At 42.3% G+C, this 258,874-nt stretch overlaps 3 protein-coding genes across 5 annotated transcripts; all 3 read right to left on the bottom strand.

Annotated features, from left to right (window-relative positions):
• Positions 1-20,123: 20,123 nt before the first annotated feature.
• Positions 20,124-125,775, bottom strand: GAREM1 (GRB2 associated regulator of MAPK1 subtype 1). The gene is made up of 6 exons (XM_072852560.1): positions 125,325-125,775; positions 101,858-101,998; positions 45,748-45,878; positions 34,826-36,004; positions 29,518-29,684; positions 20,124-26,277 (listed from the first exon to the last, which is right to left on the bottom strand). Exons 1-6 carry the CDS (start codon positions 125,443-125,445, stop codon positions 25,365-25,367), a joined length of 2,652 nt encoding a protein of 883 aa, XP_072708661.1. The 5' UTR covers positions 125,446-125,775; the 3' UTR covers positions 20,124-25,364.
• A 6,231-nt stretch (positions 125,776-132,006) lies between these two features.
• On the bottom strand, positions 132,007-164,198 carry LOC140647681 (ras-related protein Rab-10-like). 3 transcript variants are annotated; one of them, XM_072852557.1, is made up of 6 exons: positions 163,905-164,195; positions 157,578-157,638; positions 156,347-156,485; positions 147,895-147,984; positions 142,568-142,669; positions 132,007-133,113 (listed from the first exon to the last, which is right to left on the bottom strand). In XM_072852557.1, the coding sequence occupies exons 1-6, from the start codon at positions 164,071-164,073 to the stop codon at positions 133,039-133,041; spliced, it is 636 nt and encodes a 211-aa protein (XP_072708658.1). In that variant the 5' UTR covers positions 164,074-164,195; the 3' UTR covers positions 132,007-133,038. The 3 variants fall into 3 exon arrangements, with proteins under 3 accessions (XP_072708658.1, XP_072708660.1, XP_072708659.1); XM_072852559.1 differs by lacking the exon at positions 142,568-142,669 and having other exon boundaries at positions 163,905-164,198; XM_072852558.1 differs by lacking the exon at positions 147,895-147,984 and having other exon boundaries at positions 163,905-164,198.
• Positions 164,199-196,184: 31,986 nt separating this feature from the next.
• Positions 196,185-256,623, bottom strand: KLHL14 (kelch like family member 14). The gene is made up of 8 exons (XM_072851285.1): positions 255,686-256,623; positions 240,038-240,159; positions 211,145-211,234; positions 206,530-206,608; positions 199,996-200,186; positions 199,685-199,843; positions 196,788-196,945; positions 196,185-196,325 (listed from the first exon to the last, which is right to left on the bottom strand). The coding sequence occupies exons 1-8, from the start codon at positions 256,621-256,623 to the stop codon at positions 196,185-196,187; spliced, it is 1,878 nt and encodes a 625-aa protein (XP_072707386.1).
• Between the last annotated feature and the right edge of the window lie 2,251 nt (positions 256,624-258,874).

Here is a 258,874-nt window from a genome sequence, read left to right as displayed (position 1 = left end):
GTGGGAGTGTCTGGTTCACCAAGTTATTTGGTTGTGATCTACTCACTATAAAAGAAATAACAAGTAATGAGGGAAGTGATAAATTAACCAGACACACAAACATTAATGAAGAAGTCACAACAGAGACAATAATGAAGACCCAGAACACTTCAACCACTGATTGATGGTCCATTAAGGAACTACACAGGCAGAGCCTTCAAGAATGTCAACCTGAACAATTTTTAACTGATAGGAAGGAGGAAACATGATTAACACGAGTATTATGGGATACTTGAGGCTGCTTGGGATATGGGCTATCAGAAGAGGCTTGTGGACTTATGTAAAAATGACTATGGGATGTTTAGGGGAAGGGCCAAAGCATCCAAAGAAAAGGGGAAGGATCACGGTGGAAGGATCAGAGACAAACCAATGTGGGAAAATGGTGCCAGCAACTGGAGAGACCGGCCTGCAAAAGAGATCTGTGCGCCAATGACCAGAGGAGACCACAGGTTTTAGGGCTTGTGGGTCTAGGTAGTAGCACACGGAGGGACTGGCATGCAAGAGTCTGTGTGCCAGTTACCAGAGGGACTGTGGGCTGTAAGGCTTGTAGGTCTAAACCCCAGTGACTGGAGGGACTGGTGTGTGTGTGTTTTACGTGTGTTGAAAGGTCCAAGTGCCAGCAACCGGGGAAGAGGCCATGGGCACCAGGGCTGTAGGTTGGGGTGGCAGCAACTGGAGGGATCGCATTGTATGTGGGTGTGTAAGAGGTCTAAGTGCTGGCAACTGGAGAGACCTGGGTGTGTTTATATTTCTTCAGTGGATTCAATCCTCTGTGTGTGTATGTATAATTCACTAGCAAACTTCAAGATGGACTAGCTGGTGAGTTGGAGGAAACATTTCCACATCTGGAGGACTCGGTCTGAGCCAGTGGTTGGGGTAAGGGAGCTCAGGGTCCAGGCATGGATATTAGGCAGACTGAGAGCCCATGCTAATATTCAAGGGATCTGTGATTGTGGGAGTGCTTATGCGATGAGTGTGTGAGTGTATACATCTGTTTCGCTAGCAAGCATCACGTTGCTCTATCTGGCAAACAGGAGGTGACCTGCATACCAGCTAAGGGGCCCCAGGCCCAGGCATGGATGTTAAACAGGTTTAGAGGCCGTGCTAACATTCAAGGAGTCTGTGAATGTGGGTGTGCTTATGGATGTGGAGAATGAGGGCACACATGTTTTCACCAGAGAACCTGCATTCTGATCGGCTGGAGGGGAGGAAGAGGACGGGGCTGTCTGCCCTTGTGCGAGTTTGGGTAGCATTATAGGTGCGTGCTGCTACCTGCGCTGCTCTGCGTGTGTGCGGCAGTCTGTGCAGCCAGCCGCATTAGGGACCTCTGTGTGTGTGTGTGTGTGTGAGTGTGTGAGTGTGTCTCTTGGATACACACTCACCCTTGCTACAGGCCAGACCTGCAAGCAGGAACAGCAGCAGCTGCATCCCTGGGACTGGGATGGAGAGATCACCGGGGACTGTTCCTGGCTGGGCATGTTGGCTGGGGAGGAGGGATCCTGGCTCTGTTGGATTTGGCGTCTCCCTTAACACCCTTGATAAGGAGGGCTACAATTCAGTGGGATTTGGAGAACAGAGCCGGCATGGAAATAGGAGAAGGGCCAGAGGAAGCAAAGTGTACTTCTCTGAGGGCACTTTGCAGAGGAAGATGGCAGTCACCATGGGCACAGATCATCACATTTGCAGTGTTTTGGAGGGGGACTGCAAGAGACAGGAGTGCCAGTAATAGAAATGTCAGGTCACACCAGATGGCTGGGAGACTGGTATGTGAATATGTTCACATTTAAAGGTCAGCAGCTACTTTGATCCCTGGAATGGATATTGATGATCATAACATTTGTCGTGCAATTTACCCTAACGCTGGGCAAGAGCAGCTCAAATGTATGGAAATCTGATGAGGGACCTAGTCTTCCTCTGAATGCTACTGCACGGCACAAAGCAACAAATGTGTATGGCTCTGTACTGACATTACATATGTAGTCCTCCTCTGATTAATATTCTCTGAAATGTAGTTATATTTAAAGCATTCATAGCTGGTTTTATTGGCTTTTGTTGGAACCCAAAGATTCATGAAAACAGTCAGACAAAATTAACAAAGATTTGTCAGAGCTAACAAACATCCTGGATAGGAAGATACCCTACTATAACTGTCTTAAAATAACTTTCCTATTTTGACACGTCTTCATCAGCAGTTTTCATGCAAATAATCCTCCAAATGCTCCTTCAATTAAGATATGCACATAGATTTACATGGAGTTAAGAAGACACAAATGAGACTTCATAAATTCAACCCTGGCTAAAATACTTAACATTATAAACAGTGAGCATTTCATTATTTCAAATGTGAACTGCTGGATTTGTGACTGCAGAGATCATTTATATTCTTTGAAATCCAGATTACATGAAATGGCATAAATACTACCTGAATTGTAAACTCTTTTGTGCTTTCATCAGAAGAAACCTTAACAAATAGAGCAATATATTACAATACATTGTGCAAGATACAAATTCCGTAGGGTATATCCTGAAATGGTAAACTTCCATGGGAAAAAATCCTTAAGCTTCTGCTTATTCAGCTCAAACAGGAATCATTGAGGAGCACCATTTAAAACTGAATCTCCCACTCAGGGAGTAAGAACAACTCACTTTTCAGTGGTGTGCAGGTTCCACAGAGCCAAAAGTGACTGAGGTTTTATTAATGTCATTAACTGATCTAAAAATACTCAAGCGGAAAATACTTTTTTTTCAATTTTTCAATGCAGAAAAATTACTCACGAAGTCCAACATCAGGTTCAATATTGCATTTTATTGTATATCACAAAATTTATACTACTAGCTCAAGTTCCTGAACAAATAAATTTTTCTTACAAAAGCTCTACCACAACTGTCTTACAGTGAGGGTCTTTTTCTGTGAAGAAAGGAGGTGAGAGATTAAAAATACATATGCAGTTTAGGAAATGAAGCATTTGAACTGGAGTTTTCTTCTTTATAAGTAGATGGTTTACTTGGATTTGTAATTTAACTGGTTGAAGTTGCAATGTCTCAGTAATGGTCACCTCTTGTGAAAACAGCAATGAAGATTCACCAGCCCAGGTGAATCTACCCTGCTTTACAAAGACTTTTCCTACATGGTTATTAGGACTGCGTCTATTAATTTAATGAAACAGATTAATTTTGGAGACATACATTTGACACATTTACAGATAATATGCGTATTCATCACAGATCAGATACTGCATTGGTCAGTCGGAGAGCCATGCATGAGGTTGCAGCCCTTCACAGAAAGACTAGGTGTTTACTTTACTTTCCTAAAGCAGATTTATTCACAGAAAGTTTTACTAAAAATCTTTAAGGTAAGCTTCTCCGTATGAAATCAATGAGATACTAATATGATAGTAAAACCCACCAGTGTAATATCTGCACAAAGTTCCACTTCTCGTTCCCGCCCTTCTCACATGATGGTGATTCAGGTTATAATTTGCAACAAGGATTTGCTCTGCCCGCATCCCTGGAACCGTGCAGGTCAGACACGCTCCACTCTCTGCAGATCAGAACTAGTGTAAAAAGCCTATTATTGGATTCCCACAACATGCAGAACAAGGGCTTGAGCTGGGGATGTGGACTCCTCTGGTCAACTGCCCTGCTCCCACCCTTCATTCAAGTGCAAGTCTCTGCTGGTACCCGCTGGCTGCCCCCTAGAAAAGACCCAGGCTTAACTGAACGTTGTCTTCTCTGTTCCTCCTCTTCTGGGCTCCGGACTAGCTGTACAGCTGGGCTCAGCAGAGTATGTGCACATTGTATTTAGAGCTGTGTGTATGACTCACTCCCCACTGCTGAGTCTATCAGGAGTCACAGCATGGGCTTAAAAATAAAATAAAAAAATCCTAACATTCAAGTCAGTGGCTCAGGTTTGGAGTAAAAAAAAAAAAAAAGGTAGGTTGTTGGTCTAGCTACTTATCGGTCTTTCTTCAAAAATCTCAGCATTGCAGAAAATCTTTTAGGCATGCCACCTAATATCTATGCTAAACAGTATACACAGCCTCATATTCCTGATCTAGGGAAACTAGACCAATTTCATTGCTCTTTGCATCACATGGATCAGCTCGCTCAGTCTAGCTTTTGCACAAGTAACAAATAACTGAATCATAATGTCTAATAGTCTGGCTGGCAGTGCATTGTCTAAATGTAAAAAAGGGACTGATCCTAGACACTAGCTCTCTTGTTTCAGCTGAGCATGTCAGGTGTCTCGTACCACCCACGCCAGGCAGACATGGTTCCAGGGTGCAGGGCAGGAGTCATGAGTTGTCATTTTTTTTATGTGCAGATCAGAACAGAGAAGTGGTATTTCTCCATTTTTTTTCCTGCAGCTCTCCTTTTCCACTGTTATTAGAACTCAGGGGCTTTTGCTAAGACACAGATGCCACGTGTCAGTTAAAGTACCTTTAATTCTTATAAATGGGATCTTAATTCTCCCATCTGCTTGGACTGCATTTTCAAGCTATCTTCAAGTGCTGTAGTACACAGATTCACGTCTCAAAAGGAGAAGATAACCACCAAATAAACTGCTTTTTCTGAACGGTCATGCAGTCAACTGCTGTTTCTTAAATCTAGAATTGTTGCTTAGAGGCTTCTGTAGTATTTGATCCAGTAATGGCAAAATATCTGTATTTTGCTCAAATTGTGTTATGAAATTATGAAGAAATTAAATATACAGTGATCTCATTTCCCCACTTCTTTCATATATATTCTAGTTTATTACAAAAGACAGCTCTAAAGTCAAGTTTTAATAATTCATTTTGTGCAAGAAGATTACGGATTTTTTGCAGCAGACAGATTCCATGTGGCTGCTCTCCTTGTCCTCTCCCCTTTCTGAGCATCAACAGAATGAACTGGGGGAAAAAACCAAAGACCACAGCAATTCAGACTGATCACCCCTTCTACACCCAAATTAATAATTTACTGGAGTGCATATGTATCGGTCTCCTTTGTATTAAACTTCTTCAAAACCATCAGAAGTGACACCTTTTTCTATTTTTTTCCTTATTTCTGTCATGGAATCTTTCTTTTTTTTTTCCCCCAGTCAAAGTTCATTATTTACAACATGTACATTATAACTGGTATCATAAAGCTTGCAAACAGGTTTCCATTCCAGTTTTCATCTTCATTTGCTCACAAATTCCTAAACTCCTTCCACTTGAGATGAAACGGTCAATGCTTGATCTCTGCCTTTGACTTTACCTAGTGTGAAAACAAAATAGCGTCAAAGAAGTTTAACTTGAATGTCTGGAACTTAAAAGAACAAAATCAAACTTCATTGTTTCCCAGGGTTGCAATGCTTAATCATACAATACATAAACATGATTGCTCTTCCAGTGCAATACTCATGGGAATAAAAAAGATTGTGTGCTCTTTATCAGATCTGAATCTTATCTCTAAACAATTTGATGGAACATTTTGATTAACTTCTTAATGATAGCATTTCTGCTTAGCAGTTACTAATATGTAAGTAGAAACCAGTCATCTTGTTCTGCTAGAGCTCTGTGTATGTGCATTTGCCCTTGATTTTTTTTTTTTTTAACACCATCTGGATCCATGCAGTCTATGCTACAAAAAGCCAGATCAAATCTTGTCAGCAGCACGTCTCCCTCTTCTTCTGTGACTGCTTTTTTTTTCCCATACTTCTCATCATGTTGTGAACACTTGGGTTTGGAGAAAGCTTTCGCTCATGTAAATGATGTTTGCTCATTCAGAACAGAGCGTTATGAATTACATAAAATAACATTACAACTTCAGTTTAGTTTGTTAAGTAAGTAAGCTATTAGTTTATAAAGTTTGGTAGCTATTAAGTTGTTTAATAAACTTTAGTTTATTAACTGTGGTAGGAGTCTCTGTTGCCACTTAGAAGAGGTAGGTTTCATTCTGGCTGCTGCTGTCATACCTTCGTCACCAGAAAAGATTTATCAGGTTAAGCTGAAGTTAAGGACAGAAATAGAAAATGAAAGTATCTATCATCTCCTCTGGTTAAGGAACAACCTCTGCAGGCACTCAGGACAACTGCAGGATAATGCTTAAGCATTAGCATCTGTGATTGGGAGGAATGGAAAAAGAAAAGCTGCTGGGATAAGAAAATATGAATTTCCTTAAGGGGAATAAAGCTCTAAGGAAAAAAAAGAAAATTAAATTGAGATAGTGAATACCCATTATGGGCCACTGCATGACAGTCTACAGGCCACGTCTCCCAAGCAGATAGATGCTCCTTTGCAACATGAAGCCTGAACAATTCCTCCTGCTCAGCAGCCCACCTGTTTGCTCTGCTTTTCATAGGTTCCCACCTCACAGCAAGATCAATCGCCACCACTCGTGCCCTTTTTAAACCTATTTCCATTAGCTTACAGCAATGCGCAGGTCCCTCATTTACAAGCACTGTGAGACCTCTGGCTGCCCCAGCCGCAGTGCTGCAGAGCCTCTTGGGGCAGCTCTCTCCCTCGGGGAGGTCTGGGAAACTGGCAGCCAGGGTGACATGGAGGTTGCACTGGCACAAGCATCACACAAAACATACTTTGTTGCTGGAAGACAAGAAAAACTTGGAAGCGTAACCCCTTCCATGGCCTCTGCCAGGGACAAAGCCAGTGGTGGTACCCTGTGGTGCTGGCTTTGCTGTCCCTATGGGGAGCTCATCCCTGCACGGGCTGCTGCTGGGGGCAATAAATAAATAAGAGTTGTTCTCACCTTGGAGGATTTGTTGGAGGAGCTGGTGGAGACCAACGCTCCGTTTCCCAGAGCTGCTGAAAACCAGCTATAAATATTTGTCCTCCTCCCTTGGGAGGGAAGTCCGCATCCTGCATCCAATCCCCCTTGCCAGGAAAAGCGGGGCTGCCCTGTCCCAGCGCTCTGCCCCACGCTGGCTTTCCCGGCCGAGTCCCCACACGGTCACACGGTGGGAGTGACTGCATAGCAAGTTGGTTGACATCAAACCTCCCCGCTGGCTACGCCCCTGACCATGAAAGACCTGCAGAGCACTGGCTGGCAACCTCCTTCCCCGCAAGAGTGAATCTTGAGCTTTGGAATAAATTTGAATTTCTGAAAAATACAAATAGCCACAGATGCATCCATTTTGAATGCGGTCCCAGCAACCTCAAAGGTATTGCTGAAATGAAATGTGGGGAAAGGAGGAATAGAGGTTTATTTACCTTTTTTCCCCTGGGGTTCAAACGAGCAAGCCACGCCACCCTTTGTGCTAGCAAAGTCATAGAAATGCTTTCATTTATGCCATAATCATGCCTGAGTGCCTAGATTAGGTGTGCCACTTGCTTTCCTAAGAGCAAGTTATCTTGCTTTATACCCATATTGCACAAACCACTTCTCAGGCGTGTCAGATCACTCTCAGATTGGCTGTGGTTGGGCTTACTTACATATTCTCTTTCTCACTTGTTTCCCACAGCATCTCAACGATCTGGTGGACTAGGACTGGGTGGGCTAAAAATGATTTTGTTTTTCCATTCCACAAATATTCTTCAGCTATAAAACACTTGCCTATTTCTTATTAGGTGGCATCAAGACCATTTCAAGGCTTTGTTACCGAAAAACCCCATGGGCCAGGGTGCAGGAGCTTGGGTCTGTGGGTGCTTGCTGATGCGCGCACGGGCGTGCAGTGTGCAGCCGGGTGTGCGGGGCCCGTTGCACTACAGGAGGGTTTTAGAGCTCAAAAGATGGGAAGTTTGATATCTTTGGAAATGCAAGGCTGAGCATCAGTTTCTTAATCGGCAGTTACAGCTGCTGTCAGCTGCCTTCCTGGCAACCCCCTGCTGATGGTGGAAGTGGTGTAGGGAATATTTTACAATACAAAGATCACCTCTTAAAGGGGAAAGCAGAGCACTTTGCCATCTTTCAGCTGTAGGGCCAAAGCCTTTTGCACGCTGGTTTTAGAGCACTGGAAAAAATTAAATAGCCTAATAAGTAGTAGAGAAATCCTGACCTTTCTTTACTACCATTTTATTCAGCATATATGTGAATGATTAATTTGTGCTGAATAACTGGTACAATATCTGTGAGTCCCACCACTTTTGGCTTTTGTCACAAGGGGTGCTGAAAGTATTTGAAATTTAAGTACTTTACTGATGAAGTCAGAATATTTTTTGCACTTCCCTCCCAAGAGTCACTGTGTAAGACGTAGCCATTCACTCCTAAGGGTCTGGATCGTCTCAGATGAAGCCACTCATTAGCAGGATTACCCTTGCCAAAGGTCTTTTCCCAGCTGCAGCAGGGCTTATTTGTCATTAAACCTCCAACTTCAGTTACGTTTAACAACACGGCAACCCCATGCAAATACACAGGTGTGCAATACAAAACTTTTATGGAAGGGGAAATGTTGTGGGTCCCAGCAGCCAGAGCCCCGACTCCTCTCCATGGACGTGCAAAAGGAATGAGGCCAGGAGGAGCATCATGGTCACCCCCTTCAGATCCAGGGACTGCAGGATGCAGGCCCAGACCTCTGAGCTGGGCATTAGGGATAGTAATGAAGTATTTGCTGATGATGTCAGGGGCTAATTGCTCCAGTAAACTTGAATCTTGGTACTTTCAAGCTCTGGCGGGAATGAACTTGAATGAGATAAATGCTTTTGCACTTACAAAGTATTTTTACAATTAATTGCCCAAATATTCCTGGGAAATGGGAAATCAGTTTCCTCAATTTATTGGAAAGACAGTTAAATCAGGACTATTAGGAGGCTTAAGTAAGACCACAGAGTAAATCGCTATCAAATCACATTGAGAAAAGGCAACCCACCAGTAGCTGCTTGTTGGTCTGATGTTTTGCTGCCCTGATGGTGCCGTTTAGTCCAGCGGTCACAAGCAGAGACACGGCACTTGGTGGGAGCAAGCCCGGGACCTCTGGCAGTGCTGGTCCACCGCGGCCACAATCATTGCTGAGACACTTCTTCCCTCTTAGCCCCCAAAACCCTGCAGCCATTGGCTTTGTTGCTGTTGGCAGACAGTCCTCAATAGCTGCATGAAGATGGTGGGAGCAGGAGAGCCAGCAGTCCCTGCTGATGGGTCAGGGGACGCTAACCCTGATATTGCTAAACCCAGGGGAGCCTGGGGCTTTGGTCTCAAAAAACGCAGTTTGCTGGGCAGCTGAAGGGCGGTTACAGCCAGCTTTTATAAGATACCACTTAATCTTGGTAATAAGTATTTTTTATTCAGTGTTTTCTAAGCTCCTTCCCTGTAAAAGGAGGAAGATGCCTCTGACAGTGTTGTAAGTATTTTGTGAGTATGTTGAGATGGATATTGAGAAGTGTCAAAGATCCTCCTCTTTTCTATATATATATATTTATATAAATATAAATTTATATAAATTTATATAAAAATATATTTATATAAATATAAATAGATATTTATATATATATATATATATAATATATACATAAAGGAATGACAACTCTTTTCTTAAGGAAAAGTTTTATTACTATGCTATTAATACATACCTAACACCCCTCCAGACATTACTGCAACATGGGTAGGTACTAAAGACATCCTTAGAAATCCTACTGTTTCAATAAATCAAATACAAACGCTCAAACTATACTTTCCTTATTAGAGTTCTTGCTTCAGAATCCTCCCAGAATAAACATTTTATTCTTTTTTTTAAATTTAAGATCTCATCCCAAATTTCAAAGAAGTCTGCCTATGTCCAACCTAGCTTTGCATTTTATTAAGGGACCAACTTTTGGCTTTATTAAAGCTTTAATAGACAGTCCTTTGGATTGCAAAGTGCACCAGATCCATTAGCGTGTCATTGAGTGCCATTATAAAAGTGCTTTGAATTTTTGTGGCTCCACGTGTGCTATATTTGGATACCCAGCAAGGTAATTCAGGTGCTGGGCAAGTGCTTTTGACAAGGAGTTGTTGGATAACAGATCCCATCTGTACTGACCTGGCTAAAATGCCATAGTAGTGCGGTGGGGATGAAGCGTTGTTTCAGTACTGCCAATAAGTAAGTGTGCAAGTTGCCCTCTTCAGGAGAGAAAAGACATACTCGAACAGAAAGATTTGAAAAGGAATATTGTTTTAGGTTAATCTATTTTTAAAGCAAGTTATCAAATATTTGATTGAAGGTCTGTAGAGAAATAAAGAGCTTGATTTATGCAAGGAGGCTGACACCTCTGCCAGGAGCTGTTATGTAGCAGGTTAGCGTTGTCAGGCTAATGTAACTTAATTATGGGTACCAAAAACAAAGCATTTAGGAATGAAGTCACAACTGAACAGCCACCGTGCCTACAAGTGACAGAAGTAGAATAGTTCCATCAACTTGAGCGATAAACTGAAGCCCATTCGTGAAATCAGTGGGTGTCTCACCCGAATGAGCAGTGCAGGATTAGACTCAATTGCGCATCACGCCGGCACTAGTTAGAAACATAGAACAGATGTCAAGTAAATAGGGAAGTGTGGGACAAAACAGAAATAATTGTAAAAATGTGCCCAAGGATAAAACAAATTGATCCTAAGACACTAACAAACATTCTTGTATAAGACGAAATGAGTCTTTGTACTGGGTTGGTTTTTATTTTCTTGCTAATATTGCATAACAGAACTACACTGGCATGATGATGAGGGGGGATAACAAAATAACTTATCAATGCACTATTAACTCTACATGCTCTTACCTAATAATAAGATATTGATGTCTCCTTTAATGCGTGTCCCATTGTTGAGAACTTTCTCATTACCCCGCAGTAGCATACACAAAATGGCTTTTTTAATATACTCATGGCCATGAACATTTGGTGCTAAAGACTTGCTTAAATGGTCAAAGATATCCTATTTAAGAAACAGCAAACACTTACATTGCACATTACCAGCATTAGAATGGAATCTCATTATCCATTAGCCAGTATTAGTGCAATTTATAACTTACTTTAGTTTGAGCTTTGCAGAATTTCTTGATCTTTGCCACATCATCAGCTGAGAATGCGGGTGCTATTTCTTTGCTCATCAGTTTGATATTATTAGCCAGCATTATTGTCCTGGGTGTTTTCCTCCAGATGCAGAGGAATGTCATGAGATTAACTATTAAATAGATGAACTATTAAGTACATACTGGACCATTGTTTTCATGACACAAAAAGCTGCTTAGGAAAGAGAAAGTGCAAGTGGAATCAAATTCAAAGGAATTATTAGATTTATCCATTTTATTATGGCTTAGCAAGTGAAATCCAGACTAGAAGAGGATTTAATGAAGTTCCAACATCATAATTCAAAAGAACTAAAGCTATGTTGTATAGGTTTATAGCGCCAGGGATTTCATTTCTTCCTTGCCCGCCCCGCAGTATGAGTGGGTGGGAGATCTACCTGGTGTGAGGCAGGAGACATCGTACCAAAGAACATGCTCTGGCATTAGGGCTACCTTTGAAGGAAAGAGAGAGAGGACAACTCAGTTTTTGCTTTGTTTTCAAAAGGCTTGTCAGACACTTGGGCTTCTTCTAAACGCTGATCCGACAAGCCTCGCAAACCCCGCAAGGTGAGAAAAAAGCAATCATCTCAGAAACCTAAATTTTAAAGCAGAAAGTGGGGAAACGCCACCTTAACTTCTACTTGATGAACCTATCAATCTTTTGTTAGTTTACAGGCTTTGTAGGGGAGTGCTGGTGAGACGGCTGACGCTTCAGAAAGACCATCAGAAAACGCTTTGGGGAGGAGAGAGTGCAGTTGATATAAACTGCATCCAAGACCTGTGTGTGAACAACATGAGGGGCCCCCCCGCCAGGGCACAGTTGTGTCTCCCAAGTACTTGTGTCTCCCAAGGACTTTAACAGAAAATAAATCACAAATGAATCCAGTTCCAGCTCGGACTGCCTTGGCGTTGCTCCGGAGGCTCCTCACAGGCCTCTGTGTTTTGCTGAGCCTGTGTCAGCCGTCGCGGTCAGGCAGAGCCCTCCCGGCCGCCCAGTTTGGCCCTGCCCAGGTGAGGGCTGAGCTGCGGATCCACCACAGCCGCCCATGAAGATGGCTCATGGAGGAGCAGGGAGACAGGTCAGGGGGTTCAGCTGTCACTGGGGAGGGTCCGCGGCCAGGTAACGGGAGGAAATTTGGCAAAGAGGAGACGGACGTAGGTGGAAACGGTTGTCTCAGCTCCACAAGCGGCATGGCAGACGTCCCCGCCGGGCACGGGGAGCAGCAGGTGGCAGCAGCCACAGGCGAGCCCTGTTTCTGGCTCTCAAAAAGTGGGATCTTTCTGAGTGGATCCTCAGGGAAAAGCTACCGAGTTTTTTTGTAATCAGTACAGAAGAAAATCGCAATAGAATTCATAGGGCTTGAAGCCATGCTGACAAGATTTTTTTTAACTGTTCAGTAAACACCAATCCCTCCAATTTGATACCAAGTTCCTCTCAAGCCGGTCCTGACAGACGACCTCCTTTGCTGCCATGCCCAACTGCAAGGCCAGCTGGCAGTGACTTGGGGAGGGGGTGAGTCAAAGGTACCTTGATGCAAGGAGATTTTTGTGACCGCTTATTCCTCCTGCGTGCTATCCAAAATAAAATAATTTTTCTGTAAATACCTTTCATGCTATCTTTGTAATATTGTAAGCAGAACCGTTTGCTCTTGGGATATGCGATATTTGGATATTTCCCCACTGAGGAGGAGGACGGATGGCAACTGCAGCAGCTACAGTCACACAACGGTACGGCGAGGAAGGGGGCATGCGATGGCACTTACGTTGCCTGTATTGCTATTTCAGTGCCTGCCTTACCCTGAGCTACAGCGAAGGCCCTGAGGTAGATAAGGACACCCAGATCTGAAGAGACGTCCGCCCAGAGACGCCCGCTCCGCACCGAGGGGCACCGGCTCCCCTCTGCAGCCACGCGCTGGGACCAGCCCAGGCAGCAGGCACCCAGCGAGACCAGTGCCACCAGCAGAGCAGGGGGAAAATGCTGTATTAATACTTGCCCTTAATACTTACCGATTAAGAAAACCCAACAACCAGTGCATATTGCCTTTTATACAGCTGAGAGACAAAACACAGACCAAGCTACAACAAAGCTTAAATCCAAAATAATTACATTTTGTCACAATTCCTTCCACACAGCCCAAGCTACCAAGGAAGCGAGCCACCAGCGCCCAGGGAGAGACATGATTTGCTCCACAGCTTCCTTCAATCCCAGTGCGAAAATTTCCAAATGTTTGAAACAGGGAGCAACTAAATCTTTTAATGCTCTCTGAAAAGCAATCAGCTCACCGAACGCATCATTCAGCAGCCTCCAATATAAAATAATTAAACCATGAAAAGCTGCTGCAGTAATCTTACTTTAAAATCCTGAATTCCTTTACATTTTGAGGATCTGATGGCATTGACTCCAGTCAGACACACACACACAGGCAGGGCAGAGACCGCAGGAGCTTCTCACAGCTCAGCTGAACACACCTCTTCCACTCCTTGAGCAGAGGCAGCTTAACTTTATGAAGATTTGTTGTTGCAGCAAAACTATCCAGGAGATACAGCTAAATCCAAATTCATTTCATTTCCAGCCAAATTATATTTTGATGCAGGTCACTAGAAGCTAATCTTTCATCTCTGTTCGTTTCATACATGGAAACGAAAAAAAAAAAGAATTTCAGATTAAGCAGCATTTATCATACTAAATAGAATTAAATCAAATGGAAAATTGCATAAAGAAACTCAGCTAAAACAATCAAATTAAAAAAGCCCTTTACCTGTGTGAATGTAGTCTTTGATTTTCTCAGAAGAGAAGAAAACCTTATTATTAAAAACTTAAAAGGGAGCCTGGATTACCCTTTTCCCATTTCCCTGCACTTGAACTGTCAGTCTGTCTTCACAAACAGATTTTGCTTCCTGTCTGTCAGGCAAGTTCACTTGCTTGTTCTCACATGCTGGAAAGACTCCTGTTTTCGGTACTGCAGAAGCACTTAAGCTGTACAGTAAGCAGCAGACAAGGAACAGATGATTTTTTTATTCATGCATTTTTTGTTAGTTACATGCATATACACACAGGTGCCTACACACACCTGCATTCAGTAATATAACACAGCTTTAGCAAAAAACGAGCTAACCAGAAGCTAGCCTGCTTTTAACAACCTTTTACTGATGCTATGACTTGTAAAGAGCTCCCATCTGAAATAGCTTATGGTAAGTATTAAAAATGAAGAAATAGCAAAGCCTTCTAGAAGACACCTATTTAAAATTATCTGAGATATTTCAGCATAATTGAAGGAATTACAGTCCTTTTTTCCCCCCAAATTCCAAGTCTTCCATTACATCAATTAAAAATGAATTTATGAACTTGGCTTATGGCAAAATGCAGAGCAATAAGCAGTGGTTGGTATGGAGAATGGCTCTCTGGGAAGAATTTTTCTGATATATAGCACAGGTGTAAGAGGCTCAGTAATGCCTTGGGTCAAATTTTGCTGATGAACATTATCTTAGTTTCTTGGCTGGAATCCCCTCTGGCTTCTAAAAATCCTACTTCATTTCAGGGCAAATTTTGTCTGAGAAATAAATTCAGAAATCCATGCAGTAAGGTTGGTTTCACACAGAACTTGAGAAATGCTGAGGTTTCAGGTCCAAGACAACATTTACTTTGTTCCTTGGTACTTGGGCACATTTCCTTTAGATCCCCCTCAATGAGTGGGTGCAAACTGCGTCCCTTGAGAACTGGGAGGGGGTTTTTTTACCCATTCAGAAACAAGCATCTCCTAATTCAAGGCGCTCCACAGGTTATTGCATGAATCTCAAGCTCTGTGAGTACCAACAGAAAGTTGTAACACTTCGGAAAAGCATGCAAGAACAAAAATACCAGAGGCAGAGTCACGTAAGGTTTACAAACAAAACGTGCTGATACTGTTTTAGTGGAGGTGCTGGGATCTTTAAATGCATCTGTTCCTAAAATCTTGATTTTTTTGCTTGGTGCTTCTGAATAAAATGCAACATAAGTTGCAGGTAAAAATTTGCATTTTAGCATGAAACTTTGAAACTCATTAGTGAAGACAGTGACTTTTAAATACAAAATGCCACTTCTATCTCTGAAAGCCCCTGAGATGTAAATCATTGGAGACGGGGAAAGCAGTCCCAAGAAACAGCCTGATGTGTCCTGTTCCCATTCCCTTGCCATCGTCTTTGCTCAGGGCTGCTGCAAGGGAGGCGATACCGGGCTGCAACCTTGGGCTGAGCCGCTGCAGCTCAGCTTACGCTGGCTCCTTTTCTGTATGTTGGTCCTTTGTGTTTGGAGATGAAAGGTGCAGTGAGACAGAGAGGCCTCTCCTCTCTCCTTTAGAAACTGCCTTCTCATCTCTGGTTTTCCAAAGTTCAAACGCAAGACTTTGAAAAAGATTTCAAAGCTGCATCTTGTATATGGAAATTCATGGCTCCAGGCAGGTTCATGATCAGCCCTGAGATTTCAAGTTTAAGAGTAAGAACCTGCAGCCCAAATATAACTCCTTTTACTTGTGCTTTGCCCTTTTCTGTTTTTTTTTCTGTTTAAAGCCATCAGTAGGAATAAGATGACACCAATTTTCATGGATCATCTATATAGTTTTACTTTAGGTAGATATTTCAATTTTCTTATAAAAAACACTAGGTTAAGGAAATATGAACACAAACCATTTGGATAAGCTACAAAAAATCAAATTCCAGCTGCTAGTTATTGGATATAAGTGACGTTATACATGCTTAGGAAACTGAACTCTGTACAACTAGAGTGTAGCTGACGGTGTCTCAGTAATCCCCAGACTGGGGAAATAACCAAACCACTTCCAGGGCAGTAGGAGCAGAAATATCATGCCATACGCTGGGCATGGGGATGGGTTCATTTTACACAAGAAGAACCAGGGAAGAAGAATGAAAGAAACTCCACCAAAGGTCCTCAAAACAGTTCTCGCTGCTCAGCAGCAGTGGGGTATTTTATAAATGTTAGTTAGGTGCATTTTTAAATGGATATTGCCCTACCTGATTCCTTCAGGGTTTGCAGGCATGGTGGAAGCCAAAACCAAGTTTATCTGCAATGGAAGCTCAGAGGTTAAAGCTCCCCATCACCCATGGCAAGAGGCACCCGGTCCATCTCTGGAGGCCAAAAGGTAGCCAAGGAGGGTGACAAAATGAAAGGATATGCTGGGTTGGGTTTGTAGGTCAAGCTGGGAAACCTGGATTTGTACTGTTTGTTGCTTTTTTAATTAGTGGGCTTTTTATCCTTGGCCAGCCGCGCTCCCAGTGCAGGCTCAGTTTCCAAGTCCTAGTTTTTAGCATTGCACAAGAAGCTCAGATAGAATTCTATGAAGTGAAAAATGAACATTGGAGACCCTGTGGAATGACACTTTCTTTTTTCAGTAAACCAGCTGCAGCAGAGAAGAATCAAAAGAAGAAACAATATGTGGCCTTACTTTTTTTTTTAAAGTCAGGAAGGAAGGGTTATTGGAAAGCTTACTAGATAGGTAAAAGAAAAGTGTTTAACTATCACTGCCTTTCATTACAGGAAGCACAAGACAAAAATGTTTGAGAAATCAATAGTAAGGCAAGACCAGTCACCAACCTATGTGGGACAGATGTAGACAGAGGGCCGTTCCCATCTCTACTGCATTTTCACTGATTTGTTAGTAAAAGGAGAAATTTCAGGGCCATGAAAAGGGCCAGAGGGCTGGAACACCTCTCCTATGAAGAAAGGCTGAGAGAGTTGGGGTTGTTCAGCCTGGAGAAGAGAAGGCTGCAGGGAGACCTTATAGCAACCTTTCAATATATAAAGGGGGCTTATAAGAAAGATGGAGAGAGGCTTTTTACCAAGACGTGTAGTGACAGGACAAGGGGCAATGGTTTTAAACTGAAAAAGGGTAGGTTTAGATTGGATAGAAGACATTTTTTACGATGAGAGTGGTGGGACACTGGCACAGGTTGCCCAGAGAAGTTGTAGATGCCCCGTCATTGGAAGTGTTCCAGGTCAGGTTGGACGGGGCTTTGAGCAACCTGATCTAGTGAAGGATGTTCCTGACCATGGCAGGGGGATTGGACTAGGTGATCTTTAAAGGTCCCTTCCAACTCAAACCATTCTATGGTTCTATGAAATACTAATCCAGTGTGATTTTCTAGTCTTTTTGAAGAATAAAAATACCCATTGTCTTCAGGAGAAAACTGGAGGGCTGGTTACCAGCATGGCCTGTGCTTCATTCTTCAGGAGCAAAGGTTATCTAGGACTAGCATTTAGGATGGTTTCTAGCTGTCACATATTTCTCCCACTTGCAGAGCTGCAGTTAAATAAATAAGATTAGCCAAGATATATGCAGTTCTTCAGGGCTCTGCCAGACCTTCTGCCAGTTCTTAACAGTGTCAACCCATTAGAGCTTCCTCCTGCTTTCTGTTTGCACTAATCCACTGGAAACCCAGCCCTGGAGACCTGCTTCACTGACCCCCATATTCATTAAGAATAATTGTTGATGCTGTGTAATGGAATAGCAGCAGCACAATTAAAACAGCTCCTTCCTGTGGCAGAGCTTTTATGGGATTGGCAGAGAGTCCTAAGGCGATCTCTGAGCCCATCTATCACCCTCTGCAACCCCTACAGCTGGTTTCATCTTTCAGCAGCTGTGTGCCAGTCTGACACTGTGTGGCACATACAAGTACTACAGCAGCCACTGCCACACAAAGCAAGAGGACACGTCCCTTCGCTTCATTGCCAGCTCCTTAGACTTGGCATCTTAAATACGTTGTCTCCTTCCTCCCTGTTTTCTTTCCTTTTATTCTTCTTCCTCCTACCCCAGAATCCCTGTCAGGAATGGTTTTCATTTAATCCAAGTGTGTTTGGCACCAGATTCCTTTTGTCCCACCCAGGAGTCAAGGGCATTTTGAGGACTCATTGAGCAATAAATAAAGATTTGCGTCATATTTCTATGCTCACATTGTGGCAGCCTGGTTACCCATCTTGAGCTTTCCACCTTAGGAATCTGATGGCAAGAACGGGAAGAAAACTCCTTCTCAAAGCCACTCTTCACGTCAGCTCTTCATTGTGCTGAGTGAAAATGTATAGCAATGCTTTATCCTGGCAAAGGAGAAACACTGGATCCAGGCAACTGAATAAAAATATAAATACTGTCAACTTTCAACAAAAATCTTCACTGAGTGTGACAATTACGGGCAAGAGGAGAAAAAAAGATCTATGTACAGAATACAATTAATCTTGAGTTTTTGCACAACCACCAGAGCTGCCATTCCAACAGCTGCCCGTAGGGGCAGAGGCAATGGTTAGCAAGGGAACCCCTACAAATCCTGCTGCCATGGGAGCAAGGCTGCTAGGGAGATGGTCCAGCAGCACCGAGGGCCTGGGCAAAATCTCTGAGGGCAACTGCCCAAGGAGCCCAGATTTTCTGTTCATTCTGCAATGGCAAATCCCATCATCTGCTCACGGCATGGAACAAAGGGAAAGCAGGAGAGCTCCACCCAGGTTTGCAGCTTTTGGTCACCCTGTGCACAGGAGAAAGTGGTTGCATATGACGTGCATCTGGTGACACAAAGCATGTTTATACTTAGGCAACAGAGCGTGGTGCAGAGTGCCCCAAGCTAGCAACGACCTGAGCTAGCACAGTCTACTGCAACTAAGTGATTAGTCACTAGTCACCGGTGTCATGAGAAAGGACGGCAGGCTCTCTCAATATCCTGAATCCCATAGCATCTTGACTCAAGGACAGGAGCCCCAGGGAGAGGGAGAACAGGGTCCATACATGCCTAACAGTTCTAGACAAGGTCTAATTAGCGAACATCTCATACCAAGAGGAGCAGCACGTCCACAAGTGTTAAGCTTGCACTTCCCAAAAAGATAAGAGCTGCATTTTTAGGTCCCTCCCTTGCCTGTATTCCTTATTCACATTTACAGGTAGCCATGGTGACTAGAGTCAGACAGGAGATTTATTTCAGGCTCGATGACTACTATAATACACATAAACAAAGAACACCTGCCTTAGAACAGCACTATCCTGATAGGGAGATGGCCACGTTGGCCATTTTGACTTGGGCTATAGCCCTTCCCTTCCCTTTCCTGCATCGAATACTTTCCCGGAGACCCTTTTGCCCAGCCTGTAGTCAACTGACTGGAGCATTCAAAAAATTAAATATTTTCCTTTCCCCTCTTTGGAGGGCGGAGCAGAGATGTGCCCTAGACAGCCCTGCTCATGGTGAATGAGATTTTTCTTAATTTGTGAAAGCAATTCTGCTTCTCTCTGTTCCGCCCCCCCCCTCCCACCATGCACATCCTGCCTCCAGACTCTCTTCTCCCCTCTCCCAGATGTGAGGGTTGGAGGCAAATAAACTCCATCTGTCTCAAATCCAATGGCAACCACTGTGGCAGATTCTGCCCTGCTTTATTTCTCAAACATGTGAGGCGCTCCATAAAACCCTCCACAACTACTGTTGTGCTGGAGTAAACTTTCTTTTGGCCTAGTTAATACATGTATAGTGAATGAAGCTTCAGCCCAAGAGGAATTTGGTACAACAGCAACTTATCTGCATGACATGTGGATGGTTGTAGACCTGACATATCCCCCTGTTGCCAGTATCGGAGGAAATGTGAACAGGCAACCTAGAGCACAACATTGTTTTGTCTCCAATTTTCTCCCCACCCAATAAATGCTTCAGAGACTTTTTGCAAAGCAGAAATACTTGTGCGTGGTCTTGCACTTGAAAGCATATCCAAATTATAATTGAATACATTTCTCTAAAACAAAGATAATAGGCTGAGGGCTCGGGAAAATTATGTTTTAGGTGAATGTCTGCTGGAGACAGGAAAGCTGTCTGGCAACAAATTCTTTGGGGAACACACAGCTCGATGCTCTTGCTGAAGGGGATCAAGTGAAATTACAAGACAGGGAAAAGTAATGTGTCTTGAGAAGTTAAATACAAAAGCCTGATTGCTCCTCTCAGTTATCCCAATCTTACTTTGTGAATTCCCTATTTGAGAAGTGCTTATTTCCGAATTATACTGAGATGAGCAAGAGGATAAGTCGGTGAAATTACTAAATGAAAACCAACCATTTTATATAATACGTGCAACCCGACCGATTTAGCACAACAAATTCTGTACACATTTGAAATATCATGAAAATAGTGTCTTTAATATACAGTTTACATAATTACAATACGCGGTTTAAATTTGTTCATATACATTACAGGGATATTTATTTGCACCTGGTTTAAATAATAATCTGCCTTCAGCCTTTTACACAAAAGCCCAAAACAGCACAGAATTCCACAAAAAACATGCTTCGTTTTATAACGGAAATGTACTAAGCCAAAGTTTTGGGGCTTTCTCTTTTTTTTCCCAAGTGTTACTTTTTTGACCTACCCAAAGTGAATCTAAAGAGCTAAGAACTAACACATATTTTTAATATAATTCAGAAGATTGTCCAAGTCAAGAGAATCACTCTGCAGATTTTCACGCTGAAAATTTGGTTATTATGAACAGAAATGGTAAAGTCTGAACAACTCCCAGACTATTAGGAGTTTAAGACATAACAAATTAAGAGTCATTTATTGCTAGGTCTCAACAAGGGGCCTGCATTTCCCTACTGCCCTGCCATCCCTAATACCACGAACAACATGGACGATCCCTCACTTTGATTGCGATTTCTTTCGTACCTACTAGCTCGTACACAGGAACGCTGCAATTTCAGAGCATCAAAAAGAGGAGCCAGGAGAGCTGGGCTAAGCCCTTGTCCTTTCAGATAGGGCTGGTGTTCGGCTTTTAAGTAGCGTGGTGTAGCCCCTGCCTGGCCTGCAGGCAGGACTTTGCTGACCTGTGCTGCAGGCAGACACCCCGCCGGGCAGCACGCAAGTAACTGGTGCCAGCACACTTTATTTAGCGGGGAGACAATCAAGGAGTTGATTCAAGAAGAAAACATAGGAGAAAACACTTCAAGTATTTATAGACAGATTTGAAACACGGTGGTTTTTGAGACAGCATCGCTATTTACGCTGTTCCTCTTGAAGCTGTTGTTGTGGAATAAAGTCAATTAAAGTGGCAAGTAAAGCTGTTGTATTGGAAAAAAACCCTGTGTAATATACAGTTACTTCAAACTCTTGCTTCTAGCTGCAAAGTACACATCAAAATACATTTTCCTTCTAATTTTGGATGGACCAAATGTTTTCTGTGTCTAAGTTTCTAGCTGTAGGCAATTTTTACGATACAGCAAGAATAAAAACTCAATTATGCACTTTGAGTTGATTTCAATACAGCTTTGGTTAGCCAGCCAGGCAGCAATACAAAGAATCTTAAGCCTAGGCACAACGAGCTTTTAAAGGAAACCAGTATTTCCCCGCAAGTTTCCTCCCCATCCCTTCCCTGGCCAATTCTGTGTCCACCTCCAGAGAAGCCCCCATGCCAGAATCCAGCTTTCGCCACTGAAGGGAGCATCAGTCCTTGCGCCACCACGCAACTGTTGCATAGAAAGGATGTATTTCCTGGTGCAGGACAAAGAGACAGCTCCATACAGAATGACATGCCAGATTTTTTGCTACCAAAACCCCCAGATAAACAAAACCCCCAAGGATAACACACAACTTCAGACACCCATAACTGAATAAGCACCAGAGGCCTTACATTTATTTAATCTGAGGAAAGAAGTCCAAGGTTAGAGTTGGCCTATTTTAGCAGAGTGCCTCCGAAAAGTAAAAGATTTTAAGTCCACTCTGGCATGACACGTGTTATCTGAACTCATTGGCTACATCTCTGTTAGTAGACAAAATGGGCCAGAGCCTGCTCTCAGGCGCCAAGGACAACCAACACAGCTCACGTCAACACAGATGAACTCCATTACTCTCCAAGGCCAGGCTGGTTTCCCCCATTGCTAACCTCTGAGCTGTGCTTGGGAGTTGTCTGGGATCACCCACTGCACAGGCTGGTTGGGTTGCACCAAACCAGGCAAGAGCCCGTATCAACAGTTCAGCAGCAAGGGACTCCCATGAGAGAGTGCCCATGCCCTGGCACTGCTCGGTTTGCTAGGACGGTTTGGAAGTCCTATCAAACGCCGAGTGCTGTCTCCTCCTATTCATATCAGCTGGTGAAAAGTTCGTATCAGAGGGATATTCCCCAGAGCTTTTAGACACTTCCTAATCACAGCAGGAACATTAAAGTAACCCTCCACCTTGAAGTACAATAAGCAATGCAGCATTTTGTAACCTTTTACAGATTTAAGCCTCCAGGTTTTACACCCCATCCTTCTGAAGAGACTGTGTGGTTCTCTGCCAAGGCCTGAAGGACTCCTCTGCTCCTGCCCCATTTCAAAGGTGCCACCATCCCTTTTTTGCCAGGGCCTTCCCGTGAGACCAACGCGTTCACATCAGTCTGCCCTGTTCAGACCAGCTTCTACAGCGCCAAAGATGGTCCTGACTCCCTAATAACATGCCAACAAAGCTCAAGAGGAAAGCAAGTAAATTAGATCCCATGGGCATCAGCGCTGCCACAGCCTGGCTACCTGCACTGCAGTGGAGAGGCTGATCCACCATACTCCAGCTGCCTGGTTTGCTCATCCCTCTCCTGATTTCACCAGAGCAGACGCTTCAGTCCAGCCTGGGCATCACAGTGGGTGGCTCAATCCCACAGCCCTGTAATTCACACAACACAAAGGTTAGGAACACCTACATCACTAAAAAAGGCTTGGAAAATTAAGGTGATGAGCTGCTAAGGGGAAAAGAAAAGGTCAAATGCTAACATATTATGCATAAAAATAAGTAAGTGGGGCCAAGCCAGAACAAGACAACTGGAAGGACATCAACAGTAAGTTTGCAATTAGAGGTTTTAGCCGTACTTTTGCACACAGGATCTGCTTCTGAAATCATTGCACACTTCTGGGCCTTTCAACAGGCCAGTTGTATTTTGGTCTATGCATATGTGATGTTAATGCAAGCACACTCATGAATGCAAATTCCACCAGGCTGCTTGCAAGAAAAAACATTCCAAGCAGGTAAGCAGAGATAACAGAATAGGTATCCATCTGTAGACAAACAACACTGTTTTCTCAGGGATGGTAATATCCTGGGGGCATTCAAAATATTTAATGTTAATATTACCAACACTGCCATCTCTCCTTTTTTTTTTTTTTGAGAGACATTTTACATTTTTTTTACCTGGAATTAACAAGTCAAGCAAAACAAAGAGAAGCACCCAACATTTAAAATTTGGCCCTTTCAAATTTGAGCGCTCATTTGACATACAGAGAGTTAAAATGCAATTGACTTCAACTTGCACATGCCTACCAAGAAGCATACACATTTGAACAGTACTTGAATTTGATTTAGTCTTACTTGCAGCTAAAATATTTTAGGACGCTAATTAAAACACAGCCGGAGAAAGCTATTGATCTGTTGCTAAAAGTCAATACATTAAGAAAAAGAGTAGGATTATGAACTCTTGGGGTTTTTCTATTGGGATATTTTTTGGCTCACTGCTTTCTAGTACCCACATCAATTGGGCTTTGCTCTCTCGTTGGGAACTGGTGGTTTGCATTATTGCAAGACAAATGATGCATCTTGGCTTTGGCATGGAGACATGACATGAAATTTGCCTGGGCAATATAAAATTCCATTTGCAAATAAATTCTTTTTAATGAGTCAATATGGTTGAGGAAACAGGCAAAAGCAGCCTCTCATTTTTGTCCCTCCTCTGTATTTCCTCTTGATCCTCCCACTACGTGCCCTACAATGGAAAAGGAGAAATTTTTTGTACTTCAAAAAGGTAAGAAAGGCAGGTGATGGTGTCACCCTGGCCAGGGCTCTGCTCAGCAGCAGGTGAAGGTGAAGCTGCTCCAGCATCCCTGGCTCTGACCACCTGAGGATCCTGGGCACGCACAGTTGCCGAGGATGGACACCACAGACTGTTTCTTAAGGACCTCCGCAAATCCTTGCATTCAGTACTACAAAAGCAGAGGATCCTGGGGTTATTTAGACACATTTCGGAGAGATCTGCCAAACACAGGAAATCAGCAACAGACTGTCAAAAGTTAATCCTATTTCTAGCCTTCTGAGCAGTTAAATTTGAAAGGTCTCCAGGGGCAGCCTACCGTCCCCTTCCCATCTCCGTGCTCCCTTTTGACTGCTACTTCCATGTGACATCTATTGCAGTGGGTTTCTTGCAGCCGGGCAACTGAATTAGCACATCTTAAGATGCTACAGTCCCTCCCACTTTGACACCCACATCCTCCTAGCCCACTGCAAACAAGACAGGTGAACTTAAACATCACAAGCATTTCCCAAGGCACGGCCCAAACCCTCGCTTGGCCCCTTCTTACCAGCGTGCCATGTGCTGCTTCTCTTCCCACCTCACTAATGCTTTATTTCAAAGGCATCCTACAGGAGTACTATCACCTTCCCACACAGATCCGACCGCAGGAATAGGATAGCACATTGAACGCATTTTCAGATGAACATAGCAGCAGAGGAAATATAAAGGGTTGCCTTTTGCCAGAGCAAGGCTATTCGAGCAGGCTACTGCGGCAGGCAGGATCTGCCGAGAGGAGTCTGTGCACTGAACTGCCTTTCCCATGAGAAAGCTGCACGACCAGAAGTCATGCTACTTACTCCAGCCATCCGACTACAAAAGCAACTTTTGAAATCTACAGGTCATAAACTTTTAATTGGCCAGGGCAGAGTGGCTCAGTAGGAAAGTCCCCCTTCTCCCTCCCCTCTGGGCAACGAGCTAAGCAAGACTCTTGGTTTTAAAAACCTTTAACTCTTTTTGCTTAAAGTAACATGTAAAATGCATCCACATTACAGGTATTCAGAAAGATACTGTTAATAAAAATATGCTGCAAGAATAGTGTATTAGTGGCACTTCACAGCAATTCTTAACATTTTCAGATGTAGTGTCAAAATTATGGTTTTGTATATCTGAACATGCTTTTTGTTAACAGAAACGGAAGAAAGTCACAGCATGTTGCCAAATATTATTTGAACAGAAGTAATCCCATAAGAAATACATTTTTTTTGCAGTTAACACAAAACTGTAAACTGGATCGGTGTGTGTCTTTCAGCATCAAATTGTTCAGTAATAAATACGACTAAGTCTTAACAGACTACGGAGTAAAAGTTCCCTTAGTGTCCAGTTTTTAGCAGCTGTTGAACGTTCAGGGATGCACAAGGCACACCTCTGCAGATTCTCTACCTTTATTATTGACATACCAAAAAAAAAAAAAAAAATCCGTTCACCACTCAAAAATGTTTATCTGCATAGTAAGAATTTTTCTACTACTATTTACAGGAAGGGCTTTTAGTGCAAAAACCAGGAAGTGATGTATTAGCTGAGTGCATCGAGCACATCTCGTACAGTTTCACTAATAACTAGTTGGCATCACATCTTGGGCCGCCAGCCATTAATGAACTGTAGTATTTTCTTAACCTGCAATTTGCTTAGCTTAAAGTCTTCTGATAGGATTTCTTCTGTAAGCTGAACCAGTAAATTGCCATCAATCTTCTCGGTAACAAAAAATGATATGACATCTTCCGACAGACCAATAAACCTAAGCGATTTAGACACTTCCTCTATCGAGAGTCCAGAAAGGTCTGTGGGTGGCTGCCAGGGAGAGCCATCCCCACAAGATCGTGGTGCTAACTGGAGGTGGAGGGGAGACGAGAAGGGATAAGACACAGAGAACGTATCCTGCATGCCCTTTTTAACGAGATACTGATCTTCCAAGTGGTCCGGAGAGCCAGTTTTCAACTCCTCCTCGGCACCATCTATTTTCAGCGGCAAGGGACACATGTCTGTAACTGTCTTCTCTTCACTTGACTTCGGTGCCCGAGGAGGTAAGGCAGGACATGAATGGCTCTGCTTTGTGTTGCTGACTCCCAGAGTTTTCTCATCAGTGCAGTCTAGAGAGTAACTTGCTGACTTTGGACAGCTAGAGATGGTGTTCGTGAACTCTGCTGGGGTCAGCGGGGAGTACCCCGCTGGGAGCTCACACCCATCGAAGTCAAAAGTCAAAGGTGCTGGACAGTTTCTCTTTGGCGTACCTGGAGTCTTCTGTCTGGGGTAACTGTAGCTCCTGCTCGGATCGAGCAGGAAATCACTCCTATTCAGGCCTTCAGCAGTTCCTGAAAAATGGTTTGGCCAAGATAACCTCGAAGGCAGAGCTTCAGTTGAGGGGCTTCCCAAAGGCATCGTGCTCTCAGGCTCTTTGGATTCGGTTTTCATCATGTTACAAGGGTAGCAGGAAACAGGTGTGCTCTCAGTTGGGTTGGTGTTGTCGCTCTCTGTGACATTGCTTAAGGAACAAAGCAGAAAGGATGTCGTTAGTATGAAAAAATGTGGCATTTGAATAAATTCATAAATCATCTGACAGAGTCAGAGGGTGGCTGTCACAAGGAAAGAATCTTCTTTCCTCCGGCAGAACTTTTCAGATTTGAATTAACAACACATTTGAATAATGCATTGACAGTTCTTTTATTCCTTCTACAAGCCTGACAAGACGCTGATATACCCAAAAGCCTCATGTCTTGGTTTTTCAAGCTCGGAAATAAGTAGATGTCTCAATTCAGTTCTGTGTCATCTCCTGAATACTCAGTTTTTCCACCGTCGAGTTCCTGAGGGACACCACCATGGAAAAAGAACAGCCTCACATATACTAGAGGATGTTCTAATCTTGTATTTTATATTTATATACCACAGATGTGTCATGGTATGCAAAAGCTCATAACGGGCAGGTCACCATTGCACCAGACCCAAGCTTGACTGAGTTAAGAGATGACCAAAAGCCCTTTTGGAGCCAATGTTTTAATTTGTTATGGTACTTGCTTGTGCACAGGATCCTTTCCCGCTGGTCACTGGTGCAAAAACTGCACCAGTGCACAGTACAATAACACAGAATAAGTTAATGCTTACTGCCAAAGGAAGGGTAAGCAGACCTAGCTGCCGGTGATGAAGTATCAGACTTTAAGCTTACTCCACAGTAACTTGTTTGTGTGTCCATATCCTTAAAAAGCTATGATGAGAAACACTTGCTTTTCAAAGGCACCTAAAGAAAGTTACCCTGACCTACTTCCAGGTGGTAAACTAAGCTCAGCCTGTCCGAGAGAACTGATAGTTTATATTCAGGTGTTCCTGAGAGACAGAGATGCCAACAAAAGCATGCAAACTGTTACCAAAAGCAACCGTTTGCTGCTTTTATGCCACTTTCTTTTAGAAAGTTTGAAGGATTTGGTTGATCTCTGGAATTCTGGACAATTAAGCCAGAACACTGGAAAAACAATGAGCAGATTTATAAAATCCTTACCTAACAAAACAGAGAGAAACCAACAGTTGAAATAATTGTTTTAATTACTCACTTCTCTCTTCTGGAAACTAGCTACTCAAAAAAGAAATTACGTAGTCATTCTGTGACAGCTCAGTGAAAACTGCTTTAGGAGGGCACCAGCTTGCAAAAAAACAGCGTAGTTTTGAATGGGCTGACACAAAAAATAGTTCCCCGTGCACTTACAGTGAGTCAGAGAGGAAGCCAACCCGGACTTGCCCAGCTCAAACACAAAGTGCAGATGCATAAAAGCAGCTCTAATCTGTATCACTGGAAAATTAGTTCTAAAACTCATCCCCAAGAGATGCAGTTTCTCTCTCTAACCATCCCTCGCGCTCCACTCCATGCCCTCCAAACTTTTCTTTTTTCTTGTTTATGTCATGTATACAAGTCTGCAAGTTAAAGCAGTTGGATGTTTACAATAGCAGATACTTTTTTTTTTTCTCTCCTCAACAAGGATACACTGTCAACTGGTCATTTCTGGCTGTTTGAAGGCCAACTGCTGGAATGTACACAGTGCAAAGCATTTTTCACAAATCTAGCCATCGGGCCGTTCAATTCAGAGAAGACGGTCAGTGAGGTGTCATAAACAACTAACCATACAGAGGAATTAAATTGATTGATCCTGTTTCTGTTCTCTAATGCAATATTAGAAATGGGAACATTTAATGATTTAAAAGATTAATGGAATTACTGAAAACTGATAAAGTAACATTTTTAAAGTGCTTCCTTATTCGTGCTCCACCAAAATTAACTCACTGGGACTCAGAGCCAAAGGATGCAAGAGAAACCTCAAATACAGCTGAAGTCAGACATCAGCCATTTTTATAGGCAGATAAGGACACATCATATTGGTTTTGTTTGTGTTTAAAATATTGGCTGCAACCCTTCATGATCCAGAAAATAAGATCGTTGATAAAAATGGCAAGACTTAAAAAGCAACTTCATCAGCAATCTGGTTACTCCACACATTGCCAATTTTCTAGCAGCTTCCTCTGCAGCGCTAGGTCAATTCTACCAAGATGGAGATATCTGGTCTGGACCCAAGCTGGAGATGAATTTCATGCAAATATTGTGAAGTTCGAAGCAAATAATACCACCTGCATTCCTGAGAAACTTCACTTCTCACTGTTCTCCTGGTTTCTTGGGAGGCAGATGTATTCTTAGCTACAAAGAGAGAAAGCAGCATTTGGTGGGCCTCAAATGCTGGGAGGTCTTGTGCCTCCTGTGGAGTAGACCTTGACAGAACTACCCAACAGGCTTTCATAAAAACAAACGAGCAGCCTTGATCTAGAGTGATCATTGCCAGATACACAAAGCTAAGCTGCAAATATACAGTGTGGCTTAGAAAGGCAATTCCAGCATAAGTTATTATACCAATTGCATCTAGGCTGAAATTATTTCAGTGGCACTTCAGATCAATTTGTAATATCCAGACAGGTAGTATCTTGTCATTGAATAGATACCAAAAATAATGCCAACGAGGCATACAAAGCAAAAAGGAGGTGAGACTTCAAAAGGTGTATACACTTTCTAAAGCTAAAGGAAGAACACTGCATTGCTAGAAAGAAGTATGTAGCCACATCATTCAAAATTTACTGTCACCTTTTGACTAGCCTGAGTGGATTTTCCAGTTTATGGGTTAGGTTTGTGCTGAAGTGGGTTTGATCTGGAAGCTGTCTGGCCCCCTTCCGCTACACCTCACTTTGCACTCAGTGGTGTCTGCTGGCCTCTCTGTTCTCCATCACACCCACACCCTGTTCGTTCCCAGATAGTTGGCACAACACATTTCTGGATTACCACACCCCTTTTGTGCCCCCATGCAGAGCTGGCTGCACTGCATGCATGTAGCACTGAAATCCCACCCAAAAACTAGCTTTGAGATGTTCTGGTTTGAAGATTCAAGCCTTTCAAGAATTATACAGAACTGTACAGGATTTTCCATTTAGACAGCCAGTGCTACCTTACAGCGAGATTACCTATAGCAATATGTGCGTGTATTTAATATAAATTGCTATGTCCTATCTAGTAACACATAGTTTCTGCTGGAGCTTTGCTTCCTCTTGAATCTTTAAAAATAACTTGACAGGTTAGCCCCTTTCACAAAAAGTCAGTAACTCTGACACAGTACCATGCCTTTATAAACCAGCACCTTCAAAAATTTAACTTTCTCAGAAAGTGTTAGCACGGGGCTCTCACAGCTTAAACACATACATGTTGTGCAGTCCTGAAGAGTAGTAGGACAGAGTAGGGCTAGGAGAGCGGGTCTGCTGTCGTGCAGGTTTGACTGTGCGAGGCGGGATGGAAGGACTGGTGGAGGATGGCTTTGAACTCCGTGGTGGGACAGGGGGAGCATTCAGGAGCCTGCATTCTTCTTTTACCTGTATAAAAGAACATGTAAGTAAGCAGCAAGAAAATCTGGGCAACAGCACTCTCAGCCAGATGAAACACATCTGGTTCTGCCTTATTCTGTGAAAGGAAATAATTAAAAAGGGAGGAGAAGAGAAAAATGACGCTAAGTATATACATTTGCAACAGTACGTGGCTGTCATAAAGAAGTCCAAAAGAATGCCTTGCTACCAGCAGAACTACTAGCAATCTTTTTTAGCTTTTCAGTAGTTTGATATCCACTCATTTAAAAAGTAGCAGCAATGAAACAATGTAAAAGAACCTTCCAGTAACATACAAAATCAGACAGACTTCCCGATATTTTACATTTTGTAAGGAGCAATTAATTAGGCTTAAACTTCATTAGTGTTGTTTATTTAGATGTAATAAACCAAGCTTACGTAATGAAAAGATCTCAGCAGACTTCGATGTTTCCTGACTTACTTCACCAGTGATACTCAGCCATCCAGCTCTAGGATAATTCCCAGCCTTCCTCCCCCAGGAACAGCACATGTATCTCGTATTTACCAGATGCTGGGATTCAAACCTGGAGCTTCAGTCCTTCTGTAGCTGCCAAAGCAGTCCAGGATAAGGTTAACTACAAAACGTACAAGTTGAAAGGTGTGGGCAGAAGAGCCTGTTCAAACAATGCACCCAGCCGACAGGTCTACTTTTTGCAGCCAGCCAACTTTGCAGCTTGAAACACATGACCGTAGCACTGCTTATCTGATATTTAGTTTGGTCTGCCTAGGTGGGAGCAAAAATATCAGGATCCATCCCTATAGAAAAAATGATGGAATTAAGACCTTAATCCCATCAGTACATATTTGGGGGAGCAACTTTATATAGTAGGGCTAGAGGTGAGCAAGGCTACTGAGAATTAGGCTGCCAGGCAGGATTTTTAAGGAGTCACCACCTCCCCCTGGGCAGGAGGAGACCTCTATGTTCTCCTTGTCTGAAAGAGTCTTAGATGCACCAGAAGAGGGAAATTCTCTTTTGTGTTTGAAAATTATAGTTTATTTTTAAATTTAACAACACTGCAGAACTAAAAGTTATCTTAGCAGTTCTGCAACACGTAATTGGCAATTAAAGTGATTTAATTTATTTAAAAACAAAATAAATGTGGAACCTTTTGCAACCCACTTCAGTGCTTTCAAAACGCAACAACCCATTTAGTACTTTTGTGAAATGGAAAATTGGGGACTAGAACATTGTAGTACATTTTTTCCCTAATTCAAAACAAGTCAAAATTACAGGAAATGCCCAACAGCATAAAACACTGAAATAAATCTTGCTCTAAGGGTTCTTATTTGCTCTTTCAAGAAAAAAAAAAAAAAGAATCAATTTTATTCATGTTTGTTATTGAATTCAGGCATAAAACTCTTCAACCATTTTAGTGCTGTGCCCCAAGGATGCCTAAGGACTTCATTTTTTTCTTTCCCCAAGTCAGACTAGGCAAAGTTAATACTGCGTGCTATTGAATATATACCCGTGGGGTTAGAGAGACCATTCAGGGGAGCTCTCGGAGCACAGCAGACGGTCAAGGGGTTAAAGGGATTCTTTCCTGGGAAGACTGCTGGCATTCAAAGGTGCTGGCATAACAAACTATGCCAAGCTCCCTTGCTGACCTAGATTGCAGATCAGAATGAGGCCATAAATAATACGGGTTTGCAGTCCCAGTTGGTCCCTGTCACAAGACCGTGATTACAGCTGCCAGACACAGCCCTCGGGAAACCCAGCAGGGGGATAAAAAGGAGAGATTTTGCAGATTAAACTGACAAGAGCAAGGGGAAACTTCAGAGGAGAGCTACCCTCACTAGGGCCAAGTGAACAGCAATGAAATAAACACGGGAGAGGAGGGGAACAGCCACGGTACAACATGATGATCACCTCGATGGCTGTTGCTCTTAGGAGGAAATACCCTTTCGCCCAGAAGCACTAGATGCCATATGGCTGCCAGATACAGATAAAGGGCATTTGCACTGCATGTCCTGGGACTTTTATTCGTCATCGTCTGAGCTCTCCCATGCTCCAACACTCCCTCCTGTGACCGGGGACAGTGACCCCTTTCTGGTGGTTTGAGGTGCTGCGTTGATTTTAAGACCTCTGCTCCTCTTCCTTGGTGCCAGCCCAAGCCCCGCCACCCCCCCGGGCCTTGGGGTGTCACTCCTGAATCTGGGCACCACAGGTGCCCGTCGCAGTGACCGCTTCCGAGGCCGCCTGGGTAAAACCCACCCCGTCGCCGGCATGACCGCGAGCGTAATGCAAAGCAGGTCAATGCTCCTTGCCGACGGGAGACTAAACTGCCGGCACGCTCCATCGAGGACGTGCTTTAAATCAATCAGGAAAACAGCCTCTGATTTTATGCAAATTAGTGTTTGGGGACTGAAGCAATTTCTAATTTACAGGCCTTAATTCAGAGGTCATTCCCCCCCCCCCTTCTGCCTTCATACTACTTTGATTTTCTGAAAGCTATTTAGAAAATAAGCATTATATATCAGAATGCTTCATCCTGCCAGTGAGAAGAAAATGAGAACAGCTTCTGAAACATCCAAATGTCCTTTTCTCTCTCCTACAAACAGCTCCTGTACACACATTTTAAATTTAGTGCATGCAAAAATACAATTGCCAGCCAACCTTTATACAGAAACGCTATGGAATATCATTCTAGAGGGAGTGATGACTAAACCGCATGTTCATCAGCAGCTCCTAAGATCTACTTATTCTATAAATACCCTACACAGAAACCATGCAAACATCTCCTCGGCCCCAGCCCACTGATGAATTCAGGAGATCACTGATACTCATTCCAAAGCTGTTCCAGGAAGCCACAAAACCAAGTCTAAATTCTTATCATCTATGGACATGCAGTCTTTTCTATTTTATTTCATATGGGGTTACACCCCCTGCCCACCTTTAAATGCAAGCTAATATCTTTAGCAGAAATTAGTTCTCCTGCACGGCTAGAAAGCAACGCCGAAATTGCTGACAGCACTCACACATTACCTCAGTAATGTAAGACACACATGACAAAACCACACACTTTTCAAAGTGACCTTAAAAGGCAACACCTGCAGGTATCCCAAACGCCACCCTGCTGCCCCAGAAGGCAGTCGCTATGCCACGAGGTTGCCCCAAGCGTGAGGGTCCATGCCGATGCTGTGCAGGTCCTCCACAGCTCTCCCAGCATCCCATCACCCACGCCTCGGGCTTGACATGAGGCACCCACGCTGCAGGCATGACCCGGGGGGCCGGCAGCCCCCTGCCAGGAGGGCTGCCCTCACCCCGCTGCGGCGGCAGCCTTCCTCCTCCGCCGCCCCCTCACCCTCCCACCCGCTCCCCGGCACTGGCTCCGGCGCTCCTTTGACCCCGTGCTGAAGCAGTTCAGCTCACAGAAATCAGCAGGAAACTAATCATTTTCCAGATCCAGACCTGGCTGTCTGCCCAGGAGCAGGAGTGCCAGAGCCAGCACAAAAGAGGAGCCAGGACCATGTGGCTGGGAAAGGCAGGAAGAGGAGGAGGAGGAGCATGGGACCAGCCCCATGCCGGTTTACATCAGCGTAGGCTGCCAGGGAACCTCATCCCAATACGGTGCTGCTGGGCACGTGTCCAAAGGAGCCTGGACAAAGTGTCAGTGCGTACCCGACCTCAGAGGCAAGGAAGTGCTCTTGGGTTCCTGCACTTACACATTACACATAAACGCTCTTTGCTAAGACGACGTAATGTCTTGACTTTCCTGTCTTTGCTGAAGCTGCTGTAGCTGCTTTTTGCTGGCACGGTCAAAGGGCTGCAGTTGTGCATTTCGTGCCTGCACTGGTGTTCTCCTTCCATCTCCTCGCCGCACCTCCCCAGCAGCTGCACAGCCTGGCCAGGGGGATCCCCACAGCAATCCACTGCAGGCTAACCCAGCACAAATAAATACAACTTAGCTTTCAACCAGGTTGTGACCTGGCTCATGATGGAAAGGCTATGGCCGACACTGCTGGAGTGTAAGATGGGAATAGGAAAGGGATTGGATCACCATGGTTTGCTGCAGGTTGGTCTTAGATTAATCTCAGCTTATTGTGCAGCCATGTTCTTGAAAATATCATTGGACTTGCAAATGGAACAATATTTCCTTTATTTAAATTCCAGCAAAAACCCTGCAAAACTAATTTGTTAAATTGTAATATCTGTCAAGATTGATGTGACATAAGTATGTATCATTTAAGTTTTGCTAAAGATTCCTAGACACTCTTTCCTGGGGGAAGTTTTCTTTTTTCCTTCATGTTTTTTAAAAAAATAACATTTAGGACTATGTCAAGAGACCATGTAATGGCTGGATTTTCCACCCAGTCCACATAAGCTCCTGTTGATAAAACATATTTGTATTTTTGCCTGTTGAAGTCTCCATGACATTTCAGGTGTGGAGAAGTGATTTCTCCCATGAGTTTTCATCAGAAACCCTAGGACAGGAAACATGCTCTGTTTAAAACTGAGTCCTCTAGAACGCTCATTTATCAACTCTGCAAAGTTCCTACTTAAACATGTTTTCTTTCAACAAGCAGTACAGAGTGATTAGTTCAGGTCTAGTTTGATAAAGTTTCCTTGAGGTCAATGACACTTAATATTCTTCAAAATCTGCCATAGACTTGTAACAGAAAAGACAATCTCTCATTAACAAACACTTCAAATCCATAAAAACTCTAGCTGTCCTCATTATCAGGGCCTGTTAACTGAAGGCACACACTAAGTTGATCCAAGGCAGCTCCAGGTGGGGTCATGCCCCACACGCTTCGGCGACAGAAAACAGGAGAAAACATGGAGGCCATGTGGAGAGATGATATGGAAAGCAAGGGAAAGAAGTGACCTAGCAATTCTTAGACCTTGATTGTGAGAGCAAAAACCCCCATAAATATTACCTGAAAGTATCAGGATTAAGCTACTAGATCAGTTATATTAAATATACTCTAGTGATTTTTAGGACATGACTTACACTTGGTAGGAAACCAGCTGAAGTTGCACATCTCACAAAGTCTCACTGTCTCCTTGCTTTCCATGTGCCCCTCCCCAAGTCTTCCCTAAAAAAAATCCCCAGGCAAATTCTTCAGCAGCTAAAAAAAGAAACAAACGGACATAAATAACCCTGACTTACTGCTTCTGATTTGGGAGGCACTGGAGGTGGAGGTAGGGAAACATCTGAAGACTTGGTGGTTGCTCCAACAGTGGCAGGCACAGGAAGCGATGTGGTACCACACTTTGATCGGAAAGACCCTCTGTAGTTGTCACATTTGTTCTTCTCACTTAGCGAGCGAGTGAGAGGCTGGTCACCAGCCTTTCCAGACCCTTGGTCCAACCACAGCTCTTCGTAAGGAAGTTCTGGTTTTGTAGGCAGAAACATCGATTCTTCGCTAACTTCAGGAAAAAGGTAATCGCTGCTACTGTCACCAGACTCCTGGTACTGAAGAGCATCATGAGAGAACAGGGCCCACTCGCTACACAAGTCCCTGCAGCCGTGGAGGTTCACTTCACTGTTCCCATGCAAGTTGTTTCCATAGACGCACACCGAAAGGCGGTGGAAGGACTGTGTAAGCTCGTCCCGCGCGTAGCTGAGGGAGTTCGGCACATGGCTGTGCCCCGTGCATCGGCTCTTCTTTGGGCTCTTGCAGTCTTCGTTCCAGTCAGTTTTCACATCTCGCACTGCACGGGAATACTCATCTATGTCAAACTGTTCCTGGCATATATTAAACCAGTGCTGGATGAGGGATTCATGCCACAGCTCCCCCTTCACCAGACTGTCGGGTAGAGTAAATTTCGGAAGCGTCAAGTGCAAGGGAAAATGCATGGGAATAATTTTGTTGCCACGAAGCACACAACAAACCACCACAGTCTTGGTCTGAATGTTGACAAACTTGTACCTGTGCCCTTCACGGATAAAATGCAGGTCATAAGGGTTTCTTGGTGTAGGACTCGGCACAGTCACGTTAACGGGCAGCCTGGTTTTTTCTACTATATTGCGAATCGTGTGCTCACCTTCTTGCATCTGCACCTCCAGTGGGCTGCGGGTGCTAAACTTGCCCTTACACTGGAAGGGGAGACTGATGCTTTCGTTGGTCCTGTGGTTCATGCAGATGAGGCAGGGCATTTTACCTCTGCCTAGCTTACTAATTGAATTAAGTTTCCCGATTTTTTTGAAGATGGTGTTGAGTCGTGACTTCTCCTTAGAAGATTTTGCATAAAGGATTTCTGCTTGCCCCATTAAAGTGAGCTCATCCCCAGTACTAAGGGTAATGTTGTAAACCTCAGTGTCTTCATTGCATTCACCTGAAGCCACCTGCAAAATAATAATAATACATTTGTTTTTCCCCCACTGAAGATAATACTTCAAGTCATATCAAATCTATTGAGACTGGACTTACAAGACTATATATCGGGAGAAACAAAAACTAACTTCATTTGAACAGCTGAGTAGTCAAGTGCAAGGTGTTTAACCTGAAGCTCAGCCAAGCAACCATTTTTTATTGTCCTGCACATTCCTGCATCTTACTTGAGGGGAAACAGCCACCTGAAACTGCCAAAGAAGGCATGAGAACAAACATAACCAATTTTTAAAGACAGGATAAATCCACATATCCCAGCAATTCAAATAGTCACTTGTATCATGCAGCTATGAGAGCATGTCTAGATTCCCTTTGCGTATCTTTTTCCCACCCCCTTGTTTTTGCTGTTTGCTAGAACTTATTTGCCAGGCTCTAGAGGGAAGCAAATCTTCTTCTTCCACCATCTTCAGCTCCCTGAGGAGAAGAAAAGGTGATCTCATCATTATGGATGAAGCATATCCCTTTGATATAATCTCTTCCAGGCTAGGGGGAATGACAGATGACATCTATTCCCTGAAGGAGAAGTCAAGAATATCGGTCTATCCCATATGCCTAACTCCCCCTCTGCCTTGCTCTCCTAGTCATAGACTTCCTTCCTCATTTTTTGATCATAATTGCAATTAAGAGATTAAACAACATATGCACAGCCATGTGTGTGCTTTTCTAGTATGGAAATTGTACTGGAAAGGAAAAAAAAAAAAAAGGCAAAACAGATGTCCAAGGCTCATTTGTTCCTGAAGTTATTTCCTTAAGACTGGAATAACTCTTTATAGACAAGATTGCTCTGTTTCATAGTTGAGTGGTTTAACGTGAAAAGCCCTTTTCAGGGACCTAACAGAACCCACCCAGCTCCTCCTCAGCAGCAGCAGCAGATACCTACTGATAAGGAAGGTGCATCAGATAAATGCTGCTGGCCTGTTACAGACCATTTTATTTGGAAATATGGAACATACTAAAAAAATTGCAAATGAAAACATACACTAAAATGGTATATCCCTTCCTCACCTCCGCAACCCCTGAAGTCTTTATGGAGCTGTGTGAAGTTCATATTCCAGGCTTCAAATTCAGGTATCACGACAGAATAGCCATTGCATGAAATCAAGACTGTAATTCCAATCAGTTAATAACTGAGAAGTGCTGTGAATTACGCTTCCTCTTGTAAGATGTGATCTGCAATTCACCTGTATTTGTGAAGTTGTGATTATCTTTTGCAACCCTTTCAGAGCAAAGGCACAGGCAGCTCAGCCGAGGTGTGCTGCCTTAGCACTTCAGTCTCGAGGCTCCCGGAGAGGAAGTCATTCAAGCCCTGAATTATCTAAACAAACACTAATTGGTCTAATCCAGGAAACTACTAGGTTTTATGGTACGTAATACTCATTCACAGTTCACGCCACTGGCCAGACAACATTTTGAAACACTGCGACATGAAAGGAAAGCACTTGGGTTTTTTGCTGAAAACACCGGTGTGATGCTCATTGCTGGTTTCTCCTCAAAATCGCCACAGAGCTGTGGCCGGCCACGTAGCCCTGCCTTCAGTGGAGCTGGTAAGGGCTGAGGACACACAGGGCTCTGTGCCCATACCACTCAGTGTCCCCCTTCTCTTTTTGAAAGGGCACATTCTGTAAGAATATCAGTTTCTAGCATCAACAAGTCCCCACAAATGGCTTCTTTGGACAACGTGAGCTACGCTGTCAGAAATTTTAACTTGAGACGGTATGGTTACAGCTTTTTCTTGCTTCCTGTGGGACACCGGCCGGAGCGAGGGAGGTGTCACAACCTGCGGCTGTGGGAGCTCCTGCTTGGCCAACTCGTGGTTCTCTGGTGATTCACAAACAAACAAGCCACTGTAGAAGGAAACGGTGGGTCAGATGTGAAACCACAGAGGTAACTAACTGGCCAAGCTTCACAACAAAGGTCTCACGAAGCAGCTGCTTATTAATGGCATCCATTTCAACCAGTCAAAAAGCAAATGGATTTTTAGATTAGACAGACAAAATTATTCTCAATTCAAAAATTTGGAAAATATTCTTTCATTTTTTAAAATATAGTCACAGGATAATAATAGGCAAAATAAGGCTGAATCTTACTGTGCTGTAACAAAAGAACAATCATGCCACCGTTCTAGTTTGGCACTCTGAGAAAAATACTGTTCTGCAGTCTTCCTTCTGGACAAAAATATAAGGTATCAGCTGCTGTCCAAAACTGTAATAAAAAACTGAAAAAGTGAAATGAAAAGTCTAAGACTGCACAACTTTATTCCTACCCACTAAGCCTTACTATGGTGAAGTTAAGGCTGCTGGTACCCCTCAGCACGCTAAGTATGTTTTAAAATTCAAGTTAATTCATTACCACATGGTAGTTAACATCTGTAAAGCATACATGGTAGGTAAATATGTGTTCCAGGACATTAGCAACAAATACATACCATACATATAATCTATATCATATAATATATATTGATATATACCATACATAGCAATCACTGTAAAATCATCTAGAAACTCATGTACAGATATCTCTAAATTTTTGTTTCTCAGATTACTTTGCTAAATGATCTTTATTTTGTCCTTGTAGCAATGACCTACGAAAATCAAACTTGCTCCATTTTGTTCACTCAAACATTTCACTTTATCAATGGCCACAAAACTTACAAAAACATCAACAAAGGGCCATGGACTTTAGCACAGGACATCAGGTGAGACTTGCAAAATCCTCCAGGTTGGGCAGGACCCTCAGAGTCACCTAGTCCAACCTCCTCCTCAAAGCAGGTGTAGTTATGGCAGGCTGCTTAGGGCCATGTCCAATTAAATTTTTAGTTTCTCCAAAGATGGAGAATCCACATTTTCTCTGGGCAACCTCTTTCTTTGTTCAACCACCCTCATGCCAAAAATTATTTTTTTCTTATATTGGAGCAGAATTCTTATGTTCCAGCTTGTGCCTGTTGCCTCTTGTCCTCCCACTGGGCACCTCAGATGAGTCTGTCTTCTTTATACGCTCCCATTAGGTAGGTGCGCACAGCAGAGAGACCTCCCCTCAGCCCTCTCAATGCTGAACAAACCCAGTTCTCCCTGCCTCTCCTAATACGTCATTTGCTACAGCCCCCTGACCATCTTGGTATACTGGACTCGCTCCCACATGTCAATGCCTTCCTTGTATTAGTTTGCTACTGGAAAAAAGCCGTTTCCACAACTGGAAGCAATACTCCTGCTGTAGCATCTCAAGTGCTGAACGATGGGGAATAATCACCAACCTCGACCTGCTGCCTACACTCTTGCTTATACAGCCCAATATGCTGTTGGCCACCTTTGCCACGTCACCACCGCTGTCTACCAGGTACCCCTCAGACTTCTTCCACAGAGGCACTTTCTAGCCCGTCAGCCCATTGCGGGGCTTATGGCATCCCAGGTGCTGGGCTTTGCACTTGCCTTCGGTGAACTTCACAGGGCCTCCATCAGCGCAGGAATCAGTCAAGCACAGCAGCTCCTCAGAACAGATTTGATTCATGCCAAATAGTACGCTTAAAGACAACACGATGTGCAAGAAAGTGCATATCATAAATTATTCCTAAAAGGTAGAATGGGTAACACCACACCAGACTCTGCTCCCTCTACCCCCTAAGCTTCCAGCACTGACCCAGCAGGATTTGCACGTTCAAGCACCCCTACGCTCCTTCACACCCCTGCTGAGAGCATGGCCCATGCACCCTCTGCGTCCGGCTGCGCAGTCACTGGCGGGGTGCAGCAGAGCCCTACGCTATTTCAGACACTTGGACCTGCTAGCGGCACGTCCCAGCCCATGCACGTGACACAGCATATCACTGGTGTACGATGGAGAGAAGACAGCAGCGCGCTATCTCAGAGCGGCAGAGTTAAGGTAGCCCAGAACACAGACCGAAGCAGAAATAACCATATATTTTTCTGGCAAACTGTTAGAATTGCCTCATAATTCTGGAAAACAGGTAACACTACAGAAGGCAGAAAGCACCTGAGAAGCCTGCATTCAGCTGCATAACATACCCAGGAGGGCTGACTCCCGTCCCAGTGTGGCTCCACTCTATCCCACACTTTCAGCTCACTTCCCCCCTCCTGCGCTGCCCACACTCGAGCAATGCTCTTGCCTCCTTTGGGACTTCTGCCAGGTTTGGTTTTCAACCTTCAGGTGTGAAGACCTTGCAATTGGTAGGAAGCTGAGACCAGCTGAAGGAATGGGGGGAAGGAAGGTAAGACTATACATTTTCCTCAAACATCTCCATGGTGGGACTGTGCCCTCATGTTTTATCTTTTTGTGTGTGCCCCCTCCTCACATCTTCTACTTAAAACAGGAATTCTTTACTGGACAACTCCAGTGCAGCAGCTTGCAGCAGTAACCACCCTACCTCCAGCTGCTGTCATTACTTCGTAAACACCAAGTCTCCTCCAGCTATTAAACTACTAGCCTTGGGAGCATCCTGAAATAACTCCTTCCCCAAACACATTTATCTTCATGGTTGCTCTCTGTTTTACACATTATAACAACAATGCTTTATGCACTATAAAAATAACATTTCATGCATTATAATAATGACTCCTGCAGTTTTACTTCCCCCTTGCCCCTCTTTTGCCCTTCCCAGCCAGTTTTCACTTTCTGGTAATAGGTGAGAATAATCAGTGCTCCCAACTCTGTGGAAGAGGCAGTGCTTGCCACACTATATACTCCAAAGCCATCTAGAAATCACTAGTAGATGTTCAAATTGAACAAATCCTAATGCAGAGGACCCACAGAACCAGAACCTACTCCATGCTGTACTTGCCTTCCACCTCCCTCCTGCCAGATGTTGATCCATACTAACCGGTCACTACTGATGCCAGGATGCTGACCAGAAAGGTTACTGGCTTACAGACACCTTATCAAACACACTGCAAAATAGCAGTGCGCTAAGTCACTATAATGTTTTAAATTTTAAGACTGCCTCAATTCAGTAACATTCAGAAGCCAATTGTATCTACTGCAGAAGACAGGCATCAGGAAAGTGATGAATGATTATTTAGGAAACATGTTCTTTTGGGAAAGCTCAAGTATATTGTTTCTTTTGCTTAAGGAAAGGTTAACTCAGAAAAATAGATTTTGATAACACCTGAGTCAATATCCTATCTTGGACTCCAATTGTTCTAATTTGTTATAGTTTGAAGTAGAAGTCTTTAATCACTTGGACACATATGAACTCCTCATAAAAATGACTTGTGGCTTTATATTGCTTGTTATACCTGCTAGATTTTATTAGAGTAATACAAGCATTGCATTCACTTTAAAAATACACAGTTAGGATTTTTTTTTGGTAGAGCCCTTTTTAACTGTGCGGTCTCTGATTCATAGTTACTGCATACGGTTTTTACTATTAAAGCCAAGGGACCAATCATAGCACTACATATATATATAAAATATATAATATATATATATTAATTTTTTTTTTACAGGTCACAAAAAATGGATAAAGATTTTTAAAATATAAAACAAAGTCTTCAGAAGAGCTATTAGCAGAAAAAAAAAGCAAACTTTTCCAAGGAAGTTGACTAAATTCAGTGAGGCAGTATCCCATTTTTCTTTTATAAATGTCTGTCTCCCAAGACAGAGAATCAGCGAGTACAACTCTTCATGTTGGCACACGTGCATTTCCCTCTCAGCTGAGAAGGACTTCGCTGTGATTGCTACACTAAAAGCTGGCTTCAGTGCTCTTTAAGGATGTCTCAGATAAATCAAAGTGTTCCAAAAATGACCCAAAATGTGACAGGTAATACCACAGAGCTCTAACACGAAGCGTCTCTTCACGTGGGATGTCAGAAGGCCAGCTCATGAAGCCACTGCGAGGCAACGGGCTCCTGTCCGAGCAGAACCCCTCTAGCAGGTACATTGGCGTAGGCACGAAGCAGCAGCTCTGCTCCTCTTTCCCTCAAGTCGTGCACCAGATGCTGGAGGAAAGAGGCAGCCACAGCAGTGCACTGCCAACGCAAGACACCGAGGCGCCACAGCCTGTGTGTACTGGGGACAGAGGGGGAAGCGAAGAAGAAAAACCTTCTTGGAGCAGAGGCTGGCAGCCTCATAAGGCTGGCATCAAGCCACAAGGCAATGAGGGGACTAAAGCACTAATTCTCAAGGTGAAGTATGAATTGCCTGCAAGTTTGGAGCTAAAACCTACACACGAACTGATTTCAAGAAAGTTGCTATTGCAGCATTTAAAAATGCCAGTGTAGGTTACAACCTTCTATAGATGTGCTTTCTGGAAACTCAGGGTGAGTTTATCAGAGCCAATAGAATTACAATCAAATCAGGGGATCAATTTTGCTTCACTGTACTGCATTAACACTTGTCAAAAAACCAAAGAAACCCAAAGCTTTCACTACAGATTTATTTCTGCCAAAATCACACTGTATGGGCCAACACAGTTAAACCATTATGAAAAGAGGACTACATTAAAAAAAAAAATTAAAAAATCAGGTATCAAAAGTTCACACCAGCCAAACAATGTCTTTGATAGGAAAGAAAAGAATCATTATAGGGCTAAGTAACCCACCTCTCCATCCTGAAAAGGCTCTGCAAACAGCTTCCCAGCCTCTCCAGAGAGACCGAGTGATATCTTCAGGACAAAAATTATATCCCGGAAGATTTGAAGGGTCCTGCAACACTAAGTGGGCCAGTTTTTAGAGGGCAGGAATACATGGCTTGTCCAATGTTCAATCTATCAGACAATATTGTTGCTTTTTAAGAGAACTTTTTGTGAATTGCCCGCAGTATGATGTGGGGCTTTTGTTCCTGGTTTTGTTTTTAAGTCTTAATGCAGGTAGCTTCTGGGGTATTCGTACAGACTGCCATCTGTATGGGACCAGAAATCTATTGCTGTTGCTTCAGCAAAAGGTAGGGCCCTGGGGTAGCTCAACTTTCTTAAAATTTTTCTTCCTAGCATAGAGAATCAAAAAAATCCTCATCTTTGTAGTGTCATGCTGTTACATAAACAAAATTCTCTGCAATTATGCACTGAATATTAATACAAAAAAGGTTATCACCTATCTAGTCAGTGAAGACAAGACAGAATGCCTCTAATTTTCAATTAGCAAAACGTTAAATAGCTATTGACTGAGTAAAATTAGCTTATCCCCAGAACCCTCTAAATTGCTGTGCCTGCAGATGCTGCTGGCCACTGGGTACCTGAGGCAACCAACTGGGTATCCAAGCACAGTACTGATACATACATATGTCCAAAGAAGTTACCAGAAGTAGTTTTAGCCATTACAAAAGTTTGGTTTAATCTAAAATTTTTGTTTGCTATTCTGTGAAAAGTGACTCTACCTTCCACTCCCAGCTCTGCTTGATGGCATGTGTTACAGCCCTCCTTCAAATACCCGGCAGGTCCCAAGCCCCCTGCCTCAGCGCACTTGCCCAGAACGCCTGTCTAGCTGCAAAACTGTGGGGAAGGAAGGACAGGAGACCAATGGCCCCTGCCTCCCCCAGGATAAGGTGGGCTCATTTTTCCCTTTAACAACTAGTACACAAAGTAAAAACAAAGTAAATCCCCCCCTTGGAGAAGGGCCCGTCACAGCCAGAAGGCAGTTGTCTGAACGGCAGCGCTACCTGCAAAATCCTGCCGGAGCAGCAAAGGATTTACAAGGAGGAGCGAGGTTCACACCAAACCGAAGCACAACTGTGGCATATTGGCACATGCAGGCAGACCTCAACAGGCACAGACAGAACCACGCAGTGACTGTCTGGTGTAACTCTACAGGTCCTTTCTTCAAAAATTATCCATGAAAGACTTGAGTGTTTGGAATAAGAAAGAACTCCCAGACTTCAGAGTTCCTCCTCGTCTTAAATGCTTCATCAGATATTTTCGGCATTTTTTTTTTTTTCTTTTTATATCGGATTAGATACCTTCTGATACTCTCTTCTGAATTTAAACAGGCACACTGCATTGGACAGAAATCAACCGTACTTAGTATTCCTCCCTTTGCTCTAATCAGTTTGACAGGATCTCCCCTATATTAAAATTTTAACGTACATAATTCTCTTGCATGTAAAGTGTTATTAAACATGTTAATAAATCCTGCTAAGTTAATTTATTTTTTGGAAGATGATAACCTTGGAATAGACTTCTATGAAACTGGAAAAACTGCCAAAAGAAATACTGCCAAGATAACTGTGTAACTAGGTTAATCCTGGATTATTATTACTGTTATTTACATTAAGGAGTATCAGTATAATATCTTTTAAAAATTGATTTGATCTCTAACAGTAAGCTATGCTTAATTCTCAGTTTGCTAAATATGATAAAGAGTTTTAAGAACACTCATATTAAACTCAAGACATAACATTTTACAACTAAACAAGCCTGCAGACGAATACTTTTCTCCCTATAAAAACCAAAGCTGCACATTTGACTGTGCCACTCTCTTGACTGGGTCATTGATCAACTGAGAAATAATGGCACAGCACTGGATAAGGCTAGCAGTCCCAAGGTAAGATTGGTCTTCCTGGGTAGAAATGAAACTTTCTTGTTGTCTTGATTTGCCCAACTATATCCTAAACATACAAAAGTGTTCCAACTTTCTCATGTGGCCTTCATTCATGAAAGGCTCTGTTTTATGGGTTCAGGTTAATGGAGAGCAGAAATGAAAACAGCCTACTATCTTGAAAGGCATGAGTCTGTGTTGCTAAATGAATTAACTGATGAACTCTCGCACTTAAGAGCAGTCTTCAGCAATCTTGTTTCACACCTATAAAAACTGCGGACTAGTTGGTGTCCCTCAACTCCAGCAGTGCAAGGAATAGAAAAAGCCATTAAGAGGTTGTTATAAAAACCCCATATCGCTACACACGGGACCAGGAAACTCTGTATTGGTTTTGCACCAGCAGTATCAACCAGTTTCCCCTGTGGGGTACGCAATGTGGATCTGCGCCGTTGCATCCCAGCTCTAGGATGCTCTTCAACCAGTCTTAGGTGGTGTATCAACTGAAGCAAACCAGACGAGCCCAAAGACCACTCTGCTCTGTTGGCAGAGCTGACCTACCTTGTGTAGTGTCACACATATAGGCAGGACAAGGAAGAAAAAGTTCTGTCTTCATTGTGTCATACCACTGCACTGCAGTGTGTCTGGTGACAGCAAGCCCTCTTACACTCACGGGATTGCTGACCCTTTGATGAGCCCAAGAGGCATGCACATGCAAACAAATACACGCACACAGAGAACAAGTGTGTCTTTTGGTTTTTTTTGTTTTATTCACAATGCTATTTAGCTGCAGTAATTTTGAGACAAGCAACCCCATCATTTCACCCTGCGTGCTCTCTGAGAATAAGGCTTTCTGGACAGGGATTTGAGCAGCTGCTGCTTAGAAGAGAATAAAATTCAGGCTGCTGGAGGGGGAGGGGAAAGGGGGCAACAAACAACATTTGTTTAAAATCTGGCAGGGGCATCCTAATTAGATGAATTATTGGAGGGATCATCAGGACTGCTCCCCAAAGTGCCATAGGACCAGAGAGCCCTTATAGGACATGTTGGTTTAAGACTGCAAAAACGATCCCGAAGAGCACCATCACTGAATGCAGAACACTAAAGGCTCGTTTGTCTCAAAAATCACACTTCCCACACAGTGCCGTTGCTTACTTGCCATGTATATAAAGGTTGTAACAGTTAATCATTTAGACAGGGACAAATATTTATTCAGGGACTACCTTAACGTTGAATGTTATTTCCTCCATGACGTAAACTCGTTCAGGAAATGCTTTAGCCACCTCCTCCACACTGTTAAAATACTGCACTGGCTCCTTAATATCTCGGTCTTGTTCCAGCAGCTTAAACTGCCCTGAAAACAGATGATAAACAGAAGAGTTGTAAGATATTTATCTTGGACAACTGTCACTGTGGCAACTGCTGGCTCAACTTCTTCACCATTTTGCTCAGTCAATTTTTCCGGTTATTAGCAGCCAAACAAGACGACGAAAGATTGCAGAGAGTCTCCTGAACCTGTCATGAAAGACACCCAGTTTCACCAGGTCGGAACAAAAAGAACGTGTGGGAGCCAAAGTTAGATTAAAAAAAGATCCTTTTATCACATGCTCTCTAGAAATAGTAAATAACTATGAAGGCATTTGTGTTTGTGTACTTAATCTGGTGTAACAGTATCTGTACAGATAGCATTTTTTGGCCCTTAATATTAAAAGCTTTACAGAAAGAAAACACACCCATTACTATAAAACTTCAAAACAATAAACCTAGGGGGTTTGTTTTTGTTTTTAGTATCATCAAACAGCTGTTAAAAAATGCTAGGCTAAAACCCTTTTCCCCCTCGGCTTCCCTAAGAGTAGAATAGCACCTAACTTTCCTTAATCATAAACTAAGCCCTTTGAGAACTTTAGCTAACATAAGAAATTAAACCATACACATTTACAAACCTTTTGAAGGTGGTCGCCTTCAGAAAAGCATTAGAAAGAAGTGGTTTTTGCTGACTTTACCTCCCCCCAGCATGAAAGCCTTGGTTATTTTCTAAATCTTGTAAAAGGCAAGAACTAACACGGAGGCAGCCGCCCTGGGCAGACCTGCCAGGGACAGCCAGGCACATCAATCACTTCTGTGCACTACAAACACAAAGTTTAAAAGCTTTCTTTTATAAATACAGCAATAATGAAAGCTTAGATGGACATATTTGCTGCTTGTATGACTTAAACTTAAAATCAGTGGAGCGATCTTCCCAAATTTAGAAACATTAACTACTACTAAGTTAAAGGATGATCTCAACAAGAGAATAGCACAGCAAGACTCAATGTAAGAAACAACTCAAAAAAACAAGTAAAAGGCTGAGTAAAATCAATGGTTAGTGCATCTCCCGTAAATCACATTTTAAAATTAGCAAGGCACTGGATTATTGTTCCCAAACAGTGCTCAACTTCATTAAAATCCAATACATCAGAATATCAGCCACCTACAGAAATATTTTCTCACTCCTTCAGCATTTTTGTTTGCAACACCCTGCTGCCCCTATACATCCCCATCAGACTTGAGACTTTTGTGACACGTTCGGAGAATTCACCCACGCTAAACTATTTCAGGCCACCTAGCAGCAGAGAAGAAAACGAACGCAAGCTCAGCAAGTCCTGACGCCCCATGAGAAAGACCCGTCCCACCACCCTGCCAGGTGTATGCACACACACGTGCGCACCAAGAGAGGTAAGAGATCAAGGGGCTCAGCTCCTCCACCCAACCCCAGCACCCCGCTGACAGAGGCACACTCTTTTAATCAGTATGCTCGAGTACTGAGGTTGTAAGCCTAAATATCAACTTACAAGACAGAAGATTTCCTTTTATTGCCTTCCATACGTTTTGTCTTTCTAAAGCGACCACAGTAACATTGAAGTATTATCAGCAGGGTAGCTAAAGATGCTGGTACTTCCCACCACGAGACTATATTTTGCAACTGTTTAATAAACTTCACCACACTTCAAAAATCAGTTGCCTTGGAGTTTTCCTAACTCTGTGTCTGCTTCAGGACACACTATTATTTGAAGTTCAGCCAAGACAATTCAAGTGCTTCAACAACCAACACTGGGGTAGAAGCAGCAGGACCTTTGGTCCGACCTGCTAAAGCCACTCCTGTAGTATATTACAGTAATGTAGATGACTACAGGAATGTCTTCTCCAGGTCAGACCAAAGGTCTGCCTTGTGCAGGAGTCAATGACAGCTGTGTAAGGAGTACTTTAAGCACAATTAGCCATACCCCTCAGAGTCTCCTCCACACCTCTAGTAGGAACTCACAGCTCAAGGATGCCCAGAGCAGGGAGAGGTATCTTTGGGCTTAGTAGCTGCAGAGGTTTTTCTTCCTTGTAAATTTGTTTAATTGCTTACTGAAGGTATTTAAAACTTCCATTGTAGACATACATTCTATCTTGAAAAATTCTGGCAACCTCTTCTTTCACAGGCTCTACACTGCCTCCAGGATTAAAAGTAGAAATCTGAGGAGTGACAAAGCTACATCTGGCAGACGCTATGGGTAGCCATAGGAAACCTGACAGCGGGCAAGCATTTGGAAAAACACTTCGCACGCTCAACAGAAACGTGCCAGCGTCCTGAAGCTGAACTCCTCAACCTGTCTGCTCCGAGCCCCTTTCAGTGCAAAGCAACAGAGGGGCCAGGCAGCCGGCACCTCTGGGCTCAGGGAATCTGGACAATAAGCAGGGAGGTGCTCAGTAAGCCAAAGCTGGAAAGAGTGTTGTGACTGAAGCCCGGGGCGCAGACAGGGAGAGGTGAAGAGAGGAGAACTGTGTTTTTTAGTCCCCAGTCCGCCATATAGATGGTTTAAGTCCTGGTTTCAGGATTTCGCTGTCAGCCACATTCTAACCAAGAGGAAGATGCATTCCCTAGCTCTGCAAGTCCTTCCCCCTGCAGGCACCCCGCTTTCCTGCAAAGGAAATTCAGGTGTGCGGGGGAACAGAGTGAAGTCAGACCTCCTCCTGTGTGGAGTCAGGACGTGCCAGGACATCACGCAGCAGCAGGGACTATGAGTTGCACCAGGGAGCACCTGATAGCACACAAAAACTACTACCCCAGAGCGCAGAGGCAATGACCGTATTTCACAGAAAGTCACTAAGGCCGAGATGTTCTTAAATTTTACAGAAGTCATCACACAGCGTTTGTTGTCCATAGGCTGACCTGAGGCTGCTGCTCTCTCCTGCTTACTTCTGAATTGCTCCTCAGGGAGCATTGCTGTCCTCTTCGGCTACTGACACAGCCACCTGGATGCAACCCTAATTGATTGCCCAGTTTGGGATCCAAGGGTCTGATTTGCAGGATTCCCAGCTGTGGTTACTATTTGAGACAGGCTGTGATTACGATTTATAATGGCATTTATACTTTAAGTTCCCTGAACAAAAAAACCCAAAACCACAGCAAGTTTGAGTCACCTCAGACAGATCCAAATCCAAAATCCAGTGGGGTTACTTCTGATTTAACACTCCGCCCTCATATACAGAACGGAGTTGAATACGATACTGCATGGAAGCTACATAGTTTTTTGAAACTGTGAGATATTGCAGTGATAAAATTTTTCTAGTTCAGAAAGAAATTGAGAACTCTCACTTCAAAGCGGGAATTGAGTTGGGCACAGTAATGAGGTATGAATTCGCATGAACATGGAAGGAAAACAACATATTGGATAAGAATACATTATATGAACAATATTCATCCAGCACTTTGAATGAGACAGTGGTCTTTAATTCTAGGTTCTCTAGTTACTCTGTGTGGAAGCATAATAATATTATTTTACCATGACTATCATGCATTTAACAACAGATAGTCTGGTGGCAAGAAAGGGCCAGTTACCCACTGCAATCCAAACTTCCACAAAAAAGGCCCAAATTCCTCAGCACAGAACAAATGCTTTAGGCTCTGTGCAACTGGGAGCAGGGTCTGCTATCTATTGTAGACTTACACATGTTTCTGAAAAAAAGAAAAATCAGCTGGAGCTTTGCTTTGGTACAAAGAGATGCTCAGAACCGTCTACGTCGCTATCTGTGCCATCCTCCCCTTCCTTCAGCTGAGCCGTGCAAACACAAAGCCGTCTGTGCCTCCACTGCTAAAAAGCAGCAGTTCACGAGGAGGTTGACTACAGAGGAGTACACACAGATCCCAAAGCATATAATAGAAGGGCAGCATTAATCTCCCCCTGTTACGAAATCAAGAAGTATGCTGTGCATGGAAGCTGTCAGGGCTGGATGTTAAAATGCCTCTTCTTTGGAAAAGATGGTTTATAACTTGAGATTTTCTATAAGGAGTTTTTTGAAATTTATTTCCTCATTGAAAAAGGCAGACTTTTTTATTGGAAGGAGAGAAAGAAGGGCTGAAGAGGGGCCTGCAATACACATTTGAGCCAGATGTCAAGTAACTAACTAATGGGGAGGAAGGAGACAATTTCTTATTATGTTTCTCCCTGGTCTCTACTCAAGCTGCCACAAAAAAGACAGCATGGCTGAAATACAAGTTAAACGGACATAAGTCTGGCTTGACTGCACGTTAAAGTGGAATTTTATTACACTTCGCAAGAGGCAAGATTTCATCAGGAGACTTTACAAAACTGACAGCAAGCTTAAACAAATCACAATGCAATTAATTTAACTGTGTGTTAATAAGGAATTTAACAAAAAAATTTAAAGAAAATCTAAAGCTAAAACTATACTTTAATAGAAGTACCCCCATCTCTCTCTTACTAGCACTAAAAGAATAATGAAATGTTTCTCTAGTAAATCAGTGCAGGTTCAGAAAGATCAAAGGTTTGTCATACCTACACGGTCCACCGAGCAGGTGTGGTTACTTCTTTTGCAGCCAAATACAAGGGAGTAATGAACGACTACTGCAAGCTTTATATCTCTTTATCTTTCAGTCTGGCCTCTGGCAGGCACAGTATTGGAACAGTTTTACTCTAGTATATATTATCTTTGCAGATTATGAATTCTTATTTCCCTGTGAAGGTACTTACAGCAAAGACAGTAAATCCACTACTGCTGGAAATGAGTTTGGAAAGATAAAAAGGCAGGGAGAGACATAAACCAGGGCTTATCCTCCAGTTTATGGAGGCATTTATTAAAACCCAGTAGGAGCAGGAAGATCAGTCCATCTTCCTTCTTGCCAGAAGTTGTCCCTGCAACATCTGCGAGCAGAGGCATTAACCAGCCCTTTCTGTCCCAGCCTTTCGGTTGCTTCTGCTGCTTCCACTGCTTTGGCTCTTGCAGGCTTACATACATTCACAACTCCAACCCACCTCAGACAGGTTATTTTTGTAATACAGGATTCCCCTGGTTTTCGCAGCAACTTACCCCTCACCTCCAAATAGTCCAGCCATTTCCAAGAGTTCAGAATGTTTCCAAGACAGAAACACTCATTTTGTACTGTGTCTGTACTGTGCCTAGACCAAGGGAGTCCTTACCTATGGCAAGGGTTCACACACTGAACAGTCAAGTTTTCATGGATTTAAGGGATGAGAGCATGTATACGGTCATATACCAAAAAGAAAATCTGAGAAAAGAAATTCTGTAAAAGAAAAAAAAGTAGTTGCATGTCATCAGTAGGAAACATGGAAGGTCACTGAAACATCTGCTCAATTGCCTTAGCTGTTAAATGTTTCTCCAAGGAGGCAGGAGTTGTATTGTCTTTCAGCAGCTTTGATTATTTAGTAAGTCTCACATCTCTCTATGTGAAACTGTATGCAAAGCCCAGCGCTTCTCAAGAATGCACAGACGGCACAGCAGGGTAGCAAAAGTACTGCAGAGGTTTATGTTTCATATTATTTGTTGACTGCTGACGGCATTTCAGTATTTCAAAGAACAGCAGAGCTGACTCAAAAACAAAAGGCTCTCTACCTGCCAGAATACCACCATTTTGCAAAAAGACTATCTTTGTCTACATTTTTCAGCATTCCCATGCATCAAGCCGATAGGAAATAACTTTGTTTTCCTCCCCAAGAAGATGATCCTTGATATAACTGAGCGGAATTGAAGAGCATAAGCCTAAAGCATAAATAAGACATAATAAAGAAGGGCACAGAGAGGTGGCTTGCTGGGTATCAGGGAGAATGCAGTTACATGCATTGGAAAGTACACTTCAGCACGCCTGTTCTTAGATGGACCTGTATTGCCTTCAGCTGACAGTGTACACAACTGCCCTCAACGCCTGATGCAGAATTAAATTTGTCTCAGTGGGGGATGACGGAAGGAAATCTCAATTTATGTCCTCACTTGTCACCCCATCAACTAGATCATACGGTAGAGCTATTTTGTCCCTACCTAATCCTTAGACAAGGCAGCCAGTCAAGAGTGAGCATAGCAGACTGTAAAATAATAGATTAAGACATAATCCTAACACTTCTGCCACTCCAGCCTACATGTAATTTTTTTTTTTTTAAATCAGTTTTTTGTTTAGTTTGACATTTACCAAAATGTCTCTGTATAGAACCTACATGTGGCATTTTGTTGTTGCAAGAAGTGTTGTCATGGCAGTAGCTGTAGGTGTCTAGACCTGAAAAAGGGGAGAACAAAAAAAGAACCCATCACAATCTCTGATACAGCTATTACATGACTAACTGGAACCAAGATGTAAAGTTAATATTGCAGCTCTTTCGGGGACCTGTCACTAAGTAAATGGGAAAAGGTTTGTCAGACATGCAGAAGTAATGACGGAGTGGGAAATAAATGCCTTGCTTCGCTTTTCTCACCTTCCAGCTTGTTGAAACTTAGCGTTTGTTCACAGCTCTCCAGAGGAGAGAAGAGTGCCTGACCGCTCAGGTCCTCTGGAGCAGCAGAGCTGATGGGTCCCCACGGCAGAGGGGACAGTGCAGGGGGAAAAGACTCATCGCAGAGAGAAACTGCAAGTATAAACGGAATTACAGAACACTGTTTTCAACAAGGGGAGCAGACAGTAGTCCGCGAACGAGCTAGTGCAGACAGGCTCACAGCCCTACTGCCCACGGAGAAGACGGGAAAGCTAATCACCTGCTCCGCCACCTCTGGGTTCCCCGCTGAAGGAGCTGCTGACTTCACCTCAGGTTGGGACCTGGCAGCAAACCAACACGGATGCAATGCTATGGTAAGTTCATCCCCTCAGTCAAAGAAAGAGCAAGACAAACCAAAGATACAGCTCCATCCTTAACTGCTACGCTTATAGATTCTGTGAGCTACATAAAAAAAAGGTATGGGGGTCGAGAGGGAAGTTTTTCTGAGTCATTCATAAGAATTTGTCTATTTTCATATTGTAGCCTGCTGAAAGCATATAGGAAACTATAAAAGCGTGGACAATGCAGCAGGAAAATACACAACAAGAGTTGTGCTACACAGCTTCCAAAGGATAACGAGTGGGCCACAAACTAGAAAAGCTATGACCAATTCTTACATTATAATCATCATGAAATAGCTATGACACAGACTTTGAAGTACTGCTTCTGTTTTTTAAGAGCTGCCTGTCAGTACTTCTCCTTGAGGGGAGGGAGAGGGCGGAAGAAGAGGACCTCCTGTGGCCCCATCTGTACCCAATCTTCTGGAAATGTTGGGAATGTATTAAAAACCAGATGAAACATGAACTAGAGACATATCTAAGTAAACATAATACAATTAGAATTCATCGAGTGTACTAGAGCTAAACTTATGGCATTGCAAAGCAGAGGGCAAGGCACAATGGCACATTCAGTCAGTAGAGATTGTGCAACATTTCATGGGGAAGGAGCCCTTCAGAATGAATAGTTTTACTTCTCGGAAGTATTATGAAGATTTTGAAGCCTTAAATGCCTTTATTCCTCTCTGTGTTATGTCTGCGGTACAAATACCCATTCAACCAAGAGAGAATGAGTCGGGCATCACAACCTGGTGAGACGTGTCGAAGCAGAGCATCAGCACGCTGACACATCACCTGCGCGTATGCATACACACTGCAGGAGAGATCAAGGAAGGGAATCCAACCAGGTTTCCCACACAGCAACGCAATGCTTACTAATCAAAACCTCTAATCCTATGCTGGCAAAGCAGAGGGGATGGTACAGCCTAGCATTCTCTTTTGTCTTATCTTACTTTTATGACTCTTAAGCAGCATAACAAAAAAAATTCAATTCTGTTGGCAGCATAACAAAGAAAAATCAGTTCAAATGGTGACTGATGATAGCTTAAAGCAGATGTAACTCACAGATATTGCATGAGAGGGAATTTTAGGTTACAGATGATGTAAAAAGACAGACAGGGAAAACAAGCCTAACCTCTAACCTTTGTTTCATAAGTTATTATCATCACAAATACAAGATTACCACAATGAAATGTTCCATTTTACGGGGTCACATGTTTGAGTGTCTGGACTGTAAGTTAACTAGATTTAACTTACTCACTGGGTTATCATCTAACTTGTAATTAACAACATTTATTCCTTTCCCATGTGCTGCCAACAGACACCAAGAATATTCCATAGGCAGTGTGTTAGTTCACACGCTCAAGTGACCCTGCAGAGGACTCTGATGGTTACTGCACCGTCTGACTTTCCTAATTACCATTAACAAAAGCTGTTGCTAGTTTCCTGCTGAACAGTAAGAGTATAAAGACATGCACATGAAGATGGCATGCTCTCCTGGTGAATATCAGAGCTTATCCAGATCGCAGCAAAAAGAGAAAGAGAGAAAAGTTACAGAAAGCCCAACTAAACCAACCCAGAGCTTGCACGAAACAGTGTTGGGATGACCACGTTTAACAGCAGCTGCCCGATGACAAAAGCTTTTCTTATGTGACCACTAGCACTGTTCCCTTGATACCAGAGTGGAGGCCCACTTAGACCTCAGTTATGAAAATGGTAAGAGTCCCTGAAAGCTTATGGCTCCGACCTACTACAGCGGTATCCAGGATCCTTATGAGAACATCTGCTGGAACTGCCTGCCACCAGAGAGCAAGGTTTGATAAGAAGGTCAAGTCAACTTATCCCTCACCTAACAGAAGTCTCTAGCAAAACCTGCTGTCCTCTATATGAACAGCTGGAAAAGAAAATGAGGTAGAACCAAAGGTGAAAAAGTACGTGATTACAGTTCTTACTGTACTTGGAATCACTTGTCTTATTAAGCAAATACATTGCTTTCATTCATACATTAACACTGATTCAGGGCTAAAAATCAATCCTAAGGAGTGGAGACCCAGCTTAAATATGTCAATGCAAACGGAACATCAAACCTTGCACTGGATGGCAGACAAATCCCTTAACAGCATCTTACATTGTTCTGCCCAAGTAGATTTTCCTATTTTAGTGAAAGACATCACATACATTTAAAATTAAGAGGCAGCACAGACTTAATCTGCCTTTGGATCTATTCTTTAACTAGGTGATCTCCTCCCAGATCATCAGTATACACTCGTCCCAAGACATACAAACATTAAAAGAACAGGGTTGTCTACGATAGATTAACATTTAATTAAAGCACAGAAGAAAGTTGAGATGAGAGTAACAGGATAAACTCCTGATTAACATTTGAAATTAATATTACTAGTTTCAAGCAGGCTCAAACAGACCGTATTAGAATACCTGTTAAAGGTTAGCCAAGCATGCTGGGATTTTATATTACAGCTGCATCAAAAAAAATCTGCCTTTACACCATGGATTCCCTCACCTCATTAACACTGATTTCAGTAGAAATTATGAATGTGTAAGATTTCCTCTTTAATGCAGAAAGAGCAAACCCCCATTTTTTAATCAAAACAAAATTTGTGATCATTAGTTTGACGAAAACACAGTAATGCAAATTTGTTCTGTTTGGGCTGATGCCCCCACCAGCAGCGGTCCAGTTGTAGTTCATCATCTGCGTGACTCCAACTACCAAATGAGTACAGAAACCCAACTCCATCCTTCCCTTCAGAGGATGCCTCCTCATGAGAAATCCACACGGAAGAAACTTTTCTTCCCTTTCACTCTCCCCATCTTGGTTGCTAAATAGTGAACTTCAGTTTCTTGTGCAACTGAAGTGTCAATGAAAGAAACTAGAGTATTTTCTAAGGGCTGCAGTATTCAGGACCTGAGTTCAGTGCAGCTCTAGTTGAACAGATTCTTTTACTTTCAGTGTCTAAGTTTGTTCAAAAAGGTGAAGAGGATTTTTGCATTAATAAAAAGTATTTTAAACATAGACTGTACTTACAGAGAATAGTTCAATATGTCTTCTCATTACCTATGTATGCAAGTAAATGACTATATTTATTTGAGGTTAAGATAAAAAACAGACAGCATTCAAAAAAGAAATCCTGTCCACCAGTGGCAACAGAGAAATCTTACACTGACAGATCAAAGAGGCTTCATTCTTAGAGGAACAGCTGAGTTTGGAAAGAGGGCTAATGATTTTAGGGGACCAAAATTTGACTGCGCTGAAGAAAGCAAGCTTTTGCAATTTTAGAAACTACCAGGTCCCAACCTCTGTGTCAGGCCAGCTCTGAACTGTATTACTTCACTTTGCTGATTAAAAAAACTGGAGAGAGTTGCAACTATAGGGAGGAAGTTAAGATGTGCAGAAGCATATTTTTGGTCGTAACATGGATTTCAGAGATTCTAACCACGAGTGACTTGTGGATTTATACCAGACACAACTTTTTGGCTTTGGTAGCCATCTCTTAAAAAATAAATTTGACAGAATGAAAGTGGCTTTTCTAAACAACTTCATACACATTCTTCTATTTCTTGGCAAGTCAAAGCTTTTACTAAAACAACAGCAGCAACTGAGCTTAATCGTTAACTTTGCCTTATTGAGTAACAGCTTTTATTTATTTATTTTGCAAAAGCTTCAAAGTCAACACTCACCAAAACTCAAGCTCTTAGTGCTTCTGCCACAGTGCAAAGACACTTTCTTCAATCGCAAACCCACCACCCTTTATGCTTTCTGCTCTTTTGCTGACAGATCTTTTTCCTCCTGCTACTCCCACATGAGTATCCCCATTTCTATGGCCTGACTTTAGCACCATTCATTGCTTTCCTGCTTGCTGAGCAGCCTTTTGTGCCTTTCAGGTTCTGACCCCGTCCCATGGCTCAACGGGCCCCGGCACGAGTGTAGGACGGTGTGTAGTGAAATATTCCACCCGAGAAGGACAGTCATGTCGACAGTACTGCCTCTGGCAGGCACTTGCGCTGCAATAAACAAAGCTAAAGAAAAAGTGCATTCATGGAGCAGAAATCTTGAAAATGTACATAGATCAGTTTTGTATAAAAAGTGCTTTTGTTTCCTGTTCAGGAACAGGTTTTTTAATTAACTGAATGGGAGGAGTTGTAAAAACCAGGAACAATGACTGAGTCAGCAGCTCAGTCAGTTCTTAGTAGCTTACAGGGCTTTACATGAGACAGAATAAACATATTTCATTCAGAGTTAGACATTTTTATCAATGTGTAGAGAGACTTCAGAGCTTGGGCTTGGTAGCCTGAAAGACCGTCTGTGCATTATAGAGCAGCGTATTGTTTCAAAGCTCGTATCTAATTTACTTGCTGAATATACATGTGGTTTACAATCTCTAGCAGATTCTCTGTATCTTTTTCCTCCTCCTGTCTCTCTCTTTCAACTTAAATCTACTGAAGTATTGCACTCGAATTACTGGAGAGCCTGTTGATCAAATAGTTCCCAACATTTGGGTACCAGCAATGGAAAGGAGGGGTTGTTGTTCTTCTATGTGCTTAAAAAGACAATTTTCTTAGGAAAGGTACTGTCGCTTTGTGTCATCAATGCCTGGCGCAGACTGTAGCTTAGCTTACATATTTACAAAGTGTTTAAATTAGGAAGGAATTCAATTTATTATAGCTCTGACCACCAGCAGTCATGAGCGAGTTCTGAAAAACAAGTTCACTTTACTTCTGGAACAGATTAGACAACATATTTAAAACTGAAATTAAGCCAATTTCCAAAGAAACTCCTTAATTACACAATAGATCTGGTTTATTCAACTAAAGTCTCCTGTCAAGTACATTTATGCTACAGCTAAAATGATATTAAAGAGAATTTAAAACAAGTGTAGAGCCAAAATAATACATGATCTGAAAATCACCTTAATGAAATACATGTAGTAGCTTATGCTCCAAAAATTGTCATCCATAACATTGGAATATCCATCCAGTATGCAAAGTAACTTGCAGCAAGCAAACATTTCTAATTTTTTTTGGTTTAGGATCAGCAGCCACATTTATACCATTGCCTCAGCTGAGAAGCAGAAGGTGTTTGGATACCCGTATTCTGCCCGAGGTAAGCCATCTCTTCACTCACTCTGTATGAATGCAACAGAGTTTCTGTCAGAATTGCTTGTCTGGTTTCCAGTACAAGAGGACATTGATTCAGCGTTGTGCAATTTATCTACAAAGCAGACAAAGCTCTCGATTACAGCTCAAGATGAATGAAGGCAGCTTGTAAGAATGAGCATTTTGGCATACGTTCACAGCATGTGCTAAAGTGTCACCAAAAAAATGAAGGGGAAAAAAAAAAAAGGAAAAGAGATGAGCTGAAAAGGTGGGTGAATAGGGATCGTGGGTAAGAGCACACTGCTTCAGCACTGCCACTTCATTTAATTGTCATTGCTACCCTAAAAAGCAACAAAGACAATAAATCTAAAAGTCAAATCTAAGCAAGATACGCATCTGCCTCAGTTCTCTTGAATGCATTCCATCACGCACATTTTGTTTCATTACCTTAAATAAGGTGGGTACCATCTAAACCCCTCTCTGGCAGTTCAAATGACCATAGATGAATCCAAAAGTGTCGTGGTTTAGCCCCAGCCGGCAGCTAAGCCCCACACAGCCGCTCGCTCACTCCCCCCTGCTGGGATGGGGGAGAGAATCGGAAGAGCAAAAGTGAGAAAACTTGTGGGTTGAGATAAAGACAGTTTAATAGGGAAAGCAAAAGCCGCACACACAAGCAAAGCAGAACGAGGGATTCATTCACTCCTTCCCATGGGCAGGCAGGTGTTCAGCCATCTCCAGGAAAGCAGGGCTCCATCACGCATAACGGTGACTTGGGAAGACAAACGCCATCACTCCGAACGTCCACCCCTTCCTTCTTCTTCCCCAGCTTTATATACTGAGCATGACGCCATATGGTACGGAATATCCCTTTGGGCAGTTGGGTTCAGCTGTCCCAGCCGTGTCCCCTCACAACTTCTTCTGCACCCGGCAGAGCATGGGAAGCTGAAAAGTCCTTGACTAGTGCAAACATTACTTAGCAACAACTAAAACATGAGTGTGTTATCAACACTGTTTTCAGCACAAATCCAAAACATAGCCCCATACTAGCTACTATGAAGAAAATTAACTCTATCCCAGCCAAAACCAGCACAAAAAGGTATAAAGAAACAGAATGCCCAGCCAATTTTTCCCTCTTGTAAGATGTCTGCCAGCTTGCTGAGAGCCAAACGAAACCAGCTAGTGGGGGCAGCCTAGCCTAAAACAGCTTGACAGAAAATAAATGCTACAGACTACACATGGGGTGGTTTAATTTCAGAAGTGTTTTTAGAAGACCACTTAGGGGATTTTGTTTTCTCCATGTAAATGATAACTCATGATTTAAAGAGTTGTACTATGCCTTGCTAATGCTTTCTGAAATGCTATTGAATATTTTATCCTACATGTGTTTCTAGTGAAACCTTCTCGCTAATATTGGTTTGGGGCATCTCCGGTTGAAAGCCATTTTTGCACCAATTCCATTTTGTAGCCTTTCACAGAAAGGGCTGTGAAGTGGTAATTATCGGAGTGGCTGGCCGCCTATTTGTCTTTGAATGCACACGGACTTCCCCAGCTGCTAGATTATCATGAGATATGTTATTACATACTGATTTCTAAGTACACAAGCTAACATTAGCAGCTGCAAATGCTCCAGAGAAATTCTGTGCTTTAAATTTCTGCAAAAGAATTTTAGTTTTAAAACAAGGTGATCTTAAATCTACCTCTAGGATTAAGAGAAATACTATTAATATTTTTGGTTTAAAAAAAAAGTTATTCCTTGAATAATGAAACTAAATCAATACCGAGCAGTTTGTGTTAGCACATAGATTTAAGGTTGTGAAGATGCTGTGGATGGAAAAAAAGGATATTAGGGTTTCAGACACTTAGAATTGGTTACTGTAGATATTTAGAAACAGAGACAGAAGATGCTTGGAGACCAGAAAAACTGGGACATCCCAAGCTAAAAGCAACTCAAACCCAAAAACCATCAAAAGATCAGTCTTTGCTAGAGTTACCACAAAGTATTGAAAAAGTTTTCCCAACTGCCTAATGTTCCTTTCAGGAAAATGACTATTTCAGCTGAGATTTCTGAACATAGGGAGTAGAAAGGCAGACACAGTTAAGAAACCCTACCTTTGAAATGACATGAATTGCAGTCCTTGAAGCAGTAATTTCCTAAAAAAGTCCTTTCCTTCCTTTTTCAACCGCACTACTGCATACCCAGCAAAAGCAAAGCCCAGCATCATACATGGCCTCCCACACGCCAAGCCTCCACAGACACACAGCGGCACAGTCGCTACCACGCTGCAAAGGATGACTTGGAGAAGGATCACCTCCTCCAAGGAAGCACCCCAACACTTCTCTTACCCCTTCAGTCTGCCACGCCGAGCTGCCTTGAGGGGACCGAGTATCTATCCTGCCAAAACCCCGCCATTGAAAGTGACGGTCTTTACCACTGGTGAACGTGGCCAACGGGATGTGCTGGGCTCATAAAAAGTACCCACAGCTATGGCTTACTCTGACTGGACATACGGCACCACAGCTAACAGGCTTATCTACAAATGCCTGCTTAACTAAATTAGTATAAAACATGTTTAGTTAAATCACTGGAAGGACTGTGACCAGCTAAGCCAAGCCAGGTACAATCTGGTTTACAATCTGTGTCATCTTATCTGCTGGGCTGCTCTGACTGAGGGATGTCAAAGCGGGCAATTCCAGGGTCCTCACCTTTCTTCCCTGCAATCACTCTGCTTTCTTTGAGAACAACATGCAGGCTTCCCCAACCACTCTTCAGCCTGAATTGCCCAAGTGGCTGGGAGCCTAAATACCTATAAAAGTTACTTAATCTCGTTGCTACAGGCTACTCTTCACCACACCCTAGCACTGCACTCCTGCCTGCTACAGGCTCCTCATGGCTGACCAGGCAGCTCAGTTGCCAGCTCCAGAAAGACTCAGCTGAGCCAACTCTCCGAAAGCTGTATGCCAGCTGACCCAAGGTTTTCCTTGGACAGGAGTCAGAAAACCACTCTGCACACTTTCCATCTGATTCACATTAAACGAGCCTTAGGATAGCCAAACACCACGAAGCAACAAACGTCTGTGGTATGATAAAAGGTGGCTCTTTTTCACTTTCCGCAGTAGAGAAGATGCGTGGTGCACCTAAGCAGAATGGAGGCATGCAAGTGTCACGTATGCTATCACACACATCTGCTTCCTTGAACCGCATGCCTGACAGCAGTAAGGCAGATATGGCAGCGCCGGGTTTCATCCTCCGCAGCTCAGGACGTCTTCCAGGGACCCCGGCACGCAGACCTTGGTTGCTATCACATGCTGGGCTGCTGTTGCTTCCCCGCTATCGTTAAGCGGGCAAGCCAGGACACACTGTGATGTTAGACGTCCATGGTGCTGTGTGGGCAGACCCTACGTGCCTCACTTCAAGGGTTTCTAGGAAAAGTCTAATGCCATGGCAGACAGCTGATCCGTGAAGCCTGCATACATCTTTGTGCAGAGCTGAAGGCTTAGCGTGGCCCTTCATATTTTACTTACTCACTTCTTCCCTGGCAAACGTCATGTGTGCCAATTCCTCCCTGTTCCCCTTCTCCCTTGCTCAGAATTATTTCCCTCTGAAGAAAAGGAAAAGCAAGCAAACGAATATGTTAAAAATATCTTCTGTGATTCTCCTCTAGGAAGTAGTATAGCCAGGAATCAGTATGACCCAAATTTCATAGTAAATGTGTGAAATGTACAGTAAAGATATCTATGCTACTCAAAATTATTTTTTTCTTCTACCATTAAAGAAAAGCTTTAGAGTTAATATTGAGAGAAATGAAAGTTAAAAGCATTCTTCAGAGTAATAATAGAGGATGAGTTTATCTATGACCACATAGCACACCACTCTAATGATCAGCAAAAAAAGGAAGGTTAATTAGAAAATAAATTGAGCCAGATACCAATCCTTCACAACAGAAAAGCTATAATATTAGCAGCTTACATATACCAGCAATATCAAAACCACACACTTGAGATCTTTGTGCAAGATTATAGCATGAAGCACTATGGGCTAATCCATGAATGCCAGACAATTTAATTACATTTTCTACTGAAAAATTAAACCATATGTATAGCTCATCAGATCAAGCTTTCTAACATGTTTCTGCTTTTGATATCCAACATCTATCTGAAAATGAGATTTTCGTTTCCCTTAAGAAATCTGATTCCACCTCCATGGCCAAACTCAAGCAGCGCTGATGGAAAGAAGGGAAAAAGAGCAAGTGTCAGGTCATCTGACTTAGCCTTATAGCAGAGTTCAACCTCTAAATAGTAAAAATGTTAGAATACAACAACTCTTTCTTTACAGGTGAGGACAATAGGGCAATGCAAGAATAATCAGATTTTTTTTCCCCCCAGAAAGATATCCTAAATTTTCTTAATTTTCTTCCCTCAGGTCCACAATTAGTTAGGGCCTCAGCCCTCATTAAACAATTCCTCCAACACTATAGTGCTATCTCACTAGTTTTGGCTGTCTCCTTGCAAAAACCATGTAGAAGGACTGCATGCGTGCAATGTAAAGACAAAGAAATGACAAAAACACATCTGCGGCATCAGCTCTTCTGCCATCTTCATCACCTGATGTCACTGAGCAACATGAAGTGCGGTGAGCTTTAGAAACCTGCCCATCATGAAGATCTGGGCAATGGCACAGTGCTCCAGCTCCTATCAGGTGAACAACATCTATACTGAAGAGAAGCACATGAGTAGGGATTTAACCCCAAAATTGCTTGCTGTAGGTGTTATTCTTACAAAGTTGTTACACCAATAAAAAGTGCTTTTCTGAAGGAAGAACGCAAGCCTGCATATCCCATTCTGTATTTTACCTTATGCTGGCAATTTGCTTGCCCATTTTTTCAGTAGCGTCTTTCCAAAGGATCTTAAACTTTCAATGAAAACTTTATTTCACTGAGTGTGCAGAATAGTCCTGTGTTCAGAAAATTGGTTAAACTTTTCCACCCCTCGTACAGATCTGAAGTTTTAGAGTTATTTCTTTCTCTTCTGCAGCAGAACTATCCTGAGATACTTTCTCAGTGCTCTGATGCCCACAGAAGGGATGCCCGCATACACGTGTACTCAATGCCCCCAACTAGGGCTGGATAACCCTACACCTTGGTGAGCAACTTGAGTTCATGCTACCCCTCTTCTGTTTCATTTGAGCTAGCGATTTAAATCCAGTCTCCCACATCCCAACTACAGAATCAATCTTTCTGCCTGTCAGAACCATATATACATTTCAAAAAAAGTGAACTGTTCCAAATAATCCTTGGGGCAGAGCAGCTGATTACATACCCTTACGGTCAGGGAACTGTGAACATGGGAAGCAAATTTCAAGCCACTGCTTCAAATCCAGCAGGGCAGGAAATGCATGAGCATGCACATCTTATATGTTACATGCTAAAGCTTTAAATTGCCAGAAAATTGTACCATACAAAAACTTTTCTATTTCCACTGTGGATCCAAGAAGCCTTTCAATAAAGAAAACAAACTTCAGATTGAACTCAACATGATCCTGCAATAGTTTCAACAGGTCAGCATTCCCAAGAAAAAATGGAATAGCTGAAAATTAATTCTGCCAACTCCAGTTTCAAACCGCTATGAAGGGATCATTATGAATATTCGCTCACAACATTCACCCACACTTATACTAATGGCCTGTATTTGACTACAAATTTCCTGGTGACGGAAATGCAATACAAAGCAACAACAAAATGTCTTGCCCACGCTGCCGTCAATTTACCAGAAAAAAATTAACCTGCATCCCGCTGGTTCAAGAAAAGTTTCATCAATACACGTCAGACAGCAGGATCTGGAGCTGTGTATATGGTCTTTTAATGATTTCCAAGTAGTGTTTGCTTATTACAGTAATTAAAATAATAGCTCAATCCTTTCAGGGTCGACAGTTTCCTAAAAATTAAACTGCTTTATTTCAGCTTCATCCACCACCAAGAGTAGGAAGTCATTCCTACCCCAGAAGGGGGTTCCTTCTCACCAGGCAACTGGCAGGATAATCCCAGATGCTGCGGCGTTCGGAGAAGCCAGCCAGCACAAGGGGTGCATTGTTAGAAGCCCCCTGCCTTGCAGGGGCACCCTGGCTGCCCTCAGGGCAAGGGTTCAAAGGCTTTACACAAAGCAGTGGAAGGGGCGAGCTGCAATTCACCCTCTGCCCTGCTTTTTCTCCTTGCCTGGGGTGCCGGAGCTGGTGCACTGGAGACAGGTTTCAGGGATGAGGTCTCCTCCGCCTTGGCTTTCTGTGCTCGTCTGACTTGACAGCAAACTCTCCTGAAGGCTGGTGGCAGAGGGAGGGCTGGGGCTGCGTTTCCCTCCCTGTCAGGACTAGTCCCACAGGAGCAGACGCAGTTAAGCTATTACATAGAAGGGAGTTTTGTTTTCCTTTGGCATCAGAACTGATACAGAGAATCAAAGGGAGGATCAGCACTAAAGATTTATTTGTATATGGAGGGGAAATTCAGAAGCCATTGTAACTGTTTACAGCAGGTTGAAAGAATAATCCAAAGATCAAACATTGTGCTGACAGATATCCAGATGGCATTTGTAGGCAAACCTCGACACCTTTAGCCCAGCTAAGTTTCATTAACGGTTACATATCATTTCAGGATTTTATTTCTAATATTTAAAAAGCACCAGATTATGAAGGTTTCAGAGAAACCGGAGTCATCCTTCCCCCCTCCCCTGACTTCACTTTGTGACTGAATTAAATTTACTTGGCAGAGCAAAACAGTTCAAGCAACTGGTGCAGATGACAAAGAGGGGAATGGAGGAAAAGGTGTAATGCACTGGGGAATTAAAGGCTGCTGCTCTGTTCCCAGACAGAGCTTCACAGAGTTCCTGCCAAGTTACTCACTGCCAGGAACAGGAGAGTAACTTCCAGAGTGCTGGAAAAGTCAAAACACACATACAGTAGGAGAAGGCAGGTCCATCACCTTGTACCCAAACACTTAATTCTTCCTACATAGACTCACTCTGGTAACTTCTATTGTCATTTGAAACCCCTGTGTCTAGGAGGATGATGGCAAGCCACAGCAAGGGATGTTTCCCTACCAGATACAAGAGCAAGCCAGGGGTGATGTGTCAAGGACTCGCAGTATCCCGGGGAGGTCACTCTCTCCTCATTGGCATCAGGGCACAAGTACTCAGACTTGTTTTAAGACAAAGAACCACAAAAGTTGAAAATATCCATCCATGATTTGTATGAATTAAAAGTTTACCAGGCAAACCCTTTCTTTCTTCAGCCCCATTTTGTGATACCAAAACTTCTGTACTTTTGTACCAATGCATCACTGGCCACACCACTGACAGCTTTTTCATGCACGGGGTATGGACAGAGTAGAAACACTTCATGTTTTTCTGTCTATCCAGCTAAATCATTCCAGATTGCTGCAGGAGGTAAGAAAGAGTGAAAAAGTAGCACTGAATCCTTCCTTTTCATATAATGACACTGAAGTTAAAAATAGATTTATAAAATATTCGTAATCCTTAATCTCCCTTCAAATCAAAGTGATGGCTAGATTCACTAGTGATTAGAGACCCCAAGAGATTGATTTGTAAATGGCTGGCTCAGACTCTGCTAAATCCTCCTTCTTTTTATTTAGCCAGTTTGCTGACCTGGAAACTATTCAAAGCATAAATTTTAATGAGAAAAATATCCAACCACCTCCAGCACATTAAACCTCTGTAATAGACATTATAAAGGGAAAAAAAATAAGGTGTTTCACACAACACTGGGGGGGAGGGGAGACCCTTTCAGCAGCAGACGAGTTCAACGTTGAGAAGAGGCCTAAATCTTCCATACAGGCAGTGTGTTTTGTAGTTCCCTGCACAACTAATCTGTTGTTACTTATTCTTTTTCCTTCAGTATAGATGGACCCTGTATAGCAGGGAATAGGGTTTTGGAGAACAGCCCTCATTTTGTTCAGTACAATACAGCCTTCTCAACTCTTACACTGCCACTTGAACCCTCAAATCGTACACAGGCGCGAGAAGGACAATTTTGAAATGAATAATTGATTTTAGTCTCCTTTGGGTGTAATGCCACATCCCAACTAAGGGCTGGTAAAAACTTTTACATAATATTTTCCACGCCTGCTAGTTTATACAAACACACCCTATGGGTATTTCTTGGCTTTCCAGGAAAAGAGACAGTTACTAAAATACTGAACAGATTTCCAATCCGATGTTCGGTGAAGGTCGGAGAGGAAGGCATTAAGTGTCTGCTTGCACATGACTAATTAGTGTCCACTGCAGACTAGTGGATAGCTGCATTTGTCTAAGGAAAAGGTTTTAGGCTTTATCATTGACATTTTAGATCATAGCCAAGGAAGGCTTGCTGATCTACCGTGACTCACATGGATTAATATTTCCCATAACAAATTTAGTAATACAGAAAGAAGTATAAAAGTGCCCACAATAACCCAGAATAAAAAATTTCCCACTGAAAGCCATTTTTGGTGAATGCTGATATTTTTATATCACAACACCCAAGAATACAATTCACATGCTAAATGTGTTCCACTTAGATAAAGTTTTAGAAGATTTTTATCCATCAAGGCTCAGAGAAATGCAAGCACAATTCTCAAAAGACGAAGGAATTCCCATTCTCATAGTTAGAAGTGAAAGGAGTGGGCTGGAGAGGGAAGTGACTGTAGTTAAAACTGTCAAGGAGTCTCAAGGAATGAATATGCATTGCCTGACCTGAATCTATTCCAGTTTCACATGGTATGAGAACAGAACATTTGTTTCCAGCTGAAGAACAGAAAAAATAAATGGATTTCCGTGGCTTTCCAGGGTAAAGCTATATCTGAATTTGTTTTGAGATAGCACTTTTTGTAAAATGGTTCGGTTAGTGTTAAATAGTTCAGAGCACTTCAGGCTGGTAAAGGATAAAGTAGTTAAGATTGCTGGCTCACTAAAACAACACTGCTTTCAAATATTATACAACAAACAGAAAAACACCCTTAATTTCAAGCAAAGAAAACAATGATCAGCAGGAGATCTCTGTTCATACTTCATTAAACAGGATGGAATTTATTGCTCAATAAGAAAGTTCAGGATGTCAGATTTTTGCCATTTGCTGCAAAGCTGGACGGTGGTGTGAGAAGCAGGTGTGACGCAGCGAAGAGTTGTTCAAGCATGCTAAAGCAAGCACGTCCTGTGAACTCCTCCAGAACACTAAGGTTTCATTTAAGAAGTTTGTCATCTTAAAGTGGTACTTGTCAGCTTTAGGTTTCTGAACCTCAATGTGCCTGAGCACAGTATCAGCACTTCATGCACTCGCCCCCGAGGAAAACATATGACTAACCTACCTTTTAAGGATACCTACGCTGAGCTGTGAGACATGGGTCAGGACTTCAGGATTCAGTCTTGTGGGAAAGTCTGCACTGAGAGAGATTTTATCTTTTATAAGCAATTTTTGGCAAGTGTCATTACCAGCACTGCAACAAAGAAATTGTGGAAGATGGAAAAGGGAAAGAAGGAAAAAAAAAAAAAAGAAAAAAGAAAAAAGGAAAAAGAAAGATTGGTGATATTAATGGTTATATCTAGCAAAGAACTAAATTCACATAAAATTATGAAGCTTAGAAATCATGGTCATTTAGGTACAAAATGGAAACTCTACCCTAGTTAGCACAGTGGCAGTGTATCTGTTGTAGCCCAAGGAATGGGGGGAAAAGAGAGGTGAGGATCCAGAGGAAGCTATTTGGCATCTGTCCTAGAGAGACACTAAGCCCTCTCCTTCCACCCCTGCCTGAAGCCCCAATCCACTAGATCGCCCAGAAGAACTTCCCAGGAACTAACTTATGCCCTGGTTTAAAGGAAATCTGGAGCTGCATATATGGAAAAGGAAACAGTGTGACTCAAGTATATCAGGGTCATTACATCCGATGGCAAGAAAGTTTGAGCGCACAGATAATTTCGGGGAGATGATACGAAAAATAGGCAAACGGCTGCTTATTCTTTAAAAAAAAATTTAAAAATCCTAAAATGCAGAGCTTGGTTTCTGCTCCTACCTGGTCACCTCCTGAAAAACCACGTGGATGTTTGACTAGCCTAAGAGGCAACCTGGAGGGGTGGGGAAAATTTCCTGTAAGGAAGAAAACAAGGAGGTTGAAGAAGGAAGAAAACTGTGTGCATCAGGACAACTGCTCAGATGAGCCTGAGTATTCCCAATTTGGATGCATAAGGACTTAAACCAGTAGGATCCAGTTTTCACAAGTTAATAGCCATGAGCACTCAGACCTTCTCTCTCAAGAGAAGGGAAGAGAGGGGGAGGAGAACCAGCAAGTTAGCCAAGGAAGGCCATCTGTTAAGTGAACCTCAGCTATGAACTCAAGACCTGCCCTTACTAGGCTCAAACATTAATAGAAGTGTCCAGAAAACACCAACAGCTAAGCAGAAAAATTCCTTTAAATCAACAACAATGAAAAAAATTGAGGCGTCTTATTTCAAAATAGTGTTACCATATGCTATAGCCAATTAGTCACAAATTAGATACAAAATAAACCTTACAACAAACTGAAAAATGAGAATATTCTTAGTATTTTTGAAGGCATGTTCTCATCAATTAGGAATAAGCGAACAGTTAAATTATATGCATATGCCAAATTTTCTCCTGGCAGTATTTGTAAAGTTTAGAAAGAACTATTTTGGAGGGATACAAGGAAGAAAAGGGAGGGGGAGAAAAAAACCTCCCACACACATATCCCCAGCTCCTAGCAGAAAAAAAGTGAATCTGAACATCAGCTCCAAATTTCATACTATAATTCAGAAGGCAGGGAACCAGAGAAACATGAGAAACTAGATGGCTATAACCCTTTACCACTACACCTTGTGATACCCCATAGAGCTTCCTTTCCAAGGAAAATAAAATAAATTTCACCAGTGTACTGCAGGTGATAGAGAGAGGTTCTTTCCTCTCCTTATCTTGCTGCCCAACTCTTAACAGCATCTCATAGAACGAGATAAATGTCAGAATAAAATTGTCCATTTTGAGCTAAGGTTTCAGTACTACAGATTCAGCTTTTAGTAATAAGCAAGAAATAAAGAGAAGGGATTTCTATCCTTACAGGACAAATCTGTAATATCCTTAACAAATCATACAATTTAATTTGGAATGGACATCCGGAGGTCATGAAAACTAATCTCCTGCTCAAAGCTAGACTAACTCGAAAGGTGGACCACAGCAGCCCGTTCCATCAAGGTTTGAAGGTGTCCAAGGATGGAGACTCCACGGCACCTCCAGGCAATCCCTTCCAGGCTTTAACCACAATTGTGGTGACACAGCTTTTCCTTACATCCAAGTGGAATTTTCCCTATTGGACATTGCATACATCGCCCTTTCATCGTGCACCTCTGAGAAAAGTCTGACTTGTCTTCTCTACAAACCCCCTCTGGCTGGTGGAAGACTGTCCGTCCATTCGTCTGTCCCCCCTCCATGTTTCTCTTCTCCAGGCTCAATAAGCCTAACTTTCTCCAGCTTTCCTCATATACCATGTGTCGTGTACCACCAAGTATTCTAGTGACTTTTTGCTGTTGATTACTAATTCCAGATACACTAAAATTTGCAGAGAGCTCTTCATGGCTAAATAAGCTTGCCAGCAAGAACACTTTGAAGTCAGCAATATTCCTTCTTTGACATCACCTACTTCCCTTTATATAGTATGTTGTTGCCATTTCCCTCAATATGAAGTATGTATAGTTTCATAATTCTATCTATAAAGGGTTAACAAATACTGGAAGTGTAAGCCAAGCCTCCTCTACCCCAAAATAAATTCATTATATATTTAACATGAAAAATATCCACACCACCAACTGCTTAGTCCCACTTTTTCCTCAGATTTTGCAGCTTTCAGGATACATTTGTATAGTAGTTTCTAGCTTTTCTTTACTAAGAATGAAAGAAACTTGAGTCAGTAATTATGTGACTCCAGAAACTGCAGTGTTAGACAAAATAACAAATGAAACAATTATTGAGGTAAAAAAAAATTAAAATCAAGAGTTGAGAGGAATTCCCTTGATGGTAACAGAACAGTCCCCCTCCCTGCTATGAGAAGAAAAAAAGCTAAAAGATGCTCCTCTGACATCTAAATTGATAGAAATATTAATGACCTAAAAAGAACAGGCACAAAGACTGAAAAAGACACTTTCAGAAAGAGATTACAAAATGTCAGTCATGGGAAAACCCTCCTTCCACTCTTATGAGAGCTGCTAATCTCTCATTTACTCCCCCACCATTTTGCAAAATAAATTATGAAGCTAGAAAGAGCCAATGTAATTATCTAAGTCTTATCTCTTTGATAACAAAAGCCAGTGGATTGCAATGAATTATTTCTTTTGGGTTAAGGCTTACAGGTTTTTCCTTTTTCCAAAGGGGAGAAAAAAATTCCTCCATCAATCTTGATTGAAATGTTTCCAGGGAAGGAAGTTCTACCCCCAAATTCATAATCCTTCCTCATGCTCATTGCTACCATTTTGTTTACTTTTGATTCCAGTTCTGCTGTGACTTGGTCTGGCAGGCTCTTTCAGCTTTAACATGACATAGCTTAATTTCACTGCTTTGATAAGGGAAAGCTCTTGGAGACTGCAGCCGAATAAAACTAACTTCCCTTCCAAACTCCCAGAGTTTGCAAGCAATATTATTTTCCAGCCTATCATGTTTATATGCCTCTTCTAGGAACGCTGCTTTTCTCCCAGTATCTCTTCCACTGTGAAAACCAGCCAAAAATTGTATTCTAGCTGCAGTCACATCAGTCCCAAAGAGAGGAGATTTGTATATGCCTCTGTTTCATATACTCATTGGTTACATTAGGCCCATTTACCACAGAAATCAGACAAAAGTCTCACAGTGGATAACCAAGCCCTTTTCAGAAATGGTGCTTCTTAAAATAGTATTTCACTATCCTGTAAATATAACTTATATTCCTTTGTTCCTACATATATAACTCTTATATCTGTCTGTACTGAAATAAATACTGTTTTAATGTAGATCAATATGTAATGTGGTTTCATTTACTACTTATTTCTGACTTTCTGCTTCCCAGCCCTTTAATTCATTAATAAAAATACTAAAAACCACACATGAGAAAGAATGGATATGAATGCAGCTTTATACAACCTCAGTTCTTCAATCACAGAAAATAAAAGCTGATGACAAAGGTTCTCTCTTCCCTCCCTTCTCTCACTTCCAATGTAGAATTTGTCATCTCTAAACCAATTCTAGCAAATATCTGTCCTGTTCTTAAAAACTCCAACATAGGAGATTTCTCAAACTGTTAAGGTAATTCATGCCAATATGTAGCATCCTCACATTCAGAAAAGTTTTTTGGGATACTTGGAATAACTCATTTAAATCTCCCTTGCTAGAACAGTTTCCTTCAGAACTTGTGTTGTCTAGCTCTTGATTATTCTTGCTGCTGTAATCTAGATTTTCAGTTGTCTGCATTTTTCTTGAAGTTCAGTGTCGAAAGTGAACATGCTGCTCAGCTGATGCCTTACCAACAGCCAAGAGAGCAGAATCGTATCATCCTACAAACTACAAGTTTCATCTCAGACACTTCACCCCTCCCCTTCCTTGAGGCAACATCATGAAACTGTTGACTCATGTTCAGATTTATAAACAGAAGTAAACTATTACTAAATTTGTTTTCCTTATCTAAATATCCAGCTGAAAATAAGGTCTTTGATGTCTGTTGCCAGCAACGTGCTTGACGCCTGCCTTTTAACTTTTTTTCATGCTCTCATTCTAACATGGATTCCCTTTCAGCTGTCAACAATTTTCAAACTGCAACCATCACTAGCTTGGATGGTTGATTTTCAGACATATCAGAAGGCCACTTTCTTAATAAATAAATATAAGCATAGCAGAGTGGTAGATGCAGACTACAAACACTACTTGCTTGAATCTCAGCCCTCTGTACGGATGAGAGAGAATGCTTTCAATTTTGGTTACCCCCAACCACCCTCCCACGTACCAACTCAGCATGAACAATACCTTTTCTATTTCTTCAGGAAAAAGAAAATCTATCATTAAAAAAAAAAAAACAATCAAAGAACAGGGAAAAAGAGCCACTGATGGCAAATACAGTATTTTTAAAACATAAACTCAAGTGTTACACAGAACAGGAAGAGAAACATATTCTTTATTTGCCCTGTTCTTTAAAGTTTCAGTGAGGTAGAACATCTTAGAGAACTGGACCACAATTAGGAAAAAGAGGCACCTGTAATGATCACCAAGATAAACAAGCAAAGTGTTCAGTTGCAGACAGGTATTTCTGTCTTTGTAGCAATACAGAAATAGACTATAAAAACTCAGCAAAGGAGCACTCAGGCTACAACCCTCTAAAACATTCCTGAGTTTAGACAGCTTATGTTCCTTATATATAAAACCAACTGTTTTCATCATACATATACTCCCCATGTTTTAGAAATGCTTGTAAATAATATGCACTCCAAAACTGTACTGAGTTAGAACATTTGATAGAATAGATTATGTTTGTATCAAATATCACTACAATAGTTTTCCAAATGGGATGCTGATGTGCAAGAGCAGTGAGAGCAGTGCAAGATGGGCAGTGAGTTGAGGAAGAGTCAAAAGAAGCATTTTAAATATGTGAAGTAATGGGTAGGAGCAATATTATGCATATGTAAGTGCGAGTGTCTTCAGTTCTCATAGTTCCTAATGAACAGAGATGAACAAACACCATGAAACAACTGCAGAAGTCTTAATTTCAATAAAAAATATTTCTATTTTTTCTAAATGCTGTTGGACACAGACTGGTAGCGAATGAAACACTCCGTTGCTTGAAGCAATTACATTTATGTCTTTACTTGTCACTTCCTAAGATATGCTTAAAAGTTCTGACATGGACTTTGAGTTCCTCAAAGTAAATTAGTCCAAGAAACCAAGAAAACAAACAAGCTTCTGTTGAATACCCTCCTTCTGAAAGGTGTCAGGCAAACATATTTTTTTCCCCTCCTAAGGAAAGAAGTCGGAAGAAGCATTAAGAATACATAAGAGTTTACAGAAATAAACAGTGAAGTATTACCATAAAAGGCAGAAATGAGCCATAAAATTAAGAACTACAAAATGTGACATCTCGATGATGCCTCCCAAGTAATGATTAATATTTTCCTTGCCTCATATATCTGTACAAGTTTTGAAGCTGCTATATGCCAGGCTAGAGCCTTCTTTCCAGGAAGAAATAAAAATCCCTGGATTTCTCCTTTAAAAGCCATAAACTCCTTCATGCTACTCTGGTTTAAGTGAGCCAACTCAGAGGTCATCCTTAAACTAGCTTGAATCTTGAAAGCTGCTTTCAAGTGTTAGCAGTTACATAGTGCTAGTCCTCTGGATTCTAGAAAGGGACATCATTTAAGAAACAGTTCTGCCTGGCTGATTTCAGAATCTCTAATTAAGGTAGATTTTATTGAATATCTCCAAATACAGCATTTTATAACAGCATTCAAATCTGACAGGGAAGGGAAGTACTTTTAAACTGTAGTAAATATCATTAAACCCATCCTCATTCATAATAAAAGATGCTACTGTCTTACATGAGATCAACAGACATGAATTGCATTTTCTGTCAACGAACACAGCTCACCCTCTCCTTTAAATATATTTTCTCCACATTTTACTAAACAGTGTTTTGTACTACAAACACAATTTTTCCAGTTTACCTGGTATGCTCCCATAGTGCTCCTAACTTTAGCCAAGATTTCAGTCTTTTATGGAAGCAATGTTATTCTAAGTTTACCAAGATAAACACTGTTAAAATTTCAACAATGGTCTTGTCTGGTGACAGCATATCAAAATGTTCTGAGTTCTAGAAATATTTCTAGATGACCAGCCAATATTCTTTTAAATCAAGTGATTTGCTTCCTCTGCCCCCTAACCATCAGCAACAAGCATCTTTAAGAACCTCTTGGCTCATCTGATTTTTCAGGATGCTGCCAAAGCTTAAATACTATTAAACCTACTACTCCCAATAAAGACTAATGAAAGAAGTCTAGAAAGGTCAAGACTTGCTTCCTTACATAGATACAGTGCTGTACTTTTCACTATGTAGACATATTAAGCGACTCTATATTCGTGTAAGGCATCTTTACACACTGATCTTCTACTACATGCCTAGTATATCATATTTGCCTTTACTGCCTCCCACCTGATGCTTATAGTAACTGTAATGTTTAGGATCTGAATTACATCAGAAGTAAAACAGTGCTAGGATGCTATTTAGAGAATCCAAATTTTCTTATAATAGCTTTGAGTTCAGACCTATTAGAAAACACCAATAGGGTCTTCTCACATGGTTAAAGTGCCTAAATTAAATTCTTGCATGTGTGGCCTCTTTAATCCAGATTAATCACAGATGGTGAATGCATACAGTATAAAATCATGCACATAGCTCACTCTGAACCCTTCTCTATTGGTAGCTAGTAAATGAACACTTTTGAGAAGGTCTTACAGAACAAAAGTTCCCTTTAACCTATTCTCTGTCAGGTTAAGTGTAAAATTACATAGTAAACAACCACCTTCAATCTTCTAAAGGAGAACTGGTTGAGATTAGAGGTTAGGAAAGCGCATGCAGTTAGTCAGTGACATATTACAGTACAGAGATACATTAGTGGTTTTGTGTTTTGTTTTTCTAAAATACTATTAGAATCCATTAAAAAAAAAAATCTCTATTTTAACTGTATAAACCAAAAAATAATGGTTATTTCTAAGAAATCTTCACTGGATTTTTCTGCTACAACCACTGGATTTCAGATCCTACAACATCCTTCATCATAGTTCATGTCTTAGATTTGGGACTACAGGCTGCACCTCTCTTCCATGCCTCAAAAACTAGGCAGTCAGCAGGCCTACCTGCAACCCAAGAGGTCCAGCTTTCCAGTCTGCTAGACCAGGGACTGAAGTGGAGATGACTCGTGTTCAGGTGAGCACTGCTGGCTACTCTGTAAGAAGGCCTCTAACATGGCTTTTTCTCCTCCCCGTATAACAAAAAAGCCTCCTCTCCTCACTTGCTCCTTCTCACAGAAGACAAGTTTCCCAGGTGTTGAAGCACCAAGAATCAGAAGAGGTCTTAGCTGAGTGCACCACTCCAAAACCAACGTGGTCCCCACAGAGCACTACACCAGGCTCTCTCCACACTGCTATCCCACTGAGTAACAACAATGCCCAGTCACACAGAAAACAACGTGTAAAGTACTCACCCTGTAAGGCTGAGATCAGAGGCGATGTGCTGCAAACCTCTTCATTTTCTGCTGTATGTCAAACCATGTTTTGCCCTCCTACTTCATTATTATTGCCTCCATTTTTCCCCTCCTGCCAAGGGCTCCATGTGTCTCACCCCTCCCGTGCAGTGCAAAAATAGCTGTTCCTCCCTAAGGACTGTGTGCCCAAACGTCTGTCTGCCTTTTCCAACTGTATCTTATGAAATTCCAGCTGGTCTAATGAAAATATTATGCCTCCCTATATAACTTCTTGTTGCAGAGAAACAACATACCTACAAACACTAGAGCTACCGTCCCCCTCTGCCTGCATTTTCCCTTTTTCCTCACTTTTTCCACAGAGAAACAAGAAATTAGCCATTCCAGGGTATCCAGGTTTTAAATCTTTAGCTAAGATTCAAAGTCAGGGCTCAGACTGCTATCCAAAAAGATGTCAGTTATTTGATTTACAAAAAAAAGATTGAAACTGCTCAGAGTGCTACCTAAAGACCTTCTGCCCTCTGGTACCTCTAACATCCTCTAATGTTTTTGCACCACCTAGGCGTAGCATCCACAGAAATGTGGGACTTGGAAGATCACCTGGGCCATTACGTTCGGGTTTTTGAGTGACTGCAGAGCATCACAGTAACAGCTCTGTAGTCCACTGAGACTTCCAGGATAACCAGCCCCCACCGACTGTCTCACTTTGGACACAGGCACCACGGGATTTTGCATTAGCCTCCCTGCAACCAGCAAAGGAGGACTACCCTGTAGTTTATAGAAAGACCAAAATGATTCTTCTACAAAAGGATTCATTTAATTGGCAAGTATTACCAACCTCTGTTTTCCATAGACACAATTGGAGGATGTAGTTCTCCAACAGTCTCGGCAGGAAAGTGGCTTTATGCACCCAAATTTAAAAAACCCCCATCTTCTCCCAAGCAATCCTTTCACTTTCCAGAGATGAGAGCACCCTCCCTGCAGGGCCACGCTGGCTTCTCACTCCCCTGTACCACCCTTTGGGCAGCTGTAGCTCTGAGTAGGGTCTCTACCACTGCTACCAGGCAAGATTCACTCCAATAAGATTTTCATCCTGAACTCCCTCCCCATCTACAATTAGGCCAAGTACTAGTAATCCATCACCATCTGGACGTCTCAGCTGTGATCACAGAAGGTGAAAAACGCCTCACCTCTTCCAAGGAAGTAGTGGCCACCCATCAAAAGCCAGTTTTCCTGTTAATACACACCATGGGGTGCGTATTCCTCAGTTGGGCTCATCTGTGCAGGATTTCCAGCCTCAGAACATGAACTGATGCATCACATATAAGCCATGAGCTTCTAGTTTCAATTCAGACAGAGGACAAGCAGTGAGTTTAAGCTTCTTTTGGGTGCTTTAACAAGACTACTTACCTTTATCCACCCATGCAAAATTGTCAGGCATCTTTCTCGTTCGTGGCAGGACAGTCATAATTATCTATAAACCTTAGGTCCTCATACAGATTTTAATTAAATGTGTTTATAAACTGATTTATAAGATTACAGACAGCATCTGAATCTCCAGGAAAGCCCTCAGGAAGCATTTAGTAAAGTAAGAGAATTCACAAACAAAAAACACACCTGGAAAAAGCTAGATAACTGAATGTTTTGGCAGGCCCCCAACAATTCCTTTTAGTGGTAGCAAACACCACCCACCACAGACTCTGATTTGTCATCTACTACTTCTAAAATCATGATGCCAATCCATTAGCCCCAAATACTACCTTAAGCAAAAACTCCATTCAAATCAAGTTTCCAGAAAAACTGAGCTAGGAAATGTACCCTTCTCCATTCTTGTTAAGTAAAAGGTAACACACACACTCTGCAGAAAGTTTATGCTTCAGATTAATGACATTACAAAATCAAGTATTTGGTAGTTATAGCTATTGTTGATTACTCCGGAAGTAACATGCAAATTAATGCACTTTAATTTGGTACAGCGTCATCTCAATCAGCTAGGCATAACTGAGTCAATATGCAATCAAGAATCTTCATAAACAGAAGTTTCATCATCTAAGTTAGACCAGCGTAGTCCTTTGCTTGATGTAAGCACACTTCACCCTGCACAGCAGCTACAGTTTTTATATATAAATAACCTGAAGAAGAGCAAATCCTGTACGTCCTACTCGCACACTAGGGAAGAATCAGACTAGCAGAGAACTGACATCAATCAACATATTTAGTAACCAAAACCCGGTTCTGTCCTCCTACTCTGCCATGCTTCCTGTTCTCACCATCACATGAAAGGTGTCAACACTTAGTATTGCCAGCTTTGCTCCATCTCTATCACCATTTCAATTCTATTATCATTTAAGTTCTTACTTTGATACAGCACCTAAATGAAAGTGTACCAGTGGACACCTTTGGGGAAGATTTTCAGTACTGTCTAGCACCAAGCAGCTCACACCTACAACAGCAGAACAGGGTGAGAGGTACCACACCTATGTCTCTTAATTGGCTTGAGGATGGCTTGATGATCATCATATTACTTAAAGAGAAAGTACTTCTTTCAAGTATGTTTAAACAGTAAGGTGTGATCCTTAATTTTTGCTTTGCATTTCATTTCCTATCAGTTGCCTTATATTTTCCTGCAGGGGCTTAGAGAAGATATATTAATGGTATGCACAGTCCAGTACACAAGAGAGTTTTGAGGGAAAAGGAAGATTCCCAAGTTTGTTCCCTCTGCAGTAATGGCTTTTAATGGTCCATTGACTACATTTAATGCAACTGTGAAAAGCAAGGGGTTTTTGTTATTAGGCTTACACTGGCCACAGAAGTATCAGGTTCTCCACTGAAAAAAATATTCAGATGGGTCAAAGACATAACATTTCAAAGGAGAACCCTGTACAGCTTCAACAGCAGTGGTCCAACCACTCCAGTGAAGTTACAATGACCATCTCCAACTCCACAAGACTGTCCACCAACATAATGAGTTTGCTGTACTGAGACAGCCGCCGGGGTAGTCCTGATTTTTAACTTTCAGCTCTTTGGTAAAAGTTGGAAACAAGGAGCAGCACAGTGTCACCACTCTGCTAGTTGTCCAAAGACCAACAAGTAGGTGGTCCCACAGGCCATAACTTAAAAACCTTCTGCTTTGGAACCAAACACCTCTAGGAACTAGTTAACTCGGCAAGATTTGTGAAGAGTAGCAATGAATGAATGAAGAAGTCTAAGACGCTCAGTTCCACACAAACATAATTAATGTATCCAACTATCATGCATAAGACTGACATTATCTTGGAAAAACACCAAGGGTCACAGGCATGATACAGGAAAGGAAGCTACAGAAGGAGCTACTGTATTTGCTTAATAAATCTACTGCACAGACTGCTCTCAGTGGATTTTGTTCCAAGAAACTATGCAAACAAAACTGTCTTTACAGACAGAAGAGAGGGAAGGGGGTGGGAGAGAGACAAGAAAGATTTGATCTCATGATCTCTAACAAAGTTGAACAGCTGAAATGTTCATCGGCAATGTCTGTGGAACTCATGAATTTTCTGAATTATTGTGACAAACTTCAATTTCACAACTTGAAGGAGATGAAGACCACTTCTTTAAGAAACCAAGTGAGTGCCGCAGTTTGTCGTTCAAACATGAGGCTGTAATTAAACAGACGACTTGTTTTTTTGTTGAGCCATTTGCATTTTTTGATAAATTTTCCGTCTTTTTCCAAGATGGGAGTCATTCACACATTGTCTATAATAGCTTTTCTAATAGAATAAATGGATCAAATTTTATTCAATCGTTTTTCCTATAAGATCACTGGAAAACCCTAAATATATACTGAAGTTTGATTTTTCACATTACCTTCTCAAATCACTGTAGTTTAACTAGTAAGCTTAAACTGTGCTCTCTTTGCATGGAAACATAAATGTTAAGCATAAAAAAAGATGTCTTTATCACAAATTCTCCTAAATTGAAGACTATATACACTGCACATGTAAGGATGCCTTAAGATTACACAGAAATAATCTTTCTTCATTCAGCTTTAGGAAAAGAAAAAATGCCAAAGGGTAATCAGGTCTTCTTATATCCTTCAGCTATGCTGCCTTTCAGTTAAATTTAATTAATAAGCCCCAAAAGGTGTTACTTTCATATCAGACTGTCTGTAGAATAATCACTGAAGCACAGCATTAAGTAAAATAATTATATACAAACAGGGTAAGCACTAGTGGTTCTCAAAGTTGTCCTGAGGAAACATTTCAGACAGGACTCTCAGACAACTTAGTAGATGGCAAAATTCACTGTACTGCCATTTATTAATTAAGGCTTATTTTAGAGAATTAAGCTCACATACAAGTGTCTCTTGTAACTCAGAAACTCCTTGCAACTAGGCCTTGGCATGTGATTCTGGTGCTCATTACCTTTCAAACAGGCTTAATTGTTCTGCAGAAATGGTTTTTTCCTTCACTTGTTACTTTTAAGGAAGCTTGGTATTACTACCCTGTTATTTTTCTGTTCTCCGTAACAAGAAATTGGCCTTCAGCAGCAGCATCGTACAACTCTGAATTGCTAAGAGTCGGTGGAAGTAATTAGTAATCATAGTTTCATATATATAGAGAGATGTGTGTATACATACGTGTGTATATATTTTTATATATCACATGCATATACACATATATAATACAAATATACATATCAATTTTAAAAACATGGACCTTCAACCCCTGCAAAGAAACAAACAAAAACAAACATCGGACTCAATCTTAAAGGTCTTTTCCAACCTATACGATTCTGTGATTCTGTGAAAACCAAAAATCCCACTTCATAAACTCTTAAAAATTTTTTCCCCCAATTTCCCCCTCTCCGCATCTACCACAATACACTTAAAGCATGTGTAGATGTCGGAACAGCATACCCCTCCCTCCTTCAACACATAGCCCTGACCCACTTCACTGCGGAAAGCTACCAAAACAGGCTCCACATATTTCATTCTGCAGCTGGTCTTTAAGCCCTAATAACCAAGGGAGGTTGAAGTCACACTCTAATCTCCTAATGTGTAAGAATCAACAGAGCTCCCCTTTGAGCAGCCAGCCTACGCCGGAGCACAGAACAGATTGTGTCAAGTGACAGCTGCTTTCTGGCAGAACACGCAGGCTCCCTACCAAGAAAAGGAGGCAGGAAGCATCACTCACTTGCGGAAGAGGTTGCCAGCTTAAAAAAAAAAAATAATTAAAAAAAATCATACAGACATTTGAATAAGAGCTGTACAGCTCTAAAGAGAGCTCTAAACGTATATACTCTGCTGCCATCTCCCCTTCCACTCTCCTCTGTTGCTTGCCTTTAGTAGGATGAAAGTTTCCCACCCCAAGGACTCTTTGCCTATGTATCTGAATGGTGCTTAAGATATTATAGCTGCTCTGCAAAGACGAATAAGAAGGATTGTCAAACTCTCTAGCTAGTTAAACCAAGCTGGAAGTCAAACACGTCATACAGATACACGCTTTTCTTTAAAAAGAATTAGACGTAAGAAAATGAGCTGTAGTCTGCTGACTGACCACAGATATCACTGTGTGCGTATACACACAAACACGTGGAAGCATGTTTCTTGCAATCATGTCAGCCATGCATAACCTAGGCACGTAATACAAAATGGTTTCATAGCTCCATGTTCTGCCCAGCTTGTGCAAGTATTATTTTAATTTGGAAATAGCCACTAAACACGGCTTAAGACCAGTTATAGTTTAATTCAAGTCAGAGGTTCCTGAACATACATACATAATTTTTTCCGGGTGTCTATAATCTGTGTTCTGCAGCACAAGGTTAGAATTTTTTTTAAATGCTACATTTTTGAAGACAAGTTGCTGAAATTACATTTTTGTACTTCTCGGTGTATTAGCTTCCAAGATGAGGGAAAAAAAATCCAGCCCAAGCACCTTTCCCACCTCTGTTAAAGAAATAGAAACAAAAAACTGCCTGAGAAAATCTTGGCAACAAATCAGCAACTGATTTTTTTAAAGGACCATTTAGATATTATGGCTGCAACACTTGTCAAATTTGCATTCATATCCTTTAGCTGTATGATTTAAACCCTTGTTAGCTAGATTTCAGTCCTGCTTAAAACCTTTCTCTAATTTGTTAGACACAAAGCAGGCTGCAACTAACTGCTTTGTCAAATCCACATTTATGTGCAAGGAGTCAAAATACAGACAAAATGAATGGATTTTTACCAGTTAGCTTCAGCAGGATGAAGAAAGAACTGGAAAAGGGTATGGAATTAGGCATTTTTAGAGGAAATGGACTATAGGTGTTGGTTGTTCTTTTGAAAGAAGGTGGTCATATAAATCAGACTCAAATCAGTTCTAATACTATATGGTCAGTGGAGAATGTTAAACTGCAGACTGGAATCTTTCAAGAACTCAAAAAATGGCAAAATGGGTGTAATGCAAATACACCAGACATTAACAGTTCAATTTGTGGATGAAAGAAAAGTCCCAACCCCTAAGAATAAACACACCTACAAACAGATCCGGTAATAGGAAGGGTTTTGCAATACAAGATAATACTAATAAAACAGGAAAGATGGTTACAAAATCCCCTCTTGTAAGCATTCTGATTACATCATGAATTTAAGATTACAAATTATTGTCTTTACTACTTCCTCTAGTGCTTTACATTCTGTTTACCAAACAGAAATAGCATGCAAGGCGTTTGTAGCAGGTGTCTCACTTCGTGGCAGCAGCGTCCCACTCGGCCACGTGCCAGCAGTGGGGCACCTCCGCAGAGCCGATGCTCCAGCCCACAGGACAACTACGGAGTTGAGGCACAGCTGGGGCACACGAAGGGAACTCAGAGTCAGACTCTGGCAGTATGTAACCAAAAGCTGCTGCTTTTGAGATGTTAGTGGTTGGACAGACATTTTCCATTGCAATTGCACGATGCTCTTCTCGTTTTGCATGTGTTCATGAATACACTGCAACTCAGTGCCAAATTACAACTGTTCTCACAAATACTCCTCTCTAGCCAGATACCACATACTTTTAAAGCTGATCTCTGTTCAGGATTAGGCTAGTTTAATTACTGTCCTTAATTCAGGGTCTCTCTAGCACAAGCCCATGCGAATATTTTAGCCCAGAGTCAGGAATTCCTCCTCATCTTCCATTATCTCAGCCTGCACCATCTGGTGTACAAAAACATAGGCTCTCATCTTAGAGGAGCAGCTTACCTAGACATGGGTTATGACTCTCTCTTCCTATGTGTCCAGCCTGGGGAACTTCAGTCTCATTCACTCTCCTGCTTCACATGGGAAATTCTTTTTCTCCTGGCTGGATCTAATGGTTGAGACGCATCCAGAACAAAACCTCCAACAGAACGTTCATAGTCAGGAAAGCAATTAGTCTCACAAAGAACCACCAGGATGGCTCCGCTGTCTTATCCTGCAAGACTACAATAACAAGTAGTCTCTTACCGGAAAGCTTTACAGAACTGAACAAACCATAGAAAACCTACTGCCAACATTTTGGACCTGAGCAAGATTTATTCTAACACAAAGCAGCCTTTAAGATGATATACCAGTCACTTTTTAGAAAAGTAATAATGCCTTTTGCCAAATAATACATAGGTCTTGCTAACTGCACAATGAAAGAGGGAAGGGTTTATTTTTTTAAAACAGCCTAAAATCTACTCTCAGAGTTATCAGCTATTAAAAAAGATCATTAAAAATTTCTGCTAGTCAATTACAGCATAAAGATATTCTTTATACTACTACTTTTCGCAGTTCTCAAGATCAGAAAGCTTCTACTCAAAACCTAAACACGAAGGTATTGAACTTGCAGGATAGCGGTGCTTAATAGCTCACAGAAGAACACGCATCTCTGAACGACTGCAAAACAAGAGGGAGAGAACAGTCTAAAAGTGACTTTGCTATATTTAGGAATAGCACAATCAATACAATACAGACATCAACTCCACAAATATAACTCGGGTCAGTCGCCAATGCCTGAAGCCAATACATCTGCAAAAAGAAGTAAGTAAATAAATAAATAAAAAGATAAATCAGTCTGATAGCATAAGGGGAAAAAATTCCAATAAAAGGATTTGCCAAGCACAGAAGAAATGCTTGCTTTCTTTCTTTTGGGGGAATTTACCAAATCTCTATATAAGTTTAGCAATCTCTTAGCTGTTCTTCACATGTTTACTTTAATTTTGTGTTAGTTAACGTGAGATTGTTGAGCAGTCAAAAACATTAAGGTGATACCACACACAGGCTCAAAATGACAGCAAAAAAATAGTGGCAACCTAACAACCTCTACTGATAAAGTTACTCTGACTTTGCAGCTCAGAGGGAAATGTTCCATTATAATCTGGATGCAATCAAACCTCTCATGGGTTTGTAAATCATTGCTAAGAATAATCTGTCTGGTTGTTTACACTATTTAAAAGAATACTGGTGTCGACACCCAAAGTTTGATTTCCATGTTGGTCTGAACTCTTGCATCTGTAACTGTCTGCAGACAAAATTTTGTAATCTCTATTACTTGGACATTCTGGAATAGTCAAACATTGTAGTTATTAGGTCTCCACAAATCATAAGTTATAACTCCCAATTTCAATTTTTCAAGAAATGGAAAAACATAAAACCAAAAACTCCACCAAGATATCTACCACCAGACTGAGAGACACCCATGGAAACAGTACTGTGGGTTTTTACATTTACCGTGTTATTGACTTCTGCATCGTCTACGTTTCATTCATGAAGAAAAATTCTAGAAATCTACATGGCTGTGAAAACAAGTAAATTTGACTACTTATGGAAAGCAAGAGTTTGGGTGTGGTTTCTTTTTTTTAATACTAAAAATTTATTATACAGAATTAATCTTTATCAGCTAGTTTGAATATGTGCAATTGTATCCACTGGAAGGGAAGAGAGGAGAAACAGTCGAGTGCATCTGTTTCCAAATATTTGATTGGATATGGTTCAAACAGTCTGCAACCCAACTCTTACAAGAAGAGGTGCTCTTATTAAATAATACAAATGCTTCGTATATGGTCTTGCACCTGCTCTTTTCAGTGGAAGCCACATTTATACTGTTCTTCACTCCTATGATATTTCTGAGCCATAGCAGCTAAAGTAAGGAAACCTAGGTTTGGTGCTCCAAAACGCAACACCCATAAATCCATTGCTGTGGGTGGTTGGGAGTGACTAAAGCAGTGCATTTAAAATTAATAATTGTACTTACATGCTCTGAGTTTGTAAGTACATGTTTTTGTTGTTGCTGCTATTACAACCAAACTACATTTAATATGGAATCACATTTTTGTTGTTGTTGCTGCCATTACATCTGAACTACATTTAATGTGGTATCAGCTAGACAAATATTAGCATCCTCATATCTGCATTAGCTCCATCCACCCTTGGGCATTAAACTGATTTTGCTATAATTTATTTCTATACGGATATAGATGGACATTCTTTTATAGCCTCTAGATTAAGCTTCAAAGTTTAAGGCAACATGCTTCTAAATCTTAGTTTTTTCTGAATAAGATTTGAAAACCTTGCCACCTGTAGCCTCTGCCTCCTCTCATGGAAATGAGCCCCTAGATCCAGGGCACTGTGTTCAAATAACTAGAAGTCACCCACATTGCTTCCTTATATTCCTTACTTTTTGAACCATGGTAGTATCAGCAGAACACCACAGAATACAAGTATTTTCAAATACTCAGAAGTAGGCTCTTCTCAAGAGCCCTTATCAGTAATCTAGTTCTGCTCCCATTGAAATTAGTGGGACTTTTATTGCTCTCTTGGGAGGGGAGAAAGAATCCATGGCTCAACTCAGGAAACATTATGTACTTCTGCAAAATTACTTATAACAGAAAGAGTATAGAGTTTTCCTCTGACCTGAGAGGCCAGTTAAGAAGAGCTTCATCTAATCCCTCCCTGATGCTGTTTGGTTTTTTCGCTTACTCCAAACATTACCCAAAAGTTCTGACATCACCCACGTGCCATAACCACTCTCCTCCTACAGCAGAGAGAGAAGAATTTTCTCCTCCAGTGAGGAATTACCAAGATGACTGACTGATGAGCTTTTCAAACAAAGACTATACGTGGTGAAGAATTACCCGATGAGGGTTACTAAGCCCCAGAACTACAAGGCCAATTGATCATTCAAGACAAATTTCTGAGTTCTAGCATTTATTAATTTTAAGCATAATTGACTTGTGAAACTCATCTGGCCTAAGAAGCCATGATATGACATGCTCTAGCATGCAACAATATGGAGTTGTGGCTGCATACCACAAACAGACCACAAACGTAAGAAATCAACACACGAGGTTATTTTAAAATATGTTTCAGAGAAACTGTTTGAGGACATAGGTAAGAGACTGTGTTTGTATTTGTTTTAACGGTTCCTCACATAAAAGGACAAAATTTTTAAACAGTATTTTTTGTTTATTTGTTTAATACAGAGAATTCCTGGAGGGGAGACTAACATTTATAGCAATGCTAGTCAAAGTATTCTCTCTCTGTTCCCAAGATCATCCCTCCAACTAAGGAAAGCAAGAAACAAAAAGCCTCATCTGCCAAAACCAGCCCAAGTTGTTCCTATTGTTGATTTCTTTTGAAGTCAATGATACTGAAGCCTAGGGCAAATGCTAACCAACCAGGTCCCGCATTTTAGTTTTCCAAACAGCTACCCACACAAGGTTTTGAGCTTTACAAACAACTGAATCAGACTTTAAAAAGAGAGTTGGTTTTAAACTGACCCAGCTAAACTATGAACAGGATCAAGTATTACTTAAGTGCCGCCTTTCAAAATGCAACATTTGAAACTTTCCATTCAGATTGGGAAGAACAAGTCTTACTGTTGCTCAAGGTGAGGCCCCAGGCAGTTAATGCTTATTTTCTCCTCCAGTTTATTTTATAAATGCATCTAAAGATCACTGTGACTGGACCAGTAACTATGAAAACCAATCAATACCCATCGTCACCACATACAACAGCAAACATTAGGAATATGCACATAAAGCACACATATGGTTCCTATGATATAGGTCCTTCAAAGTGAGGGTGTCTATTTTTAGGCAGCACAGCTCCTATCCATCATAGCAGCTTATGAGCACAACAGGCGTTTAAAGCTGAAAATGTTCTTACCCTGAAAAAGTAGCCTTGTACTAAACAAGGCAGCAGATACTTCGTGCTGTTGATTCGGCCAGGGCAATCCTCTCAGAAGCATTCATATAGTGGTTTTGTTTTCAAAACTTGAGGAAGAGAAATCTGATTTTCGTAAGCCTTAAACACTTATTAGGTTTCTAATTCTAGGACTCTACTCCCTTCCCCGCTCCCTTTAGAGCTTTTTCAAAATGGAGAGGACTGGCTGCAACCTTCTTTTGCAGAAACTTTCTAATGGAAACACCAGCTTCCTTGCACACCCACTCAGATGTATACAAGCTGTGGCAATTTGTCACACAGGAATTTCACAGCATCCTAGACTTCTTTCCCCATCTCCCACAAGCGCACTAGTTAACTTTATTCTATGTTCCTAAAATCTGTGACATTAATGTATTTCAGTATTTCATTTAGCTCCAAGTGTCTGAAGCACCGTAGTTTTATTGAAAACTGCATATGAAAGAGAATTCTTTTGGCTATTTTTTGAGTAAACAGAGATATGGAAAATTCAAAAGACTGTTTTTGGGTTGCATTAAATTTACCTTCCCCTTTTTCAAATGAATTTAAGACAGTGGAAATAAACCAGATACCTTACTAGTTTATTCCCAGGAAAGGATCAGTCACTTGTGAAAACTTTCTGCCACTTACTCTACAGTCGACAGGACCTGCGAACTCCTGATTGATCCTATTTAATTCACCGTGCTATAAAAGTGTACACTCCCTTTATACTTTACAATGGAAAAACTAGAGTTTTTAAAATAATAAATAATTAACCCCCCCCATGCATCCCAACAGCAAAGAACACCGTTTAGCTTAGCCACACTGGTAAAATTAGGTAGACAATTTTGCTGCATTGCTTTTTTAGTTACTTGCCATTAGAGCATAAATTCCTTAAAATATATTTACATCTTTCCCCCAAAAAAGTTCAACCCACTCACACTGAATGGTTTTTACTACTCGCACACAAAGAAAACATATCTGGAAGTAGTCTGCTTTCTGGCATACGGATACCTTGGAAATCAAATCAAAGCGTGATCTGGCATTTGTGTGTGTATATATATATATATAGTGGCTATTACTCACACCTCGCTATGATAATATGACTTGGCAAATACAGAGAGTCAAATGCCTTCCCCCTCCTCCCTTCCATATTGTACTGCTATAATTGGTCACCAGCAATTTGACATAGAAAAGGTTTGTACGTACGCGTTCAGCTGGCGTGTGTCCAGACAAGGTCTGGGGAGGGAGAACTTTGCAAGAGTCGCTGCTAGATGCACACAGTTGGAAGAAAGCCTGCGAGACTGCAGATTAACAGTCTACAAAAAAACCCCACGCAGACTGTGTTGGCCAGCTGAAAAGCTCGTCCCCAGATTTTGAACCAGCTTGTCAGACACTAGACCTGGTAGCATCTGAGGCTAGCGGCACAGCTCTGTTTCCAGGCTGCTTAGATAACAACTGTGCAGCTAACAGGATGGACTGGGAGAAGTTATTTTAAGTTGCAATTACTAGTTCATATCTTATCAAAAGAGCTGGATGCACACAATCGTTGCGGCTAATAGCTTCCCTTCCTCTTCTGAAAGAGCAGCAAGGATTTGATTCACGGCAACTAAAGATAAATAGTACCAGGGGAAGGGTTAGGTGCACTCTGCTGCTGCAACCACCCCAGCAAATCCCTGTACCTCCCACTCTTCTTGAAGGCAGTCCCGCTGAAACAGGTTTGAACCGCACCTCTTTTTTCCTTGTAGAAATACTTAGCCAGCCTCTTTCTTACAGTGACGAAGGATCCAACTAAACTACCTTGTGGTGGCAGTGCTCAAAGCTGAAGCCTGCACAAGCAGCCCGCTCTCTTTAGCTGAGGGCTGGGTAATCCCAGCTGCACGTAGACGATGGCAAAGTACTTTGCACTTTCAAAGCAATCACTGAGCGGCCGAAAGAAGTGTTAGAAATCACAGCGAGAAGGAAAAGTGGCACTACTGCACATCAGACGAGGCAGAGCTTCAGAGGGGATCAGTAGCAGGATGACAGAGAGCAAGGTATTCTCCATTTGCTATGCACAAACTAATTCCAATAATGAGAGCAAACATCAACGTCAGAGCCAATATTAAAAGTCATTGCCATAGCACAGAATATTCTTCAGCAGGCAAGGTTAAGTGTTGAAGGACAGCCTGACCTTGCTACAAGTTCATCTGAAGTCGTAAGGCTGAATGAGGAAGTTGGGCATAAATAAGTAAGTATGTTTTTACTTGCAGGACTCCTTACACAGCTACACCTAGGCAATGGATTTCTCTTAGATCAGTCACGCAGCTGTTGCTAACAGCAGAGACTGGTCATCATAAATTTTATGCTCCCATACTGGTGGCACCTACAGTTTAGGAACAATGGTCCCATCAGTCCTCCAGACCCACTACTGCCTACCAAATACGGTATTCTCCATCAAGTATTTAATGAAATTAATATTAACAGGAGTTTATCGACCAGCTGCAATCACTTACTGAGGCCTTTTAAGACTACTGTGACTTTTAGAAGTCAGGCATTATCTTACTTATTTATCATTAGAAAATCCCACATGCTGTAAAAAGGTACATATGGTACCCAACCACCACTGAGATGTAAAGAACTGGGTGCTTTCCAAACTAGGTTCCGGAACATTTTCTTATAGTTTTGGTAACAAATTGTTGAAGAAGCTAACGTGAGGCTTTGTCTTTCTCTAATACTTACATTATGATCTGTTCCCTCTCTTCCTGAAAGAAAACCCAGGACTGCAGTTTGTTTTTTTTTTTCTGGCAATAAGATGCTGCTCTAAGACTGTGCCACACACAAACTGGATGAGCAGCCAACTGCTGAGTGGGAGGCTCATTAAAAAGGGCCATTTGCTTGCCATATGTCTCTTTCTTCTAGAGAGACTAATTCTAGTCATTAGAGTTTTAACCAGAAATGCAGATTAGCAAAGCAACTTTTTGTTAAAATGGTACCAGAAATTTTCCTCAGCATCAGAGTATTGAGAACCACTCGGTGCTCGGAGTGAGAAACGAGAGCTCTGATCCTAAAGCGGGATTGGCAGAGTGCCTCAGCCTTGCAAGGCTGGCATCTCCCAGCCTCCCGGAGAGGAGCCCTGGTCCCACCACCTCGTCCTGCTCCTGCCCTCCACCGCCACCCAGGCCGCTGCTGCCTCCTGCTTCCCCCCTCCACCACCATCTCCCCCTCATTCCTCTCCCTCCCTACTACTGCTGTAATGTTTCCCCCGCTCATTCCCACGCCCAGCAGGATGACTACAGGAGTATAAGCTGACAAGATCAGCCAAGCTCGTCTGCCATCGAGAAGTCTGTGCGCTGTGCTCCCAGCTTGGGAAGGCTGTGCTCCCAACCATCTACCTAGAACAGCTCTTGCAGACCTTTGGGTCCATGCTGTGTGTCTTTAGCAGCGTGGGTACCACCACACCAGTTCGACAAACACAGGTAACCCACAGGCATCCACAGGCTTCCTGCAGTGGGGTAGTGGTCAGTCAGCAGGAACCAAATTGACAAAAAGGAAAACAACCAACTCACCCACCCACCCCAACCCCTTCGGATTTCAAGTGCATCTCTCAGCCTCTTTTTTAGAATCAGATAAAGCAGTTTTCCAGATAGGACCACATGCATACTAGATCTTATTGTAAATGTCAGCCTCTCTTCTATTTACATACTGTTTTAAGACACTACCAGTCTGAAGTCAAACTCAGGTTCTCCATTAATTTTAGTTAGAAAGTTTGTCTAAATTCACATTATGTTTCTATAGCAACTGTCCTCCCAGAGGATCCAAAAGCACTTCACAGGAAAAACCTGATACCATGAACAGTTACAAGTAATGACCATTTCCCCCATCCAACATCCCAACAACGTCTAGAGAAGGCTAAAGCTGATTTACTGCCACGCTGCAACTCTCATTCCTACTCAGAGTATTTCCCATCCCACACCCCAGGATATGCTGTAGCCCTTCCCCTATACCGACTCTGAGGGACGCATCCTTCCCAGCAGCTGGTTCTGGGTTTCCAAGTCACACTTGTAAGAATCTCTCAACTCAGACTCACGAGTCTTAAACACAGCACTACTTTGTTTTTCTTCTTTTTTCTGACGATGCCATTTGTGTAGCAAATGTCTTCATTCCCCCCACACACTTTGAACCCTAGTAATTAAATTAACAAGGATACAGTAGCTAAAGAACTGGATTATGCAAGCCACCCAGTCCATCCATCTCACCAAGGTTTCACTTTTCCAGTCAAGCTTCACAAGGAGTCCCACTTGGCCTACACAGCCTTTTTTTTTGAGCTTGGAAACGCCAAGGCCCATGCAGCATTTTATCAGAGACAGCTTTCCCCAATCAGTACTTCCAGCTGAACACTCTTTCTCCGCCATAGATACACATCTCACACCTGCCTATGTTCAGAAGGTTATTAATGGTAAAAAAAACCACCAAAACCCACAAAACCAAACCAAACCAAAAAACCCAAAAACCTATTCTTCTGGCAGAAGACAACAAATGCACTTCCCAACATTTTGATTAAGTCCTTCAGAAACCTTCAGATGTGATCGTGCATCCTAATCACATTTCCCTCTTCCTTTTTCATGCACACGTGCAGCCATCGTGACAAAAACAGGAGCTTTTACATGAGGAGCTGGTCCACACGCACACTAAAAGAGGGATCAGGTGAGCACCATGGAACAAGGCAACAAGGAACAGACGCAGCTGGCTGGAATTATTTCAGCCACCCAAATGCAGCCAGCCAGCCTTGGCTGGCTATTCCCAGTCTACTGCAATACAGAATTCATGTGAGATGAACCGGAAAAGGTTGAACTGGTGACAAATATTTAAAGAGCGTGCTGTGAAGGTGACTCCCCCGAAAAACATAACCTTAGCATTTAGATTTAAAAGGTCTTTCTTACTCTACATAGGCTATCAACCATCCAAGATGACAGTAGCATCTGTCAGTGTTGTAGATTTTGTGACAGGTGGCTCACCAGCCAGGCGTTCCTAGTTTGAGGACACTCATGAAAGCCCCCATACAGTATGCACATGTACACTGTATTTCCTTCTTTGCCCCTGCTCTGCCCACCTTTGGGATCAAACTGCGCACTCTGGTTCAAAAGAAGAGTTGAGTCTCGCCTGCAGTAAAGGGAACGAGTGGAAGAAACAGAGCTTCACATCTGTACATAAAGCTGTGAGGGATATAAGTCTAGGCTTCAGTTGCCCTCTAATGCTTAGGTCCTTCAGAATGAGAAGTTAAATACCCTTGTTTCTCCTATCCAGTTAATAATGGTCACCTTTGCTATTAGTGTTAATAACTTCCCCCCCCACACACACACACTGAAACAAGTTGAACTCTGCCAACTGAGAACAGAAAATCTCTGCACAACAGCGCACAACAGAGAAAAAAGCCAGTTTTTCCACTCCTCGAAGTTTCAAAGCTCACAGAAGTGCCTTTCCCTGACATGGCAGAATTACTGTCTTGGATCACAGGCTAAATTAAACACACGAATTACATTCTCCATATAAACAGAGTTATACATGGCTTAAATAGCATGGTTTTATTTTCCTATTGGCACCAATTGGTACAGTAGTTCAGTCGAAGCTTAAGACATCCGTGATGTCAGTTGCTTTAATAGGCAGCACTGACGTGACCGGCTCTCGTTCCCAGACGCAAAGTGTGCTGGTTTCCATGGGGAGGATGCTGACCGAAGGATTCCTACCACACTTCCTATCAGTTGTTTTGAGCAGCAAACACTGGCTCCAGGGAGAAAAAAAAAAAAAAAGATAGTTTGTAGTTTGTTTGGGCATCCAAAAATTCACAAGATGACATCATCCTGTGCGACAGATTTCTCTGCAGCTCCCTCCCCAAACACACACGACCTATCAAAAACCCTGCTCTACATTCCTGCCAGCTGGGTTCTGTATTTACAGAAGGGAAAGACATTCATAATTTTTGCCTTGCTTGTTTGCCATGTTAGCTCAGTTTTAACAGTTCCTCCTCCAGCCCCAAGAAGCAAAAGGGACAGACAGTCTAAAAGAGATTTCTTAGACTAATCATAGGAAGCTCATGGCAATTTCTTCCCTCCCAAATTCCCATGCAGATTTAGACCATGTAACAATTCAGAATATCAGTGAAGAAAAAAGAGGGGATGAACTTGAATCAAAGTGAAACCAAAGGCAGAAGAGACAGCCAAATCAAGTTAAAAAAAAAAAAAGTATGCAGTAAACCATACCCAAATCCCCTAAGCATTAAGGATTGCACTTCTCTGCAAAAGTCTTTATCTGCTACTAGCATGCACTATGATCCAGGTAAAAGTAAGAGTCATGGGATAGTTGCATTGGTGACTGCATCATTCTTTGTAAAGATTTCACAGCAGTGACATATGCTTGCTTTCTTCTGCACCTGCTGGTCTGTTCATATGAAAACACAAACCCCAACTTCATGCACCAGAGTTAAGTAAGAGATGAGCAAAAGCCATCGTTATCCATACAAACTATCAACTCAAAACATACCACTTTTCAGCTCAAACAGATTTTACAAAAATTCTTCCTCAAGGTTTGCACAGAAGGGAAAGCATGTATTTTTTTTATTGATTAAACAGTGACCATGCCCTTTACAACTGCCTTCTCTTTATTCTCTTCTCCCATCAAGGGTCAACTTCAAGGCCAGACAGGTAGTGTTAAATCTGTAAAATTCCTACTTTAGGAAAACAGGTGTGAAGTTCCAGACTTGCAATTACAGACTGCAGGCTATCAGACCCTCTTTGAGCTTCTAACTACCCTTAAAGTTTTTAACTGTATGGTTTTCTATGTGCCTGAACATCTACTTCAGGGTAGGAAAGAGCAAAGCAGCTTCACGCTTAATTCATGCCTTGTTCAGTGCCTAGAAACAGACAGCTCATCCCTACCCCAACCTCGCTGGCAGGAGCTTACCAGCTGGGTAGGCTGTAGGGTTCATGCATCTACTCCCTTTTAAATCCTTAAGTTATATCTCATGAAAGAGGAGAACAGCTTCCTCTTGGAAACGCAGGAGGAAGCATTCCCAATTTCCTTGTAGCTAGTAGTTAGGGCAGCCTCAAGTGGTCGGAAATGTGGGATCAGACTGGAACCTCAAGTGCAGCCCTAAATACATCTCAAATTCCCAGTGGGGATCAGCTTTTTCCTCTCAGCTTCCTAGTGGTTAAGTTAGGCAGCTTTTAAGACCCTTCTCCCAAGCACTTAAGTCTTTCTAGCACCATGCAAATGAGCCCAGCGCTCCACTGCACCAGCCAAGAGCTAAGGCAAAGTAATTCAAGCAATGCCAAACAAATCCTGTGTGATTTAGCCCATCTCCCAGTCTTCTGGGAACCAGTTTCCTGGCTGCTATTCTACCCTTCCCTCAACTGCAATCTTTCAAAAAATCATCCTCCCCAGTTAATTTCTTTTGTACAAGCCTCTAGAGTTCTTTCCTAATTGATGCAACTCCGATCAGCTTCTTTGCTGCCCACAGAGATCTGAAACAGGCAAACAAAACAAAAAAATCCACCTTACGGTGAATGCTTATAAGGTCACAGCTGAATTTCAGCAAGTTGCAAGTTTGCAGACTTAGAGTAACAGCCAAGAACTGTGGAAGTCTGAGAGGAACATGTGATACTTCAAATCATCAGTTGTAAAAGCTGCAAGTTTTCCCTCTCTCCTCCTACTCCCTTTCCCTTCTCACAAATAAAACACAAAGTTCAATGCTGAGGCAAATCTTAGGTTTTTTAAACAAGGGTAAGATTATACTTGTGCTGAAGTCAAAGTAGAGGAGAGCATGACAGCTGTATCTAAAAACGTATGCCTCTTTCCACCACATACATCACTGAGATAGTAGTGAAAAATATCACTATCGTCACAAGCTTTTGTTTCCTTTAAGGCACCAAGCAGATCCCATGAAACCAAACAAATTTTATAGTACAAACTGGTGTCTACAAACCACAAACTCTTATTCTAGGTTGGAAAGCAAGAGAGAAAATGCAGGTATGTTCTTTCCATGAACTTCTGGGACATAATCAGACTCTTCTTCCATTGCCTGGAATAATACTACCCTGTGAATACTACCCTAACCCTACTGTTCTCATTACATCAAAGAGCAGCAGCCTTTGAGAGGTGCAGACTCTACAGCAGTTTCAGACACTTCAGATGGGCCAGGCAGCAAAACTGGAAGGTGAATGGGAACTAAAATAGAGTTGAATGGGGTTTCACCAGAAGGCTGAACACAAAGTTTGATATATCCAGCCACCAAACTGAACGTCAAGCAAATTCTACAAATTCTGTAGGTGACTCCAGAAATCTCTCATAGCCATCAGGTTGTATATATACAAGGAGAGAAGCAGTCTCACAGCCCGCTGATTTTAATTCATGAGCATGATAACTTTAAGGAAACTAGACACTGCAAAAAAGTCTGGCTGACTCCAGAGAGATGAAGTCGAGAGTGAAAGATTCTCAGCAGTGCAACCTGATGAAGAATTGCACAGCGCTGTTTCACTAGAAGCTAAATTTGAACCACCTCCTCGCACTGAAAAGGTATTTCTGATCCATAGCTTGCATTCTGGGAAGCTGCCGGCGCACAATACTAGAACGCAAGTACTGTATACACTCAGAACAAACTCCTTGGGCTCAGGACAAACTGCTCAATCAAAAATCAAGTAAGCAAGCAAGCAAACAAACAAAAAAAATGGGAAGACATTCCTTAATAGCTATAAAACAAAATGCAAAGTAGAAGAAATTCTCCAACACAGGCGGTCAGACGAAAAGGGAATATTTCATTAAACTTAGGTAAAAAGCTGCTACTTCACCAGACTGGCTAATGGGGGGAGACGAAGGAACAGGAAGAACACGTGCACCCACAGGTGCAAAAGAAATAAGCAATTTTTGCCAGCAACTTAGACTTAGAGTAAGTTGTAGTAAGAGTGCCTGCATTTTGATCCCGTGATTTGATATTGCATTGCAGATTAATGGAGAGACGTTTGCCAAAATTTAAATAGGCACAGAAAAGTGGAATAACAAACAGATAGGACCATGGGCAAGTCTGACAGCAACTAAAATTGTTGAAGGTAACTCTCTGGGGGAAAAAAAAACAACCTTAAGAATACAGATATTTGCTCATGTATGGAAGAACAGTTCATCCATTATTTCAAGGTGACAGGTTTGAAAAATCCAGGAATATGAAGACAGTTTCCAGACTACAAAGCTGTGATTGCCTAGAGTAGAACAACTCAGTCTTTGGTGGGGAAAAAGGAGGCAGCAATTAAACTAAAACCAAGCAGATAAATACATTTTAAAGCATAATAATTTCCCTGACACAAAAGCATGGAATGATACTATACAGGCAATTACAAGTGTTTCAGACATTACTGATCTCAGGCTTATAGCTGAAGAGGCACGCATTGCTCACAGAAACGAGTGCCCTCTCACTCTGCAATACCCAGGCAATACTCTCTAATCAGGCTTCTAAAAAAATACCAAATAGACTTTCTTCTATTTGTTTATGGGGAGAAAAGGGTTGCAATTCTCAGGAAACTTCACACAGTCAAGTATTCAGAGCTACAGAAGTCATATTTCTCTTTTAAAAGCATGAAGACTATATGCTGGTCGCAATACTTTTATTAGATGTACCTGCGAAAAAAAGCTTTCAAACTTCCGACTGCTTTTCGGATCATACAACCGTTTTCAAGAAAAAAAAACCCAAAACAAAACTTGGGTACTGGGACATTAAACATGTGGGTTGGTTTTTTTCTTGGTTTTCTTCTGAGGACATACATTCATTAACCGTTTACCAGCCCACAGACACATGGCAGCCTGCCTCTCTCAGAAGCACTGCATTCAGGCCCTGTTCTCTAGAAGTTACATTCAGCTGTACAGCACAAAAGCCCCAGGAGAACTATGTGATAGCTGGGTGCCAAGTTAAGTTCAAAGCAAAACACAAATTAAAATGTAAAACATATTTCATATCAGGGAGTGGTGTACCTGTTGGCTGGAAAGGACTCACCTAAGTAAGTTCCCTACTTCAGAGCAGTGTCCCTCCCTGTCTTAGATCTCACCCACCTCTTTGAACTTAAAAATTACCCCATCAGAGCTGTACTGCTCCACTCACACAGAAGAACAGGCACAGCTCTCCCTGACACCACCCGCTGTTCCCAGGGACGCAAAGCCCCAGACAAAGGACTCTTTGTCCAACACCACCTTCCTTGACCAGCAGACAGCATTAAATTGCACTTGAGGGAGTGACGAGTCCAAACTGAATGTAAGACAGGGAAGCACCCCCTCTCTCCCCAAAGTAACACAAGTTGGCAGCAGATACCATAAAGCCGTCAAGCAAAGGACGTTTGCCAGTCTAATGTTTGCTCCTCTCTCCAGGGCCATCAAGAGGGCTGTACAGCATACTTAGAGAAGACCCAACATACTATAAAGATCTAAGAGTGCTCAGTATCACCAAAGTAAAAATCCAAGCTCTTTCAGATCTTGGATGCATCAGGTTCAGGGTGGGTACTGAGCAACAGCCGCTGCTGTCACCACCTCAAGACAACTAGGAGATGCCTAACTCACACCATACTTCAGGGCTCTCCTCCCTCAGTGTCCAAGGTCTGACTATCCCAGAGCAGGTAGCAGTACGCCTGCTGGGACTGCAAAATTGTACCTCAGAGGCAGGCATGCTTTTGGACATGAGAGAGAAACTTCTGCAGCTGCACACTGCAAAATCTCAGGGAGCTCTCCTGCTCCACCGCTGCAAAGGCAAGTTCACTCTTGAGAAGACCTGCAGAGAGCATCTTCCTCCGCGTTAGCAGGACGCAATGAGGAACAGGCCCATCAGGCACTGCTCCATGATTAACAAATCAAACCAGTAGAAACAGGTTTCAGTAGGATGTTTGTTGTACACCAGTTCTAGCACCAGAGAAGGGACTTCTGACTCATTCCCACCCGGCACCCCACCTGGGGAAGGTTCACATGACAAGGTTTTATGTTTCGTCATTTAAGAGGCATTAAGAAAGCTATCAGCACACTTAGGTAAGCAACCGGACATGGCACCAGCGATTACTCTGTATTAGCAATTGCAGACCTTCACTATGTGGCGGGGAAGCGTGAGTTCACAGGAAGAGTATTCCCAACACCCTACATGTGTTACAGGGTGGCACACCCTGGAAGAGGGTGTTACTTTCTAACATCTTCATAAAAGTATTTTCTTTATTAGTTGCCTCCTATGAGCACAGAGACAGCAGCAGTGACACAAGAGGTCCTCCAAACCCTGGGCAAAGCCAAGTAGAAGCTTAAAGAAATGGTAGGGGTTTGGATTTTTATTTTTATTTTTTAAACATCATCTCGAGGGAACAGCTTTGCTTGCAGAAGGGAAAAAACCCTCAAATGGACAGGAAAGCAAATGAACCATCAGTTGCAACAACAGAGATAAGGCCCTAAAGAACAACAGTAAAGGTCCTGTTATGAATTGATTAAACATGGAAGTGAGTACTTGGGGCAAAATAACCTAGATGCTGCCAACCCATCCCAAAGTACTTTTTCTTTCATTGCATACACTCACCAATACTAGCACGGCCTTTGAAAGAAAAGGCTACGCCGTGTGTAGGTGAGGGTATGCACGCACACGTGGGTCACTCCACAGCCCTCTGCCGCTTTTAGCGTGTAGCAAGTTTTAAGCAACCACATCCAACTCCATCAGCTTTCAAATCAGTAATCTACACACAAAAGGAATTGTTGCCACACAGCACAGGCATTTACAACAGACTGAACCTGGGCTGTTCAGAGTCAGCGCAGAAGACATCTGTGGCTTGAGCTGATGAATCCTCAAAAACGCTTTTGATAGTTTCAAGCTATATAGCCCTGGAAGGTAACACAAGAAGGGTCAGACAGCACCCAAGGGCCACAGTGTTCCAACCCCCCCGACAGTGTCTTCAATGCCTTTCAGTTATCACAGAATATGTTTGAGACATGGTCATCAGCACCCCTGGGACACATTCTCCTGCGCAGGTATCTCTGCAGAGGAATGAGAGGCGTTCCTCTTGACAAGCAGCAGCACAGTGAAGTCTAATCCTGCAACATATCAACATGCCCTGTATCTTCCAAATTCAGATCATAAAACGGTATTTTCCAGAGGCTACTAAGGGAGACATTTATCAAGGTAAAGATTACAGTGCTGCCTAAGCCAAAACTAGCAGCAACATTTGTCATCCGCTGGAGGGTATTGGATGATATACATTCACTTTTAGAGTAGAAATTTAGTATTAAGAATATACCTTATTTTTTTATTTAATATAAAATATTTTATATTAACAATATAAAACTAGTTCAGACAGAAAGCTGGTAAGACCTTCCTGTAAGTATCAGGTGTGAATTGTGTACCTGAGGAAAGCAAGGACACCAAAGCAATGTCCATCTGTTGTGATGGTTTACCTGGGACTCTTGCGAAGTCCACTCTCACACGCCAAGGCAGGGCACTATCAGGACAGTAATTCTGATCTGCTTTCCATTTTATATGCACATGAAGACCTCTTTTGTTTTAGGAGCCAGAAACACATTAGCCATTTGGTTTTAATTACATGAAAATTGAACTCGATGCTACATTAAATTTAGCTTTTACTCTAAAGAGAAGCAGACTGGAAAAAGTATTCAAGAGGGAATGGTTAGACTAACAGCTGTCATATATGACTGTTCTTTGACAGCAACAGCAAAAATTAACCATGTCAGCCATCCCCAACAGAAACAACCAGGGTAGCAGTTTCCCAGTAGGGAAAGGACCATCGGCAGGACTGCAGAACTGCAGAACTCAGGTTCTGTTAATGAGATTTCACTTAAATGTAAAATACAGCATTTTTCTTCTTTAATAAGGCTTTATTGTATTTAGGTTTAAATAGGTGTATCAAAACCTGATTTAGCAAGTAGCAAAATAAGATTTACTTTATACTTGTATTTATATATGTGAGTGATGACTTTGCGGTACTTAAACCCATAATCTCAGGAGAATAACATCAGTTTCAACTTCCCTTCCTGCTCAACTGTTGCAATCAAAATCACGCTGCAATTTGCTACATTAAAATTTTGCTAGGGATTAAAAAAAAAAGTTATTCCATTATAGCCAAAACAAACCTGGAAAATCATTTTAATTAACTCTTATGTTTTATCTCCAAGGGTCATTCTGGTAGGCAGCACAAGCAGTAATGTCAGCTGTGTGTTCATAGTACATGTTTCACTTGACAGAATTTTAAAGTTACAGCATGCAAAAAGTCAGTCCTATAATAAAAGAATTTATACAGCAATACAGCTTAAACATTTGCCTAGGAGGACATAAATTCCCTCCTCTAAAAACAAAAATTAATGGCTGAGCCCCATATACACATTCTGCCAGCTGTTCTAGTTGCACTTTCTGCAAAGACGGAAAGTTCTCGCATGCAAACAGGGGGTCGTGCCAGCCAGCTCATACCGCAGCCACCACCTGACAGCACGTCCTTTCGGTAGCAGCACGTCCTCCTTAGAAAGGTAATGATTCTGGAGCACTCCCACCTCCCAGCCTTCCCAGAGCTCACTGCAGAGCAGATGCCCCAGCTAGCTCCAGAGCTAGCAGCATAACTGCTGGGCAGGGTACTGGCCTGACACAAGTCGTCTTAGGCAGCTATGTTAAACTTCCCCTCTTCAATGCAGGGTTCTGGATCCCAAAAGCAGTGATGCCATGAGGCACTGCACAATGCAGCGCTGAAAGTGCACTCAGTGTTAGCTTATAGATTTCTGTATGGTACTCCACAGCAGCATAAATTTACCTTTCGGGTATCGAAGATGTTTCTAAATGCATTTAGATGCTGCCCCCCAAGCACCAGATTGCAGTGCTTTGCTAACTAAACCTTCACATGCTTAGACATCTCTCCTTTCTTGTAGGCAAGCCCATCAGACATGCTCTGGTACTGCAAGTTAGTACTGACCATTTTTGTGAAGTTCCTTTGGCAGCATCGGAGCCCATCATATATCCAGTAAGTGCCCTCACTACATGGCAGTTTCTGAACCTCCCTGTATTTTCATCTCATTAATGAGGGGTGTATGGCAGGGAACTTTCTGGAGATTGTTTGACAGCAAAACATGTTCTGCCAGCTAAACACACACTTTTCCTGCATTAACACAAGCCAGAAAGAAAAACACATGGATACTTTTGCAATATCTTAGGGGACAGATTTTGATTCTGCTGGTACCTGTGTAAATTTAAGCTATGAATGAATGGAAGTATGAGGAGTCAGGAAACCCTGCTTAGCAGATCTTTGTTAATTCCTTTAAAAATTAAGAGCTAAGCTTTAGTAAACTCCTTAAGATCCAATCTTCTTTCATGCCAATAACCAGTTTATTTTCTGTTCTCCTTCTTCCAGGAATCACAGTGAGGATTTTAAAACGCTCCATTCAGTTTGAAGGAAGTGAAATGTTTATCTGGCCACAGCACTGAAGCTCATACAGCCAGGAGGTGTAAAAAAAAAAAAAAAAAAAAAAAAAAAAAACCCAAAAAACCCCAAAACCACCAACCAAAACAAAACAGAAAACCCCTCGATGTTACTAAGCACTAGAAATTGTTTATACTAAGAAAGTTTTAATTCAGAGAGTTTTAAAGCCATGTATATTATGACACTATATGCCATCACACCAAAGCTTTTAAACATGTCTTAAAAAAATTAACCTTCCAGAAGTGAACTCCAAGGAGAAACAGTACCTAAGGTGGCAACCGGTGTAAGTTTCATCACTGAAATAGGGTGCATCACTGCAGTTGCAGCACTGGCATGACTGAAACAAAAAATTTCAGTCAGCTCTCATACAACTCAGCACACCCTCATTGCACCAACATTTTAAAGGAGACCATAAGAGAGCTGAGTAGATTACTCAACTGACAATTGGCTATACAGAAGACCAAGTAAAACACTAAGCCCACATCTTTGCTTTGTAGCCACAGCTCTTTCAGTTCACACTTTCTAGCTTTTAAAATTTTTGTACCTACTGCAGTAAGATAAGCACTTCCCACTCATATAGTATTGTTCTATTCAGATTGTGAATAAGGACATTAAGCAGCAGGAAACAGTATTAAAAATAATTTCCTAGGAAAGTAAAAATAATTTCCTAGGAAAGTAAAAATAATTTGAAATCGTAAAATAAATATGGATTAGTTGCATCATATCTACTTGGAACAACAGTATTACTGCATCATCCAAAAAGGCAGACAGTGACAAGGAAGTACCGAGGAGCATTAGTGTAAAACTGCAGTATTATTACAAAAGGTCCCTGGCTTTTAACATGGAAGTATTAAAAAAATCCCCGCCAGCTTGAGTATGCAATGAAGTGTAAAACCCATTCCATCTTTGACCGAACATTTCAAGGCATTTTCAAACTTTCACACTTTCGTCACCACGTTCACAGATGAGGAACGCTGGCAATTCATTATACTCAAATTGAAACTGATTCTTCTCTGTAAGCTACATGTTCTGTCAATGTGCTGCCCAATGAAATACATCTATTTAGCAGCCCTGGGAGTAAGTCAGTATCTCTTGCACTCTGTAACATTATTAAAAAGTTAAATCACAGACATCAACATCAGGGGCTTAGCTTCACTCTGTCAAATAAAGTGATCAGTGTTAAGTGGTAGGCAATTCATTCTCTTTGAATTTGTATTTCAGGTCAACAATAGCTTTACCTGCATAATGTACAGGGATTTCTATCTTTGGCCCTATGACGTAGTGACCCTCCTCCAGACTGTGAGCTGTAATTGTTGTCCACTGCCGACATGAATGAATCAGAAGATAATCGCTCTCTCGAAGGCCTTCTACAGTTTCTCCTGCAAAACAGATGTAGGTTTTTTAAAAAAATAAAATTAAAAAAAATCACACTTATTGCATGAAAAATTAGGAAAACTTTATCATAAGCAGTTCATTCTTATTACTGTTTATTTTTTCAGACATTTTGATATTTAAAAATCCAATTAAGTAAGTTTCAATGCTAAACAGCATTCATTTTACAATGTAAGGACTTTACCTTACAGAAAACAAACTTAATCCAAAACAACTCAGTGCCTGTGCCTGAAAACAATACCACAGAGGTGTAATCCAGATTACTCAGCAGTGGCTCTGAGGCTCCTTTTTCAGCTTTCTGCATAAGCAGGCTTTTCATATCTCTATTTATGTCTTCCTATCTCACTTCATACAACTACTTGAGAGCTCTTTTAATTTTTAAATAAAGGAAATAAGTACATTTTCATATGTTGAAAGATCAGCGTCACACTACCCTACAGCCACCTGAAGCCAGATCTTGTTCATCAGTATGAAGTAATTGGGTATCACACTTGCAGATACAAAGATTTGAGCTTTGTCATTCTATCCCTTTGCAAGTTACTGCTTAATTAGCCATTCCTATATCTGTAAATTTAATCCTGCCGCTTAAGGGGGGGGAAGATGTTAACACACACCGAAGTCCGCTCTCAGAGAGAAATTCAACCAGAAGCCTCCCCAGATGATGTCCAGCTCTTCTTTGCAATGCCCTCTCTTGTACTGTGGTGTCTGCCAAACCCATCCCAAACACAGCCAGAGATCCAGCTCTCCTTTCTTCCCCTGTCCCTCCCAAGTCCTCTGCATTTCCATCAAGCACCCTCCCCTCCTCCAGCAGCTGCGGTGCCTGATCAGGACAAGAGTGCTTTGCTTGGCTTTCCAGCAATTGCAAGAGCCACATGGAGCACTAGACTACTCAAAGTGCCAGCTACACATCCCAAGCATGATATATTAACAAAGTCTCATAGAGCAGGGCATATCACAGCAGACTGCTCTTGCATACCTGCAGTCCTGCTTGGTACACTTCTCTATTAAATACACAGAAAACAGCCTTTCTCAAGGTGCCTTTAAAGCAGCCACATGAACTTTCAGGAACACTTAGCAGACACTAAACATGGGCCAAGAATAATGAAGCTTTAAATTTCATTTTCCCTCTCTCCCACCAGCCCTCTGGAGTTACAGCCAAAAATAAAGCAAGTAGTTTAGACCTAGAATCAAGTTTGGAAAAAACCCATCCCCTTCAGCTACTACTACAAACTGCACTTTCTCTTCACTGTCCTCTGATATTCTGAAGTCAGTGGAAGAATAAGACTTTCCTCAGCCTGGGGCAGCAGACATTTCACCTGTTCAATCCCTGCAGAGGAGAGATACTTCCCATTGAGGATTTTTTGCCCACACCATGCAATCTTTTCCACCGTAGGCAATGGCTACTACACACCCCATTCCTGCCTGATTTCATGCTCCCATTCTATCAGAAAGTGCCCTCCTACACGATTCAAAACGCAGCAACTGGTGCATGTGAGAACTGTTAGATTTTAAATCAGAAGAGACCATTACGACCATCTGCTCTGACACTCTCCAGCCACAGGATTCTGCTCATTTCCTCCAGAAACTTGGGTTTGGCTAAACAAGGGAGAGACCCCTCCCAACCTGCCTGCGGAGTCCAAGAGATGGACTTCCCTGGGTCTGCTGTCCCACGGCCTGTTAAACCTTAAAAAATGTTTCTGCTTTGCACATTTGGGGCTTTAACTTACAACTGTGGATAAACTGCTGTAATGGGGCTGTAGAGGGGGAACAAAAAAAGAAAAAAAAAAGGTATACAGAGCTCCTTAGTACTGGTTATTCTTACTCCTGTGAAGGTATCATTTCCAGGTTTCCTTCTTTTCCACAGCACAGAAAGTAACTTCCAGGTAAGAAGGACATTTCAGGAACTGGTTTTCAAGTGCTCCTTGGATCACGGCCCTTGGCAACCCAGCCAGGCAGACAGGCTGCTCAGTACCAGTTCCTGCTCCCTGGGAAGCAGCACCCCTCTGCCCACAGCGTGCTGGGAGAAAGGACCTCCGAAAGCCTAGGGGAGAGTGGCAAAACTGCCATGCAGCACTGGAGCACGCTTCGGTCCCATCCATATCTTGAAGGAAATTCAGATGTATTTGCTAGAGGAGTCGTGCACCTGCTAAATTTTACCAAATCATCTGACTGTAAGCATCTCCTGTTCTCTGCTCACAGGGCAACTCCTAATACATATAAAAATTATCTTCAGCTTGCTGCAGCTAAGGGTTACAATTTTGGGGGAAAACAATAATAATAATAATAATAAAAAATGATATTATTTGAAACTCATGTTTCAGTTCAGAGAGTTGTACTCATGCTTTCTATAATCCATGGCAACAAGTAATTATTCCATCCCACAACAAAATAAAACCAATGACACCTAAGGGAAGAACTAGTATTTTACTAGTTTCACTGACAGTGGTAAACAAATTTTGAAGAAAATACAAAGCATCTCTGGTATGCTTTTCCCCGCCTTACAATTTGTAATTATAATTTCAGAACGTTACCTAAAGGAAGGCTGTATTCTACATCCAGGATTGCAGGGAAATAATTACAGTATGGGTCACCCTCGAAGAGTCTGAGAAAGCTATTCTCAGGAAAATAAAGACACCCATGATGAAAAGGTGCTTCCAGTCATAGCTCACATGCCACGATCTGTTTAAGTGGTTACACTAAAACTGGGTGGGACAGGTGAGTGTAAAAAGAGATTACTAAGGCAGGCCCAACAGTGGCTACGTAATTAAAAAATACAGCTACTTCCATCTGCAGACTTAAACAGAACTTTGGAAACCACAATTCTTGTTACATCAATTATTTGCTCCAACCAATTACATCGGAAACGAATTTCGTGCTTCGCCACGGAGTTTGAGGCAAGGAGAGGTGGTGGAGCAGATGCAACAGGGAGATCACGGTCCCTCCGGCTCCCTCACAACAGGCAGGTCTGTCCATACCAACCCTGACCCTTCCTAACCGTGGGCAAACCAGATCCCTGAGGCTACTTTATAGGGAGAGGCTCCTTGTCACCAAAAGAGACTGCAAAAACACCTGGCTAATGATGGCCTCCATGCTATGGGGAGAAAATACAAGGAGTCGTCAAACATGACCGAGGACAACAACACGTGGCCATACATACTCTCTTCTTTCTTCCATTTTCCTCTAGTCTGTCTCCCCACGTAAGACTGGCTCACTGTCTCCTGGAGAGGAGGACACTTCAGGCAGGAGACACCTCTGACCCTAGCTACAAGACTCGGCTCCTGGCCCAAGCACAGCCCAGACTTAGCCCTTTAAGCTTTTCTCAGCCAACTGTACCTTGCAAAACAGCCACACATATCCAATCTGATTTTTCCCCTCCGTCTCAGTAATGCAAGTTATGCAAGCCTTTCATTAATCACATTTTAACTATGTGGGAGAGAACTCGGCAGTCCTCACATCCACAAACTATGCAACTCGGTTCTCACCTATTCAACATACTCCCACACTCCTGCTTACACAAAAATCAGACGCCATGAGAAAACAGAGAACACAGGCCACTCATCTTTAGTAACAGTTTTGTCTCTTATGATCAAATATGGATTAGCTCTATCTTCTCACCCTCTCCTCCCCACCCCACATGCCTGCAATGTAATTAAACCACTACAAAGCATCTACAGGCAAATACTTGCGTTGTTTTTTTCCCCCAAATGAAAGTCAGAGAAGCAATGAACTATCACATGCAACTCCCCACCCTTCCCCAAGTTGCCTACCTCTTTCCAAAATATGAGTCAAGTTTATTCATAATAATGCCCGAGACTAAGAAACCCATGATTCGCTAACAGCGCCTAAACCCTAAATAAAGCGTTAACGCCCATCCTTGCCTGACAATAAAAGCCTCACACCTCTGAACTGTGAAGTTAGCTGGTATGTTCCTACACAAGCTGTCCTCCTATAAGCGCTCTGACCGCATACAGTACTTGGGCTACTTCCCCATGCATCACCAAAGCAGCACTGCAACAGCTATTCATGTGTTCATTGTAAATAAGGTGTATTACAATTTTTTAACTACATGATCCACTTCCATACAATTCCTAAAACCTACAAATATTGCAAAGGCCACTATTGTTCAAGGGCAATTGCAGGGGGAACACTGACCCCAAAAGAAAAATTGTTCACATGTTGATACAGTTTAAAAAAAAAAAAAAAGGTAATTGCTTAATCAAGATTCCCATGCTTATTAAGCACCACCTACATTAAATGCCAATACTTCTTTAATAATTCTTTCCGGTTCCAAAACTGGATCACCCACATTTGCCAAATCTTGTCTCTGTCATTGTAAACACTCCAATCTCAAATTAACAGTTAAAAACTGTAGCACGACTGGGAGCAGGATACTTCAATTTACAAGTTCGAAGATGAATCTCTGTTCTCACGTGCAGCTTTTCAGAACCAGATGAAAAAAAACAGTAGTTGGCTATGCACAGGGATTGAGTTTATAAATGGCAATGCTGCAGCACAGAAGGAAGCTCATTTCTTTCTTTTCAAATAAGCACTGACCTCCCTACAGGCTGTTGCCACCACTTACTTTCTAAAGATGCATACTTTTATTTGGTTTAGCATTTCACAATTTCCAAATGCCTGGAGTAAAGCCTCAGGAGTAGAACTGAAGACCACTCCAGTTTTGAAGGTTCTGAGCACTCCCACCTCCTTCTGGATCAACAGTTAAAGCTTGGCCTGTTATGGTCCATAAATGAAAATTCATGCAGGTTCCACGTATTCTGGGTTGCCAAAGACAGCAATGACTTTTCAACACCAACCACTAAAGAAAAGTCACGAAACAAATGAAAAAAATAAAAACCAAAACAAAATCAACAAAACCCCAACTTTTAAGGTTCTCCTCCTTGTATTGAGAAAGTAACATTCAAGTCACTGCAAAATGTGCAGACCAACATGACTCATTCACTCACAGAAACTACACTGCTAAAAATAAGCAGCGATCTACAGGAATATAAACGCTTTATAATGCCACACACTTTGTCATCTTGGCTACGAGTTTGCATCACCGCCTTAAAGCATAAGCTTTGCGTCTGGAGACATTAAAATAGTAGGTAACAAGCAATTCAGAGAAAGAGAAGTCGCATGCAAGGTTCCAGCAACGTAACAGATACCATTTACACATGCCAGATGAACTAGATACCATCTCCTCCTGCCAGGAAGATGGTTATGGAGACATTCCTCTCATCTCATTCATCACAGAAGACTGTAAAGTGAGCTTAATGCTGTCCCTTGCACATCAGTTCAAGCATGCAGAATTTGCTCTTCCTGGAACAAAAAGGCTTACAGAAAAGAGCTAGAAGCTCACAAGAAACTTAAGATGGCTTTTGTGAAATAGCTGGTGAAGTAGGTGCCTGCGAAACCCCAGGGAAAACTCATCAAGACTTTGGGCCATGTGTTTTCATTAAGCCTGAACACCATCTGCATGCAGGTAACAGATGCCATACAATTAAGTGCATCACCCAGCCTGCCTTGGTCAGTTAAGTAGGTGGTGAGTTTAATTATTCCACCTAATGTTCCACAATCACATAACATATCATTACACAGGAAAATCTCAGCAACATTAAAAATCATTTCAGTGGGTGCTCAGCCAAGGTACCTACAAAGCCACACAAATGAGTAACTTCAACTTTATCCCCACTCTAGCTTGCACTAACATTTGCTAGGAATGAAGGGTTAATTTGTGGAACAGCAAAAAAGTGGCTGGCTGGTCAGGTGAGCACGTCTGCTGTGAAATAGCTAAGAAGAACTGTCAGCATGTGGCTAGTGTTACAAGGGAAGACTAGCAACCAAGGTTTATTTTGCAACAACTGGAAGCTAAGAGAAAGCAGAATGATTAGAAGCCAGAAAAAAGAGAGAAGTGAGGTTCTTACTTATTTATCATGCTATCATTGCACTGAGGAGCCTTACTTACACAGTATCTGCTTCACTGGACTTTCCCTGGCTGAGGACCCAGCAAGCCGTGCATTAAGATACACCTTAGCATTATCCTACAGCATCATGAAAAACAAAGCACAGCCCCAGCCAGTATGAAATTAAGTTATAACCTATTGTTAAAAAAAACAGAAGACAGTATTATGGACTTCATGGCTCTGTGCAAAGAGATGTTTCAGGTCAGCGGGAGGTCACGCTGCTAGCACAAATATAAATGCCAGTGCTGCTTTTCCACTCCAAAAGAAGGAATCTACAACACTGTACACTAGTCAACTAGTGAAAGCTGTCTGGTTTTTGGAAAGGCCAACTTGTGTTCTGCAAACATTTGCTAGTCACGTAGCTCCCACAGAGGTAACACCTTAAGATGAATTCCGTTTCAACTTATTGGAGGATTCACAGCACGTAAAAGCTGAAGCCAAGGCCTCCTCTCAGCACAGAAGCTGAGGGTTCCCCATCTAAAAGTGGGGAGCCCAGGGCCTAGCACTGATGGGACAGCATACCTGAAGAGACCACACACAGGTCAGGAACACTCGGTTGTGCACAGCGAGCACCTACGAACTGCGGGCATTGCGCACGCTAACTTCAGCCTCCTTGGCAATGAGGGTCTGTGAGCATCACAGGTACCTGCGGCCTTTCCAAGGTAGGCTTTATGGTATCTCCAGGTGTTAAAAACCAGGCTGGGTACCACAGCATCCTTCTGCCTTTAAAAAAAAAAATTTAAAATCAGTCATAACTCAGGGCCATTCTCATCTGGGAATCTGTTTCCTTTCACTGGTGGGCTCGCCCTTTACACAGTCTTCAAACAGCTCCCAGCGCTTTGGTTCTTGTTCAGCCAGTTGGCTGTTTGGGCTTCTGATCTCTTGAAATACAAGACAACAAAAAACAAGGCGTAGCCGTCCACAGAAAACCAGCAGACGGCAACTCCTTGCTCCACACAAAACAAGTAAGCCAAAAAAGATCAAGGTGTACGTCAGGCTGCATCACAAAGATTTTTCACTGTTAACTTCAGTTTGGTCTCATTTGACGCAGGGACACACGGAAGCATCACTAGCGTTGAAGAAACATGGCACTGAATATGTTGCTTTTATGTTAGTAAGAGCACAAGTTCTTTGAAAAACATACACAAAAAACCCCCAAACTGTTGGCATGGGCAAAACTGGAAGAGAACTCCAAGTAGTCAATTTTCCAATATCTTTGAGGCTTAGCATCTATTTTTATTGGAGTCTGAATTCAAAGAGCAGTATGAATTCTTTCACTTAGGGGACAAGACTGCGCTCCTAAATAACCCTCTCTGGTTTTAATACATGCAATGGAGGAGAAACAAAAGAAATGAGTATGCGACAACTCAGTAGAAGACAAACCTACTATATTCTGTTTGTTAATCAAATACCTGCAGTGCTGTCATACATGACCATCTGACAGCAGTTGTCATCAAGGGGAGGAAAGAAACAAGCGAGCAAATGCCCTTTTCCCTTTAAAAGCACGGACTTCATGGAAAGTCATTGAATGGTTTTGCTGTTTCAGGCAGACTGAAACTGCAACAGTGCACGGGACAGCTTCCATCTGACTTCCCATCTACCACAACGCCATCAACATCGGATCCTTCACCTCCAGCACTCAGTCGTATTACCACAGCAATATTCGCTGGCAGAACAGGCGCCTCTTCTCCTACAGATCATTTCACTAATACTTAAAGCTTTCTTCTTTTATAATGCTGAGTTTGGAATTTACATTTTGGGGGAAGAAACACAAAGTTCTTGTTAAGTCTGAATATTCAAATTAGGACAATTAATTTTATTTTATTATTATTTAGCAGGTCATGCAACCTCTCCTCATGAGAAATAACTTCTATCTGAACTCTGAGGGACGGTGGAGGAAGTCAAACCTTTTGTTTTCTGCATGCTGCATCATACTCCAGAGTATCTGTTGAGTATTTATCTACAGAGACATACCTCAATGAATGTCAAAGACTAATAAATATTAAATTAGGGTGGTTTGCTTGCTTAAGCTTTGGCACTGTACTTGGTTACTGAGTCAAATCTCAATGAGCTGTTCAGCCTGCCAGTTTCTGCTATTTCTTCCGCAAAAATAAAACTTGCACTGGTCTGTGCTGTAGGTCAAAGGAAAAATTTCATTAGGAGGAAGACAACATCTGAATTTTCCAGTTTGAAGTAGCAACAGGAATTTGTATAGAAAAAATGTACATCCTTATAACGTTCCTTAACAAAGGAAGGAAAGAAAACCCCAGAAATATTTTGTTAAATGAAGAACCCCACTTGTAGCAACTTTAATGAACACTGGATCTACAAGGATTGAAAGTTTTATGGGTTTTTTTTTTTTTCCCCCTCTATGACTGAACAGATGCTTGGAAGAGTTACTCTTGCATAAAATGCCTAATGGGAGAGAAGTAAAAAGAGCATGTAATTGTAGAAAACACTATTACTACTGAAGAAAAATCTGCTTTGAAGGCCTCTCCATGTTATCAGTCTCACTTCGTCATTCCATACAGACACAAAAAAAGGTTGATTAAAAAAAAATTATCTAGCCAATCAGACAAACTTCCCTGTTTAAAGAAAAGCAAAACAATTTGCATGGGGGTGTATCATGCAAAGTCTAAATACAGACTGCCAGTGAGCTAAAAGGGTAAATATTGTAATTTATAGGAGCAAATATTGTAGTTTCTAGAAGCAAGATGGGAAAGAAAAAAAAACAAACCACACAACCAAAACAAACCGAGCCCACGTTAAAATTTAAACATCTCAGGGCTATAAAACGTAGTGTACTAAATTTTTAATTTAAAGTGGGCAGATTCATTACGAAAGCCTGACAGTGGTCTCATCTGACTGTCTGTGTCTGAACACAGTGGAAAAGATGAAAGCAGAAGGCTCTATCCCTAGCTACACAAACCTTTTGAGCGTGCAACACAAAGACCCGGAATAAAAATTTGCAGTTATATCTAGGACTGTTGATAATCAACCTCACTTTTCAGTTTCCCTTCTTCCTTCTCAAACAATTTCCCAAGTAGTTTTAAATACGTGCTTCCATTTCATTGTTCCATTCCTGCAGCACATTCATTTGTGTTGGTTCCTATTATCTGGATCAACCAGTATTTCTGTCATGATTCAAACTCCAATCGAACACCCCTCTCCAAAGAAATCCAAAGTAATATTGACTTGACCTTCCATCAACTGCATAGACTCCACATCTTTCAGTGGATGAAAGACTTCCCCTGACAGCGTAAGGATTCATACTCATTTTGATTTTAAGATGACTTATATTCTTTCTTCCTTTGCCAAAAGCAAGAAAAGGGAAAAAGTCGCAACTAAAGCAGGGAATATCAGGCAAAATTAGTTGAAAATCTTGTGTGCTGCCTCTCAAATTAAGATTCAACCAGCTGGTCTTCAGAGTTGCTTTTTACATTACAAAAGAGCTTAAAAAAAAAAAAGTGCTTGCTTTTTTTTAAAAAAAACATTTTTATTTGAGCCACAGGAGAGCCCAGGCATTGAAGCCAGCTCAGGTTGCGCCTCACAAACTCACCAAGAGTTTCGGACCACCCCTTTGGTACTTCATTGCAGAGATCACGTAGGAAACATGATCTCTGCAATTACCAACCACTTGCCTCAGCCTTGGATGGTGGAGGGAGAGACACTGAATCTTCTCGCAGCTTCATGAAGAGCTTGGCAAGATGCATCTACCCAAGAAATAGTTTGTCCAAGGTTAAGCCTCTCCCCACTGTAGACCTTTTTCCTCGAATGAAACACAACTGTTGTTGGCTACAGTTGGCCACGCTGCAAGAATCTTCAGTCGTGTCTGAACAACAGGGCATCCAGTTTGCTTCACTGACCCTACCTGCTTAGTGATGAAGGGGCAACGACAGCATCACCCTCAGACTGCCTAACATCACTACTTGTGGTACTTTGTGCATTGATGTAATCCTTCAGCCTCACAGTACTGTGATCAAACTTTGCTCTGGGAGACCATTAAATATTTCACAGCCAAGAGAAAGGAAATACAGCTTTATTTCTGCAGTTTCCAATCCCTCTGCAAAAGCCTGATACAATCAAATTGCTTCAATCCAGCTGATGCTGAACTCAAGCTATCACCCACTAATACCTCACCAGAGAGCAGAGACTCCCATCCCCCTATTCTTTTTATGCCTGCCAGCAAGAAGACAGATATATTTCTTTAGGATTAGCATTTTGCTATTGGAATGACTGGATATACCAGTACTGTTGCAACAAATCAGCATAAACCATAATCTTGTTACAAGGCTATGGGACAGATTAATCCACTGAAAAATCCAGTTTGTTCCAAGACGAGCTTCTCTCTAGCTGCAAATACACAGAGACAGCACCTCAGCAAGTCTTCAAAAAAACCTGTTTGACCTACTGCAGGGAAGAAGAGCACACATATTTTAAACAAACACTAAGCGGAATTCTGGTGCCACTGCCGCTAATGGTAAATGCTCTGCTGACTTTAGCAATCTCACAGATTGAACCTTGGCATCTTGCTTTCTTTGTGTTCATAAGAAAACTAGTGGAAAAAAAAAAAAAGAGTAACAACACAGATTTCATTGAGCTTTGTTTGTGTTTGTTTCAAGCCTTCAGAACAAACATCCCGGAACAAGAAACCTTACTTTTTATGAACTCAAGCCAAACAAGCCAAAACACATCTTTCAACACAGACTGCTCTCCACCCCCACACAGGGGAAAAAAACCCAACATCTTAACATTTGCATTCCAAAACACAGTAACTTTCTGATGCTATCATAATTATTCTTATTAATGCTGAACATCATCAGATGTAACTGCAGATTTGCTGTATCCTCACGACAGATTTAGCTGTCAGATTGATCCAACAGAACAGTCAATCACCATGGTTACTTACAAACCACCCTAGAAAGTCTTAGCAATTCTTTGAACTACTCCGATACCCTGCAACATGTTGAATGGTGCTGACTATTTATCATGGTATCTTATATTTTAAAGAAAAAAATTTTTTTAAAAAAATCTTAGAATCACTCAATTAATTGAAAACTGAAATTCTTATGGAAGAAAGTTTTCTGGTTTTGAAGTCACCTAAGATCACAAATCTGAAGTGTTAAGAATAAAGAGCAAAGAATGCCAAGTTTAACTATGCTTAAAATGATCACGGGTTAGAAATACTGAGAAGGAGAAAGCTAAATAACTTCTCATTGCATGCAAGAGAGGTGCCAGCCTAGTTTAGTGTTACCATAGAGAGGGAGAGAAAGGACTTTCTATGTCAGTCTCATGTTTAGTTTATTTATTTTCCATTTTGAATTCTCATGGCCAAAGTCAGGGGAAAAAAAAAAGATTTAAAATATTTATTTGTTCTTTGCAATCAAGGCACCAGGTTTGGAAATGAGGAATCCAAAGAGTAGCTTTCGTAAGCAGTCTGATAGGTACGGATAAAGAGAATGACAGCACTACCTGATCAAAAGAAAAACACAGCAGTAATGAGACTTCTGAGCAGCCTGCTGCCATCCAAATCAGCTCCTTTAAATACTTCATTAAGAGAGCCGAGGTTTTCTTTCATTAGAGGCAAGCATTCCTCATGCTAGAGAGCTCCTACTCAGACGCATCTATAAATATTGCGAGGTCCACTGGAGGATACACTTCCAAGTGCCTGTTTAGCATCAGGTGCCTAGTTGGAGAAGCTTAATATTTAGAGGTGGAAGGTCAGCATTTAGCATTGCACTACATGCTTTTACCAGCTTCTTATTTATTTCCAAGCACAGATACAGAATGGTTGCTTTAACTAATAAAACTGAAGGCGGCTGTGCACCTTAGCTGCTGGAGAACTCATCTCTCCCCATGTACAATCATTGGGAGTCTGGTGAGGGAAGTCTGGCTAAAGCTTCCCAGATTCAGGATGCCGATGAAGAAAATTTTAACCCTACCAACCTCATGGATTTAAGACCTAGAATTTGGTTCTAGATTGCCCTGGCAGACAGAAAAGCAGCCTATTCATTCAGACTTTTCTTGGGCACAGCATGAGAGCTGGGGAGCTCTCATTGACAGTTATTTATAATTAGATGATATTTTAAAATAGTATCCAAGTAAACATGCTCAGTCCTCTCATTATATATCCCAAGTCCTAAAGAGACACTATGCCGCTTTGTGTTGCACAGCAGTGATCCCTGTTTGAACTTGGGGCATCTTGGACAAGCTCCCAATTAAAAATAAAGTAGCCCAAATGCAGGAGCTGCTCAAGCATAGTTTTCTTTGGCTTTGAAATAACTCATCATTACACTTCAATTTGCCTCTGATTTTTTTTGCAGCCTGGATTAAGGATGAAATAAAAACAGCTGGAACCAGCAAAAGTTCAGCTCTGCTCTGAAGTCGGGTTGCCACCTGGCTGCTTGCCCAGTGGCCTGGCCCATCTCCCCGTGCCCTCGGAGACTGCGCAGGCACTAATTGATTGTGCACACACGGCACCTGCTTGTCAGGGCTGCCGTTGCCTTTGCATTTTAGCTATGTCCATCCTACCCCTTCTGCTCAACCTGGAAAAATTCAAATATCACTACTAAGAGGGTAATGCTTCTTCAAACACAGCCTGACCGCATACACGCACAGAAATTTTGGATGTTCAACTGTAATTAGACACCTGTTTGGTTTGGCTACATCCTGGTACAGTAAGAGTATCTGAGCAATATGGGAATACTAACAAGAGGAATGCAATCAAAGCTGCACCTAATTCTTTTCTGCTCAAGAACAATCCCAATCCTGAGTGCAATTTATTTCCATTGTTTCAGAGAAATCTACACTTAAACTGTAAGGTATAAAAAGAATGGCTTTGTTTCTAATAAAACATAAGGGATAAGTGAGTAACGTCCCTTTGATAGTATCTCGATCATCTTAACAAGGCACAAAAAGAAAAAATAAAACCCCTCCTGTGAAGAGGAAAGCTTCTACTTTTGTTGAGCAGCATGCAGAGCAGAATGAAAAAAAGCCCGTCATGCCTCACTTTCCCCTTGAGGGCACATTTATCTTTGCCCACAGGCCATTTGGTCTTAAGATATTTTGTTATATATTGACAGGAACCCAAATTATGTTTGACAATGCAACCCATAAAACATGCAACAGAAATTATCTTTTCCTCCAGCTTGCCCTACATTCAGCTGCAGTGGTGTTGCAGCTTTGCTGTTTGTCTACAGCCACATCCTGGGGTTGGTGACTGCAATAACACACACGTGTAACTAGTCCCATTTTGTATTTTCATATGGAACCCTATCATCTCTCTGAGTCACATACGCACCAATGCTTTCTGTATTTTCCTGCTATGAGTATAATGTAGCTTCACATTCAGAGACTAAGACAGAAAAAAAGTCTGACCATAATGAAATCACATAAATGCAACTCTCATAAGGTCTTAGACATTACCCAATGTGTGTGGTTATGGCCCCCTTCAAAGAGGAAAAGGGACATTTTGACCTTTTAATAAATAGAAGCCTGAACAAAACTGTTAAGAACGAAGCAGGAATAATTTAATGTTTTGGAAAACAGCCTTCCAACAAGGATATACACATAAGATTCTCCTTCCAGCTAGTCACATCATACAACAAATGGTCAAGTATTACTATTATTCTTACAAATACATAGCATCTCCACTCTCTTTCTGTAAGCCAAGCAAGCAGTCAGTGCTGGCTGACAAAAGGAAGCATTACACGCAAAGCAGACCAATTCACGTTTGAGTCCTGCCAGCAAAACTCCCTTTACTGAAGTTAAACCAAACAGCACATCAACAGCGAAGTGTAAGACTCCACAGAGGGAGATCCCATGTTATCTGCACCCATATAAATCGCCTCTCTGCAGCGAAGCCCAGAACACCTGTCTCCCTCCAACAGCAATGAGTTGCAGTTCCAATTTCTGGTCTCAATGACCAGAAACTTTCAAGTCTCTAGAAGCATCTGAAATAACTTTCCCTGCTTGCTTTCTCACCTCTGGTAGCACATACACAGCTATCACTCCTGGTACACGCACAACCAAACATCACGCTGCTGTCTGGTCCAAGAAACACCTAGATTTCCTTCAAGTTGAGGGAAAATATGAGGGCACAGAGGGATGGAGAAGCAGAGTTTGCACAAGAGCTGTAAGAAGCTGGAGGACAGGACAAGAACACAACAGCAACGTGCCAGTAATGCTGGAAGAGGTGAAAGGAAGGACTATCCTATCTGAAGGCAAGAAAGGATAACAGAAAAATGGAAGAAGCTCCTTGCACTGCTCCGTTCTGCTACTGCTAGACAGTACTGGGTGTTTTACCTTACAGCGACCTTGGAAACAACTGCAGATAACATGCAACACCTACTGCAAGCCCCCAAGTGCCAGACAGTAGCCTGGGGGATGGACTGAATGGCGCAGACTGGAGCCAAGGGCTCCTTGAATCCAACCATGCCCCAAAGGAACCCACTGAAAGACGCAACAGGAAAGCTGGACAGGAAGAAAAGATCTGTGCACATGTGCCTTTTTTCCCCTCTCTTAGATAAAAGTTTCCTTCATCTTCCCACCCCGATCTTCCCTCTTTCTCCAAAACGGTGAGGTGTCAGGAAGAACAAGTCAGTGCTTGCTTTTAGTGGGGCAAATAAGTAAAATTGCCAGTTGGAACAACAACAACAAAAAGCTGCGAGCAGAAAGACAAACACATGGGAGGGGGTATCCGAGCATTTGTGGATTACTTTGAAATAGTTCCTGGAAGTAATTTAGTAACTGGGTATTTAGACTCTATGACTCTTACAAACCCAGCTGCAAGGCGAGCATGCTGTGTTTCAGTCCGGCAGCCCAGCTCGCTTCAGCGCTCAGCAGCAGCCATGGCAGCACGACCAGGTGGGGGATGCTCGGATAAGGCCAGCAGGCACAATTTTGAAGTGACCGCTTAGAAAACACACGGGGACCTTCTTCCGCTCGTACCCTCAGGTCGGTCTTGGGCACACAGTCTCTCCTTTCAGAACAGAGTGAATAAGAGTTTAGGGTGGTTAATCTCTAGACTCCTTCCAACTAGCCCGTATCCTTCTTGCAGAGGGGAACCATGTCCCCGCGCAGCCTCGCGTCCAACACCTCGCCTTTGGAGGAAGGCACACCCCTGCACTGCACCCTGGCCGGTGGCCAGTGCTCCCTCAGCCGATGGCCGCAGCCCCCCGGCCTCCCCCTGGAAACGTGCCGCCCACCGAGCTACAACCTCACCCACGCCAGGTACACGTTTTGCCATGAAGGCACAGAGACAGCAAGCAGAGCAGCGCGCGGCACGCACTGGCCTGTCGAAGGGGGCTTTTAGTCCCTTACTCAGCTTTTCTTCTCGCTCCCCCAGCTCTGACTGTAAGGAGAAACTTCCTCGCAGCCACCACTTTGCCAGAAAGATTTCCCCTGCTCGTTTCACAAATATGATTGCAGCATGTGGTGTTTTACATAATATTTACATTTGAGTCACTAAGGTTCAGCCCTGGCATGAAGCAATTCCAGTATCAACTTCATCAGGTTGAGCTCTCAGGCATCTTCCAGCCTCCGAGACCATACTTAAATCTTTATCCTTGGTTCTCTTTAAGAGCCCAGCAACACCCTCCCAGGCCAAGGAAACATGCACGAGTCTGGGTACTCCATGATCACAACTTGCACCAGTTGTTCACCAGGAAAGACAAAGCCAACAAACAACAAGGGCACTTTTCAAACAATTTTGCATTTCCTGAAGGTTTGCACCTCCCAGAAGCTCCAAGTCACCTTCCCTGCCACAAGATTTGCTACTTTTCATGGTAAAATCAGCATCCACTCCTCTGCTGAGAGCACACCAGCTCTCACCCAAGCACGCGTATGCTGTGGCCCCTGGCACGGGGCTCCCCAGGCCCCCTGAACCCACAGCTCCAGCAGCTCTCACTGGTCACTTTGGGTCTGCATTGTGGCTTGATCCAGACACTCGGTGTTTGTTTTGCAGGCTCAGGAGCATCTCCCTCCATACAACGGGCTTGGTCTGCGAGTGTCTGTAGGATTTGGCAATTCTTGCTCCCCACCTGCAACCTTTGTAACATCTCTATGCTCATTTCTCCCACTTACAGTCAGCCACTGCAGTAGCTGTGGTGTTAATGCCTTGTATGAGCTAAACGCAGTTACCTCCCCCCCCCCAACAGACACTCCACTGACCTCTTTCTGAAGGCCCAGTTTCTGATCACTCCTTTGCACAAACTGAAAACCAAAGCAAACTGTGGGATGAGGAGGTCAGACTCCAAACCCTCCCCGCCCCCAGGAAGACATTTCAAAGCCCCAGCACGCAGCAACGAGCCTGATGGGGCAATACACCATGCAGCAGCAGTACAGGAGATATGGAGACAGAGCAGCTCTTCTTGCTAATGCAATGCCTCAGCCAAGTGTGCAGGTGCTTTGGCAAAGCTGCGATATTAACAGTTTTATGCTGACGTGCACACCACCACAGAGACTGCAAAGCAGACGTGGCCCCGATCCTCAGCAAAGACACACTCTTCAATCTGCTTATGCACCTCAATTTTACATTTCTGCGCCAGGCCTTCAGATCAGCAGATTTGGCTTACAGGTGAAGGTGCACAAGCTTTTCATACTGTAAATGGTATGAAAATCACAGACGGCAAATGCTACGTAAAACTTGTTCCAAAGGGAAGCACCATTAAAAGCAAAAATTTCAGACTTGAAATATTGCCTGACTGGGTTTTATGAAGGTTGGGTTTGAGTCATATGTAATCCACATTAAGATGATGAATATTTTCCTATAGGGGAGAGACTTAAGCTTCCCTAATCCAACCAACTTGTTACTCCTAATGCCAAAAGGAAATACAGCAACACCCATGCCCTTCGCTGCTGACAAACCACCGCTGGAATGACTGGAACATGCTGTATTTCTTCCCACAACCTCCATCGAATCCTGGAGCACCAGACCACGTTGTCCAATACCCTCCAGCACTTCGTCTTGGCATACTCCCTGGAGTTGCCTTTGCTGGGCTATTACAGGGAGTGCCAATTCACGTAATAACCGAAGCCAGGAACACCTAGTCCCAGAACGGCACTTAAAGCATAAAACAACAAAACCCTTCTTTCCTATGCTAGACTTGTACCATTCCTTACTACCGTATCTTGCAACAGCAGCATATGATTCATCACACCACATTTGTTTTAAGATTAAGGGTTTCACTAACTGTTCAAGACACCTTAATTCCTTTGATTTTATGTATATCTTGTGCCTTATCTGAAAGCTACATGTAATTTAAATGGAGGTAAAAAAAAAAGAGAGAAAAAAGAGCCAAGGCACTAAGCTTCCTCTAGGACTTTATCCATGGATTTAAAGTTATAGCACTTGAATTCCAGTTAAGAAAAGACTAATGGTGTTTCACCTTCTAATACCTGAACTACAGAATTATTCAGGAAGAGTTTGTCCAGGTATGTACACAAAGGCTTCACCTAACAGTCAAAACTTTAGAAATTGAAACGAAGATCTGTAAGTTTCACACCTTGTATGGCAGAAAAGAATATGAACATTTATTAAGTATGTGAGAAATCAGAGCAAGGCAACTATTTTGCATCTTAGCAGCCCTACCACACTACCAAGGGTCCAGTGTAGTGTAAATGGCATACTGGTTAAAAGAACACACAGTACATGCTATTGTACATTAAATCATTGCCAAACATGAAAGCAGCTCAAAGAAATAATGGATTTTTAGGTACAAAATGGGTATGCTGCTGAACTCTATCTGCCTCATTGGAAGCCTCTGCTACTCCTGGGAATAGGTGTTGCCAAGTTACTGGCCTCCATCTCCAGGAGGGCACTATAATCTTCACAGACACCATTCCGTAGCTGCAGATTTTAAATGAATTAAAAGCTTTTGCACTAAAATGTTTCTGGAACACATCTCTGCCAGCAGGAAAAAAGAAAAAAAAAAACAACCAAAACAAAAACCCAGGAGCAGTGGTTAGTGGCAACCTGTCAATTGTTTTTTCATTCAATTGTCTTGATGGAAACAGCAGACCACAAGGCAAAGGAGGAAAGAAGGGGAAGCAAGGAGGAGATGCTTCTGAGATTATACTTTAATGGCAGAACACACAGTAGAAACAGTTGGAGTTTCAAAGCTGCTCAGCATGTAAGGAAGACATCAAGCCATGTGGATACAGTATATCTTGAGGATTTCTGCCTTCGAATCAGACACACTTGTCTGTCTGCCCAGTATATGAGAACTGTCACCTACCACATCACGGTACACAGCCAGCCACACCTAGACTGGGAAATCAGATCACGGCCATTGGCCAGGGTATGAACGTATCCGAAAACTCTTGGTCCACTTGAAAGCTCTGCCCTACCCCCACATGATTCCTTTTAAAGACTTATTCAGTAGCAGAGTACTGCGACACCCTGCACTAGCTTCTCGAAAGAAGGAGGTCATTCAAGACAATTAAAGCACGGATAGCCGCATTCAGACCTTAAAAGAATAAGTCTCTTTGTAGTTTCAAAGTATTGTTCAGCTGCACAGATAACCCGCATTTGCAGAGTGACGCAATATGAAATTTTCATTATGTACACGGCCACGCTGTTCTATTGAGTACGATGTTCTTTGATAAGCTGCGAGGGTGTTCAGTTTCCAGATATTTGGAACTGGAATAAGCCCTACAGTAATGTGCTGCAGGAAACAATAGTGCCCTGAACATGGCTGGGGTAGACGGACGTCACCATGAAAAGTTTTGAAATGGGAGAGAAAAAGAGAACCTGAAATAAAATAAATAAGCAAGTAAATAAAATCTCTTCATCCCCAGGAGCAATAGCAGCACGAACTCACTATTCACCCACTGCTGATATTCACAGGAGTTCACTCAGGGGTAAGAAAGAAGAAGTCACCCTTTAAATTTGTTACCTATTTTATAGATTATTCCTTTCTTTATAGCCACTAATTCTGTCATTTCATCTTACAACAACCACACAGTTACAAGGCATAGCGAAGATCTTCCTTTGGGGTCTCAGTGGCTCATTGCGATCCATGGTCTCCCTTCTAGAAAAGTTCAGCGTGGTTTCCCCACCATGCACACTAGGGAATCACTTCTCTATGAGTTGAGGACAACTGCCACTATGTTTGATCCCAAGAGCATCAGTTTCCATAAAATAATCCTTTTTTTTTTTTAGAGCGTGTATAAATATGTTTATCCCTTGTGAATAAAAAAAAAATCAAAAAAAATCAGAGGACCACATGCCCTCTTAATCCCAGAAACTTTAGTCTTTGCATACAAGCTGTGAATTTCTGTGAAGTCTTCCAGTTCGTACCCAGTCTGTGGGTGAAAACTACTTATTAGCAAAGGCTGCTTTTTAATTGCGGAAACACAGCAACAGCGGCTGGGGGAAAGGGAGTCCTGCTAAGAGGAAGAACGACAGACTCCTGGAGCCCGAAGGGAGCAGTGAGCTTCGGAAGAAAAGCTCGGCTTGAAGGCTCTATGCAAAGCAGTATTTTCCAGATCTTAACCTTGACAGCATTTCTCTTTTACCGTCCAAAATTATCCTTAGAAAAATAATTACCAGAAATTTAAAGCCCTGAGATGATCACGCACATCATCATTTCAGCATTAGCAACGAAATACAGTCACAGCTTCGCTTTTAGCCTTTTCTACCGATGATCTGAAGACAGCCAACCCAAGCCTCACGTGCATCCGTGTTTTCTCAGAGACCAGCGACGCTCACCTTTTGCCCTGTTGCAACAACCACACTCCGATAAGATCTCTTTCTGCTGCGGGTTCCCAGAGCGAAATCTTTTCCCCACTCCACCCACCCACAAGCCTCTCGGTGCCACCGGGGTGGGATTCAGCTGTGACAAGGCAGATCAGGATGGCGGGGGGGGCGAGGACAGAAAAAACACAGCACAAAGCTCGCTCCTCTCTTGCTCTTTTTCATCTGAAACAGCCCACTCAGTGAATTCCATAGCGTGAGATAAAGTCCATTCATTTTCTTCGGTATGGTGTTCAGCACTCTTCTAGCAGTTTTATATTTGAGTTATCCTCCAGAAATATTTAAGGCATTATATATGTTGGGAAAAAAAAAACATAGAAAAAACATTTGCTTCCTCTCAAGAGTGATAGTTTTTTTTTTTGCAGTCTACTACTGTGCAGACAATATTCACCAGCAAAATATTAAAACATATGAACAGATTAAAACAAACAAAACTTGACTTATAACTTAACAGCATCCCAAAGCATAACCTGGAACACAACTAAACAGTCTTAAAATTTCATCTGAAAAAAACAGAAGTTGACGTATTCATGATTTCTAGATGTATAAGGTAGGCACTGTTGCCTAACTACTTCCAACTATATCTTGATGTAACGACAGACTACTTCTTCCCATTCCTCCTTTATCCCATACCATCAAGAAAACCCCTCCCTTCTTAGCAGAGGACCAAGTTTAGTGTGCATAAATATTTCATAACTTCATCTTGTCAAGAAATCAAACTGAACTACTTAAGGGCATTTTTCCAGGAGCTGCACATCCAAACTCAAAGAATAAAACTGCATTCATCATACCCATTCTCTCCCTTCAAACTGAAAGGCCTGAAGGTGAAGCAAGAGTGAAAAACTGGAGATCTTGTGTGGGTATTACCTAAGAACATTATCCATCACATGCCAAACTCCCTAAGAAATGTAGAAATGACATGGTAAGGCTGGCATCTTTCTGAAGAAGATACACCTCCAGCTTTTCAATCTTCTACATCCTGGTCCTCCAGAAGAAACAAATTCTGGCTTTCACAAAACCTCATGATGACTGAAACGACCAACCTAGAAACAACTCACTGCTACAGACAGAAGCCAACCATGAAATCAAAAGCTGACTGAAGACAGACATCTACAGGTGGTTTTATTTCCAACAGCACGAAAGACATGCAGCTTCCACCAATCTGAAGAGGAACTCAGCACCTAAAGAAGAGACGAGGCCATTTCCGTGCAACTGCGCGCACTGACCCGTCAATGTGTATCTGCAGGCTGTACCTGCAGTGGTGCGGAGGAGGCAAGAGCTGCAACCTGATAAAACTCGCACAAGACGCTACTCGGTTAACAGAGATAGCCTTAAAGTTCCTGAGCATTGGATGACACACAGTTGGATTGCACGCGGCATTTATTTTCTTCAGTATTGCATCAAGAAATTCTCTGACAGAGCTCCACTTGTTAGCTTTGCAAGACGAGGACAGGGATGCAGAACAACCATCCCATGATGGCAGGTGCTGCAGTCATTTCCACAAACATTGCACACTCCCAACCTTCCTCCTTTAGGAGGCTACGCGCTGATTCATGGTTGCTTTCTCTTATTGCAAGACAACCTCCTTTGGAAGTAGAAAAAGTGTTCTCTTTGTACCACCAAGACCATGGCGTCTGTGTTCTTTATAAAATATTGATTCGTCTGCCCTCTGTAGTCCCAGAAGTTAAAAGGTATGTCCGTATAAGTAGGTAAAAGCAGACCCAAGAGCCTCTGTCTGCAGGCTGAACTGGCCAGACCTCAGCCAGCGCCAACCCAAAGCCCTTAGCACAGGGCTATACCTGAGCCTGCCTCCCAGCAGAGTTTAGTGTGGGGTTGAACCATTACTTGCAGGACACCTACACCAACAGCTGCCTCACGTCTGGCCATCTCAGGGCATGGGCAAAAGAGCTCAGGTTTGTTTACATCCACTTGCCTGTGCATATGCTTTAAGTGTGGCACATGGGACAAAAAAGCCTTTGCATAAAATCCACAGCATCTCCGTCTCCCCGACAAGTATGGCATATTCCCATCACCAGGTCTGACACAAGACCAAAAAAAAAAATTACTTGCTTCAAAACCCATAAACTTTCTCTACCCACGAAGCTCTTTCAGGTCCCTTCCAATGAAGACACAAGGAGCAGGGAGATTGGGAAGTATAACATGCAGAGAGGGAAATCAGCAAGTCATCAATACATACACCCTGTTAAAGCCTGAATCGCTGCCAGGAATCTCAAGTAAATTGACAGCCTTAAGTGCAGTGACTGGAGGCCATCTTAGCTGTTTCTAGTGACAGAAGGTATTACCATGAGGAACTCCTTAACATACCAGCTTTGCCATTCTCACAGGACAATATACATTTGACAGCATGAAAAACAGCCAGCTGTAGTTAAAAAGGCAAAGAAGCTTTTCTTTAACCTGCTCCTGAGTGCCAGCTCTAAGGAAGCACTACAAGGGATAGGAAAAGTACTGCATAATCAAGGGACAAAGTCAAAAAAGCCCCAGCTTGAATCATCACTGGATTATGGGAACTGCAGTTAAGTAATAAACCAATCCTGGTCTTGACCTGCACGCTGGGGAGTAACAGAGGACGATGCCTGCGCTCATTTTTAACTTTTCCAATCAATGCAAAACTTTCTAAGAGAACTGTTCTATTGCATCGTGTAAATACAAGGTGACTTCATAAACTAACGAATTAAAAAGCCTGGAAATGTTTCCCTGATTTCTGCATTCCCTTAGAGACAGGAGAGTTGGACACTTTTCACAGAGCTACCACGCAACACACTTCCACGCTATTATACAGCTGCTGTCTGAGCCTTTATAAAAAATTCCCCAGATTTCCCCAGTTCTCTGGGCTGACGCATGACCTTCCAAGACGTGTATCTTGGAAATGTAAAGCCCTGCTGTCGTAGCTGTTCTGTCCGACTCGTTTCTTATTTCCTGGAGTAAAGAAAAAGCTGCAGACTTGGGAACTGCAGGTGAGCACCCAAGTGCAGAGTCATAAAAAGTTATCTGGGGACCGTAAAGGCTTCTTACCTTACTCCTCTTTTTACAGGTCCGTGGCTTTTTTAGTGAAGTGTTACGTTTGAGATTTAGCCCACTTGGCTATTTAATATCCCTTCTTATTTGGCCTTGGTATAGCATCACTTCATCACAATATTGGGTCTCCAGTACTCAAGCCTGCCCTTCCACGTTTTAATCTGAGACTGCGAGGACCTTTCTCAGGGGCAGGCAGCTGACAGCCAACACGCTTCACCGCGCTCCCCTGGACACAGGCGGTAAGGGGGCAGGGGGGCATCGCCCAGATATTTTGAGGCAAAGCAACGCTCGGACTCCGATGCGAGTCGAAGCCTGGCACCGGCACCCGGTAACGGCAGACGTCGGTGTCAGGACCGCAGGGAAAGTACTCCGGGGAGCCGCGGGGCTCTCCGGCTCCCTCCCGCCGCGGGAGGAAAGGGGGTGCACCCGGGGGCCTGACAGCCCGCCCCAGGCGCGGCCCCCGCCGCTCGCCGCCTGCCCGGCAGCCCGGCGCCCGGCCGGCCCCGCTCCCCGCCAGCCGCCGGGCAGAGCCGCCCGCCCGCCCGCCGCCCCACGCACCGCTGTCCAGCCGGGCGATCTGGGGGAGCCGGTAGGTGCTGACGAGCAGGTCCAGGGGGACGGCCACCGCGCTCCACTTCACGTCCTTGAGGCTGCAGCCCAGCGGCGGGCCGGGGTCCATCTTCCCGGCCCGGGGAGGGGAGCGGAGGGAGCCAGACAGGCAGCGCCGGCGGGGTGCTCCCACCCGGCGGGGCTGCAGCCAGCGGGGAGGGGGAGGGAGGGAGCCCGCCTCGCTCAGCGCCGGCCGCCGCGGGACATGCCGAGCTAGGCAGAGGAGGAGGCCCGCCGGGCGGCTGCGGCTGCGGCGGCGGCTGCTGCTGCTGCTGCGGCGGCGGCGGCTGCTGCTGCTGCTCCTGCTGCTGCTCCCGCCGCCCCCCGGGACCGGCTGGGGCCGCCCGCCGCCGCGCCTGGCCCAGGAAGCGCCATCCCAGCACTGACTAATCAACAGGGTGCGAGCAACGCCTGCGCAGCTGCCGCTCCTCCCCGCGCCGAAAAGGAAAGTGCCGGGCCGCCCGCCCGCCCGGCGGGGAGCGCCGCCGCCGCCGCTGCCGCCAAGCCTGTCCCTCTCACTCCACCCTCCGACCGCTCGCCCGACCTGCAGCCCGCCCGCCGCCGCCGCCGCCGCCGCGCAGGGCCCCGCCGGGGGGAGCCGTCGAGCGGCCCCGCAGGTGTGGGTGTGGGTGCGTGTCCCCGCGAACCGCCGGGGCTGGGAAGGCGCGGGGAGACGCTGGCAGCGCGCCCGGGCGGGCAGGGTGCGCGGTTTAAAGGCCCGGAGGTCGGTGCGCAGGTTGGAGGCTCTGGCGTCTCTTGGGGCAGATGGATTTACGTGTGCTGCTTCCCTTTGCCTTTACCGCTGGTAGAGAAAACGTCTCATTTCCTTCATCAAAGCGCTTTTGAGCAAGGGGGTTGCATTGCATCTTCTCGCTCTTTAATTTAGCATAGGAACTTTGCCTGTGTAATGCACCCTACGTTAAAAAAAATCCAAGTAGATGGCAACTTTGATTATATATTATTTTAGTTTTCAGCTGTGAACCGTGGATGGGTATTTGCGGTATGAAGAGTAATGCACAGAAGTTAGAGGAAAATCTTTGACTTACTTCAATCGTTACTGCACATGCACGTGTTACATATATTGCATATTCTAGGGTCTTCAGACCACGGGAAAATTTAAAATCAACTACTAGTTCTCTTTTTGAAGTGGCTTATATGATGAAGTCTTCTATGATTTTCACAAGATATTTTATTTAATGTTATCATTTTTTATGCATTTTTATCTCCAGACTGCTAGGCTGCAGAAACACTGGGAAATGAAACCAGAAAAACTAACTCTGGGGTGGTTGCATTGTACTGTGCTTAAGTTTATTTTGTTCCCTTTTGTGTCAAAACTGCTTATTTTCTTGCAGGAAACTTGGCTACCTTTAAGGCTGTACTGTTGACTAGAAATGTAAAAGTGCCTTTCAGTGATTTGTAAAACAGCTGAAGACATCTACAGCTAACATCTCTCTCCAGGCTCCATCTTCCGTGCTCCATCTTCCATGGTATCTATCTTTGAGACTGCTGGGGACAGCAGAGCTCAGGGAAGAGCTGTTGGACGAAGAGCTCTCCTGCCGCTCGCCCTTCCTCGCGCGCCTGGGGAAGGGGCCAGCCACTGCTGCGTGCCTTTGTAACTGCTGGTGCCAGCAGCACCGTGAGCACAAGGAGGGCTGAGACAGACACGCTCTTGTTCTGCTCTGCTGCAAACAGAGACTGGGACTTTATCCATGCTCTCCAAGATGAAACAAAGACTGTGGAAGCCAGTCGGCACAGAGGATTACAGAAAACCCAAGTTATCTTGCTTTAAATGGATCTGGGTTGGTTTGAACCTCATCCTGATGTGGGTCCGTGCTTTAGCCACACAGTTTGGCACTGGGATTTCCCAGTGCTATCAAAAACCTTCGTTCTCTACACTCAGTCATGCCGCTGTTAGATTCTACCTACCAGGATTGTTAGCTTTAAAAATATGACACTGGATTTTTTTTTCAAAGTAACTCCCTTTTACAGAGTTCACCAAATGCTTTGAACAACTTAAGTGAATTAAGCTACTGAAGTGCAAAGTAACGTAATAGCTAAGAGCATTATTGTTAAAATACGGAAAGCAAAAGCATCTTTTTAACCTGTTCGGGTTTGACGAGGTTATTGGGTGCAGTGTATAAGGCGAAGCAGATCAGGTCAGACTGGGATTCACCAGAACTTGAAGCACTAGTCTGTCAAGAATTGTTTTTAGACACTATCTTGGGTACCATTAATTCCAGGATAGATACCATCTCACAGCATATGCTTCTCTCAGACATCATGCACTTCTGCTGTCTGGGAAGAAATGCATCTTTCACACAGAAATAGTTACTGCTGATTTTTCTTAAAAGATTTTTTCATTCTTCAGATGGTTTTAGATGTCCTACGGCTTTTAAGTCTGTCTTCATATAATCATGTTTGTGTTCTCTCCAACCAGCGGAAACCCAACCCACTCTTACCTGTCCTACTGGAACAAGATGCATTTTTTAAAAATGTAACTTCTAGATACTATCTAAATTGCATTCAGTTATTTCCAGGCAAAGAGACATCATAAAGCTTTCTAGTATTTAAATGTCTCGCTGGAGCTCTTAGAGCGACTTTGTTATGTGTCGTAACTGTACTATAGCTCGACCTCCTTTAAATATATTCTAGTATTACATACACAGTATTCAAATCACCAGGACATAGGAATCTCAGACGATTTCTTGTTTTAACTGCACCTTATGTATAATTAACACTTTAGATACAATAATTTCTCTGATGTCTAGCAATGCCTTAGTCCCTCCAGAGTCTCCTACTGGTGCAAAATGCTAACGAAGCCATCCGACCTTGAGAGGAATCCCTGTGAGCAGATCCACCTCAGGACCAGGGCCTCAGTTACACAACATCTTAGTTTTTGTGTATGTGCCTTTCAGGCGGTGTTCAGAGACAGTCTTTATGTATCAACAGCAAATTGTCGCCATAAAACCATATGCAGTGGCAGGGGGACTCAGAATAATTCCTGAAATTATTCTTAAATGCATTTTGAATTGACTGACTTTCACGTTGATTTCACAACACATTCATGCAGCAGGCTGTAAAATCTCTAGTATATATTTATTCCATTGCCAATAAAATTATTTTTAAAGCTTTTTGGATCATCATCAGTTCTTATCTGTGCTAACATTTGAGATGGAGCTGTTCACAAGAAACTGACTTTAGTATGAATCTGGTAACATGCTTTACATTGTAGTATGCGTACACCAAATAAAACTCTCAGCCTTCTACAATAAGTTTCATGTGAAACCATCATAGTTGGTATTTCTTTAAAAACCCCCATGAATTTGCATTCCTTCTTCCTACATGTGATTTGCCTTCATATCAAAGGCCTGATTTTCATAATAAATATTTACAAGTCCAATGGGAAACAACAGGAGATGCAGTGATCATTTCAGAATCAGATCCTAAATACCTACCTTTCTCTGAGGCAAGGGGGAAAGGGGAAAGAGAACAATGCATTTCATATAGTTGATGTCTGTGCATCTCATGTTTTGAAAGAGAATGTTATTCCTGTCTTACTGGCAAAATCCAAGCCATCTTTGCTCATGCAATGTATTTTAAAGAGATCTGAGGGTCTGGTGTGAACATTCACCTTTTATCTTCTATTTCACTGTAAGAGGTGTCCTCCTTTTTCCAGTCAAATCCCTTATTTAACTTCCATTTATTCTAAAAATTCCATCTATGGGAATTTGTGAGACATTATCATCCAGCCAGCTTTGGAGAGAACTAAATGAAGATAATGCTCTCAACTTACATCCTATTTTCTAGTTGGGACAATGCCTCCAAACAGAGCATTCCAGTTTGGTGGGAGGTTTTTTGGTCCTTTCTAGTGAGAGTGGTGGTTTCTCCCCAGTGGCACACTCCTGTGAATGTAGCCCACAATGCATATGCTTAGAAAAAGGCAGTTGTTTTGCTCCAGGAGACCAAAAGATGCGAAGAGGAGAGCACTCATGCTACCTGGAGTGTTACGTGAAGCGTGCTGCATCAGCTAACAGGGGTGAGGCATCCTGCAAACATTGCGTGGGAACCTAAATATTTCCATCTCCCTAAGGTGGGCCAGTGACTGGATCATACCTAAGCCACAAGTAGTAGAAAACACTGTGAGAAGGAAAAATGTATAGAAGAAATTCCTATATTTGAAATTCTGATTAGCTATACAGAGAAGAAATTACAATTACAAATCAGTCTGACCCTCTTATCTATTTTCATTGTTAGGAAGAGGAGGAGGAACTAAATGGAGACTTAAACTCAGAGAACTAGTAGCTAAACTTCTGTGAGTTCAAGACAGCTTGAAGTTCATCAGAGATCCACTGCTGAAGGCAAAACTGCAGAATTTGATCTACACAGAGGAAGGAGAGGAAGTGAAATAAAGACTAACTTGGTTGAATCCTAAGATCTTCAATGACCTGAAAGAAAGTAGAAAGTAGGTCAAATTACTAAATTATGAACAAATGTATAGACTATGTATGGACAAAACGAGAAAGATAAGGTCCCAAAATGTTAGAAAATTGGATTTAAAAGATAGCAAGGATGTTGGAAAGATACATAGTGAGAAGACCAAGGAAAAAATTGGTCTGTTATTCCATAGAGGGGGAAATCTATTTAATCGATCACCTAATGACTATGGATGCTGAGATGCCAGTATCCTTAATGCCTTTTTTAACCTCAGTCTTCAATTGAAGAGGGCAGATGTGATTTCACTACTAGCACCACTGACAAAAGTCTAAGAGCTTAGGCTGCAAAAATGAAGAAATAGGCTGGAAAATACTTAGCTAAGTTAAAGATTTTTGGATAGACTGGACCTGATGAAACTCCCTTAGCGTTTAAGCAATCTTAGAGCCGCTACTGATTATCTCCAAGAATCAACAGAGAATGAGTGAGGCTCCAGAAAACTCAAAAAGGATTGCATCTCTCTCAAAGGGTGGAAGGGAAGAGCTCTACAAACTGGGTACCTGAATTTCTACTCAAAAAAAAACCAAAACCCCAAAAAAAGATTTCAACAGGTAATCCAACCATTTGCAAGAATCTAGGAAGTAAAGATATGAGAAGTAACAGCATGGGTTTGTCAGTAACAAATAATACCAGATCAATCTAGTCTGCTTCTATCAGATGGTAACAGGCTTTGTGGACAGGGTGGAAAGAGTGAGGATCACGGGGTTTCATACAATGTGCTCTTAACCGAAAAAAAATAAGGTCTAGGCAAGTATATAAAATGAGTGCAAAGTTATTTGGAAATAATTAGTACTCCCAAGCTGAAAGGAGACATTGAACAGGATTTCACCGAGATCTGTCTTGGATCCAGAACTATTCAGTACCTTCATCAACATCTTTGATGACTGAACAGAGTACACTTACTCACATTTGGAGACCTACAGGAAGAGGCTCCAACTACGCTGGAGCACAGTATTACGATTCAGAAGGATCTTGGCAGATCGGAGGAACTGAAATGCCATTGAATAAGGAGAAACAGAAGGTTGTACACATACAAGGGAATAATCAACTGCCCAAGTACTTACCAGGATAAAAAAGCAGTTATTCAGAAAAGAGATTACGGATCACGAGCAGTACTAGGCTATCTTGCATTATTCTGATGCTGGAATGCATAAATAGGAGTATCATAAATAAGATAATGAAAAAATCATTTTAATCTATCCAGTCGTTATTATTTAAACTGGAATAGGCTGCTCAGTTTTCAGGTCTACACTCCAGGATAGTTGAGAACCAACTCAAAAATATCAAGAGGAGAGAGACAAAAATGGCAAAGGCTTCTGAAAACCCAAGCTACAAGGGAAGGTAGAAGGGACAGGAGTTCTCTGGCCTAAAGAGAAGAGAGAGGGCAGGCAGAGGTGTTCACCGACATCAAGGGGAAAGGGAGAACCTGCTTTCCATGTGTACCAGTTAGGTTGGGTATTGGGAAACTTCCTGCTTGCCAAGCCAGTTAAGTAAGGACTGTACGCCACTCGGAGAGACTGTGAAATCTCCATCACTGCAGGTCGCTGAACATCGTCCTGTAGTACAGCAGGGACAGCTGATCTGAGACTGAGATAAGACGAGGACCTAGACAGCCTCTCAAAATCCCTTCCAGCACTATTTTCTTCCTCTGCTATGGTTGTAACTAAGGCAGGGATTATCCTTTGTTCCTTCTTTTCAGATTTTGCTCTAACCGCTAGCTTAAGTGACTGGCCATGATGAGTAGTCAGGAGCGGCTGTAAATACGTAGCCCTTCCCAACCTCTCACACCCCTTCTGCAAGCATACTAAATGGCCTAGTGGCACCAGAACCTGGCAGTATGCTCAGGCACATTAGGTCCCATGTGCTTCAAAAAGCATTTTCCAGTTGAGCTCACTGTCTCAATACCAAATTTAATAATAATTTGATATTATGACAATCTGCAAACAGCCCTCAAAAAAGAAGCAGGCGTATTTCAGGAGGGTAGTGACATTCCAGAACAATAAGCCAGTGGAGTTAGTTATTCTGTATGTGCTGGGATAGTTCACAACACAATTTTGCACAGTAGTATTATTCATTCACAAATGGTGATAAAACAATTAAATTTAATAATCAGCATGAACCACATCTTCCAGGAAAAAAAAAAAAAAAAAAGACAATATAATCACCACAATTCTTCAGACTTCCCAACTTGTCTTTGCTTTGTGCATGTCCTGCAGGTTTGATTTGTGTTCTCTTTGCTTTTGATTAAAGAAACCAGCATCCTGATTCTGCCCTCATTTAAATTTAAATAAAATCTGATATCCTCCACTGAAATTAAAGATATTACATACCAGTATAAAACAGATACCTCATGTATTTATACTTTAAGAAAATAACATAAATTAATATCAAACAAGCACTGCATACTTTTAAAATATTGTGATCATTTATAACGAAAGGAACATTTGAAAATGCAGGTATGTTGCTAACACCTGCGTGAATTATTTTATAGAATGATAAAAGTTTATATTAGCAAGATAATTATTACTGGATGTATTCTGTTGTTCCATGTTTTCTGCCTTCTAAGGAAGGTTCAGCAACATACTGATCTTGTATAAGGCTTATTCTTTTCTCTCAGCCTTCACCTTTGCAGCCTCCCTCTTCAATGGTATTCAAGTAACACAGGTTTCTGAAATGGATATAAAAGAAACAAAGCCAAAAATTCCCAGAAAATTATCTTAGGGGCTGCAGTAAATATCAGCTACTTAAAGAGATGTTATCTGAGGGATAGCGTAAGTGATTTCATGTATCAGAAGGCTGCCTGTGTCATGATGTCAATGTTCATTACATTACAAATCTGGTATAAATAGCACAGAAAAAAAAGTCAAGGTAAATTTTTTTTAATAAGAGACAATTAGTACACTTAGATTTCATTTCTGCAAACATTGGTAGGCAAATGCAGTCATCCTGTGATGCATCTAGTAATTCCAAAGTCAGATAATTGTTTTAACTTCACATTAAAAATATGAAAATATAATAGAAACGTATCAAAACATTTGGCAACAAAGTTTGTGTAATACAAAGGATGCCTAAATACCACGTTTTGGGATTACAGGATCACTTTTAAAACCTCGTATGTTCCTTTGCAATAGTTAATATTTTCTGAAGAGAAAACGGAATAAGAAACAGTATTTCAGAATGCACAGCAGGTTCTCTTCTTACTTTCATTTAGAGCCACAAGATCCAAGTCATATAATACACAGGATTTCTGTAAAACAAACAAAAGCAAACACTTAATTAAGATAACTGGAACACAACAGTTGAAAAGCTTGAATTTTCACGTATTTTAATATGTAAAAGATTTGGTGGCATCACTGGATATATTTTTCCTTTGAATATTTAATTAAAAGATTGCAGTTTTCTAATAAATTAGACAGAGACTGATGCCCATGCAAGTCCCAGCTTGGTATATTTACATTCTTTAGCTGCCTCAAACATCTCTCCTAACTCTGAAGGTGACAGATGATAGAAAGTGTCTTTTGAGGAGACACTACAAACCATATGAACTGATCCTGTAAATCTTTACTCACATGAATTGTTCTAGATGTACAGGTTCTTCTGTTGACTACACCAATTTTCACTAATTTGCAGTTAAGTACACTAATCTTTGAAGTATTGAGCATGGGGTAAAAAAATCCAGTTGAAAGGAACAGGAATATATATAGAACATCATAGAATCATAAAATAATAGAATTGTTTAAGTTGGAAAAGACTTTTAAGATCATCAAGTCCAACTGTTAACCTGGCACTGCTAAGTCCACCACTAAACCATGTCCCTAAGCACCTCATCCAAATGTCTTTTAAATACCTCCAGGGATGGTGACTGAACCACTTCCCTGGGCAGCCTGTTCCAATGATTGACAACACTTTTGGTGAAGAAATTTTTCCTAATATCCAATCTAAACCTCTTCTGGTGTAGTACCCATTAAAAAAGGCACAGGCTATTAATTGTTATAAAGGATGTTAACTTGTTTTGTGAAATTCACTAAAATTATCTATTTTTCTGCCTCTATTTAATAACCAGGAATACCCCCAAATGGAAACAACTCAGTCTTTATCAAGATAAACTAACAAAATAGCACTCCACCCTTGTAAAACATTTATGTACTGATTGCAAAAGCAGATTTAAAAAAAAAATAAATCAGCAAAACCAGGACTCTTCCTTTCAGCAATAAACTCAACTAGATAATTAGTGCTGACCAGAGAAACAATCAAACCTAGTTGTGCAATACAGTACAAGTACATGTTGCAATCTTGTACTCTAAAACTATGAACACTGAACCCTGAACTCAGGCACAAAGACATAGAGAATATTGTCACATGCCTAGGAAAAAAATGTCCTAGCTTCTCTACTTGCCATTCTCCTGCCTGCTTCTTGGCAGGTTTACCAAATATGTAATGATACAAAGAGAAGTTAAGTGCAACCACTGGATTCACCACATTCCTCTCTCAACCCAAACCCAACAGCCATGAACAACCATTTCTGACAATAAAGAGAAGCTTTCAGAGAGGACAGCTAAGCTGGAATTTGTGAAATTCAAAGCACAGGAAAAAAAAGGAAGAGGGGAAAAAAAGGCGTCATGCAGTACAACAGGATTCAGAATTGAGAACTTACACATACAATGTCACAGGGTAGTTGAACATTGACTACATACAGAAAGGTTCACCTAAAATTACTCAGCTGAATCAACACGAGGGTAAAATAAAAAGTTCCCCCATGTTACAATAAGCCTTATGCCTCTTTGGCTGAGAGTATTTAACACTCCCTAAAATTCTGGAGAAGATGCATGAAATGTGTTTCCTTTTTCCTTCTGTAGCCATAGTTTTAGATCTTCCAGCGTGCTGGCTGCCCTGTGCCAGGGCCATCCCCACGAAGAGACTGGCTGAGCCCGTTCCTCCCTGGGGCTGCAGGGAGGCTTCCACAGTGCACGCTGCTGGGGGAGAAGATGAAGCACCTGGGAAGGGATCAGAAGTGATGGACAGAGGCAGGAGCAGAGGGCAGGAAAGGTATCGTAGTGTCTAAACCTCAGAATGGATGCCAAAGCTGTCATCAATAAAATTATTAACACTTATTGTTCTGACTCTGGGGTACTGAAAGACTGTGAATTACTCATTTTAGGAATTACTTGTCATTAGTCACATATAAATCATGTATGAAGAAATACAGCATGTGCACTTTTACTTGGTTTTTTGTTGGAGTGACAAGTACCAACAGACATAACATTTTTATTACCCTTGAGAGTTCGCACAGATTCCAACATGCAGCTTCATAACTTCTGATTTGTTTTAATTTTTTACACAGTTGTGTAAGGTGCTTAGGTACAGGCATTAGACATTATGTTTTGTGCTAGGTGGAGACCATATTTGATAGTCTTCAAGCGTAGATAGTAAAAATAAAGTATGAAGACCTTTTTAAAAGAGGGAGCAAGGCAGAATCAAAAGTACATAACCTTGTTATCTCAAAGAACCAGACACCACTCTGATTTAGAGATAAGATTCTGGGGGTGGGGGGGTGGGGAGCAGGGAAGCTTTCGAAGATAATGGTGCAATAAGAAATTTAAATTCACTCTATTGAGACCAAGAAATAACACTGAGTATTGATTATTGTGGACATAAACTACGTAGGTTTTGTTTCACCCCTGCTTTTTCTTCAGAAGAAAAAAAAATCAGTTTTAGTAGTAAAAGAGTTGTAGAAAAATCCCTGTTTGAACAATTTCAGAATTCAGGTTTCGCTTACTTAACTTTAGAGGAAACAGGTAATTTGAAAACATTGCAGGTTTTATGTAACTTCATGCTTTCAGTTAAAGGGGAGAAACTTGCATGTTCCTTAAACACTGAAGATGCTTATTTGCAAATATTTTACTACTTAATAGTACTTTTGGGTGGTGAGTAAGCTTTCATGTATCCTTAGCAAGGATCCTTAGTACTATAAGTGATTAAGAATGGTGAAACATATTTGACAATGAAATGGTTCTATAAAATCATTATCTGATAGTAGTTCATCAACAAATTAGCCAGGACAGAAAGACAAGAACCACCTCTCCACAAATAAAGAAGAGGTAATAGTTTGTTTTAAAAGCCATTTGAAAGTTGAGGACTTTAAGAATCACTTCAGTTTGATAAGACTATTCCATACAGGATCTTCATCAAGCAAATACGGGCCTGGAATTCATTTAAGCAAATGTGCTATACACACATGTAAAAAGTGCATACTCATAACCTGAAGAGCTACCACGAGTCCTGCATAAAGCACTGAAGGAAGGATCAAGCAATCCCACGTAGTGCTCAACTGCGGCCGAGCCTTGGAAGAGGTGGGGCACCCTCCTCTCCTGAAATTACAGCAGGGAGGTATGCAAATCTCTCCCACTTGCGAGAACAAGGCGGGCAGCATTCCTTCTTCAGGGCTCCCTGAACACTAACACTTCCAGCTCACATTTCAGCTCAGCCTGTTGGAACTCAGTCCCCGACAAGCCAGCCAACAAACAGCAGAAAACTGTGGAAAGGTGAGAAGAACCAAAATGGTACCGAGAAGCTCGGGTTTCCACTTCAGCATCTTGGGTAAAGAGGGGTTTTGAAAATACCGCCACAGACACAGATGCTGCTCTACCCTGCAGTGATTTTAGTAAGATGTTGAAACTTCCTGTTATCAGATACTGTTAAACATATTCCTGTTAAATAGCGCAGCAGACATGTCTCACCTAACAGGCAGGCATCTGTCTAAGCTGGTTTTAAGCTCTCTGCTGAATCAGTGGAGAAAATCAGACAGGATGAACTGCTCTCCACAGCCAGCTGTCTCTCCTCCCCAGCTCTAAGCAGAGTTTGTATCGCTGGTGTGCAATAGATACCTAACTTCTAGACAAGGAATTGTGATGAGATGGCTGAGATGCCAAATGTTTTTTGCCTTTTTTTTTTTTTTTTAAATCAGGGAAAGAAAGCTAAGCTGGTATACATAGGGAAATATCATAAAAAAATAAGGGAAGCTCTTTGACTGGCTTCTAATGGAGTAAATTTATAAATCTTAGTTAAGATCAGCTGCCCGTTCCTTGCTGGAAAACTGCTCAGATTAGCAGTGTCATACCAAGTTGGATTCACCTACTCCAGCACCACTTCTTGGTATTTTGATACTGGTGTAGTTATTTTGGAAATGGGGTTCACTATGGGTTTGGAAGAATTTTAGCCTATACCTTTCAATGTCCTCAAGAAAGGCAGACCTGGAGTGCCTGTGGGAAAACTATGGGCTTTAGAGAAACAAGCAGAAGGGACTATAACTGAAGTTACTATTATTTATAATTTCTTGAAATTCCAGGGATTTTTATTCTCTCTAATGACAAAATGATCATACTTAATGACTGCAATCATTTTGTTTATATTTAACAGCGATAGTTGACAAAGACTGGCAAAGCATGGCAGAGAACTTCATGCAACCAAGTTCATGTGACTTCTGTGCCTGAACTGGCAGTAGAGAGAGCTCGGTTATTAAGATCAGTCCTGCCATTTTCTTGATGTGTATTTTCCCTGTATTCGGTACTTCAAATTACTTGTTCAAAATGCAAGACAGTCCTCTCACAACAGGAATGGGCAGAACAGGGCACAAGCAGCATCAGGCAAGAGCTCGGGATGTATTAGCAGGGAAGGTGATCACTAGGGGGACAGGGACAGGAGCAGGAGAAGATGTGGGCTCAGGCACAGCAGGTTCTAACGGCTGCAGAACACCTTCCTCAAGAAATGGGGATGAAGTCCTTGCTCCCAAAGCCTGCTATTCCACAACGTCTAAAACATCTAACCCACTGGCAAAGTGTGGGTCTCTATCTCCCTCTTCTGTTAATACCATGTAGACCATAACAATGTTGTACTGCAATTAGTTATTTCACAAACTTGAGAAGACAGCTGTGCTGTTACTCTAAGGCTCCTCAGCCCTAAAGATTGTGTATGTAAGGATTAATACAGTTGCACCTCAAAAACCCTATTTAAGAGAGCAATCTGTCTTCAAAGTCAAGATCTTGCAGAAGCGGCAAATGCCAGAAGTCAGTCAAGTGTGTAACATTCCTTTGGTCTGGAGTTTAATTTATTTAACTTTAATCATATGAAACCATATAGGCTGAGATATGGAGTCCTCTATAAATCAATGGAGAGAGAAAGGCACCTCCAGAACACAATTTTACGCTAAAAAGATGCATCTCTTCATTGAATAGAGATGATTCCAGACAACCACACCAGACCAGTCATGTAAATTTTAGCTGGCTAAGGTTGCACACTAAGATGAATCTCATCCCCTATACTCAAACGTTATGATTAAGTTTTGATTCACATGACCTAATTATATGCTACTGTTTCCAGAAGAATATCTGGCTCATTCAATGTCCAGAACAGGCTTTTTTTTTTTTAAATTAAACAAGATAGTGTAGTAAAATTATGCCCTACATTGCACCAGCACTGAGTTGGTACCATTTATCCTCTGCTTTAATCTCTGTATCTTGGTTCCCATGTGCGCAATGCTGAATACACTACCTAATGTTACTAAGAAGGTTATGAAGATAAAAATCTAAAATAGATCTAAAATACAGCATTACGTGCATTGTGAAAAACCTCATGAAGAAATTAATATTCTGTGGTCAGTACAAGATAAATAAAGGGCAAATAAAGCCTGGGGCTCCAAGCGTGACTGAGGATAATAAAGAAACACTGAAGGTGCACTGCTGGAGACACATGGATCTTTTGGACAAACTAACAATTCCATAAACCTTGGCAATAATGAAATCCGATTTCCTATGGATTTGGGTCTTGCAGTGAATTCAATTGGATATCTGCAATACAAGCTCCAGCTGGAGTGGCTGGTCGAAGCATTTTTCAGTCTCTCTGTGTAGTCATCTCTGTCTAATACTGTATGAACTGATGCTGGAGACTTTCCTTCTGCAAAGTACTCTGCCTCTCCTTCACCCAGCACCTTATTTTCAAGGAACTCCTCGGGAGCTTAATCATCTTTTAGTTTGACCTGTCAAATTTGTTTAAAATGAGCTAGCAAGTTCCAAAGGTACTTTAGGAGCAAAGGAATTGGACACACAGTGTCATCTCAAAAATATTAGGAGATTTTTGGAGATCACATAAGGAGAGGAAGGTAAAGAGACCAAGGAAGGACAGAATTGATGCGTGCTACTTCTGAATGTTCATCTCAAATGACATCTATCTGCTAAACATTAAAAGTTACTCCCAATAGCACAGGGAAAGTTCTTAAATGGATTTGACTGTTCTCTGCTCAGCAGATATATGTTTATTTAATATTATATTTAAAAAAATCTTAGTAGTCAATCACTCTTGGGAGCTAAGCAGAATATAAGTTTTTGTTAGCTTTATAGCAGTCTTCAGAAAAGGGAAAAAACTTTTTTTTTTTCTTTTTGTTGAATACAGTTTCCCTCCTTCTGCTCCTAGTTTAGAAAAATACCAACCACCACACCCACAAAGACAGAAATACAAAGGCTTGTAATATTTTTTTTAAAAGCTTGTTGAGAAGAGTACTGCTCGTCAGCCATGAAACCAAACAACACAAAAGTGCAAATACTAACTGCATTCTGGGTGGTATTTTTTTGGTTTTGGTTGTTTTTTGAGGACTGACTCACAAGTACAAATAGTTCACTGGCAACCAGAAGCATTGTTAAGGAACAGCTGCCATCTATTAATGAACAGGTTTAGGCATATCTGAGACTCATAAGAATGGTGAATAAATAAAAGATTGTTGTTATTTGTCAACATGTCTAAGCAAACCTCTGGAATAAGCTGTGTCATTAACATTCATTTCCACTGCAGCCTTTCAAATACAATCAAATCAGCTAATAACAACTGATTGGTTTGAAAATCGTGAGTTCTCAAAAATATGGCGTGACTCCTTAGCTGTTACCAATGTAAGCTGCCAAATAACATCTGGTGGTTTTAATGAGACTACCCATGTAAAATAGAGCTGTAGGATTGAGACCCAGCATTGAATGGCTGAGATGATAAATATCTGAAAGGCCAAGCAGTGCCTTAGTTATCTGAATCGCTGGGATACAGAAGTCTTCTCTCTCCCTTAGGCCCACTACAAGTAAAACCACAAAAGAAGAGATAGGAAAATGCAGCACAAAATAATGACAATACAAACTTGCTTTTTTTTTTGTCTGACACATTTTCATGTGTTTTTTCCCAATCCTCCACTGAACCACAACTTGTTCTAAATTTCAAGAGAATCAAGAAGCTCATTACTTCTGTATGAGCTCTATAACTCCAGACATTGATCTTCCCCATCTACAGGAGTATTTTCTGAAGATTTAGTTAATAAAGAAATGCCCATAGTAGATTGTGAACCAGAGTGTATATAAAAAATCCTAGATTTCCTCAGACTAGTACAGCCTACTGCAATGCATCTGAAAATGGTCTACTGCCTGCCAGCCTGCCCTGCCTATCCATCTTACTTCTGAATGACCTCCACATACTTCCAAAAAGCATGTCCATAATAGACTTTTCTAGGGAGTTCCTTAAAACGAGTTTCCTCTGTGGGACGGGTAAAGCAATGACATGCTTCCACTGAAGCATCTCATCAGTCTGGGACAGGTGGTCCTACTGCAGAAGTAAGGGAGGTCCGATATCCTGCTACCTCAGACATAGGTGTCTTGGGCCAAAACACTGTGCAAAGCTGTATCTCCTTTTTACAATCAGCAAGTATGTATTTTACCACTACAGAATGGATGTACGACTGAAGTGATCTCAGACTGGCATCTATCATGTCATTTTTCACAGCTACTAGTCACACTTCCTACTGCATTTTCCCTTCTCCAAAATTTCATCAGTTAGAGGAAGTTAAAATTCAAGTACTACATTCAGATTTCACAGTTTTGTGAACAAGCAAATTATTTTTTCGAACCTGAAAACCATGATGAAACTGTATGGTAGATTTATTTTTTTTACTGCGAACTCTTTCTTATCAGGCCAGTGGCAAAACCAATTGGGCTAAAGGAGTCCTTGTTTAAATCAACAAATGCATTTCACTAAAAATGGCACATTATACACCAAAGTAATGGTACATGATGTCCCATCAGGGATTGCAAACATTTATAGAGAAGGTGAAATGTTACTACAGACAAACTTGACAAATTCTCATGGACATATTTTCCAAGCACACGTACATGCACACAGAGTGTACAACTGTATTAAGCAGTTCTAATTAAAGCCATGCAGCCATGTATATTATTTTCAACATGGTCTGCATTTGTTTGCATGTCCACACTACAAAACCCATCAATTTTCATGAAGATGAGTAGAAATACTAAAGTTCCACTTGAAGTAAAGTAAGTGCAGGAAATCTTAATGTGAGAAATATCCAAACATCATTTCTGCATGCTGCAGAGAAACCCCTCGGATCTTACCCAAACGCACTGTGCAGAAATGCTCACTTCACACATATTTGTCTTTGCAGCAGTTATGATCATAGCTATTGTTTTGTAGTTTTAATGCTTCATACTAACAAATATATTCTCTATTTACAGTAGACAATGTATTTTTCATTTAAAAGAAAATCTGAGTTATCTTATTTGAGACTCTTTGCCAACTATTCAAGGACCTGCCATTATCCTCCTGTTCTAAACGATATTTGACTGTTGAGTTGCTGAGCTTCATTTTCATGCTAAAGGAATCAAAAGCTTTTTTTTTTTTTTCTTTTTTTTCCTCCTCCAAAATAACCAACTACAGCTTGTGTTACTGTATAATACAACAGGACCTTGATTTAGAAGCAGTCCAACCCTGAGCTATTATTCTGACCATCCCCTATGGCTACTTAATCAAAACACCGCAACTTGTGACTTTGTCAGTAATTTTGCTCATTTATCTTTATTATGACTTCAAGAGTATTCGGAATGGAAGGTTAGTTTTGTATAAATAATATTGGTGATGAATGGCAATGATAATGCATTGCATGAAGAACATCCATTAATGTCTAAAATAATATTCTACTGTCTAAAAATAAGTTGCAATGCAAAACATTTTCAGAGCTAATTAACAATAATTCAGTCCTACAAAAGTATTGCAACTCTGAGGAGTAAGGACCTTTAAGCCAACACACTCGAGGTAGTTAGAGATGCTGACTCTGACAGCTACAATATTGATTCTACCACTAATTAACTCAAATCTTTAGGTCCTAATAACTTCAAAAGCACTAGTGTAAATCATCCAAACAAACAGCTATGAACTTTGGATAAAACATTTGATCATTGAACATAAAAGGTTTGCTCATTCCATCAGCATGCAGCACCTTCACAGTGTGCATATTCTGCAGAAACCTACAGGAGAAAGGAACCTTCCTAGCATAGAGGTGAAACTACTCTACAGCTGTTAACCTCTCCCTTGAAGAAAAGCATGGGAAGGAAAGCCACAAATGCAGTTTTCCTGAAGTTTCACCTTCTATCTGAATTGTATTTTACCTGCTCCCCTTTTCTGTTGTTCTCTTCTCCCACAATTCTTCTCCTCCATGTTCCTCCTCTGTATGTCTACAGCTAAAGGATCCCCCCAAAATATTAACTCCATAATGCAAAACCAGCACTGGCTGTACTTTGCTAAACCTCTTCTGCATTTACAACCTTGTTTACCCAATCTGTCAAAAAAAATCTCCCATTTTCTTTCTATTCAGAAAAGGAGCCTACCTTTTCCAGTATTTCCTTAGTCAAGACTGAGAATGCATCCTCAATGTTCACATTATCTTTAGCACTGGTTTCAAAAAAGGGTATTCCATGTTCCCAAGCAAGCTGAAAAACAAATGTAGGCAATGGGATGAACAGTCTTCAGGAAAAAAACTTCCTAATACTAATAGCAAGAGATATGGAGGTGTTCTGACAGCTTCTAACATGCCATATAAACACTGATTAAGTAAATGTCAGCTCAGTAAAGTACTCTATACTCATCCTCAGTTTATAAATTTCAGGTAACTCTTAAAACATTCTTCTTAAATTTCTGCATTTTCAAAACAGTTTTTTTAACCTGTCTTTACTTGTAAATAAGAAGAATAAACTCTAGTGGGTCTGTTCTCAATGTTTTGATTTATTTGGAAAATGAACTGTCTCCTAGGCAACTATTTAGAGGAAACTAATGGAGTGCCTGCAGAAGAGTATAGATAAAAATGTGACAAAAATGGTAGAAAAGAGGCGTGATGAAATATAAAATGATTTATTTGGAAGGCTCTCCATTAGGATAAAAAGTCTAATGTTGGCAGTTATGTTTGCTTTCAATGAGCTCTAGAAGTAACAAATCAATGCTTTACAAAAATTCCAAAATCAGGCATGAAGGTACAAGAATTGGACTTCAAAGTTTTAGTCAAAATATAATAAAGATTATATTAAAAGTAGAAGAAAAAGTAAGCAAAATGGTTTCTTTTCCAAAATGCTATAAGAAAATGTAATTTTGAAAATAAAGATGAGATCTGGACTGTTCCTCAAGACAGACTGCTTCATAAGGGATTCTAAAACTCCAGCTGACCGCTATGAACTGTTTTTGGTACTGCAGCAACTTGCTACGGAAAGTTAAGATCATTTGACTATTGGCAAGTGTCAATGCAAAACCATGACACATAATGGTTCATAAAGAAAAATACAGGCAATAAAAAATACTGGGCTAATAAAGTGGAGAAGACTGCTTTGCAGCTTATAAAGTACACAGAATCTACTACTAAGTATTCCTTTTTTCTTTCTTGTGTCATGTAACAGATTCCTAGAGGCTACCTATGTACAAACTCTGATGAACACAAACCATTTTAATCATGGAATCATAGAAATAATTTGGAAAGATAACCCCACTTGAAATGGGACTACTGCCCATACGATATGGGCTCAGCCATGGCTTTGCCTACCTGAGTCTTGAAATCTGCCAACAATGGAGATTCTGTAAACTTTATGGGATCCTCTTCCAGGGCTGCATCACCCTTCTAGTGCAACTGGTTCTCCTTATCTCCAACCTGAACCTCCCAAGCCAAGACTTGTGTCTGCTGCCCCTTGCTTTATTGTGTGTCTCTATGAGAAAAGTCTATTTCTGTCATTCCTCCAACTACACTTCAAGTGCTGTAGACCAATAACTGCTCCTTAGCCTCCTCTCTACCGAGCTCCCTCAGTTCTCATGGATTACTGGTACTAGACCTCAATCATCTTTGTAGCTGTCTGCTGGGCCCTCTGCAGTTTCTCAACACCCTTCCTGAAATGGGAGAGCCAAAGCTGGACACAATATTCCATTTGCCCTTGCCAGCACTAAGTAGGGGGGGTAATAATCTACCCAGATCTACCATCCATTATCCTTCTAATGTAGCCCAGCATGCTTTTAAGCAATGAGAGAACACTGTTGACTTATATTCAAGCTGGTGTTCATTGTAACCTGCACGTCCTTTGCAGCGGGGCAGTGACTCATGCCTGGGATTATTCCATCCCAGGTGTAAATCTTTGCACTTCTTACTGAATTCCACGATGTTTCTGTTGGCCCAGTTCTCAAGTTTATCAAGGTCCCACAGAATCAGTGTTCTCCCATTTGGTGAACCAGTCACACCCCTTAAGCTCACGTCACATGCAAATCTCCTTGTATCATCAGCCAAATCACTGATGAAGATGTTGAACAACGTGAGCCCCACTACAGACCCCCGATGTACTCTGCTCATGACTAGCTAACAACCAGACACACAGCCTTCGATCGCTACCCTTTGCCTCTGGTAGTCTAGCCAATTTTCAGTCCACCTAATGGTCCACTTGTCCAGCCCACATTTCCTGACTTCCAAGGGAGGATGCCATGTGAGAAGGCAACAAAAGTCTTATTAAATTCAAGATATATCACCACCACCGCTATTCCATTGTCCACACAGTCATTTCCTAGCATCATAGAAGGCAACCGGCGTGGTGAAGCACAATTTGCTCTCCGCTGACTATTCCAGATTATCTTTGTATCCTTTACGTCCTTGGAAAAGGATTTGATGACAACATGCTCCATGATCCTTCCACTGACTGAAGCAAGGCTGACTGACTATAGTTGCCTGAACTCTCTTTCTTGCCTTTTTTAAAGATAGGTGTCATGCTGGCATCTTTCTAGTCAGGGATCTCTCCCAACCAGCATGATTTTTCAGAGTTGACTGACAGTGGCCCCGATCACATTGACCAGCTCTTTCAGCACAATTGGGTGAACTTCATCATGCCTATGGATGCATCCAACTTTCCTAAGCAGTTTCTAATCCAATGCTTTCCCACTGCTGGCTGACCTGCTCCTTCCCAAACCATGCCAGTACATGCAGAGGTCTGGGAGCAAGCTCCATCTGTGAAGACCAATGCACAATAATAATAATAATAATAATAATAATAATAATAATAATAATAATAATAATAATAATAATAAAAAAATAACCTTGAGTACTTCAGCCTTCTCTGTATCATGTTACTACATTGCCTACTACACCTATCAATGCACCCCCATTTTCTCTGTATGTTCACAATATTGGTCAAAGAAGATTAATGTATGTGTTATTCCAATTCACCTTGCATACTGATAAGTATTGTGGCAAGCAAGTCCTCTAAAAATGTAGCTAGATGGAAAAAACCCCAACAGTCCAGTGTTAAAGCAGTTGGAAGTATGAACACAGCTTTGTCTACTCCCTCTCATAAAGAAACTCGAAAGGTACATTCAAAGAATTACTTTTTTTTGGCTTTGGGAGCATCTTGAATAGATCCATAAATAAAATACCTAAATACATTTACAAACCTATGGGAATTATGGTACTGGGAAATGTTATTTTATATTATCCTTGAGAACAGTTTGGAGATCTTGAGTGAAGTAAGCTCATATCTTACTTACAATAACAAAATAAGTAATGCCAATATGTCTTCCAAGATGAAATTAAATTCCAATTGTTCATTTCTTTTAACTCAAAATATACTACTTCCTAGCAAAGTGCTGCTATGATTTCTTAGTGTTGAATCAGACAGATGTGTCTGAAATACTCCTAAAACTGTGCAGAAGGGGTTTTTTCATTTGTATTGTACCTGTAAAATCAGCTTTGAAGTCAGGCACATGAAGACAGCAAAAGCAAAAAAAGGAAGAATATTTTACTTGGCTCTTTCTTACAAAGATTTGATAGGAGAAAACCAGCCACATTCTACCAAGTCATATAACCTTCAACATTTTTATTTATTTTTCAGAGAAAAAGATAATATTATTGGGGGGGGGAATGGAAGAGCCCAAGAAGGTTGAGTTCAAACTTTTCTCAAAGTAAATAAAAAGCTATTAATACAAGAAAATACTTCATATTGTTAAAATTAAATATATCTATTTCTGAGTGATCAAAATTATATAATTATAAAAGAAAACAAAAACATTCTCAGCATTAAATTAGTCTATAAAGTGGCATACGATGGCCACTCAGTTATGACAGATTGTTATAGAAATGCCAACATAGATGATAAGATTCCCAGGGAATCTAGCGGTCTTCTCTGCAAGACCCTGAACAGAACAATACTTACAGCTCATACTCACAGGGTAATATGAAATATGTAAGTATGAATTATTATGTGTCAGAGTTAGTATCAAACTATTTTCCCCTCTTAATAAGGGTATTTTCTTCTTTGGAGTGAGAGGACAATTATTAGCTCTCTGCTAATGGAATCTTTCTCCAGCTGGTTCAGTCAGATCTTTAGCATTTGTAAATCACACTAAAAGAAGAAATAGTATAACTTAAGAGTTGCCTTGCCTCAAAACACAGGAGAAAACTAGGAAAGCAGACTCACTGGTGAGGAGGTAATGATTTGTTTCTGAAAAAAATACTACATTAAGATAAATTTTGATTGCATGGTTAAGTACACAGAAGTCAGAAAATGTCATGGTTAATACCATATGCAAAACCCCACTACTGCCCCCTTGTGCACATGCATCCAGTGACTCCAGATTTCTGACAGTGCATTCTTTGAGTGAGAGTATACATGTATTTTTCAGCAACCTTATTCCTTGTACACAGATATAGTACATTAACATTGAAAGAGTCTTGCATACGAACAATGACCTTTGAGAAGTTTCTATTTGTAATGCTGTTGAAAAGGTGATGCTATTTTTTAAAGTTCCCTAATCTGGGGTTCTATAATTGGCAAGAAATTATCAGTGTTCTTTTCTTTAAACACAAGACATGCTGCCTGACTCACCATGCCTGAAAGCATAACAGAAGGGCTCATTCCAAGTTCCAGAGAACAGATGCATAGAGTTTGCAGTTGCAAAATTTAGTGGTATATAGGACACGCTCTCCTGTGACATTTAGTCATTATCACAATTTTGTCTGCCATAGCATGGCTCCTGGATTTCCTCATGGGTTCTCAGTGAGAGTAATTTGCCATAGCCTTTAAAACAGCACTCCCCACTTAATACCAGTTCTTCCCCTACACATGGTCAGCAGGTATAAACTATACTGTAGTCTCAGCTGTACAACATATACAGAGTTAAATCTAGGGGGGCTAGATGTTCCCTAAATGTATCTGTCCGGTATTATTTAGAGCTATTCCTAGACAATGCAGATCACTGTGCACAGGCTGCCGGAACAGTTCTTTATAGTCAGGCTGTAGCAAAAAAACCATTGATGGGTGGTACCAGAAAAATTATGCAGAATGTATGATGCATTACATTTTAGTATTCCACATTAAAACAGTACTCTGAAAATGCAGACTCTAAAATATTTTTAGTTTTAATTCAAAATATAAGATTTCTACCGTAACACCTAAAACTTTTAAAGTACATTTTAACCTTTAAAATAAAAATCAGTATTCTAAAGAGATCAGCTAGGAGTTACTTAATGCATTTCTGCTCATATGTTAAAAATACCCCAACACTCCAGAACTCTTCTGGAGTTCTTCTGGAGCAATTCCTAATAGAATTTTTGGAATTCAGGAACTTTTATAATTTTCAGTGTAACAGCTCACAGTCCCATACTAAGATACTCAGGAGAACCCAAAGAAAGTATCAATGATACCTTTTCTCCTTTCTGTTTTGGAACTACGCGTTCTGACTCCTTATCACACTTGTTGCCCAACAGTATTACGTCCACTTCATCACCTGCTTTCTAAAAGAGAACCAGCATTAATAAGTGTCAAGTAAGAAAAAAGCAAACAACAAAAGCCCTTCACCTTCAGGTCACACTAACCTTCAACACTTTATTTCCTTGCAAGTAAAGGCTAAACTCTGTCCTGATCTTTTCATATATGGAAGTATTTTCCATCAGTTGCTGGGATTTGGAGGAAAACAGCAAGATTGCAAAGAGAAGAAAAAAGCCACTTACAAGTACAGGACATAATTTCCAGCCCCTTTCATAAGGTATGAAGTATATGGTGCCTGGGCACCATCTTCTGATGAATGCTCCATCTTCAGGCTTTAAAGTGACTGGAAAAGCCCTGAATTCACCGACCCTGCCCTCCCTAAAGTAATGGGTTCATGGATTAGCATATGAGTCAGGTCTACATCCAGCACTCATTAGAAAAAGAAAGGAATTTGCTGCACCCGAAATAACACCTTTCTGTGCTTCACTTTTGCACACAGACAGTAAAATTACATTCAAAGTGTTCAAACTCAACATAAAAGTTTGATTATTCCAAGACACTCGCAAGAAGGCAAGAGATTTTTAATGAAGTAAAATTTAAAAACCTCACTGATTTCAAAAAGAAGTAACATCTAGCTTTTTGACCTTGTCTCCATCCTTCGTTCCACTAATCCAGTTACGTACATGAGGACTGTGAAATGCACTGGGCGCTTTACATCAGTGTTATTTTAAGATAAACCATTGTTAACTATACATGACTGGAATAATGACAAGGAAAGGGAACAGTTCTGCAAAAGCAGGGGGAATTTGAAAACTGACATTTGTTGTGAAAATCTAATATTTAAAACCACTTTTGGTGCTTAAACCAAGGAAGCTGAGGGTCTCAATCTAGAGACAATTAAAGCTAACATGGTCTGATCCCATGGCCTATATTCCGAAAGTACATGCTCACACAGCTTCTCTGATGACTCAAAAAGCCTGGTCTCAGGCTGCAGATCTCTCTACAAGGACATTGATGAAATCTCTGATCTCTGTCAAAGTCTTAATTTTTATAACTTTGCCATAAGACAAAATCAGGCACAATCCTCTTCCCCAGAGCTCACACACATGTACATGGACACATGTCCCTCCCTTCAGAGAAATGCAAAGAAAAACCTCTATTCATTAAAGGATGAGAGAATAATTATTTTTAGTCTATTTGCACTTTTACAACTAAGTAGTCTCATTTGAAGAGTATAGCAGTAGGCATAATTTATTATTAAGGAAAACTATTTCATTTTTTTTAATCCACTCTCATTTTAGAGTCAGCTAACCTCATTTCATACCCACAGCTGATGTTCAAGATAATGCAGTATTAAAATGAAGTAAGCTCAACATAAAAGTACAAAGTACAGACCTAAAATAATGAATCAATCTAACCTGGATTAATAGACCAAAATGTTGGCTGTTTCAGAATGCATTGGAGCTTTACTCATTAAGGTCAATGGCTCCCCTACATAAAATCACATACATTAGTCCCTAAAATAGGGTAAATAGACAATTTAATCTCATCACACAATCAATGTTTTATTTGGAAGAAGACTGTATGTAGCTGAAGGTTTTACAAGTGACATTTGACTTTACTCTGAAGTAAAGGTCAAAGGGAAATACTTGCATACTGTATGTACAAAACCATGAACGTAATCCTGTAACTTTATTTCTGTACAAACGGCACAAATTTTTGCAGTAGGAATGTTCTTTCTAAACAGCTTCAAATAATAACAAAATTTAAAGGAGGTTAGAGGTACCAGGCCTCAGTAAGTCTTCATCAGTATTACCAATCACTAAGTATTTCTTTCAGCAAATGACTATTATTTCTACATCAATATAATGTAATAATGTATTTTCACTTCGACTGGATCCTCCGCCAAAGCAGTGAAAGTACTTGTTTTTTAAAGATGGCATCTTGCAGTTTCTTGCTTTTAGACAACTAAAGACTATACACCAAAATGACATCAATTTTAAATTCTGAAAACTGATTATGTAGATGAAGTCTTAAAAAACTAAGTCAGTATGACTAGGCAGAAGTTTGACCATGTGCTCAGTTGGCATAAAAACTGCAGAGGTACACTGATCTGAATTGGCCAAAAATACAGCTCTTCAGTGCTTCCAAAAGCTCGCTGTGTATTTTCATCCTCTTTTATTTATAGCTCAGGAATAAGCTTTCCAAATGCAAAATCTATAGCTAAAAAGAGGATGGTTATTTTACAGTTGTTAAGATGCTATTATGCAAGTCAGCACTAACTATAGTTAGTGCTAATAGAGTCAGGAAACTTTTTTTTCCCCGTGTCATGGAAAAATACTATTACAAATTTCATCAATTTCATCAAGGCAAAAGGAAAATTTTTTTTTTGAGAAGTAAAAAAAAAAAGTGTTCCGCTTTGGTATCTCAAAAATACATTCAGATTTTTGGTTCACTCTCTCCAGTTTTTCTTCTGGTGTTAACATTTCAAAGTTCACATTTTACTGAAACTTAAAATAAAAATAATCTGAACTTGGAGAAAACCTAACCTATCTTTTTTGAACATCAAAAAAGGAAATATCAGCACTATATTTCTCTCAAAAAATTGGAGACAAGGGATTTGTTGAGACTGACCATGTTTTTTAAAGCGTTTGGCAGAGCTTGGAATCATCACGTTTTGGCAAAAAGGGTTTTTGCCCCGCTGGATTCCCCAGCAGCTGGATCCAGCGGCAGCAGGAGCCAAGCTGCTGGGATCGGTGGCCACAGGAGGAAGCAGCGCCAGAGCCTCAAACGCAGCGGTGCCACGGACCGGACTAGGAACACTGGACTCTCGCCCCATAGTACCTGCTCTGATAGGAGCCACCCATCCACGCCCTTCGCTCACTACCGTACTGCTCAACTTTCACCTAGCCTGTGCACCCAAACAGGTAAATGCCCAACTCGCTGCTTGACCACGTTAACACAAATCAAAAATGCAAAAGGGAAAATATCTTGCTCATCCCCTTTGTGTGTAATTTGGGGTTTTTTTTCAAGTGTTAGGTCTTTTTGTTTGCAGTTGTTCTCATTTTGCAGGGAAACTATTTCACAGAAGGGCTGTGAATTCAAATAGTATCAGAAGTAGCACAGACACCTTTATTGGAAGAGAACTACATCACGTTTGTACTTACAGGTTATGGGATAAAACTATCCCTTCACTTTTTAAATGGTGAGCACAGGCCCTACCAAGAATGGCTGGCCTTAACCTCCCCTGAAGCAAACTGACCGTGATTAGCAGCTCATCCAGACTCCTTGTTGTATAACTCGATCTATCTGGTGACAGATCTTCTGGAATCACCACCTTGTCCCTCCACCACATTTCCAGGGCATAGCTCTGCAGGGCTGCATGATTTTGATACTCATTGATTACAGTTTGAAAAGGGAACAGAAGTTTGTTTGTAGGTCCAAACAGTGAAATCGAGAACCCATACCTGATAAATACACTATGGTAATACTTAATTAGTTTGTATTTGAGGAAGAAATGTAGCATTAATATAATTTTTCAGATCTGAAGAGGATACGTGTGGTCATGCAGCAAAATGAAGGCAGAGCTGGGGAAGGCCATAAAACTGGGAAGTTTCTTCTTCCTACTCACTACACAATGACACTAGAAACTTACCCTTTGTATTAATGAAGAGTAATTTGTTAAGAATACGTTGTCCTCACAGTCGCTTTGACAGCATCACATGGGCAGTGTTCATATTATGATTCCCATACATGTCTCTTTCCATATATTTTTCTAAGTGCCACCTTATGACCTCAGTTACAAATTCCTAGTTTCCAGCACTTCAGGGGAAACAAACAAATGATAGAATTTGTTTGTCTATTAGCAAACTTAGACATGACTAGATATAAACCTATTTATCCTGAAACCAATCTGGGATTAGAGATAAACCAATTTAGTAAAGTGACATGAACAAGAATTTTCAGTTCTTATCAGAGCCATAACAACAAACCCATCTATGAACGGGAACAATTCAATCCTTTTGACATCAAGCTTTCCCATCTGAGGAAGAAAAACTCTTGCGGTGCTGCTTTTATTTAAGTATGATGCAGAAACATTGAAAGACAGTCCAGTATCCCAACTGTCAGATGCATCAATTGAACAGAAGTGGAAAAGGGCACTATGCAAAAATGGCAGTAACCCAACACACCCATACATTTCATATCCTGGTTGAGGGGTCACTTCTTCAGGTAGTATAAACAGAAACCTAATGTATTCCAAGAACACTAAATTATGTCACCAAGACTTGCTACTGCATGAGAAAATGAATTTATCTTCCCCATGCAGAAAATTCTGTGCTAGCAAAGAATTTCCAGCACAGAGATAATTGTTAGGAACTGGTAATGCTGCCTTCATGGCCACACCAGGAGACTAGCACGATGAAGACCAGGTCCAATGTATTTAAAAGAAAACTAGGACCTACCATCTATGTCAAAAGTTTTTGGAGACCTAGATGCCATGCGTGAATCATGGAGTGATTAGGGCTGGCAAGGACTTCTGGAAGTCATCTGGTCTAACCCCCTGCTTGAAGACGGGCCAACTTCAAAGTCAGGTCAGTTGCTCATGCCCTGTTGAATCCAGTTTTAAGTATCTCTAGATCCTCTCTGGGCACCTGTTTGAGCATTTGACCACTCCACTGTGAAGAACTTTTTGCCAATATGCTAGCTGGAATCTTGTTCAAAACATCCTGGAAAGAACTGTTTTCTGCAAATGGATTTGGTACACAGTTACTTGCATTTAATTTTTCAAGACCAAACAGAATCAGCCTGTCAGAACAGCTGCATACAATAGCTAAAAGCCATGTCAGCAGACAAGAGGAACACCTTAATAAATTGGACATGACCCGCAATCCTACAAATAAAGAATGGTTTCAGGTTCTAAAGTAATTTTTCCGCAATTATCATGCTCCTAATGAGTGCATTACAAATCCAATATACCCGTACTGGATTTGCCAATAATGTTCTAAGATATTAATCTGTGAGTATAATTTGCTAGTAAGCTTTTTAAGTACAGTCATGTTACTTAGTTTCCTCTAGTTCTGAACACAAATTTTACAACAATACAGATATGGCAGCATATTTGTGTCTTGAACTTCCTTGAACAATAATTCATTTTTAATAGCAGAGTTGCTGTATTCCACACTTAAAATAATTGAAATACAATGAGAACATTACTGGTAATCTGATTGCAATAGCACTGACTGGCCAGTTTTTATAAAAGCAATGGAGTTTTTAGGAATGCTAAATTGCTTAATTGTTATTTTCAACTATTGTAAAAACGGCTTAGCACACTGAACAGATTTTTTTAAAACTTTCTGTTTAAAATCTCTATGTACAAAGAATTAAAAAATGAGAGCGTAATGTAGTAACTGAATTGTCTCAAAAAATCCTGTTTGATTGGTTCAGGTGCATGCTTTACATTACCTATTAGTCTGGTGTTTAATGAAACCTGTATCTGTTTCACTTTTAAAATTTTATTTAATTTTTATTTGCTTGCATATTTTAAAGAATACTGTAGCAACAGCCACTTTGATACTGGGCATTTGTGGGGAATTAAATACTGGTTTGCATTCATAGACCAAAGCAAATGCAGGGAATGTCACCAACCTCCAGTAAGTAATTAATTTTCATGAAATGCCCTGTGTTTTAACAGTTATTGCTTAAAACTACTTCTTTTGCAATGAATGGCCCCATATATTTTCACCAAGACACTTCAGAAATTGATATCCCACTAGGACTAAATTAAATTTTTTATTATTATCTATCTCTATTACAACACTCACTAATTGCTAGTTTTGAGATTGGTACAATCAATCATGCAATTTACATTCCCAGAAATTGTTTTAAATTGAGTATTTTTCAATTTTTTAAATTTTAAACTAACAAAGTACCTTCAGGGGTTAAGAGTAAACAATCTAAATATTAATTGCTTGAGTATGTTTACACGAAAGCTTTTAAGTGTCAGGAACAGAAAGCAGGCTTGTGCAGGTGTGATTTCCTGATTGACTGAAGCAGATCTAAGCCTGCATGGTGGCTACAAGAGCTAGTCCCAACCTTCCCTCTGCCCTAGCCATACAGTCCTGATACCTTCTTTGTGTTTATGATTGTGCATTGTAGCCCACTGAATCAACCATCCTCTTGATCTAATTAAAGATGACAGGACAAAACGACCCCTTTGGAGGCAGTGTGAAGACAGATCAGTATTTTATATATAAATTTATACACACAGATATATGCATATATATATATACATGGATATATATGGATAATCTACATTTTCAGCTTCAGATAACAGTAAACCTACTATCATATTGTGTGCTGAGTTAAATCTTAGCTAATCATGAAACTGTACAACCGGGGGCATATCTAGCTGTGACTGTTGGTTTGCCTAACAGGAGAAGGGCACACGCTTTTCTTAACGAAGTCATAAAACACGTGTGTTAGTTTGAAGTGTGCGCAGGCAAGCCAGTAAGAACACTGTATCATCAAATCTCCTCTGTAACACATTACTGAAGTTAGGCTCTGTTGCCACTGAGACTTTTAAGATGGCTCTAAGGTCAAGGATAATGATGTACTAGGTCACCATAGTAATGCTCTTAATACTGATGTCACATAAATGTAATGTTTTACCAAGAGTGTAAGATACCCTATGTATATATTATTGGATATATGACCATGTGTAGTTCATTAATTCATCTGCATACTGAAGCTGTGAAGAGAGAAAAGGATGCGTTTGATGGTTTTATTTTGAGCCCACTTTCCCAAGATGAACTCTCCCATCCATCATGTCATATTCCTGTCAATTCACAGAGTATTACAAAAATTGCCTGAATGTTTACTTGATTTTAATCAACAAAGAGCACTATCTTGCTTGGATTCTTACACAAGCATACTAACTTATACAAGCATGCTAACTACAAACTTCCATGCTACTGCTTAGGGCAATCTGATTGCTCTCTACAGCTTCTAAGGAGGGGAAATGGAGAGGGAGGGGCTGATCTCTTCTCCCTGGTATCCAGTGACAGGACACATGGGAACGGTTGAAAGCTGCACCAGGGGAGGTTTAGACTGGACATTAGGAAACATTTCTTTACCGAGAGGGTGGTCAAACACTGGAACAGGCCTCCTAGAGAGGTGGTCGACGCCCCAAGCCTGTCAGTATTTAAGAGGCATTTGGACAATGCCCTTAATAACATGCTTTAACTTTTGGTCAGCCCTGAATTGGTCAGGCAGTTGGACTGGATGATCACTGTAGGTCCCTTCCAACAGAACTATTCTATACTAAAACCGACCTACATCTACCTAACAGAGAACACATCAAGAGAGACCTAGCAATAAAGACTCAAGGTACAGGGCTACAGGCAGCTGAATCATCTGATGTCTAAGGGTTTGCCCACTCCTCCCTCCCTGGTTCCTCGCTCACATTGTTCCCACACGTTCTTCTCCTGGCCTTCTTACTCCTACCTGTTTACCTTGTGCCAACTCCAATAACTATCAGACCTTTCTATGAACCTCTTAAACTCACTGATGGAGCAGAAAACCATCCAACTGGTTTTGCTGTGTTAGTTTTCTACGACGTTAGAAAGTCAGATTGAACCTCAGAGGGCTCTGACAAGCTCCAGAAGCAGCACAGTGGGAGCCAACGTTCAGGAGGAGGAAGGGAGCTGGGAACACACTCCCCGTCTGGCAGCCACATGCTGTTGAATCACTTCCTACGTCACATGAAAGCACGTGTTTCTGGCTGCAGTACCACAAGCAGCTGAGCTAATCAAACAACTCACTGCCACCAAAAAGGAATTCTCCTTTTCTTCCCCCAGTTCCTCCCTCTTGAAACCATCCTCTCAAAGGGAATATCCAGCAAGGACAAAGGGGATGTTTAATTTTATTTGTTTCTTTTGATTCTTGGGATGAGGTAACTACACTAAAGTACTGAAATTAGGAAATGGAAATCACTGGCTGTGATACCAAATTTTGACATGGAAGCCAATTAAAATCCTGGGATGAGCTCATGGAGATTGGCTTGTGTGTAGCCACTGCAGTGACAAAAGCACATATAACTCAGCATAGCTTCCATCCGCAAAACTGGATTGGAAGCTATGTTTTAAAAATATTTCAGAAAACACTCCTGCGTCCCCATGGGCTGGGCCTCCATAATCTACACTGTATTCCAGTTTCAGATAACAGTAATCCTACTATCATGCTGTGTGCCGAGTTAAATGTAAGAAAGTCTGGTTAGAAACATACAGCTCAAGGAACAAGAATAAATTTTATGCAATCATTTAAAACATTAACTGCAGTAACTCATTAACTACCTTCATTAAGAGATGAACCACTGTTAGATATATTTACCTCATGTATGTCTTTCATCCAGCTTGTTATACTTCGAAAACTGTCCAGATTTGTAATGTCATATACGAGAACAAAGCCTTGTGCGCCACGAAAATAGCTAGTACTAAGTGTATGGAATCGTTCCTGGCCAGCAGTATCCCTGAAAGAAATTGTAAGAAATCACACACACACAAACAAAAGATGATCAAACTGCAGAACCCCCAAGAAAAATAACTTTATTTTAAGAAGTATTGTCCAAATTTTGAATGGTGTACCCTAACATGAAAGGAACGAGAAAAGATAAGGATGAGAGAGAATCTGGGTGCCAGATACAGCAGTGAAATAAATACACTGGAAATTTATTCTGAATAATACAGCCCTACTGGGGAAGCTAAACCAGTGGTTGAAGTCTGAGTGTAATTTCAAGTCCACCATTGCTTCTTTATGTACATAATCATTCAGATCAGTACAACTCAGGTGATTAAAAAACCCTAGAGTACAAGTACTGCAGGAGTCAGATGACATCCCATATGCTGACAAGCCCTTTTTAAACTGTGACACAGACAGTAAGCTGGTTTAGATGGAAGGTAGGTTTTGGGAAAAAGCCATAAAATACAGGGATGCAGAGATTCCTACACATAATTATGCCTTAAGAAAGCTGCAAACAAGCCTCCAAGACTTTTCTATTAAAACCTGAAATGGAGTAACTGCAGATCTAATACTGGTCAGATAATTAATGTACAGAGTTACTCCTTGAGAAGTTAAATACTGGTAAATAGAGATAATCTTCAGTACTGGATGCCTTGAGAGATGGCTGTCAGTAGCCCTATATAGCCTTTAGAGAAACTTCAAGAAAAAAAAAATAGGCTGTAGGTTCCCAAAGATTCATCTTACTAGCTTTCTCTTGGTGACCCTTTTGAACATGCATTTGATGGGTAATGAAATGTAAAATTTTCTTGCTTTGTCACTTCCCTCAATGTTCCCATACAATTAAATTTACTTAATATGGATCATAGATCTGCATTGTTTGTATGCTGCAAGTTTTACTGTTAAAGCAACCTAGCAACAACCCTCTTTTTAACTTCCATTAGTTGCTCCAAAAAATATGCTCCCCTAGGCCAAATTCAAATTTTAAAATGACCTAGTAGGAACAACTGCACTTTAGGAAGACACACAATTAAAAGCAGATGAGATTTTTCATGCTGTAATGCAATTTAGGTGGCTCTCATTTCTGATATAAATTAAAACTTACCATATTTGAAGTTTCACTCTTGTATCATTAAATGTTACTGGCTTTACTTTAAAATCAATGCCTAGAAGAAAGAAGAAAATCTGTAACATTTCTCATAATAACATGGATTCCCTTTGAAGATTGTTTCTTAGCTCTAGTTATCGTGCAATTTTGAACAGAAAGTGAAAAGCAACTATATCAAACAAAGAATAACTAGCCAACCATATACATTCAAAATGGAAGCTGTAAAAGGAAATTATTCAATGGTGAAAACAACTATGTGCCAATGCATTACACAAATACAATACAAAGCAATGCCAATACAAAGCAATGGAGGGGCAGGTAAAAGCTAAGGTGCAGATACTCTGAAACTACACGTAGGTATTTCCATGAACAGGCAAGTGACAGCAGTTTCACGGCCTATGCACAATACTACTTGGCAAATATATTGGTGATTTCAGGTGTTTCCAGTTTCATCACAACAGCGTGGCAGCTAGGAATGGGGAGGTAGAAATGCTTACAAAGCTGTTACATGCACAACACCATTTTTCTGTCCTTACTTCCAAATCCCTAAAAAAATATATCCAGGGTTACATGAACAGGAATTGGAATTAGCTGTATTAGTTAAGTGCAAAGACAAACGTATACTTGATTTCATTCAAAATGAAGACGATTGTCTCTACAGCTTTAATCACTGTGCATTCCAGATCCAGAGTGCTAATGCTAAAATCAAGCATTAGCACTTGAAATTAGTGCAGACTGTTGTCTCTACATACGCTACAGATCTTTCCTCAAAGATACTTTCCTTATAATTTATAGTGTTTTCCTTTATTATATTATCAAATTAGTACTCCAGATGTGGTAGATGATACCTGGATTTATGGGTTGTTGAAGCTCCAGTCTTTATATTAGAATCTGCCAGCTATCAGCTGCTATCTTAGAGTGATGCATTTCCTCACAGTTAACCTTTTTTTTTCCCCAATTATTTTATTGCTGAAATTTGAAACACCATTTGATAATTTCTCTGCTCATTTTTTTTTCCCACTGAAAAACAATAAGGCTATTTTTGTCAATTATATTAAGTGAAGTTAAGGTGACATTGCGATAGCTGGCCATACTGCATGGTCAAAACTCCGTAAGGGCAAAATATGGCTACTTAACATGACTTCAGAGTGGCTTTTCACCAGTAGTATGTCATTTGAAAGAACTAAACAGATTGAAAAAGCACAAATATTTTAAGTTAATACCATAGCACTGATTTCTGTAAGAACCTGTCTGCCAAATTACTTTATCAAAGGAAAGCATCTATGGCAGTAAACCAAAAATGCAGTAGAGGAAAAGCTCCCTTCCTTTTTCCAGATGGATGTATTGTGCACAAAACTTTGACAAGTACACTCTCACATGCATGATTCCAATGCTATTAACATTTTCGTGTGCATGTGGTAAAAGAGTTTAGGTGGCTTTTTAAAATTATTATGATAATCATGTCCTTCACTTGATGAAATTTCATTGAAGCTCCAATGGAAAGGAAAGATGAAATAATATAATTGGTATCTGTAATTAATATTACACAAAGCTTCCTTGATGGAATTAATAATGTCAGATGGAAATGTAATTTAAGTCAAATTTGCTCATGTAAGGTGAAATTCCAACGTGATGGAAAACATTTGCTCCCGAAATTCACATGGTTTTGTTTAATTACCTGTATCACTTTCTACAATTGATGTTAGAGCAGTTGAGAGTGACAGAGTACGCACTGGGAGGCTGGAATGTCACTTTCAAATGGTGTGTTGGGAATACAGCAAAAAATTATAATCCAGCCAAGGATTCCCAGACCTATAGGAAACAGTTCTTAGTTGACATACATTTTAATAATAAATTGCTATAAGCTTTTTTTTATTTATAAAAAGGGAAGCAGAGTGCTGAATCAGACTAAAACTTAATCTAAATTAAAATAAGGCTTATTGACTTCTTAAGTCAACTTCGAAATTTATTGACCTAAAGGGTCAATGAATGTTAGTGAAAAACAGAAGTCAATATGTTCTGCATGCATGAATTGTTCATGTCTTTATATGAAATTTCCAGCAAACTTAGCAAATTGGAAAGACAGAAAAGAAAAATGAGAAATACAATGCCAAAGACAGCTCACAGATTTCAGATGCTTTTAGGCCCATGTATTATACAACATGATCAACATAACAAAGCGAGCATTGATTACTGCTCTTGAGATAAATGTTATTTGAATGCAACAGCTTGTACTTGCTTCTTTTAAGCTGTCAAATAAAACCAAGAAGGGGTATGCTGGGTACAAGTTCAAATTCTAGTTGTCATTTCCAAGTTTTATAGCCATGAGATTAATTTATTTTCTTTATATTCCAGGTAATAAATATGCCCATATTAGGACTGAGGCACCTTAAAGACAATTAGGTCTAAAAAGCATCAAAATAGTCAGCCACAGGAGAATTCAGCTGTGAATTGCCCCTCTCTTCCCTCAGAATCTATAAAATAGTCTTTGGCCATCTGCAAAAGTCCTCTTCAAAGAGGTCTTTTACAGATGGCCTAGAAAATTACAACATACTTTTCACCCCAATACGACTGGCAAGTTCCTGATACAAAAGGCCAAAAAAAAAAAAAAGATGTCTATGCAGAGAAAACGTGAGTTTGAGCAGCTTAGCAGGATGCAACAGTGATAGCATGGACAGAGGGTGGTACGTGCCCAGGTGCAGGTTCTACCTAGCCCACTTACTGTCACACAGCGTCTTCATCTCTGGAACCAGGGAAGCAGTTGGTATCAACTCCTGTGCCCAAGCTGGGCAAGTGCCCAGTGAGACGTTGTGGGTTGAGGTTCCACCATGTTATTCCTACCATGCTTAACCCTTACTAGCTGTTGGCGCATTACTTGAATCAGACTCTTTTCCTGTACATGTCAAGGAATATCTGAAGCAGAGTGGTAACTGAGCAGTCACAAGTACTGATAATTACTGTTTTGGTAAGAAAAGCAACTCATGGGATAAGATGGTTTGTTAGGAAAGTAAGAGTGACAAAAAATCCAGCCTTGTAAAAAAAAAAAAAACAACAAAAAAATAAAAAAGAATTAAGATGCGGATTACTACTGGTGTTGTTAACACAAGACATGTTTACCTTCAATATGGTTCATTTTTGTTGATTAACTATTTCCTTCTAAAGTAAGTATCAGGGAATCTACACAGACTTCAGAGCTGGTTCTCTTATTCATCGTGCATTACAAATAAATGCATAAATCACTTGAATTTGCAACTTCACTCTTAATAAATATTTTTATTTTTAAATATAGGCATTAAAAAGCAAAAGTTTCCTTCTGAGGAAAAAGTCAAAACTTATCTTTTTTTTGTTTTTTAATCCTAAATTGGGAGTTGCACCACTTTCAACTATGACAGCTTTGGGAGGACTCACACCTCTACAGAAATGTTTCTCACAGAAAACGTGTGCTGCGGAACCACAGCCACCGTAATACAGCAAAATAACAACCTCACAGCCTGTGAGATCACAATCCTGTTCGCTTGCATACAAGGGGTTTTTTTGTTCATAAACTTTCTCTATGGCTTTATATGCAATGCCATTGTTTAAACAAAAACATTTATTCTTTATAGTCTATTCATAATACAATGCATCTGCCTTATGATGCGTATAAGTTTAATTAGAAAACTATAACTGCTTATAATTTACCCAAACTGCGTAATTGAAGATGAGGAAGGGCACCCAGCCTTGAGTGTTTAAGTGCTGCATAAAAAGCTTTCCATGAAAATTTACTGTGGATGCTTTTTGTTTTATCCCCATAAAGTGCATAATTTTAGAAAAGGTCACTACTACTGGAGCCTACTACAAAACGTTTGGGGTTTTTTTTCCCCTGCAATAGCACTAGGATTTTTTCCCAGTAACACAAACCTGTGATTCATGATGACACAGAAATGAGACTTTCAACAACCTTTTAACTTCTGTGCCTATGACCCTTTGCCACTACAGAAGGTGGTGGCACATGATTTTGTCAGGGAACTCGAATGGCTGAGAGACTGCACAGCCTGGATAATCTTCCCTCTACTCAAGTCACCATTCCAGGTGGACAGGTAGGGTGAAAAATCAATTAACATCAGATGAGCATTCAATAGGCTGCCTGACAGATAGGGATCATTTGACTGAGCTTGTATGAAACAGGCATCCGGATGAAAACAGTTATTTGTTTTCACGGTGTCAAAGAGAGAGAAGACATAACTAACAGAAAAACCACTGCATCGTGTCTTCTTCCTTTACACCGTTTTACAGGCCACAACCTATAGGCCATGCTCTTGGTTGTAGCTGTCTTCATGAAAAAGAAACTTCCACTTCCAACATTACTCTTTTGGAAGCCATCATGCACAATCCCATTCGTTTTAAAAGTCTAAGCTCTAATACACCTCCTAAAATGGAATTAAATGGAACACAGTATTTCAGAAATAACTTTAAAATCACATTCAGGTAACAAATACCACATTTGGATGATTCATTTACATTTCAGATAAACATTTGTTTAAAAAGTTTTTAAATCTCTCAAGAATAAGTTTCAGGAACAGTAATAAAATTAATAAGGTTAATCTCAGTCCATAACTATCACAAAACTCTTTTATCTTAACTATTCCTTAAACTATTTCAACCTACAGCTTGGAGAATATATTCTTAATATCATCACCATACAAGAGTTTTTGACTCCGCAGTGGACTGAATTGAGAGTAAAAGCAATTGTGTCTCAGAATAGTAACCTCACAGTCAGGAATCTATGTTCCATATAAAACGCATCAACAAAGCTGATGTTTATTTTCACGGCCATTCTTTGGGGCTCCTTGCTAAGCCTGGTAACAAGCTGCCTGTTATAAAGACCAATTTCATGACTTTACTGCTAGCTGCGTTCTTCCCTTTTTGTTCGTGTTGGTTTCAGAAGCTGCTTTGCAAGAATGGGCAAGAAAATAAAAAGTGGTTTAAGTTCAGCTGTTCTTATGTGGCCAGGTCAAGTCATCTCACGTACATTAAGTATTCCCTGGAACAACTGCTGCCACAGCTACTATCTGTTATTTACTCAGTTAAGCCAACTCCCATATTGAAAAATGTATAAAAGAGCCACGCATATTCCAAATGCAGGAACACACAACTTCTTGTGCATACTTTAACTCTCTCTTCAAGAGCACAGAAAATGAAAAAGAAGAATTCTTACACGCACGCAAACTTTTAAAAATTTAACTTCCCAGTCAGAAATTGGGGAAATCACCACAGCAAATCAAACCACCGCACTCACATTACATGTTTTCATGCTGATGACCCGGTTTTCAGCATGTGGACAGCCAACTTGCCGTTCCCCATGGCACCGTGGGGCTGGCGTACCACGGCAGTGGGGAGTTCCCCATCACCCCCATCTGCAGCGGTGCCGGGGAAGGCAGCATGCTGGTGCAGCACAAAACCGCCTGGGTCTGGCAGGGCTAATTATTTTCATCACAGCAATGGCTCTGCTTTAATAATCACGCACGTGGCTACCTACAGTAGAAGATATCTTGACTTTATACCATTAAAATTATTAGCACAGAGTTAAATCCCTTTCTAGCATGAAAGACGGAGGAACTGATGTCTGACAACTTTTTGAGGTAGATATCATTTTCTCGACACCCACACCGGCGTGCAGCAACAGGGCCTCCGTGTGGAGTCGTGGGCAATAAGAAACAGTAAGAAAGAAGTTGTCTTCATAAGCTTAAAGAAAAAGAGTAGGTTCCAAATGCCCCAGACAAACAGCAAGGACAGTGTAACAGCCAGCACAGAGAGGCTCTGGAGCCAGGGGAACATGTTTCCTGACACCCTGGCAAACCTCGGCAAAGGCTGGAGTTGCCAGACGCGGCTGGACACACGCCACAGCTTAACGGAGGCAGATCTGACATCTCCAAGACAGGCAGTGCCGAGCTGCCGGTGCCGGGAAGGTTCTGTTTGAACCGTGCACCCGCGGCCTGCGGGCGTGAGGCGCACCCGGGGACGAGAGGGTGAGGAGCGGGAGCGAAGCGGGCGCCCAGGCGTCTGCCGGCCCACTGGGACACACGCCAGTCCCTCGGGGCGTGCGGCGAGCGCGGGCGTGCCCACACAGCCGCCCGCCACCGGCCGGCAGGGCCCCGCTTCGCGGAGGGCTGCGGGGGCCGTGCGGCGGGCCGGCGGGCACCGGGGGGTACGGGGCGCGGGAGCTGAGGGGCGGCAGGCCGCCGGGTGCGCCCGGGGGACACGGGCAGGTGCCAGCCCGGGGGCTGCGGGAGAGCGCCGGCAGGGCCGGCTGCTTGGGGCCGCCCCCGGCCCGCGGTCACTCACCAATCGTGGCCAGATAGGAGGAGGTGGGAGCCCCGGCGGGCGGCGAGCCGGGCTCCGTGTACCTCCGCACGATGGAGGTCTTCCCCACGCAGGACTCCCCGGCCATCACGATTTTCACCAGCAGCGGCGGCTTCCCCGCACCGCCCTGCCCCTGCCCCAGCCCCGCCATGGCGGGCGCCGAGTGCCGGCCGGGCCGGGCCGGGCCGGGGCGGGGCGGGGGCCGCAGCGCCGTGGGCCGCCCCGCTGCGAGGGAGCGGGCGCTGCCCCGCCCGCGGTGTGGGGGGGGGGCCCGGCGGCTGGGCCGGGGCCGGGCGCCGCCGCCGCCCGCCCCGCACAGGTGGGACGGGCCGCACGGAGCCCCGGATGCTGCCGTGGAGTGCCGGGCTGCGGGGGAGGGGGCGAGGAGGTGCGTGGGGCCGAAGTCGGCTTTTTAAACCGGTTTTGAAGAAAAAGGCATCTATCAGCTTCTTTTGCAATCTGCCTGAATGTTGCCGTGTTCCGCCAGCCAAAAGTCTGCGCACGTGCTATAGAAAATACGAAACCGGTCAAGCTCTAAATTATTTAATTCCTGTGATTGCTAAAAAGACAAAAACTGAGACCAAAATGGTTGACGTGAGGTAATGCCGTGCCGTGCGCCGATCCTGCGGCCTGCAGCAGCCCCAGAGCGGTCACCGTGGCCGGCTCTGTTGTGCTAACGCAGCGGGACTGTGCTCGCCCACCCTCTCCGGGCTTTGCCTTCGCTCTCCCTTAGTGGCCACCGACTGCGTCTAGGTGACAGCCGCTTCAGATGACTGACAGGCGCTTCAGATGACTGACAGGCGCTTCAGGTTATGACAGCCGCTTGCACGCAGTGTCCATCGCCATGCTGAACTGTGCAGTGGGGCCACATTAGACCTCTTGCAGATCCTGTGCAGGCTTCCACACACTGCGCTTCAGCCACTGCCCTGAATTAGGATTATGAAATTATGCAAAGATGTGCTTTTTTTTCATGAAGTTTCATCAGCGGGGAGGAAAGAGGGAACTTTCACAACCCACGTAACACTCCCCCGTGAAGTACAGAAATAAACAGTCTGGTTTCTCATTACTTCCTAACGTTAAAGGCAGACAGAGGAAACAGGGTTTAAGAATTTCCTCTTTTTCACTTTTGGTTTGTTCTCATCTGACAGTCAAAGTGACCTGTAATACACAAAAAAATGTGTGTCTATAGTGTAGACTTGATGCACATTTGTCTGAATGTTTTTACCAGAATCCCACATTGTCCAAATTATAAAGCCATTTGCCTTGGCCATTTGCCGATGTGCACACTGAACTCGTCCAGTGTCATAAATTTAGGAATGGGATATGCTTTGAATTAAAAGTGCTAATAGCCATTTACAAATATTTGTGACTTCCCAGGTCTGTGATGACTCCCCACAGACTTTGACACTTTCAACCGTTCAAGCAACTCCTCGATGGATTCACGTATCACAGAGCAGTAGATGTAACATGCTCGCTTTTTGTGGAGGACAATTTATGACTCAGTTCCACCTAGCACAATTCAGGACATCCTCTTATCAAAGGCCAAGTTTTTTCAGGTTTATTTCCCCATCACCCCACTCTGAACCACACACCAGCCTGCACATCAGCTTGCCAGTACCAGACCGGTTAGCCATATACCTTTAGGGCTTTGTGGTAGGAGATCTTCAAAGGGTGGCAGCAGCTTGTTTCTCAATCAGTGCAGTTTCCTTCGTTGCTGGAAGAATGAGAATTTCTGCTACAAGTTGGGAAATAATCAGTAAGAAATGGCTGATAAATCAACTACTGAGTTAGCTGGTCTCTTTAGGAGTGATTTCTGAGATGTGACTGTGTAAAAAAGCCAGTACTGCCAAAGAAGGCATCAGTCAAAGTGTTTCCACTGGGGACAGAGGAGTGCTGTGTATTGCTAAGACTGAATACACTCTTGAATGACGGTTGGTGGAAAAAGTTGACCCTACGGGACACTTTCAGCTGACACAGTCATCTTACGAAAGCATTTGGGGAGCCCTTCCTGTACAATAAAGCTGCAAGCATGTGGCTTGCTTAGTTTAACAAAGGCTAGGAGGGCATATGATTACTGTCTATCAGGGATTAAATGATAAAGAGGTGAAAAAAGCTGCTTAAATAAAAGGATAATGGAGTGAATAGATACACACTGACCACAAATATGGCCGAGCTAAAAATTGTGAGGTTTCTAATGATATTTCAGAAAATTCTTGCAATTGAGGTAATTGGGAGAAAAATCTTAATAAAGGCAGAACAAGTTGAATTTGTTAGGGAGGCTGTAACTGCCTGCAGTAGGGAAGGACTGGACTTCATAAACCAGAACACTTCCCATGAGAAACATCCCCTGCTATCTCAGCAGGCCCGTGAAGTTCTGCTTCCTTATGCAGAAATTTGAAGCTACCATTGATTATCCCAAATCTGAGCGATGATGGGGTGCTAGCATCTTCTGGTAGTTCTCATGGATCAGGCATCTTCTGGTAGTTGTCACGGATCAGAGGTGACAACATGTGTGGGGAATATGTAACACTTATGGATAATCTAACATTTGCAGCGATGGACGGATGTCTCCAGCCAGCTGTGAATCAATCCTGCTCCAGTCCCTCCGTCAGTGCGGCTGCAGGAGCCAGGACAAGGCTGGTGCTCCTCCCTGTAGATGGATGTTCTAGCATGGGTTTGGCAGATGCACGCATGTGGGCAGCATGTTGGTTTATAGACACACCATAAGACTTTGTCTTGATTGTGGAGTCCTCTCCCGTTCTCTACTCTGAAGCTGTTCTTCACAAAATAGCTTTCTTTAAATGAGGGCAACGCTGCAGCTGCCTACAGCAGTTAGATTTAGGTGATAGCCTGAACTGATGGTGTTAGCAACGATGCTACATTAGCTCAGGCTTTACCCTCTGCTGTCTGTCAGGCCAACCAATTTAAATTAAAAGGCTCTCCATAGTATTTTGTACATTCGAGTCCTGATTTATGAGCAATGTGCAAGGCAGGATTCTAGCTAATTTCTTAACGAAACTCCAAATGCCCAGGGTTACTGCTGCTATCAGTGAGTTACAGTATCACTTTCCTCATATTCCTATCCACAAGGGGACAGTCTTTCCATCTCTTACCACTGACTAAAACCATTTAAAAGTTAGCTCCTTGAAAAGCTACCATTCCATGAAGGAAATTTAATTTTTCTTTAAAATACATGTTTCATGCTTTATAAAAAAGTTCCAGATCTTTGTAAACTATATGCTATTACTGTATTTACAGAGCTAATCATAAGTAAAGTTAGTTTAATGAAGCTAATGACTTGAAAATAATGACTGTGCGGCTACAAGACAATCAATGCAAAGCACCAAAAAAAGTTTCCGTCATGTTCATTGAGATAGCCTTGGAAAAGGATGTCTTTGCCTCTCATTCAGCTTTTTTGATTGCTCACTTCCATTTCTTTGACTCTATCTTTCCAATAATGTGATAAATAGTAATTGTAATAATGACATAATTTTTAATAGCATTTTAGTGGGAGACCTTTTCATTTTCACACAGAAAAATGACTAGAATTATTAGAATTTAATTTTATAAAATGTTGGGTTATTACAACATTGCATTAATTTTCATTGAATCCTTGTAAATGATTAGTGTTACTTTTATAGGTATGTGTCATAGTTTAACCCCAGACGGCAGCTAAGCCCCACGCAGCCGCTCGCTCACTCCCCCCCGCTGGGATGGGGGAGAGAATCAGAAGGGCAAAAGTGAGAAAACTCGTGGGCTGAGATAAAGACAGTTTAATAGGGAAAGCAAAAGCCGTGCACACAAGCAAAGCAGAACGAGGGATTCATTCACTCCTTCCCATGGGCAGGCAGGTGTTCAGCCATCTCCAGGAAAGCAGGGCTCCATCACGCGTAACGGTGACTTGGGAAGACAAACGCCATCACTCCAAATGTCCCCCCTTCCTTCTTCTTCCCCCAGCTTTATATGCTGAGCATGACGTCATGTGGTATGGAACAGCCCTTTGGTCAGTTGGGGTCAGCTGTCCCAGCTGTGTCCCCTCCCAACTTCTTGTGCACCCCCAGCCTACTCGCTGGTGGGGTGGGGAGAGCAGCAGAAAAGGCCTTGACTCTGAGTAAGCACTGCTCAGCAGTAACGAAAACATCCCTGTGTTGTCAACACTGTTTCCAGCACAAATCCAAAACATAGCTACTATGAAGAAATTTAACTCTACCTCAGCCAAAACCAGCACAATATTATACATTTTTTCTTCTTATCTGAGATGTTCAGTTTAGGAATAACTGCTCAGTTTACTCTCAGAGTACTGGAGGACTTCGGGCAAAGAAGATAATGCCATATTTTTTAATTCTCAGCATGCTTGCACAAGTTTGGGAATTCACCTCCTACTTTGCTTTAGTGTGGCGTATTACCCCAGTCTCTCCTGATGAGTCAATGAATTTTTACAGCAGCTGATTTTTTAATATAGCCAAACGCCTGCAAAAGGTGGGCTAACTCTTCACTGCAGTTACAGAAAGTACTGTAAATTACTCTGAATGCAGGAAGGAACCAGAGAGATCCTTCAGCAGCATATTTCATGCAAAACATCCAGCATAATCTTGTCACTAAGCCTGCTTTGGACATTCTTGCAAGCAACCATTATAGAAAAAAAAAACAGTTAAGGAGACAAACATAACTATAAACCAAGGATGAAGAAACAGTGTTCAAGTACAGCCCTGTTTCTGAAACATAATGGTACCGTTACGGATGCCACAGCCTCCTTAATGAAATAAAATTTACAAAATATTGCAAAGAGATTCAGTGTATCTCCATTTGAAATTATTTTGATGGAATATTAGAATACTAATGCAATTACAATTATTAGCAGCACATTCCTGCAAGTTTTCCTGAGCTGAAGGTATAAGCTAAAAATGGTAATGAGAAGAAACAGCGAGGTTTAATTTGGATTTAAAATCCTCAGTACTAAGTCACTGCTCGTGTCAAGATTACTTGCTGAATAGATTCTGTTAAGTGACCGAAGTGAAACTCTTTACTTTCATTAGTGTTAAGATAAAACCGCTTCTGAGTGGACAAAAGTGAGCTAAATTACTCATGATAGGCAAAACAGGGTTCACTAATCCTTAAATGAAATTTCTGGGCCAACTATAAAGTATTTTAGTTATTTAAGAGACAGGATTCACTGTTAAACTGGAATATAACTTTTAAGATTTCATCAGAGAACAGGGCACCTCTCCAAGTCAGAATGACTCAACTGTGGGGTTGCTGATGAAAACTCTGTTGAAAAGTGATTACAATGAGGTACCCATTGTTTATAGGTGCTCATGATCTTGTTTGGACTTGTAGGGGCTTTTTGTTTTATTTTCCTTAATAATAGAAGTCATCATTACTTACTGGGTTAGCTTATTATCTTCAGTTACAGTATCCCTTGACACCTCCGGATTCAAAGTCACATTTCTGACCTACTGATAAGGAAGACAAATATTAGCAGAACAAACTGAAGTAATACAAGCCTTGCATCAGGGGTCCTGACCCCTTCAAAAACTTAGAATTGAGACCAACAAGGAGACCAAGCAAGTGTTGCCCTCAGCCCTGTCTCAATGTTGTTGCTCTTGGACCCACAAAAGGTGTTAGCTATGAATATTTAGTAATTTGCTAAGGAACTTTAAGAATACTTTTTAAAAATAAAAAATATTAGAGTTCCCATATCACTAAAGGTAGTCTTTTCTTCTGCAGCTCCTTTTGCAAAGTATGATTTTTTTTCTGAATCTGGAGCAGCAGAAGGGATAGCTGTTTTAAGAGACCATACTGACTGCCATCTGTATAGTAAATAAAATCCTGATTATACCTGAAGTTCACTCAGAAAAATTCGCAACATTCATGGCAGGGTCACAAATGTTATTTTTTCCCTTAGCTTGAGCCTTCCTCATGTCTATTACTGAAATACCAGTACACTGTAAATGAAAACTGAAATTTCTGGAAAAGCAAACTTTTGACCAGTTCTAGTACCTGCGTGATCTACTGCTGTCAGTCACTCACTTTCAGCCTTGCTCACTGAACAGCCTGAGAAGTTTAAATACCAGCTTTAAATACGTACACTCCTCCCAGAGTCGCTTTGACTTCCCCTTTACTCAAAACTGTGCTTTCTTTGGGTCGCTGCTTAATTATCTGGTAAAGATTTTCAAAACCGTTATTCAGTGTTACATTTCTAAAGTAATATACAGGAACTTAAAAAGTTATCTAGCTGCACGAATGCTGAATGGAAACTGTTGGACCCTCAGAAATTTAGTAATTAATTTTGTTGCCTACATATAGCTTAAGAAAATAAGATATTAGAAGCTAATTCTTTGAAAGATGCGTTTACCCTCCAGATATTTCATAAAGATTACTCTATGTAATGTGTTTTTATCAGACAGAAATGTTCGAAATATTCTATGTGCTAGGTTGCCAATAGTTAGTTGTGCAGCGGGGAACAACGAGATGACGTCTTTGGGCAGGCGGTTACTGACCATGGGGAGCGAACTCTTGCAGCAGACGCTGCACACCTGGGTGAACACCTCCAGCTGCACGCCTGGGAGTTTCCGCACCACTCAGAAGTGTTTCAGGTGTCTCAAGCACTACATGTACCTCTTATTTATATTATATTTGCATTTTTTGCCGTTCAAAAGCCATCAGAATGCACATAAAACCAAAAAATGGTGAGAGCGTAGTCTAAGGTGCCTCCTGTCTAAGAGGACAGTTACTCTGGGAGAAAAGGAAATTGGGTTTGATATGACTTATCAAGACTAGGTTTTCACCCCTGTGTGTTTACTACAAAAATATTTATCTCAGTCTTTTTGGGCGTTGATATCGGGCCACTTGTCTATAATTACGCAATTTCACTCTTAGCCTTTTTTTAGCTATATGCTTTGCCCATCTGCGGGATGCGAGATAGCAGCTTCTGGTTTTCTAGGTTTCCAGGAATTTTATCAGGTTGTCCCTCCTATGGCCTGCAGTCTATTCTCTAAATTGAATAAAAATTAAGTGTTTTGTTATGAATTACCAAATAAGCATTTTGTGACTCTGCAACAAAACTTGAAACATTTTGTAATAAGAATAGGATTCATTTGGAACAACCAGACCTTAAAAATTACACGGGTGTTAGTTTGGTGGGAGAAAACATCTTTTCAGAGGAATATAGTGCCTAGCAGAAACATTGCTGACAAACTTCAGAAAATATTATTTATTTTGAAGGCAAATGAATCTGAGTAGATAAAGCAGTTCAATGGAGGGAATTTGGGCCGGCTCTGCAAAAGGCATGCAGTGCACATTGATATTATTTCCTTGGTGTTGAGAATGTGCTCAGCTCAACAAGGAAAAATAAATAAACATTTCTCGGGATTTAGATAGTTTACGGGCTGAAAGCCAGAGACAAGGAGCCATGGTATATAGGAGAGACAACCCCACTGTGGGTCCGCACACGGCAGGTGTGGAAGAGCGGTGCGGGTCAGCGCCAAGCGAAGCACAGCCGCCGCATCCAGGCATGCAGCAGCAGAGGGGTGCTGGGGAGAGGATGGATGCTCAGGGGAGCAGGAGGCAGTAAGGGCTGTTTGCCCTGGGTTAGTTCAGAGGGACCGGCAAGTGTTATTAAAAAATCCGTGTGCTATTAATGCGTCTCTATGGCCATAGTGAAAGCAGTGATTATTTTAGGAGAGATTTGGTAGGTCAGTGGCTTAATGAGCTGGAGAAGGGAGAATATTTTGTGCAGAAAGTACTGCGAGCGGTGGTGGGAAGGGCTGCGAGAATGGGGCAGGTGAGAGACGCCGACCGGTTCTGTCATGGCAAAATCAAGAAATCAAGGCTGACAAACTAGGGAAAACAAGTTCTGCGTATGTTCAAAAGAGGCAGCACGATGGTCACAGTAACGGGTAATGTCAGCTGATTGAAGAGATTGATTTGGGAAAAAAGAAAAGGGGAATCATCTTAACATCACAAAAAGAACCCTGGAATAGGAAGAGAAGGTGGAAAGATACATTATCAACAAGATATAAGGACTAAGAGGGGGATGCTAAGTACATGTGCTTATTCTGATTTTTCTGTAGTGTCAGGAGCATTGTAGACTGAGGGGGCTGATGGATCTCCAAATCATGGCGATGGGGAGTGGAAAATTAAAGCAGATGTAGAGGTGAGAGACTGAATTCATCCTCGCAGGGGCCTGTAGGCACAGCTTATGGGAATGATTTCCTATAGCACATTTAGAAGATCAAAATGGAGTATGTGGCTTAGAGAGGTCACATACCAAAGGCCAAATGGCCATGACAGACAGCTTTGATGGGAAGCTTTTACATACTCTTCATACTGCTTTTTTATCTAGTAATGGAAACAAAGAGGAAACCATGCAAGCAGTCTGCTTATAGACGAGCCTGAGAACACACAGGCTGCATCTGTATCACCTTTAGTAGACCCGTCCATATTTCAGTTCAAGTTCACCAAGCAAAGCTGCTGGAGGAGTAAACCAGCAAAGATGGCTCCAAAAAAATGGAGCCATCTACCCTGTAGGCGCTAGCTTACCTCCACTAACTTGGATTTTGGCAGGAGTGAAACCAAACTCAACTGCTTCCTCCCGTCTCCATGTGTCCTGATGCAGCTGGTCCCGCTAGGTCCCATGCTGGATGCTCCTCTTCCTCAGCTGGACTTGCCACTCCAGCCCCGAGGTGGCTGTCACCTCGTCACAGCAGAGTCGAGGACACAACCCTGCTGCCTGCGGTGGGAGCCTTGTTTCTGGAGGAGGGACGCCAGTATCTGCAGCGTTTAATCCTCTGAGTCTTGATTAGCAAACTGTAGGGCAGCTGGCAGCTCCCCAGAAAGGTCAGCTTTCCAGGGCAGGACTCTTCTTCCACACCCAAGAGCACCCAGCTACCCCCAAACCCTACCCAAAGGGCAACATGAGCACCCATCCTGTTGTTTTTCATCAGGAACAAGCGATGCTGGCAGGGAGGTCCTGGCGAGGAGCCCTCACATTTGGACTGTACAGCTCTGCTGTGAAATCACCCGGTTCCTCTGACCTTCAGATCTTCTGGACTCATCTCCAGTCCCTATCCGTCATGGGGTGCAAAGCTGGGACTGGGCTGGGTGCCCTCAGCGCTGGGGGCTTGGTGGGCCCCTTTATAAAGGCTCTTACGATTTGAACTCACCATCTCAAATTGCCCTTGTGGTCTTGGTTAGTGCAGGTTATCTGAATGACTGTCCGGAGCAGGGGATAGTTTTAAATTTATTTTTCAGTGACTGTTTTCCGATTTAATGGAGGTTTCTGGTTTTATACTTGTTTTCACCAGTCTGACTGTATTTTCCTATATATCAAAAGCATGCAGAGATGTGGATAGACCTTTTTTATGTATCATATAAATCTATTTAAGTGAATAAATAAATACTGCCACAATGGAGTAAGAGTGAAAGATTGCATTGATGCTATTAGGAGTAGGAATATTTTGGAAGTACCACTATCAAATTGTCTGTGAAAATGCCATATAAGCACATGCATACACAATACCCACAGACAAAATTTTTTCTTTCGGATAAATGTCAAAAATGCAGACATCTGTTTTCATTGAAGTCCCTGATATATTCTTCAAATCCACACTGTGCTTGGCAGATACCAGAGCATCCTCCATTAATCCTTAAAAAAATTAAATAGCAGTTTATTTATATTTAGCATTCTGAAAGCACAAAAGAGAACAGTAAGAGTATTCGATGCCTAGATCTTATAGGCTTCTTCCTAGAAGAATAAAGCTAAATCAGTAGTAGCTTAATCTGTTGTAGATAATATAATTTATGTTGCTCTGTATCATGTTAATGACTCTAAAACAATGTGCACATTATATTTTTTTCATTTGCAATTTGGGATTCTCAGAATACGAGATGCAGAGACAAGGATAACCCATGTTTTCCATGAGAGATTCATGGAAACTGAAAAATAAGGTCTTTTAATAGTTCATGATAACTGTTTTTCTTGGCTTAAGTGTAGGTTTTAAAAAATGGTGCTCATTGTTTTGCTTGTAGTTCTTTCATGCATGGACAATCATGCTGATGATGCATTTACTTCAAGTGAATTTTCCAATTGAAAAAGTGCTCTCGAGTAGTTTAAGTACTATGAATCACCAAAAACCCATCTAAGTCCCATAAAAGCACTGGCTGCAGAAAGCAGCCCCGGAAAGAAGACATATTGGGATTGTACTGCATGATTCAGCTAAACGGAAATATATTTTGTCAGCACAGAAGAAATTGAAGAACCTGAGAGTTCTGTAAAAATGAAATTATAATCTGCCAGAAAGACACAAATTAACTCTGCTGCAACCCCCCAGTTATATCCCTCAGTTGTTCATCACTGGTCTGAAGCAGAGATTCTAGATGTGAGAACTTCAGTTCTTGAAACACAGGATTTTTGTGGGATATTATTTCATTCCTCATCTCCCTCTCTACTTTTTATTTCGCTATTGTCTCCCTTCCTTCCTAGTTTCCCTTGGCTTCGTCTGACTGTTGGAAGTTACCTTTTTCCTGTTATTATTCCCTGCACCATTTGGACAACTAGTGTTTCTGAGACAATGTCTTGTTAGTATGAACAAATGCAATCTATTTATTTCTTATATGATAATATTTCCACTGAAACAACTTCAAGTCGTAAGTATTTGTCAGGGAGACATTAGTGATTTTAAGGTATTATTCAGTTCTTACGTAGTTTTTATTTAAGGCTACCTTTGAAAGCAGATAAAACTATTCACTAAATCACAGTATTCAGGCTTTTCAAAACTGCAAAATGTTTAATAATAATTTCAAAATGTTAAGCTATTGCCTCAGAATTTTTTAAATTTATGATATAACTTAAGGTTACAAGTTTTAAAAAGTAATGTAAATATGCTGAGAGTTTAAAAAATTTTCATGTAGTTTTCTGTATCTTGGATAGCCATGTATTGCCTCAAGTGAGCAACGCAAGTGTAGGGGGGTTCCTTGCATTTGGAATTTCTGTCAGGATCAAAGGCCTTGGGGCCCGGATCTGGTCACAGACTGCGGAGTCCATACGGTGCTCCAGTAAGTGCTGAGAGGGTCGCTGTGGTCACGGCATCTTTGCTGCTTGCTGTCACTTATGCAGCTGTAGGTTAGTTGGTGCTGGAGCTTCCATCTTGCCTTGGTGAAAGAAAACCATCTTGCCCACATGCACCCACAGAAAACATTTTCATTTTGATTGTTTTTCCAGGATAATTTGGATACAGGTTAAGATGTTTGACATGAGCTAGGGGAGCTTGCACAAGTGGTCTGGGTGCCAGAGACAGGGAGCACAGCCCAGCCAAGCCCTGGCCATCAGTGCTGGCAGGCTGCCGTGGCCCTTCCCCGAGTGATCTGGGGGGATTGTCTCCAGGAAAAACTTTTTTTTTTTTTAAAATGAAGTTACGCATCTACAAAACATGAGGGTTTGTTCCCTCTATCTCATCACCTCTGGCACCCATTGACACGAAGCATCTTGTCCCTGCCATCAGTTTGGTTACCTCTCCTTGGGAATCTGGAGTAAGAGTGCCTGAAATGTGCTTGTAGGGTGGAAGATACCTGAGAAAATTTAATGGTTTATCCCATGTTCTATTTTTTGGTGGCATCATTGATTCACAAGGCAGTTAGCCTTACTTTGGCGATTAGCATTCCTGGGCTGTTCTTTGAAATAAAACACTTTGTGAAGGTGAAATGTAATTAAGTCGTTCACACCCTCTGATGAGCTGTTAGAACAGTAACTGTAGAACAAGCAGGAATAAATAAATAAATAGTCTTTTGGCCTCTACAGCTTCATGGATTATATCTAAGCAACATGGATTATATCTTCCCCTCTGAAAAAAAAGTAAAAGAATCTTGGGGGAGGTGTGGAGGGGAAGGAAGCTATACGAACATGAATGTTTAGTACCCCTTGAAGAAAGATGTAACAGAGGATGCATTTGTGCCACAAAGGCATGAAATGATCAATGCTCAGTTCTAACTCAGCCTAATCTTCTTGAAGACATGCCTCCCTTAAGTAAAAGCTCTGTTTGAAATCAAGAACGTTTTCTTTGATTTACAGTTAAAACAAATCAAACTTCCATCCAGGTACACACACACACACAAAGGTGAAAGAGCGATTGGGCACATCATTTGAAATATTGATCAAGCAATTGAATGTCATTTGGAGAGACGGTAAAAAAAATGTTGAGAAAGGCCCACGTGCCTTGTTCAGTGAAACAGACTCCTGCAGCAGGACACACAGGTTGTACACTTACGTGACAAACTCGCTTCCCCTCCCAGCAGAAAGCAAATAATTAATTTTGCGTTTCTAAAATGTGTCCGTTCGCCTGGAAACTTAATATTGCCACAGAACAATCCAACAGTGTCAAACTGGTGCTTTCTCAGGGAACACCATTCTGCTCAATATTATTTTTGTTAACCTTCGCTGGTTATTTGCACACCAGAAATTTTGAAGTCACTGCTAGGACTTGTTAAAGGAGCATGGCTGAGGGAGCTGATCACGTGCTGCCCGGTCACACGCACAGCTCCCATTTTCCCCATATGCTACTCTGTACAACTCTGCACAACTCTGGTTACCCTGTTTTCACAGCTGCCTCATCCATCATCTCCCACACCCTTCCTGGGGTTTCCACCTCGCTTATCTCTCCAGCATTGTGCTTCACGAGGCGTAGGTAGGACCTGGTGTAATGGGAGGACCAAAGAGGTGAGAGAAGCCACGGTGGGGGACACGAGGGCTGGTGAGTTGGTAGAGGGAAAATTGAAGCAGACTGTGAAACTTGACTCTTCTGTCCTTTACAGTCTACAATTGTTTGTGCTATACTGGGGGCACGACTTTTCTTAAATCAAAATCCGAGAAGTAACCTGCCTCAAAGATGACTGTTGAAATTTGGAGTTTGTGGTTGTTTAGGTTGAGGAACAAAATTACTTCAGAATGCTGCAGGCTGTGGCTGACCACAGCAGAGCTGACAAGTCGACGGCGGTGCTGTGGTTGTGGGGACTGAGGCAACTGTGGCTGTAGTTTATCCACAAGTGTGAGCATCGATATTTTCTCTGAAATAAGGATAGTTAGCACTGAGGGAGGGCTCCAAAGCTCTTCTGGAGCCATTGATCATGCACATCACAAAGCACATAGGAGCGTGTCAGCTTAAAAGAGTGCTGCTTCATGACTGGTGAAGTTGACCAAATCTCACCTTCAGAAGAAGCTAGAGATGAAAACAAGTAATGAAATGTGTGGCAGATAAGTTACATGCGATAAGCCTGGAAAACGATAAACCTAATGCTTATCTTTAGAAAGCAGGGAAAGGAAGAGCCAGAGACTTATGGAACAAATAATCAAACTAGCGGCAAGGACAAATTGGATTTGTCAAGTACAAATCATATTAAACCAGCCTAATTTCCTTCTATGACAGGATAACAGGCCTTGTGGATTAGGGAAGAAGGAATAGAGTGCATAAATCATGACTTCGGGAAGACTTTTCTCACGGTTACATGTGGAATCCCCATGAGCAAGTAAGGAAAATAGGGTCTAGATAAGTCAGTCCAAAACCATTTCGAAAACTAAGGGGAATAATTAGTAGATCGCTGTCACACTGGAGCATGTTTCAAGGGGGAATGTCCCAGAGGTCTGTCATGGACCTGGTAATACTGAGTGTTGAATATTCCTTCGGAGTAAATTTCATTTAACAACATTGCTGATGAACTAAAGAGCATCTTTGTTCAGTTTGCAGAAGACACCAAGCTGAGAGAGCTGCAAACACTTCAAAAGGCAGAATTAGGATCCGAACTATACCCGGTATCTTGGAGAAGGCAATGAGAACAAAATACTGTGCAAGGTCATAAGGAAAAACCCTACACTCAGCAAGGAAAATGTGCACTCCAAAATGCACAAAACTGGTAATAGCTGACAAGGCATAAAAGTTATGGAGAAGATCTGGAAGTTATAGTTAATATGAGTTAATGATACGGCAAAAAGGTTGTACTGGGCTGTATAAAAACAGGTACTTTGCTGCAACGTACATGAAGTTTTCTTCCTCTGCTCAGTGCAAGCGTGGTGTTCAGCTGGAGAACAGTGTCCAGTTTTGAATGCTTTGAGCACTTAAAGAAAGATGCAGGTGAAGTAAGGTGAATCTGGCCATTTTCTTTATTATCTTCTAAACTTTCGCAAGATTAAAGGAACCGGGCTTGTTTGATCTAAAGCAGAGAGAAATTAAAGTAGACAGATTAACCATCTTCAAAAACATAAATGGCAAAGAGGGCAGAAATAACCTCAAAGAGGACAACAATAACCTGTCAACAAGCAGTAAGGAGCCTACATTGCATCAGGAGAGACTTAGTTTAGATATTATGAAATGTCTGAGAGCAACAACAACAAGACACCGTTACAGGTTATCTAGGCAGATGCTGGCATCTTCATTGTTAGGATTAGGATCCGGTTAGCAAACATTGCTCAGGAAAGTTTAGGTATAACTGATGAGTGGATAGATGGTCTTTCCAAGTCCCTTCCTGTTTATGATGACTCTATGTATGTGTTGGATTAAATATCAGTGTAATAAAAGAAACTCAAAACAGTCGTCAGCCACTGGATGTGATAATAGGATTTCAGTATCAGAACATCGATGTTGTAATTTCCTGTCCTCGGCAAAGTAGAGCGGGAACTGGCCCTACGCATAGGCAGTGTAGGCATCTGGCTAAACTATCAGATCACTGAGTCCAGCAGAACAGCACAGTCCTGCTCTCTGTGCTCCAGAGAGCCCAGAAAGCCAGGCTGTAGAGGGCAAGGTAGCTAGACCGAGCTCGTGCTGGGGTGAAGGACCCTTCCCAGGAGCATCATCTCTATCCTCTGGAAGAAGAGGGAGTGTTAACACCTTGGCTCCAATCCAGCACTGTCCTTTTCTTTCCTTTTGCTTTTCCCGAGGTAGGAGTAGAAATATGCTTGTAGGCTGCTCCCCCTGTTGAGAAGCCTGTGCCAGCTTTGCAGAAGAGGGAGATACCATTCCCAATACGCTTTCACTCTCTGACTTTCTGAACAGACAAATTTTTAGCGATTATTTTGCTAAAGTCACCTTTGTCTGGGTACACAGACATCTCAGAAGGGAATTTGGGGATGTATAAAGAAGTCCTTCCTTGTGATCATGTGTTATAAGCCAACTGGATTGTGAATTGAAGGTAATTGGATGCACTGATATAATGAGCTAAAGACCCATGTGACAATTAATAATTCTATCTAAATAAAGTTCTAATTCAAGATTTTTGGTAATGTAATGCTAAATGTAATAGAAGAGAAGAATGTCTTCTTTCTCAGCTTTTCACAGATGAGTTAGACTGACCCTGCAAACTCCTGCCTGCATACTTAGCCTGACTTCAGCAGAGCTGTTGGCAAGTATGTGAATTTAAGCAGATGGACAGGCACGGATTTACAAGAGGCACTAACTGGTATCCGTACAGTAAAACCAACACATTCTCGTACCATGTCATGTGCCAACAGATATGTAACTGTACAGTCCCTTTGCAGTCCCCCATTTTGATCAGAGTTGCGGGTATGCAGAGGTGCAACTCTTCGTAAGTACAGTAAACTTCTTTCTTGAAGTCTAGGATCACAGAGCGGTGAGCACCTCTTGTCATCTCCATAAGTGGAGGCTTTTCAACAGAGTTCCTTCCTGTCTTCTGGAGCCAGAAATGTGGTACATATAATGGAATCATGTGGGACTCCTTGGGCCAGAGGTGTCACAGCAAGGGGCAAAAACGCAGCTGAACCTTTGTGGTTCCACTGGGTCCCTGGTGGAATGACAAGACAAAAAGTTCAAAGCCCAAATTGATTTTAGGTTTTTGAAGGACCTATTTGGTGATTAAAGATTTCAAGTCTTCACTAAAGCTTTCGGTAATATTTCTAACATCAAAACTCTCTCAGAAAGATGGATGTATAATGGATCAATAAGAGGAATGATTTTTGCATTGCCAACCTGTTCTTTGCAGTCACATGTTAAAGATGAAGTAGAGATATTTTCTGTCAATCCATGGCTTTTGAGAAATTACTTAGCTTCCACTGAGTCACTTATCTTTGCTGCTATCCTATCATTAATAATTATATATTAATAATATAGATGCTTCTCTCATGCAAAAAGGAACCCCAATAGCATGTTAAGGCTCTCCAGGCTTCAGTTCCAATCTTCTATCACTTTCAGTGCTGTGTAAATAAATCCTGCTCCCCGTAAAGGCAAGGTTGAACACGTACAGGTCACAAGTCAAAAATGGTCTGAGGTGCACGCGTCTGGCTCTTGGACGGCATTTCAGCAGGCACAGATCTGCAGCCCACACTGAATGGCATGTGCTAAATTCCTAATCATGTTGTAGCTGTGATGGTCTACAGATATGACAGACACAGACTGCAGGAAGAAATGATACCTTTTTTTTTTTTTCTTGGAGCAACTGATATAGCTGGAAAAACAGCCAAGCTTTCAGGCACAAATTTCTCTGCAGATGGAAAAAGCTAGAAGCTTGTCTGTGTTTTTACAGCCAAATCAGCGGGTCTAACCAAAGACATCATCTCTCCTGACAGCTTTGCCTCATGGCAGCCTGGACGGCAGGACTCGTCAGTGCTTGCTGGTGGTGTGTGCCGGGGCTGCGCCCACGCCTGCTGTGGGGGCCTCCATGGGGACTGCGGTCCCCCTGGACACGGTGGGAGCGGGACAGGGCAGGGAGGTGGCAGCAGGAGGTGAGTGAGGAGAGGAGGGGAAAAACTTCACCATTTGCCCCACGAAGCCCACCTCTACTCTGCAAACCCTCATCAGGCTTTAATTTTCCCTCAGCCCTCAGGCACCCCAGCTTTTCCCCTAGTTCGGACAACGTCCCTGCCCTGTCTGTCCAACCAGCCTTCAGCCCCATTGCTCTTCTTCCATCTTTCCGGCAAGCCCACTCACCACCCCAGCAGCAGCGGTCACCCAGCAGCCCCTGCTCCATGGGTACCCATTAGCAGCCATCGCTTGCCACAGATGCCAAAGATGAAAAAGGAGAAATGCCACAACTCTTCACTGAGCACAAGTTCAAAGCTCTTCTTTCCAGGGAAACGCTTCATGAATCAAAGTCTCAAACAGGAGAGAGAAATTATAGCAGAATAAACGATATCACTGCAAGGTTGGTTCAAAAGTGCTAAGAGAGGCAACACAAAATATGAACGTTCCTTCTTAACACTAAAATAAGGGATTTAATATTACAAAAGGAGTCTAAGGAACTATTTAAAAAAAGGGCAAAGGTTTTAAGTTGCCTGCTACTTTTGCAGGCTAGGTGACTTCACCTTCTGAACAGTTTGCTCAAGTCCAGAAGTACTTCGGGTCCTGCATTAACTAGACTGTATTTCCACAAAATATGGCCTAAGTACCCCTTTTTTGACCTCCTTTATATATTTACTTAGACTCAAACTTGTGTTAAATTTAGAACTGTGAGATTTTTAAATGCTGAGTCAAGCTCACAATGAGGAAAATAACAAGTCATAAGAGGAAGAGCCCTTTCTATAGTTCCTTTGCAGTAAAATCACTTATGGTAAAGACTGGGGGTAAATGGTAAAGAGGATGTAGAACTGCTGTTTTGTGGTGTGGCTGCATGGGTGACGATGCAGCTGGTGCATACAGAGACCCTGTTTCACCCTGGAGCTGCTTCCACCTCTGTCTTTCCCTGTGTACTGGTCTGGGGTCACGGTGCCTGTACAAAAGCATCGATTTCGACAGCAAGCTGGTGTCCAGGGAGTAAGGCATTTCACAAGGCAGTACTGGTGCTCCAGCAGCCGTATGCCCCAGGGACTGATTTTGTGGAGCAAAAAGAGTTGTCCTGTGCCCAGAGAAAGGGCTTTTCCTTGCACGCACCAGCTCAGCACCCTAGCTGGTGCCTAGGTCCTTTTATTTGGGAAGCCAAAGCAATATTGCCCTCCACTGGTCCTGAAACTAGTTTAGCTGCTAATGTGAGTTGGACAAAATCATTGTCAGTACCATCAGGGGCACTTTGAAACCAAGACTCGGATTCCTGAGACGTGTTGGTGCTGTTCCATCTGTGCTAGGATCTCTTGCTTTTCAGCCTCAGCTGCAGCAGAGACAGTCATTACAAGTGGCAGTGGCGTGACTGTGCAGCGGGAGGGGTGTGCGAGCAGTGTCACCTCCCGCAGGGACCAGTGCTCTGCGGGGGAATTTTGGTCAGGTCACTCAAAGCAGACAGAAAATTCACTCAGCGTGAGCTCTGGCATTGTCCAACGTGAGCCTCCCTAGTGAATGGGTTTGCTGTTGTCAGCGACATTCCCATCAGGTAAAACCTGCAGGTCCACTGAACATTTCAGATTTCTAAAGCTTGCAATATTATGTTGAAAACCCATGTTTTCAACTACTATGTCTGCTGATTCTCACTGCTGGCTGAGGAGGAGGCGAGGAGCCCTACTTACAAAACCTCCAGGCACACCCTCCGAGGCACCCAATGAAGCTGGCATCACTTGAATAACCCAGCCAAACACCAGCGTCCAACAGCTCTATGCTAGCAGTAAAAGAGATGAAACGCTTCCTGTCACACTTTGGGGACCGTCCGAGGGCCGTGCAGGCAGCGCTGGCCTCCGCAGGCTGCAGGTTTATTCCTCGGGAGTGTGGTGTGAAGGCGTGTGGCACCGGTGGCTTTCACCTGCATGCTGGTGACACAGAGGAGGAAGCGTGTTAGATGATAGGTATTTCTGGTAGAGTGAGCAGCAGTGAAATGATTAACCATCCTGGCATTTAAGTGACCATCATTAGGCTTCCCGTGAACAGCCCTTTGAGATAAATACTAGAAATTCACACCTATCTGGGTCCTACAGTTTTTCAGCCTGTTTGGGACAGGCTGAAATTAGGTGTGTAAATCTCCTTGAGCACCTTGGGCACTCTGCAGTTGTCTTAAGGAGCTGTGGCAGTCGCTGGCTTGGCCTCCCTAGTTCAGTCTTGTAACCTGCTGTTCCCAGCGTCACCTCCATGAATAAAAATGTTCCTGGTTTGCAAGGCATGCTTCCTGCAAAATTACTCTTCTAAGGACCCACAAATCTTACTTCTGTCTGAGCACGGCCTGATACACCTCGAATAGCTGTGGGGAAATAAGTCCAAGACCGCCGTGGCTGGTTGAAGTACGAAAGATTTTGATATCGATACACTTCTTGTGACTTACGTGCATAAGAAAAACGTCTTTAATTTCCACCATCAGTTTCTTTCAATGAAGTTGGAAGAGGTGCACGAGAGCAGCTCGGATGCCAGAGAGGTTTCTTGGAGAGTTAGGGACTTCATTTTAGAACAATTTCCAATAAGTCACCAGGAAAGATTACGGGCTGAGGGTTTTTGCAGGATATTAAGAATTGTATCGCCCCTTCCAGAGCTATCTGCGAATCCTGTGCTGCTGTGATAAATAACCCCATGGTTACCAAAAGACGGGGAGCAACCAATGTCCTTGCAAACTAGAAGAGGTCTGTTCTCCAGACAGCGAGGTAGTGAGAGCTACAGTTGTTGTTCTAATGCTGTTAATGGGCGACAGTATGCTAATTAGTCAGATTAACTAAGCGCGTGAGTCATGCACTAACCCTTCTTGAAAGAAAGTGCCCATTTTGAGATGCTAAATGAGAACATAAATGCAATCAGGCATAGAATTCTTGAAAGATAAGACGAGAGCAGACCTGCTTGTTAATGGAGCCAGTGAAATTAATTCTGCTTTGGAAAGGGGTGCACTTTTTCATATTCAGGGTTCATTTTACTGGGGAAGGGTTCAAAACCTTCAGATCTATACAATGCATTTCACTCAGGTCTAAGTAGCTTTAATGACCTAACATAACAAAGATATTTCTGATATTCTCTGCTACGTTTGCACCTTCGGAAAGATGACTTTTTTTTTAATTAGAGGCATTCAGATGTTTCAAATGAAGACAAAACTATAATATTCTGAAAAAACACAAAGCCCTCTCATCTATAATGGATGGGAAAGTATTAAAAATGTTTATTGTGAATGCTCAAGCTCTTATACTGAAAAACTACAGTCTCCTCACATTTCAGAAGTCGGCATCAATGCTCACAGGGACCACAGATGTGGTCCTGCTGTGGTGCTGGGGGTCACCACCGACGGTAAGGAAAGGAGGGCCGGGTGCCCTTCTATGGAGAAGATCTGCGCCATTTTTTGGTGTGTGCGATCCCTTCCTTTCTTGGTGGCCGCTCGCTATGTACGTGTTAGCCTATTTTAACCTTTTTCCCTTCATCACTCCTAACGGTGTAGGCATCAAGAAAATGCAGAAGTGGTGCTAGCAGCCATCGCACACTGTCTGGGATGCTTTGGGTCCTGAGCTAAACACGGCTCAGACAGCCGGGCAGCCCCAGTCTCCAGTCTGAAATCCCTGTCAGCTTTCCAAGTGCCTGACAAGGCGAGAGGAGGAAGCCCTGGGTCTGGTTCCTCGTAGCTGTTCAACGATCACGCCTGTACGTGGTGTTTGCTTGTGCCAGCACCTCCAGCCGTCCTTCGGGCACCCTGGGGCTTGCGGATGCACACTGCTGGGGACGAAGCCACGTCTCCGTGCGCGGGTGAGCCAGCGGGGAGGTCAGGCAGTGCTGCGAGGAGGGCTAGCGCTGGGGAACGATGCCCGGGGCGGTCCTGTGCTCATCAGGACATCGTGAAAAAATACAGGCCTTACCACGAGTACCTCTGGGCACTGAATTCACCATTAAAATATTCTGCCTCGCGTTTGTTTTTGAACATGCTCTGTCGACTCATCTTTTGCCAGAACTAGTCTTTTTTCTTAAATATTTCTGACCCTTCCAGTCTGATTTCAAGGCAGCTGCTCGGCAGTAGGACCGCTAGAAGTGCTGGCTCCGCTAGCCTGCCTTCTTTTCTAACCCAAAGTCTTACCAGTGCCATTGCAATGGCCACCGGTTTCCACCCCAAAGGTGGCTGCACCTAGGTGATTGGTGAAAAGTGATCCCTATATATATTTGCAATGCTCTGAAGTGCCTTGAGGCTTGCAAAAGGCACTATATAAATCAATTAATAACAATATCAGAGGTCAGCCAGCCAATAAGAATACAATTTAGTTTAATGAGAGATAAATAAGACAGACAGAGTGAGAGGGGAAGGGAGCTCCAAGGCTCCCTACCCGGTGCCAGGCTCTAAATATGCCAGCTCCTCGCTTTATCGCAGCGATCATCAGAAACACGGAAGATAATCGTGTCATTGCCATTTCTTAGTCCAGTGTATTATCTGTTACTGGTTTTGATGTCTTACTCAGCTCTGTACCAGTATGATTTTAGGAAGAGTGTACATTATTTTCATGAAAACAAATATGAGCATGAGGAAGCATTTTTCCCTTGCGTGCAATTCCTACTAAAGAATTTACATTCTTCTAATTTACTGGTTTACTGCACCACTTAGTGCACTCCTGAGATGTGCAGAATGTCCTCGCAGTTAAGAATGTGCAGATGAAATTTACCCTTTTTGCACTGAATCACTCACTCTTCCCTTGGAAGTCACCATGCTCTTTCCTCCCTCTAAATCTCCTTTAACCGCTCTAATAAAAGAATAGATTATTCTGCATAGTTACAAAATAGATCCAAGACGGATGGTTGGCAGTTTATTTGGATTTTAGGGTAGTTATGTATTTTTGTGACCAGCCTGCTACTAAACAGGTGAATGGAAAGACATTGTTTTACCTTTGATTCTTCCTATTATATGGGACTGTGGATGTAGGAATGAAAATTCTCCATTGTAGCCCCAGACAAAAAGCTGGGCTACATCGTCCTCATCAAAGCAGTATTTGGTAAGTTGTCAGAAGACGCAGAGGACATGGGGAGATAACCCCGAGGGGGGTAGGACAGGGGATGGGGGAGGAGGTGTTTCGTGCCTGTGCCACACTGGCACGCGAGCTGCACAGCCCGTCGCTGTGTCTGTGTCCACATGAACCTGTCAGGATGCGCTGGATGATGCCTCGGGCCCTGCTGCCCTGGTCGTGCAGCCCGAAGAGCTGTTAGGGAAGGCGGCAGCTCCTGTCCAGCCCCGGCACGTGTCCTTTCTGGGGGTCCAGAGGCAGCTTGCGCATTGGTACGGGTGCTGAGAAATGTTCCGAGGCTCAGTATTATAGAAACAACCATTAGCAGCAGAGCATGAAACCTGTATCTAAAGCAGAATAAAGCAGTATGAAGCACTCTTGGTGAGCAAGCCTATAGCTGTAGGGCAAGGCTGACTTGGGCTAAAATTTGACACAGTTTAGTGTAGCATCATTACATGCAGAATCGGCTCACCTAGTTATTCCTAGAAACTTCTTTTTTTTAGCTGTGTCTGCACGCACTGCATGTCTCTTCATCTGGCAGTTGCCTACATCGTGCTCTAACAGGGTATTTGTTCAGACCTCAAGCCCTGTGGCCATGGCGAAAAGAGGCAAAGGAGGCAGAACAGACCTTCCTAAAGCTCTTTGACAAAAGCCAAACGGAGCTGACTTCACGCACATCACCACTTCCGAGGTTGCATCCCCCAAAAATTCCACTTACGTTTTTGAGTCCTTTCACGTGCCTCAGAACAGCAGCCTGTGCAAATCTGGGGCTGTCTGCTTCACACTTAGGTAATCCACTTGCAGCAACTCAGATCTGGACGTGAAAACATTTCTTCTGCAAGGAGGGCTGCTCTTTGTTCTCTCTCCCCTGTGCCAGAAAAAGCCAGCCCTGAACACCGTGACAAAGGATTAGCTCAAGCTGAGGCCAGGCTGCAATGTAAATAGCCAGACAGAGAACAGAATGGCTTCTTTTATCAAACTTAACATCCCAAAGCTCTACTGATTTCATTGTCATTATGGTGGTGATTAATTTGACCCAGAGTACTGCCACCCACTGTTAAAGCCTTCACTGCATCCCTGTTGATAGCTCTCATGACAGAGATTACAGTCTGCCACTGCGTTGTCCATAATTAGTACTTGTCAAAATGAGATTTGCCTGTGGTAGCCCACCGTCCATGAGAAACCCATTCAAAATTAAACCCGCTTTGGAAAATAGAGGATAGTTCATCCTCTAATTGGAACCAATGAGTACAGAATGGAGACTCTTTTTCTCATCCATTAAGTGTTGTTCCAAGTCTAAAAAATGATTTTGTGAGTCCTCTCCATAGCTATCAGTAAGTGTCCTCTGGTGAAGTACGAGGGTGCCAATTCTGTTCTGCAGCTGGATCCTGAAATGTTTGCACAGTTAATTCCCTAAAACAGGATAGTTTAATTGCTTCATCTGAAGCAGGCCGGGGCCAGGGCACAGTGACAGTCCCTGCCGTGTGGCCGATGCCAGCACTGCTGCCCAGCCCTGGGCGACGGGCCCTCGGGAAGGCAAGGGCTGGGCATCGCCCGGGGATGCCTCATGCCGGGGGCACCGGGGGAGCATTTGGATGAGTCGTCGCACATTTCCAGGGAATGGAGGAGACAGGAGGGAGTGAAGCCACACAGCCCGTGGCCTGCCCGATGGGCCAGCATAGAAATGCGAGGTTTATAGTGACCGGGGCGTAGGTTAGTCTGAGGCTTCACTCACCAACATTTTGGGCTGGACTACATGTGGAGTCTAATATACAATTCACTTTGCAGGCTAAAGCTACAACCCTTTATTTTTTTCTTCCACTGTAAGAGGAATGGCCAGTGTTATTGCAACCCTGAATGCGAAGACTCAGTAACCACATCAGTATCGCCAAGGATTGCAACAAAAGGTTTTCTGATTAAACTGTGAACTACAGGGCCAGGGATGGACACAGAGATGGTAAACGTGCTCAGAGTAAGTAACCACGCTGGAATCAACTGAAGTTGATGTCCGATGACATTTTTCACAGGACAAACAGGAGAGCTGGTGTTTTTGTGATCGGAAGCATGAATACATTTTCATAGGAAAATTGTTCTCGCTCGAGCCGCCGTCTGAAAACAAGAGGAGGGAATCCAGAGCATGACATCCTTGTGCTGGTCAAAATAGACCACTGTTGGAGAAATGTTGTATCTTTTCATTTCAGGTACTGGCAGTGCTCAGTAGCTCTTGAAACCAGTGGAATATATCATGGCAAAAGTGAATGCTTGGAGAATAATTCACAAGAGGTGGTGGTGTACCAGGCATAATTCTTCACAAATGGCTTTCATTTTATTGCACTAAAAGAAGTGAAAGAGCTTAAAAGACAACAGCATTTTTTTCTGAGTGCCCAGTCACTGATAAAAGTGCCACACTTTCCTACAGCAGGTTAATTAATCTTTATGCAGTCCTGTAGGTAAACTCCTTTCACTGAAGCTTATTGTATTGGACTCTGGACCTGAATCCTGCACAGCCAGATTATGGCTCTCATCCTTATCTTCAGTGGAAGTGCTGTTAAGAAGACGATGCTTCGTCTTGAATAGTGCCAAAATATCAGTCTGATCAGCTCTGACCTGGGCAAGTTACAGGGAGGCCTACTAATGAAGGAAAGCCCTCATTGCAAAGCTTCAGTTCACTGCAACCCTGAATTGAATTACTGCAAGTCAGACAGAAATCTTCTGGTCTTCTCTGCACTGGTCAATGCACAGCTGAAGATGTGGGCCAGCTGGAGATCAGCTAAAAAGGGAAAAATCAGACTGCTGGTAGATGTAAAATCCATAGTCAGGGAGGAGAGATTGAGTCCCAGGCCTAGAGAAAAGTGAAGACTGGTAGTCTTTGGGTTTGCAAAAAAAAAAGGTGCTGCAAAAAAGAGCAGGAATAAACAGTTCTCCTTATCCACTGTGTTGTGGTTTAACCCCAGTCAGCAACTAAGCCCCACACAGCCGCTCCCTCCCCCTCCCCGGTGGGATGGGGGAGAGAATCGGAAAAAAAAAGTAAAACCTGTGGGTTGAGATAAAGACAGTTTAATAGGACAGCAGAGGAAGAGAAAATCATAATAATGATAAAAGAATGTACAAAACAAGTGATGCACAATGCAATTGCTCACCACCCGCTGACTGATGCCCAGCCAGTCCCCGAGCAGTGATCACTGCCCCCAGCCAGCTCCCCCCAGTTTCTATACTGAGCATGACACCATATGGTATGGAATAGCCCTTTGGCCAGTTGGGTTCAGCTGTCCCAGCCATGTCCCCTCCCAACTTCTTGTGCACCCGGCAGAGCATGGGAAGCTGAAAAGTCCTTGACTAGTGCAAACATTACTTAGCAACAACTAAAACACCAGTGTGTTATCAACATTATTCTCATACTAAATCCAAACCACAGCACTATACCAGCTACTAGGAAGAAAACTAACTCTATCCCAGCCGAAACCAGGACACACTGAAAGCAGGAGAAGGAAAAGCAGCTTTGAAGGTTCTGTCATTTGTGAAAGTTTTAGATGATTTAATTGTGGACTGAAATTTTTGGAAAATATTTGTTTTCTCTCTTAGGTTCTTCCTGGAACCATCTCTTTAAACTAATGAGACATTTAAGCTAGACATTAGGAAGCATTTTCTAATGATGACAATGACTACATCCCGTCGCACGTCGCTGCGAAGGTTAGGCGAGTCAGCAAACGTCTGCTGGGAGTGTGCTGGGCATCGCCGGCCCCGCCGTGGTGTGGGGGAGGCAGGGGACGACCTCGGCAAGCCCCAGCCAGTCCTCTTTCCTATCACTCTGGCAAGGCTGAAGATTTACTTTCACCCTGAAGGTAATCAGTCAGTCGTGATTTTGACCTACAGTTTAATGTGCTCTCTTGCTATAGTTACAGACATCCTCCTTCTGGTTATGCTCCCTGCTGTGACTAATGGCATCTTTGCAGTTAAAGAGGTGGTTTTTAAAGAAAAACATCCAAGTTTCAGTGCTGTTACCGAGTTTACAGTTTTAGCAAAAACAACAGCACAGCAGTCCTTGCTGTGGCCCATGAACTTGACATTTTTCGGGTGCAAATGTGTACGTGTATATTTATACACCTTTCTCAAACCCCCTAAATACCTAGAAAGCAACAAGTTTTCTGCTACTGTTTATGCAATGCATCATCAGTCTTGGTATTCACTATTCACAGTGAAGTATGTTTCAAGTTCACTTACTCCATTCATACAAAAATATTCTTGATCAGCCAAAGTTTTTTGAAAACTGAATTGTTTTGCACAAATGCAAACAAAAATGGAAACGAGTTTCCAAAGAATCAGGAACTGAGTACCACACAAGATACGGAGATGCTAAGCAAGCTTTATGAATACCATCCTTCCAGTGTGGTTTTCTGGAAGATGTTTAAGGGTTATATGAGGAACCATTTCTTAAAGATAAAACCATAAGGATTTTAAAGGTATTTTGCAAAATACCTCAACCATTAATAAATATTCCTTTTGAAAACACTGCAATGATTGAAGGTTGTTCTCCAAACTGAAGAACAGGTTTTTAGATTAAGTGATGAGACCACTTTAAATAAATCCAATGGATTTTGTGTGTGTGTGTGGATGCTGAAGAAAAATTTGAGAAAATGCTGCATTTGTTTAAATCTCCTTCCTTTGTTTTTGCTTTCTAAATAGGTTCCCTGTTATCTGTTCACCTCTAAGCCCAATTAAATTCAGGGGCAGCAGACCACAAAAGCGAATGCTACTTGACCAAAATTTCTACTCTGTGTGGCAAGAAAATCAGCAGAAAGTAGCTCAAGTTTTGCTTTTCTTTGCTAGATAAGAGTGCAGATATCATCTGGATGCTAATTGGAGTCATTGTACAATCGTGTTAGATGCCCTGTTCTCATTCAGTATTGTGGCAGGTAACATAGTACCTGTGTTCTTCAAGAAAGGATCAATGACACAAAGGTAGTTTTTTGCTGCAGGGAGAAAACAGACAATTAGAAAATCACTATTTGTATTCAATCTCTGTTTACACTGGTTGACCACATCTCTTGCAAGCGCGCATTTCTCTCTAGCTTCAGAAATACACAAATATATCAGCACCAGAAGTCTCCTCTCATTTTACTTTGCAATTCAGGAATGCTTTATTAATCAACGCAAGATGCATTCATTGAACTGGATTAATCCTGCATAAGTAATTTTGAAATTTCCTGCTGAAGTTATTTTTCATTTCTGGGAACAAATCATTTATTTGGATTTTCATATATCAGGATCACAGAGATTTGCCACAGTCAGATTTTAATTTTAGTTACATCTGAGCTGGCTTATATATTAGGGCACATAGTTTTGCATGAGAGCATCTTCTAAAATCTGTAATTGGTGTGGAACACTGACATGCACAGAATACATCTGACAAGGTCCAGAGAGTTAGGTTCAGTTTCGCTGATCAACATCTATGCTGCAGATTAACTGAATCTTTTATGGCATTACAAGCCCTCCAGAATTCATTAGTGTACTTTCCCTTCCCGCTAACCACTCTGACCTCCAGCGCTGCCATTGCTGCTTCCTTGGTCTGGACCTGAGAGGCTGAAACACTGACTCTTTTCCGCTGCCGCACTAACAACAGAAATGAGAATGTGTATCTTATCCAGTTTAAGGAGTGTGCATGTTGGCAATTACTGTCTTGGCCTCTTTAGCACTGTTTGTGATTTCTGTCTCCTTTGTCTGTACCTGGAAAGCTCCATTTAAATTGAAACATGGTCTGTCCCTTAAAAGCAAGAGAACTAGAGTACTATATTGGCGAGTGATTATAATACAATACAAACCGGTATATATAATGAGGTTTGGCATTGATTTTTCTCAGAAATTGGCTCACAGATGCAGCTAACAGATGCAGCTAAATCATTGGATTAAAAGTGGGAAGGGGCAACAACACATGAAGGAAAGCAATGCTTTTGGGAGGTGGGCGCACAGTACCTTTGAAGACAGTGCTATAATCAATGAAAAGCGTATTTCTGAAACGCCATCTTTGCCCTCCTTAAGGGCGTGCATATGGGTTGCAAGTCAGCAGCAACCCAGCCTTCTCATGCTTCTCGGGCAGTGGATGGGACCACAGCTCAGGACCAGGGAAATAGCTCCATTCACTGGTCTGTTGTTTTCCAGGACCAGCTCTGCAAAAGTACCTAGGCACATTTGTCATGCTGAGGACAAAGAGGAGAAGATTAATGTTTGGCAGGAAGGGCAGCAGAGAAGGAGAACGGAGGAACAGCCCAGGTGTCCAGCTCCCAAAGACAACTCTCATCTGTGAATCAGAAATGGAGAAGAGGCTTCCCTCCAGCCCAGTGGGGACCGGGACTTGTGACCCATCTGCTCTTCCTCTGCTTCTCACCACCAGCGGCAGCTCTCCTCCCTTGCCACAGGCGCTGGCTGTAGTTGGGTGCTTGCCACAGCCCAGGCATCACAGAGGGGTGCCGCTGGGCATCTCTCGTGATTTCTGTTGTGCTCAAGTCCGTGCATGGAAAGCTTGAACACTGCAACACCTAAGTACTCTGCTGCTTTGATCCTTCTGCTTGACAGCTAGAGCACTGTAAATGACTAGCTGAAGAAAATAGGAGTGGTCCATCACCAACTGCTTTTTTAGTTTCATGTTTATTTCATGTCCTCTTTTATTGCATTTTCTCATGTTTCTCTTCTGCTCTTTGTATTGCCTCTCCTGTCACTTCTTTCCAGGCTTGCTCTGATGTGTGCAGAAACCATCTTTGCCTTCCTCATTACTCCAGCCCTTACTTTCTCTGTGCCCTTGATCCACAAGAACTTCCCACTTTCTCCTCTCATGGCCTCTCATTTTCTATTTTTTCTTTTCATTCTTACCTCTTCTTTCTCACTTCATTCCCTTCCTTTCTAAATCGTATCTCTGCCCACTGCTTCCAGCTTCTCCTCTTCCTTCTTCTCCCACAGTACTTTAAAAAAAAGTGCATAAACCTCTCTTCCTTCCTTGCTCTTCTGAAATAAACTCATTAATGAAACAGTCCTATTCATTGTGCTATCTTCCCGTAGTTGCCGCTGGCTCACCTTTGCCTTCTTCATAAAAGATGTGAACAGGACTGATCCCTTCTCGTTAGACCAGACTCTTTCAATGCGCTCTCAGCCACCCCCAGCACTGCGCACACTTATATATAATATATATAATACATATATATAATACACTGCGCACTGCGCACAGGGGTCAGGGACTGCCTTTTTCTTTGCTCAGTGCACCCACTTGGTTTGCACAGGAAGGTTCTGGTCCATGACAAAGGTTGGTAGGCATGAATAAATAATACACGTAGTATAGTAACTGGTATTGATAATGATTCTGCTTCCTAGTAAAACCCCTGCCTTTACCCCTTGGCTTCTCAGACTGGCAATACCTCTTGTCCCAACTCCTCTACTCACCCGTGCCAGCACTTCTCCTCCAAGAACGGAAATACCCATAGTTAAACGGGTCAATCAATCACCACAGGAGGGACATTTTGAAGAGGGAAGAAATTGCCACAACTAACACTAAATTCCCCAAAGTAAGACTGCATTTAACCGGGCGGCATCCTTTCCACTTATCTTACCATGGGACGGAGGAATGGGCCGAGCAGCACAAGGCAGAGGCATTTCACAGGCGTACAATCTCATCTGTAGGCTTCTGAGGTCCGACCCTGTCTGCGGGCAGGCAGGTGGGGCAGCTCGTGCTGGAAGCACAGGCCAGGCACGCAGGCTCAGGAGAAGACTCTGGTTCACTACATTTTACTGCGTCGCTGCCTTTACAAGCACTGAGTAATGACACTTGGAGAACAATGAGGCTGTTACGTACAGCCAGGAAATAAAAGAAGTTTACGCATCTACATGATAAAAAAGTTCCAAAGAATTTAATGTAGATATTATTTATACATACACTTTGTAAGTAGGAATATGGCAGACAGCTGAATTAGTACATAAAGTTTTATTTAAAGTTTCCCCCCTACAAGCAAGCTTCATTTACACAGTCTAGTACTGTACAAAATTTACATTCTTTGTGTGACTTATTCAGTTAGCACTTTCCTTGGTCATGCCTTCCTGAAAGATAGAAAGATTTACATACAGTCCTCATAAATCTTTAAATTATCTTGGTAAAAAAAAGAACCACTTAAAAGGACAACAAATATCCTTTAGAAATGGTACGTTTTAGTAGAGACAGGTGACAGTCAGTGTTTAATGGCAGACCTTATCCTGATCTTAAATGTCATTCAAGGTTTCCTCATTTAGTATCTTAACAGTTTCCTTTTTATATATATTTATATTTATATACTTTCAACAGGAAAGGAAAAACAAAAGTCATGATTGCACCAAATATATTTTACAAGGGATCCCTTGGATCTGAACAATATAAATAAATAGAAAACCAACTAAGATTGCACTATATAGTAGAAATGGATTGAGATTTCAGGATATACACTCCACCTTTATGAGTTCCTTAGTGATGCTCACCGGAAAACTCCCCATCGGCACATTCAAATATTAGCATCTTCAGATCGTTATTTTGTTTAAACAATTTTTTTCCAGGTGTGCAGCTACCTCATCAATTGGGTTATTGCATTTGTATGGTATCAGTCTTTACTGCATTACTGCAATTTTACAACTGTGTAATTCTGCTGCAAGCAAGGGAGTTGCACTGCAATAAAACTGGACTGATGCCAGAGAGAAACAGTCCCATGGTATTTGCTCTCTGCTATTTATATTGCTCTCAAGCTTCAATATATAGTGTAATTTCTGTGTACGTTCACCCTCTTTCTATTTTGCAAATAGAACAGAAGCAAATAATTAATTCTTCCTCCCATCTATTGCCTCTGCAGCAGAAACCAACCTCCAGTAGTTGCCTGCTCCTTGCTTAATGCACTAGCATTAAGTCCTATCATGAAAGATATGCACAGGCTTGAAAACGCAAGATCTGAGTCTCCTTTGCCTTTTACCAGGTGCAGCCAGTTACAGGTAGGCAAATAAAAGGCCATATTCTTAGCTGACATAAACCAAAGTACATCCATTGGCTTTGGTGGAGCAATGTCAGTTTATACCAGCGAAGAGGATGGTCCTGAGGGTAATGGATGCAGCACCAGTAAACCACAATGGAAGAACTATGCATGTACTTTGCTGAGGTGTAGATGATAATGTTAACTGCAAGGTGGTGAAGAAGTGGGCTCAGATTTTGTCACTGCTTTTGCAAAGCCAGGATAGAAAGACATGGACAGCCTGATTTGTGCAAGCAACTATGGGTGCATGAAGTGAGTCCTAAATGCTGCTGGTCCCATGTGGTAGCATTCTGAACTCACTTTGCAATGTGTAAATAATTACACAAGCTATAAGGCAGTGGAAAGTCTAGCCTCATGTTACTTTGGATCAATAGTAAAAATCTTTCAGAGTACATTTTAAGATCAACCACACAGGATTATTTCAACTACTTACCAGTGTCTCTCCAAAATTGTGCATAATCATTTAAAGGTCCAAAGTAATAAACTTATAGTTAAATGCAGTCTTCTTGTCTTTGGAAGCAACTAGCATGGATGCTCCTATCTAACAGGTTAGTGAAAAGTAACTAAGGGTTCTGGTGCTTCGTTAAGTGGTCACAGAAATAACTTACTTTACGAACCCAGAATTTAAGGTGTAGGACCAAATTTCTGTTATACTAATGTAAAAACAGTCACTCCATGTGATTTCAGTGAAATGACTGTGACTTTACACAAGTGTGATTAGAAGAATTTGATCCTAATCCCTAAGCTGCTATTGCAAGAAGTGCTCTGTAAAGCATGGCTTTCATTGTAGTCTGCTTTCCGCTGCACTTACACGTGGGGACTTTGAAGGCAGAGTGTATTAGTTGCCAAGCTGTGCAAAAACTGAATGATATTTCTTTACCTTTTATAATCTTCTGATGCTGTGTTGCTTGCAGAGCATGTGAAGTAGCTGTAGGTTAGGATTACAGAGGAGGAGACAATTCTGCAATGCAGTGTGAGCTTTTCACTATCTGAATTCTGAAGCATTCATGAAAACAACATCCTCATGACTTCAACACAGATCACATGCAGGTAGATACAATGCACAATACTGATGTTGTCTCTTCAGGCTGTATTTGAACATTTAGCCTTCATTTTTTTTAAAGTTAAATTTGACGTGAGGAATATCTCTGCAGCAGGAAAAAGTTAAAATCAGTCTGAAATGGCAGTCTGTCAGCATGTAATGTTCAGTGTGTTTTAGCTACTTGCTTCATAAGACACCAGCATCTATCTGAGCTGGGACAACACTTGGTTTTTGTTTTCTTTTAGTTTGCTCCTAAAGCATAAATATGGAATAAGGGGTCAATTATGGTAGCTTTGTTTTAACAGGAATCCTGTTCTAATAAAATATTTATGTCACCCGTCATTATTTTCCCAAATGCAATCAGTGTTCGTGTCAGTGCTCCTTGACTATCATTTGTTGTACGGTACGCAGGCTGGCAATATGACAGTTGAACAAGCAGGTCCTGCAAGGGGCTCAGCAACATCTCCTTCTAGTTCTGTCCAAGTCCCTTTCTCAGGACTATAGCAAATAGTAGAAGATTTGTAGGCTCCCTGTAACAGAACAAAAAGTCATATTAAATGTGGCTTTGGTAAAATCCAAGTCACACATCAGCTTTAAAGATGTTCGAAAGTGACTCATGGTTTTGAGCTCTAATTTGAGCCCTTTGGGAGGTTTGGTTTTCATATGGGCTGAGCACCCAGCCTCTGCAAATCAGGCTCCTTTACAAGTGCCTTATAAGCAGAGCTATAAGCATACAGTCCCGTTAATCACTTTTGCCAAATTTCACCTGATTTTTACATTACTCCGTATCAGTGAATACAGTCTGATAATAACTCATCTAAATAGAAAAGCAAAAGGTGAACAAATACTCCATGTTCTCCACAAGTTGAAAATCAAACCAAAACCAGCCCCTGCAGCTACTTCATCCCTCATCTCCTCTCTGTCTCATCTGAGTAATATACAGACTGGCTGCTCAGAAAGAATTGCAGTCATTGCAGAAAGCAGGTACACACCATACTCCAGCTGTAGCCTCCTACAAGGTAAATACTGTCGTCAAGGACTGCGCAGCCAGGGCCACTGCGACCCTCCAGAATAGGAGTCTGGAGGATATTCCACTGGTCGCCTTTTGGATCGTAGCATTCCACAAGCATTACATCGAGATGGGAGAAACCTGGATGAGGGCATTGAGAAAAGAGAATGTGCGTTATGACATACTGTTTTATCATTGGTTTACTGTTAAACTTATTAAATTACAGTTACAATTATATTATTACAATTATAACATTATTGTTGAACTTTCTTCTAGAAAGTATTGGCATATATATTTAAGCCATCTTCTCTAATGTTAATGTCTTGTTATTTCAGTTCAAATAAATCTGTTGAAAGCTTTTCCCAGTAGTTCTTCAGTCTTCTACAAACCACAAGCACATATAAAATCTGAACAGATCAGAAAGTAACACTAATAACCTATCAATGATGAAAGCAGATTCAAGCAATATTCCTCCTCATCTATCAGTGCTAATGGGAGTTTGAACATGTAGGAAAAGCCTGTCCTGGCAGTCTTTCTCAAAGGTCAGCAGATCTAATCTATTCAAAAGTCAACAGATTAAATCTTCCTCAGAAATCAATGTCCAGTGAGTCAAGGTAGAGCTTAGACAACTGATGCCACTTCATTCCAGAGAGACAAGGTGCTCAGCATGGTGGACATGATGTTCAGGACCAGTTTCAATTTTCAAGCTGATTCAAGGTGGACTCTAGGCACGCAGCTGTGACATGACAAAGTCTTTAAGGCAACAGAAAACGTAACAAAAAAACCGGTGGTCCCATCCTTCCCTGGCAGACCGAAAAAGGCTCCATGAGACTGCTGCTTTGTAATCACAAAAGGGCAGATGGGTCTCAGCTCAAGACTCTCAAGCTGTATCAATTAGTATCAATTAAGCTGAACATAGACATAGAACCCAGGAGTCTTGGTTCCTGCTCCAATATTTAGACATTTCCCTATCTCAAACTACTTTCTTTATCAGAGCACCACAGTAAAATTATGGCTTTCTTAGTATGCTGCGATGCTTTACTTGACACTACTGTCTTCTCCATCAAGGTATGATAGAAAAGAGAAGATTTTCTGGAAAAGGGCATTTGGTGATATTGGTACTTCACAATGATGCTGCTTGTACGAGTATTATTTATGTCAGAAATGAACAGCTGTGATGAAATAATTTTTCGTTGCTGTAAAGTTTTCAAGGGGCCATAGAAAGGCCACCACAGCGCGCCCAGAATCTGTCAAAAGCTCCATAATAAACTGCAGTATGCACATGGCTAGCTGTGATGCGATAAATGCACTGCTGACACCAGTGTACAGATCCAGCTTCACAAGGGAGGGCTTTGCCATGGAGCCCTGCTATTCCCACCCGGTGGAGAATTTGTAGCATTTCATCTGCACTTCGGTCCACTCCCTCCTCCCTTTCCTTGCAGTTCCTCCTTTTGTTTCACTGTACAGAAGAAACCAGTTTTCCAGAAAGCCCTTCTACCAGACAGCCGGTGGCTTTCCAGAAGCCTGGATGTTAAATATCTCTCACAACAGCGAGCAATTCACACATAACAAAGGCACCTAGGGCAACAGTTATAGAGGCAAAAAAGCAATGTTTATTAGAAGTTCCTTCTTTCCCAGAGGATGGTAGGTGAAACTGGGTGAAAAAAAGGAGAAGGCAGGATGGAAGCAATTCAAGCCTATGCAAACCAAAGCATGTGCTTTAGCTATAGGAAGGGTGCGACATGTTGACTTCTACTTTAGTAGGAGAAAAAGCCAACACTGTGGATCTCTGCAACCTCTACAAAATTTGCAGGTGCACGTGTGCAGGCAGCTTTTACCCCCTTCACCCCGTAAAGTCCAGTTCAGGAACACCCATCACAACTCGGGGTGGGGAGTGGAGGCACAGCAGCCCTGCACCTGGCTGCAGGGGTTTACGCACCAGTACTATTTACCAGGGAAAATTCACATCTGAGACTTTGTCCCCTCCATGCTCCACAGGCATTCAGATCTTCAAAGGCAGCATGTGGCTTCAGAGCCTCACAGGGACTTGGGTGCCAGAGTCATTCAGGCACATGGCCTGGTGTTACTGGCAGTTAACATCACTTTTTCTTTTGCTTTACAATTTTCTCTTTTGTCGTTGTGAGGCTTTTTTTTAAGCAAGAATGGAGAAAGAAAAAAAAAAGGGAATATAAGCTGTCAAATATTGTCAGGGGACAAAGGAGCAGGAGCTGTGCTTTTTGTCTAAGTGGCTGGATTAAGCAGAATCTCTTTAGCAGTAACAGCAATGGCATGTAGGTATTAAGACAAAAATACCAGATGCCTAAGCAGTAGTTATTTTAATATGAGACCTTTTCAAAAGATGAAAACAAGAGACCTCTAAAAAGAATTATAATTAACAAGCTACATTTAATACGAAAAAGGGATCTGTAGAGCCTAGTCCTAATATTTAATGGCTGGAGTTGTTTTTTTTTTTTTCCCTTCATTAAATCAGGAGCTTGGTTTTGTGTGTTGCTCTGAATAAAGCTCTCTCTAACTGCACATTTTGGAAAATGATTTACAGAGGAAAATATTGCTGGTACTTTCGGGTCAAAGAATAATCTGTTTGTTTCATTGAATTCTTGGTAATGACAAATTGTCCATGCCTTTGAGTAATGGAAGCTCCCATTTTTATTATCTAAAGCATTCATTACTCATATATTTAATGTACTGTTATAATTTTAAAATAATTTGCATAAAATGTTTCTAAAATTGCTGGCTCAAGTGTCCTGTTAAATTGTGTTGCCTGGTTTTTAATGTATTTAACAATGACTGTCTAACAAAAATATTCTTCATCAGGAGACGGGGGACACTGAAATGCTTTTTCGCTATTAAAAATGTGACCTTTCAAATGGTTTCCTCCAATTGCATACAGTCGATCATTCATTACAGCCAAAGTGTGGATTGCTCGCTTTGTGTTCATGTCCTGTTTTCGGGCCCAGACGTCCATCACAGGGTCATAGCAGTACAGCCAGGGGACATACTCTCCATTGTGAACACCTCCTGCAAAGTAAATATACTTCTGTTAATCAATGTAAATAAAGACATTGCGCTGCAGCAGGAATTCCGCTCCTTGATTTGGGGTTCTGGGTTTTTGTTGTTGTTGTTTTAGGTTGTTTTTTTGTTATATAGCAGGAATTATAAAAGACACTGGCCTGAAATATATATCTTGCCATTGTGAACAGCTCCTGCATGGGCTGCCAAAGGCTGCGGTAATGAAGACACGTAACGCCACTCGTTTGTCTCCAGATTGTAGCACTCCACGCTGGACAAGTAGCCAGTTTCGTTTCTTCCACCGATTACATACAAGTTCTTGTCAAGGCGACAGGCGTAGAAACTGGCTCTCCTGGAGGACAGGGCAGAACAAAACAAAACAAGCCAACAACAAACCAATTAGCCACGTCAACCATGGTTTTTTTCTCTCTCCAGCTGACTCCCTGAACTAAGATAGCGGCTCCTTCAAATGCTACTTCAGACAGAAGTGTCCAGGAGCTTCACATGCTTACAGCTATCCTAGAGACTGTGGCTGCTTTGCTAATCAAATACATGCTCCCCATCAAATGAACACCTCATTTTTGGTGTCAAAACAATTAAGCACACATAAATCTGGCATAAAATACCCCTTTTCAAAGCTGTTTGTTGCTTTTTCACACCCGTGAAAGATAAAAAGGTGCTCATTAACGTTTGGGGCATTACCTTGTAAGGATATAACAACTCAGTAAGACAAAGTGAAAAATGAGGTAGATAATGTAACAATAATAAATTATCTTGACATTCACTTTCTTTATGGTCCTTCAAGGGTCATTGTTCCCAATTTACTAAGAGAACCACATCATCAAAATTTTTCTTCAATTATCATTTTTTTCTTCTTTCTGCAGTACTGCAAATAGAACAACTTTCCTTACACTAGGCACAATATTACATTTCCACCCTTTAACTCAAAAGAGGTCTGTTTCCATCCAGCTAACTATTGAGAAAAGTTTTAGCCACCTATCCGCTTTCATGTGCAACTCAGGTATGCAGAAAATAATTAATCTTTCTGGTCAGGACTGCTAGGCATATAGTAGTTGGTCTTCTTTGTGCCTCCAAAATTAACAGTAAGTGTCTGTCGCTGAAGTAAAAATAGAGCAGTAGACAATTCTGAGAGACCTTGTTTGGTGTAATCCACTTTCAGGGAAAGCTCCCTGTATTATTCAGCAGCAGGAAGGTTTTCTAGGGTAGAGACCTTTAATTTTAAGCTGCAATGATATGAGAAAGAAAATTGCAAAACAGCACAGCTAGGGTAGGATGAAGACCTGTACAAAATGTTGAATGACAAGAACTGTCAGTCCCAAACCTCAAATTTTCTCCTGGGTGAAACCAGAGCGGCGTGCGAGCCTAGAGACAAGCAGGCAGGTGAGGCATGCCAAGGTCTAGCTCTGATAGCTCTTGCAGAACAGGCACGCTGGAGTGTGGCTGCAGCTTGCCAAACCCTGCTCTGTGGCTGACACAATGCTCTCTGGTTCCTGCCCAGGCACCCAAATTTGAATCTGGGAGCAGCTGCATATTGCACTCCTGAATCGCACGGTAAATCTTGGGGGCTTGATGGTCACCTGCACCATCAAGGGCTCGATCCTGCAGACCGCTACAAAACATTCGGGATGAGCAGTGGTCCATGTACAGTACACAACACCCTGCAATGAACAGCTCTGGTATGTCCCATCTCCTCCCCAGGCTTCCCTACAGTCACCCCATGACCAGGTGAGCTAGCAAAGCCTGGTGTGCCATGTCTCTAACCTGCCATCTGGCCAGGCATGCGTTCAGGAGCATTCCTTCAGTGAAGGCAGAAATAAGATCTCTCTCCTTTGCCCAGCTGCCTATTTTCACAAAATTTGTAGTACGCTTTAACATTTTGGAGAAATTTCCCTCTTTGTTAAATGTGGCTGAGACTGGCTGATGGTTTATAAGTTGGAGGAGAGGTCAGGCAAACACGAAGATACAGCCATGGAAACAGCAGGGCTGGCTGGGCATTCGGGGAACAGATCTGATGCAACGCCGCCTGTTTCCGGCCTTACTTTTTGGATTTGGTGCACACCTGACAGGGCTCCTCAGCCTGGCTGGTAAGGAGCTGGGTCACCTGCGAACACCTCCTGTCCACCTCTTTGCTTTCATCTCGCCTGCACATGGGCAACTTGGATGGTGCGGAACAGCACCCCTCGTTGAGCAGGACCACTGGCACAAGGATAAGGCTACCAAAAGAAAAGATAGAAACAGGAGGACAGGAATGTTGCTAAGTGCCTCCAGCTCAGCTGACGAATTAAATAAGACCATTTAATTTATCTGTCAATAGGCAGATAGAAGCTGATGGCATATATTGCTCTGCATGGTCGGGCAGCAAATTGTGCATCTATGTTTTTAGCCTGATTTTCTATGGAAACAAAGCTTATTTGATTACACTGTACGTGTACCCACGTCTGCCTGAGTGTTGTCTCCTCAACAAAAACCTGCTGGCTGATTTCACTCTAATTTGACAGAAGGTATAGGTGTTAGAGGCAATCAAGTGCCTATCTGCTTCCTGAGAGTATGTGACAGGCCAGAGGCAAGACAGCCTGTAGTGGCCCCAAAAGTAGGAAAAGCTGCAGAGGTCACATCCTATTAGACATCAGAGAGCCGGCACGGATGGGCACACGCTCTCTGACCCTCCTGTCTCTGGCAGCTGCAAGGCACAAACGCAGAGGGTGCCTGTCATCAATGCTCGGGGTGCTCACAAGTCCCCTCGGCTGTCCTCATGCACCTCATCTGACAAACCTGTTAACGAACTGCTCTCTGCGTGGTTTTTTTTAGTTCAGGTTTAAGAAACAGAGGTAGGTACAACTGGCAGGCATTCCTGTTTTAACTAGGATTTCAACGACATTATTCTGGATGTGTACTCCTGGTTTCATCCACACAGTGTCACTATAAGGAGCAAAAATGAAAGCATCAGCACGCTTCACTCTTCTGCTTGGATGTGAATATTCACTCAGTAGCTCCTGGCACAAATGTTTTAAGCTTTTTGGTTTTTTACTTTTCAATGATACAGTGTGTAAAGGGCATGCTGTTAAGTGATGACTTTTTAAACTGCTGTAAAATGTGATTCAGATTAAAATGTAATACAGCAATCTTTTCACAACAACTTTCCCCACAAAACTGGGAAGAGGCTATCCATTCTAATGAGATAAATGGAATCTACCTCAGGATCTCAATATGGACAATAAGACAATTATTTTGTGGTTTTCTTCAGGATTGCAAGTACTTGACATTCACTGGTCTCTAAAATGCTTTTACATCACACCCCTTCACTCAAAAATCAACCCAAGTAACTTCTCCTAAGTACACACACATAAAAGGGAAGAATTTCTTTCTGATTTCCACAGATGATGAATTTATGCCCTGAAACCAGAAATACAACTACCAGTGCTATTACTGATCATTGCAATATCTGGACCTGATTTCAGGGTCACTATTAGAGTGTATGCTTTGCTTTTTACAAACTAAAGTCATCTTAATAAGGGTTAACATTACTATTATTAAAGTCATAGACTAAAATAAAATGTGAAATAGTTTTATCTCTTTTTCTGCGGCTTCTTTTCTCAGTTCACTCGGCCTCAGTGAGGATGCTGACCTGCTCACTTCCACTTGTGCTTCTTCAGGCCCTAGTACAATGCCCTGTTTTTTGCTGGTCTTTAAACAAAAACTTTTAACTCCGAATGTAAGAAAAAAGAAGATGTTTTAAATGTTATTATGTTCCACACGCCTTGTCCAGCTCTGGGCTGAGCTGGCAAGATGCAACAGTACTGACTGAGGTGTCCAGCTGAGGCTCATGCCGCAAGTCCAGATACGCCTGCTACAAAGACCACTCCTTCAGTAGGCATGTTAATCTAACTGAACTGCTCTCCAAAAAGCATCCCGTTGTTATTGCATCATCAGGCAGATGTGTATTTCAAAAGCCGATGAGTCATTTGCCTGCTTCTCTAAACAACACATGCCTGAAAATAGTACATACTTTTCAAAGGTTGAGATGTTCTTCAAATGAAAAGAAACCAAACTTGGCTTTAAAGAAAATACACTGACGGCTCTGAATCCATAACGGGATTAGACTTTTCTTTATAGCTCATACGGTAAAATCAATCAGATATGGATTTTAGCATATGATATAAAAGTTTACTCATCAAATATTTCATACAGATTTTCAGCTTGAGAATATACTGCCTTTGAATGAGACCTACATTTACCTGGCAGTCATTTCAAAGGAGCTATTATAGCCTATCCAGCCAATTATTCTCAGACTAAAATTCCTAAGTAGGTTTTGACTTGATGGACCATAATGACTCAGAGGAACCCATTAAACAGTCTGTCTTGTCAACGGTGCCTGCATTACGCCAGCAGAGACAGGGCGTGACCCTGTACTCCGAGCAGGGAAAAAATAGCCTGTTGACTTTAATGGGAACTTTATCTGACTCAAGGAACTGGGAAAGGAGGCTGCATAAAAGCTTCTTCTTGTTTGTATGATCTTCTAAAAACTGGGCCAGACTCTACCTCTAAAGGCTGCAACAACTCTGCGGAAGTCATTAGGGATGAGCAAATAAACCATCAAAAACATTTTAGAAAATCCCTGTTTTCCAACAGTAGCTCCAATGCTTAGGAGCCTTTATAGAGAAATAATGGGCAAGCCTATGAGTTATGTATCCTGAACAAAAGAGGTGACAATTAACATTGTCACAGTAAAGCCCCTTGCAGAAGGAACTATGTACGAGCGGACCATTACATATTACAGTTTATTACGGGGCAGCTGCTAAGCAGTCACAACGTGCAGCAAAGGTTCTGACTCTTGGCTGAAGGCAGCAGCTTCCACGAGAGCACAAGGCAAGTCATATTCCGCACCTGCGATTATAAATTGATTTTCTAGTGAAACACAACTGGCCACCGTGGAGGTGGAAAAACTCCGACTGTCTGCTCTCTCCAACCCTCAACTACCTACTTCTGCCTTCAGAGCTTTGTCAGCCAAATAAGCCCAACCATTCAGCCAGCCGCATGTGCCCCTCAGGAGTTTTGCTTGCAGATACCCAGAGGTATTAGATTTAGGACACAGATTAGGCTCCACGGAAGAGCTTCAGGTTCCGTACAAACACCAGTCAGCCTCCCGGTTCACTGAGGATGACCTGCACGGTGATGCACAATCTCATGCACTCCTCCTCTCCCCCATGCCAGCACCTGAGCCGGCAGTGACTCAGTTCGGGGAGCTGAACCAGAGGGGAAAGTGTCCCTCTGTTTTAAGGTAAATAACCCAGTTGTGGCGTTATCCCACAGTGCTGGCAGGAGTGAGGGAGAAGGCTGGGGGCCAAAGCAGGGCTACCTCGTTAGCTAAAGCCTGCTGTTGGACTAGCTCTATTAACAACTAAAAAAGAAAACAGAATATTGGTAAAGGATTTTTAAAGGGAAGGGTGATGTTACTAATAAAGCCACAGACTGTAATGAACTGTGATGCTCTTTTTTATCTCTATTTATATGGCTAATTTTATCAGTTCACTCAGCTCCAACAGGGAACCTCCTCAGATCTGTTCCACTTGTGCTTTTTCATGCAGCAGTACAATGCAGTATTTTTTGGTAACAAGCATTGCACATGGGTCTGCATATGGACTTAGGTCAATCAAACTGAATCCTGAGAAAAGGCCTTTCAGAAACTCTACAGATTGACATTTTACCTCCGAAAATTGGAAAGGACAGCCATATTTCCATGCATGTCATAATACACACCTTGAATCACAAGGCTGCACTGAGTTCAATATATTTATGACTGCCAGACACCTGAACACTGGGGGCAGCCAACAGAAAAAGAGCTATAATACTGACAGCACATGGAACAAGCGTCTTAGGAAGGTGGTGTGAGATCTCTTGTACATTGGATCCATGAGAAGATGGGTGTTGAACTGAAGGATGGACACTGAATGCTCTTTCATAAAACAGCTTTATAACACTGGATCTTCTGCCTTTGAGATTCTTCTCAGGAAACATGTATCATTCGGTTCAGGTTTGGGGGACTTTTTACCTGCCAAGGTAGGATTTGGGGTCCAGAGTTAAGTTTACGCCATCTTTACTGCTCATTGCTCAAGTCTACACGCACCTCTGCTCTTCCATACACAGTGAAGATTAAAGTGTATGCTACTCTAAAATGCATTAGCTGACAGCAACTTCACTCAAAGACCACCTAGGATTAAGAGTCCTCTGACAAGGTGAGACACGTTGAGGAGAGCTTTTCATGGCTGCGTGGTGAAACAGGATAGAGTCAACATGTGAAGGCTTCGGTTCCCTGTAAGATATCTGACTATACAGCTTATTTACTGCAAAACTCATCATGACGCTTCAGTCAGGGAACATGACAGAACACTATGAAGACTTCAGAAAAATCCCTCAGACCGTACTCAGGCAACCAGTAACTGCACAAAGTCCATGGTTATCTTGCATGAGTTAGCCCTGCAGGTTTTGGCATCTGGAGTTTTGAATTTGGAAAGTTTAAAAAAATTAGGAGACAAATGGGAAGCAACTGCATGCTGCACTTTTATCTCAGTATTTTCAATGCTTCTGTAGGCCTCCTTACTCCCAGAACTAAGCCAAACTTCAGCTGCTCCTAGGATGATAAAACATATATTGAAAAACATGTAGCAGGTTTTTACCTCTCTTGCATGGGTGGAAGTTGTATCCAGCTGTTAAACCTGGGATCGTATCGGCTAACAAAGTTTGTACTGTGTTTCCCTGTAAAGATAGATTATTTTGACACTCAGCTGTTTGTTTCATGTATTTAACATCATGATTGTAATATATATTACGTATACTTCACAAGTTGACAGCTTTTATGAAGGGTTCCCCCTTTTACAACAATGTATGATTACACTATGTGTACAGTAATAATTCAACAAATGGGGCACTGCAAGGTTTGAATTAGCAATTGTTAGCAGTAAAAGCAGATAGAGATTATTCTTGCTCTCTGTAATAAGATCTTGAAAACGTGTATTTAACTTATAGATGCTGCAGTACTTTCACAGCCACAATAAATCACAGCACTAAACAAAACTACTGCCCAAAAGAGGGCATCCCCACGGTATTTTTATGACTGGAGTATTTTGTGTCAGGTAAAAAAATCAAAGGGAGAACATGTGTTTTCTTTCTCTTCACATCGTCTCTATGTGGAACATGGTAAAAAAACCTTTTTGTGCAAAAAACCCAGGAGCTGCATAAGCCATCAGCATGGGGTATGCAGTGTTTGCACTACATGGTTTATTCTACCATGTACTTTCAGTGTAAGTTAGAAGGGATTACACATGTGCATCGAAGAGGGAATAAACTCTTAGAGTTTTATTCCAAGTGTGTTAGCTAAAATATGAAACATGAGCAACATACACCAGCTAACTAGCTTATCCCTGCTGTCAAGCCCAAGAACTGTATTCATGTCTTCACGATATTAAGATTTCACCTTATTTTACATGCAGATTGACATCAAAGCAAGAAAACTGAAGCAAGAGAGTGTATGGCAATTGCCTGTAACACCTGAGACTTCAACAGATGAGGATCTCGGAAACAGAAACCTTTGTTTATGTATGTGTGACTAAAAAATTGAATTAGAGGCTTCACAGGCCAGCAGAATAACCCAACTGCGTATGTCACAGTTCTATAAATGGTCACTGGGTATTCTACAAGGTGAATATTTTTGCATCGGAAAAGCCTCTGTAGGATTGGCTCGCTTTGCTTGTTTCATTCCACACTTACTTCAGCATGTGTAAACAGACCATCAAGACTGTAGAGAAGAATAACGATAAAGCTAGAATTTATATTCATAATAATTTAAGATCATGTTCTACAAGAAGACAGAGAAAGGAACCATGTTGACCACTCTGTCTGGAAGCAAACTCATTCCCTCGCTGTGGTATATGCATGTTCTATATGAGGAGGGTAAAGCAGAAGACTGATGAATAATGCAGCATTTCCCTTTAAATCCAGCATAGTGCCTAATGAGGACCAAACCCTTTATGCTGAGCACCGCTCAAACACATCTCAAGACGTAGGGTGAGACCCCCATACACTAAGGGCAACTAGTCATTTTGCCACTGGGTTTAGTGAAGTGAGGCTTTGCTATGGGTCCGTATCGGAATTCCTTTAGTCTATACAGACAATTCAGAAAAAGAGGCATTGAGAGCTATAGATTCAGTAAACAATAAAACAATAACAGCAGGCATCTAACTGGCTCTAGGTCTCCCTATTATTATTATTATCTCACATTTATTAATCTATTTCTATTTCAAAAAGCAGGATTTCAAAACAATGTAAGTATTGATCATAAGTTTGGACTTCTCGTAGGAGGTTTTAATGCTGCCATAATTCACTACATCTTTCAGTTACTGGGGACTTCAGTGGTCACTGGTTATATAGCAGCTTTTTAATTGTTGTCATACAAACCTCTGATTTGGGGACCGTGGCCTCCTAACATAACAATGTCATACACATATTCACTATAAATACCACATATGTAGAAGATTGCATAGTGCAGGGTAGAAAGAGAAGGGTTTAGTGAGCCTAGAGTGGGAATACAGGATACAAATCTGGTAACTTCACAGGAAGAGAGATGAAATCAAACTAGAACAGGCACAAAGAAGAGCTACAATGGCGACAGGAGGAACAGAAAGTTTACCTTATGGCAGGAGACAAAGGACTTGGCTTGTTGCACCTAGGAAAACAAAAGCTGAAAGGGGATAGGAGTGCTGTCTGTAATATATCAGAGGAATAAATCTCCAGGAGGGGAAAAACTATTAAGTTAAAGGCCAACTTTGGCATGAGAACAAGGTGATTCAGACAGTCAAAGAATACATTTTACTGGAAATTAGATAAGGCTCCTAGTCATTTAGAGCAATTGGATTCTGTAACAGCTTTCCAACAGGAGTAGTAGGGGCTAAAAATCCAACTGCTTTTCGAATGGAGCTCAGAAAATGTACAAAATGGGACTATATGATGCCTGTGATGGCAGAAAAAGGACTTGATGACCTACTTAAGGTGCCTGGTGTAACTGGTTTGACTCCAGTTTGATTTTGGAGTTCAGTTTGCAAGACAACTCTATCTATTATTTTGCCTTGCTCATCAGTCAGGAGGTTTACACATGTTAGGAAGCACCTGTCAGAAAGTAGAAACTGTAGCAAGTGATCAGAAATCAGGATTATCAAATCAGGACAATGGGATAAAAGGAGGCAGATGCTGCTGCTCTCTGCTCTCTACAGGAAGGTCTCTACAGCCATGCCAAAAGGTGAAGGGCGCTGAAGGTTATGAAGGTTGGTCTTAATCCATGCCTGTGTTCTGCAACCTGCTCTCATCAGCGTTTACTCATGCGGGGATCCCTTGTGACTGGAAAGGCATAGCCAGAGGAAGATGTAAAATAACCAAGAAAAAATGTCTCCCACGCTGTCTAGGTTATCAGGAAGTTACAGGAGCAGGACGGAGGGTACATGGGCGCTCCTCGGGGTCCACCCGGCTGCTCAAGAACCTGCAGGTCTGATGGCTAAAGAAAGGCATGCTGCTCCTTCCACTGCCCTCATCTCAAGGATAATTCTGTCCACTGGAAAAACACCTGGCACATTCTCATTCAAATCAAAAGCCTTGTAATGCTCTGGGCGAGACAGTTCCAGCTAGGTCCATATGAAGCCCCTTCTGTACGATGAGGATAGCAGACAAAGGCCTTTACGTAAATTCAAGTGGGTATGTGCGAGCAGTTCCCATGTAGCTGCACGTTTAAAGCAAATCAGTTTGAAGAAAGAACTAGCCCAGCAATGGCACAGGATGCAGTTTATGATTTTCAGGTCCGCTTTTTGTGACAAGTAAGATCCATTTCTCTTGGGGTACATTCATAAAGAGATGAGTATCAGCAATGCTCCTACCTCTTTTATTCCTATCTCCTGTATAGACAAATCACAGCTCTGGTATTCATAGAACAAGGAAGCTGTTAGACGTCCAATGGCAAGATCTTCAGCTCAGAAGTTGATCTAGGAGACCTCAGACCTAAGGTACTATCCATCTCACAGTTGTGCTCAACTCCTATCTCAGATGCAGGATATGTACCTGTTCTTACATCTCTCCATCATCTTGCGACTCAGTTTCCACATCTTTAAATTGTAGGTAATTATACTTCTTTTCTTTCATCCTTCATGTGACATGGCTATTTAATTATAAACTGTCTGGAACAAGGTCTGCCTCTTATTATCCATATGCCTACTACCAAGCACAACAGGGGCCCTCAGTTGTTGGATGTGGCTGATGCTCCTAATAATAATTATCATTAATGATAGCATGTTATCTCCTGTTTAATATAAAGGAGAGCCAACAATAGAACTGAAGGGCTCTTCTCCTAAGACATTTAGTGATATTTTTAACTACACCAGAAATATGCTTATAGGGTGGACTGGATTGTTTGTCTCAGGTTTTAGGAAGTGAACAGATGTAACAATTTTCTATAATTTGGTTTAGTGCAGATGCTGAAATGGGGCGTTCACAATAAAATATATGCAGTATATGTAATTTCAGCTGGATCCTCTGGTGTTTTAAAGTAAAAATGTGTACCTGCAAGCTGTTTTATGGTTTCTCAGTCATAATTATCTCTGTTACACAGACTGCTACAACTACAACTCTTTCTTCGTGTGCAAGCTTTTTAACAATGTCTTGACAATTTTGTGAATTTTGCAAGGCATGGTATTCTCCTTTTGCTTTGCTCAGAAGCCTGTTAAATTGTTTAATTTCTCTTTGCTGTAAATTTATGAAGTAATCAAATCAAAGAAGGTAGCAGCAGATAATCTATATGAGAAGCTCTTGCACAAGACTAAAAAAAGGACCAGTTTAAGAATCTCAGAGTCTAGATAATTAACACATTAACAACTTTAGCTGCAAGTATCTGGTTTGACAATAGAAAGTAAGCATTCATCTACTGCAATTGCATTATTATATTATGACTGGAAGGAGACTGGAAATGAAGGTTAAAATTCTTAACAGCTGCTGCTTGGTGCATGCACTTGAAAGAGTCTGTTCTGCTGCCTGTGGCATTTCTCAAGGGATGCGGGAGCTGATGAATGACGGAGATGCTAATGCTAAAGTACCAGGTATTTATTACATCAGTATCTAAAAGTACCCTTTACTAGGTTCAACAATTAGGCTGAGGGTCCTCAAAATACCTTGCTAATGACTACATCAGCTGACCTGACAGACAGACAGACAGAGGAAGGCAGATGCTGCCTGTGCCTTTTAATATTCTATACATACCATTAGGGTTCCATTGGTCTTCTCCTCCCAGCACGAACAAGAAGTTTTCCACTTCTACGACACAGTGATGGGCACTGTTATACGGCATAACTGCGAGTAAAGCAAGAATTCTTTGTCAGCTTAGGGCACTGATTCCACTAAATATTTCCAAAGGTACAAAATACAACACTGGGATTACATCTGTATGAAATAATAGGGGAATGCATCACCCCAAGCATGTACGTCCACTGAACGAGCAGCAGACAAAGCCACTTACCAGTAATCTTACGTTATTGAATCTTACAAATAATTGAGGAAAAAAGCTGGAATTCTGGTCCCTCTGTGCCCCCCCACCTGCCCAACTGCTGTATATGCTGCTCTAAAAACCAACCTGTAAAAAGGGGTGAAGTTGCCTGATATTTCCCTGAAAATAAGCAGATGCTAGGAATCCTAGTATGCTAGGAAACATTAAAAAAAACTCAGCCCAGCTTTGTTCTGCTGGTAATGTTTCCACAAGAAGAGTCAGTGTGTTCAGTAGCTTTCTATTACACAGCAATGAACAAGCTGCATTTCCATACAGTTTTAAGTTTTTAAATTAAGGTCCTGCTGATTTAATGCCTTTTCCAAATGTATACGCTTAATTTCCTGTACAATGTCATTAGCAGCACAATCACACATTTTCTATTCATCTAATCAGGAAGCCCTTTGTTAACAGAGATCAAAACTGTGGCATTAGGTTTGCAATATCCCTTTTTTTTGGAGGTGCCACGATTACTATGGACCAACTACAGTTGCAATAATCTATTTTTTTTAAATTCACTTTTTCCACTGCAAATGCTAAGACACAAAAATAAGGACTTACATATATATAATATGCACATATTATTGCGGTGTGCCATACAGCACTATTGTGATATTATATGGTAAATGTAAACTTACACAGCATTAGTTATCGTACCACATAGAGTAGTTTTGGCCCAGTGACACCAGTAGGAAAAATGATGTCCTTGTTCAGCTCATCATATGGGCACCTTAAATCTAGGTGAGGACAAATGGGGAGGTGATGTGCATGTACAGGCAGGGAACTTATTGCTTGACACGGATCAACAGAGCACTTAGGAAACCAGTGCAGTGGGAAATCAATATGACTCAGGGCCAGCTCTTACTTTGTGCTCTTTTGCCAATGCCAAAAAAAAAAAAAAAAAAAAAAGGCAGCCTATCTCACACTTGGATTATTTTGGGTGATATATCTCTCATTTAATTTGTTTTATTATCTTTTATTTTTCTCAGAATGCAGTTGTGCAGTATAGCATATGCAAATAATAACAAGAAGAAATATGCACAGCTTTGTTATTTAGGACACATTTTCTTAAAGATCAAGTGGGCTCATTTAAGCTTCTTACTGAAGTTTTTGCCAAGGCAATGATGAATAAGTAAGGTACATTTTTAGTTTCTAGTAAAGGTCAAATATCATTTTCATAGTCTGTGCTCTTACAAGTCATGTAAGTGAAGCAGTTCTTAAATTGGGTAGCCAGGTACAGTGAAAGTTCATTAATTAAGGTTATTTGTTACCAGTACACTTTATGTAACTGGGGAATAATCCTATACTAGGCACTACCTAAGATTTTATATTACCTATAGATTCCTACAATGGGATGAAAGAATGAAAAGATTTTTGTTATCTTCTTAGCCCCCATATCATATTTAACTCATTCTTTAATCTCAGGCATTTTCCCATTTTAAAATTATCTCTCTCAAAACCCCAGTATTTTCCTTGATTTTGTGGATGCTTGTACTACAGAATGAATTTGGGTCTCCCATGGGAAATTTGCTGTCTTCCTTAGATGCTTTCTGGGACCCCTCCTCTCAAGAAGAGACTCCCCAGGATCAGTCCGCAGGGGCTTCAATTCGTAGCTCATCCAATGCTCTATTATGGTTTCAAATTAGGTCCAAGCCAGTGGTTGTACTCTCAACCAGGCTCTTCCTTTGGTCAATCTCGAGAGATCAAGCAATTATCAGAAGAACTGTCTGCAGGCAGCACATATGCATATTTTTCACATGTTGTGTTTTCATTTTTACAAACACTTTTGTTTATTTATCCTCCATATTGACACAAACAGGGCCAGTAGAGGAAGAAATTATATTTTAAGCTTTTCTGCTGTTCCCATGCATATAAACTATGCAATAAGACTCCCACACTTATGATGATAATTAAACCTTGAAAACTAAGGGCTTAATCCTGGCTCCTACTTAACTTGATGGCAACATTCCCACTGATACGGGATTGGGCTCAAATGACCCGAACTACAATCCGTAACTCAAGGGAAAGCTACAGCGAAGCTTGCCTTAGAAAGGAGGGTAGTATCTGGGCTTCAGAAGGAAAGGTGACTGCAATAAAACACTGCAGACCTTTACTATGACCTTTGTTTCTCACAGAACTTTGGGGAAAACTCTGTTCTTGGTCTCATGAATCTGCCCATGGGGCTGGACAAAATGGGGAGGATGGAGTAACACTGTGGCCATCTAAGAGGGAGGGAGTTTTGGCACTGGAATTGTGAAATTGCCAACATCGCAGTCTTTTAACCCTGACCATTTTCAGAGTCCCTCAGAATCATGAGTTATACACAGAAATCAAAACTATGGGAATGAACGATTTTTTTTACCGCTATAAAATGCCCCTTGAAAGCACCAGAAAACTTGTGCTGTAAACCATAATTCCTTATGAACACACACCCATACAGGACATAACTTTTCACAGATACAGTCAAAATTACATGGCAATGAGCATGCTAAATTCAGCCTCTAGTAGGAACAATCTTCTCAAACTTGCCGGGCTTGCCAGGGTGTAACAGGAAGAATTTGGCCCATCACACAGCCTGGCCAGGCTGCTGCTTTCATTAATTTTATATGAGCCTTTGACTGCTGTTTTGCTTTAATAATGTGAAAATCCCATCTTCTCATTTTTCGATTTCAACTCAGTGGAACACCTGCCTGCCCCGCAAAAAGGGTATTTGAAGAGAAGTTTGTACGCCACGCTCAAACACAGCCCGGTGTGAGTTTTTAGCGTGTCAGTCAGTGAGTTAGAGGGAAAGGGTAAGGAGAAGCTAATCAGGATGAAATGAGATTAAAGGCTGTCTAATTTTACAGCAACTGTGATCCATCAGCCACTGTGAAAGTGACAGTGGAAATGAATGATGGAGACAGACAGGTGGGGCTGTACATTTCACTGATTTATCCTCAAATGCACTGGGCCTTATTTTATTGAGTGAACATGACCGCATTTATCATGACTGTCATCTAAACCCACTTCCCTCCATTTAAAAAGGTCACTTTACTAGGAGGGAGTAGGATAGAGGCACTTTCAAAACAGATTTAAAATTTAATAACACATGTTTAGAAAACCCTGTGCAAGAATGCTCAACTTTATTAAAGACTGATTTAAAAGGAAGGAGAAAAGACTATTAAAAAGAGGAGAAGATGGAAAAAAGCCATGGTCATCTGAGAAGCATGCTTAGCTACCAAGGTGATAGGTGCCAGAGAGTTACGTGAGATGGACAGATATAAAAAGATTAGTCGGAGCAGGCAGAAGCCCTCCTCTAAGCCCCTGCCCCTCACACACACTTCCCAAAGCTCGGGAGGCCCATGGTTAACAAACTTGTGCTTTCCTGGTCCAAGAGCACAAACGAGTCCAAGCAGCCCTACAACAGGCCCACCAGCCCCCTTCCCATACAATTTACATATGATTGGTAGCAGACCCTCGGTAAGGTGGGAGGCAATTTCTCACGTACAGATATGTAACATGCAGAGCTTTCTAGGTTGAAAACAAATGGGTGATTTATTCTTGAGAATGATCTGGAAGGCAGTGGATTCCAAGATTGCAGTGGTGTTTGCTAAGAAATACTTCACTACACAAACATCAGTGACAGTGTGCAGGAGGTGACACTCATGGACATTCTGCAGACACAGACGCAGGTGGAAGACACAGCAGCACTCTGCACATCAGGATAGCTGTCCCAGGCAAAAACTCCTCACATATGCCAAACCTTAGTTAATAAAAGGCACTGGATACTGGGTCCTGGGTACTGGATACTGGGATTCTGGGTCCTACTTTCAAAAACAGAGTCTACAGCTTACAGCCAAACACTCTCAACCATAATGCCTATCAGGTCAGCCAGATGCAATGATGCTCCAAAGGTTCCTCCAACTTTTTTATGGGGGTGACAGTGACACACCTCACTCACCTAACAAACAACGTGTGCTGTTTGTCTTACCCAGTTTTTCTTAGTTTCTGCCAACAATTGCACATTTAGGAAACAGCATCTGGTTGTTCTCCATACATTAATCAAGGGGTCATCAGTTCCTTCTTCTCCTTACAACCCACCTTACCCTGTCTATCATCACTTCAACACTAACTAGCAGGGAAGAAAGGGGAAAAGGAATGGCATTTCTCAAGACAGAAGGAGGGATGGGCTCTGGTCCCAGGAGATCTGAAAGCTGTGATACGGCCCATAGCCATTCCCCTGCTCTGCTAAAAACTCCTTTCAGAAACTGCACCTGATTCTTCTACGGAAAGTTTTTTTAAAAAAATTCATAGATTTTTCACTGCCCTGAACCGTTCAGCTGCTTGGGATACAGGTGGTACCGTGAGGAAAGCCAAGAAATCTCTTCCTCAGCTACTGCACAGCTTGAGCATAGCCCCTTCAAGACTCAGTACACACCACGAAGTCATGCTTATCATCTCTAATGACCTGTGCAGATGACGCAAGAGAAGAGTGTATTTCCAGAACCAGGATGTCATTACCAGAGGACATATGGAGTCTATAATGACCTTCCACAATATTAACAGCCTGACTTGTTGGCTACATAATATTCAACTACTGCTACTTGAAAACTGGTTATTGCCACGGCTCTCCAGAGGCAGAGTAACGTGAGATGATGTCTCTTTCCAGTACAGAAGGCACCTGCTGTAGCAGACTGTGATTTGCTCATGGCAGAGACATAATATTCATTTCATTCCCAACCCTCTCCCCAAAATGCTGGCCAGACCACAGCTGGTCCAATTATTTCTTGAGAACAGAATATCAGATACTGTTCACCTTTCTTTGGCTCATACATCATTTGCATAAAGATTATGCATTTACTACTGAATGTGACTTGCTATTTCTCACCAAGGAGGTTATATAAATAAACGCTAGGATTCCTCTGTGAATTGTTCACTTCAATTGTTTGTTATTTAGTAACTGTGGGGAAAGACTGACCACAATAAGTATGAAATTCTAGCCTCGGTGAACATGGTGGGAGCTTTGCCATTGACTTTAAAGGCATCAGGTTTTCACCCACAGGTATTTTCTGCTCAAAAGATAATGAAACAAAGCTAAAAGAGGAGAATAATCAACAGTAGATGGCAAGTACCTCTGTTAACATTCCTATGGCCAGCTGCACCCTGTCACCTCAAATTCAAGCAAATACGTGGGAAGTATTTTTTCTAGTGACACACCAACGCCAACCTTGAATCTGAGCTCAACTCAGTGTGGGAAGCCTGGGACAATCCAACAGCAGTCACCACAAGCAGAAAATCCTAAAATGATCAGGATGAAGCACTGTGCCTCGAAGTCACCTTTGAGAACAAATAACTGGTATAGCTGTGGTCCAGCTGCACCACAGAGAACTCCATCAGCTCAGCTAGAAACTTTACAACCTCTTCATCCTCGTGCCAGTTTTGTGGCAACTCCATTCAAGCCATCACAGGTAAGATGGACACAGGCCAGCAGAGTTCATCTAGGACACAGCCCCTACTTCACCTGAGGCTGCAAGCAAGCAAAGGCAAAATTCCACCCCAAACCTAACCTCGATTCAGGATAACATAAGCACAAAGAAAAAGTTACCCGAGCAGATGAAAGTCCTTGGAATCATTCACAACATAGTGACTGGTATTTCACATTAATTAAGGTATTTCACATTATGAAGATATTTCTTATTAATGAAAGTATCACATTTTTCATTCAAATGTCAGGAGTTATGATTCTGATACATTCTCTGGAATAACACCAGCCAGGCCTGTTCAGTGGGGTTCTCAGTTTAATTGTTTTAATGGGCCAAATTTTTCATTTGTGAGCATCTAAAATAAGACACTTAAATTCATGCCGAAGCACCAGATCAGGGAAACGTAACATCAGGAATAGCTGGCATGCTCAGCTCCCCCCTGAAATAAACTGTTTTCAAGTTACTTGGATGCAAGTTCTGAGTACAGACCTGTCTAATTCCGTGGGTGAAACTCACCCCATGGCAGAAAGTTTTACTGGGTCTGCAGCAACACATATATTTGTCTGTTTGCAAGAACAAATTTTACCCATATATTTTCAAAGCTGCAAGCACACATTTGGATTTCATCTGAACAATAAAATAAAGCTGCCTACTCAGCTCAACAGTGTCTGGATAAAGTAGGAAAACACTGCATTTCCACCTTAAAAACTGATGTTCCTATACCAATATCCTGGCGCAATCCTCCCCGTGCAGTGTACAGCAAACCTACGCACACTGCTGCACCCCCTTGCTGCCTCCCCCATGGAAATGACTGTGCAGCAAACTGCCGATACAGCATCTGAGAAGCACATGTACGTGAATACACCAAACTTCTTGGCGTGACGCAGAGCAGAGGGATGTGGGAAGGTTCAAAGCGACAATTCCTCTTGTTTTGTTATCCCCTACTTACCCGACAACCTGCTGAAGGCTGCCCCGGCCACCCAGATGCCCCACCGATTCCCAGACTGTTTATCAGGAAACACTTGTTGTCTACCATCGTGAGTTATGCAATGTTACCTCAGTGATGGCTGCTCCCCTGTAGAATATACTGTGTTACCTCCTCAGACCTGGATTTATGGTCTCTAAAGTAGAGCCCAACAGATATTACTGGGGAATGACATCTCGTCACGTCATAACAGTCTCATGATGAAACATTCATGTGTGACATTTCGCACAACAAAATCTCCTCATGGAGGAAATGATGAATAGTCCCTGATGGGAGAAAACCACGGGAGTTGCCAGAAAGCTCCAGAAAGAAATACTATTTTGTCCCACTGGTTGCTTTCAGATCCTCCAAGACGTCAGCTCAAGGACATGCATCCCCTTTTCTAACAGTACCACAGGACGGAAGACCCCGACCAGGAGTGGTGTGTTAACGACCAGTTGCATCCGTTCGTGGCTCAATTTCTACCTGACCTTCAGATGCACACATTCTCCTGGTTGCCTCTGAAGGTAACCTTCCAAGCTCAGGACAACCACAACCACTCCTCATGTTTTCCCGGCTGGATCCTGTTGGTGCTGCTCAGGGACCCATGTCTTTAAAAGAATTCATCACATGCAGCAAGGTCTTACTTGGCCCCCACTACTGCAAAAGTATATTCTTTCACTATTTTCTCTCTCAGTCTCAGTACTTCCTATGCTGCTCTCCACTCTTGACTAATGTATTATTTTAGAGCAACCAAAAGTTTTTTTTTCTTTCCACTAAGTCTTGAAGTCATTCCAGGAGAAGAAAAATGTGATTTTCTTCATGGAGAAACTCTATGGAGGAGGAATGTGCCCATATTTCACCATATTAAAACAGCAGCTTCGATACACCTAAGTTCACTCATAATAGATAAATTGAAACCTTCAGAATTGCACTGCTATGGATTTTTCGACTTTTCCTTTTAAATACTTCAGTATTTGCAAACAAAAGGTTTCGTTTACAAGAGAGTCCAGCACATACTTAAAGCACCAGACATAAAGCAGAGGAGGGTGGAAGGATCTGTCCAATGCTTACCACTAGAAAAAAGCTTAAAAAATGCTTTCTTTCCCAGAAGACATCTGGGTATCTGAAAGTATCTGAAGAAAAGTCTGAAACTCCAACATGCCTAACTTCCAGCATGCCCAAGCACAGCATGCAGAAGTAGAAATGTCCATGTAGTATTATGTTAACATACCTAGGCTGCCTAAAGAAAGCTCAGGAGTCCCTGCCAGGGACCGCAAGAAGCCCGAGTTCATCTTTAACGGACAGGCCACTCAGGGCACCAACAGGACTTAATGGCCCTCACCAGCCTGGGTTCTCCCCCAACCCCGCTTGCCCATGGACACAGGAGCCCCATTTCAGTTCAGGCCTGGGTACCCAGACCTGGCCTGGTGGACCCCATGTAGGTAAGTTGCAGCATGTCTCCAGTCCCATCTTTGGCTTTGTCTCCTGGATGAACTTTGGACCCATGTTGAGGTCTGTCCTCATGGAGCCACCAGCCTTGCCGTGCCCTGACACATACCCATAGGCGGGAATGTTGCTGTCTGAGCAAGGACCGCAGCCCCGATTTTCCCTCAATTCTGTGCATCCCTACCAGTACCCTGAGAAAAACAGGCACTTGGAGATGCCCCGGCAGAGCTTAATGTTCTCGTCACCACCAAAATGGTCATTCAAGTACCAGGAGATGAGTGTCTTACTGTTGACACTTTTTCCATGATGGACAGAATTAAATATAATCTATAATATTCTTTCTGCTCAGGGTGGGCAATAAGAGCCCACTCTAAAATGTGCTAACCACTGGGCAAACAAATACAGAAGGACACACAGGAATCAATCCATATAAATTAGGTAACACCAAAGACTGGTTTCTCCAACAGAAACCAGGCAGAAATGTTGCTCTCCTAGACCTCTCCCCACAGATTGGCTCCCAAGGAAGGGAAATGGCAGACCCACAGACAATTTTCAAATTCAGGGAAGGAAACTTGACCTGGGCAGCAAAACCACATACTTATGTAAAATTGGCACACATCACTTACTTTGTAAATCTATACACAGAAGATGAAATAAGAATGTGTATCTGAAAAAAAATCCATTAATAGATTTGGACTAAATTTATGTTAATTTTATTTTGCTTTCTATAATAACAGTACTGCTTAATATTTTCAGAAAAACTGCTATGAAAAATGTGTTGTGATGCCTAATCATAGTGATCAGAAAAATTCACTCCATATGAGCACTCATACCAGAAGTTTTGTTCTGTTTTCTCAAAAACTTTTTGTGGATTTAGAAAGCATCCAGTCAGGAAATAGAAGCGAACCCATGTTTCTTAAAATTAAATACCAAGCTGAATATCATAGCACAAGTAGCTGGTATTTAAATCAAGTGGTGCCAAAATTCATGGGCTGAGCCACGTTCACACAGAATCACGAATAATTCACAAATCACACACTAGGGCACAGCCATGGACTGCTGACAAACAGGATGAAAGGTCAGGTTAATTTAAATCACTGGCCATGCCCAGATTGCAGGACTCGACACGTACAGTAGAGTAAATTAAAGTTGTTGTGATCAATCCCAAATACTTAAAATATACAGAACTAAGTATCCTCAACTGGCTTGCATTTTTTGTTGAAGAAGTTAATTTTGCTAACAGTATTGTTCATAAAAATATCATTTTCAGTTAGTTAGGTGAAGGGAAGCGAGGACTGAGAGACAGAGTCTGCATGAACGAAACTGGGACTCCCTGTGCTAGTAACTGTGGCTTGGACCAGGTTCTGGTGTAGACTGAATTCAAGAAGGGAATGAAACTGAAATGAACAGACAGGGATGGGTCGGGTCAGGTTGGAGGGGACGTGGCAGAAGGGACTGGGACTGGAGGAGGAGATGGCAAAGTCTGCGAACACAGCAGCACATACTGATCCAGAGCCCCAAGTCCTGTGCTCTTCATACTCCTCCACTGTCAGCATATCTGGGGGGCACATGGGGTGTTTACACCCCCTGGTTAATGGGGCACGCGGCCTCCACTGTCACCAGCAACCACCTGAATTCAAAAGGCAGAGATGTGTATGGCAGATCTACAAAGCCAGCCTACATGACGCACTGTTTCTCAGCATACCTTGAAAAGGCAGTTTCACCTCCAAGTCTATGTAAATGCCGAGGAGATGCAGGGCACTCAGAAGTTACGGCCTGCCGCTGTGAGAGGCTGCAGTGCACACCTCCTCTGGCACCTCTTTGTTTATTTATGCTGGCATGGTCCTTAACAGCTAACTGTGACACTTCCCAACTGCCCATCTTGCTGAAGGTTCAGTCCCATGAACACCAGAGACCTGCAGAAGCTGCCACTGCAAGAAACACTTCTGCCCTTTCTTGACCCAGGTCCCATCACTCCTTGTGATGGCTGATGCATGCATACAGCCAAGCAATAAACAAGCAAGAAACCACATTATTTTTTAAGGTGCACTGAATTTAACCCAGATCTATTCCCCACTAAGCTTGCCTGCCTGGCCTCACAAATTTGAGTTAGCAGGAGTGTGGGGCCATGAGAAGAAGGGAAGGACTGATGTACCAGCAGCAGCATCAGCTTATCGTGGTTGTGAAACTACAACCTCAGCACACAACACCAAACTATTTAAATGGGTCTAACCCAGTGTTGCTGTGGCCCTGCTCCTCTCACAGCCCAGGCAATCCAGGTCCTTCTTTGCAGCAGCCCTTTCAAAGCAATAATCTGGTGGAAAAATAACCCAGAAAACAAAAGAGTGTATTTTCATTTTGGTTTAATGCCCTGAGCAGGCTCACCCAGGAGTCAAATGAGTTCCAGCACTGACATGAAGGAGGAGACAGGACCATGGGATGGGGTTTGGGTGGAAAGGAACTTGAAACAACAGCAACAGCTTCACCTACCATATGGCCGTGAAGGGGATAAAGCTGCTCTATGAATAAAGCAGGTAACAGTGAACAAGACCTCTGACTGCAAGAGGTTGCGTCCCTTCCGGAAGGTGTGCAGGGTGAGGCTGGGGGCTGCAGGAGCAGATGGGATTTCTCACAGTTAAGGCAGCTGTGCCCTGAGCTGGAGGACGGGATCTTGTCCCTGTCTTTGCTACACGATTTTACTGCGGTGCAAGACAAGTCCCTTAAGCTAATTTTTTCCACAGCTACCTGTTTCCCCTGTTCCGAGAACATTAATTACGTGTGCTTCGTTTTCGGAGAGCCTGCTCTGATCCCTGTGTCTGATACGCAGGAGCGCTCTGTGCTCGCTGCTGTAACTGAAGTAGGTGGGAGAGGCAGTCTGGAAAGCATGGTCTGAGGGGTCTTGAAATGGGCACCCCAAAACAAAGGATACCATTGACTCTAACCTCATTGCACCTCTGTTCCTCATCCACAAAATGGGAACAATGACAGACTATGCTCCTCACAAAGAGGATGGTGCAAAAATACCATAACGCACCAATGAAGCAGTTGGCCCCTGCTGTTGTGAGCACTATAAAGGAAACCTTGTGAAAAAATTCTGGCTTCAGAAGATTTTAGTAGCGTGTGACAGACAGGATCTACTTGCTGAACAACAGAGAAAACAAAATACCGTGAGGAGAAATTCAGCACAGTCCCTTCTGTGCACTGACATGTGACAAAGAGTAGTATGTGATATCATTAGAGATCGTATCTTAATGCTTATGCAAACAGAGGCCAAATTAAGGTTGCGGAAGCAGCTCAATTCTCACATTTCCTAACTCCGGAGGGCTTGGTATCGCCGTCTGTCTAACGCTCTTTTCCAGCTTGGTGCAAGTCCCCCGTGTGTGATCCACCCTAGGTCTGACAGGCAGCTAACGCCTTCCTTATCCTGCAGCTCTTCCAGCATCTCCAGATCACCCGCGTAGGTGCTGTGGAGTCCAAAGTCTACCGAGCCCGTGGCAGGAGTTGCAGGAGCCCTTCTCCTCCTCCTCCTCCTCCTCCTCCTCCTCCTCCTGCTGCTCTCCTGCCGCATTTCTTCTCGCCGGCAGTTTGAGGCTAAGCCACTAGATGGGGTGCGGTGTGCTCGGCTCCCCCCTCCCCCGGGAGAGGCATTTCAATCATCTTTTGGCTTCAGGTTTTGCAGCCAACCAAAAAACAAAGAGGTGAAACGCAGCACAAAAAAAGACATAGCCAGCTTCCTCCCAAGCAGTTCACTTCTGCTTGTTCCTCATGTTCGGCGTGAAAGGGAAGAAATCCAACAGAGTACACAAACCCCAGCGAACGCTCAGCGCATCAATCCTGGCGGATGCTGAGCCGCCCCGGCTCCCGCTGCCTGCAACGGGCACGGCGGGTGCTCAGGCTCTGGCACGGTTATCAGTCATACCTGCTTTGCCTCGTCTTGTCTCAGCTCCCCGAACCCAGACTGCGCGAGGATCAGTCAGCGATTTCTCTGGCAGTCCACACACATCTGCTTTTCTACTCCACGCGCCAGTCCCAGTGAAATATAGCAGGCACAGTTCCCTTCCCCACCAATACGCCGCCAAATCTCTCTCCCTCTCTCTCTTAATAATGATCTGGAAGCTGGGTAAAACAACATGCTCGCTTTTGACAAAGAGCGTGCTTCCTCATTACAGGGGTAAGGAAGGGGAAAGAGGACGTGAGGAAACTGCGATACAAAAAAATAACCGACAGAATTACAGGGAAAAAAAAGAATCCTTTCTAAAAGCATCACTCCTTTCCAATGGAAACACAGTGCTTTACTCATGGTTAATCCCAAACTGGTCTGCATAAAGGTGGCCATAATACAGCCCTCTTCTCGTCTCCCTAAATAACGAATCTTTTGGGAAGTCACACAAAGCTGAAGCGTGCCTATTCCATCAGGAATGTAGGAAGGGACTGCTATTCACCTGCGAACGCACCGCTGCTGAATTACACCTTCTCTCACTCTTTCCCAACTGCTTACAAGAAGAACCATCCCTCTCAAGGTATCATCCATCCCAGTAACGCTACTTATTATTAAACCTGTATATAAAATACAACCAAGTGCTCCTTCCCAACATCCAGCTTCTTCCAGCCTTCCACAAAAACAGATATCCTAGATCCCCTATACAGCACCCCGGCCCAGCCTTGCAAGCTCCTGCAGACTCCTCTTCTTCTTCATGGCCAAGAGAAGGAGAGCAAAAAGCCAGGATCGTTTTGAAGTCAGTCTTTTCTTTTGCTTGTCTGGCATGGGAAGAGGAAGTCCTCCTCCCGCTCAGCAGAGGAAGACTCCCCGAGGGCAGCTGCTGGGGATGCTCCTAACACGCGGCAGCAGTACTGACTGGGGTAAGCACACCCTCAGCTCTCCTCTTTACCCCAGCAACGGGATAACTTGCATTTTGCAGCCTGTCACAGCTGGTGCTGCACAGGCCTATATCCCTGCTAGTGTCTCAAAAGCCATCTTGAAAGAGCCACACACAGGGGTACACCCAAGTGGCAATGCAGCACTTTATTAGGCAGGATTACACCTTAGCTGTGAACTGGGAGACGAGCATGGGCAGACAGATTTGTGCTGGTCAACAGTATGTCCTGCCACATACCCTGCAGGTGAAAACTCAACTCAACCTTCACTCCTGATGAATTTGGATTTTCACAAAGAGAAACAGATGAAAAAAATGTGGCAGAAAAAGAAACACAAAGGAAATAAAAAAAAAAAAGTGCACTTGAGGAGTTCTTTTTTTAATTCATTGCAAAAACACTGACAAAACACACAGCGCATCATTACCGGACATTAACACAGACCGATCCTGTCTGAGGAGTTTGCAGTCTTCCTATAAATTAATAAAGACAGAATATAATCCCCAATGCAGTGCATTTGCTCATATATATTCATATGGACACTGCTGATCCACATCTGGCTAAAATAAATGTGTTTTTACACAAATTAGGTTACCACTGATACAAACAGTTTTGATTCATACTACAGAGCACGAACAGATGATCAACGCAATTGCTCTGGTTTAGCACTGTGCTCGTGAAAGTCACCACTTATCAGCTGGGCTGCAGTAATTGCTTCTTGTCTCTTACAATTAGAAAAAGCCACTAGCTTAAACTACCTTAAAGCACTGATTAAATTGCTTAAAAGAGCACATTTTACCTTACATTTGTAACCACCTAGAACATGAGTGCTAGCAGGCATCGTGGCTCAACTAGTAGGTGCTACCTGGGAGAAAAGTAGATGAGCTGGATCTCTTGCAATCCTTTGACCATAACAAAATTGCGAAAGGTTTTTACTCAAAAAAATTCCACAGATGACAAACGAACTATAATAGCAACTACCTGCAAAATGAGCTGGTGAAATCAGCCTACTCCTTATGCCAGTGTACCTTATTTACACAGTACAAAAACACTGAAATTTTGCACTGACTATACATATCCCAAGAAGCAGTGTGATGTTTTTATTAGAGAAATACCTTCGTTAAAATTCTGTAGAGTCCTTAAAGCCGAACTTTAGACATTGAGTCTGCAAAGACAGCTCCATGTGATCAGCTCTATGTAGACTTTCAAATGCTAAATCCTCTGATTTCTTTTGTTTTCTGACATAAAGAAGTACTTTTTGGCATTCTGCAATATGTAGAACCTCTGAGCGATTACAAAAATGTGTTTGGGACACTTGCTGAGATCAATGTCACTGGAGGTTCACAAATACATTCATTCCTATTGTAGTACCAGGGTGCATAAACAGTATTTTGATAAATATGAATACTAAGCATTTTTGCAAAAATCTTGTCTTCAAATCACATTACCAATCTTGTGGGCTTAGTTATTTGCTCCCTACTCTACAGTACAAGTGCTGATAATCAAAAACATTTTCAAATATTACAATCCAGACCACTAAATCCAAGACACTACATATGCTTGATGCCCCTTCAATTTACTTTCTTCAATTTACTTTCAATTTACTTTTAATTTTCAATTGTAAGATCAAAACCTCCCATTTAAAAAATAATCAGTTAAATCACAAAGCTTTGTCTTAATATACTAAATGTGCAAGATCAGAGATAAAATTGTTGGCAATGCTGCTAATGCAACTCTGCAGCAACTTCCCTGAAATAATCAGAATTAGGTACTCAGTTAGGCTTTATTTAGACACATAACAAAGGGCAGTATTATTGTTGCGCTCTGAGAGGACAGTCCCAGGGTAGAACTGTGAGTACCGAAATTGTTACAGGATGGTATACTGATACCTGAACTAACTTCATGCTACTGACTTAGTCCCAACTGGTGTACTCTCAGGTTCTTTTGTTTTAAAGGTCCCAGTCGGTCCAGGGCCCAAGTTCAGCAGGTGCTGTATCCACTGGTGGCAGGAAACAACACGTTACAAAGGCATATAGAAATGATGAACAAATGGGTAAATCAAATACTTCTTTCCAGATTTTTAGTATCCAGGGGATACTAAAAATTTTTAGTTGCTACTAAAATACTACTAAAATTTTTAGTTGCTCCAGTGGACAACCACAAACCATTTTTAAGTAGAACAGACATTAAATTCGTAATAGATTTCATCCATAGATGTCATGGAGTGGTATGAATTTGGTCCACACACTTCACTTTTCTTACCTCTAATAGCCCAGACCCTCCTTTGCTTGTGTTTTTTTCCTGTGACACTTGCATGACATTTTTGCACCGGCCTCTGGAGCCCACCCAGGACAAATTCCAGTTGCAGACCCAGCAGGCAGCTCTGGCATCTGCCCTCCTTGTCCAACTCCGCAACCCCAACAAACCGAACCAACCCAAACCAGCCACTCCTTCACCCTGCCTGCACCCTCCATGGAGTTCCTTACACCCAGAATTGGTGCACAATCGTTAGTCTTCCAGTCTTTTGGCGCTATCTCTACAGCCTTGCTTCTGCAAAGAGGAGGAGACTTTCCATCCCTGGCTGTGCATCCACAGGCAGCTCCAGCACCCCGCTGCTACGTAACTCCTGCAGCACCCCGCAAAGCCTCTGAGCATCAGGGGAAATGCAGAGCTCTCAAGAACACTTTTTGCATACCGCAGAAAGGTAATTAGTGTCTTCAGATGCAGAGGCAAATAACCGTAGTATCGTACGGTTAAATGGTCAGCCCTGGAAGTATTTTTTTGTGAAACTCAATAGAAGGTGATAGATCAATAGAAGTTTTCTGTACAAAAACATTTCTCCTGAAACAGCGAGTTTAGCATTATTCAAACAAATTCTTCTATTATTTAAAGATGTATCTTCATTCCTGTTGAACCATGTTTTGTGCCATGCAAAGCCAGGACTTTTCTCCAAGGAATCAGTTATTTTCTCTGAGGACAATGAATTATTTTCCAATATTGAAAGTTTCAAACAAAAGCCCTCAAGTAGCAGCAACTGCTTCAGGCAAGCGCCAGCACTGTTTTACCTGGGGGGAAACCCCTTCCCACAGCAGCCCTGCCTCTGAGAGGAGGCTAGGCTGTTAAAATCAAGCAGCTGGGGTGAAGCCAAATCATGGCTTCAGGAAAAGTGATGCTATGTCAGGGCTTTATTGCTGTTGTAAATCTTTGCAGTTAAGAAAAATCAAACTTCTGAGTGCTGAAATGATAATTTCTTGGAGCTGCGCTGGAGGCAGCCCGGGAGTTGACAGGACAGTGGCTCCAACCTTGCCAGGTGAAATGTGCCCTGGTGCAGAAAGCCCCTGAAACACCCCGCATGTTAACAAGACTTAAGTTGGAGGCTTGAGAGCTGTACAAACCCTTACATGGGGCACCTCTGCCCTGGACATATCTTTCTTTCCTGGAGCTGAAGTTAACGGGAGCCAGTAAATGCCCAGCTGATGCCAGCAGTTGTGATTCTGCTGAATAAAACAAAGTTTAAATGAGCTTGTGCAGACATTAGTAGTAATGCAGCTGGGAGACAAGGACTGCACGGGGACTAACCAGAAGGCTGGTATTTGGACACCACAGATCATCCAGCTCTGTGCTACTGGCTGCCACAGTGCTTAAAATAATTGTAGTTCTCTGGAGAGAGTATATAGATAAACTCTGTCATATGTTAATGCACCGTCATATAGAGTTGTTTCCAGGCAGTACTTAGTAAAGTACTTAAGCATGTATTTAAACACACTGCTGAACATCAGTGTGATTAATACTTTGCTGAATTAGAGATATGATACGAATACATTTTTCTGCTGTTGTAATTTTTCATTATATACACTTATAAGCTGGTCATAAGGATTTTCTTTCGGTTTTGCATCCAGCAAATGAGTTAATTTGGGAGTCAAATTCTGCCTTAGTTATGCCTGCACAATGCCTTTCACATGCATGAGGGCAGAAGACTGCTCCATGACCTTTAATTGGACTTCTTTTTTGTCAGTCTTTAATGATTCATCTAGGAAAAAAAAATCTGGTTCATTCTTTCTGATCTGGCAGCTCTTTGACATTCCTTTCATGTCATTTCAATCAGAAAAGTATCTTTACATATGGTATATATGTTTGTTAAGGCTGTGCACATATAGCAGCTGTAGTTCTTGACCAGAAAGCAAGCAGCTGCTGGTGAGTACAGATTGGAGCCATACACTCTGTTCTTCTGCGTGTAAAACTGGGGGGGAGGGACGGGAAGAGAAGAAACGTGGCTCTTACATCACTTATCATGGTAATTTTATTTAAATCTATTTTAATGATTTCTAATAACATAATTTGCCAAGCCTCCCCACCTGAAAGTGATGCAAACGCATCCCTCTCTCACTTTTTCCTTTCCTGTTCAACCCAGGGAGAAGCGTTTATCATCTCCTAGTTTCAAGTTTTGGAGTCAAACCTTTTTTTTTCTCTTTTTTTTTTCCTGTTTTTTAAATAATCAGAACTCAAAGCATTGGCCTACCCGTATACATTAAGGTGCTGGTTATTGTCATCAGTGCAAAACAGTCACTCCACTCACATCTATTTAGTTTTTACTCACAAGGAAACATGATTTAACAGTTGTAGCTGTAGCCATCTCAAAGTTGAAAACTTTTTCCCCCCTAAATTAAAGCTAAATCGTGTGGATTAAATACATTATCTACTTGTAACAAAATGGGGAATTTTAAAATGATTCAGTCACAGATAATTTGTTACTGAAAACGACAGGCTCATATCAGCCACTGGAAGCTCTGGGTGTTTGCTGAGCTTGGTGAGCATCTGGGTAGGCTTACCCGAGTTCACAGATAGCAGATGTTCACATGGTGGAAAAGATCCCAATTCCCTTTCACCGTCCCTCTCACCAGCGCCCAAAAAGCCTGAGTGGGGGTTTCTCGTGCCAAACAGCCGGGGTGCCGGGCTCGCTCCCACGCCTCAGCCCTCACGCACAGTTCACACAGATGCAGGTTAGCTCGGGCACCTCAGCTGGAAACCAGCTGCCCCCTCCATGCCAAAAATACAGCCCGGCTTATTTCACACACTGCTCCCCGCAGGCACTACGGACAAGACCAGCCCACGTCGGGCTTTTGCCACTTGCCCCAGTCCACCAACACCACCTGCTTAGGTCTTGCACCCTTAGACACTCTTGTGGCAAGACGTCTTGCATTCGACACCCTGCCTTGGTGTCCTGTTATAAAGAGGCTGCTCTGGGAGACTGTGACAGCACCTCCCACCCCTTCATGCACATTAACTTCAGGTGACTCACAAGAGCAGTAGGAGTCTTAGGGGAGCACTGGAGGAGACCCAGGTGGAGGACCGGAGGCATCCTGCACCATGCGCAGAGGGTGGGCATGAGCCCCCTGGCAGCAGAGCTGAACGCTGAGCAGGGAGCCCCAGGTCCCAAGCCAAGGCCCCCATGAAGCCAGCACAGCTCTCAGGGGGCTCAAAGTCACCCATTATTTTTACCCCTGGGGGTGATCTATTCACAAGCACAGTCATGGGGCAAGGTAGGGTAGCTCGTACTACAACCGCCTTTGTTGCTCCTGCCCAGCAAATACTAGAGGACATCACTTGTCTAGATTGATGGGAAGGCATATGTCAAAGCAATTAATTCATTTGCCCTAAAAGATTGAGGCCAGGCCAGGATTTGTACCTTTCCTAGTGCTCAATCTGATTTTAAGCAATGGGATTTCCACCATTTCCCATGGGAGATTGTTCCACAACCTAATAGATCTCAATGTCAGGAAGTTTTTTCCTGATATTCAGCCATAATTCATATCCATGAATTATGAGCTACTGTCGACATCACACCCATTGAGGCATTCCTAGAGCCTGCTTCATTTAAAATTATATGCTCTAGTTATGCAGGGTTTCTGTGTACTAGGGCAAAATGCTTTTTCTGCAGGTTAATTCATTACTATTCAATTTGTTAACACTTTTTTTTCTCGGTGTGAACAGTCATTCTGCAGTTGCATACCCTATAGTAGCACAATCCCCATTTGAGAGTAGAATCACAATATATAAATACGACAAAACAACATACCCAAAACCATCCCCGTAAAGACATATTAGTCTGTTCCTGCAGATACTCCAGCATTCAGTTAAATGAAAGCAGTAGCTCATACAACACCTGGTATGAGACAGAAAGCTTAGGAAAAAACCCCTCTGAAGTCCATAATAAATTTTATTTCTGTCTTAAACAGAGGGAAGGTACAGGAGTAGGGGGGTGGGTAGGGAAGGGGGAAGGGATGGGGAAGGAAAGGGAGAAAGGAACTTAATCAAGCTGTGAGAAAATAGAGGAAAATTGAAAAGAGAATGACTCCCTACAAACAATGAGCCACCACAATGCAGAAAGGACATACAATAGCAAATAAAGTTGAGGATGCAAAATGTGCACCTCTTGCCATTAATAGCACTTACAAAACTGAGAAAGCCAAGGCAGGCTTCTGAAATCTGTATAGCAAATAATTGTGTACGAAACACTTCTTGGAAGGAAACTGCCTTTTGTTTTAGGAACGTTTGAGAGGAGAAAATTTATAAACCATGTATCAATTTCTCAAAAAAGTCTGAGGATTTCTGTAAGAATTTTTTATGATTACATTTTGCCCAGCTAGCGATGCTTTGCCATCCTGTTTGCAAACCATTTGTACATAAATAAAATGTCACATTAGATACTGAAAAAAGGGAATGCTTTCTGAAGTACGCAACTAGAAACACACCAGAGCTCATTTTCATCTCCATACATGCCTAGCTCCCATTAATGCTACATAAATCCCAGAGAAACTAGATAAGAATAAACACATAAATTTTACCTGAAACCATCTAAGAAACAGAAAGCCATGTTTGCAGCGAGCACTAAATTCACACACTGCCACACAATTTTGTGTGGAAGTCATTCCAGATGGCTGCAAGGGGACAGTGGCCCCTTTTTTAGGGACAGTGGCCAAATAGTATTAAGGGACCTACACAAACAGATCTGGTGAGAACATTTTTGACAATATTTCCTTTCACTAGAAATTATGTGACTTTACTGAAATCTATATCTAGCCAGGTGAGACACCTGCTTTGGACAGAAGACAGGACAACACAACTCCCAGTTCCTACTGCACCAGGATATGTGTGTTCATAGCAGACTCACGATGCCCGTAGGCTGAGATGACTCAAAATGTGCAGATCCTCTAGGGCTGCACTGAGCCCAAGTATCTATGCTCTGTTACTCACCTGGGTTTACCAGTGAAGTCATAGCAACTTGTTATTTGTAGCTATGCAGTTTCTGGTTTGCAGTTAGCCTTGCAAAGCTGGACAAAACTTCCTTTGGTGGGGCTGTGAAATACCCATTGGGACATACATGAGGGATTCATAAGTTAAAAAACTGTACTTTGACTTGAGCAAAGCAGGGACTCGAATGTCAACTGCCTGCTTCTTCGCCACCTCACAAAAGCTGTTGAGATGAGAAGGGACGTTCTGATACAACACTGGTTTTGCAAAAACATTTGAAGGAATTTGTTTTCATTTTGCCTTGGAACAAAGCTGTAGAAGTTGCTGCAAAATGTCATCCTCAAGCCATCTGTAAAGATGCACAACTCAAGTTGAAAGATGAGGTAGAAAAAGGCAAGTTCTGTGATCCAGGAGGAAGGTTTTGAGTCAAAGGTTTTGATGTACTTGCAAGGATATAGCAGAGAGCGACATCTCCAGGAACCAGCAGCTTTCTTTGTAAGACGTCTCCACAGAAGCCTGACATCAGCATCTGCTGTGGAAATGGCACAGATCATCCTATAACTCACCTGTCTTACACCTGCTGCTTTCTTACTTGGGGCCACCCACAGCTCAGCTCTGCACTGTCTCGGTCCCCTGCCTAAGGATGTCTTGGAACAGGGCTGTGCCTTGTTCTCTTGTTCCACTCAGGTTTTCAACCACAAACGGTCCTGGCTGAGCAAAGGCAGGGAACAAGACATTTGGGTAACACTTCTGGACTCTACCTGAAAGTAACTGTTTGCCATTGGAGTTTCTGAGGATGAAGGTGAGTAGATTCAGGCATCTTTGTATATGCAGAAGAAAACGAACAGCCTGGTTTCCAGAGAGGTGGGTGTTCACAAGTCCATAACAAAGGGCAGAAAGTAGCCCAGAGAAGCTGAAAGACTACTGAGGGCACAAACAGACTGAATGCAGTGATAAGACTGGCCGTTTCAAAGACACAGCATAGCAAGATATAAAGGGACTAGGAATACAAGCTACCCAGAATCTACAATACATCACACTTACAAATAAGAGTGGACTATGCAGAACAATCTGCTTTATAAATAAGCAGAAAGTCTCAACTGAAATGATAAAAAAAAAAAGTCAATAATTTACTTACACTAGCCCTTCATTCTCTAAGGTGAAGTGAACAGGTTGCTTGGTCAAGCCAGGAACAGAGTACAGAGGTTATCACAAAAGATACACACACTCAAGTTAACACTTGTGTAAAAGCAGAAGCTGACAACATTGTAACCAAAAAGAAAAATGCACAGAAAGAGAGCTGACATTTCTTGAAAGTTATCTGAAATGGTAGTGCAGAAGAAAACAATATTTAAGGCACAAATATAGCATTCATTGTGAGAACATGCTACATTTTCATTCATTTTTAGAGCTCTGTCTTGCTCTTAGATACGCAGGCGTGCACCATTAACGGCACTTGCACGGTTCAATTCCCATGCATCATCCTCAGAATGGGAGTTGTGGCTAACCTCTAGTATGTCGCATGTAAAAAAAATACTCTTCACTATATTTCTGTTTCTCACTTCTATATTCTCACTTCTCTGTATGTGTAAAGCATGTGGCTTATTGGCAATGTGTCTGACCACATTGAATAAATCTCCTAAATCCAGGCTTAAAGTTGGATAGTCGTACTGATCAGTCAACTTTTCTGTGTACGAATCTCTCTTCTTTTGTGACTGTATTTTCCTGGGTTTGAACCTTTTAAAAGGGGCTAAATATCAGAATGGAAAATATAGATGGAATTTATGTTTAAAATTAGCTTTTAATGCAATCAGTGTGTTTATTTAAGAAGGAGGATACATATGAGCATGTGCATACGTGTACATGTACAACGTCTACATACATCTACCACATTTATTAAATCTGTCTAGTGGATAATACCAAGACTTCTGCCTTAGCAATATGCTAATGCTTGCTCAAGCTTTTCAATGCAGTGCTGAAACCATCCTTGACACAGCACTGAAGCAGTAGCTGCAGCATCCCTGACTGCTGGATAAACGGAGTAAGAGAGATGAAATTTATCAGGGCTGCTAAGAAGTGTTCATCAAGACACATTTTTGATTAACATAAGTGTGCACTATTCTCAGAAGTGACAAAAAAGGGGGAAGAAATTATAACTGGCCTATGTCAAGAGATTTAACCTGTCCATCTGACTCTACTCACTTTTTGCAAACACCGCTTCTTTCATTCAGTTACCAATTGACTGGGGGTAAATTGAAGGAGGAAACCTTTGCTTCTAAGACACTACCATTCTTCTAAAAAGTAAAAGCTCTACAGTGGATGGACTTATTTACTTAAAAGATGTAACATTTCCAAAGGCATAATATGTGCTAGACATCTAGTGGTACTTAAGCTGACATTTATGCCTTTGAAAATTTCTCCCAAGAACCTCTGATGTGAGCACATAAATCATACTGTCTGTCTTGTAAGTAACCAACTTGGAAAAGAGAAAACTGGATAAAGCACTCCAACACATGAAGGACCGAGAAACTCTTAGTGACTCCAAAGCCATTTCAGAAAAACAGAGGAACAGGACTTTTGTTATGAATTTGCCCAGGAAGGACAAAGTATCATTCTGTATAGGAAAGGTTGACACAACTGAGCGTCACAGAATTGCCAAAGAAAACAGAAGAGAAAGAAATGCAACCTATTCCACCAGAAACGATGTAGGCTGGGGAGTGGAGTGACCCAGGTTCTCTGATGCTGACTATGATACGAAGCAAACCATTCTACCTTCCTTTTACTTGACTCCCCTGAGGGTAAATAACGATGCTGAAAGGGTTTCTAGAACCACCAGTATGCCTAAGTGCTGGCTGACACTCAAAGTGTTGTTACTGAAGATGGAAGACTGCTGTACAGGAGGCCATACTGTCACAGAACATACTCAAGGGCAATTTAAAAAGTCAGAATGACAGAAATGAAAAGATGCTGTATTCAGACCAGGCTACCTGCAGTGGAGATTGCCTCCTGTGAAAATGAAAGCACAGCCAACCTGGGGAAGGGAGGAGAAGGCAGACCGCCTTTATCAGAGCATCGAGGATGAAAAGGTTACTGGCTGCTTGTTATGATCAGCGAGACAGAGGAAGACAAATAAATGACAACTCCTTGATATTGCGTGATTGCTGCTGGCATGAAGGAGAGAGATGGAGAAGGAAATCAAAGTGCCTGGTTCACTGTTTGTCTTTACACAGGGGCCAAACACAGCAGACGTAAATATACCTAGCAAAGGGCAGGAAGGTCAAGATAACTAGAATAAGACTAAGGGATAACTAGGAAAAGAAGTAACCAGAAATGGGGTGCTGGTCATCCTGACTAAACTCCCCATTCTGGTGACCTGGACATTTCCCTGTTTTTCCTATCCAAATATATCGCCCATATTATACTTTTCATTGGACAATGACATTGGCTTTTACATTGGATTAAAATCCAAACCTAGTGCAATGCCTAAGCATAAATGCATTCTTGCCCATACATGTATTTGCCACTATTTTGATGCTCATTGAATCCTCTCCGTGGTTTTCACAGATTATGTGGTTAGCTAGGGAGGTTAAGGAATTAGTTACAATTAGCATCTTACTGAAAAACAAAGTACCGATATGAAAGAAAGATCTGCTGCAGCTGCAGCTTCACATGGATGGAACGTGCCATGTAAGAGTTCAGTAACGTTTCCAGTATTTTACCCTTTTGTGCTGTAAAGAAAAAGGAATTTTGCATTGAAAGGAGGATTCACTGTATACCTAGAAATCTGTAAGACACAATTTCTCTCCTACTCATTGCTTCTAATCAGACAGATGGATACATTGCTAAGGAAAAAATACAAAAAAACCCCACTCTAAAACAATGACTGCATCATTTTTATTTATTTCTTGCATTCTCTGTTCACGTAGCAGGAAATTTAATTCCAGTTGGATCAGTCTCTTGTGATATTTTTTTCTTTCATTTAATATATTTTTTAAATGCTTAGAGGCATTATGACAGAAAAGCATGTATTTTTTGCCCTGGTTTATACCCATCATCCTTACCATTACAACAAGACAAAAGCATTAAAGTAAAATTAATCATGTCAAAAGATTTTAGCAAAAAACAAGGGAGACCATGCATAAAGCATCGCTTTGTCTAGTGTGAAGTCACGCTCTGATTAAAAACATATAATGAAAGTGAAAGTAATACATCATTGCCTTAGTAGTAGGGTTTTTGGGAGAGCTATGCAATTCCGAACGCAAAAAATCTTTATAGGCTCGGATTTTGCAACTTGCAATTATTATAGAATAATTCTAACAAGCAAAACATTGTTTCAGTTCCTTAAAGTTTAATTAATCTTAAACGTTGCAGTTTAAACAAACAACCAAAGGAGTTCTAGGATTAAACAAGGACTGGCAGGACTATAGCTGGTAATTAAAACCGAAGCAGCAGTGGCTGGTTCTGAGCAGTGAGGCATGAGGGGGTGACACAGAGACCCCCCCCCTCTGCCCCACATCCAGTAAGTAGTTATGAGGATGGCGAAATATCATGGCACAATGAAACCCCATTAACAGAGCAGAACTTTTGCTGTTACTAAGGACTGTCAAACACCCATCAGCTGTTCTGGCAGTGGTAGCCTGTTGCTGCCATGTGACATAAGGAAGCACCCAGTTAAAAAATGAACTGGTGTTTGTGCACGTCTAGGCAAGCCTGAAAAGAAACCACACAGTGAAGATCTGTTCACTGTACTTTGCCATACAGTCTATAAAAGCCTCTACTTTGCTCAGGCACAAGTGTGCAGTAAGTATTGTTTCAAATTAAACAGGAACGCGCACATTATGAATCTTAGATTAGGACTGTGCCCACACCAAGTAAAATTAGGTGGCAGAAAATGTCTGTAAAATGCCACTTTCTTTTTCCTTTTTTTCTTTATTCTGTCTCTATTCTTTGTTGCCAATATAGAAAAAAATAATTCTCTGAGAAATACCAGACAGGAAAAATACACAGTAATACTAGACTGTGAAAAATCTACTGATCCCTTGAGCCATAGCATTCTTGCCTATAGATGATGACATTAAAAAATTGGAAATGGGTGCATGCTTCCCCTCCTCTTCTGGATCTATGAACAAGGCAAGTTGTTTTCCTGATACCTTTAGAATTACTCCCATTAGTACTGATGCATTTGGTGCTTTGGCTAGCCAGGCAGAGAGAGGTGGGCAGTATCCCCTGCCAATAGATCTAGTCTTGTCATGGGAACAAAATGAGATTGCTACTCTGCTGAGCTGTCATACTCGATAGCTTGCGCTGTTCCACCTGCAACTGTCTTCATAGCTCCAACTGCGGCGCCAGGGCTTACATGGAGTCAGTGGTTTCTGATGGCTGATCTTCTCCTGTTCCTTACGCATCACACAAGGCAGGACACAGAGCCCTACGCAACTGAGTGGCTGCAACAGCCACCCTCCATGCTGAGAAGGAAAAAGGCACCAGGCAAGCAGCTCCCTCTCAAATGGGTTTGCAGGCCGTGCTGAGTAACTTTTGGGGCTCCTCTCAGTGGAGGGTGACACGAGGAGATTCGGTCTCCTCTCATCCATCTCCTCCTCAATTGTCCTGCCACTGCACCCAGGACTAAGTGTTTGCAAGCTTCTTTCCCACCTTCCCGCCCCCCAAATGCCACTGCCACAGAACGCAGAAAATTAGTAACGTAGATGGCTTTGGAGGAGGGAAAGGGGAATTTCTGTGCGCATTTACATTGGATCAGTAAGCCTCTAAGTGCAAAGCCTTGCTTTTTCTTGCTGTGCGGAGGAGGCTACTGGAGGGCAGAAGGTTAAAGAAAAGACTTTGTAAACATTCACTAGTACAGGAAGAAATCAAATACACCTAAGGCGATAGTAAGATAGAACACTAAAATACCAGACTACAAGGTAGTTTTTCCCATCACAGAACCTTATGAGCAGGACATGGCTTTTGCTCTGTCTCTGTTCACTAGGGAGCAAACTCCTCATTTGCACTGATGACTTAGGGGTGAACTGCAACCTCAGGACTGACAGCACTGTCTACAAGTGAAAAAAAAAAGAGAAAAAAAAATCTTCCTCCTTCACTGCTGATTGTACATCTCTGATAAGAATAAACAGACCAATTATTTTCCAAAACTGCAGACTGGGAGAGAGGTAAAAGGGTAAAGGAAGGAAACAAATGTACTTCTTCCTAAATTGCAAAAAGTACATGAAAAATAAAGATAGAACAATGTCCTTAAATTCCCACACACCGTAAATGTCACAGTATGTTGGTACAACACCATGACTGCACTGAACTATCACCATGTTATAATGTGATGAGCTTGTGGTCTTCCCTAAAACTGCTCAGTCACAGTTCAAGTCCCTGCACTCCCATGCTGTATAGTCCTTCAATGTTTTACGGAAAGGACAGGACAGAAGTTCTACTCTAACTTGCCTCCACTTCCCATCCTCTCATATTAAGTTAGAAAATAAAGCAGGGGATACTTGAAACTCTTATTTCAACTTTAAAAATAAAATAATTATTGCTACCATTTGGTGAGTAGTAATAATATTTTCTAAGAAATCATGCTTGTTAACATTTAGTCTTTTTCAGTGTGAAAAGACATCCTTGAACAGCAGTCCAGGCCAAGAAGGTATACTTTCTAGCAGGTCTTGTAAGAACACGATTACTCATGTCACGAGAGGGCTGTGTATTTGACAGCCGACACTGAGACAGATCCTGGGACCTTCAGGACTTCCTGTGCTGAGCACCAAGTGCTTGAACATGAGCTAGCTAGGAGTGTAAAACAGATGCATTATCTTTTAATCACAGCACAGAAGGTTACGTGCATTAACCAGAATGGAAAGAGAATTTTTGTTTACTATTTGTTACTGTTTGTTAGAGGTAACACAGAAAAGACTACATTCTTTTGATAAAATTACATAAAATTATTCAGAAACACCTCTCAACACCACCATAGATGCTGGTGTTATTCAAATACTAGAGATAGATTTTTAACCAGAGCATTTAGGTGTCATGGTATCATGGTACCAGGTATCATGCCTCTGGGTCCAGTTTCCCCCAGTCTTGGAGACAGCATCACAATGTAAGTAACCAAGAACGAAATAAATTTCATTCTTACAAAATCTGACACATCTACAGATAGGTAAGACTTGGAATAAAGTTTTTCACTTTAATTAAGTGGAGAGTTCACATCCTGAAGCAAGAGATCCACTTCTCCTGCCTATCCTGGTGAGCCACTGGATTAGACACAACAAATTCAAAAAACCTGAACACTTCCGCCTGACGTAATATCATTGATTTTTCACTGACTTACCATCTTCAGAATTTTCCTAGAAGTAGCGTACAGAGGTGAGTATCATATCTCATTATTCTGAGAAATGTGAAGCGCAGTATGTTCCCTAAAACAGATGCTGTAGACTTTTCTAATGAACAGTTCATACAACCTTTTGTAATTGCCATTCTTACAGAATACCCTCAGCTATTAGTCCAGGGCATCTATATCTAAGCAGTCTTTATACTGCAGCACTTTGAGAAAAGCTCCTAAATTTTCCATGGGAGAAAGCAGTTTGCAAAGGCACTATTTCAAGTCCTGCACCATAGCAGTCTTTTTAATTCTTTTTCATCCTAACCTGTGCATATAATATTAACGTGGATGCATCCCATTAAAGGGCTTTGGATAAGGGATGAAGAACAGAATTCTGTAAAATGTATTTTCCTGGGGAAAAAAAAGCAGGTCTATTAGGAAATCCAGGTTTTACCAGTTGTCCAGTTTTAGAAGTATGGCTTTGATTTATGGATCAAAATTGCTCATTTATTATTTTATCTATACTGCTTTGGGCAATTTTGACAGTTAAAATTTAGTTTTATTGACCAATGCAGCCAGTTTAGCCACAAGGGGACTAATGCACACACAGCCTGCTGCACTCAAGAAGCTATGATTTGATTCCATGACCAAGTCAGACTGGGAATCGCAACCAACATAACAATAAGTTCCAAATCTCGATGCTTGAGGCAAAATACTTACTCTAAAACACAATCAACCTTTAAAAGAAGGTGGGAAAGAATTTTGTGATAGGAGCCTCCGTGCACTGTTTATTGTAGCTGATATATTCCACCAATGGTTCTGTCAGCAATGGACGCATAGCAGTACAGAGGAAACCTTTCTTTAATGATTGTGGACAACAGATAAAGCTGGAAGAAGGAAATGAAAATGCAAAAGAGAATCAAAGGTGTGCTCTAGTACTATGGCTTACCAGGGATCTGACTCTGAGAAAACTGTCTCGAACATTGCCTTTTTTTTCCCCTAAACCAGATTTTATTCATATGTACATAAATATGCATGTATTCATGTTGCAGTATGAAAGACTTACAAGTTTACTTAAAAAACTTACTGGAATGATTTTAAGCCAATGTTAATTTAGGCCTATCCTATTATAAAATCAGCATCTTCTGCAATCTCAATTTATTGCTCCATTGTGAAGCCCCCTGTGATACATAAACAAATCTCTGAAGAGAAACAAATCAATAAAGTGTCTAATTTGATTAACCATGTTTTTAAATTCATCAAGACAACTGTACAAAAATAAACCACTTACTTGTCAGTATTTTCCACGTCTTCTTTTCATCATCATAATACTGAACCAAATTGCTGGGTAGCCGGTCAGGTCCGGGAGGCAATCCTCCAACCAATAACAGCATTTTCTTATTGGAACGAATTCTTCACCCAAAACAAGAGGAAAGATGAACAACCACATTACTGAGGAGTATTTTTAGTGGCAACAAAATCATAACCATCACAAGAATGTTCACTGCTTGCAGTTTTCTATTTCATTTTTTGTGTTTCTTTCCCCAATCATGTCTCAACAATTTTTTGAACCAAGCAGAAAAATGATCAGAAAAGCTGCATATCTCTCTACTCATGGAATAATAAGCTTCCTTTATGCAATTTGTTAGAGGTTCATTCTAGAACGACCTTTTTCTTATATTATCCCTTTAAATCATCACTCTTTACAGCTGAATACACATGAAATGCTCTGGAGTTGTACTAAGGTTAAGCATTAAAGTTGCATGTCAAAAATCGTATTAGTCAAAATCATTATTATAAGCCATTCTACACTCAAAGAACCTTGAAAAAATTAAGGTTATGCAGAGAGTTTGTGAGCCAACTCTTTAATCACACACTGAACTTCAGATATATAGTTTAGTACAATTAGCAGCACTGGGCTAATGGTTGTGGGTTAAATGCTGCTTACAAGCACTTTTGTTTGTTTAATCCAGACTCTTGCATTCACTCTCCCCCCCGGCTCCCCCCCTTCTCTTTGCTCTCCCCCTGTGCACCACTGGCTATAGCAACACCAATTGGTAAAAATGAGACTGTGATGTTGTTGTGAGCCTCCCCAGAGTGGAGCCCTGCCAATGCTTGCCACTGATCCAGCGGCATGAACCTGCTCAACTGTGCAAAGTCACTCTAATTCCCTCCCTCTGTTTTTCTACCTTCTCCCCCAGGGGGCAACCACTGAAAGGAGTGACTACCCACCCATCAAGAGCTGGCAATTCGCTGCTATTAACCGTGACCGTGATTCCCAATCTGCCTGGCAGTTCTTAAGAACAGGACTGCAATGTCTCATATGCAGTAAAAGCAGTTATCTGCACCCTGGCCTCCAACGCTCCACCTGATGAATGTACGATTTCTTTGCAACATTACGGGATTTAGCACAATTGTAAGTGAAAAAGGGAGGGGAGGCCCAGACCCCCAGATGAGCCCCGATGCTTTAATAGTCACTTCGCATATAATTGAACTTTCATCAGTTATACTAAGCTTGGGTGTGATAACGCTGAAAGAAAGGTCTATGCTCAAAATGGTCCCACGAAGTAGGAAGGTGATGTTGCCTGGAAAAAATGCATCAATACGAACGAATGTGCAGGGGGACCATGCATTTGATGGAAAGCACTCTTGCCAAACACCAACATTCTTCCAAGCATGACAACATCACTGTAGCAATCTGTGTGTCAGTCTGCAGCAAACACACTCCTGGCCAAGAAAGGTACAGAATGCCACAATCCAAAACCCACCACCACAACTGCATGCGGCAGGGCCAAACCCGCCGCCCAGGAGCTCCAATCTCAGCAGTGCACTCCAGCACCGGGTGCTTTACCACCGAGGCTCACCAGTGGCTTAGCTCCAGCTACTACCTAGACAGTGTTGGGGACCCACCAATTTACATTTGTACCAGGATTGCATCCTCTCTTCAGAAGACTGGGCAAAATGAGCTAGGTTGTGCTGTAGGCACACACTACCGAAAAGGAACCTCCTTCAGGAAGGCAGCACGCAGCTGAAGGCTCGATCCGCACGATGCTTAGGAATAAAACCTTTCAAATGGCTATCCAAAAGACAACTACAGACTGCAGATACATCTATCACAAGGATGGACAGGGAATTATCTGGCAGATGGCCTTGTTTGTTTTAAAATGGATTTAGGGCTCAGGGAAGGTCCTGAACTGACAGTGGAGGAAACGAAACCCTCACTGCAGGGGCAGGAGTTACACTGCGGGGGCAGCGACGCTGCAATATTCTCCCACGCTGTCCTACCCCCCTGCTTCGCTCCCGACTTGGGGGGAGCCCCTCTGGTCCTTCAGTCTTTCTGACAAGCCAGCCTTTGACCCCTGCACTGAACCTGCTACATACTGTCAAATGATGTTACCTGCCCACCAGACTGTATCTGTGTAGGATATCAGGAACTGTCTCACGATCACTGTCGGCACCAACTCCACTCAGTGAGACCAAGCTCTGGGGAAAGCTTTGATAAGCATTGCCAGTGTCTTGAAACGTTCAATGTCCCCCGTAAAGTTTTTAATGAGAGAACATTTGATAAAAACGATGCCACACAGGAGTATGGTAAACTATTTTTGGTATGAGTTAGGGATGACTGCACACGTAACAAGTGGCAGAGCAAACCGGAGCCATAAGTCAGTTATGCATGGCCATCCCTAACGATAGAGAATAAATTGTTTATTCCAACCCTCTTGTGTTGTATGTTATATCACAATCAACTCCCTGTGTATTGTAAAATTCAGAATGCCCTTGCAAGGTTTACTTGATAAAGGAGTTTATTTTGATTTTCATCTTTCATCTGTAAAACTCCCTTCTAACTCCAAAGCACTGTGAAAAACCAATGAATGGCCAAGGCTCAACAGTTAAGGTGAAGAATGAAATGTCAGATGTAACTCTGAGCTTCCAGACTTTGGCAGCTGCAACTATCCTTAACATTACTGTTTCAGTTAAACAATCTGAGAAGCTACTGTTTCTTGAGAAGGAGCAGCACTGCTATATGGGAATGTTTAAAAAATGTTTAGTATTTTTACATGTTTAAAATGGGAAGTAGCATGAACAGAAGCCCTTAATAAAAGTTTAATAAGAACTTAATAGCCAGCACAGTCTCTACCAAAAGCACAGGGAACTCTCACATGGCAAAGAAGAGATGGGTTCTTCTACTCAAAGGATTTAATTCATCTATATTGAGAGCTCTTCCAGTGAACCAAGTAAAGATAATACAGTGACTAAAGATACGTATGTTTTAAACTGATGTGTTTTCCTGGAGACAATTCTGCTTTTTAAGTTTTGGTGTGACTTGCTTCATTTTAGGTTTTGAAAAAAAAAATTCTGTATTACATTATATTTGTGTTTCATATTGCACTGAGCAGTACTGTTAAAATCTTAAAATACATTCTAAAATATGAAAGACATGGAAATGATCACTGCTTATATGCAGAAGACTTTTCCAAATACTAATAAAAACGTAATTCAGTGAAACACTACGATGAAGGCAGGATTTAAAAATATGTGTAATACCTTAGCAAGATAAAGTTTCTCCCTTTCTTGCATTATTACATGTTTGCTATTTGGATAACTCAAGATTACCATGTGAAATGCTCTGCGTTATATCTGAAACACTCTCTTTTCATAGTCCTTATTTCACAGTATAATATACTATTCAGTTACATACTGTGGTTCACAGTGTTTCTAGCAAGGCTATTATGATCATCCTGTGTTCAATTAACAGTAGTGGGTCCCAGTCAGGGAAGGCTAAAATAATGTTAACTGTGACCCAGCAGGCTGATGTCATGGCAAAAAGCTGAGATAAACTTATCCATACCTTATCCCGAAAGCATTTCTTATACCTAGAATCCAAAACTCTAGTTCTCATTGATGAACATACACATGTTGTTATTATTCTGCACACACTTTGCAGTTTCTGTTCTGCAAAGATTTTAAAACACTTAATTCACCTTAATTAAGTTCCTGGGTACCCCACGTGGTGTGAAATTCATTTTGTCTACTTACAAGACTGGAAACCAAAGTATATTTTGAAGTCAACATGTTCAAACTTGCATCATTCCCTTCAGGCACACCAACCTAGGAATCTGAGAACTCATATAAGTGGCTTCATTTTCAGAGGTGTTGAATACCCATCAACATGCCTAAATCCTACTCACTTCAAAGGTAGCAGCAGATGTGCATCAGCTCTAAAACTCAGGTCACTAGCCCATAGTCTAAACTAACCGTGAATACACAAGGCAAAATGCTGAGCCCAAGAGAGTTTATCAACTCTCAAGGAATCAGTAGAAAAGACAGTAACAGACCTCAATACTCCTGATGACGACTCCCACCCAAAGGTCTTTTGCAACCTTGATAGCCTCATGTTAATGGAAAACGCATGAATGGGAAATACTCTTCCTGTACATTGTTTTTCTTTAGTAGCATATCCATCAATCTTGCACTGATGGGTTTTCCTTCTAGAAGTTCATTCTACCAAGGCTGGCAAGAAAACAAGCCCCATCAACAACAGGTTTGCTCCAGACTCTTCCAGTTTTTAAACAATGCAATAAGGCTCCCCTCTCTGCATTAGTGAATCCAAAGAAATGGAAAGACTGCAACGATGAAGTGGCAGGCCTGTGGTTCTTAATGCATTCAGTGTAGCGTTACACATCAGAAAGAAAACTGCATCTTAGACATACAGGTGATCATGGTAATCAATGAAAAAAAAAAAGACTATTCAACTATGCTTTCCTCTTAACTCAGGGCTATAATAAAACCAAAAACCTGGATCATTAATTCTTTTTTAATATAGGCTATCACCATGGCTTTGAGTATAGAGCGAGCCAGGTGGCTCTTCAGACCAGGGACCTCACAGACATGGGATGCCTTGCTCCTGCTTGAGTGCTGACCTTAAACGCAGTGGAGCCAAATCGAACTTCAGGTATTTGCTCACTGAACTCAGGCACAAACAAAAACAGCCAGAAGGCCAGCCCAGATCCAGCAAGAGCAGGTGAATGAGTGGTGAATTTTACTTACATCCACAAATCTCATTACATCAAAGGATTTGAGAAACTGGAGACCAACACATAGTGATACTGTCAAAACAAGAAGTAGCAAGAATCTCAGAAAAAGTGGCTGTATTAACCTGCAGCAGAAACAAAATATTGCAGTGAGGTTTAGATACCAACCTCAAGGTAATAGACAAAGAGATAAATACACTGTCCCAATCAGCATTTCAGTTGCAGACCTTTTGTTTGTTAACACTTAAAGACTTAATTTAATCTTCAGAAACCAGGATGGTCCTAAGCAACCTTTTTCTTCTAAAAAGGCATCTGAAGGAGTGTTGTGTCCAACAAAAGTGTAATGGAGAATATAGTTGCAGTTTGCAAATCTGAACTGATGCTGCAGGCATCTATTTGCCCGTGACTGAAGAAACTGTTTTGCCATCACAAAACATGTGATGAGATCTTTGACAATCACCTTCCCTGCTCCTGGATAGGTATTTCAGTGCACCAAAAGTATCATATGAAAACTGCTTATTTCAATAGATTTTGGATTCCGCAGTTGACTGCAAAGATAGCCATGATTAGCAACAAATGATTAACAGAGAGAAAATATCATTGTCCAGGAGTTTAACTATGAACTTGATGAAAGCTATAAGATACAATGTAAAACTTATTTTGGACGGAGAAATTTTGTGAGGTTTTGTTATCACATAAAATGAATTAATGAACATCACAACCTATAGGTGAATAGGCATCCAGAATCTCTTCCTAACCCTATAGCACTGCCAGGGCAAGGACCTGAGCTCTCACAGCTGCCAGACCAAGTTCTACAGATCACACTTCCACTGGAACTCTGACTGACCAGGAATATTTCTCCTTATGGGCAAAGTACAGACCTAAAAGAATTATCTTGATTTTGTCAAAACCTAAAGCATGCTGAGGTCTCTTGCAAATTATGACCAAGAAATTATTTAGTTCTTAGGTTCAAAATATGCTCAAAAATATGCTGAATGTGTGAATGTTCCTTTACGAATGGTTTTTTCTGACTCTTCTAAGGCACACCTATTGCCCAAGGCACACTTGAAAGAATGTGAAAAAAACTTTCTATTAATACCGTACCTGAAAACCAGTCTTATCATTCACTTTAGCGCCATTAAGATTTCTGTTTTCATCTTTTCATTCTCAACATGGGCATGCTTAGCAGAAGGCCCCGAGTAGAAGTTTTCATTGCAGCAGAGCTCACTGTAACGTTCACTGAAGAGGCTGGGTGATGCCCAAGAGACACCTGCTCTCCTGCTCATTTAATACATGTTGCTGGCCACTGACAGACTGAAGTTTAGGGACATAAATACTAAGTTGGGAATGATTTGCTGCAGATATTGATTGTTGTTTTCATCTTCTGAATCTACTAGAATTTTTTTTCTTTTTGTCCAATGCATTATTTTTTAAACAAATGCATAGAAAAAAAGCAGAGTCACTGTTTGCTCCAACAACAATCTTTCCTTTTTATCTCTGTCTAAAAAGCAGAAGTCTAAAGGTAAGTGAATCTTTTGTCTGACAGGCCACACTTAACTGTTGCAAAGTTACCTGACAAGTTAAAGTTTCCTTTATTTCTACAGTTGCCAGACAATTTTCCATCCCCTGTATTAAAATAACTTAGAATCTGTTTAGAGCTCTGAATACCCAATTTTTCTTTATGAATCCAGTCCCACTGCCATTACCAGTTTAGCATGGTGTCTAAGTAAATCTTGAAGAGTTAGGGTATTTTTTTTTTACCTGGAAGATTTTTAAAGTGAATGTCCCTTCCTTTTGGGATAAGAGCCTATGAACTAATAGGTAGCTTAGGGGTGGGCAACTATCCTGGAAGAGTGGCATCTGCCATCAGCATTCTTTTGGGAGGAACGCACAGGAATGTCCTTATCTTTGTCTCCCTGTATTACCAGCTTATTCTCCATGTTGACAGGAGACTGGTACAGTTCCCCAGAAAGATGCTCAGCAGCTCTCCCATACGGAGTCCTGGCAAGGCTGCTGTATTCATACACAACACTGCTGTTCCCTATAGCTTGAGAGAGGCTTTAATAGATGTGTTGCCTATGTGAGATTATGAATAGTACTTCTATAGTGACAATATCTACACAAAGAGATTATTTGAACACAGGTCTTTAAATTCACTGAGATCTGAATGCTAAAGATATCCTTACTAGCCACACAGCGCGTATCTGAAGCATTGTAAGGGATTTGAATCAAAACAATTTTACTAGCAAAGCTTATATTGGTATATGAGTCGCAAAACCTCCTGTGTCATGAATCTTATTGGCAAAACTATGCAAACAACTGATTTTCCATATTGTTGGAAGCTCCGAAAAACCTGAAAGTCCCTTGATCCTGAACACTTTTAAAAATAAAACTAAAGAAAATGTCAAAGCTAGATGCTTTTGCAATCTGCTTTCCCTTCCCCACCTCCTTTTTTTTTGTTTGTTTTAGACAGAGGTGGTAAAATGGAAATGTTTATAGAATGCTTCAGGGTGGTCAAATCTGCATTTTTCCCCTAGGAAATTTCAATCAACTCTTCCTTCTGATTTTCAGACTGTGAAAAGTCAAGAAGGTCCTTTTTTGTTTGATTCTATATCGGATGTCCACAAGGACAGGAGGTCTCTGCATCAGAGGCTGCATTCTCCCCAGCCGAGTCTCCTTTTCCTTAGGAAGCTGAGGAGAAGAAACACAACTTGCTGCCCCCTCACCCAAGCTATGACTGGTTACCTTTTCCACTGCTTTTTTTTTTTTCTGAAAGGAGGCGGCAGTCAGGGAAGATAGGAAGAACCAACCGTGGCATCAACTTCTATTTACTTCCAGCTTCAGTGCAAATTGTCTGTTTCCATTGAACTTGGCAACTGATAATATTTGCTCAAAGTTTATTGTCTGCTTTCCCAGAATACAGCAGGAAGTGTTGACTACTAAGTACTAGGCATGATGGTCTTTAAAGAAAATTTCAGGAAGCCAGCAAATATTAAAAATGATGCCAGGAAGTATCTACTAATGGATTTCAACTTCCCATATTCTTTAATTTCTTTAGATGGTCCTTTGGTAAACCTGTAATACCAGACAGGGTCTGTTTCAACAAAATCAACAACAGAGATGTTATCAGAGCAGTAGAGTCCAGCTCAAAACTTTCATTCAGGATTCCTATTAACTTCCCTGCTCAATCTTTTCAGGCCATACTTTGCAAAGGATAATGACAAACTTTGCTCTGATTTAGAAAACTGCTCTGATTTTTAAAACACAGGAGTTGTTTGAAAAGATAAAATGGTGTTTTTACAGATTATGAGGATTTTTTCCGTAACGTGAGTTTAACAGAACCAAAGCTTTTTTCCTGGCAAACTATTTTCTGTTGATTTTGTGTTCTACATTTGCTCTCCTCCCCTTGCCCCCAAGGCTCGCTGTACTTTCTCTTCAAGTACAAATCCAAACAATTACACCATCGCAGCTCTGTTCCATTTACTGCTCAGCAGTTACAGACTCAGAACCTCTGCTATAAGGAAAAAACTATAGTGATCCCAGGCTACAATGTGCCTTCAAAGACCCTCTCCTTTCTATCTATCTCCTCTTTCCACATGAAGGGGATGCACATCAGGCAAAGAGTGGACAGAAAAGCCTCAGATAGGACACGCAGGCAGCCAAGACAGGTGTGTGTGATGCTCACCATGATCCTACAGCACACCATTTGTAAAAGGTAGACCCAACGTATAAATCATACCAGCAGGACTTTGTTGAAGAGGGACCTTCCTGGTCTAGGAGGCTCTGCACCACCTGTGACCTACGTTCTCCCTGACAGGACAGTCCTGGATTGCGTTGCCAAAGCATGGGCAAGAACAGCACAGGACCTCATGGGAGGCAGCTCCATTCTTTTAGGGACCCACAGGATTTGTAAATGAGCTGCACAGACTGTTGCAGGTGCTGGAAAAGGGGCATTTTTGCTCAAGTACAGCATTTGAGGAGGAAGTTCCCATTTTCGCAGGCACTTTGCCCTCAGTTTGAGTGGCTTAGTAAGATTATTCTTTTTAATTTAACTTAATTTTCCCTCTAGAACAAGGCACCTCGAAATCCAGTGAAAGATTTCCTCTTGGAAAAAGGGTTTGGAGATGCAGATGCAGATACCTGAAGCTGCTTCAAATGCTAAAAGGGGCAGGGCGACGGAAAGCTGAGGAGCAGCACAGCCCAACCAGCTGCAGCAGCCTCTGGAGATCCAAGCTGAGAGGTCTGGAGCAGTCGGCACTGGTGTGTGCGAGCAGGGAGCCTGGGGAAGGGGCACTGAGGGGCCAGGGGCCATGGCAGCAGAGGATTCAAGAGAAGGGACAGGCAGAGGTGAAGCTCAGGTAGGCTGGATCTGGGGAAGAGCCCTATCTGGCAGAGTGGCCTGGGAGCAAGCAGGGGCCTATGAGGGAAAATGGTAAGGGAAAATGAGTAGTTTGGATGTTCAAAAGGCTTTGAAGTAGGGGATTTTGAAAAACTGAAGTTCCAGAGCAAGAGAGGGCAGGAGGTGGGGAAGGAGCCAGTGGGATTCTGGGACGAGGTGTCGCCTAAGGACATAAATTAGGAGGGGCTCCACAAAGAAAACCAGCCCAACTAGTACTGCTGACCAGGACACTGGCTGGCAGGGGAAGGGGAGTACCCGCACATGGTACTTGGCACCCCTACTTCATCTACAGCTGTTGGAAAGATGGTTGTCCACAAGAAAGGCCATTAAATGCTCTTCATAAATTATGTTTCTCGTAACGAGTACTGTAGCTTGGTCAAGAAACTCGCCATGACCTATGCCACCAGGGATGTTACCAGCCAGGACATACGTGTCTGTAGGAAGGCTCCCAGGGACTGTCCTGACCCACAGCAGTCCTTCTAGGACAATGGTGCTGCCTCTGCCTGCCCCTGGTGTAACCTGAGCTCCAGGCCTCCCTCCCTCTCCCATACTCGACATCTCCCCACTTACACTTCAGCACTAGCCTGTCTCCAAAGGCAAATGAATGCACATAGTAAGGCAAGTAGGTGAGACTAACTAGGATTAAACTGACTACAGGTCTGTGGTTCACTTCCCCGCAGCCTCTAATGTGTCAGTCTCCCTTCTGCAGCTCAGCTGAGAGAGTCCTGGCACAGGTACAATTTCCTGGTATTAATTCAGGCACGTAAGACCTGATCTAAAGCCCACTAAAATAAACTGGAGCCTCATGTTCACTTCATCCACACCGCAATGCAAATGTCAGTAATTCACATACATTGTAAGCTATGTTTCTTATCCAGATGTTAATTTGGGGTCTGAAATATTTCTTACTTGCAATCAACCATGAGTACAAATATTAGTTAAAAATCCAAATATTGGTGTCAGGATCACAAAGGGACAGGCAGGTGGCTGTTACTAGAACACACAACAATGTATTTCAGTGAAAAAACAGGGAAGTTTTTTTACCATCACCAAACATGCTGTACTGAGATCCTACAAAAATCTTAGCAGAAAAATAAGTCAAATTGAACTACAGTCTGTGAGATTTGTAGACAACTAGTGTATTCAAGAAGGAAATCATTTAATTGCCAAGGAATGTAACCAGTTTCTTCAAATTTTTAATCTCCTCTGTAGAAAGTAAAACAGACTAGGTATGTATGTCTTCCACATAAATGCTAGCGTCTCACACTGTTCATCACTTTATATTTTCCTTCTTCATCAACAGTGACCACCTTCTTACTGAGTGAAAACTGGTCATATCATCTTCATCACCTGTCACTGTTTAATTTGCTGTCACTTTCACTAATATCACCTAACAACACCAAACAGTCTGGATGACACCCTCTCCCCGCTGAAATTAAAGAAAAATAAAAGCCTCTACAATTAGCTTCAGCAGGACCAGAATTTGCACTTCTAATGTCCCCAAGGTCTAGTAGTCCAGGGAACAAAAGTATAGAGAAACAGCTGGGTCTGTACATGCTGGGACTTTGCGGAACCCAGAAAACAGCACAGTCAGGCTTAGCCTTCTTATCTCTTTGTCTTTTTATTTCCCTTCTTTCTCTTTCACTCTTTAGTTCCATATTTTCTGCCTAAGACGTTTCCCACCTCAGGTCACTTGGTTGATCCCCGTCCATTTTTCCTCCCCCGCACCTGAAATAACATTTCCAGAAACTGAAATACTCAGCTGTTATTGACAACAGATGCTGTTTCTGCCAAGAATTAGGTTTTTTCCTTTTGTTTCATCCCCTCTCTTCTTTTTATCTGCCGGGGTCTTTTTTGTTTTATTTGTCTCCTTTCCTGTCTGGTATCCTGTTCTTTCACTTTTCTCCCTTCAAAACTGCTCTTCTCTCCCCTTCTCCCTCATTTGTACTTCCTTGCTTCCGCTACTTACGTCCTGTTCCTCCCCTGGAGTATCTCAATTCCTTTCTTTTTCTGCATTTTCCCCTCTCTCCCAGCTTTACGTTCCTCACTCCCCTCTGCCTTCAGGTACCTGATGCAGCTGTACAGACATCTGACTGCTGCTCTGCCTGCAAATCCTGGGAGGAGCTGACCAGCCCAAACCACTGATGTCGAGCGGAGCTGCGTGTGTCCTGCAGCCGACAAACAACTCCCAGGCAGTAAGGGGCTGCCTCTTCCCACCCGGCCTATCTTCTCATGGCTGGCTGGAACAGAAGTCGCTGTAAATAGTTACAGGTGAGCGAAACCATAAAATCATGGCAATGTTCTATACAAAGGCAACAATATTTACGGAAAACATTTAATAACAAGCCCCGTAATTTAAGTATTTTTTCTATAATGCTCCATTCTGTCTACAGCTACATTGTGCATTAGCACCAGCGAAATTCAAGCTAAAAGCTAGGCGTTTCGTAGCAGTGATGTGTTTTTAACCATTTTCATTGTTGCAAGCAAACATGGAAGCAATAATAATTCTCACTAGCTCACTCATCTTTAAAAGTGAAATTCTTTCCTGCAACACGGTAATGCTCTAACCCAGAACTTTTTAAAAATTGAAAACACATACTGTGTATTGTATAAAATATATTATATTACACAATAAAGCACAGAGACATTTTAATCAACTCAGTACTCTAGTGAAGTCCCGAGAGTCAAATAAATAACTGGAAGACGAACATTCCTCTATCTAAATGCATTTTCTTCCCAGAACAACAGAAAACATGACACAGCACAGTTATCTGTGTCTCAGGGAGAGACAAACATCATGTAAGCCTAACATTCAGGATCACCATAATGGGCCCAATCCACTCCATGCTGAAACCAACTGGGATTTTTCCTACTGATGTCAAAACTGACTGTGCCTCAAAAAGCTTTATTAGCGGCTTGCGTGCTGAGGCCCTGCTGCAGGTGAGGATCACAGAGGCCAGAAACCCCCAGCATTAACCTGAAAAAAGGAGATCAGAGTCCCTTGCTTAGAGCTGAGCATCTGATCAAATGCCAGATCAGAGCCAAAACGCCCACTCCCCATGGTAAAGTCCTAAACCTCAGAGTGCACAGCAAGCTTCACAAGTCAGGAACGTCATTCCTCACCTTTTTAAACGATGATCGTTCAGTTTCTGTACTTTGAAAAATAATTTTACAAAAATGCATGCGAGCATTCAAGTGTTACCTTCCCCCAGGAAATTTCATGAAAAAAAATCTGCTCTCCCTGCAGGTAAAGAGCATTTTTCACTGTGGCACAAAAGACAACCCAGGTGCCTTCTAGCCCCAGCGTCACTTGCGCTGCAGGATCTGCATTTGTAGCACAAACTTTATAAATAACTCTGCTCAGAGCATGCAGACTGGCTTTTATGATCCAAAATCGCTCTCCTCCAGCCCCGACAACAGCAAAAACCTGTGTTTGTCAGAAAAGTGAGCACATATGATTTACCACATAAAAAACAAACTTAAAGAAAGAACCAGTGCTATTTTTAGTTACATTTCAGAGGAGAATTGCCATATTTCAAGCTTCCCATTACACTAGTTTCATTTAAGAAATATACATAGCCCCAACTCCAAAGTACTCCAAAGTGGTAGTGCACGTATGGATATGTACGTACATATGTGTACACACTTTGTTTTTAAGTACCGTGTTACAAAAAAAAAAGTTCTTTATTAAAAATGCAAAAAAGTTATTGGCAAGTTCTAATTCTGAGTGAGATTCTCCTAATTTCTTCAATATGCAGTAAGCAGGTGGCTATGGCACTGTGCTGCTTGTATCTCTCACCAACCCATACTGTACTGTGCAGTATATATTATACTGCACAAGAAGAACAGTTAATCTCTTTCTGAAGACATGTGAATCTTTTGTGCATGACCTTTCATTAAACTTTAAATTCCAAATTACCAAGGTCACCATTGCTCACAGAAAAGGTAATCAAAGTTTTAAAGTCCTTTTCTGTGTAATAATTTTCATCTATTTGCACACGTACTTAACTGTTAGTTACTTTTAAGATTTCCTTCTGCAAATTAGTAACCTAAGAAACTCTTTGCAGGTTTTCCTCCTTAAAATAAAATTTTACTGAATGAATGTCAACCTGTCATTGCAGCTTTAGAGAAACTAAGAGTAACAGGAAGGACAAGTCTGGAAATCTCTATAGTCTTGAGTATGTTTCTTTTGTTTCTTTGTTCATGTTTAAGAAGGCATTTGTACACTTAGGCAGCCTGATGAAATCTTAAAATGATTAAGATTCAAAGACAGGCCTTCGTGACCTTTATGAATTCCCAGGAATATCATCCAAGACCCAAAATGAAAATATACCAATTGTATTCTGTATGACAGAGCATTTCAACATCTCCAACATTTTAAAATTTTGAGTAAGTTCTAATGCCTGCTTATAAATAAGAGAAATCTAAATGTTTTTGCTCAGATTTCCCTGCCACCAAAGAACCCAATCAAGAGAAGCTAGTTATGACGCCGTCATTAAACACACATTAAAGTTGAGAAGGTGACAGTATGTTTTCACCCGCTACAGTTAAGGGTCTCTGAAATACCACTCCGAAATACCACCTATTACAAATTAAAAACGTGGTATTTGTGGTATTTGGAGTCCCTCATAAGTCATTAAGTAAGTGCAACTTAGAATCTAATCTAGGTCTACTTAAAGTGCGATCCTTTTGTGTACGCTCCCGCTTACAGGGAAAGCCAGCTCCCAGCACCAGGGGTATCAGATTCTTGCAGCATCCACGACACTTGTAAGCATTCAGTGGTCAGAACACCACTACATATCCTTCAAATGACATGGACCAGTGAAGCTGGAAGGTATCTTCACTGAACCAAGCCGGCTGGTATCTCAGCAATCCACCAGGACACGAGCCCCGGCATGCCCCCGGCGGCGTGCAGAATCTCAACTGAGAAGGAGGTGGTGGGTTTTGCATTTTTGAAAGTCAACAGTTTTGAATATTGAAATGCAAAGGGTACGCACCAGCCACAACAGCGGCGTCTCAAAAATACTTTGCACTGCAAAATGCTGGTATTTGTTTTTTAGTGTAGGATTTCGGAGTGAGAGTCGGTTAGACAGCAAGGTGATAAGCACGACAAAATACTAACAGAGCGAGCTAGCCAGAGATAATAAAAGAAGGCACAGCATTTTCAAAGTTAAATCATCGGGGTACCTATTACATGAAGATATAAAGAATCCTCTGCATTAATGCTAACAGAGCGTATTATCTAAAATATATAATAACGCACCAGTTTTTCTTGCTGCTGTTAAGTCATTAATAATATCCACCTATTAGTTAAAAAGCTGAATAATACAAAGTGTGCTTTGATGTCTGCGCTACCGTGCCACTGTACTTGGAAGATGGTATTATCTTTCCATTTTTGAATGAAATGAAGTATAAACGTATTTTAAAAGGAGAAAAATAAATATCCCCTTCATTTCGGGTATATTTACTGCTCATTAAACTACATGCTGTGCTTTCAGTTCCTAACACCAACCTCATATTGTCAATCTTTGACATCATGATTCATTACCTTATTAAACGAAAATAACTGACATGTCATAGATGGAAGGACTATGAAGTCACAAGTTTTCACGTGCAATACGGACATCACCCGAACACCAGCAATACCAGGGTGTGCACGAGTAACTCATTTATTTATGAAAATAATTAATTAGATTCAGGACTTGGATATAAATAAATACGGCCTGTAATAAATAATTACAACAGGTTCCCAACGCGCGGGCTCCCACTCGCACGGTGAAGCCCCACATTCACACGGTGGCCCCACGGACCAGGCACGAAGGCTGAGGGAGCTGCGACCGCCGCCCGCACGCCGGGAGGCCGGGGAGCGGGGCGGGCACGGCCTCCCCGCGCGGGCAGCCCAGGCACCCACGCCGCGGGAGGCCCCCGCCGCCGCTCGCCCCGCCGGCCGCTTCCGAGGAGGCCTCCCGCCCTCGGGCGCGGCCTCCGCCCCCGCCGCTGCCCTGCCGGGGGTCCGGCCCCCCACGCCTAGCGCCGCGCTGGCGGCGAGGCACCCGCCGGGCCGCCTCCGCGCCCCGCCCGGGCCGGCTCTCCACGCAGCGGCCTCCCCCCGCGCCGGAGGGCGGGCGGCCGGAGGGGCGCTGCGGGGCGCCGACCGCCACCCCCCGCCCCCGGCCGCGGCGGCCCCGCCGGGCCGAGGGGAGGGGATGAAAAGTTTGGCGGTGCCGGGGGCGGGCAGCGCGGCCGCGCCGCCGCCCTCCACCCGCCGCCGCGGGCGGGCTCCCGCCGCCCGGCCCGGCCGCTGCCGCTGCCGCGGCCGCAGCCGCCGCGCCGCCCCCTGCCCCGCCGGAGGGCGCCCGGCCCGGCCCGGCCCCCGCGGGGTCCCTACCCGCCGCCGCCTCGGCCCCGCGCCCTGCGGGGACTCCCCGCTCCCCCAACCTCCCGCGGCCAGAAGCCGCCGAGGGGGCGTCTGTGAGGGAAGGGCCCCCCTCCCCGCCGCCCCTCTCACCTGCTGGCCAGGCTCTGCCGGCAGTGCTGCCTGAAGGGCATCAGGTGGTAGTTCATGGCGTCCAGCAGCAGCTTCTGGCAGACGGGGTCGGTGCGCATGAAATCCACCGACTGGACCCGCTCCACCAGCTCCGGCGCCGGGATGAGGGCGAAGCGGAGGCGCTTCATCAGGTCCGGGGCGTACTGCATGCGGGTCTCCCGGTCGTGCTCCAGCCAGAGCACGGACATCTGGAAGAGCGCCAGCTCCGACTCGACGGGGGGGGGCAGCGAGTCGAGCAGGGCGCGCATCTCCTCGAAGTTGAGCAGCAGCACGTCCTCCACCAGGTACTTGTTGGCCAGCTTCTTGGTCTCCTCCAGGCCGTGCAGGGCGGCGATCTTGCACACCTGCTTGTAGTTCTGCACCGAGATCTGGTCGTTGAGGAACTGCACGCACAGCTTGGTGACCTGCGGGATGTGCAGGATCTTGCTGACCGACAGCACCTCCTCCACCGTGTCCAGCGAGAGGGTCACGTTGGCCGTGTACAGGTACTCCAGCACCAGCCGCAGCCCGATGGACGAGCAGCCCTGCAGCACCAGGTTGTTGATGGCCCGCGGGCTGGCCAGCAGCTTGTCCTCCGGGGAGGAGGACGGGGTCCCGGGCTCCTCCTGCGGTTGCGACGGCGGCGGCTCCTTCGGCGGGCCCCCCAGCCCGTCCTGGGCGCCGGGCCCCAGCCCCAGGGCGTGGGGGTGCCCGCCGCTCCCGCCGCCGCTGGAGAAGAGGGATCGGAAGTACTGGGAGCAGGAGGCCAGCACGGCCTTGTGGCAGTGGAACTGCTGGCCCTGGGCCGTCAGGGTCACGTCGCAGAAGAGCTGCTTCCTCCACAGCAGGTTGAGGCCGTGCAGCAGGTTGTCGCTGTGGCTGGGGTCGAAGGTGGAGGTCCTGTCCCCGGATCTGGACATGGCGAGCGGCCTCCGACACACCTGCCTTTTAAACCCTCCTCCAACCTGGGCAGAGGGGTGGGGAGGAGAGCGGGGTGGGGGGACACACGGGACGACACAACAATAAACACAGAGCTTTAGAGGCCCGGAGGGCGCATCCCGGCCGTGTGCGCACGGGTGGCGGGGGGAGCAGCCGGGGGACGGGCTCCCCTCTGCCCGCCGAGCCGCCCCCCCGCCCCGGGCACGGACGGGCTCGCTCGGAGGGGCCGCAACTCGGGAGGGCTGGAGATTTATTTTTTTGGCCTCCCCCCCCTGCTCTCCCCCCCCTACACACACATACACCACCCCTTTCTCCTCCCTCCTCGGTGCAAACCGGGCTGCTCTCCAGGGGAGGAGCGAGGAAGCCGGGGACGTTTTCAAAGCTGAGCCACCCCCCCAAAAAAAAACCCCACCAACCACCCAAGCAATCAAACACACACAAAATAAGCCCCCCCCAAACTCCGCGATGCCCAGAGAAACTACCAAGTGACTGAAACTCTGCCGGGAAGGCGAGCAGCCTGGCCGCCCTGCCCGCCGCCAGCCCCGGCCCCCTCCGGCCGCTTTGGCAACTCGGCGGCGCCGGGACCCGCTTCGTCCCCGGGGCCGGGGAGCGGCGTGCCCGGGGCGGGGGCCCCGACGCTGGCCGGCACCGAAGTTGAGCCCCCCTTCTCCGCCCCGAGCGGGGGGGGGGGGTAGATTTGCAATACTTCGCACCCCGGGGCGGGGGGGGGCGGGGGGAAGCGGCAGCCCCGGGCCCGGCGAGGGGCCGCCCGCCGCTGTCCTGCCCGGCTCGCTTCTCCTCGCAGCAGACGGCGCCGCTGCCGTAACTCCGGTAACTACGTGAAGTTCAAGTTGGGGGAAGGACGGGGGGAGCGGGCGGGGTCGGCGGGGAGCAGGGCCCTGCCCGGCGGCCCCTCGGTCCGGCCGGGCCCCGCCGCGTTCCCCCCGGCCCCGGCCCCGTGCCCGGCCCGGGGAGGGGAGGGGGGTCGGCGGGGCAGCCCCGAGCTGCGGCCGCACCTGCGGGGGCTGCGCAGCCACCGACCCGCGCTGGCCGCATCCCGCCCCGCGGAGCGCCGGCGCCGCCGCCGTTCTTCCTCCTCCTCCTCCTCCTCCTCCTCCTCCTCCTCCTCCTCCTCCTCAGCGGGATCCCGCCGAGACCTGCTCCTGCCATTGCAGCGCGCTCAGTCGCTCCTCGCCAGCGCTGGGCTTCCTCTGCCTCCCTCCGCCCCCCCCGCCCCATTTATCGGCACAGCCAGGGGCTCCCTCCAGCCGCTTCCCCTGCCCCGGCGCCGCTCAGCCCCGCTCCGCGCCCCGCCGCCGGCTACAGAAACCTCCCGGAGCCTCTCCCTTTAAGTGGACCCGGTCAATCCCCCTCCCCGCCGCACACACACACACATACATACATGCACACACACGTACATACACACACACACTCCTCCTCTTTCTCCCTCCCCTTCTTTCTTCCTCGTTTTGCCCATTTCTTGCAATCGGAGTTTATTCTGCAAACGCGTTCGTTACACAACTGCCCCCCCCGCACACACTTCCAGCACACACACCCCCGCACACACAAGCACCCCTTTCCTCTCCCCCAACAACAAACAAATCAGGAGACACAAGAAAATGCACAGAGACGGTTAGACACAAGGCCAGAAACTTACCTGCTCCACAACCAGCTGCCAAAGTAAAGGTTCACTTAAGCTCCCCCCCCAAAAAATCAATTGTCCTTCCTTTTTAAAGGTTTGCTCGCTCCTTCCAAAAAAAAAAAAAAAAAGAGGGAGAGAAAAGAAAGAAAGAAAAAAAAAACCGTCTGGTTCCCAACTCGGAGCAGTCACTCTTTACAATTTATTTTGTCGTACATCATTTGATCACCATGAATTAGCAACAGCAAGAAAATGTACGAGAGAGAGAGAAGGAGAGAGAGAGAAAGAGAGAGAGAGAGAGAGCGCAGAGCTTTCTGCAAGAGAAGAAGAAGAAAAAATGTACGTGTGACAAATTATGCTACCAAGAAACAACACATCATTATCCTTGGGCCTGGGGCTCAGTGAGTCGTAACGAGAGTAATAGGAAATCCACGGTTGGGGAGAGAAACGGTCGTGCATGGCCAGTGGAGAGAGACCATACAGGGGGATGGATGCTGGAGAGACTCGCAAAATTATGGCTCAAGGCTATTGTAAAAATTGTCGAGCGTAAATGACTGCGATTTCAAACATCTTTGGAAGAAAGAAGGGGAAAA

The sequence above is a fragment of the Ciconia boyciana genome, chromosome 2 (genome assembly GCF_034638445.1).
Source record: "Ciconia boyciana chromosome 2, ASM3463844v1, whole genome shotgun sequence".
NCBI lineage: Eukaryota > Metazoa > Chordata > Aves > Ciconiiformes > Ciconiidae > Ciconia > Ciconia boyciana.
This window is presented reverse-complemented; position numbering and strand designations above follow the sequence as displayed.

Excerpts from the sequence above, each read along its gene's own strand:
- KLHL14 (XM_072851285.1), bottom strand. The coding sequence starts at position 256,623 with ATGTCCAGATCCGGGGACAGGACCTCCACCTTCGACCCCAGCCACAGC. Across the intron at positions 206,609-211,144 it reads AGACCAATGGAACCCTAATG|GGAAACACAGTACAAACTTT; the intron begins GTATGTATAGAA and ends CTATCTTTACAG. Across the intron at positions 196,326-196,787 it reads GAGGCTACAGCTGGAGTATG|GGAGCCTACAAATCTTCTAC; the intron begins GTGTGTACCTGC and ends GTTCTGTTACAG.
- LOC140647681 (XM_072852557.1), bottom strand. The coding sequence starts at position 164,073 with ATGGCGGGGCTGGGGCAGGGGCAGGGCGGTGCGGGGAAGCCGCCGCTG. Across the intron at positions 156,486-157,577 it reads AGAGTGAAACTTCAAATATG|GGATACTGCTGGCCAGGAAC; the intron begins GTAAGTTTTAAT and ends AATTTCTTTCAG. Across the intron at positions 142,670-147,894 it reads CAAAACAGAAAGGAGAAAAG|CTTGCTTGGGAACATGGAAT; the intron begins GTATCATTGATA and ends TTTGTTTTTCAG.
- GAREM1 (XM_072852560.1), bottom strand. The coding sequence starts at position 125,445 with ATGGACCCCGGCCCGCCGCTGGGCTGCAGCCTCAAGGACGTGAAGTGG. Across the intron at positions 36,005-45,747 it reads AAATAACATTCAACGTTAAG|GTGGCTTCAGGTGAATGCAA; the intron begins GTAGTCCCTGAA and ends ATTATTTTGCAG. Across the intron at positions 26,278-29,517 it reads TCTTCAGGACTGCACAACAT|CAATGTCACAGAGAGCGACA; the intron begins GTATGTGTTTAA and ends TTGTTCCTTAAG.